Raw genomic sequence first — 274,709 nt, forward strand, 5'->3', positions numbered from 1 at the left:
ATGGGTTCTTAGTTCACCAACCAGGGATTGAACCTGTGCTCCTTGCAGTGGAAGGGCAGAGTCTTAACCACTGGACTGCTAAGGAAGTCCTTTGATTCCAAATTTAATATTTATCTTTATTTACTCATTTACTGTGAGCTCCATGATGGCGGGGCCTGGACTGTCTTGGTCACTGTTTATACCGGCCAGCATAGGTATAAATAAATCTCTCTTGAATGAATGAATACCCTTCTCTTGTCCTGAGCCCTGTTCCCAAGCCTATCCTGCTCCCTGCTTCTCCAGACAGTTGACCAATTGCCCTTTATTTGAGTTCTGACATGCTCCCTCCTCCTCCTCAGGCCTCACTTGGAGAAATCTGTTTATCTCCAAACTCTGAAATGTTCTGTCCTGCTCTCTCTCTACTCTATATGACCAGGGGCTTCCCAAAGACACAAGTGATTGTTCAATACTCCTTCCACTTTCCCCTTGAATCACAGACTTTTACTCCCTTGTTGGAAATAATCCTAACTTCTTTGTCTTTGCCTTCTGGAAACTTAATCTATCGGTCCCCTCCTCTAGGAAGCCCTTTCCATCCCCCAGACTGCAACAGAGGCCCTCTTGGGTTCCCCCAGCCCCTGGGCTCCCCTGTGTGAACCCTGCCCACTGTGGAGCATCACCCTCCCGGGATAGATCTGTCTCTTCCATTGGAATGGGAGCCGTGAAGACAGAGCCAGGGCTGCCATTTGTCACTGCCGGGTCACTAGCACCACCCAGCACAGGGCCTGGCACAGTTCTACTAAATTATCAGGGGGTCATGGCAGAGGATGACGGCTGATAAGTGACACATCAGCCTCACTGTTTTCCTATTTTCTTACATTTTATGAATAGTAACAGGGCCTTATTTACATACAATTTGCATACACTGGGCCAGAAGGAAAGGAGTGGGGGATTAGACCGGAGGAGTAGGGGCTCTGCAGGATTCAAGGTTCACTGTGCCGGCGGCAGCATCTTCAGCTGCACCTGGTCCCCCTGGGCAAGTGGAGCTACCACCCAGCCGGCTGCCATGGCCTTGGCCATGCTGTTCCTCTTGGAAGTGAGCGGGGTCTCCAGGGTGAGTGAGGCGTTGGCCATCTCCTGAGGCTTGTCACTGGCCAGAAAGCGGAGCAGGTGGTGCAGGGCCTTGGCCACGTCACTGCGGGCGCCCTCATTGACGAAGCAGTAGAGGATGGGATCAGCCACGCAGTTGAGGCTGGTGAAGGCCAGCGAGCTGTGATATGCCGAGAAGACACGCTCCTCGAAGCCACAGTCCCGGGGGCGGCGCAGGTAGACGGCGCTCCGCGAGAGCAGGAGCACGTGGTAGGGCGCGAAGCAGACCAGCACAATGGCGATGAGGCTGAGGGCCAGCCTCTTGATCTTGACCTTCTCCTGGCGCTCGGTGGACACGCTGCCCCGCACAGCCCGCAGGATGCCACGATACGATAGCAGCATGAGCGCCCAAGGGAAGAGGAAGCCCACGAAGACTCGGTAGAGGTTCATCCAGGCCACCCAGCCCTCCATGGGGAACTTCTCGAAGCAGAAGGTGTGGTTATAACGGTCGCGGAAGAGCTCATCATGGAACAAGGGTGCCGAGTTGGCGCCCAGCTCTGTGGCCCAGACCACGGAGCTCACGGCCACGGCTGTCTTGACACGGCGCAGGCGGGCGAACCGCAGCGGGTGGGCCACGGCCAGGTACCGGTCCACCGAGATGCAGCATAGGAAGGCGATGCTGATGTAGATGTTGGTGTAAAAGATGAACCCGAAGAGCTTACAAGAGCCAGGGCCGTGGATCCAGTTGTCGTGGTGCAGGAAGTAGTCCACCCACAGCGGCAGCGTGCAGATGTACAGCAGGTCAGCAATGCTGAGGTTCATCAGGTACACGCCCAACTCATTGCGTTGCCTCACCTGGCGGTAGGCGGCCCACAGGGCCAGGCAGTTGGTGGGCAGCCCCACGCCGATGACGAAGATGTAGAGGGAGGGCGGGAAGAGGTGGTCCACGCGGGAGTCCACGTGGCAGCCCTCCAATGTGCGGTTGCCCATCCTTGGCACTGGGTCTTTCGGGGTGCTTCCCCTGGCCCACGGGGGCTATGGGGCCACGGGGGGCGGGAGGCCATCAGGCCCCCCTGAGCCCCCTCCTTGGAGGCTCAGGGGAACATGGTGAGAGGCAGTTCACGGGGTTAGAGGATGAGGTGGACTGCGAATTGTAGGCCAGACTGGGCAGAGAAGGACAGAGGCTTCAGAGAGAAAAGTTGGAGGAGGGATAGAGTTACGACAGGAGGGAGGTTTGGGGGTGGCAGGATTAACAACAAGCTTTGTCAAGGAGGTTTTATAGACCCAACCAGAGCATAAATGGGAGAGTACTGGGGTAACACACGATTGACCAAGGGGAGTGTTTATATGGGAGATGAAGGCATCAGTGGGCAGTGGTGAAAGACAGAGATTTGTGGAGGATGTAGAAAGTTAAGCGTGGCTATGCTGAAGTAACAGTGAGGTGAAATGTACTAGAAGATGCAGGAAATGTATGGGGTAGTGTTGAGATAGGGCAGTTAACAGTTTGGAAGCGGAGGAGACTAGGCCAGATGGATGGGGGTGCTGACACCTGACACCTACTAGGACCCCAGTAAGAAATACGGAAATAAGGGAGGTAACCAAAGAGGCGAAGACTACAAAAAAAGGAGGGTGTCCTATGAGGGATGAAAGAGAGAGAAGACTCAGTCTGGGGAATGTGGGAAGGGTTTTAAAGAAACAGGAAGGTGGTGAGTAAGGGCTCTATCAGCACCGGGTTACCAATACCGGAAATTTAAAGGGACATGGGAGGGGCTCCAACTTGGTCCTGGTGGGGGCCAAGCAGTTAAGACGAGATGGCCCTGCTTCACAGTTCAAAGCTGACTGCCGTACCTGTAGGGAAAGAGAACTGTCGTGAGAGGTGTCAGGGACTTCCCTCTGCTCCCCACACCCTTTTGTAAGCTCCAGAGGGTAGGCACCTTAATGATGCTTAATCTAAGCAACAGATCACTGAAAACACAGATTTGAGATGTCAGTTATATTTTTTCCCTAATTGTTTCTTTAAAACTTTCTTCCATATAAAACTGGCACAAGTCTCATATCATGCTTTGGGAAATGCTGAACTAGTCTCACCTATCATATTATAGACATTGAGGCAGGGCCCAGGGAGGCTGGGTCACTCCCCTCAAGGATATACAGCAAGGCAGTGATGAAACCAGGCTAGAATCAGCTTCCTCCTCTTAACCCAGGGCCCTGAATTCTTGACAATGATGATGATGGTGGTGATAATAACAACTAAAGTTTTTTTGAGTCCTATTACATAGCAGACCTTGTCTTTAGCACTTAATGGATGTGAATTTTAAATTTTCAAGAACCTTATGAGGAAAGTACTGTTATTCCCCCTATTTGACAAACTGAGGCACAGAGAGGTTCAGAGACCTGTCCAAGGTCCTGATAACTGGAGCGGGGAAAATCTTGGCTCTCACCTCCTTTCTCCAGCCTGAACGTCCGTTGTCACCCAAGAATAATTGGACAGAAAGGGGCCCTGGGCTGACAGCCCATGGAAGCATAGCTGCAGGGGGCTGGGGCAGGGAAGTTATGAGAACTCAACTGGCCAAGGGGGAGCCGTGGGGGCAGTGCCAGGAGTGCCCTCCCTCGGAGACCACCCCCTTCATTGTCTCTTTCCACTTCCCTCTGACTTCCCTGAGTGAGAGTCTTGGGCCTGTCACCCCCTGGTCCTGGGGAGATCTTTAAGCACAGGGAAAAAGACAGTGTTGGACCAAGCCCTGGACCACTGTCAGCCCCCAAGAGGATGGGAGTGAAGTCCTGAAGTAGAGGCATCTTTAGAGGCCATTCCATCCAGTGGTTTGCATCAGTTTGTAGGCTGTGGAACCACTTTAAAAAAAAAACATATCTCAACAGGAAACCTCATCTAAGACAGAGAAAAGGGGAAGCTACTCTGTGTTCTAGATAAAAGGAGGTGGTGGGAGGAAGTCCACCTCTGAAGAGTCCCCAGGACACATTTTGAAAACCAGTGATGGAGTCAGTAGGACAAATGAGGAAACCGAGGGGCCAAAGAGGGGAAGGGATGAGACCCAAGGCATCCAGCAGGCCCACGGGAACCTCCCAGGTGCCTGAGCAGCATCTTCCCATGGGAGAGTGCTCTGGGCTCTCCCTAACCTCCACAGTAAATTATGTGCCCACACGTGTCTCTAAAACCCCGGCCGCTGCCCACTCTGCTCCACCAAGACCGCTGGCTTGGACCTTGCGGTTGAGCCTCCCCAAGGATTTCCTGCCTGCCACTCTGGCTTCCCTCCACTCACTCCCCACATGGCAGCCAGACAGGTTTCTCTAACATGTCAGTCAGCTCTTGTTATTAATCCTTCTCTGCTTGAAATCCTCCAATAAATTCCCCATGGACTTGGGACAAAATCCCAAGTCTTCCCCCCAGGTGACAAGGCACTGCCTGCCCAGCCTTTGCAGCCTAGCTGACTTTCCTGTTCACCTCTCCCTCCCCCACCTCAGCAGGCTCAAGGCTGGACCTTCTTTCCAGCCTCACCACCTCTGTCCTTCCTTCAGATCTACTTAGGACTAGCTCCTATATCTCCATCACTTCCTCAGGGCAGCCCTCTGTACCCACAGTCCTGCCCACCCACACCCACACACTCTGTGTGGAGGAATTACAGGAATCACAGAATCTCAAGATAGGGCTCTTCTTTTCTAGGAGGTTACATCCTATTTGAGTAGAACTTCAGTTCATCCAACATCTGAGCGCCTCCTCTGTGCCCCATATAGGACTGGACACTGGAGATAAATATAAATAAGACATGATTTCTGCCGTCGTAGATGGCTGGTGGGAGAGAGGTACACATGTCTGTCAGGTGCTTTTTGTTAGTTTATTCACAGCTGGAAAAGGTTGTTGTAAAAGTCAAGGCAAGAAAGAGGACTGAGTCAGGACGGAGGCAATGGCTATGAAGTTGACGTTAAAGGGATAGACTGAATAGATTGGGTACTTGGAAGTTCAAGAAGTGAGGGAAATCTGTCATTATTCAAGGAAATTTAGAAAAGGCACAAATGCAAAATGAAAATATGCTTATCCATAGTTCCAGTGCTTCCTTGGTGGCTCAATGGTTAAAAAAAAAAAAATCTGCTTGCCAACGTAGGAGACAAGGGTTCCATCCCTGGGTTGGGAAGATCCCCTGGGAAAGGAAATAGTAACCCACTCCAGTATTCTTGCCTGGGGGAAAACCCATGGACAGAGGAGCCTGGCGGGCTACAGTCCGTGGGGTCGCAAAAGAGTCAGACATGACTGAGCAAGAGTCAGACACGACAGAGCGACTAAACAACTCTCTTCACATCACCTTGCATCCTGTTTGTGTCTGCCTGTCTGTCTTGAGTGGATATCTCGGGAGGGCAGGGACTGTATATTGACTGCTGTAGCTCTCGCCAGCACTCAGGACAGGCCCAGCATACAGTAGGCACTCAATAAATGCCTTTGGCCGAGGGAACAGGCATTTGGTCAGCCCCTGCTCCCACACAGGCACCACCTCCTCTTGAGGCAGCAGCACCCCCCACTTCAAGCTCCAGCAAGTCCCTGCAGGGTCCCAGAGATAAAGAGATGAGGAAGGAAAGAGTGAAAAGGGCAGGCTCTCTCTGCTGCATAATTGACTTTGAAAGGTCAGGGCTGAGTCCCGCTTAGTAAGCCCTACCCCCTGTGGGGTCCTCCGGAAACAGAAGAGCTGCCCCCACCTCAGACTCACAGACACTCCTGGATCCTGTGGAGATGGGAGGGAGGGGGCTTGCTCCCGACTGGAACAGTACAATCCGGTCCCTCCCTTTGAACTGAACCACCCCTCCTCCAGCCCAGAACAAATCACTCAAAACACCTCTCTCTCTCTGCCCTGGGTCTCTTCTTCAGCCTGTAAGACCAAGGGAATTACTTCTCCTTCAGGAGCCTCAGTGGCACCCCACTCCAGTACTCTTGGCTGGAAAGTCCCATGGATGGAGGAGCCTGGTAGGCTGCAGTCCATGGGGTTGCTGAGGGTTGGACACGACTTAGCGACTTCACTTTCATTGTTCACTTTCCTGCATTGGAGAAGGAAATGGCAACCCACTCCAGTGTTCTTGCCTGGAGAATCCCAGGGACAGGGAAGCCTGGTGGGCTCCCATCTATGGGGTCGCACAGAGTCGGACACGACTGAAGTGACTTAGCAGCAGCAGCAGGAGCCTCAGTTTCTCCTTCTGCATGAAGGGGAGGTGGGACACAACTTTTATATCAGTTGCATCACAGATACAAAAATCTTTGGGACTTCCTGGTGGTCCAGTGGTTAAGGCTCCTGGCTTCCACTGCAGAGGGTGTGGGTTTGATCCCTGATTTGGGGAACTAGGATCCTGCATGCTGCATGGCATGGCCCCTCCCACCCCCCTCCCCCAAAAAAAAACACAGAAGAAAATATCAATTTGATACAAACTCTTACAGAAAATTGAAGAGGATGAAACATCTCCCAACTTATTCACAGGGAACTATATTCAATATCCTGTGAGAAATGAAATATTTCCTGCCGTATCAGTAAACGAGGATGTCAGTCACCAGCAAATGCGGCCACAATGGATGGTGAGCTGGTGAGCCTTGAGGGAACTCAGGAAGGAAAGAATACCTGCCATCTAGCAGCCATCAGACTGCAACCACTCCCCGTGGTGAGTCCCCCCCACCCCTAGAAAGCTCAGGATGTGAAAACACAGGATACTGGCCCCAGATAGCTGAGATGCCTATCAAAGGAATGATTTCACTGAGCCCAGACTCTGGCATCTTCCCATAATACATAGAAAAGCGCTAAATTCCTCAACTTGGGATATCTGGTTTTCTTTAATTGACAACAATCTTCCAATGTTCAGACTACCTGCCCTTTGTTGCAAAACATCTATATAACCTGGCTCCTTGGAGCATGTTTTCTCAGGGTGACTTGAGATGCTATCTCCCAGGCTTGAAGTCCTAAAAATTCCCACCCAGTAAAATGTAACTCTCAACTTTTAGGTCATGAATAATTTTTGGGGTGTGAATATTTTCTTAACTCCACATCCGTGACAAACCATAATGGAAAGAATATTTAAAAAACAAGAATGTGTATAACTGAGTCACTTTGCCGTGCAGCAGAGATTGGCACAACACTGTCAATCAACTACTGTTGTCGTTGTTCAGCTGCTAAGTTGTGTCCGGCCCTTGTGACCCCGTGGACTGCAGCACGCCAGGCTCCTCTGTCCTCTACCATCTCCTGGTGTTTGCTCACATTCATGTCCATTGAGTCAGTGATGCTATCTAACAGCGCCAAAATCAACTATACTTCGATTTAAAAAATGAAATTAATTGTAAAGAAAGAAACAAAATCCTTGGTAGAGGTGATATCATCTATAAATTGAGCCGTGTTTAAACAATTATTACTATTCCACAGGCACTGGGGAGCTGACATGAGAAATGAACCAGTTCATAATGGAAGGAGACAGTGAGAGCAGAGAAATTCCCTTTGTCCCACCCTCTCAAGAACCCCCCAGTTCTGCTGAGGCTGGGGTGGGTACACAGGCCGGAGACTGATTTCCTGCAGACAAAGGAAATGCACTTCCCATTGCTAATTTCCTCCAGGGGACACTCGCCCCTCCCTCCTCCGGTCCCTCTACTTCAACCCACCTGCTTCTTGGGGGATGCTAGGCGTGGGGGGAGGGGCATTCAGCCCTATCTTCTCCGCCACCTGAGATATGCCCAACATCAACCCCACCACATATAAAGATAGCGTGGAATGGCAGACTGTTAGAACTCCACAATGCAATAAGCCTATATGCCACAACTGGGGGCACAAAGTTATTTGACTCCTACCTGATACAGACGGGGAAACTGAGGCCCAGGGCCACAAGGCAGTTAGCTGTCTAAGTCACATGACGTGTCAAGGCTGCCTAGATCGCTAGTTCTTAACAAAAAAGAATGTTTTCTCTCTTCCCTCCCTGCACTCTTGTAATTTTTTCTCAAGTCTTTCTGGGGTTCTCAGCCCTCTTTGAGACTCTGCTGAAAAACCCACAGACTCTCTCACCACCAGAAGGCAAGTGATCTCGGGGGTCTTGCATGTCCCTCCACCACCTGACTCCCTTGCCCAGCACTCTCTCCCCCAACCCCACACCCCTGCTCCCTCCTGGTCCCTCCCAGAAGGCCAGGGAAGAGAGACAAGTTGGGAATGTGGAGCGATAGTGGGGCGACAGAAAGGACTGTCAGACCCCTGACCCCACTTTGCACAGTCTCAGCTGCTCAAGCCAGGCTCCAGGAGCAGCTTCTCAGTCCAGCAAGGCTGAAAGCTTGGGGGTGGGGGGTTGAAAGGGCAAGAGGGAGAGGTAATACAGCCCCTGCACCCACTCACCACCAGCCTTGTCCTAGAAGCCTCCAGGTCACCTCTCTCACTCCCCACTTCCCTCCTCTGAAGGCTCCTGCTCCCCTGTCAGCCCCCTGGGGACCAGTCAGCTCCGGTAGGTCTGCTCATTAGGGGAACGAAATGTGATCACAGAGCCTCGCTCCCCACCTGGCGCCTTGGCGGCTGGCCGGCGAGAACCGGGAACAGTCAAGCCACCGAGACCATTCCACTGGCCTCAGTTTCCCCATTTCTACCGAAGGGATCCCCATCCCCTCCACATATGTCCCCCACACCACCCAGAAGGGACACCAGGGAGGGTCCTTGACTCTACTCCTCTGATGTTCTAGATTCCCAAGGCTCTCAGATCCTCAGATTCTATTGTTAGTCCACGCTATGGTTTACTGTTCTATTATTATAACCTTTTAGAGCTTTACCTTCCTTCCATTCTATTATTATTATTATGGCGGCTTTCCACACCCCTACCCTTCTAGGTTTCCAATATCCCAGGAAATTCACATTCCAGGATTCTCAAGTTCTATTGTTAGAACGCTCTATGATTAAAAAAAAAAAATTGTACAACTTTCATAATCTATTATTAAACTCTCAGTGATCATTATCTTTGCTCAGCAAACATGAATCTGTATTTCCCCTTTCTTTTTTACAGATACGGTGAACCCCACTTCCTTTTTTCTCCATTTATCTCTTCCGGTTTTTTTTTTTTAACATTCCAGCAGCCTGAAGTTCTAAAGTTGTGCAGAATTGTAAAATACTAAGAATTCAATTTTGGCAGGGGGTGGGTAGTCACCACATTTACCTGGCCCCTAAATTCTCTCCTCCTGGTGGGGACACTAAGATCCCAGGATGCCTCTCTATACCTGGCCCAGAAACTTTGTCTCATCCCACCCCACTGGATCACATACTGGCTGAGGCTGAGTTATTATTTGTCTAGACACAAACCAAATTATAGGCCCTGTCCTGCAGGAGCAGTGGGCTTCATGGGGAGGGTCAGGAGACAGAGTCAGGGGGGAGTTAATCGCTGCCCCCTCTCCCCACTTCCCCTCTTCTCTTCCCTCCTTCTCTGAAATTCCACCCCTTCTACTCCAACCAACTCTTATCCCCTCTCCCTCTCCACCACCGTGGTTTTAGAAATATTTTCTCTCCTCTGCTTCTAAAAATGCTCCCTCCTGGGTTCCAGCTATTCACACTCACCCTGGCATTCTTCCCTGTTGTCTGTGAAGACCTCCTTCCCCACATTAATCTGAGGTAGTGGCAGCAAAAGAAGCCAGTACTTTGGATTTGGGCTTCAGTGGAACCGGAGTCCCAACCCAGCCTGAAACTGACTCACCTTGGGGACTTCTACACTTGGGCCTCAGTTTCCCCATCTCTGAAATGGGGGTTTGGTCTAGCTGGCTCTGACAGCACTTTTGAGCTCTCGACTGCGACCACTGAAAACTGCCAATATTCCAAAGCCCATCTTTTTGGACTGAAGGATTCAAATACCCCAAGACCTTTAACTTGAAGGTTTGAGCTCTCCCAATCCTCCTTTGGGATCATTCTCACATACTTGGGTCCTTTCATGCAAAGACTTCACATTCAAAACTGATGATACTCTAATTAAAAAATTAATTAAAAAAAAAAGAGTCCACATTCAAAACTTCTTGATGCTATGATTCCCAGAGTTTTGGAGCTCCCCCCGCCAAAAAAAAAAACCATCAATCTCTCTCATTTTCTCCTACTGAAGCACCGCCCAGAGAGGACAACCTCCCCATCCTCACCCAAAACCTGAAGTCAAGCTCAACCACAGAGACAGAGTTGGGGGGCCCTTGGTGAATTCTTCCCCCGTGGTTTAGCGGTAAAGAATCTGCCTGTAGTGCAGGAGAAGCAGATGTGGGTTTAATCCCTGGAGGGGAGGATCTCCTGGAGAAGAAAATGGCAACCCACTCCAGTATTCTTGCCTGGAAAATCCCATGAACAGTGGAGCCTGGCGGGCGGGGACAGTCCACGGGGTCGCAGAGTTGGCCACAACTGAGCTCGCAGGCACACACTGGTGAGTTCAGGAGAGGTGTGGCTGGTGGAGGGCCCTGGTGGGGGGTGATGAGGGGTGCGGCCCCCCTCATCTTCATCTCTGCCCTCCAGAAAATCCCCCAGCCCTCATCCCATCTAAGTATATATGACATTCATCCCACAGTCTATGCCTCACAGAAATTCCAGAGCTGTCCATCAGGGTGGTTGGGGGGGGGGGGGGGCGGGGGGCGGGGATGAAGCCGAGACAGGAAGGAGTTAATGGGTGACCCAGCCAAATCCTGGACTGGAGGAAGTTGAGGAGGAAGTTCACCCCCTCCCCCAGCCAGGAATTCCTGAAATTGGAGGGTGGGGTGGGTGCGACCTCCAGAGCACTGGGGTGACTCTGTTAAGGGGGAGCCCAGGTCACAGGGGTACTCAAACCACCTGCCCCAGGTGGTAATCCTATTGCCCCCTACCCGACTCCCAAGAAGACCCTCAGTCCAGGGGAAAGTTGGAGAAGGATGACGACGGAGTGAAGTTGCCAGAACCGGGTCTAAGATACGTGGAGACAGAGACAGAGGCATACAGAGAGATAGAGAGACAGGAAGGGAAAAGGCTAAGAGATGCCCAGAAACGGGGAGACGGAGGCAGAGAGATCCGTATAGACTGAGAGTTCATCAAGACCCAGGGATCCAGGCAAACGGAGTGAGAGAGAGAGACGGAGAGGCAGAGATAAAAGATATCGACACAGAGACACCGAGATGGCTAAGGAGAGACACGAGCAGAGGAAGAGGGACCGCAGATCCAGAGAGACATCAGAGACCGACAGAGAGATGGAGACAGACCCAGAGACACAGTCAGTCGCGGAGACGCAAGGAGAGCCAGCCCCAGAGAGGGGCGGGGACCGAGGCCACGCGGGAGACTGAGGCAGCGGACGGACGCGGGGACGCAAAGTCCGCGAGGGGCGCGGGGAGGAGCGGCCGCCGGCGGCCGCGGGACCTGCGCGGACCGGGGAGGAACCGGCGCCTACCTGCGCGTGGCGGCTGGACGGGGCGGGCGGCGCCTCTCCCTGCGGCTGGGGGATCCGGGCTCCGCGGCGGCGCAGGGACCCGGCGGCGACTCCTCCCGGCCCCGGGCCAGAGCCACCAGCTGAGGCCCCGCCCCGCCCGGACCGGGCCCGCCCCCGTTAACCCCTCCATTGTCGCTCCCCCTTAACCCCTTCACCCCACTAAAGCTTTCCAGCTCTGGAGAAACCTCACCTGCTGGTGAAACACCCCCGAGTCCTTCAACGTCCCCAGCGTGGAAGCCTCCATCTCATAAATTCCTTTGCTTACCCTCCCTCCAACCCCGCACTCCAACTAGATCAAGCCTTAAGCTATAGGGAGGTGGGGGACGGGGGTTTAGGGAGACCCCAGACCCAAGTCATTAACTTTTCGGTCATTGCACTCCCATCTCCCCAAGGGAGAGAATGAGGGGTCTGTTAGTTCCCCATTCCCATGGTCAGGGCCACCCCTGGAAGGAATCTCTCCTGGGGTTTCCAGCTCCAGCCCCGCCTCTTGGCCAGACTTAGGCTGGTGACCTCTGTGTGCCTCCGTTTCCTCTTCTGATGCTGTGGTCTCTCACAGTCCTTTTATCAAGAGGACGTCATACTATAAAGTCTGTAAAACATGACCCCCCCCCGCCCCCCTCCACGACCTTCTTTCTCCCTGCTTTATTTGCTTTTCCCCATAGAAAGTGTCCTAACAGTCTGTGTATTCCACTTTTTTGGGTTGTTTTTCTAAATATCTGCCTTCCCACTAGAAGGAGTGTCATTTTTCTGTTGGGTTACTTTACTACACGATACATGTGCAATACACGTTGTTTTCAAGGAGTAAATACATGAATGTTAAGCGCTGCAAAAATATTTGCTGATTTTTACGTTATCATCATGTCCTTCATAAACTGATCCATTCTTAGGCAAAGCACTTTGGACAGACCTGGGATGTAACACGCAAAAGTGACAACTAATAAAAAATAAAATAAATTTTTTTTAGAAAAAGTGACAGCTAGGACTTCCTTGGTGGTCCAATGGCTAAGACTCTGAGCTCCCAATGCAGGGAACCTGGGTTCGATCTCTGGTCAGGGAACTAGATCCCATACTCAGCAACTAAGATCTGGCACAGTGTGGGGGGAAAGAAAAAGTGACAGCTATCGGGCTTGCAAATTCTCTTTTGTTTATTATTCTTTTATTATAATTATAATAATTATTGGGGCTTCCTCAGTGGCTCAGCTGGTAAAGAACCCATCTGCCAATGCCAGAGATGCAAGAGACAAGGGTTCCATCCCTGGGTGGGGAAGATCCCCTGGAGAAGGAAATGGTAACCCACTCCAGTATTCTTGCCTGGAAAATGTCTTGGACAGGGGAGGCTGGCAGGCTACAGCCCATGGGGTCGCAGAATCAGACATGACTGAGTGCGCATGCACGAGCTCTCGCTCTCTCTCTCTCTCTCTCTTTCTCTCTCTCTCTCTCTCTCACACACACACAGTGATAATTATTATTTTGGCTGCTCTGGGTCTTCATTGTGGCATGAGGGCTTCTCTAGTTGAGGTGCGCTGACTTAGTTGCCTCATGACATGTGGGATCCTAGTTCCCTGACCAGGCATGGAACCTGCTTGCCCTGCATTGGAAGGCTGATTTTTAATAACTGGACCACCAGGGAAATCCCCGTTTATTTATTTTGAGAATAAAAATGCCGGGATCTTAAGGGAGAAGCCCAATAAGTTGTGACAAACAGATACACCCATGTGACTAAGCACCCAAATTAAAACATAAACATTTCCATCACCAGCGACCACTGTTTTGTTTGGTTTTTTGCTCCTTTCCAGGGCACTCACTCTCTACTTTACCCCCAGAGACACTCCATGCCTTTTTTTTTTTTTTTACTGGAAATGAGTGTTGCCTGTTCTAGAACTTCATAGAAATGAAATGAAACAGTTCTGTTCTGCTTCGTTTAAGGTAGCTATTATAATCACTCACTGTGTGGCCTTGGACAAGTGACTTCACCTCTCTGAACCATAGTACCCCTTTCCTCTCGGGGCTCTGGAGGCACATAGAAAGTAAGAGTTAACCAAGTACCCAAGTGACCTGCAATGCACACAGGAATAAAAGCTTTTTCATTCCACCCTCCCTCAAGGGGACAGGCAGAGAGACATACAGGTAAAGTTTACCAGCTTTCAGACAAGTCCTCCTGTCAGCTCCTTGGCCATCCCAAGGTCCTTCTGCAGAGAAACTTTGAGGTGCCCTGGTGGGTGAGGGTCCCCTTCTCTCATGGACACACCCTAAGTTTATGATGTGATTCAGTTAGGATCCTGGCAGGAAACAGGTAGCCATTCAGAAAGCTTGTGTGCTGAATAGCTTCAGTAGCACCAACTCTGCGACCCTGTGAGCTGTAACCTGGCAGACTCCTCTGTCCATGGGATTGCCATTCTCTTCTCCAGGGGATCTTCCTGATTCAGGGACTGAATCCAGGTCTCCCACACTGCAGGCAGGTTCTTTACCGTCTGAGCCACAAGAGGAGCTATAGCTCTCGATAGAGAACACAGCCACTGGCAAAACTGCAGGGATGCAGAGAGAGGCCTGGAAAATAAATACTCCAACCTCTTCCCCCACTACTGACCTTCAGATTTCCTGTCAGTGCTTGTAACGGGAAGAACCCAACCAATAGACTCTCATGCATGGAGTCCACACAGGGCACTCTCACAGTACCCAGAGCTGGAGGAGAAAGGCTGAGTGTGACCCCTTGGGTGCACTGTGGAGAATCACCTGCACGCAGTTCAGTTCAGTTCAGTCGCTCAGTCGTGTCCGACTATTTGGGAAACCATGGACTGAAGCACTCCAGGCCTCCCTATCCGTCACCAACTCCCGGAGCTTACCCAAACTCATGTCCATCAAGTCGGTGATGCCATCCAACCATCTCATCCACTGTCGTCCCCTTCTCCTCCAGCCTTCAATCTTTCCCGCACCTGCACTATTCTCCCAGAACTTTCTAGGCATATTTTTCCACGCAGGTCTGAAGCTGGGCACAAGGGGGCGCCAGAACACCAAGACCCAGGGAAAGGGATGCTTTGATGGAGCTGGACCACTTACTCCCTAGAACTTGGACAGTAGGGAAGGGTCAAAAAGCTGGAGGACAGGAAAGGAGACTTTGATCCCAGGAAAGGAGAGTTTGATCGAAAACCTAGGGGTCTGGAGTCGGGATATGATTGCTGGACTCTGCCTATCGAATGGGAGTTGTCTGGGTGGACAAGTTCAAAAGGGTGTACCAGCAGGGAAGGAACAGCATGTGCTGAAGCTCAGAGGCATGAAATGTCACAGGCAAGGGCAAGTACTGGCGATTCAAGTGGCTGGAGATAAGAGATGGGGACAGGAGAAGATGTTGGCTTAAAAAGGAAGATCAGAAACGAGGGGAAAACAAGGGTAGCTAACATTTAATGACCACTTACTACAGTCAAATTACCATTCTAAGCACTTTATGTGAATAACTCAGACTGGAAACTGCATCTCTGCCTCTCCTAGTTCTCCAGTTTGCTGATTGACCCAGCAGATCTTGGGACTTGTCAGTTTCCACAATTGAGTGAACCAATTCCTTATAATATATAAACCCCGCTGGCTCTGTTTCTCTGGGATTTTCTTTGACTGATATACTACTTCAAAACTGAAACTAGATGTTATCAAGCAGGATATCCTATCACTAATCTAAGGACTTCTTTAGTATATCGTCCCGTACCTCAAGTATGTTCAGCCCAGATGACAGAACTCATTGTACTTATTAGGGCTTGTTAACTAGCCAAAGACCAGAGAGAAAATATACTTATATATAAACAGCAGGTATAATTTGGAAATACTGTAGAAACAAAAGGGAATTTATAACCTTTTCTTCCTGAAAAAAAATCCATACATGTGATAAAACTGCACACACACACATACACACAAGAAGACGTATAAAACAGGTTAAATCTGAATAAGGTCTGTAGATTCACCAGGGCCAGTTTCCAGGTTTGACAGTGTAGAATAGTTGCACAAGATGTTACCACTGGGGGAGACTGGATGAAGGGTATAGAGGACCTCTCTGTACTATGTTGGCAACATCATCTGAGTCTATAGTTATTTCAGAATTGTTTAGGTAAAACCGCATACACACAGAGGTTTCTCAAAAAGTTAAACATAGAATTGCCATATGGCCCAGTAATTCTACGCCTAGGTATCTACCCAAGAGACATGAAAACATATGTCCAAATAACATCTTGTATGTGAATGTTTGGGCTTCCCAGGTGGTGGTAGCAGTAAAGACCACGCCTGCCAACACAGGAGATGTAAGAGACATGGGTTCAATCCCTGGGTCAAGAAGATCCCCTGGAGGAGGGCATAACAACTCCAGTATTCTTGCCTGGAGAATCCCATGGACAAAGGAGCCGTGTGGGCTACAGTCCACAGGGTCGCAAAAAGTCAAACGTAACTGAAGCGACTTAGCACGCATGCATTAATGTAAATATTTATCACAGCATTGTTCACAATAGCAGAAGATGGATACTACCCAAACTTTCATCATGTGTGGATGGCTAACACCAAACTATGAGTCATAGAAAAACGGTTGTGTTTTAAGCAATTAAGTTTTTTTTAACTCTCCTTTGAACTCTTTTTAAGAAAGTATTTTATTTTTAAATATTTGGCCACACTGGATATTAGTTGGAGCATGTAGTGTCTAATTCCCTGACCAGGTATCGAATCCAGGCCCCCACCATTGGAAACATAAAGTCCTAGCTACTAGACCACCAGGGAAGTCCTGCTAAAACATTAAACTTTGAAAAGCTTTGTTCTGAAACAATGGATACTGGGAATAGGGGTCTTCAAACTCCCAGAAACGTTGCTGACCCTGCCCTCTGATGTGTCACTCACCTTGACGTAAATAGGCTGAGGTGGCCGGTAACCTCCATCTCCTGCTCATGTGCTTCCCCACCTCCCTTCCTCTGAGAGAACTCCCCCCAATTCCATGAGGCTGGTGGGGCTGTCAGCCCCAGGCATCATACATTAACCCCTTCCTAAGCAAAGAGATGGGAAACAGATTGGTAAACAGTGGAAACAGTGTCAGACTTTATTTTTTGGGGCTCCAAAATCACTGCAGATGGTGACTGCAGCCATGAAATTAAAAGACGCTTACTCCTTGGAAGGAAAGTTATGACCAACCTAGATAGCATATTCAAAAGCAGAGACATTACTTTGCCAACAAAGGTCCGTCTAGTCAAGGCTATGGTTTTTCCTGTGGTCATGTATGGATGTGAGAGTTGGACTGTGAAGAAGGCTGAGCGCTGAAGAATTGATGCTTTTGAACTGTGGTGTTGGAGAAGACTCTTGAGAGTCCCTTGGACTGCAAGGAGATCCAACCAGTCCATTCTGAAGGAGATCAGCTCTGGGATTTCTTTGGAAGGAATGATGCTAAAGCTGAAACTCCAATACTTTGGCCACCTCATGCGAAGAGTTGACTCATTGGAGAAAACTCTGATGCTGGGAGGGATTGGGGGCAGGAGGAGAAGGGGATGACAGAGGATGAGATGGCTGGATGGCATCGCTGACTTGATGGACGTGAGTCTGAGCGAACTCCGGGAGTTGGTGATGGACAAGGAGGCCTGGCGTGCTGCGATTCATGGGGTCGCAAAGAGTCGGACACGACTGAGCGACTGAATGGAACTGAACTGAAGCAAAGAGATGAGCAAGTGACCCAGGCCTGGCCAATCACATGACCCTAGCCCTTAGGCCAGGGGTCCCCAACCTCTGGGATCTAGTGCCTGATGGTCTGAGGTGGAGCTGATGTAAAATAAAACACACAGTAAATGTAATGCATTTGAATCACCCCCAAACCATCCCCCTACCCTGGTCCATGGAAAAACTGTCTTCCACAAAGTCAGTCCCCTAGTGCCAAAAAGGTTAGGGACTGCTGCCCTAGGCCATGGAGACTGGGCACAGGATCCAAGCTGAGCCCATCTGATTCCTCTGGAGACAGGAACACTATGAGAGAAAGACTTCCTCTGGCTTTGCTATCATGTGGCCTGGCTGAATGCCTGCAGCCACGGTGTCTGTGTTCTCAAGTGTAAAAATAATCGGCTAACATTTCTAGAAGGCTTTTTATGTGTCAGGCCCTGTCCTAAGCTTTCTGCGGGTATTTAAGTCATTTTCACAGCACCCCTACGGGGCAGGTGCTAATATTAACTTCTATTTTATACACCAGGAGACTGAGGCCTTGAAAGGTTAAGAACCCGGCTCCAGGGGAGAAGCCAGATCCAAAAAGAGTTCATACTCTATGATTTAAAGCAAAAGTGGGCAAACTATCAGTACCACTGTGGACCAAATCATATCTACTGCCCATCTTTGTATGGCCCATGAGCTAAGATGGTTTCACACTTCTAAATACAATGAGACTAAAACAATAGTATCTCATGACACAGCAAAAATGTTGCGAAACTCAAGTTTCGGTATCCATAAATAGCTTTATTTGAACACTGCCAAGCTCATTCATTCACGTGTTGTCTGTGGTCACTTTCACACGGACAAGGTCAGAGTTACTTGGGACAGAGACTGAGTGGCTTCTAAAGTCTAAAATATTTACTAACTGGCTCTTTCTGGGAAGTTTGCTGACCTCTGATTTAAAGTTCAAAAATGGGTAAAACTGTTCTATGGTGTGAGAAGTAGGGTAGCGATTATTGAGGGGAGAGGGGAGCAATGACCAGGAAGGGACTCAAGGGGGTTTTCTGGGGGCTGGGGATGTTCTATGTCATCACCTGGGAGATGGTTGCATGGATGGGATCCGTTTGTTTTTGTACATTTATGTTGAGTGTACTTTTCTGAATGTAACGTATCAACACATCAATAAAAGGTTAAAGTTCAAAATTTGCTCAAGATTACAGATAAAAAATTGAGAAATCCCCAATGGGAGAAACCCAATCACCACAGTCCAGCTAGACCCCTCCTGGACTACTCAGATCCATGACCTGGCAATTGCTTCTTATCGTTTCTGCTGGATGAAATTAGGTTTCTGTCTCTTGTAATGCAGAACGCTCATACCTCATCCACCAGATCTCTATAGTGTCATCAGTCCACTTCTCTAAAAACTTTCCTTGCCTTATTTCAACCCTATGGTTCAAGTGAGGCTTCCATGTTTTTAATGATTCCATCTTCTGGCCACAATCATTGCTCCAGGACTGGTCAGCACCTAAGTGGAACTAACCAATCACAGTAGAGCAACCAACAGTCCAAGTTGATTGATTTGCAGATGGGCCAATCATAGCCCTTCTCTGGGGATATTTTTTTTTTTTTTTGGGCTTGGGGTTCAAGCTGTTGGGTGCCATCCTTCTGTTGCGTGGAGACCCAGAGAAAAATGCTGACTTGCAGAAGATCAGAGAAGGTATGGAATACCTTGATTGCCCTCAAACCCCTCATGGGCCCTGAAAGCCAGAGAGGACAACTGCTTTTCCTTGTTTGGGTATGTTGGCCACCTGAGTACTCCTTTGGCCTAAGTTAGAGCTAGCTTGGTTTCTGTCAAGCTTAAAGACCAATTAAGACCTAATAATGGTCTCTCATCACAAACACTGTAATACAAGCACACATACACATATACTTATAGACACACTCAATCTATGGATACTCCCATACACAGACCCTGACACTCCACCTCAGTGCACATGTTTTTATTTCTGGATGATATAAAATAATAAACTTAAAAAACACTCTGAACCAAACACTCTAATGGTTCCCCCAGATCAAAGTGACCCCTCTTCCCACCCTGATAAATAGAGACTTCTGTCTGTCAGTCCACCCACCCAACCCCATAACCCCCTTTACTATAGACATACTCTGGGTATATATTACTCTACTCGGCAATAGACATCTCCCGAAAATAGAATTGCAGCCTCACCACCTGACTCTACCTGGTCCCCATGTTCCTGGGAACCCCACCCTCCTCAGTTCAGACCACCCGCCACTGCAGCACGCTGGTGTCCTTGCCCCCTGTGGTCAGGGCCATGCTGTCATCCCACAAGAAGGCCACGTTTGTCACATGGCTGCTGTGTCCACCGTATTTGTGGCTGAGGGCCTGTGATAGGGAAAGAAGGAAAGAAAAGGAGGTCACCTGTCTTGTTCACTGCTGTATTCCCTGTGCCCAGGCGTATAGTAGGTACTCAATGAATATTTCTTGAGTTAACAGGATAAAAGAACCAAAGATTTCATAATGCAGATGCTCAGAGCTTTAGCACGACAGACTCAGAAATTTACCAAGTTTCGAGTTAAGAAAGGCCCTTGGGATCAAGTCACTGCCCTCTTTGTATAGATGGGAAACTGAGATCCAGAAAGGGTTGCTTGGTACCTCCACCCTGCCAGCCCCCACAGGGACTCACTCGAGGCTGACAGCAGGGGTAGCTGAACAGGTGGACTTTGCCAAAGTCATCAGCTGAAGCCAGCAACTTCCCATCATGGGAGCGGGCCACAGCATTGATGTCAGTACCATCCGCTCCCTCAGACCAGATCCCTGTGGACAAGATTGGGGGTGGGTGGTGATGGTAAGATGTCAGTTGGGGCCAGGAAACCCCAAGGCGAGCAGGCCCCAGCTGCAGCCTCCCTGCCTTCCTCTCATCTAGCCTGTCTCTAGCCAGGGATGAGAGTTGGAATAATCTTTTGGAAATATGTATCTGACCCTATCTTCCATCATTCAAAACCTTCTCATGGGGAATTCCCTGGTGATCCAGTGGTTAGGACTCCATGCTGTCACTGCAAAGGGCCTGAGTTCAAGCCCTGGTTGGGGAACAAAGATTCCATAAGCCACACAACGTGGCCAAAACAAAACAAAAACCCTTCCATGGTCCAGGCTTCTCACCATGACCCCTGTGCTCTGCCAAGCCCCTCACACTGCTCCCCTCACCAGTGCTTCTCTTGAACTCTGCAATGATTTAGCCATCCTGCCTTCTTGCATTTCTCCAAATAGCAAGCTTTGTCACCTCTGGGTTTTTACACATGGCTATTGGAGAAGGCAATGGCAACCCACTCCAGTACTCTTGCCTGGAAAATCCCATGGACAGAGGAGCCTGGTAGGCTGCAGTCCATGGGGTTGCAAAGAGTCGGACACGACTGAGCGACCTCACTTTCACTTTTCACTTTCATGCACTGGAGAAGGAAATGGCAACCCACTCCAGTATTCTTGCCTGGAGAATCCCAGGGATGGCGGAGCCTGGTGCGCTGCCGTCTGTGGGGTCACACAGAGTCGGACACGACTGAAGCAACTTAGTAGTAGTAGTATTATTCCCTTTGCCTAGAGACTGCTTTCCTTCTTCACCACACTGGAATGTAACTCCTCATCCTGCAGGGCCCAGTTTGGATGTCCCTTCCTCCAGGAAGTCCTCCCTGACTCCCTCCTAGACTGGGGCCAGATGTCCTCTCTGGAGTTCTTTGCCTCCACCTGATCTATTCTGGGTTGTCTGGGGACAGGTTTGTCTCGTCCACTGGATTGAGACCCACGATGGCAAGGCCAGGGCTGTCGTGGTCACCACTGTTTCTCGGCACTGCCCAGCTGTGCAGACAGGTACTCAGGGAGTATGTGTTGAGTACATTAATGCCTGAATGAACTCATGACTGGGACACAGGCCGTGCAAATCTCTCTGGGCCAGGCGCCACCCCTCATTTGTTCTCATTTCGTTACAGCTCCAAGGGACCTGAGCAGTCATCTCACCCTTCTCTTTCCTCTGACACAAACATGGCTGCTCACATGGGTAAAGGAATGAGTTTCCCAGCCTGGTAATAAGAGGCCGCAAAAACCACCAGTCAGGGCTATTTCTCAGAACTCCTGTCCTCAGCAAGACTCTGTCCATTCCACAACTTACCAAACACCCCAAACCCTAAGACACAAGTCGCTGTGGCCCATTCCACGTTCCTCACAGTTTCGGCAGTAGTGATCTGCTTACAGGTAGATGAATCCCCTGGGGCAGAAAATGGAGGAGAGATGTTCAGAGCATAAAGAACTAGTGACAACACACCCATTTCACAGACAGTCGACACTGAGGTCCGAGACAGAAGGTTAAGGTCCCAGGGCTTATTCTAAGTCTTCAGACTGGCTGAGAGGCCTAGATCCTGGATGGTGATGACACCCCAATGCCAGAGCAAGGGTATCTGCATAGAAACCTGTACCCAACCCATCCAACCAGGGAGGGGAGGAATTGGTTAAAAGCTGGGTCCACCAAGGAGGAAACCAGAAGTCAGGAGACCAGCCCAACAGATCAGCCCCTGAATACACCAGCCAGAGATGAGGGACTTGAGTGCCCTGGCTTTTCTGCCAGAACCCAGAGAAGGCTATGCAAATCGCACATGCGCAGTAGAGAGGCTGAAGGAGGCGTGCCTTTGGGTTTCAGCGAACTCACAGTACAGAATCTCGTAGTCCCCAGAGTTGGTGACAAAGCAGCTGCTGTCCTGGGCCCAATCCAGGTGGGTGATAAAACTGGAATGGCCCTGCGGGGGAGGGAAGGGGTGGGGTTAGAGCTGGAGCGGGCAGGATCCGCCCAGGATGGGGAGAAGGCTAAATACAGAGGTAGGGTGAAAACACAAGGGGTCTAGAGGAAGGATACACAAGCCTTTGGAGTGTGGGGCCAGACTACCACGGGCAGGGGCAGACCGTGATGGGCAGGGCTAGACAAAGAGGGCTTCGAACACAGGGGAGTTTAGAACAAGTGGGCCGAGCTAGACACAAAGGAGGCAGGCTTTGAATGCAAGGGGCTGGGCTATAACACAGAAGGTGTGTTTAGAATGTGAGGGGGCGGGGCTACACGAAGGGGCGGGCTTAGAATGTGAGGGGCGGGGCTACACAAAGGGCGGGCTTAAAACACAGGAGAGGGTAAATGTGTGTGTGCCCGGCTAAGACTCCTAGACGTAATCAGGGCAGTCAGTTGAGTGTTGAAGCTGTGCTCCCTTGAGGTAGAAAACTGGTTAATCCTGCACCCCCCGGACGGGGTGGCGGCGCGGGCTGGGGGCCACGGCCCACTCACCGAGCACTTGCCCAGGCGGCTGACCTTGCGGCCGCCTTGGTCCACCGTGTACACGTACACCAAGTTGTCGTGGGAGCCCACGGCCAGGTACGCCCCGTCTGGGGGAGGGGGAGGGGGCTATGAGGAAGCACCCAGGTTCTACCCCTCCTCTCTCAGATTCAGCACCCCCCACTATCCCAGACAACTCAGTAGTCCCGAGCTCCATCCCTACCACAGTCCTGGCCCCACCCCTAGGCCAGCGCCACACAGGCTCCAACCCTTCCTCCTGCCTGTAAATCAGCTTTTCTGTTCCCAGGCCCTGCCTCTCCAGCGTCCCCAGTTGCATTCCTTACCCGGAGAGAAGCTGACCACTGAGATCTGTTCATTCCCATCGGTATGGATGGCCACCAGGTCATGGGTCTCCGTGTCCAGCAGCAGCCATCTTTAAGGAGAAGGCGTGGTGGGGAGAGGAGGGGTGAGCTGATCTGGTAGAGAGGGGTGGCAATCTGTGGGGCCTTGAGGGAGGGACCACAGAAAGATGTGGGAGAAAGCAGACTCTCAAAGAGGAATGATGGGAGATCAAGTCCTGGCAACCAGTTGGGACCTAATTATCGTTCTCTGTAGGCTTTGGGGCAGTAGGGAAGGAGGGGGGAATCAAGGGATAGTTCCTGGGGGGAGCACAGAAGCCCACCCCAAATGCCCGTCAGTGTTACCTGCCAGTCACTGTGCCGACAGCCAGGACAGAGCCACTGGGGTGGAAGCCGGCAGAGCGGGCAGGATCCTGAGGAGGGAGAGAAGAAACGGGGCTGGAAGCTGGGGTCCCCATCCATCTGGCTCACCTTCCCGGCCTCGGAGCCTGCCTAAGGGCTCTCACTTCCCTCTGCTGCCCTCTGGTAACCCCCTGCCACAGACACTCAGAAAACATTCTCCTGCCCTTTAACATGTTGGCTCAAACAGAAAACATTCCTCCTCCTATCACTGTGGACTCTGGATCCTTTATCACTCCTGTTCGAAATTCCCACACTTTTATTTACCCAAGATGATCTCCTTAGGGACTTTTCTAGACATGAGATTGCTGGGATCAAGACTGTCCACATTTCTAAGACTTTTGATATATCGTGTCAATCTGCTTGCCATAAAATTATATCAGCGTATCACCGGGTGTGTCTGAGTGCCTGTTTCCCCGCCTCTTTATCTAATCTCCAGCAAAAAAATATTTAATTGGGGTGTGGGTATGGGGGGGATTTGGTTGATTTACAGGCAACAGAGGAATCAGACCTGGGTTCAAACAGTGGCTCTGCCACTTCCTAGTAATGTGACATCAAACAGGTTTCTCTGCCTTGGCCTTGGTTGTCTCAGATGGAGAACATAAACACACACATTTCCCAGGACTGTTATAGGCAAGGTGTAAAGCCCTGAGAATGGTAAGCAAGATGGCCCACAGGAAGCACTCAATAAAGGTCAGCTATGATCGTAATTACACTTGTTGATGGGCAAGTGATTTTACCTTTCTGGGCCTGTTTCCAAGTGAGGATCCATCATTCCTACTGCCTTGTGGAGGTTGGGGGGCGGAAGCAGTTAAAAAGATGATGTTATCTGCCAGCCTGGATGGGAGCTAGGTTTGGGGGAGATTGGGTACATGGATACGTATGGCTGAGTCCCTTCACTGTTCACCTGAATCTACCACAACATTGTTAATTGGCTATACCCCAATACAAAGTTGAACATTTTAAGTTAGGAAAAAAAAAAAGATGATGTGGGTAAAGTGCTAAGGCAGTTTCAAGAATGGTAGGGAGACTGCCTGAATCAGAGTAACCTAAGGGAGCTTGTTACAATCTGCAGAATCTGGGACCAAACTCAGACTTCTCAAATCAGACTTCCTGTGCTTGGAGCTCACGATTCGATTCTGTGTTTCTGACATCGCAGGTGGTTCTGATGCCCTGGATAGAGAACTGCTGTGCTGAACAAGGAACCTGGCATATAGTAGGTGTTCAGTTAGCAGCCAAGGTGAGGATTATTACATATGGCCCCAGTAATTTCTAGGACACACCATCCCAGACTCCTAGAAGTCGAAAGGCCATCAGGTGTTCCAGGATCACAGGTAATCCTGGATGCCTAGAGCAAAACCTCAAAAGGTGGTGTGAAGACTATGACAACTGACTTTCTACTCTCCCATACTGCACAGGCAGGGGAGCTTAAAAACTACATTGCCCAGAAGCCCATGCGGCTAGGGTCAGCTGTGATATGTGTCCAACAATCAGTTACACTACCGTGGGCTCTGGAAAATGCAAAGTAGAGGCCCCACTCTGCCACTTCCGCTGATCAGTTAGCTTGTGAAAACATTTGCTGTGCAGGTGAGCAGTCACTAGCCTTGAAAGGCAAGGGCACAGAGGATCTGCTTTTGGTCAGTGCAAATATAGCCAGAATTGAGTCACTCTAGATCTAGCAAGACAGTGCAACAGAACTTTCTACAATGATGGAGATGTTCTGTATCTGCACTTGCCAATTTGGTAGCAACTAGCCACATGTTTTTGCTCAGCAGGTAAAGAATCTGCCTGCAATGCAGGAGACACAGGAGATGCAGGTTTGATCCCTAGGTCGGGAAGATCCCCTGGAGAAGGAAATGGCAACCCACTCCAGTATTCTTGGCTGAAGAATTCCATGGAGAGGGGAGTTGGACACGACTGAGCAACTGAGCCTGTACGCACACATGCAGTCACATGTTTGGAATGTAGTTAGTGCAAAGGAGAAACTGAACCTTTCACTCTTACATTTAAAGTTGATTTAAGTTTGAATAGCCACATGTACTAGACAGTATAGCTCTAGAGCCAACACTTGAGTGACCTCAGGATCCTGATTCCTGGATCGCAGTTATGAGGACAGCATTTTCTTGAACCCAGTGGTTCCTGACTCCCCACCTTCCTGACTATGGAAGAGGCAGCAGCTCCTCAGGCACGTCAGGTCTGGGGTGTTGTTCTAGGCTTCCTTCCAGTCAAGAATTCACTCCCCCTAGCCCTCCCAAGCGAGTTTGTAAGCACCCAATTCCCTGCATTAAATCTCCTTCTGCTGAAAGACACTGGGTGTGGTTCCTGTTTGATCCCTGACACATTGAGACAGGTGGTCCCGTTAGAAGGGTGTATCAAGTCCCCCAGCCCCTTACCTCGATGGTCCTACTCCACAGGGGCTGGTGGGACTCCACACTCCACAGGTGCACCAGCTTATCCTGCCCACATGTCACAAACTGTGCCCGGCTGGGGTGCGTGGCCAGGCCCCACAGCTCTTCCATGTGGCCCTGGCAGGAAGGAGAGATTACAGCATGGAGACCACCGATCCAGATCTTTCCTCCGCATCCCCCACCTCTGATGCCAGAAAGAAGTGCTGGACTAGCCTCAGCAACACACTCTCCCCACAGGTGACCCAGGGACGACACTTTGCCCAGGCTATCTGAAGGAGGCAATGATTGGGCAGATCCCTGCCCCAGTGGGGGGGCTCCAGGCAAATGTGCCCCCTCCCCTCAGACCTCTGCTTTCCAGTTTGCACAATGAGAAGCAAGAGACGTGGTGCATAGGAGCTGGATCTTAGGAGTCAGACGGTGCCCAGAAGGCTGTGAGAAACCATGGAGGGTACTCAGCCTGATGAGTCTGACCACATCTAATTTATTGACTATGGCAGTCACCTGCGCAGGTGACTTCTCCTTGAAGGCCTGGTTTCATCTTCTTAAAATGGGTCCAATCACTGTATGTGTCTCATGGCATTCTGCTTACTCAAATTGTGGATGGAAAGTGCAAATACATGGAAGATGTATGAGGCTGGTACAAAGTGCTCATCAAATGAAAGTGGCTGACTATTATTAGTAATAATAACATATCCTATTAATATATTATTAAAATAATTAACTATGATAATCAACAGAACTATAATTATTGATAGCAGCATAATGATTAATGCTAAATAATACAATTCTAGTAATACACTAATCATATATAACTTGGGAATTCCCTGGTGGTCCAGTGGTTAGGACTCTGCTTTCACTGCTCAAGGGCACAGGTTCAATCCCTGGTTGGGGAATTAAGATCCCACAAGTGGCCCAGTGTGGCCAAAAGAATAAAAAAATTAAAAATATGTATAATTAATATTGTAGAACAGTGATGCTATTATTAGGGGTCTACCCAACTCCAGTACTCTTGCCTGGAAAATCCCATGGACCCCCCAGCCTGATGGGCTGCAGTCCATGGGGTTGCTAAGAGTCGGACACGACTGAACGACTTCTCTTTCACTTTTCACTTTCATGCGTTGGAGAAGGAAATGGCAACTCACTCCAGTGTTCTTGCCTGGAGAATCCCAGGGAAAGGGGAGCCTGGTGGGCTGCCGTCTATGGGGTCGCACAGAGTTGGACACAACTGAAGTGACTTAGCAGCAGCAAGGTCCATTCTGGCCTTGGGACACCTAAGAAATCCCTCTAGCCCTTGTTTTTCTTCATCTTCTTCACACACATGTGTGTGTGCTCAGTCACTCAGTCATGTCCAGCTCTTTTTGACCCCATGGACTCTAGCCCGCCAAGCTCCTCTGTCCATGGGATTTCCGAGGCAAGAATATTGGAGTGGGTTGTCATTTCCTTCTCCAGAGGATCTATCTTCCTGAACCAGGAATTGAACCCATGTCTCCTGTGATGCAGGCAGATTCTTTACTACTGGGCCACTGGGAAAGTCCCTAAGAGCCAGAAGGGGGAATCTAAACTCAGTTGCATGGATCTCAGCCACCTTGTAAGAGGGAAAATGCATGTTGGGAATGAAGGAAGGGGAAAACCACTGAACAAGGAACAATTTTTTTTTCCCTCTTTTTGGCCGTGCCATGCAGCATGGGGGATCTTAGTTCCCAGACCAGAGATTGAACCTATCCATGCCCTCTACAATGGAAGGTCAGAGTCTTAACCACTGAACCACTAGGGAAGTCCCAGCAAGGAGCAGTTTTGGCCAAGATTCTTTGAGCACTTACTCTGTGCCAGGCATCATTCAAAATGCTGTATATGAATGGATTCACGGAATCCTTATAAAACCCTGTGAGATCAGTTGTGTTACTCTCTCGTTGCAATAAAGGCACAGAGAAGTTACTCATTGGCCTCATATCACACAGCGAGTGAGCGACAGGGTTCTTTCACTCCCAGGCAGTCACTCCCCAGAATTCATATGCTAAGCCATCCTTCTAGACCACCACTTGGTAAGTGGGCTCTTTAAACTGGATGTGGGGAAGGGTTGTGGCCTACCAGGAGGGAGGTGAGGGCATCTGAGCAGACTCCAGAGGACATTCCTAGAGCCCTGGAGCCCGAGACCTGCAAGGTGTGTGGCCCAGGGCCAGTGGGACAACCTGCCAGGGCACTTACAGAAACAGCACACCGCCCTGACCAGCAGGGGGCAGCATAGCTGGAGCAAGGTCCTGGGAAGCCCCTGCTGTGCAACCAGTTAACCCACTGCTGGGCCATGGGGTGTTCTGGGGCAGGAATTCTAGGGCAGGGGTGGGGTTATAGGTCACAAGCAGGTAAAAGGAAGGTAAGAGGTGTTAACTAGGCCAGAGGATAAGGAATGGGGCAGAGAGGTGAGGAGAAATGGGAGTGGTAAGAGAGAAGTGAATGGTGCAGAGGACAGAAGAGAGGCAGGTAGGGACGGAGCGGGGCAGGTGCAGAAGAGATGCTCACCTGGACCAGCAGCGAGAAGCCGGTGTGGACAGAGCCCTGCAGGATGGAGTTGCGGGTGGTCCCCACATACAGCGTGTCTCCCCGGCCCTCTGCCACGGTGCGCACGGGGCCGAAGTCCTCAGGGACCTGGGTGTGGGGGGAGGGGTGGGCAGATGAGTTTAGGACACATGTAGAGGTGGGGGGTGAGATGGCTGGATAGCACCAACGATTCAATGGACATGAACTTGGGCAACTCCAGGAGATAGTGACGGACAGGGAGGCCTGGCATGCTGCAGTCCATGGGGTCGCAAAGAGTCGGACACAACTTAGGGACTGAACAGCAACAACAGACGTGAGGGCAGGGTGGGGATGGGGGAGACAGGCTGGGAGAACAGGGTCTAGTGTTAGGAGCCCTGGGGGGGGTGGTGAGAGATCTCCTCACCTTTGTATGAGCCTCTCCCCCTCCTCACCTCCACCTCCTGCAGCTTGCTGTAGTCGGAACCCCAGAGGACAACCCGCCGATCGCGGCCCCCTCCGGACACCAGCGTCCCGTCCCGCAGGGCGCAGAGCGCAAACACACCACCATCGTGGGCACCCAGCACTGCCTGTGTGATTCGGTTCCCACCTGCAGGGTGGCCAGGGGCAGGGGTCAGCATGCAGAAGCTGCCCCACACTGACCCCAGAAAACACCTCAAACTCTCACTCCACATCCAGCCATTCACTCACCTCTTCTTCTACCTACCTACCCATCTACCCAACCACCCTACCATCCATCTAATAAGCCATCTGGAAAGATAGTGTATTCATTTACTCATTCTTCTATTCACTGAGTAGGACATCCCCTACATTCATTCACTGCCTTATTCATTCATTCCTTTGGAACAAACCATCTTTCCATCCATCTAACCTGGGTTAACCCATTCATTTACAGTTCAAACTTGATCACTACCATGGGGTTTGCAGAGGACCAGGGAAGGGAATACGTGAAGATTTCATGCAGGTGGGGATACAGCTGAACCTTGATGGAGGCATTAGACTTGGTCAAGTAAGGATTTAACCTGTTGTATCATACCCAGGGCTTCCCAGGTGGTGCTAGAACCTTGCCTGCCAGTGCAGGAGACGTAGGATAAGTGGATTGGATCCCTGGGTTAGGAATATCCCTTGGAGGAGGGCAGAGCATGGCAACCCACTCTAGTATTCTTGCCTGGAGAATCCCATGGACAGAGGAGCCTGGCGGGCTACAGCCCATAGGGTCGCACAGAGTTGGACACGACTGAAGCGACTTAGCACGCACGCACGCACATCATACATTCCAGCAGGGTCTGAGGAAGGAAGGCACAGCCAAAGGGAGTCAGGGAGGACTGGGTTGGGGACCAAACGGTGGGGTGACACTGACCTTTGCCCCAGACATAGAGGTTCCCCCCAGAGTCCCCGGTGACCACATCGCCACCCTCCAAAAAGGTCACACACAGCACGTACTTCGGTTTCTCGTATTTCTAAGGTGGGGGAGAAGGGGATGGTGTCAGAGGGTCACTGAAGCCGGGTGGCCTCCCCGAGCTCACCCACCGGCCAGGACCACGGTCCAGGGGACGTCCTCCCTGCTTCTAGGTGCGGCCCTGTGAGGAGCATCCTTGTCTCCAGTGCACACCCATGGAGTGTCACGTCGCCTAGCGTTTCTGACCCCACTGTCTCCCTTCCCCACCCCAGATTCCCTTCCTCCCTCCTCTCTCTCATCTTGACTTCTGTCCCAGTCTCTGTCCTCTGTTTCCCCTGCTGTCTTCCCCTCTCTGCCCCACCCCCCACCCCTGTCTGCCTCTAGGTCCCTCTCCTTGCCCTGCCCCACCTTCTTCTCAATATCTCCATTTCACCTCCATCGGAGCCTGGTATTCTCAGGGCCTCCTCTGTTGGGGTGGAAGACCCAACTCTCACCAAAGGCGGGCCTCTGGTTCCTGCTGTTTTTCTCTCTCCCGGTCACCAGGCTCCGATCTCTCTATTTATCCAGAGTATCAGCAACCACAGCAACCCATGTACCCAGCACCCACTATCAGCTAGGAGCTGCTATACTCTTCATTCCATTGGATCCTCACAACTGGCAAGAGTTGAGGAGGACCATCCCCTCGTATGAATAAGGGAACTGAGGCCCCAGCAGGCAATATCTCAGCATCCCTATACATTCCAGCCTCTGGGGTGTCTCCAGCTGTTTGGGGGGTCCCTGCCAGCCTCCCTCAGGGCCAGCCTGGCACTCACCTCAAAGCGGTCCCTCCCGGGACCCCTGGCACTCACCTCAAAGAGGCCCTGCCGCTTGCTCAGGCTGCCCCCCTCCAGGTTCCAAAAGTAAATGTGGGATTTCCCACAGGTGATGAGCACGGTGGGATCTGTGGGGTGGAAGGTAGCCACCAGCACGGCCTCGTTGGAACACTTTAAGGGGTGGAGGAGATTCAGAATGAGGACCTCAAAGCCACCAGGACCACCACACCCATCTCAGGAAGGACTGCCCTGAATACAGCTGTGTGGGTTATGTACTGCACAACTGCCTTGCCTGTATCTCTCCTACACAGGCAGGCTAAAGCACAGGAAGCAGGGCCAGTCAGTGAAGCTTTATTGCCTTCTTCACCAATCTAATGGCAGACACGTGGAAAGCCCTTACTTTGCACCAAGCTCTGTGCCAAGCCCTTTATATCCATCAACTCATTTAACCCCACAGCATCCTGTGAGGTAAAGCTCATTAGTACCTCCCATTACAGATGACAAAGTGAAGCTCAGAGAAGGGAAGTCACTTGCCTAAGGACACACAGCCAGACTCCGTCTGGAATCAAGTCACTGGGAGCCCAGCCTCTCAACTACTTCTCCTTCCCCAAATCATGGGCCCCCCATTCCAGGTCTCTTGACCCCAGCCCAGAATGAGCATGTGACCTTGGGCAAGTAGCTCTCCCCTCTGCCCTCTGCCTCGGGTTCCTCATCTGTAAAACAGGCCACCAGCCAGAGATGCAAGTCAAGGTCTATCTTAGACATCGCAGGGCAACTGAAACAGCAGCCACCTTGTACTGATGCTCCTGTTTGGCCTGGTCTGCCCACCCCATATCCCAGCATCAAAGCCAAATTTTCCCTACAGGGGAGATGGTACCATAACTCCCGTTTTACAGATGAGGCAACTGAAGCACACAGAGGGCAAGCCACTTACCTGAAGTCACAAAGCCAGGACTTGGAGGTGAGTCTGACTCTGGACTCATGAGCACTGAGATCTGGCCACCACAGAGGGACCCCAAGGAATGAGGATTGAAAAAAAAAAAGGGGTTACAAGGGGGTTACTTCACCTTGACATCCACCACCTTGGTCTCCTTGGCCCAGTCCCACACGGAGAGCACGTGATCGTTGGATTCATCTACCGCACACAGGAGGTTGCCCCCATTCTAGGAAGAGGAGAGAGGATGGGGAAGGGGCAGACAGCTCTGGGTCTACCCCCCCTCCCCGCCCCCAACACCAATACCTTGCCTACTGGCGCATTAGCCACTCAGGCCTGTTTAAAGATTTTCAAAGGCCCTGGCCCAAGGCATATGGAACACATTAAAATACACTCTCCATCCAGGGCCACACACATTTTAAAGGCTGTTTATAGTTTTCCTTTTGAAATGACTAGTCCCTAAGAAATTCATCTAATTTCCCCTCAGTTATCATTTCTCTGAAACCAGCACACCCTCAGGAATTCTTACTAAGAACATCTAACCTGCCTCTTTATCTGTAATGACTTGTATGACTGTGAAGTTAAACAACTAATAAAGTTGGGACAATGATGCTGTTTTATATCTTTAATTAGGCATAGGTTAGTTTTGATTTTGCAGAGTTTTTCTTTCTCCCAGACGCTGGCAACAAAATAGCTTTATTTCTCCAAAGGTCTCAGAAAACCTGTGAGGCTTTTAAACGGTAGGTGGGAGGACCAGTTGTTTTTTATTTCCTGATTCGCTGCAGCCACTGCTTTGGTGAAATACGACAAAAATGTAAAATATGATTTTAGGAAAAAACCACCAATCATATATATTGGATGCTGTGGGAATGTCAAATTGCTCTACAAATCCCTAAGCCTTACTCTTGATTTCTGTGCTTACCTCCCCCATATCTGCCGACACCCATGTTCTGGATGGTACTAGGAGCAGGGCTGCGCTAGACACAGGGCTTAAAATGCCTACAGATAAGGATCCTTCCAGAATGAAAGGTGGTGTGAAAAACAATGTAAAAAGCATTACCTGATCTACAAAGGATCATTGAGAAGTCTGTCTGGGGGCAGACATACTGTTTTACTGTTGTTAGTTGCTAAGCTGCGTCTGACTCTTGCGACCCCATAGACTGTAGCCTGCAGGCCCCTCTGCCCATGGGCTTTTGCAGGCAAGAATAGTGGGGCAGGTTGACCATCTCCCCCTCCAGGGGACCTTCCCGACTCAGGGATCAAACCCACGTCTACCCACATAGGCCAGCGAATTCTTTACAGTTGAGCCCCCAGAGCAGGCCGGTGAGGCTGCAACTGTGGGCACCCAGCCTGGAAGGTCAGAAGGGCCGGGAGTTTGGCCGGCAGAGTGTCCAGCACCCGTGATGTCACGAAGGCGTGGCCTCCAACTCAAAGGGGAACAAGGGGCAGGAGAGGGCCCAGGGCCAGGCCTGCACAGGACTTACAGATTTGGAAAAGCCCACACAGCACACAGCTCTGTCAAACACCCCCAGGCCCAGCACGTGTAAGGTGGAGAGGGAAACTGAGTCCCAGATGCGCACGTGGGGTGGCAGCGGCTGCAGGAAGGAGAGAGGCCAGTTACCTGGGGGGCCTGGCTCCCTGACCCCCACCCCCACCCCACACCCACAACTCCATCCCAGCCTCCAGGTCCTGCCCCCTCCACTCTGTTACCTTCCCCTCCTTAGTGGTGCCCGCCACCTGTCCAGTGGCGATGGTGACCATATCAGGGTGGACAGCCAGGCTGAGGAGAGAAGCGCAGGTGGAGGGGACTCAGGGAGTGAGGGGGGGGCAGGGATGACAGCAGCCCAGAACCCCTCCAGCAGCAGCCACAGTCATGATGCCTGATTATTCATTCCACGGGTTGGCTCAATGAGTTATTTTTAATCCAACGGTCCCCAACGTTTTTGGCCCCAGAGACCAGTTTCGTGGAAGAAAACGATTCTTCAGATGGGGAAAAGGGAGACGGTTTGGGGATAATTCAAGCACATACAGGTATTGTGAACTTTATTTCTATTATTATTACATCAGATCCATCTCAGATCATCAGGGATTAGATCCTGGAGGTTGGGGACCCCTGAGTTAGTCAATGAACATTGATTTAATTCTTCAATAACAATTAAGGAACACTCTCTGGGTACCCTGAGTCAGAAGCAAGACTCAGACCTCTGGTCTCTAACTCAGGGGCCCACAGGGCTCAAGCCTGAACCACAAATGGCCAAGAGAACACACCCATCGAAAGGGTGGCTGCCACCACGGGATTCCAACACACTGCGGGACTGTCTGGTGTGCCTGCTTGAAGTTTTCAAAAGAAGTGAAAAATCCAGGTATCGGAGTGAATTCACCGACATCTGAAGTACTGATAGTTAATCCACGATGTTTTTCCCCCTGAATTCTGCCTGAATTCAGGCCAAGTGAAGACCTGGCCCCCCCACTTCCCCTTCGATGCCCTGTGCGGGAGATATTTGGCATCCTCCTCCCTGGCCTCACCACTTGATGTCATCGTTGTGTCCCAGGTAGTGCCGCTGCCTCTGCTCCTCCACACTGTACAGAACGGCCACGGAGGCCACGAAGTACACTATCTCCCCCGTGGGCAGCAGGTAAAGGTTGGCTCTGCAGTCTCGGCCACGGTAACCATAGCTAGAGATGCCCCGCGGCCGGTTAAGGAGTGTCTTTTGCATTGCAGCCGTTGGTTGACTCCCAGATGAAGGTCATGGGAGATAGGTTTTCCTGTTTCCACTCTTACTCCTGTAGGAGGTTGAATAACAGCCCCCGCAAATATGTCTACTGTAGGACTTCCTTGGAAGTCCAGTGGTTAAGACTCTGACCTTCCAACGCAGGGGACGCGGGTTCAATCCCTGGTGAGGGAACTAACGTCCCACATGCCGCCTGGCCAAATAATGAAGAAAAAAAAAAGTGTCCGCCAAAATATTACCACCTGGAAACTGAGAATGTGACCTTACTTGGAGAAGGAGTCTTTGCAGATGTAATTAAGGATCTCGAGATGAGATCATCCTGGATTATCTGGCTGGGCCGTCTAATTCCAGTGACAAATGTCCTTGTAAGAGCCAGAGAACAAAGAGGCACTGACACTGGGTGGCATAAGGCAGTGTGAGACTGGAGTGATGGAAGAACCGAAAGGCTTGTTAGCAGCCACCAAAAGCTAGCAGCCAGGGAAAAAGTCCCCCAGAACCTCCAGAGGGACCGTGGCCCTGCTGACACCTTGATTGGGGATTTCTGGTCTCCAGAATTGTGAGATTTTTCTGTTGTTTTAAGACACCAAGTTTGTGGGCATTTGTTAAGAGCAGCCACATGAAAGTAATCTGTCTACCCTTCTTCCCCAGAGGGATCCTGTTAAAACCTATTATCACTAAGTCACTTTACATGTGTCCTCTGCTCAGGCTCTCTACTCAACTGTCAGCTCCTTAGAGAGGCCTTCTCAGCCTCTCCCAAATAGTTCTGAGATACTTAAAACTGTAAACCGGAATTCCCTGACGGGTTAGTGGTTAGGAGTCAGCACTTTTGCTTCCGGGGCCCAGGTTCAATCCCTGTTTGGGGAACTAAGATCCTACAAGTCTCGCAGCATGACCAAAAAAACCTTGCAAACTCAAGACTTCTTGGCAAGCCAGTGGTTAAGACTTCCCCTTCCAATGCAGGGGGTTCGGGTTTGATCCCTGGTCAGGGAGCTAAGATCCCACATGCCTGAGGTCCAAATAACCAAAATATAAAACAAAAGTAATATTGTAACAAATTCAATAAAGACTTAAAAAAAAAAAATGGTCCATGTCAAAAAAAAAAAAAAATCTTAAAAAATAAAGAAAACCCATGCACCTCAATGTCCCCATCCGCCTTCCCTATTAATTTTCCTGCAGTACATTCATCAGCATCACACATGTTCCGTTTGTGTTTTTGTTTTTGCCACATCCCACGGCAATTCCCCAACCAGGGATCTAACTTGCGCCCCTTGCATTGGAAGCACAGAGTCTTAACCAGTGGACCACCAGGGAAGTCCATCTGTTTAAATTATTGTCTCCCCAACTAGAGTGCCTGCTTCAGGAGGGCATGACCTCTGTCTTTTCTGTTTACTGATGTACCCCCTGTGCCCAGATGAGGTCCTGGTACACAGTGGACATACGAGTTCAATATTTGTTGAAGGAATGTGACCCCTCTTCTGTTCAGAATTTTCTGTAGCTCCCCAGTTCCCCTAAGAGAAAGTCCAAGCTCCTCTTGCTGGCCTCGTTTGCCCTCCCCTGGTCTTAGCTTCTGTCCTCTGACGCTGGATTTCCCCAAAACACCACAATCATGACCATCACCCGGGTCTTGGCACTAACTGTTCCCTTTGCCTACTACACACTACCTGCCACCTTTCTCAGCTGTCACATCCTCAGAGCAGGCCTCAGTCTCACTTTGTCTGCTGGACTCATCCTACTCATCTGATCAATGTGGTAACTGCACCCAGTCCTTGATGAGACTGTCAACTGCACGCCAGCCAAAACTGGGCTGTTTTGTTCTCTTCTGTAACTCCTCCTCCAGGAAGCCTTCCCTGATGCCCAGGCTGGGTCGGCTGCCCTCTCTGGGTTCCCCCATCCCAGCCTTGCCCACTCTAAGTTGTCATTTTCATGGATTCTGTCCCCACACTGGACTATAAGCCCAGGAATGCAGGTTGATACTAATTTGGGGACTGCTGGACTCCAGTCCTTAGTCCCAGAATGTTTGCGAAACATCTGAATGGATGTCAATATGCCTATCCCAACCCCATAGAAACTGCTTCACCCTGCAGCCATTTTAGGGCTGGGGAATGAGGCCCACATGTACTTTTGCTGTCTCAGCTGCTTTTCTTCTGATGCTCACTTATCAAGCCAAGCCTGGCATGACAGCATGGTAGTCTTCAATTCCTGTGAATATTTCCAGCTGCCTTAAAGAGGTTCCGGGCTCCAACTATTCCTGCCTCCTCCAGAGAAAACACCAAGGCCAAGAGAGGACAGGGAGTGGGTCCCCAGGATGCTAACCCCAAACCTGTTTGTGTTTTGGAAAAAGCTTAGGGCTCAGAGTCAGAGTTCTGGCCACAGTTCTGCTCTGACTCCCTAGGACAGGGCTGGGACCCCTCTCATGGCCTCAGTTTTCTCATCTGGAAAGTAAGGGTAATCATTCCCAATCTGCAGGCCTTAGAGGGCTCTTGGAGAACACTGGCTGTAAAAATATATTCTGAACCCTACAAAAGAGAAGGATCATATTATTCGATGTATTTATAGTGAAAGAACTGAAAAGTGCCTGCTGCTGCTGCTAAGTCACTTCAGTCGTGTCCGACTTTTCACAACCCCATGGACTGCAGCCCACTAGGGCTGGACCCCATGGACGTGGCGACCCCATAGACGGCAGCCCACTAGGCTCCCCCGTCCCTGGGATTCTCCAGGCAAGAACACTGGAGTGGGTTGCCATTTCCTTCTCCAATGCATGAAAGTGAAAGTGAAGTCGCGCAGTCGTGTCCGACTCTTCACGACCCCATGAATTGCAGCCTACCAGGCTCCTCTGTCCATGGGATTTTCCAGGCAAGAGTACTAGAGTGGGGTGCCATTGCCTTCTCCGAACAGTGCCTGGCATACAATAAGCGCTCAATAGGGACTTCCCTGGCAGTCAAGTGGTTAAGATTCCACATGTCCAATGCAGGGGACGTGTGTTCAATCCCTGGTCAGGGAATGAAGATCCCACGTGCCATGTGGCATGGTCAGTACATGCTCAACAGTGATTAGTCATTATTTTAATCAATCTCTGTTTATCTGGCACATATTATGAACACATTGTTTCACAGTCTTATGAATCCAAGATCATGACACCCACTTTTCAGAGGAGGCTAATCAGGCACAGAATGGCAAGGTGATTCGTCCAGGGTCACAAAGCCAGCCAGAGGCTGGGCTGGCATTTCACCCTATTTCTGCCAGGCTCCAAAGACAGAGTTCTTAACCAATGCCAACTTCTTTCATTTCTCACATTCACCAAACTCACTCTGGCCACAGAGCCCTTGGACCTGCCGTGCCTTCTGTTCTTCCTATGAAAGTGAAGTGAAACTGTTACTTACTCAGTTGCGTCTGACTCTGTGACCCCATGGACTACAGCCCACATGGCTCCTATGTCCGTGGAATTCTCCAGGCAAGAATACTTGAGTGGGTAACCATTCCTGGGGATCTTCCTGACCCAGGGATCAAACTCAGGTCTCCTGCGCTGCAGGCAGATTCTTTACCATCTGAGCCACCAGAGATGGCTGGCCCCTAAATGTTCAATTCTCAGATCAAATGCCCCCTCCTCAGAGAAACCCAGTTACTCCTCTCACTTGAGCTTAGGTTACTGTATGACCAGCATTTATTACTTAGCTGAAACTATCTTATTTGTTGACTCACTGGCCTCAGTCTCCCCCACTTTAGAAGGGAGCTCAGGGAACCTGGCCTGTGTGTAGAAGAGAATCTGATAGTTGGAGGGCACTCAGCAAATGTTTGCTGCTCTAATGAATCATAAAAGTCACGTGAGCTAATCTGCCTCCCTCTGCTCCCTGCAGACTCCAGGCTCTTCCTGATCCCTCACGTCACAGATGCCTGAGAAGTCCCACTTTCGGTACAAAGACCCTCCCTCTAGCTGCAGTCCCACGGAAGGGCTTCTGTCCCTTCCGGATTGGGGAGGTGGGGGGGGGGGGTGGGGGGAGCGGGAGGAAGAGATTAAAGTAAAAGGATACACCCAGTCCAACTTGAATCGGCGCGAAGGCAGCTCAGAGCGTGTGTCCAGGCTGTAGGTGGGGACCAGCTCCTCCGGGATCAGCATGGGTACAGGGCGGCCCCTCAGGAACATTTTCACCGAGCCCTCCTCTGCTAGGATGCATATCCCCAGAGGTCAGGTGCTGACACCAGTCCGCAACCCCGTAACCTCTCCCCTTCTGACTTCACTTTTTAAATGTTTTTTAAGTAAAAAAGGGAAGGGGTGGGGGGTGGGGATGAGGTCAAAGAGGTTTCCTGACCTCCAGCTCTGGCCTCTCACCCCAGCGAGGCCCTCCCATTGTCCCTACTTACCCATGCTGAAGATAACTTCTTTGGTTTTGCTGTCAGGAAAGGATAAAGAAGGAGGGGAAAAAAGGAAAAAAAAGAAAGCCCTAATTAGCAGGCAAGTCAGAAACTGGAAGAAACCATTTCCCCCACCCCACGGCTCTCCCGAGGTCTTTGGTAAGTAATGGGGGGGTTGGGGGCGAGTAAGGAGCGGAGCGCTGCCTCTCTGCAGGCCGTGTGCTTTGCTCGGTTGATCTTGCAGAGCCTAAGACACAGGCCCAGAGAGGCAGTGATCGCCGAAGATCACACAGCACGAAGTGGCAGTGACGCGATCCTGGAAGCGGGGAGTCACAAGGTACCCCTCCCTCCTAAGTCAGCACAGTTCTCCCAACGCTCTCCACCCCCAGTTCCACAGCGCCCCAAACTTCTAACTGAAAGGATAGAGGTGAGGGTTTAAGGGAAGGGGCGTGTCTCTACACTCCTTTTTGCTGACGGAAAGAGGTGATGCCCGCGGGTCTGGGTCCCCGGAGAAAGGGGAGACCTGGGTCCTGCTAGTGCAAGAAGGAGGGGGTGTGTGTAAGAGGGTCTCACCCAGGTCCAAAGCTACTCATGGCGGCGGCTGGCGGCGCTTCGGGGCCGGGGGTGGAGCCGGGCCCAGCTCCGCCGCTTCCGGCCCTGAGAGGCGCCCGCGCCGCCGCGCCCTGCCCCGCCCTCCACGGCAGACCCCGCAGCTGGAGGTTCGTGTTCCGGAGCTGTGGGGTCCTGACACCAGGCTCTTTTGTCGGGGGAGGGAGAGTGTTTTTTGAGAACACAGAATCGAGGACGTGTCTGCCTGAGTTCCAACCCAAGCTCTGCCAGTTCCCAGTGTTGTGAACAAGTTGCCAAACCTCTGCCTCGGTTTCTTCACTTTTCACTTGGGGATAATAAACCTCTCAGGCGATTGTGAAGCTTCAGTTGGTTAATTCATGTGAAGTGCCTTGTGTAGTACCTGGCACATAGCTCTGTGTACGTGTTTGCTGTTATTTCAGTGGGGTGAAATGTGTGGGTTTTTGACTTCGGTCCAGCCTTAGTCCACCCCACCCCCCAGCCTTGACCTCGCCCACCGCATGGGACTCCACACTCAGGTTTTTTCACCGCCCAGACATTCAGTCTGGCCCGGCCTCTGGGAACTTGACCTCGCCCAACATTCTGATCATAGTCCCACATTTCCTTCTGACCCTATCCCTGAATCGACAGCTCCCCATGGAAACTCCTATCGTCTTCAGGTCTGGTCAAGCAAGCAGACCAAGATAACCTTCACCCTGAATCCATGCAGACCTACTGAGGTGTGTCCACGTCCACCTATGACCACAGTTCAATTCAGTCGCACAGTCGTGTCCGACTCTTTGCGACCCGTGGGCTACAGCACGCCAGGCTTCCCTGTCCATCACAATTCCCGGAGCTTGCTCAAACTTAAGTTCATCGAGTCGGTGATGCCATCTAACCATCTCATCTGTCGTCCCCTTCTCCTCCTATGACCACACCTAACCTTCAAATTCAAACCGCGCCCATTTCCACCTGGCAGCGCCCAGGCTCCCCTCCTCCCAGTTTCTTGCAGCGGACACTACTGCATATGATCTCAGCCCGTTACCCTCACCCCAGGTTCTGACTCTACCCAGTTTACCTTCTGGCCACGCCCTCAAATTCCTTTCACGCCAGTTCCTCTGATTACCCCATTTCCTGCCGAAACTCCTCTTAGAGCCCTGACCTGGTTGCCTCCCCGAGACTAAATGCGGACTCTGCCTTTACCTTAATAGCCACGCCCACAATCCTGGATCCTTCCTAACTTCTACTCGGGCTCTTCCGAGAGACTCTGACCATCCACGCCTCCTACGCGCTAGTCCAGCCTCTAAAGCTTTGACCACGCCCCTCAATGTTGGCTCCGCCTTCTCGTGCCTTTCACTACTACCACGCTGTCTCAAGATTGGTCCCTCCGATCCTCCTGCACCGTTTCCGCTTTCTGAACTAGATGACCATGCTTTAGGTTACTACCTCGTGGCCTGGGGCATCACCCTAATCTCCCCATCGTTTTCCAAGCCTAACTGAGGTTTTGGTCCCACCCTTTGCGGTACGACGCCGCTTTGGACACTTACCCTTCCTTTTTGGCGCTGCAGTTGCTGCTAGAGGATGTGGTGCGGCTGCGGGGATCCTCGCGGCGCACCGAGGCGAGGCGCTCTGGTGACAAGTAGCGCCGGGCACTGCTAATAGAGAGCACACAGTTAGGGTCAGCACCTGCGAAGCCAGCAGGCGAGTGCCGGAGGCGGGCGAGAACTTTCCAGGACCTTCCCTTGCTGATGTTCAGACACCCGAGTCCATCCCTTTTCATATAAACAGCCTCCGAGGTCTTGGAAGAGGCTGGGGATCCCGACTTCCGCGCCTCACCTGCGCCCAGAGGTCGCCTCCTTTTTGGGGGAGGATGGAGACGTGGCATAGCCGCCCACGCGCCGCGGGGGTCCCGAGCCATTGAGGGGCGTCCTGGTGGGAAGACCTTTCAGGAGCTGACACACTAGAGGGATGGAGTTAGAGGATAGAAGAGGATGAGTTTGAGGTACAGGCCCCAGCCCCTACCACCTCACCCCTCTAGTCTAGTGAAGATACCGGAGGCAGTGGTGCCTAGGCGAGGAGGAGCCCGGCCCTTGGGGGTGCCCCGCGCGCGCAGCGCTGCGCCTTGCTCTTCGCATGCCCGCAGGCGACGCAGCGCGTCAGCCAGCGCCGCCTTTAAGACCGCCAGCTCATCTTCCTGCAGCTGAAGCCGCTGCTCCAGCGCCGACACGCGGTCGTCCACCTCCATCCCGCTCGTGCCCGACAAATTGTCATCTGGAAGGCAAGAGATCGCTGGCTGCGAGGGCCACCCAGGAGCTCCAACGCCCAAGGGGAAGTGTCCCTCCCACCTGCCCGGGGCTAAGTCCCCGGCCAGCCACGCCCCTTCATCTCCCGCGACCTGGGGCTGGAACGCCTGGATGTGGGCCAAGAAGAGGGGAAGGAAATCCCCACGGCTCTCAACCCTTGCCCGCACACTCCTCTCTGCCACAGTGCCCTGGAGGTGTGACCTTAGGGAAGTCCCTTCCTCGCTAACCTTCTAAGAAAGAGTCTACAAATCAAGAGCCTCTCGACTCTGGTTTTAAGATTCTATGACTAAGATGCTAAATACCTATGAGTGATACCAACATCTTAAGGATGACATCAACTTTTTCCGAACGACACCAACATTCTAGAATTGATCCCCAATATCCTCTGACGAATATCGAGATTTTTTATCGCGGGTACTACTAACATTCCCTCTCTGTTTCTAAGACTTTCCAAGCCAAAGAGGTCTGTGCCTGGTCCCTCTCCGCTTTCTCTCCTCACCGAGGGGTTCGACCCCAGAGCCTGCTGCAAGGACAGAGTTTCTGCGGCCCCTGGCGGCAAGTTTGGGAGTTGCAGGTAGCTCCTCGAAGACCCGAGATTCGCGCAAGGGATCTGACACCCAAATTAACTTCCCCGACCCAAGGGTCTATCCTCTGATCCTCTTTTAAAATGTAGCTTCTTTACTCCCATGCCCCTGACTCGGCTCTCCCTCTCCATTCTAGATGCAGCCAAATAACTCCTCCTCCATCTCCCGCGGTCCTCATTTTCCCAAAGTGGGAGGGGCAGAGTACCAAAGTGGTTCCCCCCTCCCCCTTTCGTCCCAGACCACTCATACCCAGACTCATTGCTGGCAAGAACCAAGGAAGCCCTGGCTCCCAGTCCGGTGGAAGTCAAGGTGGTAGCCTTAACAGGAACGGGGCTTGGAAGTAGCACCTGCTATCCCCCGTCCATAGGATGCCCCGCCCGTCCGCTGGGCTCCGCAGTGCAGCCATCGGTCCCTCCCCTCTGTCCTCCACCCCTTGCGGCCCAATCGCTTGCCTGGCCTGGCCTGCCCTGCCCCCCACCCAGCGCCACTCTGGTCGGGTGCCTGGACCTGCATTGGAAGGTGGGGGTTAGGTCTGAGGGAGAGAGCTGTCAGGACTCGGAACTCATAAGAAAGGGAATCTCAGGGGCCTATTGGCATTGAGTTTTGCAAAAGAGGAAACTAAAAACGGAGGATGGGGGAGAGTACAGAGATCACCGAAGGTCAGCCAATAGAGGAGGTGCAGGAGGGCCTGATCACCTCCTTGTGCCAAGACCCCTCTTACTTACCATTAATAATACTACCCCTAAAAATGAGATTTGTCATAGAGAGCTTACACGTGCAAAACACTTAGCATCTCACCTGGCTCTGGTATGTGCTCAATAAATCCAGAATATAATTAAATGTTATTATGGTACCCACACTGGAGGAGGGCATGGCAACCCACTCCAGTATTCTTGCTGGGAAAATCCCATGGATAGAGGAGCCCGGTAGGCTACGGTCCACGGGGTCGCAAAGAGTTGGACACGACTGAAGTGACTGAGTACATGGTACCCAATGTCCCAGGAACTTTAGTAGCTCTAGTATTATACCCATTTTAGGAGGCAAGGAGATAGATGGGGGTTGAAGCCCAGAGAGATGAAATTACTTGTACACAGACACACAACCTTTCAGCCCCGGAACAGGTATTTGACCCAGGCTTAGGCACCCTGTCAGCCTGCCTCTCAGAGGGGCTGAGGAGGACAAAAATGAGCATTCTGGTCCCTAACACTGGGGTGTATGCCCAGAGGTAAGCTTCCAAAAGGGAGTTCCTTCTCAGGGCCTCAGAGTGAAGTGGAGGAACTGTTACCTTGCCCTTGCAACCCCCATCCAGGGAGCCACCTTATTCTGAGGCCTTGATCTGCCCACCCACCCCTCACCTACCATGACTCAAGTCCTCTGTCCCCTCCTGCCAGTTCATCCCCCACCTTCAGCTCTTTTGCTGAGAGGCCAGCCCCCATTTCCCACTTCTCCCCTCTGCTTCCAGCTCCCCTCATCCGGGTCTGACACCCACAGTGGCCTTTCTTTTTCATATCCATTTGTCTAGGGAGAAGGGATGAATCCTAATGGGCGGGAGGGGTGGGGCCTGAGGACTTGGGGGGTAGAGTGGAGGCAAAGTCCTCTGGTCATCCTGCCTGGTCCCACACCCAGCCCACAAGCCAACACCCAATTCCACTCTCCCTCAATCGGTCCCTCTGCTGAGGAGAAGGGAGAGGGTCCCGGAGGATTGAGAGGGGATGGAGAGAGCAGAGTTCCACACCTCCAGGCCTTCCCTCCTTCAACCCCAAGCTCCTAAAGGCTCTGCTCTCTTCTCTCAGTTCAGCCACCTGGGGAAAAAGGGGAGGGTCGAAGAAGGTGGGGGACTGGGATCAGGGCTTTGGGGATCAGGCACCTTGCTCTGGGGTCAGGGTCCTGCTAGGGGAGAAAGAAGAATCTTCAGCTAGGGGCTAGGATGGGGACTTGGAAGGAGGTTGGGGTAGAAGGAGATAGGTCCTGCCCTGGGCGGGGCCAGGGTCGGAACTGAGGAGGGGTCTCACCGTTGCAATATTGAAGCAGCGAAGACGTGTCGTAGAGGCCGCAGAAGGCCGGGCCGCGCTCCGCCATCGCCCCGCCACATCCACCGCCGGCCCCCCCGGTCCCAGCTCGGGCCCGGTCTCCCCCCCCAGGCCCTGCCTCCCGTTGCCATAGCAACGCCCTTCGTTCCAGCATCCCCGGCTCGGCCCGCCCGGCATCAGGCGGCCGACGCCGGGCCTGGCACCCGGGTCATCCCCCAGGATGCCCAGAAAGGGGGAGGGGGTCGGGACACCCCCTGCCAGGCCCCCCAACACAATCCTCGGGCCGGGATTGGTTGAGCCGAGATCCCTCTCGGTACTGTCTGGTACCGCCCACAACAGGCGCGTATTCTCTCTAGACCCCCTCCTCGCCTGTTCAGGACCAATGAGAGCTTGTCGCGCAGGCCCCCTTCACCAATAGGGATGCAAAAGGATTGGAAGGGGCAGGGCCTTCTCTGCTTTTCAGCCCGAAGCATAGCCCCCGGCTCTTAGAGAAAGGTAGGGTAAAAGAAGACACTCCCACATCCCCCAGACCTTCCTAATCTTTTCCTGGGTTTTCGAGAAGCCCCCTTGCAAGACCAAATCCTGGAGCCTCAAATCCGCCCAGATACCCACAAGCTCCGCCCTGGAACTCTTATTGTAGGTCATTTCTTCGAGCTCTTGTTTATTCTATCTACCCCAGCCCTCAGGGCTCTTAGCTCCACCCCCCCACCCACCCCCGACCGCCGTGGGGGGAGCTAAAGTTCTATTCCCGCCCCCAGAGCTTTTTGCACCGCCCCCTGAGCATCTAGACCCAGCCCACAGATAGGATTGGCTCCGCCTTTGAAGTTTAGAGCCCCCTACCCTAAGTCTGTTAGTCCCTCCCTCACCTTTTCTTCCACTTTCCTATTGGCCAGCCCCGGCCCTTAGCTCCTCCCCCACAGGCTTCATCTCCCACCTTATTATCCAGTCCGGGTTTTGACAAAGGCCCAGTTGAGATGCTTGGACGACTGGCGGTGTCAGTCGGAGCTGGCTCCGAAGTTGTGGGGAGAGAAAAGGGAAGAAAACCTGACAATGGATTTAAAGAATACTGGACCACTTTCTCCGAGTCCCCATTGAGGGTCAGCCCCTAGAAATGACCCAGACCATGCTTTATAGTTGGGGGCCAGATATATAGAGACATATGTATGTCAGCCAGCCAGTGCGTGCCCAGTCGTGTCAGATTCTCTGCGACCCCATGGACTGTAGTCCCCACCAGTTTCCTCTGTCCATGGAATTTTCCATGCAAGAATACTGGAGTAGGTTGCCATTTCCTTCTCCAAGGGATCTTCATGACCTGGGGATCGAACCCGGGCCTCTTGTGCCTTCTGCATTGGCAGTCTGATTCTTTACCAACTGCCCCACCTGGGGAGTGACCGTAAATCAGAAGAGATTTGCTTCTGGACACAGCCAGGCCTTGAAGCTCAGGGCTTTGGAACCAAATTGACCGGGTTTGAGTCCTGACTCCACCAGGGTCTGATTGTGACCCTGAGCCTCAGTTTCCACATCTAGAAACAGCGGAGAGGAGGGCAGTGGAGGTTAAATATCGAACCGACTTCTTTTATTCATTAAAAAATGTTTACTGAGTGCCTATCATGTGCCAAGATCTGTTCTAAGTGCCAGAGTTTCAGTGATAAGCAAGTCAGCCCCCAGAATTTGCTCTCATGGACCCTGCAGTTTCCAGAGGAGGTAAACCACAATACACAAAACAAATAAAGAGTGTTAATAATAACTAACATCTACCGAGCACTTCCTATGTGCCAAGCACTCAGTTATCTTCACCACAAGCCCTATTTTCATCACCATTTGATAGATGAAGAAACAGGCACAGAGCTTGTAAGATCATTTCAGCTCCTGGCATTAGAGAGATAAGACAGAGTGATATTGTCAAGGATGGGAGGCTGAGGCTAATTTAGAGAGTGCGGCCAGAGAAAGTCTTTCTGAGAAAGTGACATTTGAGCTGAGATGTGAATGACATGCAGGAAGCAATCACACAGGGACGGGGGAAGGGGGGTGACTTTCCAGGCAGCGGGAACATGAAGTACAGAGGTCCCGAGGTAGGCATGAGTTTGGCAACAAGAAGGCTGTTGTTGATGGAACTGTGGAGAGCTTCCATGTGAAGAGGAGAGCAGGAGGTAGATGGCATCGGGAGATAATGGGAGCACCAAATCTTGTAGGACCTCGAAGGCTGTGGCAGATGTTGGCGGCTTGTCACTGTATCCTCCATGAGCCCCAGGGAGGCCACATTGGTAAATCACACAGGAGGACAGTGCCCGGCACACAGTAGGCACATGTAAACGGCAGCAACCCCTGTTCGTGTCCCAGTGAACAACTACTAATGTGAGGTCAATAGGGACTTACTTCCCTAAGACTCCACGTTCCAAATGCAGAGGGCTTGGGTTCCATCCCTGGTCAGGGGACTAGGTCCCACATGCTGCAATTAAGACCCAACACAGCCAGATAAAAATAAATTTTAAAAGATCAATAATAAGTTCCAAGTGATGACTAAAATAGACGTGGGCCATTATCATTCTATGATCACAGCTAATTTTCTTACTGAAGAAACAAAGCAGGAACTCAGATTTCTTGCCTTCCCAACTCCCATTTCTCCCAGCCTCCACCTCCCTGAGCTCAGATTCTAGGAAAGGGGAAATCAGACTCCTACATACAGAACACTATGCAACGGGTTGAAATGTGCAATGTGCTAAGGGCTGTTACTGGAGTGTCCCCAGAGGACAGAGGGAGCCCAAGGGACTTCAAAGCCTGCAGTTGGGGAAGGGGAGGGGAGCCAGGGTGTGAATGAAGGAACCACAGGCAGAGGAGTTTAGGCTGCTGGGCTGTTGGGGGTGGGGTGGGGCGGTGAGGATGACACGCCAAGATGTCAGGATTTCCCTGGTGGTCCAATAGTTAAGACTCTGAACTTCCACTGCACGGCACATGGGTTTGATCCTTGGTCGGGGAACTAAGATCCCATATGCCTTGCAGTTTAGGGGGGAAAAAAGCCTCTGCTGAAGGTCTGTTATGAGGATCAAGTGAGATACGTGCATGTAAAATGCCCAATATGGTACTTATTAATAAATATGGTACCTATTATTATTATTTGTTAATTAGTACTGGTAGTTCTGTGGTGCTGGAGAAGACTCTTGAGAATCCCTTGGACAGCAAAGAGATCAAAGCAGTCAATATTAAAGGAAATCAACCCTGAATATTCATTGGAAGGACTGATGCAGAAGCTGAAGCTCCAATACTTTGGCCACCTGATGGGAAGATCTGATTCATTGGAAAAGACTTTGATGCTGGGAGGGATTGAAGGCAGGAGAAGGCGGAGACTGAGGATGAGATGGTTGGATGGCATTACTGACGAATGAACATGAGTCTGAGCAAACTCCGGGTTATAGTGAAGGACAAAGAAGCCTGGCATGCTGCAGTCCATGGGGCCGCAGAGTGGGCCACGTCTGAGCTACTCAACAACCGTAGTGGTAGCAGTACCTCTATTTCTGATTTGGGACTGTGTTTGTTTTTTTTTTCTCTCTCAGCGCCTCTTTTTTTTCTCTGTCTTTCCAACTCTTTCTTTCTTCCTGTTTTTCTTTCTACCTCTCCTTCTGTTTGTTTAGGTCTATGCCTGGGCTGGGAGCTCCATGAGGGCAGGGCAAGAGCTATCTTGGCCATTGGGGTCCCCAGCATTGTCAAGCCCAGGGCCTGATATATAACAAGTACCCAATGAAGCAACCTCTTTATGCTGGTAAAGTAGTTAAGACTCTGAACTTCAGTTTTGACCCCTGGTCATGGAATAAAGATCCCACACGCTTTGCACCATGGCCAAAAAAAAAAAAAAGAAAAAACAAGTACCCAATAAAGTAAACCGAACCCAGCTGTCTGCCGAACCAGTGTTGGGAGGTGCTGGGGACCCAGCAGTGACTGAGACAGCCCCAGCTCTACCTTCTCAGAGCTCACGATCCAGGAGAGGAAATCATTATTTGTTGAATGAATTAGCTAATTTTGAGGTGAGCTTGGAAGACTCGACCGGAATTGGGTGGAGGTATTTAAGGCAGAGAAAACTGCTGGGACTGAGGTAAGAGGGGGTGGGAAAGAGTCTGAGGAGTTGGGACGTGATGGAGAGAGGGCTGGAGAGCTCAGCAAAGGCCTGGAAAGCTGTGGAGAGGAACGTGAGCTTTCTTCTCTTGAGGGCACAGGGGAGCCATGGCACGTTCTGAGCAGAGGAGGGACCACGGCAGGTTTGTGCTTTAGCAGGACCACTCTTACAGTCTGGCTGCCCTGGGGAGGTCGAGGCGGGAGGTGATGGATGGAAGGAAGAAGGACGTGACTGGGGCAGCAGAACGGGGGGCCAGAAGTGAACTGGATCAGAGTAGGGGCTGGGGGGAGAGGGAGGAAGAGCCACCTTCTAAAAACCAGGACGGGAAATTCCCTCCGCGCTTTCACTGCCGAGAGCCCAGGTTCAATCCCTCGTCAGAAAAATAAGATCCCAGAAGCCCCGTGCGGCCAGAATAAAATAAAAAATAAATAAATAACCAGGAGGAAAGTGCCTCGGTCAGCCTGCTTTCCGTGATGCCAGAAAATGAGCTTGACGGCTCACGCACCACCACCAGGGGGCAGCCGGGAATTCAGGTTTGAATCTCCCAGCGGCTTCTCCCCCAGGGCGGGGAAAACTGCACCTTGATACCGAGGTGTGGAGAGGTTGAAGTTGTCTTCCGGGCCCCAGCTGAGAGCCCCTCTGCTTTCCTGCTCCACCCCCCAATACACACACCGATCCTGGCCTCTTGGTTCCCTGGAGCCCCTACCCCACCAGCAAGAGATTATGTCAACACAGTCTGGCTGATTCTGTCCAGGACAATATTTGCCCTCAGGATCTGGGAAGGTTGCTATGGAGACTGGGGACGTGCTGCGGGGCGGGGGGCAAGGGGGGAGGGAAGAGAGGCAGGGTGAGGGGGAGCACCCTCCCTCCTGGAAGAGGGTGAGGGGAGCCAGGCGTCATCTCTGCCTCACCTCTACCTGATTGAGTCTTGGGGAGTTTATCCCATCCCCATTTATCTGCGTTCCAAGTCTTTTTCCCCCACCCTCTGCGCTCTCTCTGGACCGTCTCTTCGTCTCTGTCCCTGATTATCTCTCTGGATACCTCTGCTCTCATCTCTCTGAGTCTCTCTCTCTGTCCTTTGCTTTCTCTCTTTGGGTCTCCATCTCTATATCTCTCCACGTCTCTGTGTCTCTCTAGGTATATATCCTGTCTCCTATGTCTCGATCTCTCTTTGGGTCTTTGTCTCTCTCTCGGTCCCGTGTTTTTAGTGTTGGTCTCTCTAGGCCCGCCTCTCTGGATCTCTGTCTCTGGGTTCCTATCTTTCTCTGGGTCCTCTGTTAATCTTTCTCTCTTCGTGTGCCCCCATCTCTGGAGCGCTGTCCGCTTGTGTCTCACCGGATCCTGTGTCACCCCTAGGTCCCTCTCTGAATCTCTGTCCCTCCTTCTCTCTAAGGATCTCTATATTTTCAGCTGTGTCTTTCTCAGTCTCAGTCTCTGTCTCTGACATTCTGAATCTCTTTCTGTTTGTGCGTGTGTGTGTGTGCGCGCGTGTGTGTGTCTCTCTCTGGGTTTCTGTCTTTGAGGCCTTGTCTCTCCGTAGTCCTGAATCTCAGGGGGCCATCTCAGCCTCCCATTTCTGGCCTCAGTCCCTATGGGGCCCCCCCCTCCCCATCTCTCTCTGCCTCATTTCTCCTGCACCATCTGCCAGCACTCCAGGCCCCCGCCTGCTCCCCGCAGGCTCTTCTTAGCCGGGCAGCCCCATGGGGGGAGGCACAGCCTGCCCCCCAGATTCCTCCCCACCATGGCATCCTGAGGTGGGGGGTGGGAACACTGCCTGGTCATGGCTAGGGTGGAGGGAACAACAGCCTGGAGACCCGGGACCAGGGGACATGGAGAAAGGGAAACAGACAGAAAGACACCCTGAGAGGCGATGGAAAAGAGGGACGAGAAAGGAGAAAGCTTCAAGATAGGCAAGAAGAAATTGAGCTGGAGAGTGGAGCGAGCAAGAGAAATGAGGAGGGGGCAGAAGGAAATCCGGAGGGAAGAGAAGAGAAAATACAGCCCAGCCAACAAGGGAGGAAGATGGAAAAACTGCACTCAGGCTTGGAGGAAAGGAGAAAGAAGAGATTCTTGGATCAAGGGGACTGAAGGGAGCATGAAGAGAGAAGGGCAAGGGGAGAGGTCATGACCGCTTCTTTGCCTGAAGCTTCCAAAGCCCTGAGCATGGGGACTGGAGAGGGCCCATGTGGCTACCCCTGAGGCCCTGTTGCCTCCTCCCCAGGCCCTGGGAGAATGTAAAGGCCCCCAGGAGGGCTAAGATGAGCAGGGGGCCAGTTGGGGACCCAGACACCCCTCCTCCTGTCCTCCACACCCACTCCCCCCCCCCACACACACAGTGCTCTATTCTGCCCAGAGGGACTGATGAGGGAGGGGCCAGCCAGCTCATCCCCAGGCTCCGGTCCTGGTTGTCTCTCCTCAGGGCCCATCTTTCAGGCTCTCCCTCCCTCCACCCACCTCATCTCCATCTCTCAGAGTCTCATCTCTCAGTTTGTATCTCTTCTTTCTCTCTCCCTTTCTTGGTCCGTTTTGTCTTCCCTGATTTTTTCTCTCTGTCTCTCTCTTTTTGTATATTTCTCTCTACTTCTCTGTCTCTCTTGATTCTTTCTCTCTATCTCTTTCTCCTGGTCTCCCTCATCTCTGCCTCTTCCTGTCTCTGTCTGTCTCTGCTCTTTCTTGGTCCTTGATTTCTTTTCCTGTCTTTCTCATCACCTCAGTTCCTCTCCCCTGCTTCCCCCTCCCACACCCAGTCCCTCTCCTCCCCCTTTCCAGCCTCCCCCCACCTTCCCATCCCCAGCAAGTGACCCCAGACCCTCTTGGGACCAAGGAGAGGCTCCCTCCCAACCCCAGCCTCTTCCCGAGGTGTATGGCATTCTCAGACTCCTCTCCTCTCCACTCCATGAACCGAGCCTTTCCCAGGACCCAGAAGGCGCCAGGAATGTGGGGCAGAGAGCAGGAGGCCAGCTGGAGGTCAGGAAGCCAGGAGCCCGCATGTCACTCCCCCTCCCCGAGACTGGTTTCTTTCCAGCCTCTAGTGCTGGATCTCATGCCACTCCTTACTCTCTGCCCCTCCTGGGGCCTCTGGGCCTCAGTTTCTCCTCTGTAAAATGGGCAGACTCACCTCTGTCCCATTTATCTTCCAGCTCCCCAGGGAGTGTGTGCTCATGAATGTTACTAGTGTAATTAATGTGCAGGAATTGGTGGTTTGCATTCAAGGGGGAAGTGAGTGCTGAGAGCCGAGATTCAGTTTCTAAGCCAAATATTTTCCATATTTTAGGGCAAAGGAAGAGACTGGAAGTGGAGACTCTGAGGAGGTGTGTGATTCAGTGGTGACTGTGACCGGGAGACCACGTGAGGCTGTGGGTTCGTGCATGGTGGTAGGAAGATAGCGTGCAATCCTGTGCACAACTGTGTGACTGCGGGTGGCTGTATATGACTTGTAAGTGCAAGTGAGGCTGTGATGGACAGTTGTATGTCTTAGCACTGGGCGTGACTGAGGATGACAATGTAACATCCAGAGCTCATGGGATGTGTGCCTTAGTGACACTTGGGGAACATGTGTTGTTGGAGTGTGACTGTGGACTCTGTTGGTAATTATGTGAAGTGTGTGAGACGTTGTGTGAGCACGTTAATGAGTGGAATTGTGTAACATTGTATATATAATTTTCAGACTGTCATTAAAGGATTGTATGACAATCACCTATAACTGTTTGCGTTTATGTCATCAACAGCCTCCGCTCTGTGCCCCAACTTGTGCTGAGTGACACTGGGGACCCAGTGGTGACAGATGCCTTCCCTGTCCTCATGGGGGCACTCAGGCCGGTGGGGGGAGACAGTATTTGTGATGTGATTTAATGATGGTGTGAACGTATGCGTGGTGGACACAGTATCATGGGAACTGTAGGAAGCTGTGATTGTGTTGCTGTGTGAGTGCAGGAGTACATGCCCAGAGTGCGTGGCTGTGTGTCACTGTATCACAGATGACTGTCAACCTGTGGGGGAGAACCTTTGGCTCACGGGGTGTGACGCTGGACTGTGGGACTATGAATGAATATGAAGAACAGGTTCAGTGAGGCGCAGTATATAAGACTCTGTGCCTCTCGGCAGCTCAGTGTATGGGATCATGTGTGACATTGTGTGCATGGCCTCACGTGTGGTGGCTGGATGGGACAAGTGGGACAACGTGAGAGGCTGTGCGCGCTGGAAGAGGGGGTCCTCAGGATGCTGACTCTGTGACTGTGCTCCCCCACGTGACCCTGAGTGGCTGTGATACTCACAGATGACTGGCCCCCTGTGCCAGGTCTCTGCCCCAGCTCCCTGCTCCTGTTCCTCGGCCCGCCCTGGCCCCGCCCCCTACCCCTACCCCAGGATGTCACCTCCCGCGGAGCCCAGGCGAGGCCGTGGAGGCGACAGCGTCAGAAGCAAGTGATTGAGAGGAGAGCTGGGAACAGGTGAGGGCTCCCCCATCTCAGCCACTCCCCTGCCCTGTGTCCCCTCACATCTCCGGAGCCCTCTTGCTCTGTGCCTTTGTCTCAGCTTCTTTGTGCCCACGGTCTATGTCCTTCTATCTATCTCTCAGTATCTCTGTCGCCACGTCGCAAATCCCTGTTTAGCCGCTAGTTCTGTATCTCCGTCTCTGTCCCCCATTCTCTGTGTCTCTCCATGTCTCTACCTCCTCTCTGTCTCCGAGCCCACATTTTTGTCTCTGTCTTCCTCTCCCTTTTGGTCTCTAGTCTCTTGCCGTGTCTCATTCTGTCTCTGTGTCTTTCCGTTTCTATGTTTGTCTCAAGCATTTTTGACTCGTGTGTTTCTGGAACTCCAACCGACATCCTCCTGTTTTCTCCTTTCCCTGCATGGTGCCAGATGTGGTGTGTTGGGGAGTAGACTGATTTCCAAGCATCTGGGCCCCTCACCTTTCTAGTCCCTAAGGAGAGCCATTGTCCCATTAACTCTGGGTTTTATCCGCAGCCGGAAATGTTTGATAAGGTCGGGTTCCTATCCGTGACTTGAAAACCCTTTGAGCTGGGAGAGTGGGAAGTCCAAGAGTCACTTCGAGCTACATGCCCTCCTCTCCAAGGTGGTCCCCAGGTTCCCTCGAGTCTCTAGGTCTAGACTGCGGGTGACCCTGGAGCTTCCCGTCCAGCGCAACTCTAAGGCAACCGCACCCTCTGCAAACACTCCCCTTCCATCACCGCTGCCCCAGCAACAGCCGGGGGCGGGCCGGGGAATCAGGTGTTGGAGATCGGTCTCCGCCCACTCCTCAAGACTCACCCCCTCCCCACCTGGCCCCAAATCATCCCTCGTAGTTGTGGGGGGCGCTGTCTCCGGGGTACGTGATTCCCTGAGCAGGGGGCGCTGGGGCTGGGAGAGGAGGCAGAGGCTCCTGATTCTTCCTCGGACCCCCAGACCCGGCTGCCCTTGCGTGACCGGACCCTTCGTTCCCCATGCCCTGCTGCCCACACGATGCCCACCTGTCCACCCTGGTGGCTGCTGCTTCTGCTCTCGCTGTGGGAGCCGCTGCTCCGGAGCGCAGAGGTGAGAACCAGAGGAGCCAAGGCTCTCAAGGCTTGGAGGGATGTTGGGGCCGGTTTTAAGTCGTATCCCACCGGGAAGATTGTTTCAAGGCTCCCCATCTGCCCAGATTCAAGTTTTGATGGTTGTTTCTAGTCCTTCTTCTTCCCCCACCCCCCACTTCCCTCAAATCCTCCTGATAATATCCAACCACCTCCGTCTCCTCATTTTCCTGAAGGATTTTAGGTCCCCACAGCAACTCCCCTGGTGGTTTCTAGGCACCCCTCAAGACTTAAAAGAGGTTTCTAAGCCACCCGAGACGCCTGAGCAAAACAGGACAGTCGCTTCAAGTCCCTCCAGGGTGTCTCTGGCCCTCAAGGATCTTGCTGCCTTGGAGCTCGGGTCGAGGCGCGAGCCGAGGTGGGGGTGGGTGGGTGTGGTCCTTCCTTCTCTCTTTTTGTAGGCAGGCTCTGAGGGGCAGACAGCGGGAGAGCTGTACCAGCGCTGGGAGCGGTACCGCAGGGAGTGCCAGGAGACACTGGAGGCCTCGGAGCCCCCAGCAGGTGTGACAGGGGTGGAGGACTGGGGGTAAGGAAAGGGTTGGGGCTGAGAGGGATGGGCTTGAGGCCGGCCTGGGACTGACATGCCGCCAAGGCCTGAAAGGGAAGTCTGGGTGTCTGGGGTAAAAGTGGGCCACGTGGGAGAAACCAGAGATGAGGCTTGAAAGGGGAGGGGTCTTGGGCGGGGCTTACACTCGGTGGGTGGGACCTAAAGTGGACGGCGAAGGGGGCGGGGTTTGGGGGTGGAGTCTAGGAAGGGCCTTACAGACTGGGAGGCATCTGTAGCGGGAACTTGCTTGGTGGGAGGAGCCCAGAGTAAGGCTCGAAAGATGGGCGGGGCCTCGGGCCTGGTGGGAGGAGCTACGAAGGAGCAGGGACGCGACCACTCCAGGTGGGCGGGGCTTGGGCGGGGCTTGTGTGTGCAGGGCAGAGACTCCTTGGGCTCGAGTTACAGCAGGTCTGTCCGAACTCTGGCCCCCACGCCCACCCCAGGCCTCGCCTGTAACGGGTCCTTCGATATGTACGTCTGCTGGGACTACACTGCACCCAACGCCACTGCCCGTGCGTCCTGCCCTTGGTATCTGCCCTGGCACGGCCACGGTGAGCTGCCGGGTGGACCCCAGGCCCACCTCTGACACAAAGATCTCCCTCCTAACCCTGGTCCCAGACGCCACTCCCCCGCAGCTCCCCTGGTCCTCTTGGGCTGGGTGTCGCCGTCTGCGTGTCCCTCCACATAACGTCCCTTCTCTGTCTCTGTATCTTTCTGACGGCCACCAGGTTATTTTCTCTCCTTGTCATGAGTCTGTCTCTGCACATCTTGGTCTTCCTTGCCTAACTAGCAGTGTGACCTGGGGTTGTTGTTCAGCTGCTCAGTTGTGTCCGACTCTTTGTGACCCCATGGACCGCAGCACCCCAGGCTCCCCTATCCTTCACTGTCTCCCAGAGTTTGCTCACACTCATGTCCATTGAGTCAGTGATGCCATCCAATCATCTCATCCTCTGTCGTCCCCTTCTCCTCCTGCCTTCAATCTTTCCCAGCATCACTGTTTTTTCCAGTGAAATTTCGTTATACCTCAACTCCTCATTTGTGAATTGATGGTTATGATAGTACCAAATTCATAGGCTTGTTATGAATATTAAATTATTACATGTAAAATGCTATATTATGGTTTATCATCATCATCACTGGATAGCTCTCTCTGCCTTTGCCTCAGTTTGTCTTTCTGTCTCCATCTCTCTCTGTGTGCCTCTGATTCCCTCCCTTGTTTCCCCTCAGTGGCTAAAGGCTTTGTCCTCCGCCAATGTGGCAGTGATGGCCAATGGGGACCTTGGAGAGACCATTCTCAGTGTGAAAACCCAGAGAAAAATGCGGTTTTTCAGGTAAGAAGAGGAGAGATTTCAGGGTATGATTTCCAGGCAGCAGTAGAAAAGCAGCAGCCTCAGACAGAGCCTGAAACCCCTTGTACCATTCAGGACTCTGGGTTCCAAGTGATAGAAATTCAACTCCTTTCTTGAAGGAGAAAGAAAAAGATATTGGCTTTTGTGATTGAAAATTATAAGGTTGCAGCTTCAGATACAGCTGGATCTAGGTGCTAAAATGATGTAGTTGGGAATCTCTCTCACCATATTGTACTTCTGTTTTTCTCTATGATGGTGTCCTCTTTTTTTTTTTTCTGTGGGGTGGAAAAGGTGGCCCCCATCAGTACCAGGCTCACATTCCACCTGCAAGCAATGCTATAGGCAGACTGAGCTTTTTTTCTCAATAGCTCCAACTTAATGTTCCAGGACTGACCGTCATTGGCCTGATTTGAGTAGCATACCTGCCCTTGAGTAGTCACTCTGTGTGTGTGTGTGGTGTTAGATCGCATGCTTTGATTCGTTGGTCACGTGCCCAGCCCTGGGATTGAGGGGTGGAATGCCCCACTCAAAAAAAGGTTGATAGATCCCTCAAAAAATTGGGGTGCGAGTATGAACAAAGAGCAGCTCCTTTATGACCTGAGGGCAGGAGTTGAGCTTTATTTCTTTTTAAAATTTATTCATTAATTTTTGGCTGCACCGGGTCTTCATTGCTTTGTGCAGGCTTTCCCTAGTTGAGGTGAGAGGAGTCTAGTCTTAGTTGCGGCATGCAGGCTTTTCGGTCCGGGCTCAGCAGTTGTGGCTTGCGGGATCTGAGCTCTATTTCTGTGTCCTCTCCTCCCACCTCCACCCCTAGGACCAAAGGCTGACCTTGGAACGGCTGCAGGTTGTGTACACCGTGGGCTACTCCCTGTCTCTTGCCACACTGCTGTTCGCCTTGCTCATCTTGAGTACCTTCAGGTGGGACCCCCCAACCCTGAACAGAAGCAGCAGAGACTGGGCTTCAGTTTTCCCAGAAAGATGGGGGTAGTCAGGCTCCACCGGCAATAAGTATCCAATGGTGGTTCTGTGGGGAGGGCTGGGACGTGGTTTAAGGGACTCTGTGTGGCCAAGGACAGGCCCCCAGACTGCCTCCCAAATCCCCCAGGCGGCTGCGCTGCACTCGCAACTACATCCACATCAACCTGTTCACGTCCTTCATGCTGCGGGCAGCTGCCATCCTCACCCGGGACCGTCTGCTTCCTCCCCCTGGCCCCTACCCTGGGGATCAGGTCCTTACCCTGTGGAACCAGGTGAACAACATCCTTCTCTTTCTCAAATTGAGATTCTGCCTCCTCTGGTAGGGCCAGAGGGTTCCCATTCCATTTACTACCTCCTACCCTATCAACGGGCTTCCCTTGTGGGTCAGAACGTAAAGAATCAGCCTGCAATGCAGGAGACCTGGGTTCGATCCCTGGGTTGTGAAGATTCCCTGGAGAAAAGAAAGGCCACCCACTCCAGTATTCTGGCCTGGAGAATTCCATGGACTGTATAGTCTACGGGGCCGCAAAGAGTCAGACATGACTGAGCAATTTTCACCTTATCAACCGGGCTTCCCTGGTGGTTCAATGGTGAACAACCTGTCTACTAATGCAGGAGAAATGGGTTCGATCCCTGGGTAGGGAATATCCCCTGGAGAAGGAAATGGCAACCCACTGCACTGCTCTTCCCTGGGAAATCCCATGGACAGACAGAAGGGCCTGGTGGGCTACAGTCCACGGGGTCACAAAAGACTCAGACACGACTTAGCAAGGAAACAACAAAAAGAACAATAATGTTATTGTTAATTTGTTAATCTCTCTAGACCCTTCTGACACAACTAGAGAGGGGCCCTCCCTACTCAGCCTCCCTCATCATTGAACTCTCTCATCCCTTTATCTCCTCTACTGGAACTTTTCCATTCCCTTTCTCTCGGTATCTCACCCGTCATTAGAGTTTTGCACCAATAAGAGAGGCCCCTGCTAGAGGCGAGACAGAAGTTGGGAGGATGGGAGAAACTAACCAATGGGGGGATTTGGCAGATACCAATTTGTTCCAGGGAGACAAGGTGGGAGAGACTAGAGACTAGGGGCAGGTGGGGAGAGAACCTGTCTGGCAGCAAGTTGGGCCATACCAATTGTTGAAAGCGAAGGGGGTGGGAAAGTCCATGTGCTGGTGGGTGATGAGAAAAACCTTTTGAAAGGTGGAGTAGTTGAATTCTTAGGAGATGGGGTGGGAGAGCCTATATTCAGGGTAATCTGGGGGGAACTCATGAAATTCTCCAGGCCGGAATACTGGAGTGGGTAATTGATCCCTTCTCCAGCGGATCTTCCCTACCCAGGAATCGAACCAGGGCCTCCTTTATTGCAGGCGGATTCCTTAGAGCTGAGCTTCCAGGGAAGATAGATAGATAGTGAAGTCGCTCAGTCGTGTCCGACTCTTTGCGACCCCATGGACAGTAGCCAACCAGGCTCCTCTGTCCATGGGATTTTCCAGGCAAGAATACTGGAGTGGGTTGCCATTTCCTTCTCCAGGGAAGATACCAATCGTTAAAGAGGTTAGAGTGGGAGAGCTCATGTAGGGAAAGAGAACAGAATGAGTGAGGAGAGGATAGCTACTTCATCCTTTGGTGATACAGAATGGGAAGAGAATATTTGATGACAAGAGATGGGCTTGGAGGGGACCCTGACTGCCCCCTCCCCCTGTCTGGTCACCCCCTAGGCCCTAGCTGCCTGTCGCACGGCCCAGATCGTGACCCAGTACTGCGTGGGCGCCAACTACACGTGGCTGCTGGTGGAAGGCATCTACCTGCACAGTCTCCTCGTGCTTGTGGGAGGCTCCGAGGAGGGTCACTTCCGCTGCTACATGCTCCTCGGCTGGGGTGAGCCCCCGACCCTGTCCCCTGCCCTGCCCAGCGCGCTTCCCCTCCCGCAAACTACCCAGCTGGTCTGCCTGAGGGGGTCTCCTCCTCTCTCTAGGATTCTCTACCTCCCCTTCCCGGCGGGGGAATTCCGCGGGTCTTGGGCCTGGCAGGGCCTGTGCATGCTCTGACAGCTGCGGCGGGGTGGGGGGCGGGGGTTGGGGTCTGCACAGGGGCCCCCACGCTTTTCGTCATTCCTTGGGTGATCGTCAGGTACCTGTTCGAGAACACGCAGTGAGTCGAGGGGTTTGGGGGGCGGCTCTGGGGAGGTGGGCGGGGCTTTGAGGGACGTGGGCGGTCCTTGGAGGGACGTGGGCGGGGTGAGACGGAATCTTGGGGAGGTTCTAATTGCCTCTAGGAGCCTGGGAGAGTGTCTAAAGGAACCAGTCGCTTAGGAAGATGGGTTCCAGGATTACTGCAAGGGGCGGGATGGGGGCTGGGCCTAAATAGTAGCAGGGACTTTAGGGGAATGTGGGTGTGGTCTTAAGGAAGGTGGGGAGGTTAAGTGCTCAATTCTATGAGTCTTCGGGTATTCTGGTCTATCTCAGCTCTATGCCCCCTCCTCCAGGTGCTGGGAGCGGAATGATATCAAAGCCATTTGGTGGATCATACGAACCCCTATTCTCCTAACAATTTTGGTACGACCGGTCCCATCTCCTCCAGGCTGGTCTCAAGAATTTCCCATCCTGGGAAGCCAAGGTGGCGGGGAACTGGCTCAGTCTCTCTCTCCCCCACCCCCTACCCCCCACCCCACAGATTAATTTTCTCATCTTTGTCCGCATCCTTGGCATCCTCGTGTCAAAGCTGAGGACGCGACAGATGCGCTGCCCGGACTACCGACTGAGGTGGGGACGGAGGGGAGGGTGACTGGGGGCAAGGTGGGGGACTCAGGACCCCGGCATCACTGCCACCCTCTACCCGCAGGCTGGCTCGCTCCACGCTGACGCTGGTGCCCCTGCTGGGCGTCCACGAGGTGGTGTTTGCTCCCGTGACTGAAGAACAGGCCCGGGGTGCCCTGCGCTTGGCCAAGCTCAGCTTTGAAATCTTCCTCAGTTCTTTCCAGGTGCCTAAGCGAGGTGCAGGAGCTACGCCCTTTGAGTTCAGGCCCTCCTACTCAGAGAGGATCGAGGGTTCGAGTCATCCTCTGGTGCAGCCCAGAATGGGCTGCGAAGATGGGATTTTTTTCATTCATTCTACACTTCCGTCCTGACTGGGGAAGCAGGGAGAAGGCAGGAGACCCGGAAGCCCCAGCAGTACTGCCTCCTGGTTAAGATCGAGGGCTTTGAGATCAGCCAGGGCTGGGACCAAATCTGGGTCCTCACTTCCCAGCTCTGTGACCTTCACCTCAGGGCCAGGGAAAAGGCGAAGCATATGAAGTGCCTAACATGCCAAATGGACAGAGATGTCCACTGATATTTAAGGTCAACCCTGCCCGTGCTTGTCCTATCCTAGTCTCCATCCTGCTTTACCTTGTTGGGCCTCAGTTTTCCCATCTCTAAAGTGGGGACAATACTAGTTTCACTTTATTTATCAATTCAGCAAAAATTTATTGAACACTTACTATATACCAAGCACTTTTCCAGGCTTTCTATGGGGATATGGCCAACCCAATGGTCCTTATCCTTTAGTGGGAGAGACAGATGCTATATAAGTAAAATACACAGAATGTCAGATGGTGAAATGTGCCTAAAGGAGGGAGGGATGAGAAGGCAAGAAAATAGAGATGACAAAGAAGAATGGGATTACGGACAGGGGTCAGGGAAGGCCTTGCCGAAAAGACACTAGAGCAGACACCCAAAGAAGATGAGGGAATGCACCAGGAAGGTATTTGGGGGAAATGTTCCAGGAAGAGAAATGCCAAGTGCAAGATCCCTGAGGTGAGAGAGAGTACTGATCATGATGGCACTCTCATGGCCAGCATGCCTGAAGCAGGGGGTGGGTGGATAGGACAGAGGTGAGGTACCCAGGTAGATCCTTGGGCCTAGAGAGGACCCTTTGCTTTTCCTCTGAGTCAGTTGGGAGCCACGGGAGCACAGGAATGTGATCAGAGTTGGATTTTAATGGGATTGTGGAAAGTGATAATAAGTAATATCTTACTACATGCTTAGTCAGTCATGTCTGACTTTGCCAGGCTCCTCTGTCCTTGGAATTATCCAGGCAAGAATACTGGAGTGGGTTGCCATTCCCTTCTCCACGGGATCTTCCCGACCTAGGGATTGAACCCGACCCTGCATTGCAGGCGGATTCTTTACCATCTGAGCCGCTAGGGAAGCCCTTGTCTTGCATTAATGTATCAATTACTTTATTAATTATAAATACATTTTATATGTATTTAAATTTCTAAATTATTATAAATATAAAACTAATTTTAAAAAATAATTGCAAATTTAATTTTTTGGATGTGCCTATTAAAGTTTATTATTATGGAATTTCTTGGCAGTACAGTGGTTAGGACTCAGCACTTTCACTGTCGAGGGCCCAGGTTCGATCCCTGGTCTGAGAACTAAGATCCTGCAAGCCCTGCAGCACGGCCAAATAAATAAATCCAATATGTCATGTAGTAAGTTATGATAAGATTTAGAAAAAGGTTTAACTATGTGCCGTGCACTAGAGCTTCTTGTATATTAATAATACCTTAAATCTCAGCACCACCACTGTATTATTGTTCCCTTTTCCAGATGAAGAAACTGAGGCACAGAGGGGTTAAGCAGCTTGCCTCAGTGGGGAAGAAAGTGGGAAGCAGTGATCACATCCAAGCAGTCAGCCTTTGGGGTTACATGTCTTTAATCTCCAGCCCTGATGGCTCTGCAAATTGGCGAGGGCAAGGGGAGGGGGAAAGTCAGGAGCCAGGGAAAGGGTGACTGCAATAATCTAGGACCGATGTGGCGACGGGCGAGGTGGTTTGGGCCTGTAAAGGGTCAGAGTTCACTGAGGGGTGTTTATAACTCTGCCCCTGCTCCCAGTTTAACCCCCGCTCCCCCCACGGCAGGGCTTCCTGGTCAGCGTCCTCTACTGCTTCATCAACAAGGAGGTAGGGAGAGCCGCGGCCCGCCGCCCGCGCCCTCTGCCGGCCGCGCAGGGAATGGCGCGCGCGCCGCCGCCTCTGAGCGCCGTCCGGTTTCAGGTGCAGTCGGAGATCCGCCGGGGTTGGCACCGCTGCCGCCTGCGCCACAGCCTCGGCGAGGAGCCGCGCCAGCGCCCCGAGCCCGCCTTCCGGACCCTGCCCTCCGGCTCCGGCCAGGGCCAGGTCGTCGCCGGCCGCGCTCTGTGCTCGAGGACCCTCCCAGGTCCTGGGGGTGAGGCCAACCACGTCTTAGAAAGTTACTGCTAGGCAGCGGGATTCTTGGGTCCATTCAGTTAGCATGTATTTATTGAGCGCCTGCTGTGTACCAGGCTTGGCTTGGAGGGCGCTGGAGAAATGGCGGGGGTTTGGGACTGGGGGAGGGCAAGGAAACAGAAAAGCCCCTGTTTTCCTAGAGATCACAACTGAGTGGGGGAAACAGGCGGTGAGGCCAAATTAAATTATACTATGTACACTGTGGAATGGCTTAGGAAGAAAGGTTAGAAGGGGACCTAGTGTGGTCCAGGGCATCTCTGATGAAGCGACTTTGAAGTCATGCCCAAAAGAGGTGAAGGAGACAGCTTTGCAAAGAATTGGCAGGCGAGGTTTTAAGGCAGAAGGAAGAATACCTGCGAAGGTCCTGGGGCAAGGAGCTTGGCTGTGTCCGAGGAAGAGAGAGGTGACCTACGAGGCTGGAGCGGGATGAGTCAGAGCCCACAGATGGCGAGAGAGAAGTAGGTGGGGACAGAAGAGTGGGCATTTTATTCCAAGTTCTTGGAAGATTCTTTGGAGTGTCTCCTAATGGAATGGGCTAAGGTGTTAAAGAGACCGCTCCATCTGCCCTTTCGGGGGATGGATTATTAGGGGCTATTGGGGCAGCTGGGAGCCCAGTCAGGAGTCTGATAATGGTGGGAGGTGATGTTAGCAGGACCGGGGTGGCAGCCACATACGGCGTGAAATGGTTGGATTCTAGAGCTAGTTTAAAGGTAGAACTGAGAGGATTTGCTGAAGAAGGAGGGACTCCAGGGATGACTTCTCAGTTTGGGATGGAGAGAGGAAAGAGGGAGGGAGATGGGGTTTGAGCTGGGGAGTACAAGGAGTGCTCTCTGGACTTGTTAAGCTGGAAATAAGGGTCTGGAGCTCAAAGCAAAGGTTAGAGATAGAAATGTGAGTGGGCACTGGGGTCCAGAGAGGATTCTGTGTGAATAGAAACAAGCAATTTCATGGCAGGCATCAGAGCTGAAATCTACATCAAGAGGCCAGGCCCACTGCCACCTGGAGACATACCCACCTTTTCAGTGGCCTCTGGGAACTATGAGATTTAGGGGGGAAGCCAGCAGCCTCAATGTGGCTGGGCCACGTATATATATACACACACACAAGACTCTCACTCCTAAATTGCTCCCCATCACAGACACACACTTAGATTCAGTTAGGTGTTGTTGATTCGCTTCCTCAGGGTCCCCAGCTCTCTGGACAGATATGGCTCACAGCCGCTGAATTCAATGTCCTTTGAAGCATGTGGCCCTCCTGGGCCCCTCTTGTGGGTTCTGGGAAGGTGGGGGCCTGAGAGCTGGGTCCTTGTAAATAAAGCATGAGAAAAACAGTTGCTTTCGGGGTGGGGAAATCTTCTTGGCCAGGCCATAAGGGAGATGACAGGAGGGAGGGCAGGCTGTGTGGCCAGGTGCTGGTGGTGGCCCTGCACCCTCTGGAGAGCAGCGCTGCCTAACTTCCAAGAGAGTCAAGAGTCGCCAAGAGATCATGGATACCATGCCGCCACCATTCTCCATGCTTAAGAGAAGCCCCAACTGGGAATGTTCCTGTGATCTCCTATTTAAACCATTTGCAGTGTGTATGATTAAAATTGTGCATGCGACGATCGTGTTTTGTTTTTTTTTAAATTAGTTAATTTGTGACTGTGTTGGGTCTTCGTTGCAGCATGCGGGCTTTCTTTAGTTGCAGCAACTGCGGGCTACTCTCTAGTTGCTGTATGTGGCGTCCTCACTGCGCTGGTTTCGCTTGCTGCGAAGCTTGGGCTCTAGGCACACAGGCTTCTCAGCAGCGGTGGGCTTCAGTAGTTTCAGAATCTTCCCAGAGCAGGGATCGAACCCATGTTAAGTTCAGACACAATGCAAGTGTTCCCTGCATTGGCAGGCAGACTCTTAACCACTGGACCCATCAGGGAAGTCCACAGACCCAACATTTTCTAAAAGCTCCTTCTCTAGAAAGATGGTGGAGGAATACTAATGCTGCAGGAAACAGCCTGGCTCAAATCTTAGATTGGCTACTGTTTAGCTGTGTGACTTGGGGGAAATGCCTCAGGTTCACTTCGGGAAAATAGAAATGATCACACCGACAATCCTAGGATGGCCTGAAGTTCCTAAGAGGATCTCACCGGTGCATGGAACACACTTGGCTGGTTTGCCTAGTGCTTTTCCTGCAACCTGTTTTCACTTTCACGCACTTGAATTGGAAGAGGGGATTAGAAACTACTTGGGCAGATGGCTGGATAGAGATGATCGATGACAGGCAGGGTCATCAGTTCTAGCCCTAGGCTAGAATCTTTGCTGTCAAACTGGCGAAGCAGGGAAAGGACCTGCTACTTCCTGGGGAAGACAGGAGGGACGTGCGACAGGGACTCAAACCCAGGAGTGTGACCCCAGGGCTTGTGCTATCCCAGGCTCCGAACAATCACCAAATCCAGGGGGAAGGTTTCTGCAGCAGCACCGTCCCCTCCCCGCCACGCTTTAAAGATTAGGATATCATGGCTCCATCCTGCCCCGCTTCCAGTCACAGGGTCTGGCTCCCTGGGTTTGAATTCGGCTCCATTGTTTCCTGAGTGATCCTGGGCAAGTCGCTTACCCTCTCTGGGCCTCAGCCGTCTCATCGATAAAATGGGATGGCTCTGGTATCTATCCCTCAGATGGGTGTTTCAATTAGACATGAACGTGCGCCCTTATAGCCTCACAGCCATCTCCCTGCATGTGTGAGGCCTTCTTCTACTGCAGGTCCTCAGCCCTGTTGCTGATGGGCTCTTGGGATAACTCAGGCTGTGCCTTCCAGAGCTCAGTGTGTCAGACATCTCCTTGGATCCTGACCTCATGCCTGGGAACTGCACCAGCCTGGCACATGGCCCTCTCTGGAGAATACAGAGAGAGATGCAGAGACAGAATAGAGAGAGATGCAGGTGGGAGGAGCATAATGGATATGCTTCAGAGAAAGATAGAGGGATTTCCCTTAATCCACCCACAATAAGCCAGGACCTCCTTTCCCACGTCCTGCTGCTGCTACTGCTAAGTCGCTTCAGTCATGTCTGACCCTGTGCAACCCCAGAGAGGACAGCCCACCAGGCTCCTCCGTCCCTAGGATTCTCCAGGCAAGAACACTGGAATGGGTCGCTATTTCCTTCCCACCTCCACCTCTCTACAATTGTCAGAGAATTTCTCTCAGGGCTCATGAAGCTGTGATCTGAGGGCAGAGTTCAGGGGTTAAGCCACTGGCTTAGGAGCAACAGGGGTTTGAATCACGGCATCAGCACTTGGGGGCTGGATTCCCCTGGGGAGGCACCATCACTACTCTCTGCCTCAGCCCCTGCCCCTGGAATTGGAGGTGCTGGATCACAGTGCCTGCTCAGAGGTGTGGAGACGCAGGAACCGAGCCGAGGGCCTGGCGCTGCCACAGCTCGGCAAGCGTCAGCTACAGATGCCATCAGTATTAACTGCTCTACCCTCTGCTCAGTGAGGGCAGGTTGGGGGCTTTTCTGGGCCCTGCTGTGTCCCCAGCATGGCAACACAGGGCTGGGCACAGACTGTTCGAACAAATGGGGGAAAAAGAAAGAGTGAAAAAAATTTTGAGAGAGAGTGACTTACTGAGAGGTGGGGAGGAGGAGGAGAAAGTGATGAGAAGGTAGAAAAAAGTTAAAACACAAAAGACCGTAAGAGCTCTCTCTGCCCAAGATGGGAAAATTAAGGCCTGGAAGGGGCAGAGACTGGGCTTCTTCCCCTGTTCAGAGAGGCCTGAGCCCATGCTTGGCCCCACACCTGCCACCCCTCCCTGGGGTCTGTTCCGCTCTCTCTAGGCTCTGGGAACAGGCAGAGGCCGCTAGAAAAAACGCACGATTTTATTTCAAGTACAGAGGGCAGGTCTTCGCAAAACCAGGGGGCAAGTTCTGACAGCAGGGAGGAGGCCCCTACTTGCCAGCGATGAGGGGGTTCCTCAGGACCACGATGACAGAGTCCCCACGCAGGAACATCTTGGAGATGTAGCGGTCCTTGTTGACGGGCTTGGACTTCTTCTTGCCCTTGCCGCTCTTGGGGACCTCCGTCCACATTTCCTTCACGTTCTCCAGCACCATATTGCAGTGCCTGGTGGGGACGGGGAGGCAGCAGGAGTGAATGAGGGGTGCGTCCTGACCCTTCCTCTGGGCAACACTGCCTCCAGGAAGGGGGAGAGCCAGGGCTCCAAGGCTTAGGCAAAGGACTTCACCTTCTGTGCCTCAGTTTCCTCTTCTCTAAAATGGAGACATTCAAGGTGCCTGCCTCCTAGGGCTGTTGTGAAAATTAAGTGAATCAACCAGTATTCTTGTTATGGGCATGTGTGATGACAGTGTGGAATGGCTCAGTCAACAAACGTTTGCAATGATTAGAGCAATGAAAAAAAAAACACAGAAAAGAGCCCTGTCTTCATGGACTCTGCAGGCTAGTGAAGGGAGAAGAACACGAAGCAGGTAAACAGTGGTAGTCAGTGCTATGAAGAAAAATTAAAGCAAGGTAAAGGGATAGGGGGCTTCCCAGGTGGCTTTAGCGGTAAAGAACTTGCCTGCTAATGCAGGAGACATAAGAGATGAGAGTTCGATCCCTGGGTCGGGAGGATCCCCTGGAGAAGGGCATGGCAACCTATTCCAGTATTCTTGTCTGGAGAATCCCACGGACAGAGAAGCCTGGTGGGTCATAGTCCATAGGGTTGCACAGATTCAGACACAACTAAAGCGACTTAGCCCTCATGCACGCACACAAAGGGATAGACGGATATAGAGAACTTTGACTGAGTGAAAGAAAGAAAAGAAAAAAATTGGGAAAGCTCTGTATCTTGCTATATAGTAATCTATGGTGAGGAAAGCACTTCCCAAATGCTAACTAAAGGCTGCATATGTTTACTGAGCATTTATCAGATGTTAGGTACAGAGCCAAGTGCTTTTCATACACAGTATTACTGAAGCCTCATGGCTGTTCTGGGGGATATTATTATGAAGCATATTTCACAGGTAAGGAAACTGAGGCCCGGACAGCATACCTCCCCAGACCCTGGTGCTCACCTGTCGAAGGCCTTCACGCGGCCCAGGAGCTTCTTATTGTTACGGCAGTTGATGAGCACTTGAGTGTTGTTTTTGACTGACTGAGTGAGCACGGAGAGTGGCCCCGTGTTAAACTCCTCCTCCTCCCGCTTCTGCAGCTCCTCTGGGGTCATCTCACTCTTGGGCTTGTTGAGGAGACTCCTGAGAAGACAAGTATGGAACCCAGAGGTGAGAAAGCCCACAGCCTGGGTGCTCATGGCCTCTCCCTCGGTGTCTCCCCGACACATATCCCTCTCCTCCTACTCAGTCCTCTTTCTTGGTATCACCACTTGGATGCCTAATGGATATTTCCAATCCTTGCATGTCCTAGACTGAACTCCAGACCCCCCATAACCCCAACTTATACTATCCACAGCCTTCCTCATCTCTGTCAATGGCGACTCCATCCCTCTGGTTCTTTGAGCAAAAGCCCTGCTGTCAACTTGACTCTTCTCTCACATCCTACATTCAATCTGTCAGCAAATCCTGTCATCTGCCACTAAAACCTATCAGAATCTGAATTTCTTATCTTGGCTTAAACCTCCATCATCTCTTTCCTAGAGGTCTCCTTGCCTCCACCCATGCTCCCCAACAGTTTGCCCTCCACAGAGCAGTCTCAGGGGTGGTGTCAAGAATCATCTCACTCTTCAGTACCCTCTCATGGCTCTCCTCTCAGTGTAAAAAGTAAAACCCAGCTTTTACCCTCACTCTGTTCCAGGCACAATGGCCTCTTCAGCGGTTCTTGAAGATATTAGGCAAACCTTCTTGGGCCCCTCTATTCACTTTTCCCTCTGCCTAGGTACCTCCCCAGGTATCTTTGTGGTTTGCTTTCTCACTTTTTTTGCTCAAGTATTCCCTCCTTTATGTGTTCTGTCTCTCAAAAGTGACATTCCGCACTGTTTTACTCTGCTCTGTTATTTCTTTATTCACAACCCTATTCCCTAACACATTCTAGAATTTACGTATTTATTACCAGCACGTTTCCTGCCTGCCTCTTCCCATCCCGTAAGATGTAGAAGAGGATTTTTTTTCCTTGGGGAAAGTGGAGTAATTCAGTGATAATAAGCTATGTGTCTAAAGCAGCCTAATACACAAACACTCAATAAATAACTGTTGAGTGAATATATAAGTAAAATCACCCCCATAACTCGTTTTCCGTACAAATGGCTGATGTGATCGAAAAGCCAATTGTCTCCAGCTAAGCCTCTTACCTTAAGACCGCTTTTCCTACAAGTCCGTACTCCTCATCTCCCAGGTTTTTAATTCGTAAAAACGCTTCCTCTTAAAATTCACTTCAATAAGATTGCTTATTTGGGAAAGCCCAGCCTGTTATCTGATAAAGCTGTCCCCTCTCCCGAGTCAGGATCCGTCAAAGGCCCCAGTGAGTCCCTTCGCAACTCATCAGTAGAAAGATACGCCACCTTACCCCCAAATGTTTGCTTCCGCCCCCATTTCTGCCTACCCCCTCCAACGGGTAAGAGGCCAAATTTACACCCTCAACCCCACTGTCGCCACCCAAACCCAGCCCGGCCTCACATGATGATGGTGACCGCGTTTTCAAGTCACTACCGTCTCCTCCGTGGTGTGCCTTCGGAACAGAGAGCCAGAGGCGGGACTTCCTCTTCCTACGGCCCACTTCCGCGCGCGCCTGCGCAAACCTAACCAGCGAGTGGGGCGTGGCCCGTTGCTATAGCGACCTCCGCCTTTGGCGGAGGCTGTAGAATAGAAGCCTTACTTAGTAAGTAGCTCCAGGCCACCATTCAAGACTGTACTGGGCAGATATTCACGACCATGGAGAGGAAAAGAAGGCGGGACTGATTGAAACCATTTTGTTGTAGAACCGCATAGGTTGAAGGAGGGAAATACTGCTGCTAAGTCGCTTCAGTCGTGTCCAACTCTGTGCGATCTCATAGACGGCAGCCCACCAGGCTCCGCTGTCCCTGGGATTCTCCAGGCGAGAATACTGGAGTGGGTTGCCATTTCCTTCTCCAGTGCATGAAAGTGAAAAGTGAAAGTGAAGTCGCTCAGTTGTGTCTGACTCTTCACGACCCCATGGACTGCAGCCCTCCGGGCTCCTCTGTCCATGGGATTTTCCAGGCAAGAGTACTGGAATGGGTTGCCATTGCCTTCTCCGAGGGAAATACTAGCCATTTCCAAATGCCCGCCCGCTCTGCCTTTGGGGGCGCGGCCTTCGAGAAGCCAATCCGCTCCTCGCTTCAGGGATGGGCACCTCCCCCTTTCCTTCGGGAACTGTTGATTTACGTGTATATTGGATTTTCTGGACCGGGGAGAGGGTCCATCCGGGAGCGGCGTGGATTTGCGCCCAGTAAGGCTAATGTTTTCGGTGATCAAACGCTTCTCATTGGCTTCCCCTCCTGCGCTGGGGCGGCGCCTACTTCTTACGCTCTCCCTTTGGGGTTGTGCAACCCGGGGGAACCAACCCCCAAAGCTCCCTGAAGGAAAGGAGCCCCGTCCTCAGGCCGAAAGTCCCATTGGCTTTACTGCTCGCGGGAGGGCGGATGGTGCAGCCGCTCTTGTTGCTCATTGGTCCAGCTTATTTCATGGGGCGGGACTTGGCTAGGCCTTAACTCTATCCGCCGTCTCCGACCCGTTTCAGGGCCAAGCTGCCATGCCTTCCGGGGGCCGCGGGCGGCCCCGGCTCCAGGTCGGGGAACGCAGCCTTTTGGAGCGACCCTCACCGCCCAAGCGCCGCCTGATACCGCGGGCACAGCTGTTGCCCCAGTTGCTGCTGGCTCTGACGGTAGCCTCGGTGTTCTATACCATTTGGAGGATCTGGCATAGCCAGACTGAAGAGCTACCACTGGGGCGGGAGCTGCGGGTGAGGACGGGCGGGGACACGGGCACTGCGGAACCCTTCACTCCTTGCCTCCCCTTCCCCAAGGTCTCATGGGGAAGACCCTAGGTTGGGTTGACCTGGCTTTGTCTTTACCATATGGCCCTAGCTGCAGGTGCCGCCGTCTCCGTTCTTAGAGCGCATACCCCTTTCCAACGCAATGAGGCTTCGGGCTTGTTTTGTAATAGCGGTTACCCCGTAAGAGAGTCTGGAGTAGTAAGACTTGGAGTTCTGGGTTCTAATCCTAAAGTCAGATATTTGGAAGAGTCCCTTCTCGCTGGGCCTAGATTTCCCCCATCAGGATTGCCGTGGGCTGGGCAGGATGGGTTTGGAGGGACTTCTAGAAACCTCTGATGCTGGAGGCTGCGACTAGGAAGAGGAGGGCAGCCTCCAGGATATGGTTGGAACGAGGGTCGTTTTCATGCTCTGCTCTTCTCTTCCCTACCTGCTTCCTCAGGGCCCTTTGATCGGAAGCCTCCCCGAAGCTCGGGTGCGGAGGGTAGTGGGACAACTGGACCCTCACCGTCTCTGGAACACTTTCCTGCGCCCTCTGCTGGTTGTACGGACTCCGGGCAGCCCGGGCAATCTCCAAGTCAGAAAGGTAAAAGGACCCCACCTCTAACCCCTGACCCCACAGCCCATCAATGAATAGGAAATAGGTATCCTGCCCAAGTGGCAGAGCTGGGGGTCTGCCTGGAGCTAATAGGAGCTCTATTCTGCTAACCACCAGACCACTGCCCTCTATACTGCTCCCCCCTAATCTTATTATATGCATCCACAACAGCCCTATGAGCCTAATGAGGTGGGTACCAATCTGATCTTCATTGTGTAGATGAGGAAACTGACACCTAGAATAGTTAGGCATTTTGCCCAAATCCCACAGCCAATAAATGGTATGCTTTCAACTCAAATGGGTTGGCTCCAGAGCTCTACATTGCTCCCCAGAAGGCATTGAGAGTCCTTTGAGCATTGCCTGACTTCAAATCCACCTCAGCCACTTGGTATGACCTTAAACTAATTTCATCTTCTCTGTGCCTTGGTTTCCTCATCTGCAAAATGGAACCATTGTCAGTCCCCACTCCATAGGGGTTCCTAGAACAAGGACTGGGCACAGAATGAGTGCTATGGAAGGGTGAGCTGTGATTAGTTTGGGCTTCAAGAGATAGGGGCACTCCATGCCTGACACTTAGTAGGTATTCAGAAGTGTCTCAAGGGAATGATTCAACCAAAGTGGTATTGGTGGGCCAACCTGACTGCTCAGAATGGTTCACATGGCCCTTCTGACCATCTCCCCAGTCCCACCCACCCTCCCTCTTCTCTATTGCCACTAGTTCCTGGAGGCTACGCTGCGGACACTTTCAGCAGGCTGGCATATAGAACTCGACTCCTTCACTGCCTCCACACCCGTGGGGCCATTGGACTTCGGCAATGTGGTGGCCACGCTGGACCCAGGGGCTGCCCGCCAGCTTACCCTTGCCTGCCATTACGACTCCAAGCTCTTCCCATCTGGCTCAGCCCCCTTTGTGGGGGCCATGGATTCGGCAGTGCCTTGCTCCCTGCTACTGGAGCTGGCCCAAGCCCTTGACCAGGAGCTGGGCAAAGCCAAGGAGAGGGTAAGGAGAGCAGGGGTTAGGGTAGGGGTGGGTGAATGAGGGATGTCTCTTCCTTGGTCCATACCGCCACTCTCCCTTCCCTGGTTTTATCTTCCTCCACTCCACACCAGAGTCCAGGGGGTCTTTCCATTTCCTGAATGTCAGAATCTGTCCCTTCTCTACCTAAAACCCTCCCATGGCTCCCACATCATTCCATGAATAAGCCAGAGTCCTTCTCCTAGCCCATGAGGTGTGCCCTCTCATCTCTCTGGTCTCCTCTCCCACCCGTCATCCCTCACTCATTCCATGCTAGCCTCCTACCTCCTCTGTGGACCTCACTCTCAACCTCAGGGCATTTGCTCTTGCTGTTTGCTCTGCCTACAATGTGCTTTTCTCAGATACCTTCCTGACTGGCTCCCACCCTTCATTCAGGGGTCCACTCTGATGTCAAAGAGACCTCCCAAAGAGACCTTCCCAGCCACCATAAAATAGCTCCTTGTCGCTATCCCATGCTTCATGGGGCTTTAGGTTGATTTGTTTGTCTGTCTCCCAAGCTCAAATAAGCTTCAGATAGGTGGGCCCTTGGCTGTGTTTATTTCCTGTGTATTCCCTGAACACTGCCCAGAATACTGCCTGGCATAAAGTAGGATGTCAATAAGAATGTATGGAATGAATGGAAGCACCTCATGCCTCTATCCTGCTCAGATCCCTTCCATTGCTGAAACCCCAGTGCCCTTGTAACAGAGCCCAAGCTCCCTGGCCCTTGCTGGGCCCTAGGGCCTCTTCTCAAACCTCTCTGGCCCCTTCTATGTCCCCAGTCCTGGTCCATGCTGCTTCCTCACCAGGGAACACACTTCCCTTTGCTCCATTTTGCCAGGCCAGGTCCTCCTCAGCTTCAGTGCAAACATCCCTTCCCAGCAGACCCAACATGTTCCCCAGGCCAGGTTATCCCCCACCCCCTTGGAGGATGTTTCAGGACCCTGTTATTCTTAGAAGCATTTGCCCAACTTCATTTCATTGTTTGTAGAATTATTTATTTGTGGATCTGTCTCTTTTGCCAAATGAACTTGAGGAATAGCTCTTACAATCAAAGCTAATCCTTATTAGTTACTATGCATTAGGCACTGTCCTAGGCTGCTTTATTATTCTTGTTGTTCAGAGGCTACGTCGTGTCCTACTCCTCCCAACCCCATGGACTGTAGCTGGCCAGGCTTCCTTGTCCATGGGGTTTTTCAGGCAAGAATACTGGAGTGGGTTGTCATTTCCTTCTCCAGGGGATCTTCCCAGCCCAGGGATTGAACCTGCGTTTCCCACATCTCCTGCATTAGCAGGTGGATTCTTTAGCACTGAGCCACCAGGGAAACCCACGCTGTCTTAGGACCCGGGTTCAAATCCTACCCTATGAGAAGTGGTATTAACTCTATTTCTACATAAGGAAGTCAATGCTTTTTGAACTTAGTAACTGACCCACTACTGCTTGGCTAGTGAGCAATCCAGCCAGGATTTAAATCCAGGCAGACTGTACTCTTGGCTATCAGGTTCTACAAGTGAGGAGACTGTTTGCCCTAGTCAGCTGTGCAAACAGGCAGGAAATATGGGTGCGTTGAGGTGGCAGGCTGGCACTGAGCTGGCCCTGACCACTGGCCCCCACAGGCAGCACCAGTGACCTTGCAGCTGCTCTTCTTGGATGGTGAAGAGGCACTGAAGGAGTGGGGACCCAAGGACTCGCTTTATGGCTCCCGGCACCTGGCCCAGCTCATGGAGTCTACACCCCACGGCCTGGGCTCCACCAGGATCCAGGCTATTGTAAGACTAGGGCCCTGCTGGGTGCTGGTGAGGTGGGAGGAGGGGGGCATGAGGTTGGCAGCATCCCGCCGGGCTGCTCAGTCCTGGCTTCTCTCCCTAGGAGCTCTTTATGCTTCTTGATCTCCTGGGAGCCCCCAACCCGACCTTCTACAGTCACTTCCCTCGCACGGCCCGCTGGTTCCATCGGCTCAGGAGCATTGGTAAGGGTGAAGGTATAGGCAGACACCTGCCTGGGATGCTGGAGAGAGGACCAGGCACCTGGCCTCCGAGGGGCCATCCAGCTTTCCCTCCACCTCTCTAGCCTCTCCCTAAAGCACTGGGGCAGAAACACAAAAGATCCCATAGCAGTCAAATGAAGTGATTATAGTCAGGGGTTCTAGGGTCAGAGAGCCCTGGGTTCAGATTCTGGCTTTCCTTCTTACCAGCTGTGTGAACTTGGGCAAGTGGCCTCCTCTGAACTTCAGTTTCCCACCTATAAAATGGGCATGATGCTAATAATGGGGGTGTCTGCTTCCTTAGACTTGAAGGGATTAAATGAGACCAGGAACATTGTCAGCCTACAGTCTGGGGTAACTAACATTATCCCAGAATGATGAACTAACATTCATCCTTATTGGCATGATCAGTGCTTCACCCCCAGGCCTCCCACCCTCCTCTGATCTGTGAGCAGGGGAACCTTTGACCCTTGAGGGGCTGACCTTCTGTTTCTAATCCCCATCACATCCAGAGAAGCGTCTGCACCGTCTGAACCTACTGCAGTCTCATCCTTGGGAAGTGATGTACTTCCAGACCGGGGAGCCCCCTGGCTCCGTGGAAGACGACCACATCCCGTTCCTCCGCCGAGGTACCTGCTATGGGAATTGGGGGGCAGGGGGCCCACAGGTAGGACCTGGCCCCTTCCTGGATTTGGGGACTGGTGGCAAATTGCTTAACCTCTTTGTGTCTCAATTTCCTCATCTGTAAAATGGGGATAATTAACAGCCCCCCATCTCAAGAGTTGCTGAGGGGACTGAATGTAAAGACCTTGGACCAGTGCCTGGCACTAGCGAGTGTTCAGATCTTCTAGTCTTTTCATAAGCCATGAAGTTTTGAGTTTTTTTGATTTGTGTTATGAATGTATTGGATGTGTTTTTTTTTAATGAACATGTACCCTCACACGCTTAAAATTATTGTTCAGAGTTCTTCAAGTGACACAATGTCGGGGGCGCGGGGAGGCAGACTTCCCCAGGCGTGGGCCTGCCACACATGGGGCTGTGCCTCCTCTTTGCCCTTCAGGAGTTCCCGTGCTCCACCTCATCGCCACACCTTTCCCCTCTGTCTGGCACACGTCCGATGACTCCGAGGCCAACCTGCACCCACCCACGGTACACAACCTGAGCCGCATCCTGGCCGTGTTCCTGGCTGAATACCTGGGGCTCTAGCCTGCCCAGGGGATGCTCGGAGGGAGAAACGCCCAGCAGGAGACAGGCCAAGGCCCTTCTGAGATGTGCTGGCTTGCCCTTTCTAACCCCTTCGGCTCTGTTTGTGCTCCGACTGGAAGATGCTCTTTCTTGATCTCAAGCTGCCACTCTTCAAAGACATGGAAGAGAGAGAGAGATCACCGTGGGGTGAGAGCCAAGGGAAGGAGCCCGGCTCCTGCCCTGAGGAAACGCTCGGGCTGCACATCTACAGGGGACCGAGTGCCGTTCGCAGTTTTAATCAGCAGACCGTGGACTGGCGTCCAGACCAGCAATACCCTCGACCAAATGAATTCTCTGTGGCTTCTGTTTTCGTGGCAGTTCGTTCTCCAGAATGGCAGCCTTGCTACTGCACCAGTCCAAACCTAACTCCTACACGGATGTGGCATGTGGGGCCCACCGAGGCTCTGCTTGTAAGCAGGAACAGAGGAGGGAGAAGCCAATCCTTGGGAACTCCAGATTCTGCCGCCTCCAATGGCTGATAGACCAGTGTTTCTGCAAAACATATTCTACACAACTAGCGTACATAGGTGTTGCATGAAAAAGGGGACCAAAGCAGGGTGAGACAACATTAAATGAATTTCTTCATTTCATGGTGTGCGCTTTTCATCCAGAGTAAGAATGCAATGTTTCCCCCAAGTATTTCACCATGGAACCCCTTTATTGGGAAGCACCTCACAGAATCTGGGTACCTCAGAAGATACGTTGGGAAACATTGGGTTTTGATAGTTCAAAAGTGCTTATGGTAGAAATGGGTCTGATCTAAAACTCACTATAAAATAGTTACACCAAACCATCCTTTCCCTTTTGGCTGTGAGCACAGAAACGAGAGATGTCATGTGTAACTGCAAACTCTAGTGATGGCCCAAGGAATTATTTCCCAGCCCTATCTAATTTTCAGATGCAAGTGGGGTGCTTTTTGAAAAATGAGGGGAATTCCGTGGCAGTCCAGTGGTTAGGCCTTGGCGCGTCACTTCTGGGGCCTGGGTTTGACCCCTGGTCGGGGAACTAAGATCCCACAAGCTGCGCAGCAAAGCCAACAACCAAAAAATAAATAAATAAAAAGCAGATTCAGAGGCTGGAACTCTATAAGCACCTGGGGAATCTTCATGATCAGCACTTTGGGACATGTTGTCCTTAAGGATATAAGTTTTGTGCATTCTAGCTGCTTAGCAAACCTGCTCCAAAGAAAGCCTACGAGAGCATTTAGGCAGGGAGTGTGGTGCTCAGCTCTGTGCCTGCTGACTTTGTGACTTTGATGGAGACTTGGTAGGCTGCAGGGAGGCCAGGCCAGGGTAGAGGGTTAGAGAGTGAAGGTGGGGACCTCCCTGGTTGTCCAGTGGTTGGGACTTCACCTTCCAATGCAGGGGGCGCAGTTTCAATCCCTAGTTGAAGATCCCACATGCTTCATGACCAACAAACCAAAACAGAAACAGTATTGTGAGAAATTCAGTAAAGACTTTAAGAATGGTCCACATCAAAAAAAACCTTAAAAGTGTGAAGGTGAACATTGGCTTTCCCAGACAACTCAAGGCTGACTCAAGAGGACCTGTGGGCTGAGGGACAATTTCAGTTCTCATTTTGCAAATGAAGTGGCCGGGGCTGAGAATTACAAACTGTTTGTAGTTTACAGAGTTCAGATCCTCACCCACAGCTGTGCTCCTAAGCCCGTGTCCTACCTCTTTCTAAAAACCACCTGTGCTGGTCCAACAGATGGTTGACCAAAAAAGTAGCTCCTCCTGAGGCTTTTATTTGGCTGCAAGTTACAATGAGGTTTAGAAGGGGGGGACTAACAGCCTCTTAGAAGTGGAATTGACAGAAGTCAGAAAGGAAATTGACAGATATCAACAACTAGGGTAGTAAGAGGGTCTCAAATCAGAGTTCCTGTTTGTTCATTTCATGATGCCAAGCACTTAAAACTACAATGTGTCTCCTTATCATCACAGCCATCTCAGAGGTAGGTGAAACCATCACCTCAGTGTTAGAGGAAACTGTTCAGTTCTATTCTGGGCCTCCAGGCCTCCCTGTAAGTCTTTTGCTGAGTGCACCACACCCAGGCACTGGGCAGAGCTTTCCACTTGAATCTGGGGTCAGGATCATGAGCCCATTTTACAGATGAGGCTGCCAATGCTTGACAAGGTAATGCTTTCCCCAGCTCCCATCCGTCCCTGAAAGGCAGCCTCCCCCAGCTTCACATTATGAAGGGCCCAAGAGGGGTCTTTGATGGGCACAACCAGTGAGCACTCTAGTGTATCAGCCTTCTGAGGAACTGTCCAACATTCTCATTTTTCAGATTAAGAAACTGAGCTTCAGAGAAGTCAATTGCTGAAGATCACAGCTGGACACGTTCATTGCATGTGTCTAGGTATTTGTTTCTATTTATCCTGCCTATGATTCATTGAGTGTACCCACCTTTTTATCAGTCTGGAATTTGCAATCATTGTGTCTTGACATACTATCATCGCACCATTTCATTTTCTCTTCTGATTCTAGGATGCCAGTTAAATGTGTTAGACTTCCTCTATCCTCCATAACCGTTTACACTTTTTTCTTTTTGGTCTCTGTGCCACTTTTTCAGACCTTGCTCTAGCTGAATAACTCTTTCATTATGTCTAATTTGTTTAGCCTAGTCACTGGTTTTTTACTTTTGGTTACTGTATACCTTTGTGGGTTTTTTCCTTTCATTTTGGCTAGGCCATTATTCAGGTCTAGGTTCCCTGCATGTATTTCCAAGCTCTTTTTTTTCTTCTAATCTTGACTGACGGTTCCACCACCTGCAGCCTTTGTGGGTCTGTTTTTGCTCTGTGGCCACTGCTGCTGCTTTATTTCCATGTGTGTTTGGTTATTTGACTCTTACTGTTCATTGGTGGGGATTCTAGGTGTCAGCTCCTCCCACCAGAGGATTTTTTTGTTTCTGCTAGACATCTCAGTACCCTGGATCACAACAGGTGATGCAAAACCGGGTTGCAAACCCAAGCCAAGGGCCAGCCTGTGACCACAGATTATCAGGGTTCATTTTTTCCCCCCTTTCCTTTAATTTTGTGTTTTCTTCAGCATTTAAATCACCTTCTCTGCAGTGTTCTGGGTCAGTCTTACCTGAGCTTGTAGTTTGGTGGGATCCCAGCTCCTATTAGATTCTTCACCTTGGGCAGGCTTTGACTTCTGCTGGCCTGTCCCAATAAGGCTAAAAATTGGAAACCCAGGGTTGTTAACATCGGCAAATGCCCTCAGAGCAAAAGTGGCTTTAGGACCCCTATGGACCTTTTCCTTAAATTTTTGGCTTAGTATATCCATAACTGTGTTTTATTGGCTATTTGAGGCTTTTCAGATTTTACTTCCTGTTTTCAGCAGGAGAGTCCAAATAACCCGGCCTTCTCTTTACAGGAATCCAAAATTCCACAAAACCAAGCCAAGTTATAAATCCAGGTCTCTTTGATTCTAAAATCTAAGTATTAAATAACTACTCTGACATAGCCTCATCTCTGGAAATTTTGATTCCTTGGTAAGAATGTCAGAGACTGTTAGCCACTGCTCAATATCCATTTTCCCCTCTTCTGTTAGTTAATAATTAGCTGAATATCTTAAAACTTTTATTACAGGGATCTTTATGAGTTTCTGGTTGGGCATAACGCATCTGGCTAAGCGTCTGCATTCCCCAGTCTCCCGTGCAGTCCTTCCACGTGGCTAAAGTTGCCATCCGTGAGCTGTGCACAGAAGTAGGGTGTAGTATTTCTGAGAGGAAGGAGACTCCCTTCCCCACAAAACGGTAATGGGTGGAGTTTCAGCAGCCATCTTGGACCATGAGGCTGAGGGCCAAAGGCAAAGAATAATGGAACAGTGGGCTTGAAGGAGTCTGGGCTCCCAGTGACTTCAGGGCCACCATACCTGCCCGACACTGGGTTTCTAAAGGAATAAAAGCTACCCTGTTTGAGTTTCTATTAATACTCTTTTGAGATTTTTGAATCCAAACTGACACAGATGAAGAGTCAAAAGTCATCTCAGTCCAAGGGAATTGGCTAAGGATTCTTTCAGCTTTTTCCATCTCACCACGAACTGGCCCATGACTTCCTTCTCTTCCAAACAGCTTCCCTTAACAACATACAAACCAGTCTGGGCCCAGCCTTATAAATATTGATTTTATAGAAAGGACCAATTCAAAATTGGTCAGATGCCACACGTTAGAAGCTTTCCAGAACCACAAGGATGAAAAAACAAAACCAAATTTAAAAAAAAAAAAAAACCAAACAACAAACAAAAGTACTCCAGATCAAACTGCCTGAAAGTCAAGGTCTTGGTTCACTAAAGGATTCTTTAAAAAAATATGTGGCTGGGGGATGGAGAGACCTCTAACACCTGAACAAGTACCCAGAGTGGAAAGAAAAAAAAACAGAAATTGAAACCCTTAGTCCCTGCCCACCGGCCCCCCTACGCTGTCCAGAGTGAGGCAAAGGGTTTCACAGCTTTTTGTGTGGGGGGGGGGGTGGGGGGGGGGATGGGGTCATGGCAATAGCTTAAATATTGGAAGAGAAGTTTTACACTTCAACTTTTGTTTTCCTCTTGGGGACCTAGAGAGACTGATAGCTTGAGGTTACGGAGAAAACTGATTTTTATTGTTTTAATGGGGAAAATGTCTAGAAATGGCAGGTGGCCATGAAAAGTGTCAAAATGTGATCTGTGATCTGATGGCCCCCAATTCCTAAAGAGGAGGTGAGCCCTGGTGTAGCAGGTTAGGAAGGGCACAAATGCTGGGTGCTGCAGCCTCTTGGGGGAAAAGAACAACTCCAGAAAGAACTGGGGGAGGGAATGCAAGGGGGCCAGAATGGGGGAACCCTTAAGTAGTACCAAAATTAGCTGCCGTCTGCTCCCTGCTAGTGGGTCCCTGGGGTACGGAGAGTGGCAGGGAGGGCATCGGGGCTGAATGGAGAGGAAATTGAGATGCTGATTAAAAAAAACACCCAACTTGAGGATCTGAAGAGTAGAAAACCAGTAGGGGTCAATCGGAGTGCTTTCTTGGTCACCCCCATGAACCCCATCTTAGTTCTGGAGGTGGATCCATGCTGCCTGGGTTGGGGGTATGGGCTGGTGACCCAGTCCTGACCCTCGGCTCCCAGGGGGAGGGGATGGGGGTGGGCGTGGTGGGCTCTTCCCCACCCCCTCCCCCGGCTTCACCTCCCCTCCTCGCGGCCAGCCCGGCCCCCACCAGCGCCCGGCCCGTTGCAGGGCAGCACCCAGTTGTTGTCATGCAGACCCAGGCGGCAGCCGGGGGTCTCGCGATCGGCTCGGCGGCAGCACATCCAGTAGGAACGTCCGTAAGGCAGGTCGTGGTGGTAGGGCTTGGGGTGCCAGCGGCAGAGCGACACGTCGCCCTTCTCGTATCTCTTGCGGCACTGCTTGCAAGGGTCATCGCGGTAGAGTGGGTCGCGGCTCCAGCGCGAGTCTGTGGCCCGCACGCCAAATGCCTCAATGATGCCCTTGAAGTGGTGGCAGGTGCACTTGAGAGCCGCCAGGGCCCGCGTGGGCAGGAAGCTGAAGATCTTGACCAGCACGTGCTCTGGGAGCACCAGCATGTACTGCCGCGGCTCCAACAACCGCTGGATCTTGAAACGGATCTCCAGGAAGTCGTGCGACACGTGCCGGTACAGGCGGCACAGGGAGGTGTCAGCCGTCCCCTCGGCATCGTCCGGGCCTGGCGCTGTGGCCGGTGAGTCGGCTGGCGGGGGCTCAGGGGGCCCGTCCGGCCCCCGGGACTGGAGGAAAAAGAGCTGGCCTGGCGGGGGTGGCTCCTCGGGGCTGACAGTCAGGCACACCGTCTCCTCTTTCACGTTTTTGGTGCTGTCCTTGCCAAAGAAGATGCACTCGTCCACCACTCCTGTGACCACCACATCCACGTGGAAGCCTGACGCTCCGCAGTCCCGGGCAGGGGGTGGCGGGGGTGCCGGGGGAGTGTCCTCGGGCCTGGCGGGGGCGGGGGTCTCGCCCTCACTGGCTTCGTCTGCCCTAGCCAGCAGGAACTCCACGTTGCTGGGGAGGGCGTCCCTAGAGGGGCTGATGAGCTGGTATAGGTCGCAGGTGATCTTGTCCTTGGCCCGGGCTCCGGGACCTGGGCTGCCAGGGTAGGCGCAACCTGGCCGGCCCCCGCTCCCGTTAGGTAAGCTGCCATCCGGTGCTCGGGACTCTCTGCCGTTGGAGATCCGGAAGGCGATGCGCACCTCCCCGGGGCCTGGCCCAGGCCGCTCCTCCTTGCGGAGACCCTTGGCCGGAGGGTTGTCCCGCTGGGCCTCAAAGTGGGCCACTGCCTCGGCTACACGGCTGCAGTCCCCGCCGCTAGACCTTCGTTCGGATCCCAGCCCCTTGCCAGGCCCACCTTGCTCAGCTGACACGAAGACCACAGGCGCTGGGGTGCTGGGGCGCGGGTAGCTCTGCAGGGCCAGGGCGGCCCGCTGTTCCACCAGGGCCACCATCTCGGCCACAGAGAGCAGGTCCACATCCTCGCCGGTGGAGGTTGGGGCCCCCTCTGCGGCAGGGGGCCCGTCCTGTCCCCCTGGGTCGGGCGGAGCCTTCGTAGACTCAAGACAGCGCCTCCTCCGCTTGGCCTTGGAGCTGTCACTGCCCCAGTGCCCCTTGACCTTCATGGAGCTGGCCCGACTGCCCCCACCACACTGGTGGGCCACAAAGAAGGCCACCTTCTCCTTTGTATTCCCCGGCTTGATCACATACCATGTGTCCAGCAGGACTCGACCCTCGTCGCCAGCAGCCGCTGCGGAAAGGAGCGGGGCAGGCTGGGAGGCAGGAGCATCGGAGGCCAAGACCGGGGGCGTGTTCTCAGAGTGGGCAGGGCCATGTTCTGGCTCCACCCCATTGCCGGGCTCGGAGCAGGCTGAGGGCTTGAGGGCTGCAGAAGGGGGGCGTGGCTGGTTCTGGGAGTAGGTGCCAAAGGGCCGAGGGCACCAGAGCTGGAAGGGCAGAAGGCCACTTCGGTCCATTCTGGGGATGGTGGCAGACAGGCGGGGGTTCACCACATCGCAGGGCCTGGATGGCGGTGGGGGGCTCCACAGGTCACCTGGAGACACGGAAGAGGGGGTGGGGAAGCTGGGGAACAGCCGGCCCTGTCAGCTCCTCTCTGACCTCAACTTCTTCGGACCTGAGGAGACAGACCAGGCTATACCACTCAGATCCTGTTCCCGCCCTGCCCTGACCCAGATGAGCAAATGGAGAGCTGCAGAGAGGTTGGGACCTGCTTCTGTAATACCCAGAGTGTGACAGGAGCTGGCAGTTTGCTCCAACCCTCCACTACCTGATTGGTTTTACTCACGATCTACAGGCCTTCTGCTGCCAGAACTTTAAACAGAATTTAAAGTACCAACTGATGGAAAGCTCCTCCTTCTTCTATTTGCTCACCCAGTAACAAGTTCCTGAAAAGACAATTCCCAGCCCTGCCCACAGCTATAGGAGCCTGAACCCATGGAGGAAGGAACAAGGTGGGCTGGGCAGGGGAAGATTGGAGGCAGGAGGCAGAGAGGTCCTTAAGAGTGGAGCTCTTCACTCGGTTCCGGTTGTGAGGCTCTTTAAGGATCTATTATAGCTGTGGATGCTCACCCAGGAAAATGCACACACTTGCCCCAAGACTGCAGGTAATTCCTTTAAGCAGAAACGTAGACCCCTGGCATGAGAAGGGCTTTCTAGTCTAGCTTCTTCAAGTTGCTCCCAACTTGCTGAATTTGAGGCTCAGAGTGGGGAAGGTTTATATATTGCAAAACCAGGCCCTCAAACTTGGTTTCCAGATTTCTCAATTTAGGGCTTGTAATAGTGACCATTTTATTTTGCAATGACTTTGTGTGCATGACCTAATCTGGAGGCAGTCTTGCTAATGAGCCTGACCCAACTATGTTCTACTGCAGAACTAACAGTCTCAAATCCTCAGTCTTTCCCTGGGCCATCTCCCTCCAGATATCTTGAAACCAAGACACTCTTCAAATGTCGGAACTTCCACATGCTTACAGACCAGTGAAAGTTGTTTGCTGACTCCTGGTTGTACTATTTTGAGCCACGGGCCAAATCCAGCCCATTGCCTGTCTCTGCAAATAAAATTTTATCGAAACATGTTCCTTTGTTCATGACTACTTTTATGCTACCACAGCAGAGTTGAGTAGAGGTGACAGAAAACATATGGCCTGCAAAGCCTAAAATACTCATTATCTGGCCCTTTATGGAAAAAGTTTGCTGACCTCTGCAGTATATATGGTTCCTCTAAATTCAGGCAATACCACAACCACTAAATCACCATTTATTTCGTGGCCCTATAGCTTTAAGATCTAGACAGGCTGCAAGCACCTCCAAGCACTCACAGACACCACTCTTAATCCTAAGAATCCTTGCCCCCCATAATTCCCAATCCCACCTACTACTCCTAACACAGCCCCTGCTGAAATCTCTTTCTTGCTTAAAACAAAACAAAACAAAACAAAAACAAACAAAAAAAAAAAAAACACAGCCCCTAAAACCTATAGATGGCTAAGTTTACCAACAACCAACACATCTAAAATGTCCAGGAACAGGGTTTCCTTGGTGGCTTGATGGTAAAGAATCTAGAATCTACCTGCCAATGCAGGAGACACGGGTTTGATTTCTGATCTGAGAAGATCCCCCATGTCTCGGAACAAGGAAGCCTATGCACCACAACTTTGAGCCTGTGCTCCAGAGCCAGAGAGCCATAACTACTGAGTCCGTGTGCCCTGGAGCCTGTGCACCGCAGCAAGAATGGCCCCTGCTTGCTGCAACCGGAGAAGGGCCTGCACAGCGATGATGACCCAGCACAGCCCAAAGTAAATAAACAAAATTATAAATAAATAAAATGTCCAGGAATAGAAACTACCACAGCAAAAGCCACTCATTCTCTACAGATGCAAATATATCCTAACCCAAAACATCCAGACCCTCTCAAAATCTTCAACTTCCAAACCTAAAAATATCCCCTCCAGCTCAGAAAGCCTCAATCTCAATGTAGACCCACACAAATCCCATGCCTACCAAGAACTCCAACACACACAGCAATTTCCCAACCTCACAGATGACCCAAAAGACCAGTTTCCTGAAATTCTATACTTAGCTCAAACTCTCTCTAAACCTCCACATGCATTACCTAATCCCACAGAAGGCCCCCCGACCGCAAAACTTAACTAAAACATCAATGCTCCCTCACACATAAAACTAATACCAAACCATTTATTTCTCAAAGTCAAAAGAACCTCCAAAATACTCCCAAAGAAACCTCACCAAATGTTAATATGCAGACATGAGCTTATGGCACGCTCGCTTACTGGGTACTGTTTTAACAACTCCTGCTAATCCTCACTCCTCCCAAGGAAGCAGGGAGTGTTATTTGTCCGAGTCCAGATGAGGGGCAGAAAGGTTAAATCCCTGTCCGGAGCCAGACAGGGAGGAAGTCGGGAGAGCCGAAAGCGCATGCATTCTGGGTCCAGACATGGGACTCTGCTTCTAAGTCTCTCCGTGGCTCCCCAAATCCTATACCCATCAAACATCCCAAACCACATGGGCGATTCCCTACAATACTTTCGAATCTTCCACAGTACATCGGAACCCAAACTCAAATCCCAAGGCGCCACCTAAACTCAAGAGAATCCCAAAGTATCCCCATACCCACGAAAAATGTCCCCACTCCCTCCTATTACAGCTTCCCTGGAATTCGCCAACCTCTAAGGCTACTCTCGAAACCTAGACACGCCCCCTCAAAGCGCCCCACCAGCGCGCCGCGCCCCCTGCGGGGAGAAGGAGGCACCCACGCGTGCGCAAGAGAAGAGGGCCCGCCCCCTCGCTCCTTCCCTCCAGCTGTCTTGCCTGCACGGCACCTAACTGGTTTCCCTCCGCCCCTTTGTTGACAGACGTGCGCGTGATGGTCCCAGCCAATGAGCGGCGGCCATTCGGAGCCATGCCCATATAAGGCAGGCCTTGGCGAAGGGGCCCAACTTCGAAAGAGGGTGGAGTAGGCGAGAGGTGATGAACGGGGTGTGGAAACAGTCAAGTGAAAGAGAGTGTGGAACAATTCCTAACTTCCTGCTAAACGGAAGAACGAGGCCAGGACCCAAGCCATGACAATCAAGGAAAGGTTTATTACGACGTTTCCTCTAAACAGGAGCCCTGATTGACAGCTGAGATTTAAAGGGCCAAGCAGTTCAGGGATTGAGACTCCAGGTCCGGAGGAAAGGAAGGGGGCAGAAAGATCTGAAAGTGCCTAGCTTTGGTAGGGAAGCCTGGAGGGAGAGATTTCCCGCGGGGGAAACGGAGCAGCAGGATCACCTCACCCTGAAAAACAAATGGGCAGAACCGTCGTCGGCACCAAGTCCAAGCCTCTGGGCCTGGCATTCAAGGCTCAGGCCGTGTGGCCAAAAGGACCTCTCAGGCCAGCCCTTCCAACCAGGCGCCGCAAATAGCACAAGAAAATAATATGAAATACTTTAATAATTTTTTTTAATATTGGCTACCTGTTAAAATGAGACTAGGATATAAATGAGTTAAAATGTTTAAAATTGACTTCATCTCTTTTGATTTAAATGTGGCTACCAGAAGATTTTAAATTACATGTAAGGTTCACCTTGTTTCTATTGAACAGCACTTTCAGTGCCAGGCCGGCTCAAGAGACACTCCACTGCAGGCATCTGTCCATTCCCACCACCCTGTCTGCTACCAGCCATCCTGCACATCAGAGCCAGAAGGGTATTCTCAAAATATAAACCTGACCTTGTCCCTACCCTGCTCAGAACCTACCATGACTCCCCAGTGCCCCTGGGGAAAAGCTCAGATACTCTACAAATCTAGCCTCATCCTTCCCCACTTTCCCATGCCCCCAGTGGACCCAGGTAAGCACCTGCTCTGGCCTACAGAATAGTTAGAATACTGAGGCCTTCTCTGATCCTCAGGAGTGGTTATCTCCATTGTATAGATGAAGAAACTGAGGTAGGTCAGGTTGCCTAAATAGCTCAAGGTCACACATAACTGGTGGGACTTAGAGCAGGGATGGGAACCCAGGGAATCTGATTTTAGATTGCTGTGCTCTATTTAATTATATATTCTCTGGGGTTTCAGCTCAGCCATCCTCTCCTCCAGGAAGCTAACCCCCTTAGGGTGGGTCAGGCTCCACCTCTGGGGTCCCACACTGGCCTCCTTGCTGGATATTCCTCAGAGTCACCAAGCCCTTTCCTCCTATGTTACCTCTGATTGGCATGCTTTCCCCCCAGAAAAGAAAGAGCGAGCCCACATGGCTCTATCCCTTCTACCATTTGGGTCTTAGCTCAAATGTAACTTTCATGGGCCTGTATCTTTAACCAGGAGGCCTTCCCTGAGCTCCCTTGCTGGAAACCTTCCACCTGCCCAGAGAGGTCCTCTGGGTTCCCCAAACCTAGCTCTGTCCATTGTCACTATCGAGGGATGGATCATCTGCTCCACTGAATAGTGAACCCATGGGAGGAAAGGTCAGAGTTATCATGGTCATCATGGTGACCCCAGCAACACTGCCCAGCAGGGCCAGAACGGATCAAAGTTCCCTGCCCTAAGGCTCCATGTCTCAAACGCCTGGAGGCCTGGCAGTGTAAACTCTCTTTCACACCCAAATATTCTATTTGAGTCAGAGGTTACTAGGGCAGAATTCTCTAACTTCCCAAACACTGGGCTCCGAACAAGGCCATACCCTAAGGCAATGCTCCGTGAAGATCCTCTTATTGAAAAACATCTGGAGCCAAACAGACTGAAAATCAAAAGATGGAAAAAGACTGACCAGGCAAATAAGAACCAAGAATCAAGAAGGAAGGCTTCCCTGGTGGCTCAGTGGTAAAGAATCGGCTTGCCAATTCAGGAGACACGGGTTCGATCCCTGACCTGGGAAGACCCCACATGCTGTGAAGTAACTAAGCCCGCGTGGGCCACAACTATAGAGCCTGTGCTCTAGAGCCGGGAAGCCGGCACTACTGAGCCCATGTGCCTTACAGGGCTGTGCTCTGCAACAAGAGAAGCCACTGCAATGAGAAGCCCGTGCACCACAACTAGAGAGTAGCTCCCGCTTGCTGAAATTAGGGAAAAGCCCATGCAGCAACAAAGACCCAGCACAGCCAAAGAAAAAAAGAGTCAAGTAGAGAAGTGACAGTGCTGATTAAAAAAAAACAGTTAACAACGGACAAAAGGAAAAAGGGATGATTAGGGACAAAGAATGTGACAAAACAAACTGACCCATCATACACAAAAGTTCACAACATACGTGCTCCTAATACTATGGCCTCAAAACAGACAAGGCACAAAGCAACAGAATGCCAGCTTGGCAAGTCCACCACTGTAGTGGGAAACCTTAATGTATCTCTTCATAAGACAGTGGTTGAAAAGAGAAAAATCAGTAAGGACCTGAACCACACAGTCAGCACTCTTGCTGGAATACCCCCAATTAGAGAATCCAGCTTTATGTCCCTCATCTGACATTCTGAGGTCCTCCTGTGTGCTGGCCCTGGGTTGGGTGCTGGAGATACAGAGATGACACTGAGATCACCAGAAAGAGCTCATGGGAAAGGGGGCAGGCATCCAAAGAAACAGTCATGGCCAAGATGAATGTATTACAGAGGAAATGATGATCACAACAGCAGTTAACACTGGAGCCCTCACGGTGAGCCAGGCTTTGTTCTGAGTGCTTCATAAATATTAACTCATTTAATTCTCACATCGTTTTACTACTTTTAAATCTAATTTCAGATGTTAGAAAGTGGGGGCATAGAATGGCTAGGTAATTGCTGTCAGACACAGCTTTGTAGCCAAGCTTTGAATCAGAGTCTGGCTGACTCCAGAGTGCAAGCAGCTCCTTCATAGAGTATACGGAGCGATTTTCCTGGATCATCTTGTTCGTCTGCAAAGCCTTTGCACTCTCTGTTCCTTCTGCCTGGAATACTCTTCCCCAGGTATCCAGAGGGCTCACCCCGCTCCTCAGATCACCTTCATGAGACCTTTCTTTTTAAATTTATTTTATTGAAGTAGTGTCAACTGGGGCTTCCCAGGTGGTGCTAGTGGTAAAGGACCTGCCTGCCAATGCAGGAGACGCAGGAGATTCGGGAGACTCCAGTTCAATCCCTGGGTCGGGAAGATCCCCTGGAGGAGGGCATGGCATCCCACTCCAGTATTCTTGCCTGGAGAATCTCATGGACAGAGGAGCCTGGCAGGGTATAGTCCATAGGGTCGCCAGGAGTAGGACATGACTGAAGTGACTTAGCACGCATAGTTGATATACAATGTCATGTTAATTTCTACTATACAACAAGGTGATCCAGTTATATATATATGTATATATACATTCTTTTCCATAATGGTTTATCATAGGATATTGAATATAGTTCCCTGTGCTATACAGTAGGATCCTGTTGTTCCTGAGAACATCTTGATTGAAAACTGCAGTCCCCGCCACAGATAGACATACACACTCTCCCTGATTTATTTTTCTCTTTAGCATGCATTACTATCTACTATACTATAAACTTTATTATTGTCAGCTCCCATCACTAAAATGAAGACTCCCCCAGACTGGTATTTTTTGCCTAGTTTTTTCTTCCCCACCTCTGCATCCCCAGCTTTTAGAATAGCACCGAGTGGTTGGCTACTATGAGTGTGGTCCTCAGAGCAGCAGCTGCAGCTGGAAGTGTATTAGAAATGTAATCTTGGGCTCTCCCCTACACCTGCTGAATTAGAAAGTACATGTCAACAAGATCTCTGGGGGATCGCACGATTAAGTTGGAGAATCTACGCCCAGGCACATTGCAGGTGTACAGCACTTATTGGTTGGAACAAACCCCTAACACTGCCTTACTGTCCGCCTTCTGCACTGATGCTCCTGGGGGCCTCTTGTGAAAAATGAGCTGGTCCAGCCAAGTCCAGTGGTGGAAATCCTGCTCCCAGGACCAAGGCAGGAGGCCACCTCCTCCAGGAGCCGTGTTGGTGCCCTCCTAAGCCACACAGGGTCTATTCCTCCTGAGACCTCCTCTGGCCACACCTGTCATCTGTCCCGGCTGAGTGACAATGACCTGGGTTCGGGCCTCTCTCTCTCCCCTCCACCCTCTGGGTTTCTGGAAGGCTGGCTTCTCTCCTGAAAGGTACAGCTGCTCCAGCCTCCACACTCAGCTCCCTGGCCTGGTTTAGTTCTTCTGGCTCCATCCTTCTCATGGTAGCCAGAAAGATCTTCCTAAACACCAATCAGACCACAGAACTCCCCTGTTTAAAAATCCTTCCATGAGAGGTGCAAGTTGGCAAAACAAAACGAACGAACCAACAGAACAGGCACAGGAACCCTTTCTCGGGAAGCTGCCAAAGGATTTGCTTCACAGAAGTAAAGGAGTAAACCAAGAAAAAGGAAGCTATGAGATTAAGGAGATACGATCTAGCTCAGAAGAAAGACAAAAGGAAGGACTCCGCAGATGAAGATAAAGGGAGCTCCGGGGACAGCTGTGTACCAGGTTAAGGGAGAACCTGCTTCCATAAATGCACAGAGAAAGGAAAAAGGCTGCTAATTAACAAGCTAAGCCTTGGACTTAAGAAGCTGGAAACAGGAATCCCTGGCAGTCCAGTGGTTAGGACTCTGTGCTTTCACTGCCAAGGACTTGGGTTCAATCTCTGGTCAGGGAACGAAGATCTTGCAAGTTGGAGAGGTCAGGGTCATGCCAGGACAGGGCTGGGCACAGAGCAGTGCCCAGGGAGTGTACTTGCCCATTACTACAACAGGCATCGGTGGAAGGACCCTCATGGCACTGCTCCTGGTCTTATTCCTTCAATTCTCCACTCTCTCCACCCTGTCACCCCCGCTACAACTGTGTCCACAATCCTGATCCATCCATGCCCCTTTATTGGCTTTTTTGGACTCTGGGTCTGCTGGTCTCTCTCTTCCTCTTAAGTTTTTCTTTCTAATAGCTGGTCAGAATATACAAATCCTCAGCATCTAGAGATCCAGGCCACAGACAGAATCCAGGCAGGGCTTCAGAGTACCCCAGCTTTCTCGCTTTTAGGGCTGTGACTACAGGCAGGGTCCTTATCCCTCTATGCCTCAGTTTCCCCCATCGTAAAATACAGATAGTAACAGTACCCACCCATGGGTTGGCTGCTGATTCACTAAGATCAAATCAGTAGAGCGCTCAGTGCCAGTGAGGCACGAAGGACAGCTTCAATATGAAGGGACCAGGATTATTAAGAAAAGGTGAGACATGGACTTCCCTGGCGGCTAGTAGTTAAAGACTTCTCCTTACAATGCAGGGGGTGAGGATTATATCCCTGATTGGGGAGCTAAGATTCCATATGCCTGGGGGCCAAAAAAATCAAAACATAAAGCAGAAACAATATTGTAATAAAATCAATAAAGTCTTTAAAAATGGTTCACAGAAAAACAAGGTTTTAAAAAAATAAAAGGAAAGTAAGAAAAGGTAAGACAGGGAATTCCCTGGCGGTCCAGTGGTTAGGACTCCGAGCTTCCACTGCAGAAGGCAGGGGTTTGATCCCTGGTCGGGGAACTAAGATCCCATCAGCATGGCAAAAAAAAAAAAAAAAAAATAGGGACCACTCAAGAGTCGGACAACCACTTGATGGAGTCAAAGACTTCTTCCCTGTTTATTTTACATTCTGAAATTAAACTGGTCCTATTTCCCCCCAATAATCAAAATATGGCCATTACTTTGTTACTGTTTGGTACTGGGTCTCACCTAGTAATTAAACAGCATTTACAGAGCAGTTACTATGTGTCAGACACTGTTCTGGGCATCGGGGACATGCAGGACACAGGAGACAGAAATCCTTGTCCTCATGGATTGGAGACAGGGTAAATCTCACAGTGCTACAGGAAAACAAATATAGTAAGTGAAAGGACTCAAGAGTGTAAGGTGGGGATTATAATGTTAACCGAGGGGTCACGAGCAGGTGACAAGCCAAGTCTTTTAGAAAACCTGGGGACTTCCCTGGTAGTCCAGTGGTTAAAAATCCCCCTTCTTATGCAGGGGGACTCAGGTTCGATCTTTGGTCGGGAAACTAAGATCCTACACGTCACAGGGCAACTAAGCCCGAGCCTCAAACACTGAGCCCGTGTGCTCTGGAGCCCATGTGCCGCCACTAAGACCTGACACCACCAAATAAATAAATAAATATTAAGAAAAAGAAAAGAAAACTTGTGCTTTTAGGAATAACGAAGCTTTACCAGAGTTGCTAGCAATAGTAAAGAAAAAAAAACTATATATATATAATATATCATTCTGCATGAGTAAGCAGTTCATGTGGTCACAAAGAGTCAAACACGACTAAACGATTGAATAACAACAAAGCTTCAGATAAACCCAGGTTGGAAACACATATAAGATTTGAGGAAAAGGCAAAGTAACTTGGAAAGCAGACACATTTTTTTAAGACAAACAAATAAAGGAAGGAGGCAGGGGAAGCACTGCATCACCAGGGGGCGCCCAGATGTGAAAATTGGGTTCAAGGAGAGGCTGGCAACTTTTCCCTAAACCAACGGGGTTCCAGATCATTCATTGCGACCTGGAAACAAAATGTTAAAAATCCAAGAAAGCTGGGAAAGATTGAAGGCAGGAGGAGAAAGGGATGACAGAGGATGAGATGGTTGGATGGCATCACCGACTTGATGGGCATGAGTTTGAGCAAGCTCCGGGAGTTGGTGGTGGACAGGGAAGCCTGGTGTGCTGCAGTCCGTGGGGTCGCAAAGAGTCGGACACCAATGGGCAGTGACTGAACTGAACTGAACTGAAGGACAAACAGGCAAAACTGGCATGAGGGGCTGAAAATGAATCAAGAGAAGAGTAACCCACACCAGAAAAAGGAGCACAGACGCCACCAGAGATGCAAAACTGCCCCAGTGTTGTGACAGCCACAAGCGCCCCAAGGGGAGGGTGGCAGCCTGTGCCTGGGACAGGTGCCGGCAAATAGTAGGTACTTTGTCAACACGGTGGATGATTCAAGGGATGACCCTCCATTTTCCAGAAGAGGAAACTGAGGTCCTGGGGGGTTAAGTGCCTTGCCCAAAGTCACAGAGCTGGGGGGTGATGGAGCCAGGATTCAAATCTTGGTGTTATGGTTCTGGAGCACATGCTCAATAAATTTTTCTGGAAAGAATAAAATTAATAAAAATGCATCACACTTACAAGGAACTTAATATGCACTAGGCATATTATACATGAGATCTCATGAACTGCTGACAAGAGTTTCATGGTTGGAATGTGGCCCATTTTACATATGAGAAAATGGAGGCCCAGGGTAGGCTAGCAACTTGGCCAAGGACACATAGCAGCAGAGGTGGGGATGGGAACGTGGGCCTACCGGACGCTGATGCTTTTAACCATAAGCTTTCCTATTACAGCCAGACAATTTAGGGGATAAACTCCGGAAGCCTATAACAAATGAACCACTGTTTTAAAATGACTTACATACAAGTTGCGAGGTCCCAGTGACCAAAAAGTCGGGAGGGAAAAAAAACACAGTTGTTAGAAATATCTCCTATTCACTGAAATACCTGGAGTTGGGCCAGGCTGGGCATTGGTGAGTGAATTATTTATATTTGGCTGGGGCTAAGAATGGGAATGGGAACAGATTGAGTTTCTGAGCACCCCCTCAGGGAGTCAGGCCTGGGCTTAGGCGCCAGGGACAGAGGGTGGGGAACTAGAAGAGTCAGGACACAGGAGCAACCTGGGAGAGAAAGGAAAAGGCAGTCTGGCTGGTGTCTCCCTCACCAGTCTTTCTCTACCGCCCTCTCTCAGGTCTGCGTTTCCCATTCAAAAAAATGACAACTCACATGCATCAAGCACTTACTCAAGCACTTTCTACGCTTACCTCCCTGAAATCTCTAACCTTCCTAGGGTTACTGACCCCATTTTATAATTGAGGAGAGGCCAAAAGACTTGCCCAAGGGCACAGAGAAGGTAAGTGGCAGAACTGAAGACTGGTTCAGACTTCCCTGGTGGTCTGGTTGTTAAGACTCTGGTCTTCTGATGCAAGGGCACGGGTTCGATCCCTGCTCCAGGAAGATCCCACACGTGGTGGAACAACTAAGCCTGTGCGCCACAACTACTGAAGGTGGTGCACCTTACGGCCCATGCTCTGCAACAAGAGAAGCCACTGCGATGAGAAGCCCAGGCAGCGCAACTAGAAAGTAGCCTCTGCTCACTGAAACTAGAGAAAGCCCGTGGGCAGCAATGAAGACTCAGCACAGTCAGAAGTAAATAAATAAACAAATCTTAAAAAAAAAAAAACCTGAAGATGGCTTCAGTTCTCACTCTGCCCTACTCATGACATTGAACCTCAGTACAGGAGCACAGATGCTAAGTCAGGATGCCTAGGTTGGAATCCCGAGTCTACCATTTAATGCTGGATGACCTTGGGAAAGTTGCTGAACCTCTCTGTGCCTCTGGTTCCTTACTGTAGAACAGAGCTAATAACAGCACCTACAACTTAGGGGTGTGGTCAGAATTAAAGGAGTTAGCACATACAAATAGCTAAGAACAAGGCCAGGCACTTCCTAAAAAATAAGTATTAGCTGGAATTGGAATGGCTGTGAGGAAACCCTCTCCCTGCCCCCGCATGTTTCTGACCTGGGATGTGCCCAGATCAGTGCCACGTTTTGAGAAAACACCCCTGGGGCTCCATTGAAAAGGAGGGAATCCATTAGCACCTGTGACCAACTCACATTCCTGGGGTGGGGAACTTCCCACCAACTGCTCTGAGACTAAGGACTTACCCTGAGCCAGGAGGACGATCTTACGAAGACTCCTCTCTTCTCAGTGGCATGTTATTCCCACAATAGATAAGGGCACTGAGTTTCAGAGACAGGATCATAAAGGAGTGAAGAAAAGATCTGAATGCCGGACTGCCCATAAACATAAACCACCACACTTCTCTAAATCTCACTGGAGAAATAAGAGTGCAGAAGTCGTCTCTATGGCCTCTTCTGGCCATATTACCCTATGTGGCTGTCCGGTTTATCGGGAGTTTCTGGCTGGACTAAGCAAACTATCGCTACAGGCAGGCCCCTAATCTCTTGCTCCCCACCGTACCACAGTCCTGGATCCTAACCTACACACCACTCTACCATTGATTTCTTTCTTTCACCATCTCAGCTTGCCCTCCTGCCCACAATCCGATCCAGAGGCTCCAACCCACCGCTTTCAGAACTGGCCTCTCCCTCGGAGCCTCCAGACTCTCTCATTCATCTAGCACTGACTCCCATGCCTTTCCACATCCTCCCGGCTAAAACCCTCGAAATTGCCCCCTTCTGGGCCTCTGCCTGGACGCCAACTCCCTTCTCCAACTCGGGACTCCTTTCCCCAACTCTGAGCTTCCTTACAATCAATCCCAAAGCTCGAGTCTCTCCTTACCTTCAAGACCCATCCCCAGCCCCCATTCTACAATTCCCTCCGGCTCCCGTCTCCCAATCCCCTCCCCCAAGCGATCTCCCCCTCATCCAGCCCCTTCTTTAGCCCCTGCCTCTTCCCTCTCGCTACCGGGTCCCGAATTCCCGCACGGGTTCTCAAGCTCCCCCGGCCCCGGCTCGAGGTTCTCACCATCACCCCGCGCTGCAGCTCCCTCGGCTACGCGGGTTTCCCCCACTCGCTCCTCTCCAGCCTCCCCTTCCGGGTTCCCGCCCCGAAGCCCGCTGGGAATTGGAGTCCGGGAGGCCCCGGACTACATCTCCCAGAAGGCAGCACGGTTAGGCGCGGAGGTGGGGAAGGTAGCAAACTGGGCGGGCTGAGGAAAAGACTGACTCCAACTCCCAGGAGGCAGAGAGGGCGCCTGACAGCGCAAGCGCACAGAGCGCCCCCGCCAGGCGCGCTGGGAGATGCAGTCCAGCCTCCTCCATTTTGGCCCGGGGCCCTTGGAAAATTGAGAAAATTGTAAAGGGGCGTTTGTGAGGGGTGGAAAGAGCAAGTTTACCGATTTCCTTAAACTGATTAACATAATAATTAACAGTGCCTCGTATTTTCTCAAACACTTTCCCATCTATTTTTACCGCTGGTTTTCTTACCACTAATTTACAAATAAGGAAGTTAGCCTTAAACCTTAGGAGGGAGGAAAGCTCCATATACTAGAAATTTGTACATATTATAGTTATAATAGAGGATTCACGAAGACAAGCACCTTTGTGTGTATCTTGTTCAAACACCCAGAACAGTGTAAATAAGTCTTGAGTAAATATTTATTGCATGCTAATTATATGCCTATTGAATTTGCCTACAATGCAGGAGACTCCTGTTCAATTCCTGGGTCAGGAAGATCCCCTGGAGAAGGGATAGTCTACCCACTCCAGTATTCTTGGGCTTCCCTTGGCGGCTCAGACAGTAAGGAATCTGCCTGCAATGCAGGAGACCTGGGTCATTCCAGGGTTGGGAAGATCCCTTGGAGAAGGGCATGGCAACTCATTCCAGTCTTCTTGCCTGGAGAATCCCCATGGACAGAGGAGCCTGGCAGGTTACAGTCCATGCGATTGCAGAGTCGGAGACAACTGAGCAACTAAGCACAGATATGTACCAGACACTCTGCAGAGAATCCAGGCATTATCCCAAATTTATAAAAGCAAAGGCAGAACTAGATAGAGAATTTTCTCCATGGCAACACAACCAGAAAGTGATTTAAACTGAAATGTGCTGGACACCAGGGCCTCTACTCTCCTTTAGGTTGCTAGATCGCCTCACTTTAAGCAGTATTTTCCTGCCCATCCTTCTCATAGGTTGTGAGAGTGAACCTTCTAAAATGCAGAGTTTGCATTACTAAGAAACATAACTTTATGAGAGGAACTGCTATTAAGGCCTGATTCCGGTGGCCCTCTTCTTTGATTGAATCTTTTCGCAATTTATCTCTTTAATGCAGCCTCTACCTCACTAGATTCTCACAGTTTGTGAGCCTTCCCAACTGCACTAGGAAGACTGTGGCTAAATCCTCAACTTCTAGCATGGGGCTTGGCACACATAAGTCCACATTAACCCTGTGCTAAAGGGAAAAGTTGGAAACCGGACACCAGAGGGCGGGAAGGAAGATTAGTCCGATTTCCCTTGCTTCCTTATAGTTGGCAGTTGAGGAGACCCCGCCTCCTCGCTCGGCTCCTTTGGCCTCGGACCTCTGAAGTGGACTAGGGGCGTGGCCAGGAGGGGCGGTGCCTGCCGAAAAGGCGGGAAATGGGCGAGCCCTGATTGGTCGGTCTTTTGGCGCGCACGGGCAAAGACTGACAGGAGGCGCGAAGCCAGGCTCGCTCTGTGCTGGAAGACTGGGACCTTCCCCAGGCGCGCGTGCGCACGGCCACTTGTACCCTGCCGTTTCCTCTCCAGTCTCGCGCCTAGCACACCTTGGCAGGAACTGGTGGGGGCGTAGCCTGGCCTCAAGCGCTCACTTTTGCTCTTCTCTTCAGGCCTCAAGCAGGAACCTCACGCCAAAGGGGACTGCGCCCACCTCACGCCTGGGCTCGGAACGTGGTGGCCAAGGCCGGCGTGAGGCTCCCGCACGCGACCAGCCTCCGGGGGCCAGCGCGAGACACTGTCCAATCGGGCTTCCAAGTTTGGGGCTGGCGCAAAACCAGAAGGGGGGTCTCTTGAGGCAGATGCTGGAGGCCAAGGGGAATAGTTCGGGGGCTTGCCGGTCAGACCAGAACCTGGGGTCCACTCAGGAATGGCACTTCCTGGCCGTGGCCACTCTCGGAGTTTCGGGGGGGGGGGGCAGGAGGGCGGGTGTGCCTTGGGTGCCCAGGCTGTATGCAAGGCGGGACCTGGGCAGCAGAGCCGGAGTTTGGATTTGAGGCAGGGCCTAGGTTTCCGGGTCCAGGCTCAAGTTTGACGTATGAAGTCTCTGAATAATGTTGGGGACTTGGGGGTCACCGGTTAGGACTTGTAGTCTTGGGATTTGTGTCTGGATAGAACTAGTTTTGGGAAATCTGAAAATCTTGGGTTTTGTCACTGAAAACTTTCCTGTTGGAAACAGAGATACTAATGTGGGAATCTATAAGCCTAGAGTATAATTTGGGGGCCTGAGGTCTAATTTTGGAGAATTGAAGTCTCAATATAGATTTAGGGTTTAGAATCTTAATATAGAGTATGAGGTGTGAGATTTAGGGTTTGGAGTCCCAGTTTGGAACTTTGAGAACTGTTAAGCCCTGGAGTCCCCCACATTGAGTATGGGGCTGCAGTTTTAGAGTTTGGGTTTTAGATAGAATTCACATGTGAGATCTCAGTTTAGGCTTGGGGGCACAGTTTGGGGGTTTGAAGTGACAGTTTGAGGGTCTAGAGGTCTTTGTTTTCAGATCTGAGGTAAATTTGGGGGGGTTGAGGTTTGCTTTTGGGAGCTCGGGTTTCTTTGTTTAGGGTTTGGGTTCTCAGTATTAATGTTTCTGGTCTGTGTTCTTAATATTAGTATTGGGCTTATATTTGGAGATCAGAAGTTGACAGTTTAGGGGTCTAGAATACCTTAGTATTAGAGTTTAAGGCTTTTAGGTTTGGGAAAGTCTCCTTTTTAGGCTGTAGGTCCTCATTTTGGATGTTTAAAATCATACGGTTGCTGTCTTAATATCATAGTTTAAATATCTTAAGTCACAGTTTTCAGGTCTGCTCTCCACTGCAGAGTCTGACATCTCATTATTAAGACTAAAGCTCTGAATCAAAGTTTGGAAATCTGCTGCTTTTAGTTTTAGGTCTGGATCATTATTTACAAGCCCAAATTTGCAATTTGAGATTCATGGACCTCAGTTTAGACTTTGGACATTTTCATTTGTTCTATTGGCCTATGTTTATGGGGACTCAGGACTTTTTTGGGGATCTCTTGAGTGCTCAAAGGAGCACCATGGGGGGAAATAAGGCTGCCTATCATACTGTGCATTCTTCTTGGAATCCCAGAGGTCACTAATAATTCTTTATTTTCCCCTCTTTGCAGATGTGGGATTCCAGCAAACGTGTGTGTTCTCCTGAACAGCCCAGAACCAGTTCCCTGAGTCCCAGTGACAGGTAAGGGCTCCCCCTGGGCCACCTCCCTTGAAGCTCCAGCCACTCTGGTAGAATGATAATAACAATAGTGTTTACTGAGCATTTACTAGTTTGCCAGACTTTTTGCTAAGCTTTTTGTTTGTATACCCGTTAATCCTGACAACAACTCCAGGAGGAAGTAGGTGCAAATATTACTGCCATTTCAAGATGAGAGAACTGAGGTAGTTGGCAAAGATCATCTCTAAGCCCTTGCATGTTTTGACATTCTGATTTTTTTTAATGCCCTTCCTTCCTTTCTTTTATTTATGTATTTATTTTGCCATCAAGCCCCTACCAAGTGTCAGGAATCTAATAGAGAGGTTTTCCCAGCAGATGAGGGTTGGATCAGATGTCTCCCTTCCTCCAACATCTGGATAAAGAAGAGAGCCAAAGTTCATCTTATCCCTTATTTTCTTCCCCAGTGACTTTTCATCTACCTGTCTCTTCATTTATTAACTCCAAAAATCAGCATCCGCTTTATTTAGGTTCTCTACTTAGGAACTGTGCTCAGAAGGAGCACATGAAGACGATGAAGAATTCTCTCCTGCTTGCCTATTCTTCCTGGAATTCCAGAGGTCACCAACAGTGCATTCTCTTTCCTCCCTTTTTAGATGTGGAGTCATTGTATTAATAAAGACTCAATTGCAATTAACAGAAACTTAGCTAAAACTGGCTAAGGCATAAATGGGGATTTACTGGATCCTTTAAACAAAAAATTCTGGGGCATCAGGCTAGGCTGGTTCCAAGTGAGGGGTTAAATGACATGGCCAGAAATCTGCCTGTCTTGGCTCTGTCTGGGTTGGCTCTCCATTTGTGAGGGCAAGATGGCTCCTAAGCCCCTCCAGGTCCATGTTCTGCCAACCTGACAAGCCTGGCAGAGATTTTCTCCCCAGGATCCATTGACTCCGATTGGTCAAGCCTGTGTTACTACCCAAATCCTCAACCAATCCCTTGACTTCTTGATTAGACTTTGCTTCAGTGCTCCCTAATGGAAGGGAGAAGTCAAGTAATTGGTTCAGGATTTGGGTAGTAACCCAGACTTAGCTAATCAGAGTCAATGGATCCTGGAAAGAGAATCTATGCCAGACTTGTCAGGTTGGCAGGATGTGGACCTGGAGTGACTGAAAGGTCTCTTGCCCTCACAAATGGTGAGCCAACCCAGACAACATCAGAGCCAAGAGTGGAAGGGGAGGTTGGGTTCAGACTCTGAACGACATGGACTGAGAGTGGGGGAGGGATCATAACCCAAAGGAAATTATTACCAGAAAACAGAGGGATTGGATGTTGGTCAACCAAAAATGACAGTTTTATCAACCATAGTCATCCAATACAATACCTCCACCCTACTCTCCAACATCCCTTATACCTAAATCGTTCCAACAAATGACTGTCTACCTTCTATCTTGAACAAACCTTTCATGAGCACGCCCTTGGTGCTAAACACCTGGACAAGATCGCACTTTCCAGCCAGCTCCATTTTATAAATGAATTATAAACAGGTTTGGAGAGATGAAAGCACTTGTCCAAAGTTACACAGCAAGTGGCAGAGCTGGGATTTCAACCAGATCTATTTGTGTCAAAAGCTGAAGTTTATAACCAACTGTTATACTGCTTCTTGGGACTGCCCCTTACTTTCCCTCATTTTGGGGTGGCTCTTAAATTCTTGCACATGTTAAGCAAATTAGGGTCTGGGCCTTGGATTTCACATAGCTGATATGAGAAATTTGGACTGGCTTTTTTAAAGATTTTTTGATGTGGATCACTTTTAAAGTCTTTATTGAATTTGTTACAATATTGTTTCTGTTTTACATTTGGTTTTTTGGCCAGAAGACATGTGGGATCTTAGCTCCCTTAGGGATTGAACCTGCATCTCCTGCACTGGAAGTTAAAGTCTTTACCACCAGGGAAGTCCCCTGGACTGGCTCTTGATTAAAGCTCCTTCCAGCTCCTGTAAAATAAAGGAATAGTGAGAGTTTAGGCTGATTAGCTCAGGGAAAAGGAAACCCAAGAATTAGAGTGATTTGCCACTTCAAAGACTTAAAGGCAATCATAAGACAGAATAGCATTCTTTAATTCAACAATTTTTTGTTGAGCACCTACTAAGAGCCAGGTATTATTCCAGGAGCTAGGAATATAACCAAGGCCATATATGACTTTTGTGGGCCGTAGGCAATTTTGCTTTCTTGTGCTCATTCCTTCATTAAAAACACATTAAAAACTGTCATTTATGACAGCATTGGTATAAAGATGAATGTAATCCAAGTTGAATTATATTAATTTTTTTCTCTTCTGATTTCAAAATAAAACACTTTATGAGCCCCTAAAATTATCACCAGCCTTAGGCACTGTGCTTACCTGTGCCTAATGAAGAAGTCAGTCCAGGATATAGCAATAAATAAAAGGGACAAAAATCCCTGCTCTTGTGTTTACATTTATAAGGGAGAAAGAAGGAAAGGAAAGAAGAAAGGAAAAAAGAGAGAAAGAAAGATTTTGGATGCCTATAAACGATGTGGTGATGTGACAAAGAATGTGCCTGTTTATCAGGTACTCAGGAAAGGCCTTTCTGGGGTTGTTACATTTAAGCTAAAGGCTGAATGGCAAGAAATCAGCCATGTGAAACATCAGGGCAAAGGAACATTCCAGGTGGTGGGAATGGGAAAGGCCCTCAAGGCAGAAATAAACTTGGCAGTTGAGAGAAACAGAAAAAGAAAAAAGCTCCAGCCACACAGAAAAAGACCTGTGTGGCTGGAGCTGACCTGTTCTCCACAGAATCAGAGGGCAGAGCTGGGATTAGTGAGTGAAAATCATAGAGACTGTGAGGAAGACTTGTCTGAAACCAGAACCATCCAGCAAGGAAAGAAGCCCCCTTGGGAGGGAGTGCCCGATTCCCAGAGGCCCCTGTGAGCACAGCCCTGGGTCACACCTATTCGGGACTGTTGCCCAGGAGAGACCAAAATTTTGCAATTCCTAGTTACCTTTTTCCTCCCTCCAAATAAAAAATATATATTTATATGTATTATTCATATATAAATATAGACATTTATATGTATTATACATATAAATATAGACGTTTATATGTATTTATATATTTATATATAATTTGGCTGCGCCGGGTCTTAGTTGCAGCGTGCGGGATCTTTGATCTTTGTTGCAGCACCCAGGATCTTTTTAATTGGGGCACGTGGAATCTGGGTTTCCTGACAAGGGATGGAAACGGAGCCCTCTGCATTGGAAGCTTGGAATCTTAGCCACTGGACCACGAGGAAAATCTTCTTATCCTCAGCAAATTATATAGCTGGTTCTGCTCCTAGTTGCCATTTTATGTTGTTTGTGGAACAATTTGATAAATGGATCCCTGGCTGTACTGTGGGCTCTAGAAAGAGTTATTGTTTTATAGACTTTTATCCCTGTCACCAACCACACTTCCTGGCACACAGTAAGGGCTCAATAAGCAATTGCTGAATGAATGAGTGAGAATGATTCTTTCAACTTCAGAGTTTGGTTGGGGAGATAAGAGTGCCTCCCACACTGGTCCCTCATGTCCTTGAGGACAGCGAATCTATTTGTCTCCCTTTCCACAGTGTCCAGCATGGGACCTGGCAAAGAGGAGGGATCGAGGAACTTCCCTGGCAGTCCAGTGGTTAAGACTCTTCGCTCCCAATGCAGGGGCAAGGGTTTGATCCCTGGTCAGGGAACTAAGATCCTGCATGCCACACAGCACAGCCAAAAATAAAAGAGTGGGTATCAGTTCGTGGGTCTGAGTAGGAATCAGAGATACAAGTGTAATCAATGGAGTATGTTTGGCTTGATCCTGCTTTCAGTCAGGGAGAAAGACAGGGGAAGCTTCCTGGGGTGGATGGCAATTGAACCAGGCCCTGAAGGAAGATGAGATAAGGATTGGTGGAGACGAGGTGTTCCGGCTTTCCCATACGAGTAGCAGGAGCAGTGCCAGAAGTGTGTAGTTTGGGAGAGAGATGCCAATATCTTTGTGTCTCCATCTGTCAGGAGAAAGAGGTACAGGTGTGTGTACATGGATATATTATGAATTATGGATTCTGGGATTATATCCTGAAAGTTCTGCATCTGCTCAGGAGTTAACTTCTTTCACGCCCTTATTTATCTGTTCATTTAGCAAATAGGCAGTGAGTTCCCACAATGTGCCAGACCCTGTTCTGGGTGCCCCCGACTCAGCTCTCAGCCTAGTGCAGGGATCAGAGAAATTCATGAGCTCAGGGTCAGGGGCCCCTTAGCAGAGGTACCTCACCTGTCCTGTGGAGTTGGGGGCTGTTGATTGGAGAGAATGGAAGGAAGTAAGAGATGAGACCAGAATGATCAGGTGGGCCAAGCCGTGGGGGGAGGGGCGGGCATTATAAGCCATGTCAAGGGTTTGATTTTTAATAAAATCAAGGACTTGATTCTTAATAATGGGATGGCATTGAGAGGTTTGAAGTACTTCTTAGGTAACTAAGGTATTCAGTCCTACGGATAACCCTCTGCGCCTGAAAGAATATCCTCATTCATTTTGCCCAGATGAGAAAACCATAGATATTTTTGTGTTTCAGAAAGATCACTCCAGGGACTTCCCTGGTGGTCCAGTAGCTAAAATTCTGTGCGCCCAATGCCAGGGGCCCGGGTTCCATCCTTGGTTAGGGAACTAGATCCCAAGTGCCTCAACGAGAGACTAAAGATCCCATGTGCTGCCACTAAGACCCGGTGTTGTGAAATAAATACTACAAAGAAGAAGAAAGAATGATCACCCTGATGCATAGAGAGTATGATTTGGAGGAGGCCAGATGGGAGGCTGGGAGAACTATGAGGATGTCAACACACGGACTAGGGTAGGGGTGAGGGGATGGAGAGAAGGGATTGGAGGAGGAATGGGCAAAATTTGGTGACTGGGAGTTCCCTGGGGGTCCCCTGGCTAAGACTGTATGCTTCCACTGCAAGAGGCATGGGTTCAGTCCCTGGTCGGGGAACTAAGCTTCTCTGAGATGGGGAACACTGAGACAGGTGGATTGGGGGGTGGTGTCAGATACCAAATTCCATTTTGGATGTCCTAACCAAAAACGGCTCTTGTCCCGAAACAGGAAGCAGAGGAAAAACCACACCAGCAAACTGCAAGAGCTGGCATTGATGCTGCCAGTGACCCTGAAGACTGGTACCAAGAAGCTCACCAAGGTAAAGGGGCTGAAGGAGAGGAGGTGAATTTGGGAGGCAGCTCTGAACATATCAGCAATTGGGCTGACCTCCCTTGTCCTGGGAAACCTAGACCGACACACAGACCCAGTGACAGTACTGAGATGGCAAGGGTCCTGCTCTGAGTGGAAATTTCTGGGAGTCTGTGATCCCATGACCAGAAGTCTGAGGAATTCTTTCCTACAAAGGAGGCAGGGGAAGGGACCTCCCTGGTGGTCCAGTGGTTGAGACTCTGAATTCCCAATGCAGGGGGCACAGATTTGATCCCTGGTTAGGGAAGATCCCACATGCCACGTGGCATGGTGACCAAAAAAAAAAAAGGAGGCGGGAGGAATTGAGAGAGGAAAAAAATAGGCAAGGCACCAGGTCAAGGTCATCTCCCTGAGAATCAAGACAGTCTGGATCTGAGCTCTCCAGCTCCACACCTGCAGAACTCTGGGCAGCTCACTCAGATTATCAGCCTTTCAAGTCTCAGATTTCTCAGCTATAAATCAAGGAAAAATAACTACTCCTACTCAGAGATATTGTGAGACCAAAACAACACGATAGCCATTACAGGGCCTGAATAAATGTCGGTTCCCTTTCTGACAGCCTTCTTTTGTGACTTCATTGGGATGATTTCCAAATTTGGTTCTTCTCAGAGGTTCCAGGAGAGCATCTGTTTCCTCCCCCTTTGCCAATTTCTGCACACGTGCCAGCTCAGTCACTTCAGTCGTATCCGACCGTTTACAACCCCGTGGACTGTAACCCGCCAGGCTCCTCTGTCCATGGGATTCTCCAGGCAAGAATATGGGAGTGGGTTGCCATGCCCTCCTCCAGGGGATCTTCCTGACCCAGGGATCGAACCCAAGTCTCCTGAGTCTCTTGCATTGCAGGCAAGTTCTTTACCCCTGAGACACTGGGGAAGCCTTGCCAGTTTCTAGAGGCCACTTATGGTCCTTGGTTCATGACCTTTTCAAAGCCAGAAGCATAATAGCTTCTGGTCTCTCCTCTATCTCTGCTTTGGTCAACAGTTTGCCCTCTCTGCCTTTGGCCCTCCTGTCTCCCGCTTATAAGGATGCTTGTGATTGCATTGGGCACACTCAGATAAGCTAGAATCAAGAATCATCTCTCTACCTGTGGCGGATTCATTTTGATATTTGGCAAAACTAATACAATTATGTAAAGTTTAAAAATAAAATTAAAAACAAAAACAAAAAAACTTAACATTCAAAAAACTAAAAAAAAAAAAAAATTAAAAAAAAGAATCATCTCTCTATCTCAAGATCCTTAATCACGTCTGCAAAGGCTCCTTTGTCATATAAGGCAACACATGCACAGGTTCCGGGGACCAGGCCATGGACACCTTTTGGGGAGGCATTATACAGACCACCACAGTGCTCAAAAATAGCTGAGAAATTTTGCCTTCTTGCCCACTGGAGAATTTGGTGTGCATGGGCTCTTATAGCTCTTGGTAGGGAGGGTGGAGATGGCTGAGACACAGTCCCTGCGCTGGAGGAATGACAGTCAAGTCAGGGTACAGGCAGCAGCATTTCATCAGGAGCAGAGGACCACATTCCCTTGGTAGAATCCTCCCCAGGTCTCAGCCCACTGTCCCCCCTCTTCTCGTGGCTGCACTGTGCAGCTTTCCAGATCTTAGTTCTCTATCCAGGGACTGAACCTGGGCCCTCAGCAGTGAAAGCACAAAGTCCTAACCACGGGACTGCCAGGGAATTCCCTCAGCTGTCTTAAGGATCCACTCCTTTCCCATTTTCATCCTCCCTTAAATTAAGTCCTGGGCCTCCTGCTCTACATAAGGCCTTCATCCCAGTCAGTCCTCAGTCTCAATCATCAACTAAGCATTTATTAGTCAACGAATGTATCAGGCTCTATGCTGGGCACTTTCACACACTCAAATTTATTTCGTCCTAATGATACTTCTCTGAGCCTGAATGAATATCCTTGTGCCCATTGCACAGATGAGAAAACTGAGGCTCTAAGGAGGTAAAATGACCTGCTCCCAGTGCACAGCCAGTAAGTGGCAGGTTGGAGCCAGGTCTAAGCTAATAGTCTTTGGGCTGTGTCACATTGTGTGGTGTGCGTGCTCGGTTGCTAAGCAGTGTCTGATTCTTTTCAATCCCATGGACTATAGGCTGCCAAGCTCCTCTGTCCCTGGGATTTCCCTCAGGCAAGAATACTGGAGTGGGTTGCCATTTCCTTCTCCAGGGAATCTTCGTGATCCAGGGATTGAACCCTCATTGGCAGGTGGATTCTTTACCACTGAGCCACCTGGGAAGCCAAGCATCAGTAGCCATTAATCCTTAAGTAAATTATAACTCCCTCTGCGTATCAGGTTCCCTGGTGGCTCAGATGGTAAAGAATCCACCTGCAGCGCAAGAGACCTGTGTTCAATCCCTCGGTCAGGAAGATTCCCTAAAGAAGGAAATGGCTACCCACTCCAGTATTCTTGCCTGGAGAATTCCATGGGCAAAGGAGCCTGGTAGGCTACAATCCATGGACTTGAAAAGAGTCAGACACTACTGAGCGACTATTTTTTTCCCATGAATCAGATTAAATATGTTTAGTGACTATCTGTATTATATTTTATGGAAAAGTTTCACGTATGTCCCTCTTGAGACCATGCTTCCTCTTTTTAAATTAATTTTTATTGGAGTATAGTTGATTTACAGTGTTATGTTGGTTTCTGCTATGTAGCAAAGTGAATCAGTCATACATATACATATATCCACTCTTTTTTAGATTCTTTTCCCATATAGGTCATTACAGAGTATTAAGCAGAGTTCCTGGTGCTAAGTTCCCTTGTTAGTTATCTATTTTATATATAGCAGTGTGTATATGTCAGTCCCAGTCTCTCAATTAATCCCCCACTCCCAAGACCATGTTTCCTGATTTGGGGTTTGGAACATTCCTGCTGACAGTTTTGTTGTTATTCTAGGGATCTATTTAATCCAAAAAAAAATAGTTATAGGTATTCTTTCCTCACCTCCTTACCAGGCTAACTCCTTACACTCTTCGGTTTATTTTTTTTAATTTCAATATTTTTAATTTTTTGGCCACACTGCACAGCATATAGCATCTTAGTTACCCAACCAGGGATTGAACTTGAGCCCCCTGCACTGGAAGCACAAAGTTTTAACCACTGGACCGCCAGGGAAGTCCCCACTATTCAATTTCAATGCTGCCACTTCAGACAGACCTTTTTGGACACCCAAGTCTAATTGTATCATGCTCTTTTATTCCTAATGCTTATCACACAGTCAATAATTTTATATGAATTATGAGTTTATTAAGGTCTGCTGCCCTCCCTGTATTGTAAGTTCTGTGAAGGCAAAAAAAAGTTTGTGTAGTTCACCATTCTTGTGGCTTAGTGGCTGGTATCTTTTTTAGCTTAGTATCTCCAGTGTCAAATCAGCTTCAACTTAGTGGCTGGATGGGGGATGCCTGCTGGTGCTATGGGGGAAGAGTCATTCCTTCAGTGATAACTGGCTTCGTCACCTCTCCGTTCTGTGTGCTCAGGATCCAGAAATCCATCAGCTACATTCTCTTACTCTCAGTGGGTTCAAGGTCAATGGGAGAGAATGACACATCAACGGATAATTATAAAACAGTGTGGCAAGTGCCTTGGTGGGAACAGGCCCAGGGTGTCACAGGAGTGCTGAGGAGGGACATCTGAGCAGCCTAGGTGCGGGGTCAGGAGGTCAGGAAAGCTTCTGGAAGGCGGGGAACGCTGTGCTGAGGCTCAAAGAAAGAAGCCAGGGAGGAGGGGGGGACTGTGCACATGCCTGAGGGCCAGGGGCAAGAAGCCCAGCAGCTGCTGCTGCTGAGTCGCTTCAGTCGTGTCCGAATCTGTGTGACCCCATAGACGGCAGCCCACCAGGCTCCCCCGTCCCTGGGATTCTCCAGGCAAGAATACTGGAGTGGGTTGCCATTTTCTTCTCCAATGCATGAAAGTGAAAAGTGGAAGTGAAGTCGCGCGGTCGTGTACGACTCTTCGCAACCCCATGGACTGCAGCCTACCAGGCTCCTCCGTCCATGGGATTTTCCAAGCAAGAGTACTGGAGTGGGGTGCCATTGCCTTCTCCAGCATGTGCCCCCAAAACCGCACTGGGAGGCAGGCAGGCCTGGCTTCACACCCCCACTCGGCCACACCCTCTCTGTAACCCAGCGATCCCTTCAGCACTCTGGGCTTGTCTTCAGAGCTGTACCCGTTGGCTCCCTGGGCCACGGTGAGGACTGAAGAGCACAACAGGAACCTCTCTGCCCATGGTGGGTGGATTGCTGGGGTGGGGCCCCAGGGGTCCTGGAGCCTGACTGTCCCTGGTCCCCAGCAGCCTCACGTGATCTTGAGTGCCCGCTCAACCCTGTCTTTCTTTTGGGAGCAGAAGGAGGTTCTCTTGCACATCCTGCAGTACATTCACTACCTACAGAGCAGCATCAATGTGACCAAGGCCTTGCTCCAACTCCACGCCAACCATGGGCATGGCGAACTCGGGGGTAAGTAAGCTCAACCGACGTTCCCAGTGCCTGCTATGTCCAGGCTGTAGGGGACACTGAAGTGATCTAAATGGTTCCCATCCTCCCGGATCTCACAGCCTGGCGTGGGTCCAAGATGCTGTGACCCCAGAGGAGTGTGTCTTGGGAAGCCTGTGGGGGGAGGGCCCTTGGAGCGGGCCTTCAAGACAGCAGGGCACCATGCCAGGCAAACAAGAAACAATGTGAGCAGGAGCCCGCAGGCACAAGAAGACACAAATGGAAGGCCTGGGAACAGGCAGGTCATCAGGTGTGACTGGAGGGGCCGTGCAGCACCCAGATGATGTGCACAGGCTCCAGAGCCAGGTCCAGACTCAGACACATCCGTCTCATGACCTAAACTGCTCTGTGCCTCAGTTCCCTCATCTGCAAAATGGACCAGTAAAAGTACTTACTTTATGTTTGTTGTGAGAATTAAATGAGTTAATACACGCAAGGAGTGTTGTCACACAGTGCCCGGAACATGCCAGTTGTCTCACATTGTGTGCGCTGGGTGGTGGTGTTACTGGTGTGAGAAATACCCTGGCAAGAAGGGTAGGAGATGAGGCAGAGATGAGATTCTGAAGGGCCTCGAGAGCCTGGCTCGGGAGGGAGATAGAGAGGATGAAAACGACTGAAGGGCTGTAAGCCAGAGGAAAACCACAGTCAGAGTGGCTGTTTAGGAAGAGGTCCCTGACATCTAGTGTGGGGGTCATTAAGTAAGAAACTGGAGTCAGGGAGACCAGTGGGGACACTTCTAGGAGGGACCTGGGCAGGAGACCGCAAGCAGATGCAGCACCATGGCTGAGAGTGTGGGCTGAAGAGGGTCAATTTGGGAGATGTTCACAAGGAAGAATTGTGAGGCCTCGGGGAGAGGCTGCGGGCCACCCACCATCTTAAGGAGGTAGGAAGAGGAATTGGTTTGGGAGGGGAAGACGGGTAAGCATTTGGGAAGCACTGAGTCAGTCTTCTGTCTGGGCCAAGGCCCGGAATGGACCTGCAGATACCTGAGTTTTCACCTGTACTTCTGCCACCTGGCTGTGGAACTTCAGACAAGTCCCATCTCCTCCCGGGACCTCAGTTTCCACTTTTACAAAGTTTATCTGGGGACTGCAGCAGCCTCCCTCCCCCCCGTCCAGTGGGAAGCATTGTCCACAGGCAGGACTCAGGCTGGACGAGGGTGAGGCCATCTGACCTGCCTCCTTCTCCATCCTCTGCAGGGCTGGATTGGAACCCTGCTGCAGGCCCCCCAAAACAGAGACTCTCTACCCCATCCAGCTCCCCACACTCTCAGAAGTCCCGTCTTTGGGGAGCATGCCGGAAACCTCGGAAGAAAAAGCCTACCAGACCGTCAGGTACAAGCCTGCAGTAAAACAGGAAGCAGGAGTCCCACAGGAATGGGGCTCCTTCTCCAGGGTCGTCGCCACTCCAAGGAGGGCGAGTCAGCAGTCCTGAGCCTGGACCAGGCTCTAGATTCAGACATGCCTCGGTTCAACTCCTGGTGCCCTCCTCTTCCTAGCTCTGAGGCCTGGGGTCAGGGTGGGGGGGGGGTCACTCTCATCCTCTGAGCCTCCGTTTCCTGGTTTGGATATTGGAGTGCCTGCCACAGGGTGGGCCTCAGGATTAGGAGCCCACGTGCACACCTCTCAGCAGTGCTTAAGTGGTGGGGCATGTGGCCAGTGCCCAGCAAATGGAATCACTGTCAGCATTTATCATCCCTCTGTCCTGTCATCCATCCCTGGGCCAGGGCAGCAGGGCGCATGGGTGATGGAAGGACCCCTGTGTGGGAGGCGAGGGTCCCAAGTCCCACCTCAGCCATGCTACTGACTCACTACCTGTCTCCCCCTTTTTGAGCCCCATTTTCCATGTCTTTAAAAAGGGAGTTGGGGGACTTCCCTGGTGTTCCAGAGGTTAAGATTCCACTTTCAATTCAGAGGGCACTGGTTCAATCCCTGGTTGAGGAACTAATATCCTGCATGCCACATGACCTAGCTTTAAAAAAAAGTGGAGGGGGAGTCGGGCCTAATCAATGATTTCCAGCCCCAGCTGCACATCTGAATCACTGGGATGCTTTCCCTGCCTGTGCCTCACACCCAGAATGCTGGGCTTCAGTGATCTGGGTGGAACCTGGGCATCAGTATTTTTCAGAGTTCTCAAAGTGATTCTAACGCGGGCAAAGGAAGTGGGTATCCGACTAGATGGTCTTTAATTGAGGATCTGGGCTTACCTGAGAAGGACTGAGTGACCCAGCCAGGCAAAGCTCTGAAGCAGGTCACTGGGGCCAGAGCAGAATGTCTCCACCCCAACCCCAACCACCTTCTGGAGACAGTCCCCCCCGCCCCCAACAGCCCTGTCTGATGCCATCTCTCTCCTCTCCCAGAACACCAGACCCGGGCCCAGAACCCTCGTCGCTGTCTGGCCCTGGAGAAGCCTGAGAAGCTGGAGACCCCATCTCCAGACCAGAAAGGAGGAAATGTGGTGGGGACCACCACCCTTCCAAGATGCTGGGACTCTTGCAGTCTCCCCAGGGCTGAGGCATCCTCATCTCAAGGTGACAAGAAGGGAGGAAGATGCCAGTTGACATTGCTGGATGTGGCTGAGAACAGCATCCACTGTGACATCTCAAGTTAGTCTCTTTCCTCTCCACTAACTTAGCCAGTCATTTACACACCACTGATCAGGCACCTCCCAGCATCCTGGACACAGTCCTAGGAGCCGGGGATTGGACCATGGACAAGAGAGGTGCCATCTCTTGGCCTCTTTCCCAGTTTGCTCTTCCCTTTAGTCTCGGCTGTGGGTGTAAGGCAGGGGACAGGATCAATGCGGCCCTCACGCAAGGGCTGCAATTCACAGAACTGGGGGCAAGAGCCGGGCCTCCTCCTGAGCCTCCCTTCCTTGAAGCAGCCAGACAAATGCTCCTGTGAGCCAGCTTCAAAGGTGTGACACCCCCAGAAGACACAGGCACGACTGGAAGGCGAGGCCTCGGGTCATCCTCTTTCTCTGCCCATTCATTCAGCCCTTCCTCACAGAGCCTATCCTCTGGGCCAGGCCACAGGCATGGTGCTAGTGACTGTCCGGTGATCCCATACGCTCATTTCCTGGGGTCACCCATGAGTGGTGGGTGTTCCAGATCGTCTGTTAATCTTGTGACCTTGGGCAAGTTTCTTTAGAGCTCAGTGCCTCCATTTACTGAACTATAAATGGGTATTGGACTTCCCTGGTGGCTCAGACAGTAAAGCGTCTGCCTACAATGCGGGAGACCCGGTTTCAATCCCTGGGTGGGGAAGATCCCCTGGAGAAGGAAATGGCAACCCACTCCAGTATTCTTGCCTGGAAAATCCCATGGACGGAGGAGCCTGGTAGGCTACAGTCTGTGGGGTCGCAAAGAGTCGGACACGACTGAGCGACTTCACTTTCACTTTCAAATGGCTATTATAATAACCATATCCTTTGGCAAAGGGGTGCTGAGTAGTATGTAAAATGATTAAAACTGTGCTGGCATGGTAAGTACTATACACTTGTTTGCTACCATCATCTTCATCATCATTATTGCACTTAAATATTTTATCTTCTTTAGAGCTTCTAATCGGAGAAGGCAATGGCACCCCACTCCAGTACTCTTGCCTGGAAAATCCCATGGATGGAGGAGTCTGGTGGGCTGCAGTCCATGGGGTCTCTAAGAGTCAGACACGACTGAGCGACTTCACTTTCACTTTTCACTTTCCTGCATTGGAGAAGGAAATGGCAAGCCACTCCAGTATTCTTGCCTGGAGAATCCCAGGGACGGGGGAGCCTGGCGGGCTGCCGTCTGTGAGGTTGCACAGAGTCGGACACGACTGAAGCGACTTAGCAGCAGCAGCAGCAGCAGAGCTTCTAATAGAGATGTAGGATTCCAGAAACCTGGGAGTGATTCAGGGTACCCTGTGGCTCAGATGGTAAAGAATCTACCTGCAATGCAGGAGAGTTTGATCCCTGGATTGGGAAGATCCTCTGGAGGAGGGAATGGCAACCCACTCCAGTATTCCTGCCTGGAGAATTCCATAGACAGAGAAGCCTTGTGGGCTACAGTCCATGGGGTCACAAAGAGTTGGACACAACTGAGCTACTAACACCTTCACTTTCAAACCTCATTCAGAGTCCCCGCCCCCAGCCTGAGGTTTTGGCTGGAGTGGGAGGAGGCAGAAGGCTGTAGGAGACCCCAGCACCTCTCCATCTATGTCCCTGTGAGCCCTGGCATCTGGCCCAGTCACAGGACTGACCATCCCAACTTGCCCCCGTAGGCTGCTGTGTCAAAGATGATACTCAGGATTTGGGGTCTTATCCTGCTTTTGAGGCCCAGCAAGGGGTCGAGATGATCCATTTTCTCAACAAGACCCAGCCTGGTCCCAGGTAAGGGAAGCTCAGGGGATATGAGTTGGGGAGCTGACATGTTCCAGGGGAATGGCTAAGACCTGGGGAGAAATTGGGTCAATTTCCACCCTCTGCTGATATCCGGGGTGACCACCTCTGAGGGCCTAGCTTTGCACCAGGCATTGGGAGCCCAAGGGAAAGCCCTGCATCCTGTGTGCTGACCAGGGCTGCAGCCCCTCCCTGGCCTCCTGTCCTATCCTTCTAGCCTGTCAACACTAGTCACCCGTGTGGCTTTTTTAACAGAGTCCTTGATCATGTCGGGTTTTGGCTTTAGGCTGCTCCCTCTTATTGGGTAGAGCCCAGATATCTTAATTTGCATTTGAGACCCTCTCGTGCCCCAGCTCATCTTGCCAGGCCCTCCCCCGTGACTCTTATCCTTACCACTAAATATTCACCATTTTGGAAGGAGCCCCACCTGTGTCCCCCTGGGGCTTCTCATCCTTGGTTCCCTCTTCCTGGAAGCCTGTTCCCCTCGTCCACCTGGAAGGAACTACCCATCCTTCTACCTATCCTTCTAGCTCAGCATGGTTCTCTGTTCTGCCCTGCCCGCCTTCTCTCTTCCTCCTCAAACCCCCCTCACAGATCTGCACCCTGTGTCATCAGCTCTGATGACAGCTGGCCTCTCCTCACAAGCCCTGAAGCTCCTAAGGGCAGGCACCTCAGCTGACTAAGGTTTCTGCCCCCAGCACTCCCCCAGCGGCGGGCACAGAGCCATCTCCATCTTAACTCCACAGTGGGCGACACTGGGACACCCAGAGGGGAAGGGCTCGCTCTGTGTGCCACAGCATTTCCAGCCAGGGCTCCAGGTCTGCCTCGTGAATTCCACCTCTTGCAGGCAGAAGCTGGTGTTCTATGATTCTGGCGAGGAGGTGGGCAAGGAGTCCCCAAATGCTGACCCTTGGATTCCCGCCTGGACTGCAGAGGGCAGCCCCCAAGGTGACTGAAGCTCTGTCTCTCCCCCTTGTAGGCGGGTGTGGGGCCTTCTTGGTACCTTCTTTCTGAGGATGGCCAGGGAAGCGGGAGAGGGACGGGTGTCCACTAGGCATGGACACACAGTGCACTCGCTGTCCCCAGCCATCGGTTGCCACGGCGGACGTTGCTAATCAATCCTAACTCTTTCTCTTGATCCCAGAAACTGCTTCCGAATCTTTCTTAACACAGAGCTCCAGCTAGCTCATATCAGTCTATTGGATCTAGCACAACATCATATACATACATATATATGTATATATATGCCATCCCTAACATAATTCTGGGCTTCCCTGGTGGCTCAGTGGGAAAGAACATGCCTGCCAAGCAGGAGAGGTGGGTTTGATCCCTGTGTTGGGAAGATTCCCCTTGAGAAGGAAATGGGCAACCTGTTCCAGTATTCTTGCCTGGAAAATCCCATGGACAGAGGAGCCTGGCAGGCTACAGTCCATGGGATCGCAAAGAGCTGGACACGACTTAGGGACTAAACCACCACCACCACCACCTTGAATCCAGGCACCGCGGCTCTTAACTTCCTCTTCTAAGCACTCACATTGAGGAACTGACAGAGTCACCTTTCCCCAGTATGGGGCACCATCTCCTCAAAGCCAGCCGCTGTGTTCTGGGAAAGGGCAACACCTGACACACCCTCAAGCCTGACATTTCCTTTTCAGAGAGCCCACTGGCCTTGGGGCCTCCCCAGATTACCAACGGGATAGAGACAGACCCCCTGCAGGAGATCCTAGGGCTCAGCCCCTCCCTCTTCAGCTCCCCAGGGAAACTGCTGTCTGAACAGATCTTGGAGGACGGCAATGAATACCTGACCCAAGGTGAGCACCCAGGGCTGGACCTGAGGTTTGGTTCACTGAGAAGGGAAAAAACCCACAGTGATGCCCACTAAGTATGTAGCCTTTTGCTGGGCAGTACTGGATACCCAGGGGTGAATCCTCCCAGGACAAATCCCATCCCATCCCTGGAGCCCACAGCCTGGTGAGGAGTTGTTCCAGGCTAGCCTGGTGTGGGGAAGGAAGGCTCCAGGACCCTATAGTAGGGACCTACTCTGGAGGTCCCCCACAGGAGCTGGACTGTGAGCTGGACTTGGTCTTGGGCAGAAGATCCCAAAGCTCAAAGCCAGAGAAGGGCCCTCCAGCTATGGGGACGGCAGGACAGCAGCCCGGTGCCCCAAGAGAGGCGTTTCTGTCCCAGCCACGCTTCTGGTCTCCCTCTCTGTCCCCGACAGCTCTCTTTGAGGAAATACTGTTAGATTCTGCACCTTCACCTTCTGCCTGCATCCTCGAGGAACCACAGAAGGTAGGTGTCTGCCCACACTGTCCACACACCCGTCCGTCCTTCTTCCCACCCGCCGATTCACTCATCCGTCCTCTTGACCCTTCTGTCATCCCCACCCCTCAACTCAGCTGTCTGTCCATCATGCTTCTCCTGGTCCTTCCAGAGACTCACCCTTCTATCTTTGCCCTAACCTATCTGCTGACCACCAGGCGCCCTGCTGTGTGCTGGGCCCTTGGAATGAACCACCTGTAAAGAATAAAAGCTAAAAGCTGCCAGGTGCCCAGAAAAGACCCCACATAATCTTAGGGCCGCTCTGTGAGGCAGGCTCTCTTGTGCCCCATTTAACCGGTGAGGAAACTGAAAACAGCAGGTGACCCCTGGGATCCTTGGTGCAAAAGAGCCTCCCTCTCAGGCCCCAGAGCTGACCTCCGCAGCACCGTTTGCTCCAGCAGTTCAGCCTCCAACTGACAAGAGGCGCAGCCTGGCTCTGGTCCCCAAATGGTTCTCCCTCCATGTGTGGGAAGGTGGCCCCTGCCTGAACGAGAAGCTGATTTCACAGTAGAAACAAAGATAAGACACCCTTAGTAGAGCTCTTATAAACACTGGCCTGGCCTGGCAGGGGATGTGTGGTAGCACCATCGTGGATGAAACTGACGCTCAGAGGAGTTAAAACTTGCCTAGGGTGTGCCAGCTCCCTCACAGGGGAATTGAGAGGGAGTGCCCTGGAATAGGAGGCAGAAGCCCCCAATCCACCTCTTCCCTGACCTGCTATGGGAACTGGGGAACCTTTGCTTGAACTTGTGAGGCTGTGTCCGGGTGAGGATGTTTTGAACCTGAGCTGTTTCCGATGCTCGTGTGACATCCCAGGAAAGCCGCAAGTGGGGGCCATGAAGGGACACCACTGCCCCGCTCTGTCTCTCTCCTCCCATCTTTCTCCTTCATGCCCCAGGACACGCCCCCCAAGATCCCCAAAGACCCCCCTGACTCCCACGACCTGGGCCAGTCCTTGGTCTCGCTGGACCACTGCTACCTCTCGCTGAGTGAAAACAGCAAGGTGCCGTCCAGCCCCAGCTCGGAGGACAAGGACACAGACTTGGTGTGGAGGCAGCAGGAGGTGAGGGAGACGGACAGCCATTGGCTGGGTCAGTCCAGGTCTCCTGCCGGCCCTCACCTACGCCCCCCTCATCTCTCTATGCTCCCCACCAGGACACTCAGGCTGACCTCGAGGGCCTGCAGTCCTCCAGCGACGATGGGGACTACACGTGGACCCCTACCCGGCGGGTCTTGCCCCTGCCCATGGCCGGGAGGAAGGCCAGGAAGGGCCGGGCCAGCCGGCATCCCCCCAAGTCCAAGGAGAGCAAGAAAGCCCCTGGCACCCCCCAGATGAAGAAGAAGTGTGTCAACGGCTTCATCATGTTCTGCAGGATGAACCGGAAGCAGTACATCCGGTGGGTGGGCGTCCTCTTCGACCCTGAAAGGGGCCCTGCCTCACTGTCCATCCACTCCCAGGGCTAGACCGCCCTCTGCTGCTGATACGCTCACCCACCACGCTCGCACTTGCCTCCCTTGGCCCCATGCGTTGTAGGCAGTGAAACCCGCCTCAGACTTATGAAAAAAAGGAAATTAATTGGCTAATATTAACTTATATAATTGATATAACTGATTAATATAATTAATTAATTACTATAATCTGAAAAAAAAGGCTCCACCTTCAGCTGTGGCTGGTCCTAGGACTCCTGTGATGCTCTTGGATCTTCACCCCCTTCTGGACTCTGTGTTCCTCTTGGCTTCAAGCTCCATCCCTGCTGGACCGGGTCGGGAGTGGGCTCACCCCTACCTAGGAGCTTCAGGCTCATGTCCTGTCTCCCACCCCAGCAACCCTGTGGGAAGACAGCTCTTCATTTCTAAGGTTTCAAGCAGAAGTTCTTGGAGCTGAACTTGATGGGATCTGTCAAGTGCCCAACCCTGAACAATCATTGCCAGCCTGCAGCTAGGGGTGGGGGAGGCCCCTCGTGCCTCAGTGGGGAAGAGCTGGTGTTCCTATCTGAGCTGCAGACACAGACCCTAGGACACCGGGTGGCCCCTCTCCAGCCACCCTTTAGTCCAGCTCCCTCCTCTGTCACCTCCCTTCCAGGGGGCACAAAAGGGAAGCCTTTCTGAGCAACATGGGAAGATCTGAGTTCTCAGATGAGAAAGTCAAGGCTCTGGGAGGGCCAGGGCCCCTTGTATGGTTGGCCCTTTGCCCAAGCCAGGCAGGGCTGCAGGCACCTCCTCACCTCCTCCCCGCTCCTGCCACAGAGCCTGCCCTGGGACCGCATCCACGGCCGCCACCAAGGAGCTGGCCCAACTCTGGCGGGTGATGACCCTGCAGGAGCGAAAACCATACTGGTGAGAAGCCCCTGCCCAGAGGCATGGGTGGTGGACGCTAGGGCCCTCCCTGCTCCTCTGAAAATCATCAGAGCCTTGAGCTCCATGATGTTGGAAACAGGGTGGGAGTCTCCTCAGGTGGGAGATCTGGGTGTCTCCAAAGTTTATGGAAGAGTTGGGGGAACAGAAGCAGAGGTGTGCTCCAGCCTGCCTGGATCTTAGAAGGGCAAATAGCTGAATTCTCAATTTGGACCCTCTTGGCCCTGAACTTCCTTTGTGCTCTCTGCTTTAGGGAGTTTCTCAGAGCAGGAAACTGAGTCTTAACGCCCTGTCACTTGGCCTCCTCCTCTCCCCGTCTCGACACCCCCTCCCTCCTGAAACCCCTCTTCTCCACCAACTTCAAATTGCTGCCACCTGCCCAGTCCTCAGTTGCACCCCTCTCCGGAAAAACAAGCGCGTGCACAGATCTTAACAGGTCTTGAATGAGCTAGCGCTTTCCTGGTGGAGCCGAATAAAGCCCTGGCCATCCCCAGCCCAGGCCCTGGTCACTACCGAGCCCAGAGCACCGGGGGTGGGACGAAGGTGAGACGGAGGAAACCCACCCATCCTGCCACCTCTCCCCCAGCACCAAGGCGCGCAGGTTCAGCCGCCAGCACAACCGGATCGTGAAGCAGGACAGCTCCAGCAGCGAGGACGAGGACTGGGAGACCCCCAAACCCTTCTACCAGCTGCTGGCCGAGAAGGCCCGAGGCTTCCCAGACCCAGTCTCTCCGGAGTCTCAGCAAGGGTGAGGGTGCAGCGTCCTCCCTCGGGCCCTGCTGTTGTTGAAAGCAGGAGCCTGTGATAGTTTCCTGGGCCTCACCCCCTCTAGTGCAGGCCCCCCAGGTTGGCAGGTGGCGTTATTTATTGATCCCGATGCTTTGTGTTTGCCTTGTATGGGGCAGTCTGAACTTCTGCCCCAAGGTTGGCAAGTCTCTCACAGCCCCCTTCTACTCTGGGCAGGGGAATCAGAGAAGCTACAGAGAGGGTGGAAGGAGCCCCCTCCCACCCGAATGAAATGCAGGGAGGTGAAGTTTCCCTCTGCCTGTCCACTGCCCAGCCCAGAATCCAATGCTTTCCACCCTGTTCAATCTTACCTCACCTTCCTCCTCCTACCCTATTCTATTTATAGATTATTTATTGTTTTCAATGAAATAAAACTTTGTTACCAAAAAGAGACAAGGCCAGCTGACCTGGGCCCTCTTCCTCAGCTCTATTCTCTGCAGACACCTCCCCAAACAGCTCCTCCAATCTGACCTTCAGGCCTGTCCCCGCTCAGGGAGCATGGATCACAAAGCCAGAAACTCAAGGTGTGCTCTCTGTACTTAAGCTTTTCCTTGGGCAAGTTGTTGGAAGGTAACCCACACCCCGGGAGGTTCTAGTTTTGTCTGTTTATTTTAATGGAAATGAAGGCATAACACGTCCTAGAAAAATAAAGATTTAGGATACAAACTAGACACAGGAGTCAGGGTTGCCCCGGTGGTCGGGGATCTTTGGTCTGGGGCTGGACAAGGTACCGGGGGCTCTAGTCCAGGAGGTGCTAACCGAGGACCCTGGCCCACACCCCCCACACCTGTAGGCAGGAAGGGCCCAGATGGGAGGGTCCATGAGTCTCTTGGCACAGGACTGCCCGTCCTCCACCCTGGATTCCAAGCAGTTCTGAGAACGCTGGACATCAGTGGAGCTATTAATAGTGTTTCAGGGAGTGATAGGGAGAGGGCTGGGGGTAGGGGGCAGGGGAAATTCAGCCGTTCGGCAGGGCTTTCAGCTCACAGCTAGTACCAGGTCAAGGGGGGACAGAGCCCCCAAGTCAGGATCCCCAAATCTCCCCATATAGACCAAGGAGAGGGCTGTAACAGAGGCAGCATCCTGTCCAAGGAGTGGACCTCCAGGGCACGGAGAGGTTGAGCGCCAGGCCTGGGAGGGTGTAGTGTGTGTGGGTAGACAGCAGCCGCTGTGAGGGTCCCTCCTCCCTGCCTGGATTTCGAGCACCATTGTCAGGGGAGGCCTGGGGGCCAGCGTGTCACAGTTCCAAGGGCTCTTCCACAGGCACTGACTGTAGCTGCGTCAGGACCTTGGTCTCGGCTTCCAGCCCCTCGTCCACCTCGCCCCCCGCGGTGGCCCCCAGGAGCAGCCCCTCGGGGTCAGGGTCCGGCAGCCTCAGCACAGTGTGGGGGGCCTGTGTTCCCAGCCCCTTCTCTTCCTCTAGCAGCCCCTCGGTGCCGGCGCTCAGTTCCAGCCCGGCTGGCCAGATGGGCACGGCTGCGGGCGACAGCAGCAGCCCCTCGGGCGGGGGTGCCGGGAAACCGGGCAGGAGGCCAGAGGAGTCTGGGGAGAAGGGCAGGCTGGGGGTGGAGGCAGCGGGGGTAGGGGGCGGCTGGGGTGGCTGCTGTGCAGGAAGTGCGCCTAAGGCGTGGGCATCCGGAAGAGCGGGGCTGGTGGCCACCGGGAGGGCTCCTTCGGGCACCGAGATGGCTGTGTCTGGCTTCAGGGGCAGGGCCAGGCTGGGGGCGGGTGGCAGGACCTGGGAGACCAGCATGCTGGTGGGGAAAGTGGCGGTGAGGATGATCTTGCCCTGCTGCACGGCCACACCTGTCACGATGGGACTGCCAGACACAGGGTTGGCCAGCAGGAAGTTTCCTGTGGGGAGAGGGGGGAGCCAAGGCACCCAGGTGAGGATGAAGCCTATGGAGGGCAGGCACAGGGATTAACCAGAGGCAGAAGGAGCCCCTTCAGGGTCAGTGTGAGGCCAAGTCTTTCTGGCCTGAGCCTCAGGAGGGTCTGGGACCCGCCAGGGAAGAGCTCCCCTCCCTCCACTGCAGTCCCAGGAGGCGCACCAGCAGCATTCCCCTCCCCAAAACAAGTGCACCCCACTACCCAGCCACCAGAAGGGGTTACCTGGGGTAGTGGCTGAAGGCAGCTGCAGCGCAGTCACGCCCACGCCGGAGTTGATCAGGTGCACGTTGGCAGGGCCCGAGGCACCAGCCACCTTCACTGGGCTGCCTGGCCCAGCTGCCAACAGCTGCAGCGGCCCCACAGCCTGGGGCAGGGTCACCACCTGTGAGGTGGGCACCACCTGGGGCAGGTTCAACAGCGGGGAGGTGGGGCCCAGGCCAGCAGGGTAGCCAGGGGGTGGGGAAAGTGGCACCACTTGGGGAGCAGCCATGGAAGTCACTGGTCCTGGGGGCAGTGGAAATGTGGCTGCGGTAGGGGGGCCAGGCACCACTTGGGGCAGAGGCGTAGGGACCTCCTCTCCAGGGGGCCCTGAAGCAGTCACCTGAGCCCCCTTGGTCTCCGGGGCTTCAGGCTGAGCCTCCTCCAGTCGAACCTCCCCGGTCTGAGGGTCCAGGACCAGGGAGGTCTTGCCCTCGCTCGCCCCTTGGGGGCTGGGCTGTGGAGCAGGGGCACCCCCAGTGAGCAGCAGGGGGCCCAGGCCGGAGGCCTCGCCCAGGGCCAGGCTGTTGATGATGACGGGGCTCCCATTGAGGAGCACTGCTGGAGAGCTGCCGGCGGCCAGGAAGCTCCCATTCACCAGGATGGAGGAGGAGGCAGGGCACGGTGCGGGAGGGGAGGCCCCGGCCAGGAATATGGAGCCTGGCGCTGGGCCCTCGGCAGCCGCCGAAGCCGCCCCCCTCTCCAGGTCCTCAGGACTGCGGCTGGACTCGTCCTCAGTAGTGGGGTTTCCATCAGACTCGCTGGCCAGAGAGAGGATTGTGAGTGGTGGACTCATGCTGTGTTTCCCCTCGGGCCAGCCCCATTCCTGCCGGGAGCCAGCGGCAAAGTGCTCCGAGGAAGCACAAGCCGCCCACTGCCTCCCCATGTTCCCCAGCCCAAAATTTTGTGGGCAATTTCAGGGAGTTAATGAAACCTCCTCTCTGAGACCCCAGGGAGGAGTCCCTGCAAGCCTGGTCCTGATACCACTGCCCAAAGGTTCAAGCTGAACGCTGAGGGTGAAAGGGGGCCCTCCTCTCCCAACTCCTCGGCTTTAGGATCCGGGAGGCTGAGCAACCGGGCTGCCCGAAGTCTCCAGAGTCCGCCTGAAAACAGCCGAGTGGCTTTGGAGACACTAAGGAGGGATTCGCCAGCTCAGTTCCCGGTGCCCAACCCCCCCTTTCCCCTCCCCCCGGGCGTCGGAGAAGGAGCGAGAGGCCGGCGCGCAGGGTGGGAGGGGAAGGGCTTGGGTTACAGGGAAACCGGAGCTGGGGAAGGTTCACGTTTCACAACAAAGACAGACGACGGACCACGCTGTTTGGGCCCTGGGGGGGGGGGGGGGGGGGGGGGCGGGAGAGACGATGAGACAGCCGCGGTCAGGGAAGGACTGGCCGCGAAGGGGCCTGAAGAAGCCCCTACGCCCGGGAGCGAGGACAAAGGCCACTCCTTTCCCGCAGCCCCTTTTTCTCACTGCCGCCCCCAAGTCTAGCCGCGGGCGCGGATGGGATCTGGGACTGAGCTTTGAGTGGAGTAGAGGGAGGCGGTCTCCGCAGCCTCTGCGAGAGGAGCAGCGGTGTCAGGGTGGAGGGCTGGGCGAGTGCCTAGTTAATCCACGCGGATTCCTCGCGCTCGGCGGGCGCCTGAGGGTGTGAGGGGGGGCGGTGTCCGAGGACAACGGGTCTGGGAGAGGGGGGTACGTCCCCGGGAAAGCCGGACTAGCGCCGCCCCGGGCCCCTCACCTCTTGCAGGGCGCGCCGCCGCCGCCCCCGGTCCGGTCGCGCTGTCGTCGGTTCTTGAACCAGTTGCTGACTTGCGTGAGCGAGAGGCCGGTGAGCGTGGCCAGGCGGCGCTTCTCGTCCGGCGTGGGGTAGCGGTTGCCGCGATAGCAGGCCTTCAGCGCGGCGCGGGAGCGCTCCTTGAAGCAGTAGACGGTCTCCTCGCCGTCCCAGATGGTCTTGGGCAGCGGGAATTTCTTGCGCAGACGGTACTTGTCCACCGCGCCCAGCGCGCGGCCGCGGGCCCGCTCGGCCTCGTGGTAGCGCGCGCGCAGGTAGAGGTCCTGAAGGAAGGCGTGGTGGGCGGCGGGGAAGGGGCGGCTCTCGAGCAGCCGGTAGAGCTCGGCGTACTCGCCTCGCTGGAAGGCAACCAGGGCCCGAGCGCGCAGCACAGGATCGCTGCCACGTAGGCGCTCGGCCGGGGGCAGTGCGCCCAGGAAGCGGCTCAAGCGGCCGGCGTGGCCCGCCTGTAGCAGCGCCTCGCACACGCACGCCACCTGCTCCGGCGAGAAGCGGAGCCCCGTGGGCGGCTCGGCAGCGGCCTCGGGGGGCGACCCGGGGACGCCTGGGGATCCGGGGCCCTCCACTTTCACCGCCGTTTCGCCCGCCCCGGCCCCGGCCGCCGCCGCCGCCTCACCCTCGGCCGCCTGCAAAGTCTGCAGGAGCTGGCGCGCTTCCTCCTCCTCTTCTTCGGTCGCCGCCGCGGCTACCACTGCCTCCCCCCCGGCCGCCGGCCTCGCGTTCGGCTCCGCAGGCAAGGTAGCCATGTTTTGCAACTTTGGGAAGTTCCTCCCTCCTTCTCCTCCCTCGGGCTTTCCCCAGCCCCCTCCCCCGCCCGTCTCCCCTCCCCACCCCACCCCACCCCCCACTTCGTGCTTCCCGATCTCCCGCGGACCCGCGTCTCCCCTCCTCAACACCGATGCCAGGCCCAGCTCTCTACTAGGGTCTCTGTCCCAGTGTCTGTGTGTGTGCCCGTCCCCCTCCCTGTCTGTCCGTGATTCTCCCTTTGTTTTCCCTCCGCCTCAGGCCGCGCTTTTTGCCTCCCCCCGCGTGTGCCTCTGGCTCAGGGCCTCAGTTTCCCCATCGGGACAACGGAGAAGGTAACGGGCCGTCCGGGAGGGTTAAGGGCGCGAAGCCACCTCTGCCCCGAGACTAAGCTTCTGCACGCCGCCGTCTCCAGGGTCCTCCGAAGGCCCCCCTCACTCCCCATCTCGGCCCACGCTCCGCCCCTCGGAATTCCCGGCTCCGCAGGGGGGCGGGTCTGGTTGGGAGAAAGGGCGGGGGAAACGGGCTGGAAAGTTTGCAGCAACTTTTCTCGAGCCTAAGTCTCTGGAGCGGATGAGCGTGGCCCGCGCAGGCGCAGTGGTAGGAGGATGGCTGCGCTAGCTGCCAGTCCAGCCCGCCTCTTCAACGCTGTCGAATGGCACAGCTGGGCCACAGCTGGACAATGGGCGGTGCCTCCGAGGGGCCTGCTCGTCTTCTCCTATTGGCCGGCTGCCTAGGCCACGCCCCCAGCCCTACCCCCACCCGATTCGTCCGCTTCGCCTCCCGCTAGCTTCCTGCCAGGCCATTGGCCGCCTCCGCTCGCCTTCCGATTGGCCCGCTGAGCAGCCTCTTGCCCTCGACTCAAGCTGCGGACCCCAAGGAATTTCAGAATTTTGGGCAGACGGAAGGGCCTTTTATTCGCGAGGATCGGGGGTGGGGGTCCTAGGTGGGGAAAGACAATAAATATCGAGGAATGTCGGGGTCTCAGTGCATCCAAAACGTGGATTAGGGTGCTGGGGTCCTGGAGCCTGTCAGCGGGTCAGAGGAAAGGTCAATAAATACCCAAACTGCCGAGGCGGATGGAGCCGGCGGGCTCCGAGAGCAGCGCATGTGAGAAGGAGGGCGCGAGAATCCCGGAAAAAGCGGGGCTGTCAAAAACAAAGATTCCCAAGAAAGCAGGCGGAGCTCGCGCTAGACTTTCGCTGCGGAAAGACAGCCTTCCTGAGGGGGCGGGGCCTCATGCACAAGGAGGATTTGTGGTTTGCGAGCCAATGTGGGGGGGTGCCTGGAGGATGAGAAACAGATGAGCCCTGGCCCTGCTGCCTTCTGTAGGTCGCAGCTTGCCCATCCACGTCGGGGGCCTCAGCTAGGCAGGCGGAAGAGGTCCGCGATCCCCCCCCAGCAGCAGCAGCAGCAGCAGCAGCAGCAGCAGCATTCCCCGCTACAAGCCTCCCTGGAGCCGCAGCCCCGGATCCTCCCTCCCCGGCCGCCAGGGGGCGGGCCCGGATCACGGGGCTGAAGCTGGGGCGGAGACCCACGCTTGGAGTGTTGTGAACTGGGAGGCGATGGGAGGGGCTTCTGGGCCCTGCCTCGGTCACCCAACCCTCCAGCAGAGCCCGAGTGTAGAACAGGCTCGGGTTCTAGGGTTCAGGCGGAGAAGGCGGCTCCCGGGCGGGGTCAGACTGCGGTGAGATGGCCGGCGCAGGCCACCAACCCAATGCAGCCCAGGGCGGCGGCAACAGCCAGAGCAGCGGCGAACAGGAGCAAGGAACGCGCCTCCGATAGGTCAGGCCTAGGGACCTGCAGGGAGAGGGCGAGGGTCAGCGCCCAGCGACACGAGCCTCTGATTGGCTCCCGGGACTTGCCCCGCCTACGCCTAAGAGGGTCCACAACCCCCGGAACCCGCCCCGCCCCCCTCACAGGGCGGGTAGCTCTGGTTGGCCGGCTCGCAAACCTAAGTCTTGTCCGAACTCATTATTGGCTGCTTCCTAGAGACCTGTGTTGATTGGCTGCCCGAGAACCCTCCCCTCCCCACCGCTGGCCGAGCCCCGCAGAGGCGCTGCTAAGCAGAGGCGATTTCGGGTACGTGGAGCTGGGCGGGGGCGCGCGGCGGGCGGGCGTGAGCAGCCGGACGTACCCTGGCAGGGAGCAGCAGGTGGCGGCGGTGCATGGGGCCTGGCCCCACCAGCGGGCATTGGCCCAGAGCCACGGCCGGGGGGCCATCTAGCTGGAGAGAGAAGGGACAGGTGACCCGATCTGAGCCCCGCTCGGCCCGGCCGCCCTCGGCGGGGGGCGAGAGACAGCGAGGGGAGTCGAGGTCAGAGAGGTTATCTAGGGAGACCCCAAATGGGATATCCCGAATGGGGATATGGTGAGAAGCCTAAACGAGGGAGATCTGGTCGATGTGGGGTGAAGGGAGAATATCTACTGACTGCAACTACAAAGAGAGGGGAGCCCTAAATCTGGATGGGGGTATGGGGTGACAGAGACAGGGGCAGCAGACAGGGGCAGCAGGCTTGACGCAGGGGAAAAAGAGGGGTCTTACATGGGAAGGTGGATCCGTAGCCCGGGGACTGGGGACCCCCGTGACAGCTGGAAGGAGAAGAGAGAGGCGTAGGGCGCGTGGAGGGACGACGAGGGCGGTGGCGCGGCGTGCCCCAGCCTGGCCCCTCGCCCTCCCCCAGGTGTGTACACCTGCCGCGGGCCCACCTCCCCCGGGCACCTCAGGGAAGGGGGCGGGTGAGGGACTCGCCTGCGGCTCCCCCGGCCTGAAGCAACTCCATCCTCTCCTGCAGCTGCCGGACGTGCGCCTCCAGGTCGCGGTTCCGAGCCTGGGCCTCCCGGAGTTGACTGCGGGGAGGTGAGGACCGTGAGCCCTTGAGGCTCTGGCTTGAGAGGCTGCTAAAGGTGGTGACTGCCCCCGGGCCCCGACCCCGACCTGGCGAAGTTCTGGTTGGCCTTATGGATGGCCGCTAGCTCCTGGCTCAGGCTCTGCCGGGTCAGCACCTCCTCCTCCAGGGCCTCCTGGAGCTCCCGCAGCGTCACCTCCGGCTCTGCCACCACCTCCGGAATGGTCTCCGGAACTGCCGCTTCAGCCTGGGTATGGAAACGGGGCTTAGGGTGGCCTGAGGCCTGGGGAGCATTCAAGGCTTGAGCATAGATTGCAGGACTGGGGTCCTCCCTTGACCTCTATTCCTGCACCCCCTAGATCCTTCTGGAATCTCCACAGCTCCACAGTGATCCAGACTCACTCCTTTGGAGGGGTAATGCCAGCCCAGTCCTACTCATCTCCAGCCTTTACTCTGGTCTCCTCCCATGCACACCAAAACCAAAGGGCTGTTCCTACAACACTGCCCAACTTGACCAGGTCCCTCCTCTGCTCAGATTGTCTCCAGCCCTTCAGAGCCTTCAGGAGGAGGCACACCACACTGAAAGGCCCTGTCTGGTGTGCCTGGGCTGGCCTCAGCCACCCCACTCCTCATTCTTCACCGTCCTTTCTCCCGGAACAGTGCAGCCTTACCACACTCCTTTCACATTTAAGAGCAAAATCAGCTGGTTCCCACCTCAGAGCCCTTACTCTTAAGCTTCTCTTTGCTTTTCCTCCTTCTCCGGGGCTTCCCCTCCCATAAGAGTCCCCCTCCATGCATTAGAAATTAGAACTCAGTGACCTGTTCTAATTTCTTTGTGAGGGTCACGTCTGACCGAAGTAGCCTTGTCTCTACTTGGTCTTCCACCCCTTTCTATTGAGGAAGTTCCCAGAAGGTCCAGCATTCCATGGCACACAGTATCCCTGAAGGCCTTCCCTTCTCATCCCTCACTGACTCTCCTCCAGGGACTCACCGTTTCCTCTAGCGGGGGCACTGTGGGTTCCAGGCTGGGCTCTTGCAATGGCTCAGGCAATGGCTCGGCCTCCAGTTCCATGGGCGTGGAGCCTAGGATCTCATCATCCCTGGGGAGAGGAGGCGGCCAAGGGGTGGGAGGGTGAACTGGCCTCACCCCAGAGGCTGCTAATCCCCTGGGTTTAGAGCCAGGACAACCTAGCCTATGCCCTGGGGCAGCCAGACCTGAAGTCTCTGTGGTTTAAGGAGGGGAAGAGGCAGAGTGAAGGGGACAAATTGCCAGGCTGGGGGTGGGGGGTGGGGAACAGGTCCTCCTCTTGTTAGGAAAAGGCCAGCCCCTGGCATGGCCTCAGGCCCCTGGATGCTGAGCTTCCCTTCTTTGGGAACCTGGAGTCAAGACACCCATGTTCTAAGATCTTCCCTTCCCCTCTGTCTCCATGTCCCTTTCTCAGGCTCCTCTCCTTAGGGACTTAGGAAGTGAGGGGCACACTGCCCAGCTCTGGCAACCTCCGAAGAGGTGGTCTTCAGATTGGGTGTGGGATTCCAAGACTGACAGTAGAGAGCAGTCTACGCCCTCAGACCCAGGTGCTGGGAGGAAGACAGACCCTCCCAAGGAATATGAAATTGCAATAAAAGTGATGTTCCCTCCAACTCAGCAGTCCTTCTTACGGAACTGGTCCTCAAGGACCCAATGACCCTGGACGAGGATAAAGACCTTTGCCAAGACCAATTCGTGGCTGTTCATCCAGCTTAGGTCAGGACAGAGAGGCTGGTTGACTAAGTCCTGCCGGTCCAGTTGGGAGAGCACTCCCCAGCAGGTCAGGATTGTGTGGTAGTTTGTTCGTGATAAGAAATGGCATTTGCAGTATATTGTCCAATAACAGAACGGGTTAGAATACAGCATGTTCCCACAGTTGTTAAGGAGGTATGTGTGTGTGAGCCAGGGACCGCTGCTGCTGGCGGGCTTCATCTGATATAATTGTGATAAGCAAATGTATTATTTGCAGAATCAATGTTTTAAAAAGCCTTTGTGGTTATGTAATTCAATGAGTCTGTGTTCTTTTAAGACTGACTTAACAATTCTAAACTCCTTATTTTCTAAGACTGTGAGGTCCCATGACTGTACACTAGACATGGAAAAGTGGAAAGTGAGAAGATTCTGCAAGGCCAAGTCTGTGACTCTGAGGTTTTACAACTGAATCTAAATTTCAAAGTTCTCATGGTCTGAGAATTTAAGGTCTTGCAACTCTGGGCTCCTAAAAGTCCTTACTTCCCAAGACGATAAGGTTCCAAGATTGATCCTGCAAGTCTCCTGGGCGCCATCAGGGCAGGATGTGATAACCTGGAGCAGCCCCCAGGGCCTCTTGGGGGGCCTTTCCCCCTCCCCCATCCACTCCTTTCAGGCTGCAAAGGGGCCATGCTTACCTGAGGGCCATGCAGGAGTAGGAGTAGCCCACGAAAGGCAGGTGGACACCCAGTGGCATGCCTTCCTGCATGTCTGACAGCGTCTCCTAGGCAAGAGAAACCCAGATGTGAGGTGAGCAGCAGCTGTCAGGACTGGCCCCTCACCCATTCCCAGTGTTGGCTTAAGTGCCCACCACTCCCCACCCCAGCCCGGGGTCTATCTAAAGTGGACTCCACATAATTTTATTACATCCTGCTGTTTCCTTCAGGGCACTTGCCACAGTAAAGGTATATCTTCTCCTAACTGTAAGTAGAGGAGGGTGGGGACCAGGGCTGATTTGGTCCATGAGTGTCCCCAGTAGTGCCCAGCACAAAGGCAGTCAGACAGAGCAAGCCTGGGGGAGCTTGTACCAACAGCTGAGGGAGAGAAGGCCTAAGGAAGGGAGGGGGGTTCCTCTATGGTGCTTTCTCACCTCTCATCCTTCCAGGTCACGTAGCCCCCTCCTCCAGGAAGCCCTCCAGGACCTTTCATGCTACATCAGGAGGCACGCCCCCTGCACCTCCCCGCCCGTCTCAGCCCTGATCCCTCTGGGGCGTCACTGTCAGGGACAAGTCTGGGTCTCCCACTGGACTGTGAGTCTAGGTCACTGCTGGCTTCCCAGTACTTGGCCCCCACAGAGCAGGGGTTCTGGGGAAGCACTTATTTCAGGACCCCAGGAGGAGGGTACTCTCCTAACCTCAGTGTTATGGCGGAGGTATGAGGGGTACCTTCTGCAGAGCTGGGGTCGCAGGTACCTACCCCGCCCCCGCTCACCATGGCAGTGAGCCCGTCCTCCACCATATCGAAGTTGCACGTGTCCGTGGCACCCTCGAAATCTGGCGTGAAAGGAGGAACGCTGTCTCGGAGGCTGTCCCATTCAAGGCCAAAGAAGAAAGGATGCTTCCGGAAATCCCCTGCTCCGTTCCGGCCCAGGCGCACCTCCGGGGGACACAGCAGCTGCTGGATGAGGTCTCGAGCCTCCTCGGGGACGCCTGTGTCGGCCAGCGGGAGAGAGAGGTGCTCCTGCTCGGAAGGGGCGGGGAAGAGGGGCTGTTACCTGGGAGCCTTCGAGGAGAGGTCACGGGCTCCCCGGGCGGTGCTCACCCTGTAGTGCACGATCTTGCCATAGGTCTCGGCGGTGGAGTCGGCGTAGAAGGGCGTCTGCCCATAGAACATTTCATAGGCGAACACGCCCAGCGCCCACCAGTCACACTCGGGCCCGTAGCTGCCAGTCCCCGGCCCGCCGCCCACCGCCTGCAGGATCTCGGGAGACAAGTAGTCCGGGGTGCCCACAGCCACCAGCGACCGCACCTGAGCCAACAGGACCATTAGCTGAGCTTGGCCCCGCCCCTCCTATCTCTGACTCCGCCTCCTCCTAACCTCGCCCCTGCAGCTTAGTCCCTCCTTCTGCCTGTTCTAACACCGAGCCCCCACAAGCAGGCTTAGTCCTGGTCTCCTCTTTCCCCTCCATATCTGGTCCTGCCCTCACACTGGCTCGGCCTGCACGCCTCAGGCCCGCCCCACACCCTGCCCCTCCGGTTCCGTCCTCCACCCCGACCCCACCCCTTATTGGTCGCTGGAGCTGCCCCAGGACCGACACACGGCTCACCGTTCCATCCGCCCGCAACTTGAGGCAGGAGCCGAAGTCGGCCAAGCGGATGTGTCCGCAGCGGTCCAGCAGGATGTTGTCCGGCTTGATGTCCCTGCGCGGAGGGAAGAAGGAAGGGGAGGGGGATACGCGAGCCTCTCTCTCGTTGTCTCACCAGGCCCCACCCTCTGAAGGATCACAGCTCTCCGATTCCCGCGCCCCTGGGCCCCGGCAGCGCCCACCTGTGCACGTAGCCCAGCCGGTGCACCGAGTCTATGGCCATGACAATCTCGGCCAGGTAGAAGCGCGCCATCTCGGCCGGTATCCGCTCCCCAAACTTGCTCAGCAGCGTTAGCAGGTCCCCGCCCACGTAGTACTCCATGACAAGGTACTGGGAGGGGGCGTGTTATGGGGGTCGGTACCCCGACTGGGCACCGATCTCTGACATCCCAGGACAAAGACTCCCAGAGACGCCCCATCTCTGGGCAGAGACCCCACAGGCGCAGCCACAAGAGATTTCCCAGGCCAAAACAGACACCCTCCCCCACCCCCAATCCTCGTTCCTCCAGGATGTCACTAGACAGAAATTCATTCCCCACCAAGAGAGTCAGGGAGAAAGAGAACCCAAAGACCTTCCCCAATGTCCAGAGTATGGAACCCACAGTCGCCCAGCCTGGGGCTCACCAGGTAGTTCTCGTCCTGGAAGGCGAAGTGCAGCTGCGTGATCCAGCGCTGGTCCCCGTTCACCAACACGTCCCTCTCTTCGCGGAAGCACGACACCTGCGGGACACCCGGAGCTGAAGCGGGCGGGGGAAGGGGGCGACGCAAGGGGGGATCCTCAGTACCCTGCCCACCCAGCCCGGCCCTCACCTCGCCTCTCTTCAGCATGTCCCATTTATTCATGATCTTCATAGCATACACTTGGCCTGTCTGCTTCATCTTCACCACCGCCACCTGAAGGCCCAAACAGGGTAACCGGGCGGAGGTGGACAGGAGACACCCGGGATCCCGCGGAAAGGACTCCGCCCGTAACCCGGCCCAGGCGTGGCCCCGCCCCCCACAAGCCACGCCCATCGGCCTCAAGCCACGCCTTAGGCTCTAAACTCAGTCATTCATCACTTTCTCAGGCCTGTCTCCTACATCCCCCTCCCACTGTAGGAAAACGCAGGTTCCAGCCCCACTGAGCCGCCTTGGCTGCTCCAGGCTCACCTCGCTGAACGCCCCGCGTCCGATCACCTTCAAAATCTCGAAGTCATCTCTCTGCAGTCGGACCTCCTTAAGCCTCGCCGCGATGGGCTCCACTGGAGGCGTGGAGGGAACCAGAATCACAGGGACTGACATTGGAGACCAGGCAGTCCCACCCTCGGTCCCCTGTCCTTGCCTCTGCCCTGAGGGCTCTCTGCCTCCGTCTTCACATAAACGTTTTGTGAGGTTTGGGGGGCCCTAAACTGCCCTCCTATGGAGAGAGGTGTGATGTCTGTGAACCCCTTTCTGGGACAGACATTAGGCCAGAGGGCTCTCCGGGGTGCAGGATGAACGGGTTGAGGTAACAAGTCTGCTGAAAGGAGTCTGTGATGAACAGAGAGAGAAGAAACAGGCCCAGTTCACAGAGCTCCTGGGGCGTCAGTCTCGACTCCCGGTGACCTGGCCCACCCCCAGCGCGCTCTCTCATTCAGTCTGTCTTGCGTTATGGCCCAGAGCCTGCAATTTAATCCAGCACCTTAGGCTCAGATACAGGTGGCTTGTGGCCCACACTTTGGGAAATCCCGAGTTTAGGGTTGGGGCCAGGAGAAGGAGCAGGAGAGGGAGACGAAGCCAGCGTGGATCTACAGCCTGGGCACCAGAGCTGCAGACGCGGTCAAATGCGTTCTCTCTGTGTTCTCAACTCCAGGAGGAGGTTTTACTATCACTCCTTATCTACAGATAGGGAACCAAGACCCAAGACAGGTGAAGTCCTCTGCCCAAGGTCCTAGAGCCAGCAATGTGGCAGAGGGCAGTTTGGGAGAGAGAGGGCAGAGGGTGGAGGCAGGCGATTCAGGGGCAGGGGGACAGGGAGGCCTGGAAGAGGCTGGGAGCCTCCGAGGCAGGAGGGAGAGGGAGATGGGTATAGCTAAGGATAAGGGAAGATACTGTGGGTTACGGAGAGGGTTTGGGGTTTGGGGTTCGGGGACAGTGGGCAGGCTGGGAAGCAGCAGCCAGGGCCCAGGACGGGGGAGGGAGGAGAGAGCCAAGACATTGAGCCCTTTTAAGGCAGCGGGAACCCAGGCCCCCTCCCCCGCCCCGGCAGCCTGACAGGGGAGGGGCAGCAGGATGCTGCCCGGGCCACAAAAGGAGCGCTCCTTACAGGAGTGCTGATTCCTGTCCCCGCCTCAGGTCTCAGTTTATCCTGCAGCAAGAAGGGGGCTGAGAGAGTTACTAAGGGCTGGGGGGATGTGAGGAGAAGGTTCTCCCAGAGGCCAAGTACTTGGCCTCCACCTTCCCATCTGCAAAATGAGGAGAGAAGCAGGGCCTGGGTCAGAAAGGGATGGACACGAGAGGGAGCAGAAGGCAGAGAGAGAGGACACAGGGACGGGGACAGGGACACACAGGGTCCCAGGACCAGGAGCAGGCTACTGAGGGCCAGAATGGCAGATGTCAGAGAGACAGAAACCTGAGTGCACCAGAACCCCGGCCAGGAAGGGCTGAGGGCAAACGAAGCAGGAGGCTGAGGCTAAACCATCTTCCCTGCGGACCTGTCTCCAGGGGAACACTCAGCTAGAAGGGACTTGGGGGGGGGGGGGGGCATGCAGCATGGAACCTGCAGAGAAAGTGGGCCCTCCCAGAAGAACCCTGGTTGTTCCTCCTCCAACGAGGGGGTGCTGGGTGATGCCTGTCTGCAGAGCTGGTTCTCCCTGGGGCCTGAGTCACCGCGCCCTCCCAGGGCCTGGGCACCTGTTGGGGCAGCTGGAAAGGCTGGCGCCGAACACCTGTCCGTCGGCCGCACCCCTGGCAGCTGCCCTGTTCTGTCTCTCCTGCTCCCCCTGCACTCTGGCAGGGTGGAGGGCCATGGAGCCCATTTTGGTGGTGGTGGTGGGGAGTTCCCTAGGAGACAGGGCTCCCCAGCAGGTCCCTAGGCCTAGACTCGGGGAGGGGGTACAGGGGGACCACAAGAGGCAGCGCCCAGCCCAGCTGACCATGGCTCCCAAGTCTTGGTTCTGAGTCATGGCTACCCTGGCCTCTGCTGACCCCGCTCTGCCCTGCCCAGTGGGGCACAGGGGGAGGCACACGTCGCCCCAAGTTCTGGGCTCCTGAATGGGAAGCTCGCCCTATGTCCATCCTGCCCCCAGCAACCAGCCCAGAGCCACCTCCTCCCTCTGCCCTGCCCCCATCCCCAAACCTGGGCCGGGGGTAGGGGGTAGAGGGTGGAGAAGCCCCTGCAGAAAGGTGGGCACTCACCCCACTCCAAGAAGTCGGCCACATACTTGTCCTGGGCCAAGTCGGAGGCGCCCAGCTCCTGGTGGACGCCCAGGAGAAGGTCGAGCAGGGGCTCCAGCCCCAGGAAGCCGGGGTCCAGCACCAGCTGCTGGAGCCGCCTCAGCCGCACCTCGGCTGACATGTCGGGCAGGCAGCACCATGGCCCCCTCCCTGGGCCCGGGGCTCAGGGTCCTCCCTTCACGGGGCCTGAAGGGCCCTGTGGGGGCCCCGGCCGCATGTCTGCCTGTCCCTGGCTGTCCCCTGGGCCTCTCTGGCCACTTCTCTCCGCTGGCTGCGAGGGCCTCCTCCCTTTCTCCCCACCCCTAGGGCCGGCCCCCTCCAGCCTCCTGGCCTTAACCCCTCACAAGCCAGGGCCCCCCCACTCCCGCCTCCCTGGGCCCCTCAGAAAGCTTCAGCATGAGGTGGGGGGCAGTGGAGAATCTCAACCCTCAAACTCTCCCCCTCCCCCACCGAAAAGGCCTAGCACGGGTGTGACCGATGGCAGAGATGAGCCCTCCCATTCCCCGGAGGGGACCAATTGAGGTTCAGAGTGATCTGGTAACACCCCTCCCAAGCTCTGGAGCTGGGAGGGGAGAAAAAGGGGTGAGGCCTGGGAAGAGGGGGCAGGAGGCCAGGGCAGCTTTGCGGGTGACTCAGCCAAGGATTCAGACTTTGGGACGGTTTAAATTTAGCCCTCAGGCCCTGTTTTACACTGCCTCTTTTTTTTTTTTTTTTGGCAGGAGGTGGGGAAGGGGCGGTGAGAGAATCGGGAACGGAGGCCCTCAGCAGCCAGGACCAGGGGTGACCCACTGGCCAAAGCCAGGGGAGCCAAAGGAGCCCCCAAAATAGCTCCCTGGACCCTGGCTGCACAGCCACATTCCTGCCCAGGCTAGGATTAGAAACAGAAACATTTCGGGGGGTGAAGGGCGGAGCGGGACGACACTACTCCCTGTGGCTCCAGAGAGCCGCCAGGAGGGATTTTCGTTGTTCTTTCCAGGGTGGACAGTCCTCCCGGAGGAAACCGTGGTCTCTGGTTGGCCCTGGATGCCGGGGCCCCCTGGCCGAGCGAGCAGGCCAAGGTTTGTGCTGGCAGCAGGTCACTCAGGGGACCTCGGGGGCTCCCTGGGGACCCGTCACTTATGATTTGGACACTTTGAAAAGGCAACTTTAAAAACACCCACTGAAGACCTTGAAGGGGTCCTGGCGGCTCCCTTCCCTCTGAGAGTTTGGGGGCGGGGGCGGTGTGAGGGATCCTCCCCATCTGAAGGGCCCTGCCCCCAGCCGGCCAGCAACTGACCCACCAGCTCTGTGCCCCTGGCACCGCCCTCCTCCAGTCTTGTTTTTCCTGCCATCGAAAGGGGATTTGGGGGGAGACTGGGCCTAGCTCTTGCTCTGCATAAAGTGGACTGATTCTAGGACTGCACTGAACACACACACACTCCCTCCACACCTCCGCGGAAGGGAACAGAGACATGGTGAAAACAGGGAACTTTAGTATAAATAAGAGGTCCCAGGGGACAGGGAGGGCCCCCCCCCCCCCCAAGGGGCTTCCATAATTTAACACTCTTCAAAAGCACAAGGAACGGCAAGGGCAGGGCTGGGGCCAGGGGAGGGGTGGGCCACCCCCTGCCCTGCACACAGGACGGAGGGGCACACTGCAGAGCTGGGGCTCTTGTGGGGGGCGGTTTCTCCCCCAGGAGTGACCAGTCACATGCTGGGGACAGGGAGGCTAACACTGATGTCTCGGAGGAAGGGGTCATTGTACTTGGCAGTGGGTGGGGACGAGGCGGAGGCCACACAGGCCACTACATCCCCCCAGTGTCTGGGCCAGTCTGAGGGACCATCTACCCCCAAATCTGTGCAGGGCGAGGGACCGGAGCAGTCCATCTGTCATGGTTAGTCTTGTTAATACGTCGATCCGGGAGTTCGCGGGAAGGGTTACACTAGGAGGCTGGGGGCGTGGTGTGTGGGGACCCCGACATCCACGGCTTCACACCACTGTGCCGCTTGGGGAGTTGCCTGGCTGGGAGGAGATGCCCTGGGGAAGAGGAGAGGGGAGACAGGCAAGGGTTAGAGACCACCTGGGGTTCTCACCAGTCCCGCAGGGAGGGAGCCAGCCCGGTGTCTGCCAGGCTGCTGCTACCCTGGCCTTGCCCTTGAACCCACCCCAAACACCCCCAGAGAGGCCACTGCTCTGGGCTCAGGAACTTAAATCTCAGCTAGCTTCCCAGTCCCAGCAAGCGGCACTTTTATACAATAATTAAAGTCCTCGTTTGAGCCTGAGCAGAGAGGATGGGGAAGGGGTAGGGGAGAGGGAGGAGAGGGGGGAACTGGGGTCCCCTTCTGACTGGGGGGGGACCTGAGATTCTGGTGGGGAAGGACTTAGGGACAGTCCTACCTCTACCACTGACTTGCTGGGTGACCTGGGCCAACTTCCTTCCCCTGTCTGGGCCTCGGTCTCCTCGTCTGTGAACTAGGGAGATAGAGGGGTCTCTTTCAGGGCTCACCAGCTTCCCCATATCCCCATGCCCCTGCCTCAGAGACTATGCTTTAAATTCTAGGGATTCAGGAACCTACAACTCTAAAACTCTTCCAGAGAACCAAGGCACAGCCCTCCCATCTGGCCTCCTAGCCCCCGAGCCCAAAGCCCAAGGAGACTCCTGACACCCCAGCTCCCAAGTCACACAGCACCAGGCCCCCACTTCACTCACTGGGGCCTCTCTGAGCCCCAGAGCCAACCCAGGAGGTGGGCACATCCATGTCCCTGTCCTCAGAGGTGAGCAAGGTTAGAAAGAGGCAGTGCCTCGCTCTAAGTCACACAGGGAACCAAAGTGCAAGCTGGAACCCTGAGCCTGGATCCCACAGCCCACGCCTCCAGCAGTGGGCTTGCATCCCAGGAGTCTGACACTCAGACTGCTAAGCTGGGGCCCACAGGCTTAGTCTTGCCCATAGAGCTGGACCTGCAGCATTAGAAACATCTCACCATTCCAGTAAGACCTGGCCATGTGGAGCCCACTGACTGCCCTTCAGACAGCTGGCCCCAGTCTCCACCACTCCGAGGCTTCTCCTACCTGACCTGCTGCTGGTGTTGCCTGGCAAGCATTCTAGAAGCCACTCTAAGACCTGGGGAGCCTTTTTCTGGGACAAGATTTCCATGGCTTCTCCATACCCCAGGGGGCTGGAAGCTGTGCCCTAATGAAGCCCTCTGCCAAGGCCCGCCTCCACCTGGGTCCCGGTGGGCGGGCAAGGGGAGACTCACCGCCTTGCCCGGCCGGGCCCAGGTGCAGATGAGGCCCTCCTGGCAGGCGGTGATGATGCAGTCCTCCAGGAAGAGGAGGACCGTGAGCCGCTCCTGGGCGATCTTCTTGCATACCAGTGGCTCCAGCAGCGGTACCTCGTGGATGCGCGGGCAAAGCGCAGTGCCCAGCACCTTGGCGGGGTCCAGCCGGCTTCGGGGGGCGGCACCGCTGGGCTTGTCCCCGCCGCCCCCGCCCCCGCTGCCACCCCGGCTGATGTTGCCCAGACTGTGGTAGCGCTTGTGCTCTTTCTCGGCCCCCCGGTCCCGCCGCTCCTGCAGCGTGAGCGTGGCAAAGCGGCCGATGCTGAAGGGCGTGCCGGGCTCTGCTGCCGTGCCCGGGCCGCCCGCCTTGCCGCTGCCCGCGGGGTGCGGAAGGCTGTTGGAGCGGGACAGTGAACGGGGCAGGGGCCCGGGGCCAGGCTCGCCACCCCGCGAGCCGCTGGCGGTAGGCGGCGTGGTGCCGGGCGTTCCTGGGAGGGTGCGCGTGCGGGCCAGGGGAGGGTGTGGGTAGAGCACGTCTTCGGTGAGGTCCCACAGGCAGAACTGCGTGTCCTGGCCGGCTGAGCCGAAGCGGTAGGTGATGGAGCCGGCCTTGGGCAGCGGGGAGAGGGGGGCGCCCCCGCCCGAGCCTGTGCTCCCGGCCTCCGGCTCCTCCTCCTCCTCGCCACTCCGCTCCCCGTCGGCGCCCGCAGCCGCTGCCTCCTCCGCCCTCGTGGTGTAGGGGTCGAAGGCCACGGCGTTGACCCAGGACTTGTGGCCGTGGCCCCGGGCCACCACGCGGCCCTCGGCGAAGGACCACACGGTGACCAGGTCGTCTTCGCCCCCCGTCACGACGTAACGCCCATCGGGGCTCCAGCACACACAGAGCAGGCCCCCAAAGTAGCTCTTCATGAGCCCCCGCAGGAGCATGGAGTCGAAGTGGAAGACGCGCAGGCAGCCATCCTGGCTGACGCAGGCCAGGTGCCGGCCGTCGGGCGAGAAGGCGAACTCGTTGAGGGGCCCCTCGCCCACCGCCCACTTGGCCAGCGGGTTGCGGGGCGCCTTGCTCTTGGCGGCGTAGACGGCGAAGCCCTCGCCCTGCTTCAGCAGGCTATACTGGGGCGGCGCCGAGGCGCACGGGTGGCCGACGTTGTACAGGTACAGGTGGCCGCTGGCATGGGACGCCAGGAACAGGCTCTCTGACTCGGGCAGCCACTTCAGATATGTCACCTTGGTCTTGTCGATGAGCCGCTACCAGGGGAGAGAGCGCGGTTGGGAGAAGGCCACCCTCCCCTGGCCCACCTCCCCCCCAGCCTGGTTCCTCACATAAAGTCATCATCCCCGGCCTGGCTCTCCCGGGACAGGAGGGGCTGAGGGAAAAGGACAGACACCAGGTCACCAGAAGGCAGGGGGAGAAGGGCTGCGTGAGGGGCGCTCTGTAGTCTCAACGTCCCTGCTTCGGCAGGAGGGCAGTCCTGCGTTCCACAGCAATGTCTTCTGTCTAACCCCCTCCACCATCTTTACCGTGTCGTGCTTAAGGCAAGAAATTGATTCACAAACTATCAGCTCCCCTGAGGAAGGGACCTTTGCTTATTTGGTTCATTGTTCTGGCCCCAGAGCACAGAGCTGTGCAGGTAGGAGTCCTGGAAAGTAGTTCCTGGACTCATGAACGACAACCTCCATCCTGTCAGCTAAGCATCTTTGCTCCTTTTTGTCCTCAGCACTCTCTTCCACACCTGCAAGAAATCCTGTGGGCTGGAGCTTCAAAATTCGCCCAGAAACGGACCTGTCCTCACCTCCCCCCACTGAATCCAACCACCCTGGTCTCAGCCGTCATCACGCTTGTGATGGCCTAACCCGCCTCCCAGCCACCACCGCCCAGGTCTCTTCTCTACACCATTGCCAGAGAGATGCGATTAAAACCTCAGCCAGCAGCCTAGCACTCTCTCCCACTCTGAACACACACGGCAGCCTCTATCAGGCAGGGGTCCGGAGAGAACCAAGCCTTGAAGCCCTTAGGCATCCAGTGTCTGTAACAAATTAACTTCTTTCCCAGGTATCTAAGTGGATTCCCATTCTGCATTCTCTGGAGAATTTAGAAATCAATCAAATAGTTTCTGTGTTCTATGGCTAAGGTGAACCTGGGTGGCAAGCGTCCATGACCTTCCAGACCCTACATCTCCTCTCCCTTCCGTGCCGGGTTTCTGAGAACTCCTCTATTACTCTCCCCCTCAACGCTGCTCTGGCCACCCAGCCTTTCTGCTCTCCTGCTTTGGGCACCTGTGCTAGCTGTTCGCTCTATGCAGAACATCCTTCTCCCTAGTAACTTCTCCTGCATCCTTCAGGTCCTTTATTTCCCTGTCACCTTCTAGCGAGACCTTTCCTAACCTCGCCAAGCACTCCCCATTCGCCTCCCCTGCTGGATTTTCGCCCACAGCTTGCTGACACACAGCATACTTAGGTATTTGATAACTGTCTCTGCCAGCGAGATGAAAGCTCCACAAAGAGAGGGCCCTCTGTTTTGTTCACTGACATATAATACTCCTAGTGCTTAGAGCAAAGTCTGGCAACGAACGCGAATGCTCAGTTAATATTTTGTGAATGGATGAGCTAGTCCATTTTTAATCCATTCCCTGTTTGACTCACTTTTCTCTGCCATTCATGCTTTCTGTATATTTGGGACACCCTCTCTGAACACAGGAAAAAGAGGACAAGAGTAATTCTGGACACAGATAAGCTCTTCAGCTGGCATTTCACCTTATGCCATGACTGAGCAACCCCCACATGTGATTTTACAACAGTCCTGTGAGGTAGGGACAGGAATCCCACTTTGCAGTGGAGGAAAACTGAGGCTCAGGAACAGGCACCTTCCCAAAGCCACACAGTGAGTAGATGATGTAGTCCAGAATTTGAAGAGCAAGGGCTCTGGCTTCAAACAAATCCCAACCAGTGACCAGCCTCAGTTTTCTAATCTGCAAAATGAGTCTCACAATCCTAACCCATTGGTTGATGAAAACGCCAGGAGTGATGTGTTCAGCATAGAGCTAACATAGCACAGGGCCTGGGCGCCAGAGGTGCACCTGTCGTCGTTGGCTGTCATCCGAGTAACTGCTGTCACCCCCCTCGACGTATCTGTCAGTCCATCCCCAGTCTCTACCTCACCCTGCCCCCACTCAGGCTGACACTGCTCCCCAGGCAGCTGTAGTCTCATGGCAAACAGCGTGCGGGTGGGTGGGATGGGGAAGGAGTTCTGAGCCATGGGGACCCATAATCACCTCCTCATTGAATAGTTTGCTGGTGTCCTTCTTGATGAGATCCAGGTACTGGACTTGACCGGCTGAGAAGCCCACCAGCAGGGAGATGGTCTCCGTGGCAGCAGTGAACTGGTTGAAGTCATGGCAGGTGGGCTGAGTGCCCTTATAGATCCGCTTGTCAATTGGCTTGTTGAGGTCAATGGACTTGAGTGGTGGGAGAAAATGAGTTAATGGCTTCTACCACTGAGAGGAAGGAAGAGGGTGTTGAGGTTGGGGGGAAAACCACAAAGAGGAAGCAGGGCTAAAGCCCTGAGGGAAGTGGGTAGGTGGATGGGTAAATGAGGAGGGAAGGGGCAACCACAGACAGGAAGGACGACCCAAAACACAAACAGAGGAGAACACCAGGCAGGAAGGTTCCCCCGCTGCCACCACATAAGACCACTAAGTGCCTCCTTCCCCAGGTTGGACGCCCCTCCCAGCCCAACTTCAGGGACTCTTGCCTAGAGTATCAGTGCAGGGTCCCCACAGTTCCTGAGCTTCTATACCTTTCTTGTCCTCCCCCATAATTTCAGCAACTTCCCTAGGTCTTAGCACCACAATATTCCAAGCAGAACGCTAAAGCCCAATGTCCCAGGAGTCTCTTCACTCTGGAGTTCCTAAATCTCAGAATTCCCATCACACAGTTCAGGAACCCATTAAATCTCACAGTCCCCCCAAATTTTAGGTGCCTTCATCACCTCTGAGCTCTCAGGATCCCCAACACTTCCAGCGGCCACCACTTACTCCAAGGGTCTCACGTCCTCTGGGACTGACATCACTTTAGAGACACCTGTCATACCTGAGGATATCACCTCCGTATCTCCCATCAGCTCCGAGATTCTCATTTCCTCCAGCACCGTCATTAATCTCCAGAACCCCAATTTTCTCTAGAATCCCATTCACCTTCATGATCCCTATTACCTCTAAGCCCCCGTCACTTCTAGAATCCTCCTTACCTCTGGGCTCCCTAAGTCCCCCGGACACCCCCAGAATGCAATATCCCCGGGTATCACTTATGAGCCTGCAATTCCCAACACCTGCAAAATGCCTGCCAGCCAGAACCCTGAAGAACCCCACAACCATCTCGGATTCTCCATCACCTCCACAATAGTCACCATCCCAGAAGCCCCACGCATAACCTGGGGATCTCACGTGATCTCAAGGCCTCCCACCACCTCCAGGATGGCCAGCACTCAGGGGGCCTCCCATCATCTTTTAGAACCCTGCATCACCTACAAGAACCTCTTCCCCTAGGACGTCCATCACATCCAGGATGCTTGTCTCCAGGCCCTCTGTCATTCAGGTACCCTCCTGTCACTTGTGAATCACCTCAGGGGTCCCCATCCTCTCAGCCTGCACCCAGGGCCCCAAGATGCAGGCCGCTCACCCGTTGGCTCCCACGGCGACAGCAGCCCGGGTAGAAATAGAGCTCGCGGCCCAAGTTGAAGCAGACGCGGTCTCCCCCGGCGCCCAGTCCCGCGGGCGTGGCGGGCGGCTCCCCGGCCCCGGCGCCGTCGGGCTCCCCGAGACGCACGAGGCTTAGGCGCACCGCAGGCAGCGCGGGCCCGGGCCCGGGGCCTGCAGGCGGAGGGGATGGAGCGGGGCCCGCGGCGCCTGGGCCCGAGGCAGATGCAGGGCCGGGCGGGGGCTGCGGCGGCTGGGGCGGCGCCGGGGTCTGGGCGGAAGCCGGACCCGATCTGCGGGCGGCACCGTCGCCGGGGAGCAGCTTGTAGAAGCCCTCGCGGGTGCGGAACTGCGACTTGATTTCCGCGCAATCCCCCATGGCGGCGCCGGGGCCCGAGCCGCCCTCCGCACCGCCCGCCGCCATCTTGGGCGCCCCCCCACCCCAACCCCGGACCCCGCTGCTGCCGGACCGCCGCCCGCCGCCGGGCCCCCTGCCGGAAGCCGGGGTCCGCACCGGAAGAGGTGGGGTCGTCGCCCGGGCAACGCCTTTTCGATTGGCAACAGGGTAGGGAGGCGGGACGAGCTCCAGCCGTCGCTCCGGTAACGGTTCTGGGTCTGAAGGCGGGGCTACAAGGTGGGCGCGGCCTTCGTGCCTGCGACCGTCTAGTGGTTGGCTGTGGGGGCGGGGCCCTCAGGGAAAGGGGCGTGGCCATTAAAAGAGCCCTAGTCCCTAGCAACGGCGCCCTGGGAACCGTTTGCCTAGCAACGGGAGTACCCTCAAGACGAGGCCTCGTTCACAACTTGTCTTTCCTATGACGTCACAGAAATGACTTCAGGTGACCCTAATGTCTCCTGAAGACTCCCAACATACACCCTCCAGTGTTTTCCACTTACATCTTAAAGTCCCCGACTGGCCACAGCATCTCCAACCCTTCCTCTCACCCTTGATGATCCTGCAAATCTCATTGATTTCCAACGTCTCCATAAAACTCCAGTGATGTCATCTGACCCAATACTGATTAATTGATTAACAGCAAAAAGACCCTGATGCTGGGAAAGGTTGAAGGTAGGAGGAGAAGGGGACGACAGAGGATGAGATGGCTAGATGGCATCACCAACTCAATGGACGTGAGTTTGAGTAAGCTCCGGGAGTTGGTGATGGACAAGGGAGGCCTGGCGTGCTGCAGTCCATGGGGTTGCAAAGAGTCGGACACGAGTGAGTGATTGAACTGAACTGAACAGCTCCACATTTTCCACCAAACTCCTATATATTTCCACAACCTCACTCACTCCTCCAACACCCACCAAAATTTGATTGATCCCTGCAATACTCTAGGTGTCCCAGTAATCCACTGGTAATCCAAAATCTCTTCTTGATCCCAACAGCTCCCTAATAGTCAGTGTCCCTCCCTTCCTGCTCCCATCACAGATCTTAAATGAAACTGACAATCTTACTTCAAACCCCACTCCTCTCCTGTGTCATTTTATGGGCAGCACTGCCATGCCTTCCAGTCACCAGGCTGCAGATTTCAGTGTTTCCCTAGACTTCTGCCATTTCTCTTCACTCCCTGATTACAATCCCCAAGTCTTTTGCATTCTGTCACCTGAATTCCTCTATTCCAGTCCATTCCTCTTTGCAGCCTCGGTCGAAACTCCTCTCCTGCTTGGACTCTCCCTGTATCAGCCTTGTCTCTGCTCTCCCAGACCCATGTCTCCCCTATCTACACTCCACTTGGGATCTAGAGAGGTCTTTTTAAAGCATAAATACGATCAGGCCCAGCCCACCACTGTTCAAAGCCCATCCATGGCCTCCCTAGGGCTCTCAGGACAGAGTTCAACCCTGGGTAATCTGTTCCTGCCAACTTTCCAGCCTTATCTGTTGTCACTGACTCCTCACACCGTGTCTCAAAAATGAGGTTTGAGCATCTACCCCAACACATCACACTCGCTCTTGCTCTTGGATCTTTTCACACCCTGTTCCCTCTGCTTGGAATGCCTTCCTACTCTGTTCTTGGCCGTTTATGAGCCAGAGCTCAGGAGCTCTGTCAGTCCTCTGGGCTCCCCCTTCTGGGTTGTCATTCCCTGAGGAAGGCATCTGTCTCTCCCGTGGAGTATCCAGCCCTGGGAGAATAAATCTTGGGTCACTTGGTCGCTGCTGTGTCCCCAGCACAGGGCTGGGCTGACCAGTGGCGGCACTTCAAGAGTTGTTTGATGGCCAGATGAATGAATAAATGAACAGATGGGAGAGACTATGCCGGGCAATGTCTGGGTTCACAGCAAAGTGCTACAGTCCTGACTCTGAGGTCCTGTCAACAGACGTGGTGAACAAATGATTGAGTGACTCACCCAAATGCCTTGGGGAAATTTTATTTAGAGCAGCTGTCTTCCTCTTCTACCCCATCCTCTAGGGTCAGAAAGCAAACCTACTATGAAAAAAAAAATCAAGCTATAAGTCTGTATAAGGGAAAACCTGCTGGCTACCTGCTTGAGGAGGGGGCTAGGGGGCCTCAGTCATCCTGGTCCTCATCCTCATCTTCCTCTTCGTCTTCTTCCTCTTCCTCCGCAGCCGCCAGGGCCTGTTCCTGGGCAGCCTTCAGGGCCTGCTCCTCCTCCACCGTGGGGTCGCTCATCTCTGTAGTGTCCGGGCCGCTGGGGTACTCGTGCTGAATGGGGGCTGGCAGGGACGGGTTGAAGTTCTCAGGACTGTACTTGTGACCCCAGCCGATGTAGATGTTCTCAAATTTCCTGGAGGGGCGGAGAGGTGCTGGCAAGTCCTCCCTCAAAGACCCCAGCCTGAACTTTTGTTAAAGGTGGGACCCAATGTAGGCACAGCATGCCTGCAGAGTTGTGGGCGGTAGAGTGCAATGTGCACACCAGGTTTCCCTGTTCAATTGTTCTTTCACTATTTCCTGGGCATCTTCCTAACTGCCAGATCGTGTCCAGAGCTACAATGTCTAACAGCACACGTAGCTGGTGAGCACCTGAAACGGGGCTGGCCAGACGGAGGAACTGAATTTTGAATTTTATTTAATTTTCAGATTTCACTTGTGGTTTCTTCTTTGACCTGTTGATTGTTCAGGATTATGCTGTTTAATTCCTACATACTTGTGAATTTCCCAAATTGCCTTTTTTTAAGAGATTTTTTGTTGTTGTTGTGGACTAATTTTTTTTTTATCTTGATTTAATTTGTTACAATATTGCTCCTATTTTATGTTTTGGTTTTTTTGTCTTCAAGGCCTGTGGGATCTTAGCTTCCCGAAGGGATCGAACCTGCACCCCCTCCATTGGAAGCTCAGAGTCTTAACCACTGTGCCACCAGGGAAGTCCCTCAGATTTGCTTCTTTAATTGATTTCTAATTTGATTCCAGTGTGGTAAGAGAAGATATTTTATATGATTAATCTTTCTAAATTTATCATTTGGTCTACCCTGGGGAATGTTCCATATGCACTTGAAAAGAATGTGTGTTCTGCTGTGGTTGGATGGTGTGGATTTTATTTCATTTTAATTGATCTAAATTATAAAACCAATACTTCATTTATTGGAAGACATCCAAATATGTCTGGGAGAACCTGGGCACGTGAATCTACTTTTCAACTGTAAATGTTGTGAAATCTGGATACAGGTCAAGTATTTCTGATGAAAATTTAGTACCTAAGGGACTTCCCTGGCAATCCAGTGGTTAAGACTCTGCATTTCCAATGCAGTGGGGTGTGGGTTTGATCTCTGGTTGGGGAACTAAGATCCCACCGGTCGCGAGGTGTGGGAAAAAAATGCAGCTCGAATTGAGATCTACCGCAAGCGTAACCTTCACTCCGGATTTTGAAGACAGACTGAAGCAACTTAGCAGCAGCAGCAGCATGAACAAAATACAAAGTAGCTAATTAACAATTTTTACATTATTGATTTCATGTTGTAATAAGAATATTTAGGATATTTGGAGTTGAATACATTATTAAATGAATTTTGCCTGTCTATTTTTATTTCTTGAACGTGGCTACTAGAAAATTTTAAATGACATATGTGGCTCATATTTTATATACATTGGTCAGCACTGGTCTAACTGTGGGAGCCTAGCAGTGAACAAATTAGACAAGAATTAGAATTGCTGGCAGAAACCAAAGCAATATTGTAAAGCAATTATCCTTCAATTAAAAACAAATCAATGTTAAAAAAAAAAAAGAATTCAAATTGCTGCCGTGGTGCCTACATTCTAGAGGGAGGAGACTAATAATAAACAAGGATGTAATTGGTTGGGTCAATGGCACCCCACTCCAGTGTTCTTGCCTGGAAAATCCCATGGATGGAGGAGCCTGGTAGGCTGCAATCCATGGGGTCATTAAGAGTCAGACATGACTGAGTGACTTCACTTTCACTTTTCATTTTCATGCATTGGAGAAGGAAATAGCAACCCACTCCAGTGTTCTTGCCTGGAGAATCCCAGGGACAGGGGAGCCTGGTGGGCTGCCGTCTATGGGGTCGCACAGAGTCCGACATGACTGAAGCGACTTAGTAGTAGCAGCAGCAGCCCCACCAACTCACCTCTCCCCAGACTTTTAATGGCTGAAGCAAAGAGGAGTAAGTGGGAGAAAAGGGAAGAGACTGAGAGACAGGGAGAGAGCCAGAGAGTTTGCCCTGGGGAGCAGTTTGGATTTGACCTTATTTTCACAGCCTTGCTGTTCCCTCGAGAATCCTTTTCCTCCAGATCGCTTTGTCGGAGGCTTCAAAAATCACTGCTTCCTTGGAAACCCTTGACCTCTGCCAGCCCTGGTTCCTGGGGTCCAGGAACCAGCGCCTCACTCAGGAGGCTGCACTTGCTAGGAAGGCAGAGTCTTGGGCTCCAACCCAGACAGACCTAGGGGACCAGAAACTTCGCTTTAACCAGAGTCCCTGGTGAGTCCTATCCACTCGAAGTTTAGGAAGCTCCAGTCTAGAATGTCCTCCTGGGGAGCCCCCTGGAGGTCCAGTGGATAGGACACAGTGCTTTCACTGCCAGGACCTGGTTCAGTCCCTAGTCAGGGAACTAAGATCCTGCAAGTCTCTCGGCCAAAATAAATGAATAAGTCTGATTTGAATTGTTAAAAAAAAAAAAAAGAAGAAGAAGGGGAATGTCCCCTAGTTACTTCTCTCTTTCCCTCAAAGGTTTCAGATCAAGGCTGCCTTTCCCAGGAATCCTTCCTTGATCCCTAGACATGACAGTTGCGAGCTGTCATCTGTCCCTCCACTCTCCCTAGTGGTACTTCTCTCCATTTGGAACCGGATATTTGACTGGGGTGGGGATGGGGGTGAGGGAGGGTGAGGCTCCATGTGCCGTTGGCAGCTATGCCTCCTCTGCCTGCTCCCAGATTCATATCTGCTTTTTCAACAAAGCGCTTGGGGCCCAGCATACAGCTGGCAAACAGTGACATTCCAGAGTCTTTTATAAAGAACAAAGTGGGGATAGACGGATGCCTGATTGCGTGGTGGATGGGAGGGTGGATGATGGGTGGTTGGGGACTCCGGGGTGGAGGGATGGGTGGGTGAGACCAAGTTTGGATCTTTTGCTTTCAGAGGAATGTTGGCAAATCAGGGTGTGGCCAGAGGGGCATTGGTAAAAGCGAGTATGTCTCTTCCACGCTTCTGGAGGCGAAAAAGAAATTGCCAAGAATGTGGATAAATTATGAAGATTACATCAAATCCCACCTTTCCTTGTGAATCCCAGTAGCGAACCCCATGCAGGTTCATCATTGAGACGGGAAAGGAAACGCTATGAAAAGTCGTCGTGCCATCTGGTGGACAGCGCTGGTAAGTGCATGCCCAGGGAGCAGAAAAGCTGGAGAGAGGCGGAGGGACCGCCTGGAGTGTGTAACTGAGGTGAGAGGATATGGAAGTGATTTTGGCTTGCAGACCTTTTGGAAATGACCGGTGAGGGAATCCTGGTGGGGAAGATTTCTGCCCATAGAGAGAAGACCCTCCAGGAGACTTAGGGAAGCAGTTAGCTTCCCCAGAGATGAGACTCTGTCCCTCTAAAGGCCACCCCAAAGGGGACATCTGAGTGCTCTCTGGCTCCATGCCTCATACAGCACGGAACCCTGGGCCAGGGGGGTCAGATATCCAGGTTTGAATCCTGCAGGTGCTGTGTGACCCTGAGTCAATTCCTTCCCCATTCTGATCCTCCATTCTGTCATCCCAGAGGCTCACACCCTCTTGGTTTGGGATTTCTTGGTCTGGGATTTTAATCCTCGTGGGACTCCTGGATTCTAAGTGAAGACATTAGCCCCTAGGGGCTTCCTTAAGGAGCCTATCCGATCTTTGCCCACCCTAGTGGGTTGCCCCAGCACGTCACTCTGAGGAAGTTGTAGGAGCGCCCTCTGCTGGGGAAAACTAGAAGAAGACCTACTTGCCACTGGCGTAGGCATAAGCCCCTGGCCAGAGATTGGAGCGCACGACCGCCACGGAATACTGCGGGCTGAGGGTGCAGGACAGGCGGGCGGTCCACGGTGCCATGTGCATGATTTCTGTAGGGGGAGCAGAGAGCACCAGGGAGGTCAGAGACTGGGCTGCAGCCCCCTGCCCCCCTGCAATGCACAGCCCCCGAGAAGGGAAGGCGGCGAGAAGGATGGGAGGGAGCAAAGAGGAAGGAAGCGGAAGGGCATGAAGGGAACTGTGGAAACCAACAGCTCTGGCTTCCGTGTTTGAACCCTGGCTCTGACCACTCTTTCTGTGTGGCCCGAGGAAGCCACTCCACCTCTCTGAGCCTTAGTGATCACACCCAGGCAATGGAGACACTTATCTCACTTCCTGTGCAGAGTGGCATGAGCCCTGAGGGCCCCTGACAGGGGAGCCGCTGTGATTCCCCTTCTACGTTGGCCATCAGTTTGAACCAGGGCTCAGAAAACGGCCTACAGGCTCCAGACTCATGGAAATCTGCATTCACATCCTCACTCTGTCTGCTCACCCACTCTCAGCCTCTCCTCCTTCCTCCCATCAGGTACCTGAGGTCCCAACCTCAGGAAATTCCTGTCCAGTCTTCCAATATCCAGCTCAAGTCCTGCCTCCTCTGGGGAGGCCGCCCTAGCTCTCGCTCCCTTTTTCCAAGCCCACAGGGGACTCAAAAGATCATGTGTCACCATCTGGGCCTTTGCATGGGCCAGATACGGCTCACAAGATGGACACGCTCCTATAACCCCATGGGTGCCCATTTTATAGATGAGAATTTAACAGAGGCTCAGAGAACCGCTTCCCCTCCCTTTCTCCCAGCCTCCACCGACCTGTGTGTGGGGCTGTTACCTGCGTCTTCTGAGAGCGGGGTCAGCAGCGGGGGCCCGACCTCCTGCTCCACTTCCTCTACGCCTTCATCTGCCTTCTCTTCCTCCTCCCCCAACTCCTCCTCCTCTTCTGTCTTCTGCAAAGGGTTCACCCAAGTGCAGCGGCCCTGCAGGTGGGGAGGAGGAGGTCAGCTGGTAGCCCCAGGGAACAGCCCAGGCTCTGTTCCCTGGGAGGCGGTGAAGGGCCAGGCAGGATGCTGGGGCCCAGTCCTATTCCCAGGGACCCAGGTGTGGGTAAAGGTCAGGGTGAGATGCACAGGCAGGAGGGCGGGGGAGAATGGGCCGAGAAAGCTGCTGCGGTGAGACGGGAACCCCTCCTCTCTCAGCCTCTGTGGGCTCTGTTTAGGGAGCCATCCATCCATTCATTTATTGTATATTTAAGGAGCACTTACTATATAAATGCAGTGCTCCTGGTGCTGGAGTTACGTCCTTGAGAAAAAGAGACCCCCACATCTCTGCCCTTGTGGAGTTGACATTCAACAGCCCATATGGCGCTCTGTTTGCTCATCTGTGAAATGGGGGTGTCATGGATGCCTCTCTCATTGGATTATTGTTGGGTTGAAGGAAGTACTGAAGAGTTAGTAAACGTCTGTTGAATGAATGAGTGAACCTAAGTGCAGAGCATATAGCAGACCTCAGTTTCAGCAACTGAATGGGAATGGCCATTATAGCAATCTGAAAAGCGGTTATTCGGAGTCCATAATCAGTGTTTATCGAATAAATGAATGAATAAGAAAGTTCCTAGCACACAACAGATGCTTCCTTGAATGGACAAATAAATGTATGTAAAGTTTACACAAACTAGGCATTCAGTAAATGCAGGTCCACCACCTCTTATCCACACTTTCAAAATTTGGAAAGCTTTGAAAACCAAGTTTTTTCATGAGTCATTTGGCTGCAATCCTGACTGACAGATGAGAGGCTTTTCAGTGTTGCTGCAGAAAGTGACACCTTTAAAAATGGGCTGCAGCCCCAGTGCCTCCTTGACATGTTATGTAATATATGGTATGTGTACTGTGTCATCTTTTTATTTTTGTGTATTTTTAAAGTACTCTTATTTTTATAAGTACTTTTTGCTTTTTTTGCCATGCCACTTGTCTTGTCAGATCTTAGTTCCCTGACCAGGGATCAAACCCTGGCCCCCAGAAGCCTGGAGTCAGCAAGAATACTGGAGTTGGTTGCCATTTCCTCCTCCAGAGGATCTTCCCCACGCAGGGATCAAACCCAGGTCTCCTGCATTGCAGGCAGATTCTTTATCGCTGAGTGACCGGGGAAAGCCCCTCCTAACCACTGGACCACCAGGGAATTCCAACATCACCATTTTTAAATCTGAAAAACTCGGGATTCCAAGAGGCATCTGGTCCCAAAGGTTTCTGCCTGGGGACTGTCAACCAATATCTGTTGAATGAATGGATGGATGGATGCATGGAGGACTATTACGGAGCACAGATGCCTCGCTGCCAGCAGGTGCTTGGCATAGCTAGTTCCGGAGTCACACCTGGTTCTACACCCCCCCACCCCCCACCCCCGGGCCTGGGCGGCTGGAGTCCCGCCCTCACCTGCGGCAGGATGTGCTGCGTGTGGTGCACCCAGTTGGCCATGGAATCCACCAGCTCGAGGACCGGGATGCCCTCAAAATCGGGGTTCTCCTCGTAGGAGTCGCGCCCGGCTCCACCTTCCTCCTCTTCGTCGCCCTCCTCCTCGCCAAACTGGTAGAAGCCAAGGGGACTGATGTGCGTGGCGGCCGAGATGCGGGCGATCTGGGCCCGCAGGTAGTTGGCCTCGTTGCCCGGGAAGGGCGGGTAGCTGATGACTGGTGCGTCCAGGTAACCCGTGAAGAACTTCCTGATCTTGCGGGCCTGCACGATCTGGATCGGTGTGACGTGGGGCAGCCGCATCCACGGCCGGCCCGGCTCGTTGCACACGAAATACAGGTACCTGTTGGTGCCGGTTCGGCTGTCTTCCTTGGGGATGACGGGCGGCGGCTTCCACGTGGGCTTGGGGATGACGTCCGTGGCCTTATCCTCGTCCTCGTCGCCCTCCTCCTCGCCGTGCGCCTCCATCCCCTCTCCGCCCTCTGTCATCTCCTCCACCTCCTCCTCCTCCGCCTCCTCTTCGCCCTCCCGGAATTCCACCTCGGCCACCAGGTAGCTGCGACTGAGCCCCAGGATCTTGCCCCAGAAGCGGCAGGTGTGGATGGGCTGCTGCTCCACCAGCTGCTTCAGGGCCATGAAGATGCGGAAACTCTCATCGGAGCTCAGGCCCACGCCAGCCTGCTCGAAGTAGAAGGCCTTCTCCATGATGTTTGGCACCGCGGTCTCAGCCTGCAGCGGGGTAGGGGGCGGACGGCAGAGGGAACCAGGTTGAAGCCCTGCTCCCCATGCTGACTCTCCTAGAGTCCAGAGACTTAAACTACTCGGTAACCCAGTTGCTCAAGCAACCATTTCTGGCCACTGATGGAGGGGTATCTGTGCCAAGGAACTATGACGCTTACTTAAATTGTACCTGTGTGAGTATTCAGTTGCTCAGTTGTGTCTGACTCTTTTGCAACCCCCACGGACTGTAGCCCGCCAGGCTCCTCTGTCCATGGGATTCTCCAGGCAAAATACTGGAGTGGGGTTGACATTTCCTTCTCCAGGTGATCTTTCCAAGCCAGGAATCCAACCTGCATTTCCTGCATTGGCAGGCAGATTCTTTACCACTGAGCCACCTGGGAAGCCCTTAAATTGTATAGTTGATGTAAAAGATTTGGGGACAAATGTATTGCATTTTTTTTCTTAAAGTTGTATAGTGCATTTCCATTTTCTTTAAAGCTCCATTTGTGAGCTCAGTGTTATTAATAAAAGGAACAAGTACTGCATTTGCTTTCTGTGAACGCTAGACTGGTTCCTTATTCACAAATATTAGAAGTCCCTCTCCACAGGGGGATTATACATTCCCACCCCCACCCCTGCGCATTCAGGAGTGGTCATGTCACTTGCTCTGACCACTCGAAATGGGAGTGAAAGGGACACAGGTCACACCCAGGCAGGAGCTATAAGAACCCGTGTGGGGTTTGCTATGCCTTGTTTTTCCTGCTCTGCAACCGTGGGAGCCTGAGTCACGGCGGCATCTCCATCACCATTCATCTCAAGTGGCTGATGAGCCGAGCTTCCTAGCCCAGCCTGGATGGGTAGGAAGTGTGAGCGAGAAATAAACTGTGTGACGTTAAGCCGCTGTTTGTTATCTCAGCTCGACATGGCACACCCTGACTAATACGCTATAGGAGGAACACCATGATTTTGAAAGTGATTCCGGCACCTGAATAATACTCTATAGGAGGAACACCATGATTTTGAAAATGATTCTGGCAGTTTCCCGCAATCTAAAACACAGGGCAAAAGCTTCTTTGCCTAATCGACATTTACACCAGCAACTTGGTGGGACAGAGTCAAAACTGAATCCCCAGACTCACTGTGCTGCCGGCAGGGAAGCTAAGTGAATGAGCAAAGGAAACCCTCTTTGGAGTGTGTGCCTGGCCCATGAGCCAGTGGCCATCACCCTCTTTCTGGGAATGTCTTCCACCCACTTGGCAATGGAGTGGCCTCACCAACCATGATCAGATTATGTCACCCTGCCCTCTGGTCACTGTTGATTGGAGCAAGTGAGGACAAAATGGCAGCTCAGGCTCTCCTTTCTCTCCCTCTGCAGTTTGTAACTGGGTGGAGAGAAAGTACAGCTGGTGCCCTCCAGCCTAGAAATGACTTCTGTGGGTTGGCTGGGTTTGAACCCGGGTTGGTCTGGCTCCAGAGGCCATAGTCTTAGCCCCTCCTCTGTAACTCTTCTATTAACTGTGGAAGCTTCCTCTTTCTTTCTCCCAGTTTCCAGAAAGATCCTATCTATGATCTGAAGGAAAAGATTTCCTACTGGCAACTGGATGGAATTTAAAAAATTAGGAGCAGAGGGGAATCTCTGAATGCCAGCTTGGCCTGGGGTCCAGCTACATTCCTGCCCTTGGGTTCGTTGGGTTCAGTCCACCGAATCAGGACCATCCTCAACCCGCTTCTCCATTGCTTGCTTTCTCCAGGCTGGAGAAGTGGAGAAGTTCCACAGTCACTTTCCCAGCCTCCCTTGCAGCCAGGGATGGTCATGTGACCCAATCTGGACAATAAGATGCAAGCAGATATTTTCTGAGGGGCTCCTGATTGACTGATTGATTTACTGGACCGTGCTGCCCAGCTTGTGGGATATTAGTTTCCCAACCAGAGACTGAACCAGCACCCTCAGCAGTGAAAGGGCCAAGTCCTAACCGCTAGACTGCTGTGGAATTCCCTTACTTCCTGGATTTTTAAAAAAAGGGGGTCAGTGGGAGGGAATTTATTGGTGGCCCAGTGCTTAGGACTCAACACTTTCACTGTCCCTGGGCAGGGAATGAATATCCCACAAGCCGCATGGCTCAACCGAAAAAAAAAAAGGTGGGGGGCATACTGAGAACAGCTCCCCACCCCCCTTTCAGGGCACTGGTGTGGAAATATGACGTCTGAGGCTGTAGTAGTCATTGTTCAAACATGAAGTGATAAACGCAAGGTACCAAGTGTCAACATGATGATAACCGAACAGAAGGGAGGGAAGCGCTGGGCCTCTCCATGATCTCACGGAAATGCTGCCCCAACTGTACCCACTCTCAGCACAGTGAAGCAATGAAATGTTCTGCTGGACTACTTGGGCCAAGTCCCTGCAGCCCAAAGTGAGCTTTACTGACTGCCTTGGTCAGAGATAGGGTTTATGCCCAAATTCCTATGATCCTGAAAGGTGCTTTCTTGGTTTGGATGGAGTAAGGGTGAGGGATGAGGGGGAGAGTGGGGAGAAGATAGCCCTCAGTATCCCTTCTCTGGGGAGCCACCTTGCCAGCCGTAGACTGCTTGCCCCTGACTGTTAGGTGTGAGAAAAACTATCTTGTCTAAGCCACTCATCTTCATTTCTGTGACATCTATTTCCTGTCTTAAAGTGAGCTCTGTTGACAAACAAGTACAAGAATAATACTAAAGTTTCTTTAAAACTATAAACGTGAGACTAGTGAGGAACTTTTCAAAACAGAAGTGCAGTGATGGGGAGCCAAATCTGCTCTGCAGCGGTTGTACACAACAAGCAGGAGAGTCCCAGAACAGAAAACCATCTACAGAGCAAGGCACAAAGCAAGGACTCCAGAAACAGACTGGAGTCCACATACGTGTAAACGAATGGTAGAGGTGGCATTTTCAAAGCGGGGAAAGGACAGTTTTTCCATAAATGCTGTTGGGGATCATAAAAGAAACAGAAATTCTTTCCATTTGAAAGAAATAGAAAATGAGAGGAATGAGAGCCCCTCATACAGAAAAAATAAATACAAAATGCTGAATAACAAATTCGATTTTCTTCCTAAAATCATGCACAGGCCACTGCTGCTGCTGCTAAGTTGCTTCAGTCGTGTCCAACTTTGTGCGACCCCATAGACGGCAGCCCACCAGGCTCCCCCGTCCCTAGGATTCTCCAGGCAAGAACACTGGAGTGGGTTGCCATTTCCTTCTCCAATGCAGGAAAGTGAAAAGTACCCGCAATAATTTTGCCCTTTTACAAACCTCATATTAAAAACTCTAGCTCCAAAAGCAAACATCAAAAAAACAGCGACCAAAGAAACCCCGCCTCCAAGTTCTAAGGGGTGGGGCCTCTAGTGACTTGGCTTCGAAGAGGGCAGAGCCTCCCTCAGGATTATATTTCAGGGGGCGGAGCCGAGGGTGGAGCCTCCAAAGGCACAGCGTTCTAAGGAGGCGGGGCCATCAGGGACGGGCGATAGAAGTGGGTGCGACCTGGAGGAGTCGGGGAGGAAGAGTGCAGTTCTAAGGCGGTGCGGCCTCCTTAGAGACTTCGAGACTGCTGATCTAAAATTTAAAACCGTGTTTTCAGGTAAAAACTGTTCGTGTCTAAGACTTGGATTCCCACCTGCGCTCTGCTCACCCAAGGGCTCATTCATTCCTTGGTTAGATGGTCGTTCCCGGTTCTCTCAGCATCTCACCCCATTGTGGCCAGAATCCTAGAATTTCAGAAGCATGAGACGTGAGCACAGACCAACAGCATCTGCAGAGATGGCCGAGATGATAGCCCAGGCTTTGGAGGACACAGCACTGCCTTCTTCGTCCCGGCTTTTCTAGTTTTGAGCCCACTAAGTCCTTCCTCCATGAATAGGAATAATAAATGGCACTTGCCTTAAGGCTGCTTCAGGGATGAAATGAGCCTACACTCCTAAGCCTAGGAGATGTCAGAATTCTCGTAAACAGAGAGTTCCCAACAAATGTTTCTTTATATTTCTTTCTTTTTGGCTGCACCACAGGGCTTGTGGGATCTTAGTTCCCTGCCCAGGAAAGGAACTTGTGCCCCCTGCATTGGAAGAGTGGGGTCTTAACCACTGGACCACAAGGGAAAGTGAAAGTGAAGTCGCTCAGTCGTGTCCAACTCTTTGCGACCCCATGGATGTAGTCTATCAGGCTTCTTCGTCTATGGGATTTTCCAGGCAAGAGTGCCAGAGTGGATTGCCATTTCCTTCTCCAAGGGAAATCCACAAGGGAAGTCCCCCCAAAATGTTTCTTAAACCAGTGAAAGAACATTTGAGCCAAATTTTAAGCCATCATCCAATGCTGTATCCAATGCAGGAGATACCATCCAATGCAGGAGATGCAGGTTCAATCCAAGGGTTGGGAAGAGCCCCTGGAGAAGGAAATGGCAACCCACTCCACTACTCTTACTGGAAAAATACCATGGACAGAGGGGTCCGGCGGACTACAGTCCATAGGGTGACAAAGTCAGACACGACTGAGCGACTGAACACAATCCTGGAAAGAAAATCATGGAATTAAATATTCTGAGGGAAAAAAAATAATAAATAAATAAATATTCCGAGGATAGTAGAATGTTCATGAGTCGTGGGTGGAAGACTTGTTAGCAGGTCTCAATTTGCAAAAAAGGAAACTGAGTCCAAGGGATAGAAGACACCTTCAGTGTTGAAAAACTCCAGAAGGTAGGAGGTTTCACAGAAAATATCCACGAAGCAGTTATTTTGCAGAAAGGAGGAAAGGATGGCAGGAGAAACCAGCCTCTACCTCCATGTGGCGCTGGAGTCAGGTACAACTTTCCCTCTGCTTCAAACCTTCTGGTGGTGCCCCAGTGGCCTCAGGAGAAAGCCCAAACCCCTTAGCCTGGCGTTCAAGGCCCTGAGTGGTCGGTCCCACCACTCCGGCTCTTTCTGCCACTCACGCCTCCCCACTGGCTCGCTCACCGTCTCCTCCTCCATCTCCTGCTCACCCTCGCCGCTGCCGCTCCGGCCGAACAGTGCCTTCTGCCTCTCGGCCATCTCGTAGGTGGGCTGCATCTCTGGGTCGTCCCAAAGTGTATCCAACTTGGGGTGGAACCATTCCCACTGAGTGGTGCGGTTCAGCGACTCCAGGAGGAACAAGGGGTCCTCCGGCCTCTGGTTCAGGATCTTGGTCAGCAGGTTCGCCAGGTGCTCATACCTGCCTCAGGGAGAGGGGAGTAGGAGGTGGGGGACACTGATCACTCAGCTTGCTGAGCTTGCTGCTGTGTATCTGGCCCTGTCCCTGGCACTAGAGACACCATAGATAACAGAAAATGTCCCTGCCCTGATGGACCTGACAGTCTTGCGATAGAGACAGATATTAACCAAATGGGTAAAATATACAAAAGTGTGTAGTTATAGGGAGGTAAACAAAGCAGGGAATGGGGATTGGGAATGCCAGGGATAGGAAATGGTTTGCAGTTTTAAATAGGGAGGCCAGGGGGAGCCTCACTGAGGTGACCTTTAAGCTGAGATCTGAATGATCTTATTCACTGAGGGGGCGTACTGTGCAAATATTAGAAGGAAGAGTGTTTCAGTTGGAGGGAACAGCATATGCATAGGTCCTGAGACATTTCATGAGTCTAACATAATCTTGATATCAGAACTCAGGGAAAGTAGGAGGAAGGGAAAGTCCATGCCAGTCTCATTTAGAACTACATATGCTGAAATCCTAAGCAAGTGGTACCTAGCATTCTTAAAAGGATGTTGTTGTTGCTGTTTAGTTGCTCAGTCCTGTCCGAATCTTTGCAACCCTATGGAAAGCCTGTAGGGCGCCAGGCTCCTCTGTCTCCATGGGATTACCTAGTCAAGAATACTGTGGGATTATTCAAACAGTTCCAGAAGTCCTAGCTACAGCAATCAGAGAGGAAAAAGAAATAAAAATAATCCAGGTTGGAAAAGAAGAAGTAAAGATCTCCCTGTTTGCAGATGACATGATACTGTACATAGAAAACCCTAAAGATAGTATCAGAAAATTACTAGAGCTAATCAGTGAATTTAGCAAAGTTGCAGGATACAAAATCAATACACAGAAATCACTTGCATTCCTATATACTAACAATGAAAAATCAGAAAGAGAAATTAAGGAATCAATCCCATTCACCATTGCAACAAAAAGAATTAAATATCTAGGAATAAATTTGCCTAAGGAGACAAAATAACTGAACACAGAAAATTATAAGACACTAATAAAGAAAGGCAATGCCAAAGATTGCTCAAACTACCACACAATTGCACTCATCTCACACGCTAGTAAAGTAATGCTCAAAATTCTCCAAGGCAGGCTTCAACAATATGTGAACTGTGAACTTCCAGATGTTCAAGCTGGTTTTAGAAAAGGCAGAGGAACCAGAGATCAAATTGCCAACATCCGCTGGATCACTGAAAAAACAAGAGTGTTCCAGAAAAAAACATCTATTTCTGCTTTATTGACTATGCCAAAGCCTTTGACTGTGTGGATCACAATAAACTGTGGAAAATTCTGAAACAGATGGGAATACCAGACCACCTGACCTGCCTCTTGAGAAACCTGTATGCAGGTCAGGAAGCAACAGTTAGAACTGGACATGGAACAACAGACTGGTTCCAATTAGGAAAAGAAGTACCTCAAGGCTGTATATTGTCACCCTGCTTATTTAATTTCTATGCAGAGTACATCATGAGAAATGCTGGGCTGGAAGAAGCACAAGCTGGAATCAAGATTGCCAGGAGAAATATCAATAACCTCAGATATGCAGATGACACCACCCTTATGGCAGAAAGTGAAGAGGAACTCAAAAGCCTCTTGATGAAAGTGAAAGAGGAGAGTGAAAAAGTTGGCTTAAAGCTCAACATTCAGAAAACTAAGATCATGGCATCTGGTCCCATCACTTCATGGCAAATAGATGGAGAAACAGTGGAAACAGTGTCAGACTTTATTTTTTTGGGCTCCAAAAACACTGCAGATGGTGACTGCAGGCATGAAATTAAGACACTTACTCCTTGAAAGAAAAGTTATGACCAACTTTTAAAAAAAAGCAGAGACATTACTTTGTCAACAAAGGTCCATCTAGTCAAGGCTATGGTTTTTCCAGTGGTCATGTATGGATGTGAGAGTTGGACTATAAAGAAAGCTGAGTGCTGAGGAATTGATGCTTTTGAATTGTGGTGTTGGAGAAGACTCTTGAGAGTCCCTTGGACTTCAAGGAGATCCAACCAGTCCATCCTAAAGGAAATCAGTCCTGAATATTCATTGGAAGGACTGATGTTGAAGCTGAAACTCCAATACTTTGGCTACCTGATGCAAAGAACTGACTCACTGGAAAAGATCCTGATGCTGGGAAAGACTGAGGTGGGAGGAGAAGGGGACAACAGAGGATGAGGTGGTTGGATGGCATCACCGACACAATGGACATGAGTTTGAGTAAACCCTGGGAGTTGGTGATGGACAGGGAGGCTTGGCATGCTGCAGCCCATGGGGTCACAAAGAGTCAGACATGACTGAGCGACTGAACTGAACTGAATGAAAGAAATCAAAGGTGACATAAACAGAGGGACAGATATTCCATGTTCGGGTGTAGGGAGAATCAATATTGTGAAAATGACTGTACTACCAAATGCAGTCTACAGATTCAATGCAATCCATGTCAAATTACCAAAGGCATTTTTCATAGAACTAGAACAAAAAATTTCACAATTCATATGGAAACACAAAGATCTCGAATAGCCAAAGCAGTCCTGAGAAAGAAGAATGGAGCTGGAGGAATCAACCTTCCTGACTTCAGATTATACTACAAAGCTACAGTCATCAAGACAGTATGGTACTGGCACAAAACCAGAAACATAGACCAATCAAACAAGACAGAAAGTGCAGAAATAAACCCATGCACCTATGGGTACCTTATTTTTGACAAAGGAGGCAAGCACATACAATGGGGCAAAGACAGCCTCTTCAGTAAATGGTGCTGGGAAAACTGGACAGCTCCATGTAAATGAATGAAATTAGAACACTTCCTAACACCATACACAAAGATAAACTCACAACGGATTAAAGACCTAAATGTAAGACCAGAAACAAACTCTGAGAGGAAAACATAGGCAGAACACTCGATGACATAAATCAAAGCAAGATCCTCTAGGACCCACCTCCTAGAGAAATGGAAATAAAAACAAAAGTAAACAGATGGGACCTGATTAAACTTAAAAATTTTTGCACAGCAAAGGAAACTATAAGCAAGGTGAAAAGATAACCCTCAGAATGGGAGAAAATAATAGCAAATCAAACAACTGACAAAGGATTAATTTCCAAAATATACAAGCAGTTCATACAACTCAATGCCAGAAAAAGAAACAGCCCAATCAAAAAGTGGGGGAAAGACTTAGACATTTCTCCAAAGAAGACATACAGATGGCTAACAAACACATGAAAATATGCTCAATATTGCTCATTATTAGATAAATGCAAATCAAAACCACAGTGAGATATCATCTCATATTGGTCAGAATGGCCATCATCAAAAAGCCTACAAACAAATGCTGGAGCAGATGTGGAGAAAAGGGAATGCTCTTGCACTGTTGGTGGGAATGTAAATTGATATAGCCACTAAGACAGTATGGAGATTCCTTAAAAAAACTAAGGATAAAACCCCATATGACCCAGCAATCCCACTCCTAGGCATATACCCTTAGAAAACTAAAATTGAAAAAGACACATGTATCCCATTGTTCATTGCTGCACTATTTACAATAGCTAGAACATGGAAGCAACCTAGCTTTCTATTGACAGATGAATGGATAAAGAAAATGTGGTACATATACATAATGGAATATTACTCAGCCATTAAAAATGAATGCATTTGAGTCCGTTCTGATGAGGTGGATGAACCTAGAATCTATTATACAGAGTCAGAAAGAGAAAGATAAATATCATATTCTAATGCATATATACAGAATCTAGAAAAATGGTACTGAAGAATTTATTCATAGGACAGCAGTGGAGAAGCAGACACAGAGAAGAGGCTTATGGACATGAGGAGAGGGGAGGAGCAGGTGAGATGTATGGAAAAAGTAACATGGAAACTTACATTACCACATGTAAAATAGATAGCCAACGGGAATTTGCTATATGGCTCAGAAAACTCAAACAGGGGCTCTGTATCAATCTAGAGGGGTGGGATGGGGTGGGAGATGGGAGGGAGCTTCAAAAGGGAAGGGATATATGTACACCTATGACTGATTCATGTTGAGGTTTGACAGAAAACAACAAAATTCTGTAAAGCAATTATCCTTCAATAAAAAAATAAATTAAAAAAGAATACTGTGGGTTGCCATTTCCTTCTCCAGGGGATCTTCCCAACCCAGGGATGCAACCTGCGTCTCCTACATTGGCAGGCAGATTCTTTACTATTGAGCCACCATGGAAGCCCCTAAAGGGTGACACACCATGATTAAATCGGGATAACAAGAATGCTAGACTGGACCTATATTAGAAAAATACAGAAAAAAATTAATCACATTAACATGTTAAAAGAGATTATGAGAGATCACCTCAATAGGTGCAGAGAAACTAACATTCAATATCCACTCATGATGTTTAAAAACCTAGGATACTAGGAATAGAATAATATTCTATAATCTCATAAAGAGGAGACGTGTGTAAGCTGCAGTACACACCAAATGTAATGGTGAAAGACTGAATAATTCCCCTATGAGATTGGAAAGGTAGGAGCCTTCTTTTACCATTTCTATAAAATGCACTGGAGACCCCAGCCAATGAAATATGACATGAAAAAGAAAATGTAAAATTTTAGAAAGGAAGAAGCAAAACTACCATGGTTTGCAGATGACATGATTGAGAATGGAGTGTAAAGACCTTGAGCTGAGGGTGTGCCTGGCATGTTGGAAGAATATTGAGGTCATTGTGGCTGGAGCAGAGTGAGGAAAAGGGGTTGAGATAGGAAAAGGAGGCTGGAGTGTTAACAGTACCAGCATGACTTCCATTCACCTGAGTCAGGCACTATGCTGGGCCCTTGAAAGCAATGTTGAATTCTCACCACAGACACCTGAGAGAAAATTATGATCCTCACTTTCTGGATGAGGAAACTGAAGCTTAGAAAATTTGAGGTCATGCGGTCACCCAGGGGTAGCACAGCCTTGACTGAAAACCAAGTTGGCCTAATTTCTGAGCCACCTGGTGGCTCAGACGGTAAAGAGTCTGTCTGCAATGAGGGAGACCCGAGTTCAGTCTCTAGGTGGGGAAGATCCCCTGAAGAAGGAAATGGCAACCCACTCCAGTATTCTTGCCTGGAAAATCCCATGGACAGAGGAGCCTGGAAGGGCTACAGTCCATAGAGTCACAAACAGTCAGACATGACTGACAGCTCCACTTTCACTTTCGCTTGGCCTAATTTCAGCTCCTGTACGTCTAAGCCTCTTCAGCGTGCAGCCATTCGGCAGCAGTGCTGGGTGTGGTTGAGCCACCATTGACTTGGGAAGGGCAAGAAGGAGAGAGAGTTTTTCAACAGGGGGCTTGAGGGAGCTCACTGGAGCTCACTCTAACCTACTGGTCAGAATTCAGGCTTTCATTGCTATGGCCCAGGCTCAATCCCCAGTCAGGGGACTGATATTCTGCAAGCCATGTGGCATGACCGAAAAAAAAGAAAGAGAAAAGACCCATTAAGGGACCTTGAAACTCCCAAGGGCTGAGTGCTGTTGGGGCAGAGCTGTGGGTTATTTATTTATTTTGAGGTTAATTTTGACTAGATTCTAGGATCTGAGGTAGGAGCTGACTAGAGATGACATTTGGAGAGGGAGGAGGGGTTGAATTACATAGGACCTTGAAGGCTGTTCTGAGAAGCAGGAACCTTCTTCTGAAGGCACTGGTGAGCCATGGCAGGCTCTGAGCATGGGAGGAATGGGGGTCAGCTTTGTGCTTGAGCAAGACCTGCTACTCCTCCCAACTCTTTTCTCATTCTCCTGCTTCCTCCCTTGGTTCCAGTTACACCAGCCTCCTTGCTGTTCCTCAAACACAGCAAGCTCCCAAGCCTTTAAGCTCACTGTGGCCTCAGTTCAGTTCAGTTCAGTCGCTCAGTCGTGTCCAACTCTTTGCGACCCCATGAATCGCAGCACACCAGGCCTCCCTGTCCATCACCAACTCCCGGAGTTTACTCTGTGTCCTATGTCTGGACAATTCTTCCTCCAGTTTACCCACATGGTGCTCTCTCTCACCTCTTTCAGGTTCCTGATCAAATGTAACTTCCTCAGAGAGGCCTTCCCTGACCTCGTACGATTTAACATCCACTCCCATCCCCCTTACTCTGCCCTATCGCTCACCTTAGCTGTTATCACCTTATACTTATTGTCCATTCCCCCACTAGAGTGTCAGCTTCATGAGGATGTGATGGGGGCCTATGACTGCATCTACATGGCCTTGGCAAATGCCTTTCTCAGGCAGGAAATGTTAGTGGATAACAGGGCCTCAGGAGCCAAATCACTTGTGCTGAAATCCTGGATCTACCATAGCTAAGCTGTGTTATTTTGCACGTGGGATCTAATTCCTCTGTGTCTGTTTCCCTCCCTGGGTTAGGCAGTAACTAAGTACTGGCTTAGACAGTAAAGAATTCGCCTGCAATGCGGGAGACCTGGGTTCAATCCCTGGGTTGGGAAGATCCCCTGGAGAAGGGAATGGCTAGCTACTCCAATATTCTTGCCTAGAGAATTCCATAGACAGAGGAGCCTGGCAAGCTACAATCCATGGGGTCATAAAGTCTCCGACTGGACTGAGCGACTTTCACTTTTCTTTCAAAATTGGAACAGATGTGCTAAGCTCAGCCATGAGAACCAGCTGTTAACCTGTGAATTGCTGGCACAGTCTGGTAAGTAAATGCTAACTAGTGTTGTTATTTATTCCCTAACTCCCAGTCTGAGTTAGATGCCCCCAGAGTGGTCGCTGGTTCTCAGTGAAGAGCAATCTCGTCTAGACGAGGAGGTGGGGGCTTGGCTGAGGTCTCTCCCTGCCTGGGTCCCTCCCTCGCCCCACTTCCAGGGCCCTCTCTCACAGGCTGAGGTCGCTGTTGACGCTGGTCTGCAGCAGGTAGGCCTTGGCGTTCTGCACGGCCAGCTCGCGAGGTTCTGGCTCGGGCAACTCCATATTGAAGGACATGAAACCCAGCTCAGAGGGCGAGAACTGAAGAGTGGGGTCATCCCTCATGTAGGGCCCATGCTGGGTATCCTGGCTGAATGGCAGGTCTTCTCTCTGGTACATGGTGAACTGGCCTGGGAGGTCTGCCGGCGGCCCCTGGTAGGCAGACTCCAGTTGCTGGAATAGGTTGCCTTCACCCTGCTGTAGCTGCTGCAGCATTAGGCTGGCGTTGTGGCTGGCCTGCAGCCTGCCCTCACTCAGGTAAGTTTGGGGCTGCACCTCTGCGGAAAAGCCCGGATTCACATAAGGGTCCTCGGCCTGGAAAACCAGGTTCTCGTTTGGGGTCAGGCTGGCCCTCTGTGGCCAGCCACGGAGGTTGCTCTGATTCGACAGTGCCTCCTGACTGCCGCGCAGGATCTGGGGGTCAAGCGGTATCTGCTGCAGCTCCTCGGGGACCAGGGGCGAGACCGGGGGCCTGGTGCGTTCCCGACTGCGCCGCCGCTCGGAGACCTGTGAGCTCCTACGGCTGGAGGTAGGCTGAGAAGGGGGCTCTGGGTCAGATGGAGGGTCCCCCATAGTTCAAAGGGATCGCAGACTTCCAGGAAGAAGGCTTGCAGATAGGCAGGCCAGATCAGTCGCCCGTATTGTGAGCACCCAGCAGCCGCTGGGCTAGCTGCGCAGGTTGCTAGGGACGGAGGGGGCGGGCCGTTACCAGGACAGGGCGCGCGGGGATGCGCGGCCAAGAAGCGGCTTTTCGCGCAGGCGCAGCCCCATGCCAGAGGGGCTTGCAGTCTTCCCCGGCGGGTTGGAGGGCCTCCTGGGCACGCCCACCAGCCTCTGCACAATCCCACAGCTGACACGGAGGCAGGCATCAGAGACGACACGCATACCCCAGACCGGCGATCTTTTTTACTTTTTTAATTTTTAAAGGCAAAGCACCGTCGGCCAAGCCCCTCCCCGGCCTCCCTGAGCTCCCAGTCCCACTCCCCGGCCCCCCAACAAGCTCCGTCAGCTATTCCCCTTGGTCTCCGGTTCGCCCGCCTCCTCAGTGGCGGGGCTGGGAGTCTGCACTGTGTCTTCTCCAGCAGCTGTGAGGGGCTGGGGGCTCCGCTCCTCCTTTGAAAGCAATCCACCTGCTGCAGTCTCCTGGTGACAGAAGCGGGGGCAGGTCAAAGACAGCGTTGTCGCATCTCCAGTACTTCTTCAGGCCCTACCCTTCCCGCCCCCTCCCTGCCTTGGACACTAGGCACACACACTTAACCCCGGCCCCTGGTTTCTCTCATCTTCTGTTGCTCTGGGGCGGTCATCCCTACCTTAGGTAGGGGTCCCTCAAGACTAGAGTCCAGCAGTGCGGCCTCAGTCAGCCCCGAGTCATCGTCCATGCTGATGAAGATGGCCGGGGTCTCACACTCAGGCCCCTCCTCCCGGAAATCAATGGCTTCCTCTGGCTGGGGGGGGCCTGGCCGCGCCGAGGAAGAGGACGAGGACGAGGAGGGGGCTCCCAGTCCCCCAGGCTTCAGCTTCTGTTCTTCCTCCAGTTGCCGCTTTAAGGCCTTCTCCTGGGCCAGCCGCAGGCCGATGAGATCTTGAGGGGGTCGGGGGGCAGGAGGTGGTGCCAGGGCCAGAGGCTCTAAGTCATCCTGGAGGTGCGGGGCGACACACAAAACCGCAGGGATGGCTGGGACCCAAGACCCAGGCTGCTCTCAAGGGGATGGTGGGGTAAAAGATGGAAACCACCCTGAGGCAGACAGCAGAGAGGGCTGGTGTGGGTAGGAGGAGGGGCGCAGGGCACTTCTGGCTTGGGGAGGGGGCTGCAGACCCTCACCTCTTCCAGGGGCCCGGCAGGTGCTTCCTTAGTCTCTGGCTCCTGCTTGCCGCTGGCCTCCAGGATGGCCATGATGGAGTTGGGGATGTGCGCTTGCTAGGGGAAAAGCAGATGGGGGCGCTGTGGAGAGCTCTGACCCGGAGACAACCCCCTTCCCCAAGTCCCACTCAGACCCTAGGTGTCCTTGACTCTCCAGACCCCAGGACCTTCGTGACACTGCCGGGGTGCCCCTGCCCGCACCCCCGCCCCCCCGCCTCAGTCCCCCAGGGCTGGACCCATGGGGCCACCCACCCCACACCCGGGGGTACCTGGTGGGGGGTGAAGGAGCGGACGTGGGCCAGCAGGGGCTCCCGGAGCTCTGGGCACTTGTCAAAGACGGCCCCCAGCTGCTGGGGTGGGAGCTGCAGGATGACCTGGAAGCTCTGGGGCTTGGTGCGCTGACAGCACTTGATGAAGCCCTCCCACACCTTAGGATACTTCCACACCTGGACCGGGCAGGGAGGGAGCAGTCGTGAGGGGGCCTGCAGGCAGCCAGACGCCCCAGAAGTTGGGACAAAGACGTAATGCAAGAAGGCCATGCCTCGCTGCATTCTCACCGCCACCTCTAGAGGGCGACGTTAGCCCTGCTAAAGCTAGGAGGCCCAGGGAGGTGCGGGACTCGTCTAGGGTCACACAGGTCCCAAGGGCAGAACCAACCCCCAGATCTGCCTGCATCTGCACTTAACCTCTAAGCCAGATGTTGCAAAGTGGCAACCTGTGGTCTGAATCCAGTCTGAAGGCTTGTGGATAGAGGGGTTTTTTTGTTGTTTCATAAAACATTTCTAGCTTCTCTTGAAAACTGGGGCCATCTTTCAGCTCAAGATGCCTCTTGTCTGACTGAGTGTCAAATGATGGGGGGCAAGGGGCAGCCCTGGTGGCTCAAATGGTAAAGAATCTGCCTGCAGTGTGGGAGACCCAGGTTTGATCCCTGGGTCAGGAAGATCCTTTGGAAAAGGGAATGGCTACCCGCTCCAGTATTCTTGCCTGGGAAACCCCATGGACAGAGGAGCCTGGAGGGCTACAGTCTAAGCAGCTGCAAAGAGTTGCACACAACTAAGTGACGAACACTTTGAAGGGGGAGCCACACCTGCTGGATGAGCACCTCTCGAGTCTGCTCCTACCACCCAGCAGCCTCACTCGCCGCCCTGCCGCCATCTGACGCAGTGACCCCTAGAGGGCTGTACTGTCTCAGCAGTCTGCCCGGCGTGGTAGAGCGTGTCTCTGCATGAGCGCTCCCTTGGGACAGGGGCCAAACCGGCTGGAAAAGCCTGCGGTTCTGCCTCAAGTCTGTTGGCAGCACATCCTGCGGCAGTCCCCTGCCTGGGAGACCAGGGTGGTCGGGGCGGATTACCTGCTTCATGATGAGCCGGGACAGGATGTTCATGACGAAGCCCCCCAGGCGGGGGTACATAGTCAAGGACTGGATGACGGTCCTCATGAGCAGCATGGGCAGGGGGCTCTGCTCCATCAGTTGCTGCATCACCACGGCCAGCACCTCCGACGTGTACACGTTTCGCTCCGCAAAGCACAGGTTGGTGGCTGCGAGGAGGCGGAGAGGGGACCTGTCCCCTTTGCCCAGCAGCCCCTGGGAAGTGGGAGTCCCACCACCCCTTAGAAAGCCTCAGCCCTGTGATCTGCCCGCATGAGGTGAGACCCAGCCCCAGCTCCCTGAAGCTCCAGGCAAGACAGATTCCCTCCCACTCAGAAGTGGACACTGTGGTCTGATCCTTGGAAAGCCTGGGAGCTGGGGTAAGGGAGAGGACACGTCCATCTCCTGGAAGCCCCACGGGGCCATGGGAAGACATTGGTCCTTTCTCTTGGAGAACAACGGCCAGAAAGGGTGAGGGGAGAAAGATATGTTGCCTACCCCTGGGGCCCCATTGTGGCTGGACTGGGATGGCGTGGCACCTCCACCTCTACTGGAAGGAAGCAGCTGTGACTTCCATAAGCAGTCCCTCAGGGGACATGCTGCTCATGGTCTCCATGAGCAGACTGGTCAAGAGACTGCTTGCTCTCAACCCAGTGCACTAGGCTCGTGCTGGTGCTCGGGCGCTACCAGGCCTGGGGGGATATGGAGGTCACAGTCCACAGAGTCACGAAGGAGGGGCGAGAGGAGGAAGTCTGGGCATACGATGAGCACCAGGAAGGGCCTGAGAGGGGCTGGTGCAGCACAAGCACCCACAAGGACAGGCCCCTCAGGAGCACGCTGTGGGACTCCAAATCAGTGAGATCAGTGGTGCTCGGATCCACTGTTAGTGGGGAGACTCCGGGAATTGCCTCTGAACCCCTTCTGCCCCAAACACCACTTGCCAGGTAAGTCTGTCAACCAGGAAGTCTTTATTGAGCTAGAAGAGAGGCCTCCCAATCCTTGAGAGGCTAATGGAGAACAGAGGTGGGTGCCTATAAAGAATGTGGGCTGGGGAGCTCCTGTAAGGAAGAGAGGGAGGCTGGAGGCATTGCAGGCAGATAGGCAGGGAGGAGGCTGGAGGTGGGGTAGGGAGGGCACCTAGGCTGCAGGGAGCACAGAAGGTGAACAAAGTGCAAGAGGACCCGCCCGAAACAGAGGCTGTTCCTCCTCCTCCTCCCGTCTAGGTAGCTGTTGGCTTCTGCCTGCTCTGCCAGAAAGCCTCCAAAATCAGCCTTCTTCCCTCTCCTCCCCTTCAGTTCCACTCCAGCCTCCTCCTGGGCCTCCCACCCACCCTCTAATCCACCCTCCATACAGCAGCCTGAGAGGGTCTTTCAAAAGCTCAACCTGACCCTGTACTGCCACAGGCCCTCAAGAGAGCAAGTCTGAACTTGAACTTGGGTCTATGAGAGACCAGCTGTGGGCAGGGCCTACACCATTACAGCCCGACTCCATCCCCCACCACCATCCTCGACCAGATCCAGCTGGGTCTGCTCTGCAGTTCCAGAACCAGGCCTTGCTAGCAGGGATCATCTCTCCTGTTCATCCTGTTCATTCCTCACCCCTGTTCATCCTGCGGTATCAGCTCAGGTGTCCCCTCCTCCAGGAAGCCGTTCCTAACATCCCACCCAATGGAGAGTCAGGGGGTCCCCTGCCCCAGTCCTGCTCACTTTGGACTGTTACTGGAGGGATGGCCTGTGAGCCCGGGGAGGGCAGGGCCAGGACTGTCCCCATCCCTGCCATATCCTCAGCAGGGCCCAGCACAGGGCTGAGCAGAGGTGTGCAGTGAGTCTTAATCGCTGGGCCAGTCCACTGGGCAGGTCCAGCTATAGAAAAACTCATCAGAGAGGGTGGTTTAAGGGAAGTGAATGCCAGTGATGACTGCTTATACTGTCAGACAGTGGGGAGTCCAATGGGGCACAAAACAGGACCTGGAGCTAACAGTCAGGCAGGGTTACTGGTGCAACGGAGAAAAGCATGGGTGCCTCAGCAGAGAAGCGTGCTCTGGGATGAACAGCCGGTAGGGAGACCAGCTGAAGGGCTGCTGAGAGCGCAGCAATACAGAGGCTCCGCGTGGGCCTGGGTTTAGGGAGAACCACGCGGGGCGTTGCCAAAATCTCCAGGGCCTGGCTGCTGGCTGCGCGGGTGACCTGTGGTCAAGCCCTTTCCCCCTGGGCCCCGGCTCCCTTGTGTGAGATCAAGGACCAAACCCAGGTCTGTGAACGGGAGTCACCGGAGTGGTGGGCGGGGCCCGACGGTTCCAGCCTGACCTCCTTTCTTGACCAGACCCCCGCCCCCAAACCACCAGATCCAGCCAGGGGCCGCTCTGCAGTTCCAGAACCAGGCCATGCTAGCACAATCTGAGTCCCCTCAAATGGTACACAAGGTCACGTGTGGGTACTGTCCTTGGGAATGGGCTCATGACTTCCAGAGGTCACCTAAGGGGCCAGGGCGTGTAAGACGACCACTCCCGAGCCTCAGCTTTGAGACTCTCCACCGCGTCCACTAGAGGCCTGAGTTCCCTCAGTTGTAGCGTGTGTTTAGTATTTTCAGAAGCTCCTCTCTTGACCTAAAGGTTTCTGAGAGAATCTGCTGAGGAAGACTAGGAAATATGTCACTGAAGCTACTTCAGGCAGGACAAGACACTAGCAAGGAGGGAAAAACCCCCTCCCTGCTTTTAAAGGAGAGAGGAGGAAGCAAGGCCAGCTGTCTTCTGAGAAGAGCAGGGAACAGTAAGGGCTCCTGCCTCCGTGGGAAAGCACGGTTTCTGGACCAGCAGCCATGGAGGACGTGGAGGGGAGCATGGAGGGAGGGAGGGGAGCATGGAGGGAGGGAGGGGAGGGGAGCGGAGGGAGGGAAGGGCGCGCCGAGGAGGGAGGGGAGGATCGCCCTGGGACCCAGGAGGCCATATGCAGGCAGAACCGGTTTCGGACTCGGGTCCCCCAACTTCCGATTCTGTTTTGTCCACTACACCACTTAGCTTCTGGGTGGCCCTGAGCAAGTTACTTAACCTCTCTGGAACCTCCACTCCGACTACAAAACGGAAGTCAGCATACTTACCAGGAACAGAGTGGTGCGGCTGGGTGGGTGGGCCTGTGAGGCGCTTGGGAAAGCACGGCCCAGACTAAGTGCTAGGTGAACAGACAGGCTGTCATTAGGGAACTGTTCACTGTGGGGGGCTGGCCAGGTTGTCACCTACTGCCTCGGGCCGCTCTCCAGGCTCAGCTCTCCCGTTTGTCACTCCTCAGGCCCCTGGGGGCTGGGGAGGAGAGCTCCCCCACCCTTCCTGAGGACTGCTCTGTGCTGGTGCACAGGGGGTGCATCAGTTCTTTAGATGGGACAGGGGAGGAAGGAAGGAGAGGAGGAGAGGAGGAGGGATGGAAAGGAGCGACGCTGGCATCCGGAGCTCTGAGACGGGGCTGCGGGGGGCACAGTCTCCGACTTGGCTGATTCCACAGGGGGCTGACTCCAGCCTAAGGTTCTTCCCCGGGTCCGCAATGGCCAGGCCACTGAAGAGGGGGTCTGGGCGGGGTGGGGGGGTGTGCCTCACCTTTAATGATGGACTTCATGTCACACTTTGCCGAGTCAATGTTGTGTAAGGCGATGAGCAGCTCTCCAGGGTTCAGGGGGGACAGGGCTGAGTTCCCTTCACCTGCAGCACGGGGAGCGGGGGGAGGAGGAGGAAGACAGTATGGAGGCCTGAGACAGGTCCAAGCCCCCCTAGACTGGGGGAGCGGCAGAGGAAGACAAGGCGCCCTCTGGGATTAGGGGTACAGAGGGCTGGAGCGGCGGGAGGAGACTGAGAGCACCAGGAGGCGCCCCAGTGAGGCGGGGCTGGTGACCACTCCAACCAGAGGCCTTCAGGCCTGCACTGGGCCCCCCCGCCCCCGCACTGGGCCCCCAGCACCTCTCCTGCGACTCAGCCACTCTCCCCTGTCCCGGCCCAGGCTGTGCACCCACAAGGGCAGGGAGCGGACGAGCTCATCCCAGGTCCCCAGCACAGCAGAGGCGCAGGGGCGCCTGCTAGACAGGACAAGAGGGGGCCAGGCAACAGACTTGCACACAGCGCTCGGGCTGAACGCCACAGGGCACGAGGCTGGGGGAGACGGCACTCTTCTGCTGGGGTGTCGAGGGTCCCAGACACTCGCGCATATGTTTTGAGCCGCCAAGTCACGTGCGGAACAGACAGCTTCCACCCTCCCTAGCTCCAGCCCCTGGGGTGAGGGCTGAGGAATCTACCCTATGCCATCTGGTAGTCTGTCTAGGTTGAAAGTTTTCTTTCTTTTGGGCCAGGGCGAGTCCAAACTCGAACAAAAGGCCCCTCACCCACAGCTGGAGGGGTTCAGGCAAGACCTGAGGAAGGGCAGGGATGGAGCCCGTGTTTGAGGTCCTGGAAGGGAAGATGCTTATAGAGAGTCAGCCCTCAGTCCCACAGTTTTGTCCCCAATGTGGATGAAACCATCACCCAAGTATCATGGGAGGGTGGCCTAGGAGCTTTGGGACAGATGTCAAGATGTCGCCAAGTCTGAATGGCAGCCTCAGAGAGCAAGATGAACACCCCCCACCAAAAGGTGGTGGCATCCCTCCCCCAGCTCTCACCTCCCGGACCCCTTCCTCCTGCACCTGAGGTGGGGTCTCCTGGGGGAACTGCTGGGGAGGGAAACGAGGGCCAGGGTTGAGCTGGCCCCTGGTGGGGAGGCGAGCACATCACCTACCATGCTGGGTGCCCAGCAGGCGATTGAAGACCTCTTTCACCACGATGGGGTTAAGCTTGATAAGCTTTGGCAGGGCCTGGATCACTTCCTTCTACAAGGGCAAGACAGAGGAGGGCAGATCAGATGCACCCCCTGCCCACTCCAGATAAGCCTGCCCACTGCTCGCCCTGCGGCGGTGAGGGGCAAGCTCTGGCCTCACCTAGCCGCCCAGTGCCTTCCCCTTCTCCCTCTCTTTGGTCCTCAAGGTTTAGCTTTCCCAGCTCACTGGGCCTGACCCAGCCCCAGCCTTATCACCCCCAGGCGAGCCCCTGGGCCAGCTTGATGGCTCCTCCTACAAGAGGAGATGGAGGTTCACCCGAGGTCCCACAGCCTGGGAGGAACAAGACCGGGGCAGGGGAAGCACACGCTCAAGGGGAGGTGTCCCCTGCCCTGCTTCTGTGGCTCCACTTGGTTCTCAGGACGATCGTGTGTACAGGGTGGGGCGAGAGGGGAGGAGAGGGGAGGAGGGCGGCGGTGGTGGATCACTGGGATATTCACTCACAAGAGGAAGAAGCTGAGGCTCAGAGAGGGGCGGGGCTTGCCAAATTGAGACTGACCCAGACAAGACCCAGACTGTGCTCACAGGGTGCCCGGGAGCCTCCCTCCTCCCCGCCCTGCCAGGCGTGTCCCCGTGGGTGGGGGCATCCAGGCGTGCAGCTCCGTACCTTCTCCAGCCCATTGAGCACTGGGATGAGGAAGCGGACATCTGGCAGTCGCTTGTGGTAGAGATCCCTGACCCGCTTCACCAGCTCTGGGGACGGGGGCACTGCAGGCGGAGGAATAAGCAGGAGGCTCAGGGGCTTGGGGTGGTGGGGTGGACATTGAGGAGGAGAAACGAATGGTGGTGGGTGTGTGGCAGGGGCGGGGACTGCTCCATTTCAGAGCAGAAATCCCTGGCCCCTGGGTTTCTCAAATGCATTTTAGCAGTGTACTCTTGTGCACAGAGAAATTGAGGCCCAAGGATGGGGAGAGACTCACAAGAGGGCCAAGCGTCTAGGGACCCAGCGGCTCTGATCCCCAGGTCCTGAGAAGGCAAATGGGGAGGGCCTGGACAGGAGAAAAGGAAGGAGGATGGGGTCCCGGGAGGCACCTTTGTCGGTGAGGCTGTGCAGACAACGTGTGACCAGTGTCTCCGCACCCTTGGGACAGTTCTCCACCAGCAGGAGCAGCTCTGGCGAGTTCATGCCCATCCCCCGGATCTACAGGCGAGAGATGAGAGAGGAGACGTTGGGCGGTGTGAGGGCATGGGGGCCCAGGGGGAGAGCTGGGGAGGCGTCAGAGACCAGGCAGCTGGCGGGACGCTGGGACTCTGGAGGAGGAACTGGCAAGAGAGGGCGGATCTCAAATATTCTCGTTAGTAGAAAAGCAATAATTCTTTGAGGTAATGGATGTTAATTAAACTTATGGTAATAATCATTTCACAATATATACATGTATCAAATCACTATGTTGTAGACCTTAAGCTAAGATAATGTTGTGTATCAGTGGTATCTCAATAAAGCAGAGAGAGAAAAGAATGGGTGTCAGGCTTCAGAGAAGTGGGGGAAATCTGGGGAAGGTGGGCAGGGCTGGCAGAAGTGTCCAGGTCTCTTCCACCCGACCTCATATACACACAGGCTCCTGCAGCGCCTTCCTGCACTCTTATCATGCTGCCCTCCCAGCAGGCAGGCCAGGCCTGGCCTCTGGGACTCAACCTGACCTTTGATGCCCAAGCTATTCTTCAATTCTTTGGTGAAGACTTTTTTTGCTTCTGCAGGCATAAGTGACCCCTGCCCACCTCCCTGTGACCACCCGGGTGCCAGCTTTGCTGCTGGCTCACATCAGGGCTCGACCTGTTGCTGCGTCTGCAGCCTCCCCCTAACCCCTCCACGGGCACCGAACACAGGGAGCGGAGGAGGGCCAGGCGTCAAGGGCTCGTCCCTTCCTCTTCCCAACTGCAAGTGGAGCTGAGAGTCGTTGCCCTCCAGGAGCTCACAGTCCCGTGGGCTCACCGTGACAATGGGGAGAAGAATCTGCTTCCTCCTCACAACTAGATTACTACCTCCACGTTACAGGTAAGGGCCCACTGACTCCGGGAGGCAGGTATGTGGGAATTAACCTGCCACATTTTCTCTTTTGGTTTACGGTGGAATTCTCAGTAATAAAATGTCAGGAACAGAGATAGAGAACAGCAGTTTCAAATCTGGCGACAGAAGGGAAGAATAGACATTCTGAATTTCACAGGCCAGCCTGTAACTTCGTTGCTTCTCTTGTGTGTGACCCTGTGGCTCCAGAGAGGAGCAGGAAGGACTCGGGCCACGACAAGTAAAGATTCCTGTCAGCAAGGCAGGGGAGAGACGGCTCATACATGACAACAGGGACACAGGTATTCACGAGCATGAGGTCACAGAATCGCTCCAACAAGCTTGCTGGTCTGAATTATCTGCTTGGTGCAAGGTCACGCAGTGAGAAGGGGAGAGATGGAATGTGAACTGAGGTCTGTCCGACTGGAAGCTCTTAACTACAGGGCTACCCTGCTGTCTTCTCAGGAGTGGATGGAAGAGGGGGGTCGGGGGGTGATGACCCTTAGCCTCAGCACTCAGCAGGGGGAGGACATCCAGGGGAGGGGCAAGGGCGGGGCTGGAGTTGTTATTCGGCTCCGCCCACCAGTGGGCGGAGCCTGGCGGGCCAGGGGCCTCACCGGCTGTTCGATGACCCTCAGCACTGTCCTCTTGATGTCAGCGATGGCCTCCGTGTACACGGCCGCCAGCTCGTGGATCAGCTTGTGGTTCTGAGGTAGGAGAGCCAGGTAGAGGTACAGGCACTGCTTCACCGTCTCCTCGGTCCAGGGTGCGGCCACCTCTAAGAGGGCAGGGGTGTGGGGGGTGAAGATCAGATGGGCCCCACTCCCCCTCGCCCCTGCCCAGCGCCTGGCTCTTCTTGGGGGGCGGCAGGCACAGAAGGGAGTGGGAGCTGGGCCTGGGAAGCAAACTGTCCCAGGGCAGGAAGCTAGTCCTTTGGGAAATGGGGTGCAACCAGACCTGCTCCCCTTCTAGAAGTTTCTGCCCTACATTCCCATCTGGTCTCCTCTGACCACCAACCCAGATGGATCTTCCCAAGAGCACATCTGGCCCTGCCCCTCCCCTGCTCAGCGCTCTCACCACCATCCGGGACCCTCAGGGGACGCCTGCCTTGCTCTCCCTGCCAGCTCCTGTTCAGGGCTGCCCTGCCTCCGGGGGTGTGTGCTGGGCTCACAGCCTCCTTCTGATGCTCCCTTGGGGCCCCCACTTTGGAGCCTGTGCACATGCTGCTCTGTTGCCTGGAACCTGGTGCCCAATTCTTTTTTATTTTTAACCTCACTGTGTGGCAGGATCTTAGTTCCCCAACTAGGGATCGAACCTGTGATCCCTGCATTGGCAGCATGCAGTCATAACTACTAGACCACTAGGGAAGCCCCCAGTTCCTCTTTCGGCACCACCTCAGGGTCACAGAGCCAGCACACCTCCTGGGAAGCTGGCCCGGCACCCAGGCTGCACTGGGGCTCCTGTGCTCCTAGAAGCCCCCTGCTTTCTGCCACAGCCAGAACCTTTCAGTTTAATGGGCCCTTCCCTGGGGGCCTGGGTCTCCCGGTCTGCAATGCTGGAGGACCCGGAGCTCTGCTAAGGGAATGGTCTGCAAAGAACCTGCCTGGCCCTTCCTGGAGTCCCATCACTGGCTCACTCTCCTGGTCCTCGGCTTCCAGCCCAGCTGGCCCCTCTTTCAGGACACTCTCCCTGACCCCTCAGGCTGGGCCAGGCACCCGTTCTGGGTTCCCACAGGCTCCTGCTTTCACCACCTGAGCGCGTTCAAGCTCTTGCTGTCTGGCTGTCTCCCCCAGCAGGCTGTCCCCCAGCTCACTGCACCTCTGGAGAACCTGTGCCAAACCTGTGTCCTTGTCGGCTCCAAACAGTACCGACGGCGGGTTGGGGTGGACCAGGAGCTGCAGGTAGTTGAGGGCAAACTTCTCCACGTACTCTCGCAGCTGCTCCTTTTCGTACATGCGCTTGATGAACAGCAAGGCCTGGGAACGCACCTGAGGAACAGGGCGGGGGAGGATGACTGCTCTGAGCTTGGCGGCATCGGCGTGAAACAAGCCGAGGTCTGAGAAAGGCCCGGCGGGGCTGAGCTGCCGTGCCCAAGGCTGGTTACCAGTTGGGGAGAGAGGCTTCTGGACCAACTCAAGGCCCTGTACCACCCCACCGTCTACCTGCCCCATCCCATCTCTTATCGTTCATTCTTGTCTTGCTTGCTACACTCCAACTGGAAGCAGCTTTCCTTAGTTGCTCGAAAAAGCGAAGTCACTCAGTTGTGTCCGACTCTTTGCGACCTCATGGGCTACAGCCTACCAGGCTTCTGCGTCCATGGGATCTTCCAAGCAAGAGTACTGGAGTGGGTTGCCATTTCCTTCTCCAGGGGATCTTCCCAACCCAGGGATCAAACTCAGGTCTCCCTCATTGCAGGCAGACACTTTACTGTCTGAGCCACCAGAGAAGCCCTCACTTTTTTAAAAGTGACCACATTCTCCCCAGCTCTGAGACTTGGCACAAAAGGTTCCCACTGCTGGCATGCCTGTCACTGGCTAGATCCTGTTTCGCTCAGACATCCCCTGCTGGGGGCCATGTGAACAGGGCCCGCTTGGGCACCGCTTTGTCCCCAACAGTACCACGGGGCTGAGCCAGCAGGGAGGGCTTGCTGAGTGAATGGCCATGAGATGTCAGGAAGGAGCTGGCGGCAGGCAGGAGCAGGGATGGACCGAGAGCCTCTCAATCACACGCTGACCCTCTGTGCAGGGCACACTCGTCCACTCAGTGCAGCTCTTGGCTCACACCACCCCTCCTCCAGAAGTCTTCCTTAGAGCGCTTCCCTTCCCTGGCTGCACACCCAACTCCACTCCAGGCACTGAACTCGCTATGTGATCACAATGGCTCCCCTCCTGGTCAGTGCCCCCCCAGGTCCCAGCACAGCACCAGGCCTTAAGAGGGGGTGCACCAACATGGGCAGACCAAGAGCGAAATGGACTGCCATTCCGGCTGGGGGGGCGGTGGTGTCTATGTACATTCTAAGCAGCCTCGTGCCATCAAAAATGGAAAAGCCGCCACCACCAAGTTGTCACAAGAAGGGCAGCAGGCCCAGAAACCTTCAGGGGCATGTGGAAAAGACGGGGCTGGTTACTCGGGACAGAGGACAGGCTGAGTGTAACCCAGCACAGAGCAGGGGTGAGGGGTCACCTTGTCCTTCTCGTGGGAGCTGAGGTCTAGCAGGACATGCAGGTACTGGAACTGGCGGGATGGGCGCTTGAAGATCAGGTCTCGGAGAGTGGACATGCCCAGGTAGGTGCGACTCTGCGGCAGGAAGGAGGGGAGCCAGAGCTCAGGGCACCCGCAGTGTGCCTCTGGGGTGTCTCCCTTGCCTCAGTCAGATCGCGTCCCTCACAGAACCCCCCCCACCCGACCCCAGGCTGCAGCGAGCATGGCCCCAGCCGCGCCCATTCTCACCTCGTCCTCGCAGTACTTGCGGATCACCTCCAGGGCGCTCTCGGTGATCAGCGGCGCCTCCAGCACAACCTTGGTGAAGATCCTGCCAGGGTGGGGGGTACGGGGTACAGCTGCAGAGGAGAGGCCCCTGGGCTTCCCCCCTCTGCTGACTGCAGCTCAGAGCTGGCAGGATCCCTGACAGAGCGCTCACTCAACCCCCTGCGGACAGAGCTACAGAGCTCTGGAAGCAACAGAGTAGGGTTCAAATGCTGCCTGGGGAGGGGGTGGTGATATGGGCAGAGACTGCCTCTCTGAAACTCAGTTTTGTCCAATGGGGATTCCTAGCTTGTTTAAAACAGCAATAGGAGGGAATGATAGAGGGGAGTTGGGAAGGGTGTTGTATTTCAGACACGGTGACCACCAAAGGCTGCTTTGAGATGCTTTAGTCAATGCTGGTAGATAAGAAATAGCTGGCCATACAAGGAGTAGGTGGAGAGGACCCCAGGTAGAGAACAGAGAAGTGCCAAGCTTGGCATGTGAAGGCTGGTGCGGCTAAAGTTGGGGCAGGGGGTGGGGGGTGGGCAGGGAAAAGCAGAGAGGCCAAAAAAGCTTGAGAGAGTTGGTGGCGACTAGATTATACAAGATCTCACAAGGCCTATTACGGAAGTCGCATTTTATCTCGAGAACAGAAGGTTTTTAGTGGGGAAATAAGAGGCTTTACATTATCAAATGTCACCTGTGCTGCTGGAGAATGGATACGCTGGAGGTCAAGAATAAGGAGGAAGCTACAGAACCAATTCAGGCAAGAGATGGGGGTGGTGAGAAGCTGACCCCCGGAACGGGCCTCTGGGGCAGGCGCTGCCAGCACACCATGGGGGAAAACGGAGGCCCAGAGGTGAGTGCCGCAGCTCGGTCAGAGAGCAAGCAGCAGAGCGGGGCACAGGCGACACTGCAGAGACCTGTTCTGTGCGTGGGGAGGGCGGGGAGAGGTGGCGGCTCGGGGCGGGCGCGTGGAGGACCCACTCGGTGCTGAGGAAGAGCTGCTCGGAGCCCAGAAAGCAAAGGCAGGACACGGCCAGGGGACCCGAGGACGGCGGGTGCAGGCCCGCCCCCTCACCCGTCCTTCTGGTCCGGCTTCTCCTGCAGGCCGGAGAGCAGGCGGATGAGGCAGTCCTCGTACTTGTCCAGGGCGCCCTTGACGCCAGCTGCGAGGTAGGCGTTGTACTCCTGGTAGAGCCAGGCGAAGGCCAGGTCCAGGCGGGCCCGGACGTCCTCCAGGATGAAGGACAGGACCTCGGCCTTCAGGCCCGAGTCGAACTGCGTCACCAGGCTGGCCAGGATCTTTATGCGCACCTGAAACGGGAGTGAGGATCTGTGGTGGCGTGGGTGGCCGGGTGGGGGCGGGCAACGCCAGGCACCCCCCACCGTGCCCTGCGTCTGCTCCCGCCCAGCCTCAGGGAGCCAGCGCAGACCCGGTGTTAAGTGAGGAAGGAAAGCCGAAGAACCGTATTTTCAGGAGGTCTCCTTTATATGAAGAAAAAAAACTGCAAAGGGAGAAAACAGTAACAAAACTAGGAGTAACAGCTAGAATTTCTAGGAGTAATATCTAAATCATAGATATATAAAATTACAAATAGCTACACTGTATCTAAAGTGCATCTAAAATAGAAATATCTAAATTTTTAGGAGTATTATCTTGAGTTCACAGAAAATGATCCTGAAGGACTCCCCGAGTATGATTGTTGGTTGCTTCTGTCAGGGGGATGGCTCGCAGATGGGGGCCAAAGAAGACTTATGGTCCCTCTATGGCCTGGAAATAATTTGAACAGAAAGCATATGTTCATATACTATTTGGTTAACTAAAACTAAACTTCAAAAATTGGGGAAACAGCCTCACTTGACTGAGGCTGCAATCCCAGCAAACAGCAGAATCCGACTTAAAAGCAGGTGTGGGTGTGTGAGTGTGTCTGCGGCCAAAGAACAAGAATGCTGTGAACCGCAGCAAGAGCAAGCACCCTGAGAGCCCGCGCAGGCGGCTCTTCCTTGCAGCCACCCTGTGCTGGGGGACAGAGCACGCGTGTCCACACGTCTTCTTCCACATTGCCTGTGAGGAGCTGCTGCTAGCATATCTGCCTTACGGGAGGTCAGAGTGAGGCTGGGAGAAGCGGCCGGTGAGCGGCAGTGCTGGGGTCTGGAGCCAGGGAGGGTCAACCCGGAGGCCCGTCTCTCTGCTGGGACGTGCGGCAGGCTCTTGGAGAGAGGGGCTGGGAGGAGGCGCTGGGAGGACGGGGGCACACCTGGGCGGCCCCGCTGCAGGCCACGGCCTTCTCGGCCCGCAGGATCCGCTTTACAGCGCCCAGCTTCATGGCCTCAACCTGTGCGTCCGTCAGGGGCTTCAGCACGTCACTTAGGCGGAAGATTTTCTTGCGCCCGCCGGCACCCGCCAGCCTATGTGCGAGAGTAGGGACAGGGACTTGGTGACTCCGAACGTCCTTTCTGGAACCCGGGCCCCACCCCAGGCCATACAGAGACAACCCCACACTGTCCCTCCAACTCCCCTGTGACCCCGAGGCACTGCAGGGCAATGAGAAGGCAGAGGATGCTGTTCTGTTTGGTACATGGTATCTGAGGGGAGGCTGCTATAAGGAGCAGGCAACGGATGACAACATGAGACCTGAATGAAGTGAGGGAATCAGACCCGCAAGTGTCTGGGGATGAGCTCTCTAGGCAGAGGGAACAGGGAGTGCAAAGGCCTCCAAGTGGGGACATGCTTGGCCGACCATGAGGTTGGTGTGACGGGAGGAGGGAGCAAGGCGAACAGAGAGCCTGGAAGGGCAGCAGGTCAGGCCCTGTTGGCGAGCCTGGGCTGGGGACAGGGCAGGGAGAGGCTGGATTCTGTGGTCTGTAAGGCAGGTGATGATGGGGACAATGATGGGAACAACCAGGAGCACTTCCTACGTGCTAGAGACCACGCTAAGTGATTTTTACCTCATGATCACTGTCCACCCAAGAGCCATCTGATTTAATCCTCTAACCAGCACTGTGAACTCATTTAATTCTCTCTCATCCTCAAAGACAGAGAGATATGATCAGCCCCATTTTAGATATAAGACAGTAGTTTTATATACAAGAAAACAGCAGATAAGGTTCAGTGGTTACGGCATTGACTCTGGAATCTGAGATCCTGGCCCAGACTGATCTCTGTTTATCTGCCTCCGTCTGTCACATACACACCAAAACCAGGCCCCAGTTTCCTGCACCAGCACCTGTCAGGGGACTCACCGGGGCTGTGTGACGGGGATAATGGGCTCCGGCCTCCTCTTGGCCTGGGGTGCCTCCTCCTCTAGGGAGGACATGGAGCTCAGGGAGCCCACTACCGAGATAGCCTGGCCCTGGGCTGGCAGGCGCCGCTTGATCAGGACGCTCTCTGGCTTCACCACCTTCTCCTCCTTGGGCTCCTCCTTGCACTGCTTGGTCTGCTCCACGCCTGAGGGGGAAGGCAGCAAACGGGCTCTTGGTGTGTCAGAACCACCTGCTCCCACCCAAGGGCCTCCTGTGGGCCAGGTTCCACTCTAAGCCTTGCACACCCGAAACTCATTTCAATCTGTAAAGCGTGGGTTGGATCCCTGGTTGGGGAATGAGGATCCTGCAAGCTCTGTGGCATGGCCAAAAAAGCAAAAACTTAGTGAAAAAAAATTCTGCAAAATGCTTTTCTGGAGCAGGAACATTTTTCATCCCCACTTTGCAATAAAACGATTGAGGTTCAAACAAAAAACGTCATTGTATTTTGGTCAGAGTAATACCAGGTATTGCCACTTTAGAAAGCTGATGAGCAGTTTCAAACAGCACTGAACACGCTCCAAATCAAGACCCAACAATCCCACTGCTTCGTATAAACTCAACACAAATGAGGGCACAGCAGCTTTACTCATAACAGCCAAAAACTGTACAAAGAGCCCACAGGTCCGTCAACAGAGGAGTGTGGATAAACAAATGGGGGCCTGTTCACATAAAGGAAGACTAATGAGCAGTAAAAAATAAATGCTTGGTTTACACAGCAGCATGGATGAACTTCAAAAACATGCTGAGTTTAAAGTAAGCCAGAGGCTATGATCCCACTGATATGAAGTTCAAAACTAAAACAACTCACCTATGGAGACAGAAGTGGGGACAGGGGATGCACTGAGTCTCTACTGGAAAGGAGCAAGAAGGAACCTTCCAGAGTGCTGCTGACAGTCCTTCCCCACCTGGGTAGTGCTTACACTGGCGTGTTCACTTTGTGAAAATCCACTAAGTTGTACACTTTGAGCTGTGAGTTTCACTGTACATAATTTATACCTCAGCAGCACTGTGAGAATGGGAACCCACCCGAGGCTTGGAGAGGTTAAGTAACTTGACCAAAGACACAGTTACTAAGTGGCTGAGGTAGTCTGGGTCCTCTCAGACCTCAAACCCAGGTCTGCTCGACTTCAAAGCCCAGGGCCTGAAAATATTGAGCACTCACTCTATCTATGGGACCTGTGACTACTGACATCTAAGATCTCATATGGTTTTCCATTTGCACTTCGACAAAGAGGTGCTCTTCTAGTAAGGAGAGCCCAGTGGCCACAGTGCCAACTCCGGCCCTGGTCAGCTCCCTGTGGCACTCACCTGGCCCCAGTCCTGCGGCCGTCATCTGCGTGGCCATGAGCCGAGCCAGGTGCTTGATCTGGGCTTCGGTGCCTGCTGACTCCACTGGGGTGTAGATTGCTTGGAAGGAGGCAGGCATGGTCTCGGGCAGGTACACCATGCTGATGAGGACCTGCGAGATGCCAGGAACCTTCCTTACTTATTGACCCAACGGACGCTGGTTCCACACCCAGGCCAATGCTGGCAAAATGGCAGTGATGCGGACAGGCCTGGTCCGCCTTTCATGGAGCAGATTCTTGTGCGAGTGAGAGAGAAAATGAGTACTGATGCAGCGTGGGTGGCATACAAGAGAGGGAAAGGGGGCGTCACCCCAGGAAGGCCAAGGACCGCTCTGGCTCCTCTGGGCGGTGGCATGTAGGCTGGGAACTGAGAGGTGGGCCGGAAGCAGACTGACACAGAGTGAGGCCTTGCAGCGGTGGGGGCAGGTGGGTGGGGAAATTCCAGGTATGGGCACGGCATGGGAGAAGGCTGAGAGGCACCAGAGCTGGTACTCTGCCCAGAGAGTGGAAGGAGGTTCAGCGACAGAGTATAATAACGAGCCAGAAATTGATTTAAAACAAACAAACACAAAATCAGTACCCTAATAGAACAACATATCCACGTCTGTCAGGAATCGGTAACAAAAGATAACTTCAACCCCCTACAGGCTTGGAAGTTTGAATGCATGCTCTTAAATAATAACTACAAGAGAAAGATAATGAAATAAAAGATGGAAGATACAGCTACAATGGTACTTAAATGGAAAATTGGACCCTCAAATGCTTACATTGGAAGAAAAGTGAAAGTGAAAGTCACTCAGTCGTGGCCAACTCTTTTGCTCCAGGCCAGAATACTGGAGTGGGTGGCCTTTCCCTTCTCTAGGGGATCTTCCCAACCCAGGAATCGAACTGGGGTCTCCTGCATTGCAGGCGGATTCTTTACCAACTGAGCTATCAGAGACTGAACATTAATAAGCCAAGCATCTACCTTTGGGGAAAAACACTGAAAGAAAGTAACATTAAAGAAAGAAAGCCAGCAGAAACAAAGAAAAAAGAAAAAAAGACAGCAGAAATAAAACAAAAGGTTACGAAAGATGATCAAAAACTTAAGAGCCAGCTCTTTGAAATGGCTTAAAACAAGCAAATCTATGGCAAGAATATACAAAATAAAGAGGAAGGACACAGTATCAGGGACAAAAAAATGGCATGTTACTACAGAGACAGCAAGTATTACGAGAGTAAAAGAATCCTATGAACAACTACATGCTAATAATTTGAAAAAGACAATTTCCCGAAGTGTGACGGGGATAGATAAGATACAACAAGTTGATGGAAGCCAAATCAGACAGGGCCTAAGGCAAGTTGAATTTAAGTTTTATCTGGAAGGAAGCAGAGAGCCCTGGCAGGGATCTGAGCAGGGGGGCTTCATGACTTGTACTTGACAAAGATGCCTCTGGCTGCCGCAGGGAGGGTAGAAGGCAGGGCCAGAAGTGGTCCTCTGTGGGAAGAGGGCAGGGCCTGGACAGAGCAGGGGTCAGTCACAGGGCTGGGGAAGAGGGGAAGGGCTGGGGGGAGGCGGAGGCAAAGAGTTGAACTTCCAAGTTTCTGGTGTGGGGACGAGAGGCATGTGTGCTAAGAACACAGGAGGGGCCATGGGCCTGTGCTGGAGTGGGAGGAGAAGTTTCACAAGTTGAGTTTTGACATGTTAAGTCTGAGGTGCCTGTAAAACACTCAAGGAGAGAAAGATGCAGGTGGCCAGACACCCAGGCCTGGAGCTCACCAAAGAGATGTGAGCTGGAGAGTAAACTCCTTGCTGCCCCAACTGCCCAGCAACTAACCCCCTTGGAGCCTCTAGGGAGAGAGAAGGGAAAGCTGATGGTGACTGCCGTCGAGCATGGGAAGAGATATTCTCCAGGAGGGTCCAGCAAAAAGGTCTCAGTGCTGCTACAGCCTGAAGACTGATGTGAGGACCACCACCCTCCCACCTCCTCGCCCCTCCCCCATTCCAACTGCCTCATCAGCTAAAACCAATGGTTCTGTTACTTCAGAGCAGGACATCTTTGAAAATCTAAAAATAACACTGGTCATCCCACCCCACCAATGCCAATCCCACACCAAATAATGAATAAGTCATGGGGCTGATGCTCCAGTTAATAGACCTAATAGGCCCTCCCTGCAAAGGAAAGGAGAGTGAGTGGGTGGGTCTTAGATTGAGACTTAGAAAACCTGAAGGGGAACTATGACTGGGGGGTGGGCGGTGTGACAAGTGACCTCTTGAAGGAATAAAGATCATCTTAGAAGAGGTCCATCCAAGGTGAGGAAGGCCCAGTGGACTGAAAACAGAAGTGTTTCAGGTCTGATGTTATGTGCAGAAGGTGGGCAGCATGGAGCGGAAAGGCAGGGAAAGACTGGAGACCCTTCCTCCCTGCCTTGTGGGAGAAGGCCCCTACGTGTCCTTACCAGATTGGCCACGTTGTCAGGTGTCAGCAGAGGCTGGAGGAATTCGGCTGTGATGTCTGTGTCTGACTGGCCTGAGATCTGGGCTGAGGCCTTCGAGGTTCCCGAGGGGCCTGGCTCTAAGTCCTTGTCCTCATCGTCTTCCCCCAGGTTGGGCTCTGGGACGGAGGAGACGACAAGATGCTGGCTCTCTGGAGGGAGCACCAGGCCCTTCTCTCCTCTCAGGTACCCCTGGTGGTCCCTGCCCCGAAGCAGCTTCAGCAAACAGGAGCAGTGTGGTCACGTGACCCTGGGGAACCACCCACCTCTCTCTAGGCCTCAGTTCTCTTCATCTGAGAAATGGAAACACCAGCCTGGCTGATCACACTAAGCTCCAAGAAGACAAAAAGGTTAACTAATAAGCTCACAGAGCTTTATTGTTTAAAAACACCTATCTTTGAAATAGTCTTCAGCCTCACAGGAAATCAAGAAAATGTAAAACATCCTAATAAGACAACAAATTTGCCTATATGATGGACAAAAAAAAAGTAGTGACAGTTGTTAGCGGGGGTGCTAACTGTGGAAGTGTAAACTGGTATGGCCTTTGGGAAGGGCAGTTTGATAGTACGTCAAAATTTTAAATGTGTCTACGTCTTCAACACAGCTGTTCCACTTATAGGATCTACCCTAAAAACTTACAGATACAGCTAAAGTAAAATGTATAGCAAATTCACAGCAACACTGACAGTACAGAGATACAGCACATAACTTCTATCAAGAACAGGCTGGGTGAATACAAGTACAGAGGTTCTAGCTCAAGGGAAAAAACTAATTTAGTATGAACCTTAGAGAAAAAGCTTTGTGTCCAAAGATGTTCCCTGAAGCTGTAGTTATAAAAGTGGAAAAGCTGGAACATTCAATAGAATGATTTAAGTAGATTAAGGCAAAAATATGACATGTTACACAATCTTGTCAAGTCTGGAACACATGTAACAAAGAGCTGATACCCTGCATTAACCAAGGGCACCTCCAATTCAATTACAAAAGGCTGAACAGCCCAATAGAATGGGTACTTCACATAAATGCAAACAGCTAATAAATGTAAAACAATGCACAGCCTAACTCCAAAACAGGCAAGAAAGCAAATTTAAACCAAGGATACCATTTATACCCAGGGTTTACCCAGTGGGGTATCTGGCACTCACACACTGCTGGGGTGGCATACACTGATGTGATTTTTTTTTAGAAAACTGCTATCAGAAATTTACAGAATTCCCTGGAGATCCAGTGGTTAGGACTTCCTGCTTCCACTGCAGGGACTGTGGGTTCAATCCCTGGTCAGGGAGCTAAGATTCCACATGCCACAAGGAGTGGCCAAAATAAAGAAAAAAAAAATTAGGTGGATAGGTGGAGAAAAACAGATAGATCTCTACCTCAATCTTCATACCCAATAAGTTATTTTTCAAAATGAAAAAAACAAAAATAAAATTCCATCCTTTCTTTTTTTTTCCGGGGGGGGGGGGGGGGGGGGGGGGGAGCATCATGGGATCTGTGTATTGCAGCACAGCCGACCCCACCCCCTCGCAAATTACTTCACAGGAAAGGAGAACTCTACACGTCAAAGGCATTTCTGAAAGAAAACCTAAGTGTTAATACTTGTGGTTTTGTTACTTTTGGGGAGAGGGATGAAAGGGAGACTATTTTCATTTTACTCCTTTCTGTATAACTTAAGTAATTACTTTTGCGTATATTATATTCTTTAATAATTTTACTTTGACATCACTTATTATATGTCATCATATTTATACAATATAATCTATCATGTAAATTAAGCTTACAGTTTCCTGTAAATAATTAGACATTTTGGACATGGTCAGTCCCTGCCATCACCTCCTGCCAGGCCTGACCCGGCTCCTCAGCTCACCCAGCTTCATCTTCTTGAGCGTGGAATCCGAGTCGTCTCGGGGCCGCTTGCGGGCATCCTTGCCGCTGGGCATGTTGCGGGCGATCTCCACCTGAGGCGTGCCCAGGTCCACCAGGAGGGTGGTGATCTGAGCCTGGAACTCCAAGGACGCTGGGTGCTTCAGCACATTCAACAGGTGCAACTTGAGATTCTTACGCACGCTGCTCACCTGAGATTTGGCCAGCGTTGGGGGCAGATTGGCTGCGAGAAAAGTAGCAAAAGCTTTATGCTGTGGACAGAGCTCATGGGGCCCTGCCCACCTGACTTCCTAAGCCCCACCTTGGGCAGTGGTGGCGGACATCTCCTAGCAGAGCTCCTTCACTCTCAGATCTACTGTATGGCCTTCCCCCTGTACAAGCTGATATTCCCTTGAGAGGTCTCCCTCAGTATTAGTCAACCTTAAAACAGAAAACCCAGCCTCCCTTTTATTAAACATTAAGTCTCATCTCCCTCTACCTTTGGTCTGGAAATTCCAAGGCACCTGTCCTAGGGAAAGCAGTAATCACCTGCAGAATGTTTCAACTGAGCTGCCACAACAGTTCATTGTTGGTCCCTGACACCAGAATGACCTTCAAACGTCGTAACAATCACCTTGAGAGGTGAGTCTCCCCTGTTCCACAGCAAAAGAGGATGCCTGCAATCGTGTCTGCCCAGCATCCTTTCCCACTTCCTCAGCCAACAACACTCCCGTTTTCCTTTGAGGGAACCACCCTGGCTCCATTCTCAGTCCAAGGGGGCAAGAGCCTCAGAGCCAGTAAGAACACTGCAATCCCTTGGCCATTGTGACTGGCTGGGGGAGAGGCTCACAATGTCTTCTTGGCCAATCAGAAACAATGAGCCCTTGGACCTCTGTTGGAATGGCTGGGAAGGAGACATTCGCTTTCCCATGGGGTTGCCAAGTAGATGGAATGTAAGTCTGGAACAACTGGGGGCCATCTTTGCTACCCTAGGGAAGAGACACATAAGAGCCAGGAGAGGGAGAGGGACTCCTGATCTTCACACACTCACGCCTCAGCTTCATACCTTTCAGTTTCACACATGCACAGAAGTAGAGAGACCAGGGTAATGAATCACCATGTAGCCATCAACATTTCACTGATCTTGGCACATCTATCCTCCCTGCTTTTTTAGGGGAGACGGGAAGAGCTGGAGTATTTTAAAGTACTTAGACACCAGGTCACTTCACCCACACATACCTCAATGTTAAAGCAGCTCTGAACCACGTGTCTGTCAAATGCAATCACTGAAAGATATGTGTCTCATCTAGAGAATCCTTCCTTATGTCCATAACCTACTAGACTGATGATGATGAAAGCTTTAGGGGCCTGCTGTTTAGCCCACATTTTCTCAGAAGAGAGGAGACTGGTCTGTGGACAGGGGAAGTAGGGGAGGGCACCAACCTACCGTGGAGGGTTTCGTAGGCCTGAATCACCTCTGACATGAACATGGGCCTCTGGCGGGCAATATTGGCCAGGGAGCCCAGGGCTGTGGTCAGGTTGATGGAGGAGATAGCGGGGTGCACCATGAACTTGAGCAGCTGCTCCAAGGCTGCCTTGCCTTCTTCCCACAGCACATCTAACGAGGGAGAGAAGAGGACCAGTTAATAGGGGGCTTTCTCCCTGGCTTCCAGAGAGAGCAGTCTTTGGGACCAAAAGGAGAAAGATCCTCGTACATGGATGGCTGTGACTGGCTGAAAAAACTCAGGAGATTTAGTGCGTGATGAGTCTGACTATAATACTATTAATAAAAATCTAGAGATGACGCTCAAAGCATGGGCTTGCAATCCTGACAAAGTAGAAATAATTTAAAATATCCAACTATAAGGAATCTGTCTGAACTACACTAATGTAAAACTTTGAATATGTACACATGTGACAACCCACAGGTAGAGGACTCAAAATTCTCTGAACCACCAGGGTCCTTGATCCGCTCACCAAAAGTGAACTCTGAAACTGTGGCAAATATCTTTCCTGACATTTCTTATGCAAAAACCTACTGGATGCAACATTATACAAAACAGTGAATAAAATACAGAATGTAATGTAGCCATTCTAATGGAATATTTTGTAACATCTGAATATGATATTGTTTGGAAAAGATGCAACTTAATTTTTGTTGAGTTCAAAACGTGGTCAAACAATACAGAAGAACAGCTAATATCTGTGGAATGCTTACAATGCCAGCCATATAAACTCAAGAAAAGCTCATACTAACACCCTAAAGTAGATGCCATAGTAACGACTCTGGATTTACCAATGAAGAAACAGGCTCAGAGAGAATAGGTCGGGTGCTCAATGGCAGAGCAGAGATTCAAACACAAGTCATTACACTTTCATGCCTCTCAGCTGGAAGTATTAAGCATGGCCCTGTTTTCTATAAACAACAAACCCAACAAACACAGAAACTATGAATATACACATATAAATACCTATCTTTGCATAGAAAAGGTCCGAGAGGAAACAATACTCTTGGCAGTATTCATCTCTGAGAAGCAGGACTGGAGAAGGAAGGAATTTCCCTTTCTACTCTTCCATATTTATTGCTTGACACTAAAACGGGCATGTACTACTTTTATAATTTGCAATCAGAAAAACTGCAGAACTAGCTGGTATTTACTACTGAGTGCTCACATTCCCATGGAACAGCACTACCAACCTGGAAGGGTACTGCCACTTTCATTTTACAAAAGGAAGACAAGGTTCAGAAAGAAGTAATTTGCCCAAGCGCACGTGAGTAAGAGGTAATGCTGAGATCTGAATGTGGCAACAGGGCTCTTAAGCACTGTATCAAACTGATTCCAGAAATGAAAAACTACAAAGAAAGGGGGAAAGGGGGAAGGAGGAGGAGAAGGGAGCCGGTGCAGTGGCAGGCCAATGGCACCAGCTGACGGGGCACTCACTGTACTGGATGTAGGGGTGGTCACGAGGGATGCGGTCCAGGCTGATGTCGTGCTCCTGGCGTCGGGGCACCTCCGAGTCAGCCATGCGAGGTGAAAGGGTGACGATGAGGCCCTCCACGAACTTGATGGCATGGGTACGGATGCCGTCGTTGTCAGAGTCCAGCAGCAGGATGATGTCCCCAGCCATGGCCGACACCATATCCCAGCAGGCCTCCTGGAGCTCACTGATCACCCGTGACTTCACCATCCACTGTGTGTGGGCCGGCGAGGGGTGGACAGACAGGCAGATGGGGACAAGACGCCAATCACTGACTCCACCACAACTCAGAGATCCATCAAGGATGATACATACACTCACTGGGGACACGGTCACTGAGTTACAACTCCGTCCCTGGCTCTGGGCTAGGTGATGCGGGGGACAGGACCCAGTGGTGACCAAGCCAGGCCTGGCCCTGCCCTCATAAGGTTCAGAGGTAGTGACAAGGCTGAGGGTTGAAGGCTCAGATCTTAAAGAAGCCAAAGGAACAACAATGCCCACCTCACAAGGTGGTGGCAGAGAGCAAATGGATTTCTTCCTTTTGATAACGTGCATGTACATCACACCACAGTGTGGACCCAGCTGGCCCATTTGGTCACAGGACCTGGTTCTTGGGGAACGTTTGCAGAACGCATAAATGGATGGATGGATGCAGGGAAAGAGGGGTTAATGGCAACTCCTGGGCTGTTAGAATTTAGAGCCCCTCGTTATCTGTTCCTAAAGGTCGACAGCACACCTTGGCCTTGAAAGATGTGATCTGACGCTGGTTTTGAACTCTAAGAGACGAATGAGACCTGTCAGGCTGGGACAGCCCCCGGTGGGCAGGGAGCGCCTACCTGCAGGGCTACCTTGTAGAGCTGGGTCATGGTGAGGATGGCCTTCTTCACCACATTCACATTCTCGTCTCTCAAGAGCATGTTAAGGTTCGCGATCAGTTTCAGCAGCAGCTCAATGTCTCGCTTGCTGGGGATGGAAGAAGAAAGGCAAGGTCAAGGTGGCCTTTGCGCAGGTGATGGGAGCCTGCAGCCTCCAAGGAAAGGGAAATCAGGGCCGATGTGTCAAAAGACTGGAATGCAGGTGGGCACCTGTTGTGTTTGCCAGCATCTGGTACCTTTGGACATATGTGCGCTCGAAAACGGTCCAGGTTGGTCCTACGACGCCCACTCTCTCGTACTATTAGGGCCCCACAGTTCACCTAAGAGGCAGCAGTGCCAGACCACCGGTGTGAATCTGAACAACCACCTTTGTCTCATTTTGAATAGTTCCTACCTGGAGGCTTGTTGTGAAAACTGCAACAATACATGTAAAGCTCTTAGAAGGGTATAAGAAAGCATTCAACAAATATTAGTCATTAATATTTTAAAGCACTCTGCCTTACGTAATCATGAGTCTTGTTTACTAATTTTTTTACCTAAGATGGAGGGCTCTGAAAGTAGGGGATTCTTTACCATCTAAGTACTAGCAGTCTCATTTTTTGTTGAAGGAAAGAATGAAAAGGCCTTCAATAAATATTTGTTCAGTGAATGAATAAATTCAAGGCTACACCTAGAGCTCAGCATGTGAATTTTCACATCATGTTACAATCTCAAGTTAAATATTAAGCTAATCAGTCGAAAAATATGAAACTCAACTATCAGCTACATGAAGGCAGAAACAATATCTGTTTTTATCCAGTTCTATTTCTATAGCCTGACACAAATGCCTGGCACACAGCAGTCATGTGATACATATCTGGAACAAAAAGTGTTTTGGCAAACTCAGAAAATGTACCACAAATTGTCCCAGTGATCTATGAAAATTCTGAATCACTGTTACTTATCTGAAATTAATATATTATAAATCAACTATACCTCAAAAAAATATTACTCTTCTTTTTTGCTTGTTTGGAAAAACAGTTAAAATTTTAAAATCAAAAGTGTTATATATGCTGCTGCTGCTGCTAAGTCGCTTCAGTTGTGTCCGACTCTGTGCGACCCCATAGACGGCAGCCCACCAGGCTCCCCCGTCCCTGGGATTCTCCAGGCAAGAATACTGGAGTGGGTTGCCATTTCCTTCTCCATATGCTTCTCTATATATGCTAACATGTTAAAAAAAGACAAAACTAACATTTATCAGTGTGGAGAGGGAATGGGGGAGGGGCAAAATGGGGTAGGGGGATTAAGAGGTACAAGCTACTACATACAAAATAGATAAACTTCAAGGATATATTGTACAGCTCAGAGAATATAGTCAATATTTTATAATAGTTGAGTGGAATATAATCTATAAAAAATTTGAATCACTATGTTGTATATCTGAAACTAATATATTATTATAAATCAAGTATACCTCAATTGGAAAAAAAACTCTCCCAGTAAAAGATGGGAAACTGAGAATCTGGGCAATGGTGTTATGGACATGGGTTAAAATCCCAGCACTGCCACATACTGGCTGTGTGACCTTCAGAAACTCACTTCACCTCTCTGATTCACAGTTTTCTCTTCAGTTAAATGGGCCAAACAAATAATCCCATGTATGAGGATCGAATAAAAAAGTATTTGGTACAGCAAGGGAAGTGGTTGAAAAATGGTCAGATGTTGTTTACAGCTTGAAGGCAGAGTCGACAGTCCTTACTGATGATGTAGATGTGAAGTGTGGAAGAAGCAGAGGAATAGTGGACGATCCAAGATTTGGACCTTATTAAATATTTGCTGGGGAATCAGGAGGGGAGAATGGGTGTGGGCAGCAGAGGGCAAGACTCTCAGGGCAGGGCCAGGCCAGGAGCCCGAGAGGCCGACTCCAGTAGGGGTGGCCCCACGGGTACCCTGCAATGCCCCGTACCAAGCCTCCTCGATGAAGCCGATGACAAATTTGCGCACTTCAATGGACTTGTCTGCCTGGAAAGCGATGATCTCCTGCCAGGGTCAAGAAGAAGGTGGGTCAGAGTTGTACCAGGATCACCTCCCTTATCCCCACACCCATACCCCTTCTCTCCTGTTGGCCACTCACATCCAGGAAGTTGTCCAGTAGTGTGGGATCTTTGTTGATGATCAGTTCCTGCACCTGGAAGCAGATTGGGAAAGAGGAGGAGGACACACTTATGAAACCAGGGGCCGGTCAGTACAGACAGGCGTGCGCAGGAGAAACCAGCATGGGGGAGCAGCAGATACGTTCAGTTCAGATTCAGCTCAACTCCCAGCATGGCCTAGGGAAGCGGCTTCCCCTGAGTCTCAGTCTACTCTTCTGTAAAATGGGAACCAGAAACAACAGCTTGTAGGGCTACTGTGAGGCTTCAGTAAGAAGATGCTACAAGGCTCAGGTCCTGGTGGACCAGTGAGTATGTGAGAGGTACCATGGGACTCCTACCTTCCTGAGGCGCATCCAGCAATTCTCTCCACGCTCCTTCTGTTTCTACTCCCCATTCAACTGCCACAATTCAGCAGGCATTTTATCCCAGTGAGAGCCCACTTCCTGAGGCCCTTGTGTAATACCTGCCAGGCTCTTTGGAATAAGCCCTTCCCAAAGACACTCTCACAGAAGCTCAGTGCCCACGAGCCAAGGCACTATTGGTGAACAGCCCTGACAACCACCCCACGAGGGAGGCCCTGTCAGAACCCCACTCACTGCTGAGGTGGCGTTGGCTACCCAAGGCCATGTGCAGAGCAAGCAGAGCTGGGGTCCCCTGAACTCCATCTGCCTCCTGTTCTGAACCACACTCAGCACCCCCTAATTCCCCATCCTCTTTTGCTTCTGTAAGAGCTATTCTGCCCTCTGCTCAAGACACTATCCCTGTCTCCCTTGGCCTGGTTCTCTCCTTCTCCTCCAGGTCTCAGCTCAGACATCCCTCTTCTAGGAAGCCCTCCTTAACTGCCCGCCATTAGGCTGGGTCAGAAGCCTCCTCTGGGTTCCACACACCCCCAGGCGCCTCCATCTCAGCCCTGCCCACTCTGGGTCCCCACTGTTGGGTCACCTGTAGGTCTTCCCCACTGGACAGGACTCTGGTGGAGAAGAAACTTGAGGATCAAGAGCATAGCATTTGGAGTCTGAATCCAGCATTCAGGTCCTAATTCTGTCAGGTCCTAGCAGAGTGACCTTGGGCTAATTTAAGCTCTGAGACTCTACTTCTTTCTCTGTAAAACAGAGAAGAAATTACCCTGCCTCAGAGAGCTTTTGTGAGAATTAAACGATGGTGTGGCCGAGCAGCGCTGCGTGCCGTATCCCAAGTGCTTGGACGTGAATGCTAGCGTTAGTACCAGTGCCCTCTTTTCTGAGGCTCCCATCCCGGCTCCTCTCGTCCTGCTTAGCCCAGCGTCACCCTCTTCCCCTCACCTGTTTGAGCACTGTGATCTTTGAGTCGTTGGTGATCAGTGCTGCCTGGTTCAAGAGATCTACCACCTGGAAGGAGGGTGAAAGGCAGGTCAGGCCAGCTCCTACAGCACTCCTGAGATCTTCCAGCTAGGGGCGGATCACCCCTGAGAGGGCCTGGGCCTCCCCACTCCACACCTCTCTCTCCGTACTCACTCTCTCTGATGTGGTCATGCCATCAATGCCCGGCCCCTCCTCTTGAGTGAAGAACTGTGATGCCACGCTCCGGCGTGTGACGCTGTCCCCACTGCTGGCTGCCATGGCTGCGGCCCGGTACCCGCTGGAGAGGATGGAGCAAGCTCGGCCGTTACTCCACTATCTGTGAAGGGCTCTGTATTTGTGGGGTTGTAATCTGGGGGAGACTGATGTCTTCTGGCTAAGAGGCTGTACCCCGTGGAGAACCAAGCCTCACCTCCAGTACTTTTCAGAGAGCAGGCTGACCACAAACACCTGCTGGAGGACTGAACAGATGCACGCAGAGCAGCCGCCTCTCTCTGGTCTCAGTGCCCCTCGTCTCTTGAGCTGGGTCCTCCACACAGTAGGTAAGTACTCAATACATCAGAGAAGACCTAATCAAATAAATTATACTTCTGCCATTTTCTGGAATATTATGACATTGTGTTTCAAAAGAAGTGGGGGATATTTCTGGACATCTCTCCCAAAGTCACACTGGCAAAAATCAAGAAATAAGAAGGATATCAATTACAGCACCATTCCTAATAGCAAAAAACTGCTGTCAACCTGAGTCTTCTAAAATAGGGAGACGGGCTGCAGAACTGTGATACATCCACAAAATAAAATAGTACGCAACTGTAAAAAGGAATGGGGCAAATCTCTCTGCTGATAAACAGTGGGCTCCAGCACATATTAAATTAAAAACAAGCAAAGTGAAGGCAATGTTTACTGTATGTTCCCTTTTCACAAAAGAAAGGAAAAATATACGTATTTGTTAAAAACATCAAAAACGAGTGGAAGGAAAAACCAAAAAGTAGGAAAGGGAGGAAATAGGAAAAAAAAAGGATGGGTCTCAAAGAATTATCATCATGAAAAGATGACAGTGAGAGTCTGCTGCCTCACAGAGGAAGGTATACGATTCAACTGAGTTTTGTCAAGTTTGTGTGTGTGTACACAGAATGACCTGAGGCAAGAAACAGCTGGGGCTCAGCTGTCTCTTCTGTAAAGCAGGGATGGCAACAGTGGTGATCTTCCAGAACTATTCTGAGGATTAGATGAATTAACAGACATAGTAAACATAAGTATAGCTATTTTCACGTGCAGGGAAAGAGATCTGAAGGCTATTGCATAAACTGTTAATAATTTGAGGAGGTGAAAAAGATGCATCTTTTGAAAGAATCATAATATACCGTACACAGCAGTTTATACTCAACAGGTATCTGCTGAATGAATGACTGTCCAACAGCCTCCTTCCTAGCCTCCCTGCTGCCTGTCACCCCCACATCTTGCTTCGAGTCAAAGCCAAGTAAGTCCTCACCAAGGCCGGGCAGACCTTACATGATCTGGCTCTGCTGTCTCTGCTCTTTCTCTTGGCTCTTTCTGCTCCAGTCACTCTGCCCTCCTCGTCATCGCACCAACATACCCCTTCCTCTAAGCCTCTGTGCTTCTCTTCCTGCTACCTGGATTACTCCTCCCTTCAGATACTGCCACAGCTCCCTTCCTCCTCATCTCCTTCAGGTCTCAGCTCAGATATCCCAGCAGCGAGGTCTTCTCTGACCATCTGATTTCAAATTTCCATTTACTCTCCCTCACCATCTGTGTCGCCTTGTTTTTCTCCATGGCGTGGATATAAACACACTACATATTTATAAGCTCCACGAGGGAAGAGGTGTGTGTGTTCACTTTATCCCCAGCATGGAACAGCGCTTGGCAGCAAGTGAAGAAGGAGCAGAAGTGAAGTCACTCAGTTGTGTCCAACTCTTTGCGACCCCATGGACCAGGTTCCTCCATCCATGGGATTTTCCAGGCAAGAATACTGGAATGGGTTGCCATTTCCTTCTTCAGAGATCTTCCCGACCCAGGGATTGAACCCAGGTCTCCAGCATTGTAGGCAGACACTTTACCGTCTGAGCCACCAGGGAACTCATCTAGTAAGCATTCAATAAAAATCTGCTGAGTGTGACTTCCCTGGTGGTCCACGGTTAAGACTCTGAACTTCCAATGCAGGGGACACAGGTTTGATCCCTGGTAGGAAAATAAGATCGTACATGCCACACAGTGTGACCAAAAGATTAAAAAAAAAATCTTTTGAGTAAATGTCAAAGGGCTTCAACAATCACTGGGCTTAGTATCCCTCAGTATCCCTTAGTATGCCCTTTGGCTCTGGGAATGCTTGAAAAATAACAGCTAAATATTTATTGAACATTTAATATGTCCTGGGCACAATTCTCACACAGTAACTTATTTAAACCTCACAACACCCTGTAGCCCATCAAGCGCCTCTGTCCAGGGGATTTCCCAGGCAAGAATCCTAGAGTGGGTTGCCATTTCCTCCTCCAGGGGATCTTCCCAACCCAGGGATTAAACCCGAGTTTCCTGCACTGCAGGCACACTCTTTGCCACCGAGCCCCAAGGGAAGCCCCAGTTCTCATGTTACAGATGTGGATGTTTGAAGTCCAAGGACGTAAAATCACTTGATCAAAGGCTCACAACGTGTAAGATGCAGACTCAGCAGCCTGGCTGCAGAACCTAGCCTTCTCAGTACCACGCTGGACTGCCTCTCTAAAAAGAACTGCTTCCCCTGCCCCCCCGGCTCTGTTCATGCAAATTAAAGGTCATGGCCACCCAACAATTCAGTATACTGCTGTTTCCCAGAACACAATGAACGCTTTCATGATGAACTTTTCTTCTCTTTTCATGAGAATACACTGAGTCACCCAAACTTTTTACTTGGTGTCCTTCCTCTTCCACTTTTTTTTTTAAATGTATATCCGTATGCCCTGTGGTGTTCCGTTGTGGCTCAGCTGGTAAAGAGTCCACCTGCAACGCGGGAGACCTGGGTTCGATCCCTGGGTTAGGAAGATCCCCTGGAGAAGGGAAAGGCTACCCACTCCAGTATTCTGGTCTGGAGAATTCCATGGACTGTCGCAAAGAGTCGGACACAACTAAGCGACTTTCACTTTCAAGTATTTCCTTTACTTTTGTCAAAAGGAAGCATATGATAAACACTGTTTTTCCATTTTGCTTTTCCCTTAATATATGCTGCAGTCCATTCTTTGTCTCTGGTTCCTTTTTTACCCCCTTCCCTCATTCCTTTTTACAATTCCATGATATTTTATTTTCTGAAGGCTATCCGTTTTTTTCCTGCCAGTCTCCCTACTAAAGAACATCTGGGGCTGTCTTGCAGTCTTTTGCCATCACCAATAATCATCGTTTCCCCTTCCGTCTCGCTGTGCTCCTTATAGAGTCCTGCCGCCCCACTCCCACCTGGAGTACGACGACTGCCCTTACATTCACAGAGTGGCCCCCTGAGAATCTTTCATTGATTCAACGAACCTTAACTGGAGTTTTCAGCGCGATTCCGCAGTGCTGGGAACACAGCGGAGACCGACACACATCCAGTCGCTACCCACCGTGTGGCTCATGGTCACAGACAGGACTAACAAGCCACACAAATAAAGGTTCAATAACAAGTGAGACCCCCCCCAGTGGCATGAAGGAAAGGAACAGCGACCTATGAGATCGTCCAACAGGCGGATTTCGGGACGGAGGGCGGGAAAGGAGGGCTTCGCAGAGGAAGTGACGTTGGTGCCAAGATCCGAAAGATGAATGGGAGTCAGCCAGGCGGAATGAGTAAAAGGATGTTGCAGACAGAGGGGTCGGCATGTGCAAAAAGCCTGAGGCGGGAAAGCGTATGGCGAGTTTGAGGAAATCGAAAGGCCAGTGCAGCTGCGCGAAAAGAGGGACCAGCAAATTGGCAGAGCTGAGGCCGGGGAGCGCGGACGCGCCTTGGCGGCCACGTTGGAACTTTGCCCTGAGGGTACTGGGGAGCCACGGAAGGGTCCAAAAGCTGGGAAGAAACTGGGGTCCCGAGCGTCACTGCTCCCTTCTCCTCTCAGTGTCCTCACTGGCCCCGACAGCGCCCCTACCCTTTCAGAGTCCTTCCTCCCTTCGTCCCTGGCCCCCACGCTGCTCGCCCCCCGCTCACCGCGGCTCCGGCTTCCGTCCCCCTCGCGCCCCCTCAACAGCGCCTCTTCACAGACGCCGCCGCCATCTTCCGCTCGCCGCCGTGACACTACGCAATCACTGCACTCGGCGGGTCGCTGGGAAATGGAGTCCACTCTGTACCAGCGCCTCCGCCCCTGCCGCGCGAGCGGCCTTCCGCCCTCCCCCTCTGCGAAGCCCGGGCAGCCCTTCATTTCCGTCTTTCGGGCGCCATGCCTCTTGGGAAATGTAGTCCTGTGACCGGGGGGGGGGGACCGGAAGGGGGCTGGAGGCTTCTGGGAAATGGAGTTCACGAAGACTCTGGTTCCCTGGACGGCTGATGTTAGATTGAACAGAGTCGGATAGGCGAAGCTCCTAGGTCTTGCGGGTTATCTGCAGTCTCAGCGGGATATGAGCAGAGGCCCCGATCCCCTCCACCTTTTGTCCTGGCCATTTACACAATCTGGAGCACTTCCAGTTATCAGACGCTCAGTCTTCCAGTCCGTCCAAAGGGAAATGTGGTTTCGAGGGTCTCCTACCGGTCCTTATAGTAATAGTAACACAACGGGACCTCTGGAGACCACTCGGCTCTGAGCCCCCTTTCCACTCCAACAAGTCTTGCTGGCTGTTCGCCTGCTCCAGTTGAGATGATGAAAACCCTAAGTAGAAGGGACCTAGAGTTCTGCCCTCGAGGCTTTTAGAATGAGCAATTGTTTCCCAGTTATAGCTCCCTCACTCTTCAGCCGTCCCCAGCTCTCTCGTCCCCGGGCTGCGGATCCCGGCGCCTGAGGTCTCTCTCCTCGCAATCCCGCAGGGGGCGCCCCAATCCGGGCGCACCGCCCTCGGGGAGGCGGGAGGGGAGCCTAGGGCGGGCGAGGGCGGGGGTGTCCCGGCTATAAAGCGTGGCCGCCTCCCGCGGCGCCCGGGACGACTGGGACCCTGGGCGGTCGGACGGACGGGCGCGGGTCGGAACTCGGGCAGTGCCGGCCGAGAGATCCGAAACTCTCGGTTCTCCCCGGGCCGGAGAGGGGGTGGGTGGGGGCGCAGGCCCGGGGGATGCTGGGCTCGGTGAAGATGGAGGCCCACGACCTGGCCGAGTGGAGCTACTACCCGGAGGCGGGCGAGGTGTGTCCTCGGGGATGGCGGAGCGGGAATTGGCGGGGGGGGGGGGGGGGGGGGGGGGCGGGGGGGGGGGCGGGCAGGAATCAGGGTGCGGGGTTAAATGGGGGTAAGGACCTGGGTGTGGACTCAAACGGTGGCCCCAAATAGACCTGGGAGCGGGGGAACTGGACACACGGAGACCAGGTGTAAGGAGTCAGAGACGGGGGACAATGCATGGGAGCGCGGTTTAGGCAGACTTGTCGGAGTGAGGGCTTAAATGGGAGTAAGGAAGATTCTGCCAAGGGTCAAGTCATAGCTCATACGTGAGGGCTGAGTGTCAGGGACCCAAAGTAAAAGGAATTAAAATGAATAAACCAAAGATAGGAAATCAGAGCTGAGGGATTAGGCAACGGAGTTCAAAATTAGGGGGAAATATAGTGAATGAGAGATGGGAGAGGGAGGTCACCATTAAGAGAAGTCTGAGCTGAGAGCTCAGGGTTAGAATTTAGTGTTAAAGATGGGGGTCTGAGGTAGATGTAAGAATTGGGGTTCTGGGATAAGGATTGGGGTTGAGTTCTATTTTAAAGTTAGAAATAGGGGTAGGTGCTCAAGGATAAGAGATGAAGGTGGTCAGAGATGAAGCTTGGTTTGGGGAGTGTGAAATAACAGGTGATTTAAGAGCTGGGGCTCAGATAGATAAGGGGCCAGATGCAGTCAGAGTCGGGATCCTGAGAGCAGGGGGTAGGGGCAACAGCATTGGCAGCAGAGGGGGTCAGTCTCCACCTAGCAGGTCCCTACTATTGACCCTCACCCCTCCCAGCTGAACTTCAAGGGTCTAAGTGTTACTAGAGAAACCCTCAGCAGGGATTCTCCTTGCTGGAGTCTGGAGAGTTTCAGATTTCGCCCACCCCCGACCCACCCCACCTTCCACTGATCTCCACAAACTGCTAATGTACTCACCAGTCCCATCTCGGACAGGACAAGACTTCCCTGGAATAGGGGGCAGAGAACAATAATTCGCTTGCCCTAGCTGATGGAAAGTCCTCCCCCAGGTCTAACTTGCATTCCTGTTGCTGCAAGGACTCCGTCTTAACCTGCTTACTCTCTAGTCAACATTATGAAGTGGAGGGGGGACAGGGTCCTAGCCAGAAGGTTATGGGGGTCTGGATACTTGGGTTTCTAACCTGTATGGGGACTGTGGGCCTGAGGTGGGATGTGGGACTGCAAGGGTTGAGTTCTCCAAAGACACTAAAATCTGGGGTTTACATGGGCCCCAGCGTGCCTGAGTTCTGGGTCTGGGGTTTGAAGCTGTAGGGTGGGACTCCTGGATACCCAGGCCTGCGAGGCTTGGCAAGGTGCCCAGGAGGGGCCAGTCCTGGGGCTGTGGAGGTGTGAGGTGCACGTGGGGTGGGGCAGGGAAGGGGTTGGGAGCATTGAGAGGTGGAGGCAATGTCGGTTCTAGGGTGGGGAAGGCAGAGACCAGGTTGGTGGTAGAGGCTCCCAGGTGGTAGGAGAATCTCAGCTGAACGCCTTGCATAGTTCAGATCCTGGGGGTGTGCTCTAAGGATACCAGCTACAAATCAGTGTTTTGGAGGTGTATCTTAAAAAGTAAATTGTGGGGCTCTAGGCTGAAGGAGTCATTATTCGGGGCACAGCCTGAAGCTTAGGGGACAAGGTGTGTGGAAATTGTCTCTGAAATTGAGGGACAGTCTAGAGATAGTCAGCATTTGGGGGCATATTTTGGAAGAGATGACATGTAGGGGGCTGGAAATGGACATACTGTGTGAGGGTCTCCTCAACCTTCCCATCAACAAAACCACCTCCTCCACCTGGGTCAGAACAATGAGAGGAGAAACTTCTGCACTCACTCAGCAACTGAGCACTGGGGGGAACCCCACACTGCTTCTTGCCCACCACACCCTTCTGCTGGGGTGATGGCACCCCCCTCCACCAGGCTGACTCTTTGTCTGGAGGGAAATTGGAAAGTTATAGTCCTCAGGCATCCCCCCCAGACCCCCGGTTCTCACAAATCAGCTGGTCCAACTGCTCCCCCTCCCCCCATTTTCTAGATGGAGAATCTAAACCCTCTCGGAGTGTAGGGGCCACCTGAGGTCCTAGGCTGGGACCAGGATCAGAAACTAGCTTCTGGCTTCACACCGCCTCCCTGCGCTCCCTGTCACACCCTCCTCCAGAGACAATAAGGAAATGAAAGGGGAGAAATTCCAGCCTCCTGGGGTGGGGGTGCAGGTCCCCTCAGGGCTTTCCCCCCAGTCTCAGCCCCGCCCTCGTAGGGGAGATCCGGTTCAGACCCGGACACTGGGGGTTCATCCCAGCCCCGGGGCGTGTGAAAGCTGACGGTGGATTAGGGCAGCTGGAGGCTTGAGGTCAGACCTCAAGGAGGACTTCCGTGTGGGTGGGGAGCCAGAAAAGAATGGCTCTGGGGTCCCAGTCTGTCTTCCTCTGTGATACAAGAGTCTGACTGAGCTGGAGAAGCATCAGGAGTCATAGAGGGATTCAGGAACTCTCTGTGGATCCCCCTGAGTTCCGACACCTCCCCTCTCTCTGAAGGACCCTCTTCCCTTACTTTTGGTGAGGGACCAGAGCCAGCCAACCATAGGGGAGACCAGTGCATGGGGGAGGGGAATAGCTGTGGTTCCAATTTCAATGTGAGACTTCTAGAGAGACGGTGGTGCCCAGGGAAGGGGCAGAAAGATGCAAAGATGTACTGAAGGAGGAAGAAAGAGAGGGGTGGGTGGGAAAGGAGCGGGGTAATCAGATAGAGAGTTCCAAGGACTGGAGAAAGAGGTGTGAGAGAGATGGGCAGGGGCAGAGGAAGAGAGAGATGGGGGCTGTGAGTGTCTTTTTGTGCGAAAAGAAAGGCAGAGGAGGGAGAGAAAGAGATGGAGGAGAGAGAGACAGAGATAAAGGGAGAGAGCGTGGGGGCAGGGGGAGAGACAGAGGAGGGAGGGAAGAGAGGGAAGGAGTGTAGAGGTACCGAGACAGGGAAGGAGATGAACAGACACATATAATGCCAACAGGGAGAGTCAAAGAGACATAAGAAGAAAGAGCTACCTGGATAGACACGCGAAAAAAGACAAGGGAGAGTTTCTCTACTGGAATGCAGACCTGGGGTTGGTTATCACCTGTCTCTGGCTCCCTGAGTGATCCTGGCAGTTCCTTTTTCTCTCTGGGCCTTGGTCTGTGCAGACACTTAAGTGACGGGGCGGGGAGCGGGGGTGAGATGGGGCACACCGACTCAGTGGTGGTTCCCATCAGAGCTAGAGCAGCACCCCCAGTGCCATGAGACCCACCCCGCCCCCCGGCGCAGGAAGCAGGACAGACAGATGGAATATTGCCAGAGAATGAATGGAAGGCTGGATGAAATGCTCACAGAATGAGAAGTCCCCATCCACCACGCTTTGTACTTTCCTTACTTATCTTGTTCACTTTCTGCTAGACTGACAGCTCCCTGAGAGCAGGCGTTTCCGAGTCTTGGTCACTGCTTTTATAGCTGGATCCAGAACACCCGTGTGGAGCCAGACTGCCTGGATTCAGGATCCCAGTTCTTCTCCTTCCTTGCTGTGTGACTCCTGGACAATCTCTCTGGGGCCTCAGCTTGCTCAGCTGAAAAATGGGTGTCATGATAGCACTTCCCCCCTAGTGTGGTCACAAGGATGAGAGCAGAACTTTCCTGGGAAGTGCCTGGAGTAGTGCCTGGCACACAGTAGGTGGTCAGTTGAATATTTGAGAGACGAGATAGTTACTTACAAAGACATAGCAATGTCTACCTTATTTCACTGAGCTAAGATGCATGTTTTCCCCCCATTTCAACCTTTCTGAAAATGGAATGGGTTTTACAGTCAGTGGTGTCTGGAGATTATAACTGACAATGTTTTTTTCCATTCTTATTGACACTTAAAATACTACTGAAGCTTAGATTTGATGACATTTAATAAACAGATGATGTATATTAGGTGGAAATATGTGATTTCTGATTTTCAGGTGCTTTGACTTATAAAGCTATAATTTTATAACCTAAAAGATGGATAGAAAGTACATACGTAGATTCCATTATTAGATAAATCAGCATTTCTCAATTTTTTTTTCTTTTTGGTCTCAGGACCTCGTCACACTCTTAAAATTATTGAGGACCCCAAACAGTTTTTATTGATCAGGGTTATATTGGTTGTTACCACATTCAAAGTGAAAACTGAGACATTTTAAAAATAGGCATTCATTCATTTAAAAATAGCAACAATGTGTTAGTGTAAGCAGTGTGTATTTTTATTAAAATAACTGTATTTCAGAACATCGAAGGAGAGGAGGGGCACAGTGACATTTTTGCCTGTCTCTTTAGTGTCTGGTTCAGTAGAAGCCAGCTCGATTTTCCTAGCTGCTCCTACCTTTGGTCTGTTGCAATATTCCATGTCATGTGGACGCTGGAAAACTCCACTGTAAGCTTGTGAGAGTAACCAAGTGAAAAAGGTTAGTCATATCTTGGCATTATACGAAAATGGTTTGACCTCGCTGGTCCCCCAAAAAGAGTCTCAGACAACTCCCCAGGGTCTCCTGGACCACACTTTGAGAACCACTTAAAGCCTGTGCACTCCAGGACATGAGATGTGGGAGATGGGGAGAGGGGTGCGTGAAGAGGGGGCAGAGAGAGACTTGAAGAGACAACCATTTACAGAAGCAGGTAAAGATGGAAGAGCAAGAGGCACAGACAGAGGGACCCAGAATGGGTCCAGCCACGCTTTGCTTACCAACAGAGTAGAGACTCACCACTTGCCATCTCTCCTTCTCTCCCTGTAGGTCTATTCTCCAGTGACCCCAGTACCCACCATGGCCCCCCTCAACTCCTACATGACCCTGAACCCGCTGAGCTCTCCCTACCCCCCAGGGGGGCTGCCTGCCTCTCCGCTGCCCACTGGACCCCTGGCGCCCCCAGCCCCCACAGCGCCCCTGGCGCCCACCTTCCCAGGCCTGGGTGCCAGCACTGGTGGAGGTAGCAGCTCAGGGTACGGGGGCCCGGGCCCGGGGCTGGTCCACGGGAAGGAGATGCCGAAAGGGTACCGGCGGCCCCTGGCCCACGCCAAGCCGCCCTACTCCTACATCTCGCTCATCACCATGGCCATCCAGCAGGCGCCGGGCAAGATGCTTACCCTGAGCGAGATCTACCAGTGGATCATGGACCTCTTCCCGTACTATCGCGAGAACCAGCAGCGCTGGCAGAACTCCATCCGCCACTCGCTGTCTTTCAACGACTGCTTCGTCAAGGTGGCGCGCTCCCCGGACAAGCCGGGCAAGGGTTCCTACTGGGCTCTGCACCCCAGCTCAGGTAACATGTTTGAGAACGGCTGCTACCTACGCCGCCAGAAGCGCTTCAAGCTGGAGGAGAAGGTGAAGAAAGGGGGCGGCGGGAGCTCGGCCTCCAGGAACAGTGCGGGGTCGGCCTCCGCGGCTGCCGCCCCTGCCGCCACTGTGGCCTCCACGCCGCAGCCGCAGCCCCCGCCCCCTGATCCGGAGGCCCAGGGTGGGGACGAGGTGGGGGCTCTGGACTGTGGCTCGCCCGCTGCTCCCTCCACACCCTACTTCACTGGCCTGGAGCTCCCAGGGGAGCTAAAGCTGGATGCGCCCTACAACTTCAATCACCCTTTCTCCATCAACAACCTGATGTCGGAACAGTCGCCAGCACCCCCCAAGCTGGACGTGGGATTTGGGGGCTACGGGGCAGAGGGTGGGGAGCCTGGGGTCTACTACCAGGGCCTCTATTCCCGCTCTCTGCTTAACGCATCCTAGCAGGGGTGGGGTGGGAGCGTGCTGGGTGGGATATGGCTGTACCTCATACCATCGGGCTCTTGGGGCCTGACCTTCCCCGGAGACACCTTGCTCGCCCAGTCTGTCAACATCTTGGTTGGTCTACTGCTCACCGTGGTGACTGCCATCACTGTGGGCATCGTGTTGATCCACTGAGTACTGATAGCTGCCACTGACATCGTGGTAGGCCCACTGAGTACTGTGAAGACTGCCATACTGATTGATGTGATGAGGTTGACCTGTTGGGTCTTCAGATGGCCACCCTCTGGGATGACTTCTTGGTTGGCCCCTTGGGTGCTGTGATGCCCAGCCTCTTGGCTGAGCCTCTGGATGTGATGGTGGCACCGTTTTGGTTATGTCTTTGGCCCATTGGGTGCTACGATGGCCACCATATTGATGGTCTGCCATCACCCATGTACCGCTGTGCAACATAATGGCCACCACAGCCCCGGTGTTGGCCATGTCATCCCTGTCTCTGGTGTGAGCTGAGTGAGAGGTAGAGATGAGGATACTCCTTGTTTGTTGTTGTTGTTGTTTTTTCCTGGAGCCCATTCTCCCTCTGATCCAGGAGAAACCAAAAAGGACTGGTTAGGGTGTGGAGGATTTCTACTAAAGTCTGGTTCTTGCCGGGGAAGGGGGATACTGGCTGTGTTTGACCATTAAAGGCACCATTTCTGCCTCTTATTGAATGTATCTTTTCCTTAGCCAGTGGGCCCTTCGAGGCTGAAACAACTGAATTGCTGTGTCCTGTCCCCTCTCCTTCCTGCCCCCAAGAGCCGTTTGCCTCTGGGGGAAGGGCTGGGGGAGGCATCGACCTGACCTTTGGCTCTTTGCTGTCCCTGACCCCAAGGACAGTTTGCTCACAGATAGCAGCCCCCGCAGCCGTGGGGCTGGGGCAGCAGGCGGAGGTGGCTCTGAAGTGACCAAGGCCATCTCCCCACCCCCACTCTCTCGACACATGCCTCTAGCACTGAGGTTTAGAGAGCCCTGGGACCACTCAATTTTTGGTTAAGCTGGAGGGGAGGAGGAGGAGGAGGAGGGACAAATGAGGTGCCAACTGAAGGAGACTGTGTGTGTGTGTGTGTAAACGCGTGTGCACGTTTGTGCGCCTGTGCTTCTGTGGGTCATAGGGTATCGCTACAGCCATTGAGGTCCCCGTGGTCTGCTGTGGGTGTTACCTATGGCTTGTATCCCTTAATTGTGTTAGTTTCTATGTCCGTCCTCTGTGTGCTTACTGTAGATGTCTCAGGATACCAGACTGCTGTGCGTCTGCCTTGTTTTGTGTGTGTGTGGTTCTCTGACACACCTATCCCTGGGACCCTCTGGGTCTCACACTGTTGGATGTGTGTGTCTGTACGTCCCTTTGTCTACTTGCCTGCTGCCTCAAGGAGTCTGCCTGTGCCTACTTCGGTGGTGTGGGTCATTGTGTGTTTCATGTGTATTTCTGTGAGTCAGCATCTGTCTGTATGTCTTCTAAAAAGTTATGTCTCTGTGACTTATGCCTGGCTTTGCCACCTCCCTGTCACTGCTGTGGCTGTGTGTGAGTGTATATTGGCTGGCTCTAGTGTGTCTGTGTCTCTTTCACATGCAGGTGTGGGGAAAAGGAGCTGACTCTTCCTTTGGGCGCTGGGGGCCTCTGGGTTTGGGGTCTAGGGGCTTCTATTCATCTAGGTCTCTGCCTAGGCCCTGAGTCTGGTATCTGTGGCTCCGATGTCCCTGAGGGCATGGCTCTCTGAGAAACATAGGTGTGTTTTTCACGGCCCTTATTTCACAGGGTGGAAACTGAGGCCCAGAATGGGAAAGGCCGGGGCCAAGGTCATGCCGCCAGGCTGGCTGGAGCAGGTGTCTTTTCCTTAGTTTGTATTTGCCTTTCATGGCTGTTGGCTCTGTAGCCACTCATTCATTTAGTCAGTCCATTCAAAGACCAAAAGCTGTTTCTTTACGTGTGTGTGTGTGTGTGTGTGTATGAGAAAGTGACAGAGAGACAGACGGAGGACAGAAGGGAGAGGGATGTTTCTTCCACTTCCTGTGTGTCCATCTGTCTGTCCCCTAGTGTCATCTATGTCCCTACTTGTCTCTGTGTCTTAATCTCTGTCCTTTGGTTTGTGGGCAGCTCGCACATCCTCTGTGCATCTGTCTCTCGAATGTTCTGCCTTGCTCTCTCTCTCTCTCATCCTCTCCATTCCTCTGAGTCTGTCCCTCCCTCCCTGTCTGAATGCTCCCTCCTTCCCTTGGGGCTCTAAGTCTTCCCCTCTTGGGGTCTGCCTCCCTCCACTCCCTTGGTTCTCCGGCCTCTCTCCTCCTCCTTTGGCCTCCCTCTCCCGGCTCCCTGAGTTTCCGCCTCTACCTGCCACCTCTCGGGCCAGGCCCTCTATTTCTGTCACCATGCCCGCCCCGCCGGCTGCGTGTCACCCCCCCGCCCCCTGCCGCGCTGGCTCCCCGTCAGCCGTCCCACCAGCCTCGCTGTCCTGGGCAGGCTGGGGAATTCCTCCTGGTTCCTGGAAAAAACAACTGGTGCCGAGAGAAAGGCCCTCAGTCTCCCCGGGTGCCCGCCCCCCTCCCTCGGGCCTGGGGGTCTCTCCCGGAGTCGGCCGGCCTGAGGCAGGAAGCCCTGCGGTTTCTGGCTTCTCCCAGGCGGCCTCCGGATCTGGCCCCCGCCCCCCGGCCAACAGCCCAAATATTATTCCGCAGGAGGAGTCGGTGGCGGCCGGAGGAGGCCCAGGCTGAAAGAGGCTTTCAGGGCGGCCAGGCCTGGGGCTTCCTGTCCCCAGGCTCAGGCCTCAGGCCGCCCCAGTGGGGACCTCAGGTGGCCGGAGGGGCGGGTGTTGTTGTAGGGTCCTGGGGGGGAGGGTGGGGCCGTCCGTCAGGGTGTCTGGTGGCCACTGGCTCGGCCGGCGTGGGCAGGTGTGACCCCCACCCCAGGGACAGCCGGCGGGCGGCCAGCATGGAAAAGTACCACGGTCACACATGGGACGCACGGACAGACATGAAGACGCTGGGGGTCAGGGACGGAGGGACAGCACGGGGACACGGAGAAGCCTGGGCTGGGACAGACGGACCTGGGCACGGCTCGTGGCTTTGGGTGACGTGGTCCAAGGGAGGAGCCCGTGGGTGGGGAAACAGAGGGCAAGGCAGGGTCCCTGCTGTGAGCAGAGAGCCACCTGCCTCAGAAAACGTGAGACGATGATGGCGAAGAAGAAGAGAAACGAAACGATAACAACAGTTACTCAGGCGCACCACGTGTCTAGCATCGTGGAAGCACCTGACAGTGGAGCCAGTCCTTCCCACCACCCATTTTATTACTGGGAAAACTGAGGCATGAAGAAGTAACTTGTCCAAGGTCACACAGGTGGTGAGTGGGGAGCTAGAACTTGAACCCGGGCCCAGAGCTGGGGCCCTAAATCAGGGCGCTGTTCTAGAGGGGTAAGAGCAGCACAGCGGGGCCCTGGGGTCCCAAGCCCTCCCCCATGCTCAGCCCCACTCACACCCCGCAACCAGAGGCCGAGGGGGCACCCCAGAAGCCAGCAGTCCGGGAGTCAATGTCAGTGTGTACCTTGGTGTCAGCGTGTCACTGTCATGGCGTCTGCAGGCCTCCGTGTTACTCCGTGATCTGTGTGGTCAGTGTGTGAGCGAGTGCTGCGTGCGTCCGTGTGTCTCGGCATCAGGGTCTTGTTGCTGGGTTTCCGTGGGTGTTTGTGTCGCGGTGTCTGCATGTGTGTCCCTGTGCTGCTGTCGTCTGCAGTGTGTCTGCCTGTGTTCCCGGTCTCTGTGTTTTGTCGCCATGTCTCTGAGCTCACTGTGTTTGCCCACTGCTGTGTCCTGGTGCCTGTCACCATGTCTATTACAGCGTGTCTCTGTCACTGGCTTCTGTGGGTCTGTTTATGTCTCGGACGCTCTGGGTCTGCCTATATCTGTCCCTGTGTGTCACTGTGTCTGTCCCCCTATGTGTCACCATCTACCCAGGTGTCCCATGGGTTTTACTCACCACCCAGGCCACAGGTGGGCGTGTCAGGCCCACTGGTGCCCAGAGCTGCAGCCCAGCCCATCCCACCCTCGCCCTGCCATGGGCCAGGCTGGGCGCCTGTTTGCAATGCCTGCCCCAGGTAAACACCAAGATCCGGAACACAAAGGCCACCTCCCTCATCTCCGCTCCCTGCCCCTTAGCCTGCCCTGGACTGGGCTGGCCCAGAGCCCCACAGGCGGTGCCCCTAAACTGTAGATGTGCCCTGACCCTTCCCCCACCCACGGTCCCCCACCTTCCCAAGCCCCCAGCCTTGGCCTTTGCCTGCCTGCTTCTCTTTGTCGCTCCCTGGCTGTCTGCTGGCCTCTCTGCTTCTTTCTGTCCCTACTTCCTCTCACCTGCATTTCTCTGTGGTTCATTCTCTGGAATGACCCTTGTCTTCATTCTGTCCCATCTACCTTGGACTTTTTTTCTGTCTTTTCTCAGGGAAATCTGATCTCCTTTCCTATCTGTCTCTGATTGAGCCCTCCGACTCTCTCTGGCACCTGGATTTTAACTTGGGGCCACAATCTGCCAGCCTCTTCCTATTTCTCTCGAACCTTGTAAGTCCCTCTCACCCGGAACCGCTCAGTCTTGGTCACTGTCTCTGAGGCCCCAGACCCCACAGGAGCAAACCTCTGCTCTACCAGGGTCCTTAGGGGGGTACTGTGTGGCCCCTAGCCTCCCACCCCAGCTCACTGGTAGATATATATATATATATAAAGGTATATGTACATATTATTTATATCTGTACCCAGGGGCAGGAGGGGCAGACACTGGAGCCTTTGTGTAGCCGCTGCCCGCTGCCTGCCCGCCCGCCACTCCTCTCTCTTCGTCCCTGCGCCCGCCCGCCCTTACTCCCCCCGCACAGAAAGCTTCCTGTGGGGCCTGCCAGCTTCCTCTGCCTGAGGTGTGAGTGGGCATGCCACAGGGCAAGGCGGGCAGGGGGGACTGGGGGATTTTTCCAGCTCCTAGGAAGGTTTCCGGGTGGGGAGGCCTCTGGAAGGAATGGGACTTCTCAGCTGGGCTGCTGTCTGTCTGTCTGTGTCTGCCTGTCTGCTGTCCCTGGGCGTCCTGGGTCCTTAACCTGGCTTCTCCCTGGGAGTTTGTCCATCCAGCTCATGTCATTCTGACTCTTTTCTCTGTCAATCTGCCTCTTATTCCCTCCTGCACACACTGTCACTGGGCGTCTATACTAGGCCCTCTGTTGAGCCCTGGACACAGAGCTGAACAGGATGCTGTCCATCTCAGCTGATTCCTTGCTTTTTCGGTCCCATTCGTTTCATCTCTTCTCTCAGGGCTTGAAACCCTCTACTTGTTCCCATTAAAAGAAAATCCAAAGTCCTTCCTGTGAACCACAGGACCCTCCATGTGCCCCTACGATCCCGCTGACCTCAGTTGTATGTCTCTCCCTGTTGCCAGAGCTGCACTGACTGCCTGGCTGCTTCTGGAGCGAACCATGCAGGTGCCCACCTCAGGGCCTTTGCACATGCTATTCTCCCAGAGTGTTCCTGGCTTTCTCCCTCATCTCCTTTAGTTTTTAGTGTCATCTTAGAAAGCCCTGCCTCCCTTTTTAAAATACCAATCTCTGGCACTTCCCTGGAGGTCCAGTGGTTAGGACTCTGCACCTCCACCACAGGGGGCATGAGTTCGATTCCTGATCGGGAGCTGAGATCCACAATTTATGGGTCAGTATCTCCCACCTGAACGTCAGCTGCATGAGAACAGAGATGGCATTCTGTTCCCTGCTGTATCCCCAGCACCTACAGCAGGGCTGGTCACACAGTGGGTGCTGAATAAACATTTCTTGAAGGAAAGAAATCCATTAATCTATCCATCCTTTAAACAGCCAGCGCTGGGCAAGACTGGGGATTCGGTGGGACTGAGACAGCCTTGATTCTGCCCTTATGGGGCTTGCAGTGCAGTTCTATTAAGATGTAGAATGCTCAGGGCTCGGATAGGGGAGCAGGAACCCAGAAATAGCACCTAACACAGACTGAGGGTCAAGGAGGGCTTCCTGGAGGACATGTCAGCAGAGTTAAGACCTGGAAGGTGAGGACTGAGCCAGGTCTTAATATAGGGACCAAGTGACTGACAGACCCAGCCCTGCCCTTCTTATGTATTAACTCTTTAGTTCAAACCTGTACCTTTTCCTGATTTCACAGCCTCCCCCCTCCCTCTCTCCTCTTTATCATCCTCTTTTTGACTCTCTCTTCTCTCTCCTTTCTCTATTGTTGGCATTTCCTCAGTGTATCTCAGCCTCTCTTAACCAGTTGGGATATTTCTCCTTTCTGAATGTTTGTCTCTGTTTCTACATCTCCCTCATCTCTGAGGGTCTTTCATTGATCTCTCCTTTTTTCTCTCTCGGTCTCTATCTTCTCTCAACGAGTCAGTCTCTACAGCTCCTTCATCACCTCTGTGGCCTCCATCTTTCCCTCAGTCTCTCTCTGTGTCCCTGTCTCTCTTTCATGAAGCCCCTTCATCCACTCACTGATCCCCAAATCACTCCAGAGCCTCTTGGCTCTGGCCCCACCCTGGCCCTGAATGAAGAGGGGCTGATCCAGCCCCCCACACCCACACAGTTCAGGCTGTCTGCTCTGTTAATAGTTAACCCAACCTCTATCTAGAATACACACTGGCCAGGCTGGGGGTGACTCCCCTGCCCCCCACCCACCCACCAGCTGTTCTTAAAGGACCAGGTGTCCTCCACAGGTCTTTAGCCTCCGGGGGCATAGTGCCCTGGCGTCTGAAGTCCTCTTAACTCAGGATGGGGGCAGGGGGAGCTACTCAATACTTGGGTCTGCAGAGCTGGGTCAGGGGAGGCCACAAGATTGCCCAGGAAGGGTGCTCAGGCTTGGAGCTCCATCCAGCGTCTCCCTTGCCCCACACTTATCGCCTTGGTGTATTTAATCAGGGGTGGTTTTCCCAGCCCTGCCCAGAGCCCAGGCTGGCAGTGCCAGGGGTGACAGAACACCTGAGACCTGGTGGCTGGGGGGAGGGAGGGGACCCCCCAGACCAAGAACTGAGGGTGCTGCAGCTACGGAGGACCAGGCCCCAGGGTCCCTAATATTTGGGAGCTGGGACTTGTGGGTGGGACACCTGGGTAACCAACATGGGTCTGGACGTTAAGGCCTTCCAGAGTTGGGTGATATAACAGCTGGGTTCCTGACACCTGGGGCAATCTAGGGCCTCACAGCCGTCTGACAGTCACTCCCCATCTCTCTGGCCACCTGCTGGCCTTTGCACCCCGCTTTCCCCCTTCCCGGAATCTCCACGTCAGGGTCGCGCGAGGGGCGGGGGGTGGGGTGGGGAAGGCCGCTGGGGTGGGGGCTGGGCTCTTGGGGCCGCCCCCTCCCCTTAACCCCTGCTTTGCTGCAGCCCGCTCAGGCCCCGCCCCCTGACGCCAGCGAGCAGGAAGTCCTGGTTAATAATCAGCCGGCCGGGACAGGTGCGGGACAAGGCCGCACACATCAGAGGTGACCGCGGGGGGAGTGCCTTCCACCCGGCCAGTCACGGTGTCTCAGGGAGGCCGCCCTTGAGGCTGATCTCGAGATGGGCGCGCAGTTCAGGGCACCAGCAGGCGAGCAGCACTCACCGTCTTCCCAGGGACCCTGTTTAGTGCACTTCAGGAGGTAAATGTCCTCGCGCAGTTCCCCCTAGCAATCTGGCCTAATTTTCTCCCTACCCAGCAAGAACTCACAGCTGGTCCCTTCTGGGAAGCCTCTTTCCACCCCCCCTCGGGGGCACTGTGTCCTCTACCTTCCGGGGATGGGCCAGACGGGAAACCTAATTCCCGAGCTTGGCTGTGGCTACCATGCAAGAGCCATCCCCTTCCCCCGCCCCGCTCCCCGCGTAAGCCTTAGTTCTGGCATCTGGAAAACGGGCTGATGACTAGAAGGCTCGGCCAGCCTTTGTGAAAACAGCCGGTGAGCCCACCTGAGTGAAGGGCGCCACCTGGAGGTTACAACGCGACGTCCTCTCCCTTGCAGGTTCAGTTTAGTCCCAAAGGGGGCGCAGCATCGCACACAACTAAGGGACCAAGAAGGAAAAAACCCATCTTTCGGTTTATTGAAGGAGGAAAAGGGGGTAAGATGGGGGGGGGGGGGGGGGGGGGCAATAAAATGCTTTTGCTTCATTTATAAAGAGCGAGATTTCAGGAGGCCCCTTCTCAAGGAGGAGGGGGCCACCTCTCCCTCAACTACAAGCAGCAGCAAAGCCAAGCCAAGGAGGGGAGAGGGAAACCAGAGGGGTCAGGGGACCCCAAACACCCCCTCGGACAGAAGCTTTCTCCCCCCACCCTCAATGCATCTACCCCAAGGGACCCATCTGGGATAAGGAAGTGGGTATGTACACAGGTGAGGGAGGCACAGGCCTGGGTAGGGGAGGGAATAATTTATCCGCAGCAGCGGTGGGTGGCAAGGGGTGGAGGGGGGCGGGGGTGGATGGGCAGTAGACTGGTGGCAGTGGTGGCCTAGGGGTCCCGTTCTTTCTTAACCTTGATGTCTCCAGCAAGGATGGTGGCGATCTCTCCCTGCATGAAGGCCCAGGGGACAGAGGAGCCCACTAGCGGGCACTTGTCTCCGCTGGGGCAGTATACCTCTCCAGCAGGGCCCTGAGCCTTGATGAACTCGCGGGAGCAGGGAAAACAAAACTTATGTCCGGGCACTGAGGGGCACTGGACGAAGTGGGTGTCTTCCAGACGCTCCCGGCAGAGAGTGCAGCACAGGGGGGCCCCAGGGGTCGCCCCGGCGCCACTACCACCCCCGCTAACAGCTTCCGCCCCTGCTGTGGGGCTCACTTCTGCCTCACCGTTGCGGGCCACTAGACGATGCTGGGCTGGAGGCGGGGCCGTGGAGGAGGCGGCGGGGCTGGCACCCCCGGCGCGCACAGGGCCCCCACTCCCGGCAGGGTCCTTGGGGGAGTGGCCCAGGGCCTCCGCCACGTTCTTCAGAGCGGCAATGGGGGAGGGCACACCAGGGGTATCAGCGGAGAATGGGCCGCCGGGTGCCACCCAGTGCCGCTGCTGCTGCTCCTCTGTGGTCATCTTCCCAGCTGCCTCGCCCTCGGGCTCAGGGGAGGCCTTGCGACGGCGTGGAGTGGGAGCCAGATTCCGGGATGGGGCTCGTGGGGGAGGGCCGCAGAGGGCTGCAGGGGCCGGCTCTGGATACTGCTGGGGCAGGGCCTCCGCGGGAGCTGGCTCGCGGAAGCTGCGGACCCCATCCGTTAGCAGCTCCCCCAGCTGGCGCCATTCCCCAGAGCCGTGCCGGCGTTCATATTCGAGGTACTTGAAGCCTGATGAGGCCAGCGCCTTGCCCGGCTCGCGCAGAGCATCATGAAACATCTGGCGAGCGACGGCCAGGACTCCCGCGTACACGTTGCCAGAACCACAGGGGTATTCGGTGAAGAGCTTCAGCTCGAACTCGTAGCCTGGCGGGCGGGCAGTAGCATCGAAGGCGAACACGCGTCCCACCAGCCCATGATCCTTCTTGAAACGGACATTGAAAGGGGCGCAGGCGGACAGCGCCAGCAGTTGTTCCCGGACGGCTTTGGGGCGCCCGTGCCATTCCTCTGCCCGGCCCCTCATGGCCTCGTTCAGTTCTGCAAGACAGTCCGCATTCCTCTGTTGCTTCTCCTTCTCGAAATCGGAGCCGAAAGCTGGACGGGCAGGACTCAAGCCGGGTGCCAGCGTCAGGCCTCGGCTTCCCAGGCCAGACACTGCAGCTGCTAGCAGCCCGGGGGGCACCAAGCCGGGCATGGAGCCAAGCAGGGCCCTTCGCGCCCCCTCCGCCACAGCCTCTTCACGGCCCAGCCCATTGGCCAGGCGGGACCCCAGGGTGTACTCCAGGGCGGGCGAGGGCAGGGGGAGGCGGCCCGACGATGTGGCCCTGTCATAGCGGTCCTGGCCGGAGACAGCGCCGCCTGTCCCCGACGGCTGGGGCTGAGCCTGTGGAGGCGGCAACTGAGGGCCCTGTGCGGCGGCGGCAGCCAGGTCCTTAGTGGCCGGGTGCTTGAGGGCCGGGGGCCCCGGCGAACGGCCCTCGGGGAGCACGTGGCTGCGCTTGAGCTGGCGGGCGGCATCAATGAGCAGCTCGATGCGATCCGCGCCCTCGAAGTTCACGCATCCGCGGCACACGGCTTCACTGAAGTCCCACACCATGGCCCACGGCATCTTGGGCAGGTCGCACAGGTAGCACCACTGGCGGCGGGACGCCTGCACGGACGCCATAGCCCCCGCACGCGCCCGTTCGGGCTCTCGCCTTCCACCCGCCGCCGCCGCCGCCGCCGTTCGATCCGCGCCGCCGCCGTTTGATTCGCGTCCCCGGGACCGCGCGAGCCACGGCCAGGCCTTTCGCTCGGCCTCCCCGCGGATCCAGGCCCGGCCCCCCTTCCCCGCCCCCTGGGCCCTAAGCCTTTTTCCTCACTCCCGCCTCCTCGAGAAGACTGGCAGAGGCACGTCGGCGCCCCCGCCGGGTCCAGGCTCCAGGCCGCGGCGCACAGCTCGGGCCCCGCGATGGGCCGCGGGCGCCGCCGCCTCGGGCTCCCGCCTCTCCCGCCGCCGCCGCCGCCGCCTCTTTCTGCCCCAGAGGCCGCTTCGCAGGGAAAGTTACATAACGCACCGGCAAAGCCTTCTGGGAAACGTAGTCCCGCCGGGCCCTGTTCTTAAAGGGGACCGCAGGCTGCAGGATGGTTGGGGCTCGCCGCCTCTCCGTGGCGCAACCGTGATTACTCCTCGCCGCGGGGCAGGGAGTTTGGTCGTGCCAAGCAGCTGGAGACAAAGGTTGGGGGCGGGGATGTGATACGAATGGTGAGAGCCACCGGGGATTCAGAAATTGCGGGAGGTGGACAGGCATCCGGTTTCTTACTCCGACTTGCTGTGCAACTTTAGGCAAGTCTTGCCTTCTCTGAAATTCAGTTCCCCGCCCTTCAAAAGGTGGGCCGGCTACCGGTTACTGAAGGCAGCAGCTCGTGGGACGGGGGCGGAGGGGCCTTAACTGGAAGGTTTCAGGGTAGGGGGGACAGGAAGCTGGCGACTCAAGTGTTGGGTAGGGCTGTCCACTTGGCACTTCGTCTTGCCCAGCTCTTGGATATCAGACTCTTAAGTGGGGCAAGCGGAGAGGAGAGGACTGAAGGTCTCCGCGTCAGTTGCTTTATCTGCCAAAGGGAGTGGTCGAACGCCCCTAACTGTTCCAGTTCCGCCGGCGCGCTCTGGTCTCCAAAGGGTTACACCGTCAGTTTCTGCGCACCCCGCCGAACTTCACTACAATTCCCGAAATGCTCCGCGGGGTGGACAAACCGACGCACTTCCGCCGCCTGAGAGGTTGATCGAGGCCTTCTTGATTCCCGCTGTCTGTCCACAACCCACCCCCCACCTCAATTTCTGGGGTTTCTGAGCGCCGGGTTGAGAGGAGCTCTCGACCTCTACGGCTCACTAATTTGGAAGGAGAAAATGAGGCCAGATAGCAAGAGTTGGAGGTGGGGCATAGTTTCTGGGGAGCGCAAGAACCAGACCTCGTTTTTCCAACCTTGAGTGCTTACTACCTGATAGGCAAAAGCAGGCTTTTGGGACCCTCGTGCTTCCCGGCGAAGGAACGCTGCAGGGCATGCTTGGAGAAGGGGCGTGTGGAGGAGAGACAGGTTTCCAGATTCTAACCGACATCAGCCTCTTTTCTCTAGGCCTGGGTCTGTTGTTCAGTCGTTAAGCCTTGTTTGACTCTGGCTACCCCATGGATTGTAGGCCGCCAGGCTACTCGAAGAAGTAGGCACGAAGACTGGAGTGGGTTGCCATTTCCTTCTCCAGGGAACCTTCCTGACCCAGACAGGCATCGAACCTACATCTCCTTCATTGGCAGGCAGATTTCCTTACCACTGAGCCACCAGGGAAGCCACCGGGTCTCGTTTGTGCTCCAAGTATCTTAATGACTTGCCAGGGTTGCATTCATTAGCAGTTTTCAAACTAATCAGGGAGCGCCTGCTTCCCCTCCCCTTCATCCCGTTGCAGCCATAGCAGGTCTGTTTCTGTTACCCAGACTTCAGTCTCAGCTGCACAATTTTGTTTACCACTGTTATCATTAACATTTTTCTTGAAGTTAACTCCTATGAAAAAAGGCTATTTACTTCTGCCTTATCCTAAGCGGTATGTGCATAATTACAGGTTTTAAGTACTAGGTTCATTTTTACAAAATAAAACTACGTGCATATAGAGCCATTAAAAAGGCCATCTATGTATCATGTAAAATCATCTTTGGGTTATTCTTTAGTAAAGATTAAAGAGAGTGGGATTCAAGAGTTCCAGCCAGACCGGTGAACTGCATTGGGCCCTGACAAATTTAGGGCAAGCTTCTAAACCTTCTCAGGAGAAAATGGAGACTCCTGCTTTTCATTGGGTACCTTCAGGTTAAAATGCACATTCATATTAATGCTGAACATGGAGCCTGGCATAGAAAAGGAGCACCATAAATGAAAGTTGTTTTTAAGCTCCTGTTACTTCAAAGACAACCTGTGGTGGGCAATGCTGAGGACACTGACTCAGATAGCTCAGGCCTTGCCCTGACAAGGCTCACCTGGAGGCAGACATTGAATTTAAATGTACTCAAATGATTATTTAACTCCCTTTCTTTTATAACTGCTGGGGGAGAAAGGAGGTGTGAGGAAAGGCTTTCCTTGAGGGGGTGATATTTGAGCTGTGACCTGAAGGATGAATAGGATGTAGTTGTAGCCGGTAAAGACAGCTAAATCTTTATGCCCATATTACAGATGAGGACAATAAAGGCCTGTAGTTACACAGCTGGCTGGGCAGCACCAGGGCTTGAACCAGGTCTGAGTCCAGGGTGATGGCTATTACCTACTTAGCTACCAGGTTCTGCAGCCAGTCTGGGAGTAGAAAAGAGAACCAGCTCCTCGACTTCATTAAACTATAGGGGAAGCAGGCTTTAAATAGATAAAGGTATGTGTTCATTTAGGGACCACAGAATGCCGAGGGAAAATCTAAGCAGCAGACCCATCCTAGCCCAGAAAAAGGAATCCAAGATGTCCTCCTAGAGGTCACATTTAGCAGGGGGTGTCTGAAGGATGAAAAAATAGGGTAAGATTTCAACACAGGACTTGATGGCTTTAAGGGAAAAAAAAAGTCTAGAAAACTACCAGCCTCCAACTTCAAGGGGGTGTCACCTGCCCACAGAAAGATGGGCCTGGTATGCTGCTCCTTGTATAGGTGGTGCAATTCCAGGCCTGTCTCAGGCAGAGCCCCAAGTAATTGTATTAAAAAATAAGTTTATTGATATCTAGTCACCACTGGGGAGAACGGAGGGGGTTAAGCTCTGGAGGTCAGAGACCTGCAGTGGGAGGCAGAAGGCTCAACCTCCATCTCCCCAGTGAGAACTCCACCCCCTCCTCCCTAGGGTACAAACTGCAGTCTCCTCTTCATCCTGATTTGTCTTGCAGCCCCCACCCCCTCCAAAGTCTGGGTTGGGGAGGTGGGTCAGTTCTCTTCAAGTCAAGGCCAGGAGTTGTTAGGGGCAGGGGCGGGGGTGTGGGGTAGTGCAGGTTTCCCTCCGCAACCCACCATATTATTATGTTATATAATAAATAACATAAAATCCATGGCTTAGAAGTCAGGGTTGGGGGAAGCAGCCAGGCAGACAGCGCTGTACTGGAGAAAGGGCTGGGGGGCCCATCCAGGAGGCCTCCCCGCCCTAGAATCAGGCACTAACTAGTACAGGGGGTGGGGTGCTCGTGCCCCTGCAGCAGGGAGCCGGGGTGCAGCTGGGAAGGGAAGGTGCATTGCCCTCCCCCACAGGGCTAAGGTTGGGGAGGAGGTGCAGGCAAAAGGTGCGTAGACAAGCTGGAACCCCATGGCAGATTTCAGGGAGATTTCCATCGCCCCCGCCTCTTCCGTGTAGGGAAACTTTTCCTCCTTTTGTGTGGGGGGGAGTCATGGGGTGGGAGAGGGGCAGGGGGCGGCCGGGGGGCCCCCTCTTCGCTCCTCGGGGCAATGATCACCCCCCTGGCTGCCACCACCGCCCCATCCACCACGGCTGCCACCACAGACACCGGCTCTGGGGTGACCTCCACCTTGGGGGAGGGTGGGGGCAAGATGGGCCTGGGGGGTGGGGGCAGGGGTGGGGGCAGAGGTGGGGGCAGTGGGTCAGCAGGGGTTCCTGGCAGAAGGGGCAGCAGGGCACTGAGGGCCTCGCTCAGTTTGGCCAGTCCCTGGCGCAGGGTGCCCGCCAGCTCCCGGATGGCATTGGCAGTCTCCTGCTGAGCCCGCAGGAAGTCCAGGGAGGGGTCTGGGGCCGAGGGTGGAGGCAGCGGAGGGGGTGGGGGGCTGGGGGGCGAGGGTGCCACTTGGGCTTGCTGCGGTGGCTGGGGGGGCGGGGGTGGTGGCGGCGGTGGTGGAGGGGCTGGGGGCGGTGGAGACAAGGCCAGGCGGGGCAACTGGACGGTCTGCAGGGCTGGAGGGGGCGAGGACTCACGCTCCTTGGGTGGCTGGCAGCCCCCTTCCTGGGGATTGCAGGAGGCTCTGGCCCAAGGCTCTGGGCTGCTGGAGCCCCCTTTGCTGTGGGCTGGTGTGTCTGTGGAGAGAGAGATGTAGGTAAGATGGGTGGGACCTGTAACACTGTCATGATTTCCCCTTTCCACCTCCCACCCAGCCTGGCCCCAAAGTCAGCTTTTGAAAACCTAAGTTGGATCATGCCTTGGAGCAAAGCCCCATGACCCAGTGGGGAGAAACAATATATTTAACAATAACCTGGTGGCCGATGCCAGCCTTAATGGCTCAACAGGAGACCTCCAAGACCCAGTTTCCATTAAGGCTGGCATCGGCCACCAGGTTATTGTTAAATATATTGTTTCTCCCCCCTGGGTCATTCAGAGTAAGAACCAACATTCTAGAAGGCTCTGAACTATCCAGACAGAACCATCTCTGGCCACATCCCTGGATCCTGGGGAGAAGGGAGGGGGTAGGAGGGCCTGGAAGAGAGAAGAGGTGGCTGGAGCAGGAGAGGGGGACTTCTGGAGTAATAGGGGGTCTCTCCAACCAGGATGGCAGGATGGCAGTCTTAACTCTGGCCTGTGCCAGGTCAGCTGCAAGCCTGCGGGGCTTCCTCTTCTCACCTGGGATGTCATTCATGCTCGTGGACATGAAGAGTCTTCATGCACAGGCTCCCAGATTTCCCAAACCTCTCTCTCCAGCTGTGTCGCATATCCCCTCCAATAATCTCATCCAATAATGCCTCCAACTCACTTGCCGGATCTGAGCTCCTGGTTCTCCCCTATACCTGCTCCTCCCTCAGCCACCCCCATCTCAGATGATGGCAGCCCCATCCTTCTAGCTGCTTGGGACAAAGTCAAAAAGTCACTCTTTCTCTTTCCCAAGACACCACTCGTGTACAAATAACCATTTGTTCAACATCTGTCTGACTCCATGACGCCCATCCTGGTCCAACCGCCATCATCTCCCGACCTGGGACTATTCACTGGGCTCCCAGCCCCACCTCCACCCCTGAAGAGTCTGTTCTCTACCAGCAGCCCTCAAGGGTCCAACTAAAATACAGGACAGTTATGCTACAGGAAAGTAGCTACTCACAAAGGACCTCATTAGCATTCATTTACATGGAATGCCCAAAATGGACAATCTTAGAGAGACAGAAAGTGGATTAGTGGTTGCCCAGGGCTGGGCAGAGATGGAGGGACACAGCAGGGTTGATGGCTAAGAGGTATAGGGTTCCTTTTTGGAGTGATGAAAGTTTCTAAAATGGACTGTAGGGATGGTTGTGCAAGTCTATAATATACTAAAAGCCCCTGAATTGTACACTTATTAAATCAGTGGGTTGTATGGTCTGAAAATTCTCCCTCAATAAAGGTACAAGTGAGATCTGTCTTTTGTCTGCTCAAAACCCTCCTGTGGCTATTTTTCACAGTAAAAGCAAAGTTCTTAGGTCCCCACAATCTGCCTCCGTTGCCTCCCTAACCTCACGTCTCACTCCTTCTCTCTCTCGTTCATTTGGTTCCAGCCACATTGACCTTCGTGTAGGTCCTCATACACTTTTTGTTTGTTTAAATTTTGGCCACACTGGGTGGCATGTGGGATCTTAGTTTCCCAACTAGGGATCAAACCTGTGCTCCCTGCATTGGAAGTGTGGAGTCCCAACTACTGGACCGTCAGCTAAGTCCCAGATCCTCATACGCTGTAGACCCACTCCTGCCCCAGGGCCTTTGCACTTGCTTCTCAGTCAGCCTGGAAAAGATCTTTCCCCAGTCACCTGCCAGGCTCCCTCCCTCACCTCCTTAGGCTTCTGCTCAAACTTGGTCTTCTTGGGAAGAACATCACAACCCTCTGTCTGATGCAGCTCTGTCCTTTTCTCTCTCCTAACCCTCCCTGATTTGTTTTATAGCACTTATCTCCACCTGGCATGGGATCGCTCTGTGTTTGTGGTCTGTCTCCTCCTCCTTATGTCAGCTCCATCAGGCAGGGCTTTGTTTTGTTCACGGCTGTTTACCCAGCGCCTAGAACAATGTCCAGCACAAAATTTTGTCTTTAATGAGAAAAGGACCGGGGCTTCCTAGGAGTCAGTACTGACTGGGCACCAGGCCCCAAGTACTGGTAGCAACCCTCCCACAGCTCCCAGCACCCAAGGGGGACAGTCCAAGATTTACTCTAGGGCTATAAAGTCTCAGCTTTTGCCCCTTTCTATTCCTCTTCTTTGCCTCAACCCCAGTGTACATACTGTTCCCTCTACCAGGATCACCACCCGCTCCATCCTCTTAGGCCAGGCAGCCTGGACAGGTGGGAGAGGCTGGCAGAGCACCAATAACCAGAGCTAAAGGTGGTTGGACATCTTCCTGGCCAGCCCTGAGTAAAGTGGCTAGGTTCTCCTCTTATGTTATTTCACTGAGTCCTTCCAGCCAGTCACTGGGGTAGGTGCTATCATTATTAGCCCATTTTACAGATGAGCTGACTTGAAGCCCAGAGAGGTGTCACAGAGCTGGTGAATGGGAAAAGAGGGCTTTGAACCTAGGTAGGTTTCAGAGCCTATGCTTTTAACCATTCCTTGGGCCGGCGCTATGGGATCCATGGTGGCAAGTCTTCATAAAGCACATGGGAATTGCAGCCACTTGGAAATAATATATGACTTTTTTAGTCTAGTAAAGGAAGAGCTTCCTAGACTTTTCTAGTCTAGAAAGATCCCCTGGAGGAGGGCATGGCAACCCACTCACTATTCTTGGCTGGAGAAGCCCATGGACAGAGGAGCCTGGCAGGTTACAGTCCATAGGGTCACACGGAGTCAGACACGACTGAAGTGACTTAGCACAAGCACAAAAATAACAGAAAGGGGCCCAGCCTTCAAGCTCACAGGGGTTATGGAAGGACCACTAGGAGAGTTAAAAATCAGAGTTATTTGCAACCTTTGGGCCTCAGTTTTCCCACCTGTAAATGGATGCCTATGAACACAGGACCAAGTAATCCTGTAACAGAACATCTCCCCAAGGGTGGTTACAGATGTTAAGTGAATCACCATGGGTACATGGCGTAGGCCAGTGCCTGGCACAGTTAAGGTCTCAATGTTGTTATTGTTACTGCTCTTCATTCAAATATTAGGTCACAAGATAAACGATCCTTATCTGACCTTGCAGTGTCAGAAACGATTCCTCAGGCTGCCCCAGGCCCTGCTCCTGTCCTTCAGTCAGAGCGGTTCCTCTTTTCAGGGTTTCACACAGTGGGTAATCTCTGTGTGAGATTCTAATCAAGGATACTTTAAGCACATACCTGCCTCAGGGCCTTTGCACCTGCTGTTCCCTCCAGCTGGAGTACTCTTCCTCCAGATAGCCACTTGGCCCAGTCTCTATTCAGGTCTCTGCTCAAATTTCACCTCCAGAGAAGCCCTTCCTGACTCCCATCTGCAGCGGCCACCCCCCTCCCATTACTCACTATCCTCCTAACATGCTTTGTTTTGCCTCTTTTACCACTTCTTCGTGTAATTTGAGGGTTTGCTTTGAGGGTTACTTGTCTGTGGTTTGTCTACCATAGCTAGAATGTCAGTTTCATATGGAAAGGAAAATTGTGTTTTTCTCCCTAGTGTTCGCAGCACCTACCATGGTGCCTGTTGAATAAATGAATGAATGGAGGGGTTGTACAGCTTTTGACGTAATAAGTTTGCCATCTTTGTGCTGGTTCAATGGGGCCATTTCACAGAAACACTGATGTTTGCTTCATACTGAGGACGAGGGTCCCAAGTGATGGTGTCTTTCTCCTGCTTAAGACACTGTCTGCCTCCCAGATGCCGTCAAGATAAAATCCAAAGTCCTGACCTTTATTTACAAACCATGTGTGATCCACTTCCTGCACACTCATTAACTCTCAGTCAATATTAATTGTCATTGTTGTGTGTTGTTGTTGTGGGCTTCCCAGGTGGCTCAGCAGTAAAGAATCTGCCTGCAATGCAGGAGCCATGGGTTTGATCCCTGGGTCAGGAAGATTCCCTGGAGAAGGAAATGGCAACCCACTCCAGTGTTCTTGCCTGGGAAATCTCATGGACAGAGGAGCCTGGCAGGCTACAGTCCATGGAGTTGCCAAAGAGTTGGACTTGACTTAGCAACAAACAAAAAAAAACAATATGCATAAACAACATGTGTGTGTGTGTATATATATATATATATACACACACACATGTTGTTTATGCATATATACCAGGTGTGTGTGTGTGTGTGTATATATATATATCTGGTATATATTATATCAGGCCGTCTAGTCCAGTGCATAAGTTAAGTTCACGGACTTAACTTGAGTTGGACACAACCTGTATTCAAGTTCTTACTGCTTACTTGCTGTGTGATCTTGGGTGAGTGAATGCACCTCTTGAAATTATAATACATGATCCTGAGATGCCTTGTTGGATCACACATCCCCTCTTTCTCTAAACCCTTCAGTGGCTCCCCACAGTACTTAAGATAAAACTGAACTCCTTATCTCAGCTTAAAAGAACTACATGGTTTGACCTTTGCTGACCTCTCTGGCCTCATCTCAAAAATATGTTCTTTCTTCCTCTCCTCTCAGAAGGCAACATCTCTCAGTTTCCTAAAGTGGCCAAACTCTCTTGCCTCCAAACTATTGTACATGCTCTTCCTTCTTCTGGAACACTTTTCCAGCTCTTCTTCATTCTCACTCTGTATTGCAAGTCTGATGCCTCCTACTCCGGGAAGCCCTCCTTGACTGCCCAGGCTGGATCAGGTGCCCCCATCAGAACTCCCACCACCCAGCCCTGCCTGCTCTGAGTCATCACGGTCTATGCATGGATCTGTCTCCCCCTCTGAACTGTGAGTCCAGAAGGGCAGACCCGAGGATGTCTCAGTCACACCTCTGTCCCCAACCCTTGGGGGCAGTTGCCTGGGGAATAGCTGTAGAAGAAATAATTATCCAGAGTCAAGGCTGCAAGGGAAGTTTTGTACTCCACTCTCCTGGGTTCCTCTACTTTGGGCATGACCTTGGGAAAATTACCAAACCTCCCTAAGTCTTTGATTTACAAAATGGTGAAACAGTTGCTAATTAACAGTGTTGGTAATTGTACCAGAAACTACAAGGAGGCAACGTGCTAAGCAATTTACACATATTAGCCCATTTAATTTGCCCAGCAGCCCTGTGAGGTGGGGACAATCTTTTATTCCCATTTCACAGATGCAGAAACTGATGAGCAGTAACTTATCCCAAATAACACGGCTGAGTGGCAAAGTAGTAAGTGGAGCCCAAACTGTCTGCCTCCGGAGTCACTCCCTACACTACAATTAGTGAAAAGCGTGGGCGAGCTGATGATCCCAACTGTGGATTTCTGGAGCCAGATCTCCTAGGTCAGGGTTCCATTCTTGTCTCTGACAGTCGCCACACTTTTCTGAACCTCAGTCTCTACAGGTGTAAAATGGGGATTACAGCAGCATGCCCTTTACATGGTTGTAGTGAGGACCTGAAGCGCCATAGAAAGGGCTCGGAACAGCGCCAGACACAAAGTAGAATTTGGTTGCTTTTGCTAAGGGGATGCTGAAGGAACTCACCCGCGCGTCGATCCTCCCTGCGATCCTCAGACAGCACATAGCGTTGGGCGCAGGCACTCGGGGCTGGCGGCTGTGAGGAGGCAGCCGCGGGGGGCTGCTCGGCCCCTGCACTAGCTCCTGACCCCGCCACACCCGGTCCCAGGATGGCAAAAATGGTCTCCTCCTCAGCGGAGAAAGCGTCCTCGGCGGCAGGCCCGGCGCCCTGCGTGGAGTGCGGCACGCGGGCCAGCTTCTCTTTGGTGCGGCGCTTGAAGTCGTTCCAGCGCTTCTGCACCTCCTGGCCCGTGCGCTTCCAGCTGGTGATGCTGTTGATCTTGGCGGCGATGCCGTCCCACACTCGCCGCCGCTCGGCCACGCTCACCCGACGGCTCTGAGCGCCGTAGAGCTGCGGGTAGTGGGCGCGCACCTCGCGGATCAGGATCTGGTTCTCTTCGAACGAGAAGCGCGGCTTGCGCAGCCGGGTGGTCTCTTCCGCTTCGCCCGCCGCCGCCGAGGCCATGGCGCCCCCCGACGCCGCCGTCCGGCCGCCTGGCGCATGGGGGGCGCCGGCGCTGCGGGCACAGGGCGCATGGCGCTGGCATGGGGTTCAGCGGCCCCGCGCCTCCCGCCCCACCCCGGCCGCCCGGACACCGGCTCCCGGGTCCCCGGGGACAGGGTTAGGGGCGGAGGGCAGACGGAGGAGACCGGCCGCGGGGGGCCGTCAGAGTGCCAAAGAATAGATGACACCGACTGAGCGCTCGTCTCGTGCCAGGCGCGGCGCAAAGTGCCAGGCCAGGGAGTTGATGAAAATGGGGGGAGGGTCTGGAGGAGTGGAGGGAAATGAGGAAGAGCGGAAGAAGAGGGGGTGTCTGCGGCCGTTAGAGGAGAACTGGGGACATAGAAGAGTGGGAAATGCAAGGAGAATGGGGGTGTCTCGGGGGTCGATGAAACACGAGAGTGATGGGGATAAGGAGATCCTCAAAAGGAGATGCAGCAAGAAGGGGGAGAACTGGATCAGTGGAGCGCTCTGGGGGTTCGGGGGCAATCGGACGTCTGCAAGACCAGTAACAGAAGTGGTCCTTAGAAGGGCAGTCCAGAAATAATGGTGAGTTGGGGGCTCCTAAGACAGTGGAGGAGCCGGGAATATAACTCTTAGGGATTAGGGTCTGCGGGGATTGTGGGGGCTCTGGGGATTGCCACGAATCAAGGGGAGCCCTAAGGGTTATGGGGGTGCGGGATTGGCTCGCGGGGCAACGGGGGCTAAGGGAGACTCCAGGAAGAGTGAGGGTCACGGAGGGTGGGGACCGAGTCGAGCCGCGGATCACTCACCGGCGCCGCCGCAGCCCCCGCCTGCCCGTCGGTCAAGGCTCGGGCTTCTGCGGCCTCTTCCCTCCCCCTGCCGGCTCTCTCCCTCCCTTTCTGGGCCCCGCCCCCGGCCGCCCCGCGAGCCAAGGCGCAGGCGCACCTAGCGCCGGTCGGTCCCCCAACGCCCTTACCGCTTGGGTTTCACGCCCCCCGCCCTAGCGCAAGCGCAGAATTGCCCTCCACCGGCCTCCGTCAGCGGGCTGCAGTTGCGCAGGCGCAAGGTTAGCGTGGCGCTCCTTCCCCTAGCTCCCTGATACCACCAGAGCGCACGCGCAAAACCCTCGTACGCATGCGTGCCTCTCTCCCCGCGCGCCTTGGTACCCAGACTCTGTCTCCTGCGCAGGCGTAGCAGTCCTTGGAGGATCAGGGAGTGACAGTGGAGAGCTATGGGACTGCATAGCTTCTCAGCGTTTCGGACAATCTTCCAGCCCACTCAACCTTCTAACTTTGTCTGTGTGTCTCTTAGAGAAAGGGGAGGGAGATGGTGCTGGTAACGCTTCGTTTCCATGACAACTGCGTGGGTGGGGTGGGGAGCATCAGAAAACTAGGTTTGCAGCCTCATACACCCGTCCGTGCGCGGGGCTGCTAAAAATCTGCAAACCATCTATTACCCGTAGGGGCGGGGCACCCAGGGGATATTCCGCCGCAGGCGGGTGCAGTAACCATAGTAACTCATCTACCTTCAAGCCCTGCCTGGGGGGACCCTGTCCACTTACGTCACGACTGACCCGCGCGGGGAGGGAGATCAGAGTGAGAGCTTCTTGGCTGGTAAGGGGTGATCCCGGCACAGACATGACTTTAAGCAAATGCGTGGAGGCAGAAATGAAGCTAGAACACGGGTTCTAGCTGGGAGGCAGGATGCTGGAGTTAAGTCCACGCCGAGAAATTTGTAGCGTACATCCTGCTGGAGTCCTCAAGGTCATTCAACAAACAGTGCTTCATTGATCATTCAAACAAATGTTTATTGAGCGCCTGCACAATTCTAGGTGCAGTGAATACAAATGACAAATTTTATACCTTCATGGAGTTCACTTTTTACTGGGGAGAGTGAGACAATTAGCAAAATAAGATATATAAGTGAAAAAGTGGTAAGTACTATGAAATAAATAGAAGTGGGCAAAGGGGTTGGGCAGTGTGGTGTGCATGTGTGTGTCTGTCTGTAATTTTAAAATAAGGTGGTTGGGGAGGCCTCTCTGAGAAGGTGACATTTGAGTAGATACATGAAGGAGGTGAGGGGGCAAGTGCAGTCAGAGGTGAGACTATAGCAGGAGGCTAGTGGACTGGAGAGGAGGGAGCCAGCAGGCAGGGTAGGGTGAGGAGACAGAGGTTTTCAGGGTCTTGTGGGTCACTGTAATGATTTTGGGTTTTACAGGAGGTGAGAGCCATGAGCAGAGGAAGGACATGATCTGACTTGTGTTAATAGTAGAAACTGACTTTAGGGAGCATGAGTGGAAGCTGAGGCCCCATGAAGAGGTAGTGGCTCAGGTGAGACGTAGTAGTAGCTCCAACCAAGGCAGTAGCTGCTAGCGTGAGCAGAAGTAGAATTGGGTAGAGGAAGTGAAAGAGGAGTTGAGGATGACTCCAGTGTCTTTGGCCTGAGTAACGGAAGGATGGAGCTACCAGAAGCAAAGACTGGCAAAGGGCTACAAGAGGATTAAGAGTTTAAGTGTGCCCAAGTTGAATATCAGGTTGGCAGTTGAATATTTGAGTCTGGACTTCAGGGGAGAGGTTCAATCTTGAGACAGGAATTTAGGAGTTGTCAGTAAATAATGATATTTAAGACTGGGAGAGGCTGGCGAAGAAACAAATGTAGATAGAAAAGAAGTCCATGGCCTTAAGGCTGGGCACTCAGATGTAGAGGGCTGGGATCAGCCAAGAAGACTGAGGAAGAGCAGTCAGGGAGTGAAAGGAGATCCAGGGTGGTCTGCTGTCCTGGAGGCCGAGCGAGAAGTGCAAATAGAGGGTTTTATGGTTCAGTCGCTAAGACTTGTCCAATTCTTTGCAACCTGATGGGGCTGTAGCCTACCACGCTCCTGTGTCCATGGAATTTCCCAGGCAAGAATACTGGAGTGGGTTGCCATTTCCTTCTCCAGGGTATCTTCCTGACCCAGGGATCGAACCTGTGTCTCCTACATTGGCAGGCAGGCAGATTCTTTACCACTGAGCCACCTAGGAAATCCAAGCAAGGAGGGAAGGGTTAACGAGGCCAAATGCTGGCTAGAAGCCAAGTTCAATGAAGTCTGAGAACCGATCGCTGGGGCTGGTGACACAGAATTCATCAGTAATCCTGGAAAGGGCAATTTTGGAGGTGTGGTGGGGGCAGGAGCTTAATTGGGTGAGTTCAAAGAGAGGTTATAGAGAGAGCCAGTGTAGATGATCCTTTCTAGAGAGAAAATGGAATGGTATCTGGAAGGAGGCTCAGGATCTCAAGAGGTTTATTTAAGATGGGAGATGTTGTGGTATGTTTGTGTGCCTATGGGGTGATCCAGAGAAGGGGAGATTGATGCTCTGGAGGAGAGAGGAGAGAATCACGGCCTCATGTCCTTGAGTGGGCACGATGGGTGGGACTCAGGGCACAAGTAGGGGTTGGTCTAAGGGGCCTGGGCTGTTCGGCCACAATAAACGGGGAGGGGCTATATGGGCACGGAGACAGGCAGGTGTTGATGTAGTGTCAACAGTGTTGGGAACATGTTCTCTCCTGGTTCCTTCTGTTGTCTCAGTAGCGTGGGAAGGAAGGTCAGGGGTGAAAAGGAGGTGCTGAAGTTCTCGGAGAGAGAGGAGAAAGCATGAAATAGTGAATGGCTAGGGAAATGGAGACAAATAGAACCAGTTACTTGAGGTCATTGGATATAAAAGTGTTGAGTCCCCATGATTGTGTGTTCTTCTCTGTTCATATTTTTTTCTGAGGGGGTACAGGCGCAGAGTGGGGTGGCAAGCTGACTTTCACCAGGGCTGGGTTTAGATGAGGTCCCACCATGTGCCCCATGAAGGATCCATGAATCAGAGGCAGCCCATGCAAGGACCTTATGAGCAATGTTAAGGAGCTTGAATGAGTCAGGATGGGCAGGGTGTGATGTGTGCGTTGGAAAGAACCCCGCTGTGGTGTGGAAAGTGGGTGGGAGAGGATGAGATTATTGGCCAGAGTAAAGGGAGAAGTCTGGGGGGGAGGGCAAAGAGCGGGTGGGAGAGCCTGGGCCAGGGCAGGGACGGTGGAAATGAATTGGGAGACATTTGAGAGGCAGGATATGCAGAGTGTGGTGACTGTCAGGTTGGGGACAGAAAGGGAGGTGTCTAGGTGACACCCAGGTCTCCAGCTCAGGTCCCAGTTGGGGGGATGAGGTCAGTTAGGACCTGGTGAGTATAAGGTGATCTGTGGGTTTTAACTGTGTCCCCAGCCCCCCCCCCCCAAAAAAAAAAAATTGAAGTCCTATATGCAGAGTACATCAAGAGAAACGCTGGACTGGAAGAAACACAAGCTGGAATCAAGATTGCCAGGAGAAATACCAATAACCTCAGATATGCAGATGACACCACCCTTATGGCAGAAAGTGAAGAGGAACTAAAAAGCCTCTTGATGAAGGTGAAAGTGGAGAGTGAAAAAGTTGGCTTAAAGCTCAACATTCAGAAAACGAAGATCATGGCATCCGGTCCCATCACTTCATGGGAAATAGATGGGGAAACAGTGGAAACAGTGTCAGACTTTATTTTTCTGGGCTCCAAAATCACTGCAGATGGTGACTGCAGCCATGAAATTAAAAGATGCTTACTCTTTGGAAGGAAAGTTATGACCAACCTAGATAGCATATTCAAAAGCAGAGACATTACCTTGCCAACAAAGGTCCGTCTAGTCAAGGCTATGGTTTTTCCTGTGGTCATGTATGGATGTGAGAGTTGGACTGTGAAGAAGGCTGAGCGCCGAAGAATTGATGCTTTTGAACTGTGGTGTTGGAGAAGACTCTTGAGAGTCCCTTGGACTGCAAGGACATCCAACCAGTCCATTCTGAAGGAGATCAGCCCTGGGATTTCTTTGGAAGGAATGATGCTAAAGCTGAAAGTCCAGTACTTTGGCTGCCTCATGCGAAGAGTTGACTCATTGGAAAAGACTCTGATGCTGGGAGGGATTGAGGGCAAGAGGAGAAGGGGACGACAGAGGATGAGATGGCTGGATGTCATCACTGACTCGATGGACGTGAGTCTGAGTGAACTCCTGGAGTTGGTGATGGACAGGGAGGCCTGGCGTGCTGCGATTCATGGGGTCGCAGAGTCGGACATGACTGAGCTACTGATCTGATCTGAACCCCTTCTTCAGAATGTGACCTTATTTGGAAAAGGGGTCCCTGCAGATGTAATTACTTAAGGGGAGGTCATACTGGAGTAGGGTGGGTCCTTAAGCCAACATGACATTGTCCTTATAAGAAGAGAGAGACACACAGAGGGAAGAAGACAGCCCTGTGAAGAGAGAGGCAGAGATGGGAGTGAAGCTGTCAGAAACAAGGAAGGCCTGGGGCTACCAGAAGCTGGAAGAGGCAAGGATCCTGCCCTAGAGCCTTGGAAGAGAATGCAACACTGCCAACAGCTTGATTTCAGATTCCTAGCCTCCAGAACTGTGAGAGAATGCATTTCCAGTGTTTCAAGCCCCCCAGTTTATGGTCCTTTGTTATGGCAGCCCTTTTAAGTGAATATACTGCGCATCCAGGGCAGGCACCCAGGATGCTGGGGCTCCATGAGTGTGTGGGCTGAGCGGCGAGTTGGGTCTAAATCTGGTCTGGAGCTTGTGCAGAGGCTGCTGGTAGGGAGCCATCAGCAGAGCAGTATGGAGCTCTTCAACAGTGAGGTGCTGGGGGAGGTTAAGGTCAGGGGACATTATTCCTCTGGCTCCTTGTGTCCTCAGCTCTTGTCAGAGCTCCCCTGCCACTTAATTATCTGCTGAATAAATGAAAATTCATCAAAAAACAAAACCAAACTTTGGTCACTAATTGTCTGTCTCCATCTTCTCCTCGGAGCCCCAGATCAGGTCTCCTGGACGCTTTCATCTTGGATGTCCCCAGGCACTTTGTATCTATCCTCCATCCCAGACTGACCTGAACATCTTCCTCCTCTCACTTCTCTGGTCTAAAATGTGGCCCTCCACCTGTCATCATTGCCCTGAGTACTATCATCCCTTTGTTGCTTTCCATAACCCTTGCCCACCATTTGCCAGAGTGCCCCACTTCCTCCAAGGCTCAACCTGCCCGTGCAGGCACACCACAGCTCTGGGGTTAGGGCATCCCTTCTGGCTGTTGTTTGAGGGATTTGGGGATCTCTGTTGTGGGCAGATCTGCATTTTTTGAAAGGACCTGTGAGCAGAGGTCTCTAGTTTTTTCTATGTAACTAGAGTATGTGAGCGGAGAAGGCAATGGCACCCCACTCCAGTACTCTTGCCTGGAAAATCCCATGGGCGGAGGAGCCTGGAAGGCTGCAGTCCATGGGGTCGCTAAGAATTGGACACGTCTGAGCGACTTCACTTACACTTTTCACTTTCATGCATTGGAGAAGGAAATGGCAACCCACTCCAGTGTTCTTGCCTGGAGAATCCCAGGGATGGGGGAGCCTGGTGGGCTGCCGTCTATGGGGTCTCACAGAGTCGAATACGACTGAAGTGACTTAGCAGCTTAGCAGCAGAGTATGTGAGAGCGGAGCCCAAGATGAATTTCAGAGTGCAAATGCACAAAGAAGGTCAGATTCTCACCAAAGTCTGCAAGATTCTGAACTCTCTGCCTACCCTTTATGCCTCTCTGATCTTAACTCGGCTGGGTTCCTGCTTCTTCTGCAAAGATTCAGTTCGACGTTAGGGCCTTTGAACTTACTGTCACCGATGCATGGAATGCCCTTCTGGTTTCCTCAATTTATCTGGACTCTGCTGAAGTGTCACTTCCACAGAAAGACCTCCCCTGACCACCTTCCATACAAAACAGCCCCTCCTTCACTCTCCACCCCTTTGCCCTGCCTCTTATCCTTCACTGCGCTTATCACCCACCTGATATTATGTTGGCTAAAAAGTTCATTCCGGTTTTCCGAAGATCTTTAGAACCTGGACGAACTTTTGATTGTCACCTCACCCCCTTCTCCACTAGAATGTCACCTCCATGAGGGCAGGAGCCTTGTCTGCTTTGCTCATTGCTGTAACCAGCAATGTCCAGAACAGCGCCTGGCACAAAGTAGGGGCTCAATAAATATGTGTGGGATGATGGGAAGAAAAAAAGCGCTGGTGGGAAGAAAAAAAGCGCTGGTATCATATGCAACGTTTTGTGGTATGTGTGTTTCCCCCAGAGCAGGGAGCAGTCTTTTTGGTCACCTCTCCGATGGGCTCTGGGAGCCGAGTTTGAAACCACCACAAAATAGGTCCTGGATGATCTGGGTTCTAGCAAGGGTGGGAGGGCACCCTGGACAGAGCCCGAAAAAAAGAAGACGAAGAAAAGGATTCTAGGGTCGAGGTGGAGGCTGGGATTTACGGAACAGTCCACAGGTGACCTGTGTCGGAAGATGTATGGGGAGGCACGTTCGTGGGAGGGACCCGGGTCTCCTTCCTGCTCCGCCTCCTGCTTCCCACGTTTCAGGACAAACTCGGTCTCCCCACCCTCCCCCTACCCCCAGCCTCGGAGGAAACAGACGTAGCGATTTCAAAGACAACCAGAAACGCGTTTTATTTATTCACTAAAGCTCAACACCCGGGCCCAGCCCTGAGCTAAAAACCAAACAACTTAAAAATCTGGGGCTTTTCTTTGCCCCTAAAATAAAATCTAGGCGGTTGCCATTCCCCTCCGGGCATTAAAACCCCTTTTCTTTGGGAGCTTCGTTTACTAAACTGTTGGAGGTTGAAAAAAACAGGGGAGGACAGAAAGGGCCATTTTACAAACTGTGGGCATTTGTGGGGGCGGGTGGGAGGTGGCGGAGAGACGCCCTCTCGCTACGGAAAAGACCCATCGGTGATTTGCCATCACCGTGGGGGCAGGAGCGCAGTAAAACGGAATGAACGATGGGAAGAACAACGAGGGGGGGGGGGAGTTCAAGGGTACTGGCTCACCCCAAGGCTCTCCAGCCCCAGACAAGCTTGCGAAGACGTGGTGCCCCTCTGACGTGACCCCTCCTTCCCCCAGCTCTTGACGGATACGATGCTGAGGGCGGGACCCATCCGGTGCCATCCACGATGAAACGGTGTGTCTGCCGGTGGCCCCAAGGAGGCGGAGAAGGCTGATTTAAGTCAGAATCCCATGTTGAAGTTCTTGTGCTGGAAGGTCTACGCCAGCCTGTTTACTCTCTCCAGATTCTCAGGGGTGTCCCTGGGAGAGCACAGCGGAGTCCTGCAAGCCCAACGGTCCAAGAATTCCCCAAGGAATGGGACCCTGAGGGCTGAGAAGTCAAAGAGGCAGGGCAAGTGTCCCAGAAGAACTAAAGATCCATGGACTGTGGCCCAGGAGGAGCCACAGGGCTGTGTGGTCCAAGGCGTAGGGGATCCCGCTGCACCGGAGAATCCACAGACACTCCCAGACAAGAGTCCGGAGAGCTGAGAGTTCTAAGGGGCGGCGGAGATGGCCTGGCTTCCCACTGCGTCCGTTGTTCCAGGATCCAGCAGGAATCGAGTACTGAGAGTCAGACATTTCAAAGGGCCGAACGAGTCCAGAGATGGGGAGAGTCCAGGGGCTTGGGAGGGCTGAACCAGGGAGGGTTGGGGCTGCAGCGGGTGGGTACCTGACGGTCTTCAGCGCTTGACCTTGCGGCCGGCTGAGTTGCGCCCACTGCGGCGGTAGAGAGACTGCTGCCCTCCGTTAAGTGGGCAGTACTTGAGCGTGTGGGCCTGGTCCCCGGTGGCCCCGCACAGGGGACATATGTAATGCCGCAGGATGGGACATACCACCACGCCCTCCGGGGTCTTCAGCTGGTGTGAGGAGTACACGTTGCGAGACTCTCCATTGTGTTTGCAAAAGTTGCACAGGGTGGCCAGGCCCCCGCCGACCCCGCGTCCGCCCTGCCCCTGATCCTGCTCCACATGGGGCCCGGGTCTCGGCTCCCCAGTCCCTTGGGTCTCCAACCCTTGCCCCCGACTCTGGATCAGTGCCAGCACCACCTGGCTCAGGTTGAAGTAGTCCTTCCACATGTCAAAGGGTGGCAGCTGCATGGCACCCAGGGGAGTGTTGGTGGTAGGTGGCTGGAGAGAAGTGGGCTGGGGGCCCGCAGACAGGAGCAGCTGATGGTTTTCAAGAGCGGAGAGGAACTGCACCCCCTTTTATAGTCCCAAAGACCCTTCTAAGCAAAGGTGGAGCTTAGGATTTAAAGGGCCCACTCCTCACCTTTGATCCCTTCTGACTTTAATTCCCCATGGAGATGTGGAAGGGGGTCTTTCCTGTTGTCTCTGGTGCTTGCTGGGCCTGCAAGGTGCTCTCTGACCTCTGGAAAGACCCGTCTCCCTGGGCCTCAGTTTTTCTGTCCTTTCAACAAAACTTCATGTCTGCAAATGCCCCCTCCCCCATCCTTTCTTGTTCCAGGGCTGGGGGCCTGCTCCCTCCTTACACCCCAGAGCCATTCCTAATCATAACAACATAACCCCTTACGAGGAGCCAGACACTGTGCTGCACAGTTACATTCACAATCTGATCTCATTTTCACAGCAATGCCAGGCGGGTAACACACTTATGATCCCATTTTATTGACAAGTCACTAAAGCTCAGAGAGGAAAATTCAGTGGTCCAGAGTCACATAACAGGTATGTGACAGAGCTGGGGCTTTAACTCAAGGCCATGTGACTCCAAAGCTAAATGCTCTTCCTACCTATTTGGGGTTAAAATTTCATTTTTTATCACATCTGGAACTAGGAGCTACTTACTCACCAAATATCTACTAAGTGCACACTAGAGTGTTCAATGTTTTACAAAAATGATCTCTTTGAACCTTGTAACCACTCAAGGAGGTGGATACCATCATTTCTATTTTATAGAGAAGGATATGAGGCTCAGAGAGGTTATGGAGAGTACTCAAGGTCACACAGCAGGAAAATTGCAGAGTAGGGATTTGCACCCAGGTCTGCCCCCAGAGAATGACACTGGGAGTTGATCTGAGAAGCAGCAGAGAACCTTGGTATGGCATAGTCTCCCTTAGAATGCCCACCTTTCCCCTTTGGGCTGGTATATTGTCCCAGATCCTTCCTGACCTTCATGTCTCCTGCCCATGTCACCTCCAGGAATATTTCCTCCATCTGTGGTTCCCAGTTGGTCCCCTTGATCACTCAACACATAAATCATTGAGGCCCCTTATACTGGGCTCTAAAAACTCAGCAGCGACCACAACTACTTTGTGCCTGTGTCATGAACAAGCAGTCCAATAGGGGAACAGCCAGCAAATGAGAATCAATAGACCATAAAGAGTCAACTATTAATAGATAGCCTGGACTGGGAGAGGGGGCCTGGAAGCTGAGACCACACGGAACAATCTTCCAGGAAAAGGAACACAAGCTCTGAAGGCATGAAGTTTGGGGACAGCAAGGGGGAAGGGGTGGCTAGAATGGAGTGAGGGTCCCAGAGGAGGCCAGCTCAGTGTGCAGGGGCCGCTATCAGACTGTGATCTCCCCTAGGAGATGTTTTGGAATTGACGGGGGTGTTTGGGAGTTTGATACGGTGATTGGAGGTGTGATTAGATGTAAGACCCAGGGACCAGGAATGCTGAATGTCTCAACCATCCGTTCAACCAAGGTCTGTCTCCGATTCCATTTAACTTTCCACTGTCCCACTGGCTCAGGGGTAAAGAACCTGCCTGCCAATGCAGGAGACGAGGGTTTGATCCTGGGGTCAGGAAGATCCCCTGGAGAAGGAAATGGCAACCCATTCCAGTATTCTTGCCTGGGGAATCCCATGGACACAGAGGAGCCTGGTGGGCTGCAGTCCATGGGGTCACAAAGAATTGGACATGACTGAGTAACTAAAGAACAATTACATTCCACTGGACACCCATGTGTGTAGGAAAACCCATTTATGATGAACTGAGTCTAGAGCTCAGCTATGTTCTACATATAAACACTAAGTGCTTCTGGAATATTTTAAGGTACACTGACCTTTCCTGGAATGCAATGTCTGTGTCCATCATGGCCTGCCTGTTCTTGATTTGCTGAGAAATTGACCGAGAGTTGTTCACTCTTTCTAGAAGCCACATCACCCCAGGTGCTGTTAACTGTGGTGACTGTCCAAACAACACGCAGATTATACCTGTCTCATTCGTGGTGAGTCTACGCAGAGATGCTATCTGCCTGAAGAGCTGCTTTTTAGAGTGGCCATGCCTGAGCATCTCTAGACCAAAATAGACAATTATTTGATTATAAATTGTTCCCTTTTTATTAATAGTTAGCCCGGTGGGCTACAGTCCACAGGGTCGCAAAGTCAGACATGACTGAGCGACTTCACTCACTCACTTAGGACTATTTTGGAAAATATTAATTTTGGTATTAATTTAGATATTAATTTTGGAAAATAAAATTTATGTTGGTGGGCTATATTATCTATGAGTTTAATTTCAGAATACCAAAGGGACATCTTAAAATGTTAGATATAGTGGATGTCAGATCTCACCTGGTTAAGAACCTGTGGGACTTCCCTGAAGGCACAGTGATTGGGAATCTGCCTGCCAATGCAGGGGACACAGGTTCGATACCTGGTCTGGGAAGATTCCACATGCTGCGGAGCAACTAAGCCCTTGTGCCACAACTACTGAAGCCTACACCCTCTAGGGCCAGTGAGCCACAGCTAATGTGTCTCTGAGCCACAACTACGGAAGCCCATGTGCCTAGAGCCTGTGCTCTGCAACAAGAGAAGCCACCACGAGAAGCCTGTGCGCCACAACTAGAGAGTAGCCCCCACTCTTGGCAACTAGAGAAAGCTTGTGTGCAGCAATGAAGACCCAGTGCAGGCAAAAAATAAATAGAGTAGTGTGTACATGTAAAAAAATTACAAAAATAATGCCCCTGTTATAAGGACTGAGACCATCCCATTGGTCTTTGCCTGCAGAGCAATAGGGAACCTCTGAAGGGTACAGGCAGGGGAAGGACATATGAGAAATATGTTTTAAGATGTTCCTCTGGTTGTTGTCAGTTGAACAAAGGCAGTGGGGTTGTTCTCATTAGCTTGTATCATATCAGTCTAGTCAGAGAGCCAAGTCCGAACAAAGTCTGTTGAGGACCTCCTTTTGGCAGACACTGTATCTTACCTTTAGAAAGAGCTTATGACTCCCCTTGGTGGTCCAGTGGATAAGAGTCTGCCTCCCCAGGGCACAGTCTGCGACTGTTTGTAAACAGCACAGTTTGGCTGTGGGGTATGCATATTCAGTGTTGTTGCTGCTGTTTACTCGCTTAAGTTCTGTCCAACTCTATTGTGACCCCATGGCTGTAGCCCGCCAGGCTCTTCTGTCCACGAGGTTTCCCAGGCAAGAATCCTGGAGTGGGTTGCCATTTCCTTCTCCAGGGGATCTTCTAGACAGGGATCAAACCTGTGTCTTTTGCATTGGCAGGCGGATTCTTTATCACTGAGCCACATGGGAAGTCCTATTCAATGTTAGCCATGATAATTAAGACAGAATTAAAGTAATAATCTCTCTCTTTTTTTGAGGGGGGCATGCCACACAGGGCATGTAGAATCTTCGTTCCCTGACCAGGGATTGAACCCGTACTCCCTGCATTTGAAGAGCAGAGTCTTAACCACTGGACCTCCAGGGACGTCCCTAAGCTAATAATCTCAAGGGCACTTATTTACTGAGCATCTTCTTAGGCCCTAGACCATGCTCAGGACTCTACCTGGGTGCTTTCCTTGCTTCCTCCCCAAATCCTGTGAAGTAGGGTCTAACAATGGCCCCATTTTACAGATGAGCAAAGAGAGGCTCAGACAGGCTCAGGGCTTGTCCAAGGCTGGTGAGTGGTAGGCTGGAACACAAACCCAGGGCTCGAAAAGCAAATCGAGCAAGACGAACTTGCCAGGCTCAGGGTCAGAATGAGGTAGGAAACTAGAAGGGATGGGGTGATTGGAATGACAATGAACTGTCAATCATTGATGGACTACCCCAAGGCAGAAGAGCCCCGGCTCTGCCTTGTGGAAGAACAAGGAGGCTCCTGGAGGAAGGAACCAGCACAGGTGTAGGGGTCCTCTACACTAAGCGTTCTCCATAAAGTTACAGCCGAGATCTCCAGCTCGAGAGGTGTAAGTTCCCTGTGTCCAGCAGGGCCGGACCCAGGGACCCAGTCACTCTGGTCGCTGCAGCTGTGGTATCTGGAGGAAGTCTGAGAATCAGTAAGTATTCTTATTGATTATAACCTTGGGGCAGCAGTTTTGTGACTCCCCTAACAACCTCACCTATTGTTTGGAAACTCTTCATATTCTGTTTTTTTTTTTGGCTGCCCCAGGTGGGCAAGCAGGATCTTCGTTCCTCAACCAGAGATCGAACTCTTGCCTGCTGCTGTGGAAGCACAGAGTTCTAACGACTGGACAGCCAGGGAATTCCCAGTACTTTTTCTTTATTATTTATCTTCGCCCAGATTGTTTTCTTCTAGGACTTTGTTACTGGGGCTATGACTATCCTTACTCCACCCCCACCCCACCCCACCCCCATCCCTTCTCCAACCCCTACCCCCGACCCTGCCATGTTTTATGGGATAAGTAACTGAAGGACATCGCTCTTCAGACAAGTCGCTTTGGGTGTGGTTGCTGTTGTGTATTGAGAGAAAGTCAAAGATGATACTGATGAGAAATTCATCAGTCTGTTGTTTACTTGATCTAACCTCCACCCCCACAGCTCCGCCTCACCACTCTCAACAGACCAGACTCCACAGCTGCCCTGTTTACTTGTGAGTTTCCATCTCAGGCTCATGTCTGCCAGAAACAGCTCATGGAGTGGGTGGAGGGAGGTTCCAGAGAGGGGTGGGCAGGAACAAGGGTAAGTCAGGAGAAGAGAAACCCTGAGAAAGAGGGGGAGAGACACAGAGGGGCAGCAAAGAAACTCAAAGGGACAGAAGGACACACCTGTGCAGAGACCAAGATGGGGGAGATGAAGACCTGAGTGAGATGCCCAGAGACCAAGGAGGTCACGGCCATCGTCCTCATGCTCTCCACTTACTGGGTGATGGCCTGTGCAGTCTCAGGAAACCCTCAACACAATCCTGTCAAGTGGTGTTGTAGTATTCCCAGTTTACAGAGCAGGAAACTGAGGCCCAGGGAAGTGACATCTCTCATCAATGTTATCCAGTTAGCCTGGACTCGAATCCAGGTGTGCATAAAAAGGCACATATTCACCCTCACAGGGATTGAGAGGGACAGAGGTTCCAGGAGAGAGAGATGGAAATGAGAGGCAGGAAAGGAAAATAAAGTGTTTGGGTGTGTGGCCCCTGTGGCCAGAGGGCTTGAGTTAAATCTTGGCATGGCTGCTTCCAGATGTGTGGCTTTTAGCAAGTGATGTCACCCCTCTGGACTTCCGTTTCCTGCATGTCACAAAAAGGAAGAGCATTGAAGACCCCCTACTCTGAGGCTGTTTTATGGAGGATGGCCGACAACACAGGTGAAGTTATTAGAACAGGTACACAGTGAGTTTTAGCCATCATTTAAATTTTTATTCCCTTGCTAAAGATTTGTAGAAGAGTTCTGGGCAGAGCAGAAGAGATTGTGCAGGCACTGAGAGATGGAGGAATATTTGCTCATTCATTCAACGAATATTTACTCACTACCTAACTCATGTCTGGCCCTGTTCTAGGTGCCAAAGATAAAGCAATGAACAAGAAATACAAAAATCGTTGCCTTTAGGGAGCTGGAATGTTCTAGAGAAAATGAATAAGATAGACAAGTAAAATATATCTCAGGTAAGGCTGTGTGCTATAGAAAAAAAAATAGAGGGGTAGGGACACAGAGAGTGGTCAATGGGGACTTCCCCGGTGGTCCAGTGGTTAAGACTGCACACTTCCACTGCTGGGGGTGTGGGTTCCACCCCTGGTCAGGGAACTAAGACCTAGAATGCCACATTGTACGGCCAAAAATAAAATAAGTAATAAAAATTATTTTTAAAAGTATACATGTTTCAAATGTCCTAATCATCCCAACTTTCCAATAATGTCTTATAGCAATGTTTGATTTTTTCCCTTTATATCCAGGATCCAATTCAGAATTCATTTAGTTGTATCTCTTCAGTCTCTTTTAATTGACAACAATTCCCCTTTTTTTCTTTCATGATTTTTTTTTTAAGACAGCTAAGTAGTTGGTAGAATGTCGTTTAATTTGGGTTTGTCTGATAACTTCCTCATAATTATATATAGGCATTTGGAGCAATCATAGTACATAGTGCTAGCCTGTCGTCTGTGCTAGGAGGGCTGTCACATGGGGGGGACACAGGACATCAGGGTGTCCGTCACTGGTGATGTCCTAGATCTCACCTCTGTGTACACTCCCTTTCCCCTTTGTCATTACCAAGTATAATAATTGATGGGCTAACCCTAGGAGGCTATGTGAAGATCCTGTTTAGGATACATTTTAACATTTTTTAAAAGTGCCTACCATCAGATGGGAGACAGAAATTCTCATTCTCACCAAGCAAACCTTTTAGCTGGGAGTGAAGTGGGAGGAGGAAGACAACAGACCAGCAAATAAGCGAATAGTTACGATGTCAAAGGTGACCCCTGGTGAAGGCAGGGCGTGTGTCTTGTTTACTGCTGAATCTGCGCCTAAAACAGCATCTGGCACATACACTCAGTAAAGACATATTGAAATGAATGAACGAATGAATAGCATTAAGTGCTATGAAGCTTTGTAAAACAGACTGTTTGTTAAAGAGGGGTGGGGTGAGGCAGAGTTTGAGGTAGAATGTTAGGAGTGTCAACCTCCCTGTACTTTATAAATGTTATATATATATAGCCAGTGCTGGGTCTTCCTTGCTGTGATCGGGCTTTCTCTAGTTGCTGCGCATGGGAGCTACTTTCTACTTGCGATCCGTGGGCTCAGTTGCAGTTCATGGGCTCCAGAGTGCAAGCTCAGTTGTGACACAGGGGCTTAGTTTCCCCGTGGCATGTGAAATCTTCCTGGACCAGGGATCGAACTCATTTCCCCTGTATTGGCAGGCAGATTCTTAACCACTGGACCCCCAGGGAAGTCCCAACATCTCTGTGCTTTTGAGTAGGAAAGAAGGGGGAAAGCAAATAGAAAAGGTTCTTGAGACTAGACAACATTTGATATATTTGATGAGCAGAGAGAGTGCTGGGGGAGGGAATGGGGGCTCAGGGGAGCAAGTGAGGCTGAGTCCAGGTCCCCTCTAGATCAGGCTGGTGGGCTGGTCTGTGTAGTGCGACTCTGCAGACCACGTGACTAGTGAGGACTTTTAAGTGCGAACCTCTGAGGTGGGAGTGGGAGTTGTAAGCAGAGAGTGATATCATCTGAGGTCCCTTTCACCCTTGCTTAGATAGGTCATGTCTTTGTCTTTACCTCTGTGCTTCTCTCACCATTGGGGAATCTTATAAAAACTGTATGGAAACATATGCAATTTTGTGTGTGATTTCAGGGGGTTCACACCTGAAATGCTCAGGTGCAGACTGGTTGGGTCTGTGCCGCGCCCCTCACACAGGTCACTGGAGGCTCACGGCTAGTTATACTAACTCTCATCTACAGAGGATTTAGTGTGTGCCGTGCTTTGCTCTGTGTGCTTTAGGAGCACGAACTCGGTGTTCACAACAACCCAAGGAGGAACGTCTTGGGAAGGTGCTTCGTGATCCTCGTTCTCCAGACAGAAAAATGAGAACCAGAGAGGAAAACTGCCTTTCCCACCATCACGCAGGTAGTCAGAGACAAACCTGCAGTCTGTGGTTTTAGCCATTGAGCCAGGAATCCCTCCAAGTTAATCTCGGTGATCCAGGACCCCGCGGGAGTATTCGAGTCTTAGTAAATCAAAGCGTTGACTCGAGAAGAAGATTGTCTGGCTTCACCTCCAACCTCATGTCTCACCAGTTGGGCGGCTTTGGGGAAGTTAACTTAGCCTCTCTGTGCCTCCTTTTCTGTAAAATGGAGATAATCATAGTTTCTACTTCACAGGGCCTTGGAATTATTCAAGGAAATGGTGCTTGTCAGGTGTAAGGCATTGGGCTCAGCTTGTGGTGGGGGTTCCTCAATGTGGGCGGCCTATTCGATTCAGTGTGTCATTATGCAGTGTGTTCTGGGTGCTTCATCGTGTGCCAGTTGGATGTTATTATGTTCATCATCCTGTGCATTCCTGAGAGGTTGGAACCGCCACCTCGATACTTTCCGGATCTTCCACTCCCCGGACTAGTTACAAAGTGGGTTGCCATTGCCTTCTCCGAGTTACAAGATTAACCCTCTGCAACCTCTCTCCGATTCCAGCACGAGCCCGGCAAGGCCCGGAACCACGCCCCCTCCTCAACCCCCCAATCCCAGGGCTAAAGAAGTCAGCTACCTCCCCTGTCCTGAAGTCCTGCCCTCCTTAGTCAAGCCCACAACCATTTGGCCACGCCCCTCATCGCTCCTCCAATTCCAGACATAAACTCGTTAAGTCACGCCTCCCTGTCAATTCCAGGTCTGGATCCGCCCAAATCCGCCCAAGGAACGCCTAACCGGTACCTCTCCCAGTCTATCACCATCTCCTGTCCTCTTGTGTTTTACATCCCCACCGTCTCTCCAGGCCCCTCATTGCCCTAGACCTTGAGTAGTCACTATTTTGGATGGATGTGGGTCCTGGAGACTTTATTTGCCCTTGGAAAGGCGTTGCTGTGGGGGGTTGGCGAGGTACACCATTTCCTAGAGCCACATGAATCTCGGGGTCTTGGAGTGGTGTACGCAGAAGTAGTGAAGGTCACGCGCCCCCTAGACCTCTGTCCACCTCCACCGCCTTGTCCGTAAGTGACCTTTCAAAAACATCTCAGGAATCGACCTTCTGGTGGGCAGAGAAGAGCTACAGGCACGTGGGGATGTGGGGATAACCCTCACCAAAGGACAAGTGTCTGCTATATTCATCCTCAGAGTTCTACCCAAACCCTGGGATCCATAGCAAGAGAGGAAAAGATTATGATTGTTTTGTTTTTAACGAGGTGTGGTCAGAATTGGGTAGGCTCCTTCCCATTGCCTCTAAGATATAGAACAAAAAAAGGAAAAAACAAAAAAAGAAAATGACAATTCATCTATTAAACTCGACAAGTGAATTACATATAGACATTCCTCAGAACCACTCAGAGTGTGTGTGTGTATGTGTGTGTGTGTGTGTGTGTGTGTGTGTAGGGGGGATGGGGGCAGTCAGACCTTAATAAAAAAAAGAGAAAAATTGAGGGTGAGGAAGGAGTTTCTGGGCTCCACCTCTAACCACTCCACCCTGGATTTCTCTGTTTTTGGTTTTTTCTCTCTGGGTCTCTATCCTCCACCTTTCTGGGTATCTGCGGGCTCCCTCATCTCCCTCTCCCTCTGACTCTCCATCCCCTCCCTCCATCTTTGTTCTCATCCCTCTCTGGATCTCAGTCTCCTCCTGTCTCTGGTTCACTTCTTACCCCTACTCAGTCTCTGTCCCCTTCTCTCTAAGTCTCTGTCCACTCTCCTGGGGTCTCTATGCTTCCCTCTTGGTCTCTCTCTCCCATCTCTCTGTTTCCCCTTGTCTCTGTCCTCCCTGCATCCTTGTTCCCTTGTCTCTCTTAAGTCTCTATCCCTTAGTCTCTCTGAGTTCTCCCCCAATTCTCTCTGATTTCTGATCACTTCTGTCTGTCTCTGGGTTTCTCTTTAACCCCAGTTCAGTCCTAATCTTAGCATAATCCTAGCTTTAACTGTGATTTTCGCTATAACCAGAGTCTTACCCCTAACCCTCATCTTTACCCTTATTGTACACACTTAAATCCTAACCTTAACCATGATCATAACCCATACACCAGGGCTAGTTGTCGTCCTTACCTGAGTATTAACCCTGTTTTCAAACCCAACCAAACTCCACCAATATTGATTGCTGCTGCTGCTGCTGCTAAGTCACTTCAGTCGTGTGACCCCATAGACGGCAGCCCACCAGGCTCCCCTGTCCCTGGGATTCTCCAGGCAAGAACAGTGGAGTGGGTTGCCATTTCCTTCTCCAATGCATGAAAGTGAAAAGTGAAAGTGAAGTCGCTCAGTCGTGTCCGACTCTTAGTGACCCCATGGACTGCAGCCCACGAGGCTCCTCTGTCTATGGCATTTTCCAGGCAAGAGTACTGGAGTGGGGTGCCATTGCCTTCTCCGATATTGATTGCTACTGATCCTTAACCTTAGGCTGTAGCCTGACACTTATTAATATTCCTAACCCTAACTGGAACTCCAATCCTAAGCACTTTATGTGACTTGGAGTCCTCCCTGACTTCTTTTTCTTTCACTTCCCAAATCCAGTCTACCAGTAAATGCTGTCAGTGCTACTTTCAAATTCTATCAATATCCAATTGGGCTTCCATGGTGGCTCAGTGATAAAGAATCCGCATGCAATAGAGGAGATGTGGATTCGATCCCTGCGTTGGGAAGATCCCCTGCAGTAGGAAATGGCAATCCACTCCAGTATTCTTGCCTGGAAAATTCCATGGACAGAGGAGCCTGGCGGGTTATAGTCCATCGTTTTGCAGAGTATTGGATATGACTGAGTGACTGAGCATGTATGAATGTGCTATCCAATTATTCCTCTCCATCTCCAGAGCGGGCATTTGATCCAGCCACGTGGACTATAGCAGTCACCTTCTCACTGGGCTTCTCCTGTTTATTTTACTCTCTTACTCCCCATTCCTGCAGAATGTTTCCCACATGATGGTCTGAGTGATCCTGTTAAAACCTGAGTCAGCTCACATCCCTCTGGTCAGAACCCTCCCATGGCTTCCTTCTCACTAGGAGTCAAAGTCTTGCATTGACCCACAAGACCCTAAATAACATGGCCCCCTTTATCTCCTCTCTGACCCTATGTCCTTCCACCCTCCCCTTGCTCACTCTGTCCCAGCCACTCTTGCCTCCCTGCTATTCCACACCTTCTCTAAGCACATCCTACCCCAGGACCTTTGCACTTGCTGTTCCCACTGCCTGGAATGCTCTTTTCCAGAGAGCCACAGACCTGCTCCCACCTCTCCTTCAGGTCTTTGATCACATGTTGCATTTTCCATAAAGCCTTTCTATTCACCTTATTGAAAATCACAGTGTCCCTCCCAGCACTTTCTATTTCTCTTCTCTGCCTCATTTTTCTTTATGACATGTGTTATCATCTCGTGTACTGTATAATTTGGTTATTTATCCTTCTTATTGTCAATTTCCCCCAGTAAAGTGTAAGATCCTCAGGATAGGGAAATTTGTTGTGTCTTCTATTGCCCAATGTCTGGTGCATAGTAGGTACTTATTAAATGTTTCTGGAATGACTGTGTGCCTCCTGAGAAGGATGTAGCTCCATTTCCCTGCAGTTCTAAGATCATTGGGTAAGAAGAACAGTGAAAAGGTAGAAGGTGGAGGCCGCCACAGTTTCCAGGAAGCAGGTTGAGTTGTTAGTTACATCTGACCCACTGAAGACTGGGCTGTATTCTATACCCCTGCAGCCAACCCAGCTGGGAATTGACCAGCTCAGGCTGGGAATTCACCAAACTCTTTCAGTTCACGTTGCCCACCTGTGGGGGCTGGATTTTCCCACCTGCAGGGAGAGCAGCTGAGAAATTCCATAACTCGGGCCCTCTTTCTGGCTTGTCTGTTGAACTGGGGAGGGAAGGGCACCCATATCTTCCCTCCCTACAGTTCTGAGCCTCCACTTCAACGTAAATAGGGTGCGGGTCAAGAAAGAAACTCCCTTAAACTGGAGCTGGAATGGGGGAAAGAGGTGAAGGGGAGGCGGGGAAGCCAGCAATGAAGAAAGAGAACAGAGAACGGGCTGAAATAAAGTCAGACGGTGTAAAAGAAGCAACAAACACCCAAACACAAAAACCAGATAAGAGACAGAAAGACTGTTAGAAACACATGCACATAGGAACAGAGACGGTCAGAGAGAGTGGGTTCAATAATGGGGACTTAGTAGACCCCCTCAACATCTTTTCCACTTAGTTTTAGCTATTTCATTCTGCTGTAAATAATCTGCCTGCAATGTAGGAGACCTGGGTTTGATTCCGGTCTTGGGAAGTTCCCCTGGAGAAGGCAATGGCTACCCATACCAGTATTCTTTTTTTTTTCCCCCCCACTCACTTCAGTATTCTTGCCTCAAGAATTCCATGGACGTAGGAGCCTGGCGGGCCACAGTCCATGGGGTCGTAAAGAGTCGGACACAATTGAGCGACTAACATACATAACGTACATACCGCGCTTTCTCGGGATTGCAAAGGCAGGCAAGCTAAAAACTACATTTCCCAGAATGCCATGTGGTTGGGCGTTCCGGACGGAGGTTTAGGTTTCACCAATCAGATGCCTTCGCGGGAAGCTTGAATTTCCAACCAAGGTAAGTGGGGTGAAAGGCAGCCACGAGGCCCAGGCCTTGCCAGTGTATGTCTTGGAAAGCTGGTGTGGTTGTGGGGCCAGTGGCCGGCTTCCTGATCGCGGAGAGGAGAGCAGTTCCTGCCTGGAAGCTGTTTCTTCTGCCATGCCCTGCCTGGGTCCCTTGTGTGTGCTTAGTTGCTCGGTCGTGCCCGACTCTTTGCGACCCCACGGATTGTAGCCTGCCAGGCTCCTCTGTCCATGGGGGTTCTTCAGGCAAAAATATTGGAGTGGGTTACCATGCCCTCCTCCAGGGGATCTTTCCAACCCAGGGATCGAACACAGGTCTCCTGAATTGCAGGCGAATTCATCATCTGAGCCGCCTAATAATCCTCTTTCTGCTGAATTTTTTGGCTGTTACTGAGCAATAGCAGGTACAGAGACAAGGTAGAAAGAGAGCCAGACACAGGCAGAAACAGGAAAAGTGATCAGAGAGGCACGCTGAGACCTCGTCTTCTAGCAGAGCCTAGGAGAGAGACAGACCTTTCAGGGATATGATGGGATGAAATGAAAAGGAAAAAAGAAAGAGCGATGGAAAGGAGGAAGATGTGCTGAGTGAGACAGACATCCAGAGAAATACTGAAGGTAAACTGAGGCAGAGAGGAGCATAAGCAGAGACAAGGACAGGGGAGCAGAAAGTGACACAGAGACCTTCCCTGAATGCTGGAGTGGGAGTGTTGGTAGAGAGGACCCATTAGCAACTAAACGCGGGAAGGCATGGCAGTTGGAGGCAGGAGGATGGAGAGGATGCTGGAGAGTGAGGTCTCTGACTTGTCGGAATCCCCAAGGCCCTTCCCACCTCCCAAGTTTCCCAGAAAAATGATGGAGCATTCTTTTGACAGAAGGTCTCTTTTCCCAAAGCCTAGACCCAGCAAACTTCAACAACCCTGCCCGAGGAAGGAGTTGTGACCCTAGATGCAGTCCTCAGGTCTGTCACTTGTCCCTCTGGTCTTACCCTGAAAGACCAATCCCCTGATGACTTGGGAAAGGGTGACAATGGCGACGTAACCACTTTTGATGTCTGAGGCAGATTCCTGAGGGTAGTGGAAAGCTGAAGAACTAAGAGGAGTGGAGGCATCAGAGGGAGGCTTGAAGAGAGGGAGGCTTTGGGAAAAAGAGGGGGCCTTAAGAGACAGCGAGTTAAGGATAGTGAGACACAGAGATGGAGACCCAGGGGCACAGAGAGGCAGCGAGCCAAGCATGCTGGATTTAGGATTCCAGACGGTGGACTTGGATAACCCAGCTCTTCTGAGTACCTCTGGTTTTATTGTGGTTACTCAGATCTCTCTCTGTTCTCCCTCTAGGGTTGCCAGATACAAATACAGGATGCCCAGTGACACTTAATATATTTTAAAAACCCTTCTGATTTAATTAACTTGGCCACACTGCAATGTGGAATCTTCCCTGACCAAAGATCAAACCTATGCCTCCTGTAGTGGAAGCGCACTGGACCACCAGGGAAGTCCCTTGAACTAATATTTTAAGAACTAATATTTTAGTAGATGGATGGCCCCAATATGGCATGGGATATACTTATACTTAAGAAAATTAAGGTTTTTTTTAATTTGAAGTTTAAATCTCACTGGACATACAAGATTTGTATTTGCTACATCTGGCAACTCTGTGTCTCCATCTCTGTTTCTGCCTTGTTTCCGCTTCCGCTTTAACTTGGTTTCCCTCTCTGCCAGTCCACCTCTGCCACTGTTCACTCTCAATGACCTTGTAATGGCCTCTCAGAGCCACCTGATACCTCTCCCCCACATCCCCACGCAGGCCCCCTCCTCCCTCCATCCTCCCATCCCAGCCCTGTCTCTAGGGCCATCTCTCTCCTCCAGGCAACTCCTCCATCTTCTTTCTTCATCTCTCTTCTCATCGAGGTTCCTCCCCTCAACTCTCCCCCTCCCCTACCAGAGGAGAAGATCTAGAACCTTTGGGGAAGTTAGGAATGCCCCCTTACTCACCTTCATCCTGATTTCATCTCCTTTCTTTTCCATCTCCTGGACCAGAGAGGCCATGATAGTTTTTCCAAGTCACACAGCAGAACTGAGACCAAACTCCACCTCCCCAACCCCCAAGGCCTTCAACCCTTCCAAGTTTCCAGGTTCCTGGTGGGAAATTCCTTTACTTTTCCTGAAAATGGGCCTGGCTTGGTGATATTTCTGAATATCAGATAATCCTGGAGGGGCAGAGGCCAGGACCAGAAGTGCCTGTGGCACAAGGGACCAGAGACTTTTGAGCATCTATACTATGTGCTAAGAGTTGGGGATATGATGCTCAGCCTGTACACACAAGAGCTATGACTTACCACAGTCATTGCCATGTCCCCAGGACTGAGAACATAGTAGGTGCTCAATAAATGTCTGTTGAATGAATGAATGAAGAGTGAGTGAATGAAAAAACACACCCCCAAGCAGTTGAAGATGCCTCTCCATGTCTGCCTTGCTCCTCATCCCCATGGATGTCTCTTACTTTGTCCTAGCCTCACTCTCCTTTTTCCTCCCATCCTGTCTCTTGGTTTCTGCCCTCCTCTAGAATCATTTTTATTGTTATTTTTCAGCTGGAAGGGATAATCCAGTGAATATGATGTGCTAAGTACCATGTATCAGGTACTATGAAGTGATTTGCTTTTGGAGTCTTTCTGGAATATTCCCGAAGGTAAGTACAGCTTGATTAGGTGTTTTCCAGATGTGGAGATGGAGACCCAGAGAGAGGAAGTGAGGTGCCCTGATTGGTCACACCACAATTACAGCGTGTGTGTGCTCAGTCATGTCCTCCTCTCTGCGGCCCCATGGACTGTAGCCCGCCAGGCTCCTCTGTCCATGGGATTCTTCAGGCAAGAATACTGGAGTGGGTTGCCATTTACTACTCCAGGGGATCTTCCTGACTCAGGTAGAACCCAGGTCTCTAGCATCTTCTGCATTGGCAGGTGGACTCTTTATCACTGCGCCACCTGGGAAGCCCCTAAACCCATCTCTTTGTCTCTCCACCCCAAACTTCATCTTTCCTCTTGCCCAGCACATCATCACCTGCCAAGAGGCATCTCTGACAACTCCAAGGTGTAAGGATGTTAGCATTAAATATTTACAACACGGGTTGCAAACAAAAATGCATCCAGGGGCCAGGTGTGGGACACAAATGAGCAGTAAGGGGGCTGAGACTACCTGCCCCAGATGTGGGGGTGACTGCCTCACCACCCATCATGAACAGGTGACAATCAGCACTCGACCACATCTGATTTCTCAAGAGGGGCCCATCTGCAGGAGAAGTCTCCCAAGGTTTAAATGCTGGCACCAAATTCACAGGAAATCCTCTTCAGGCTGAATGAGGTGATGTGCGCACCAGACCTGCCTGCAGGCCAACGGTTTGCAACTCCTGAATTGTTCTCAGGCCCATGTGCCGGGCTCTGGGCTAAGGAAGAATTCCAGATCCCAGTAGGCAGTCTGCTCCAGGAAGGGAGAGCTATTTTAGAGTCTCCTCTGCTAATTGCTTTATCTTCAGCACCTAGAACAGTGCCTTTCTCACAGTAGATGCTCAGTAATTTTTTTTTAGTGAATTCTAGCATAAACTACTAGAAATAATATTTTTAAGAAATGTTAAACGGAGGTTCAGCACCTCAAAGTCCCAAGGTGACATAGCAGCACTGGGATCTAAACTCACCTGACTCCAAAACCTTAACCCTGGGCTCTCCTGACTCTACTTGGGGTTGTGCCTTTGCTATGCTGTGTGTGTGTGTGTGTGTGTGTGTGTGTGTGTGTGTGTTGGTGGTGGTGGTGGTGTTAATCCTGATTGGACACTGAGGTCCTGGGAGCTAAACCTGTATCACTGGCTCCCTTCAGACACACTTGATCTGGGGGCTCGCCCAGTCCAGAGAGAACAATCCGTCCCTCCCCTCTCCCCTCTGGGGCCCATCCTCAGGGATCCCCCCACCCGCCTCCCTTAGATGCCCAGAGCCCTGGGGGAAAGGGGGAAAGAATTTAGGATGAGGGTGGAGGTGGGGGGAGGAGGGAGAGGGAAGGGGATGGGTTAAGAAGGAGTGTGTGATGTCAAGCAAAAAAGACAACATTAGACACAGATGCTGAGATGGCGTTTATCGCGGCAAAAAAAGGTGAAGTCGCCGAGGGAGCAGGGGTGGGGGAAGGGGGTGTGGTGGGGGCTGGGGTGGGGCCATGGAAGCTAATACATGGTGCACTAGGTCACACGACGGACACTGGGGGAGTGGGTGGGGAGGTGGGGGGTGGGCATGGCCCAGGCATGGCAATGGGGGGAGGGGAGAGGGAGGGCAGTGGGCTCCAGCCAGGAGCTTCTGAAGGTGGGTGGTGGGTGGTGGGGTGGGCGGCGTCTCTGGTCGCAGAGGATGGAAGGAATCAGTTAGAAGGGGTTGAATGGAGGCACTGGAGGCGTGGCCACATGGCAGATGGTCTGGGCCCAAGAAGCGGAATGTGGGAATTGGGCAGCAGGCAGAGGACCAACTCTGGGCTTCAGGCTTTGAATCTAAGGATTGGGGTTATCCCAGGAGCCTTAGAGGTCCTCCAGTTCCCCCCACTTTTCAAGACAGGGAACAAGCCCGGGAAAGCTAGCTTGAGGTCCTAACAAGCATTTAGCAATCAGCTCTCCAAAGATAGTCCTATCGCCATCCCCAGTCTTCTCCTCCCCTATCTGTCCCAGAGAAAGGGGAAAGAGATTCTAACTCCTCTGACTCCACCAGTATTTCATGCAGGCTCCTTACTGAACTTGGAGGATGAGCCCACTTCATAGATGGGGAAAACTGAGTCATCTTTTCCACACCTCTCCCACCTCCCTGCCAGGGGATCTGTGCACCCCATCCCTTTAGGAGTTAATACTGATATATTGAAATCCTCAGCACTGGGGGCAGGTGAGGGGACACGTCTTGGGATTCTCCCAAATCAAACTGGGATGTGGGCCATGCCTCCAGTGGCCTGAGATGCCAACACAAAGAAAAAAAAATGACTCCCCACGTCCCCTGGCTCAAACCAGTACAAAAGTGACTATTTACAATGAAGGGGTGGGGAGTGGAGGGGGCCACAGAAAGCGGTGGGGCCAGAGTAAGCTCTCCATTCGGAGGCAGCCGCTCCCCGACCCTGCCTTTGAAAGGGACGAAGCCAAACAGCATAGTATTTATAAAGGGTCTCTATCCCCAGGCTGGGGAGGACCCTAGGGGTGAGGGGTGGGGGTGGGGCATGGGATGGGGTGCGGGTGGGGTGGCAAGGAAGGTGGGAGGAGATGGAGGAAAGGTAGCCATTGCCCCTCGCCTCCCCCCTATCCCCTCGCCGGACACACAGTTTTCCGTGGGATGAACACAGAAAGGGTTAATCAAAAAGAGTTCGATGAGCGAGTCTGACGGTCGAGTGGGGCGGGCTGGAGCAATGAAGCCGCAGGTCCCGGTGGCCGGTGGTGATGGAGTCACTTAGAAGATGAGAGGTTGGTGGTTTTGGGGGTGGGGGAGGGGAGGAGAAGGGGGAGGGGAGGGGGATAAGGAGGTTCCCCCCCGCGGTTATCTCTGGGAGAAAAGAGTGTCCTGGACTGGCTGAGAAGGGGTTAAAAACCAGCCGCCTTCACCACCCCCACCCCCCACCGAGACTGTCCCCAACTCCCTCCCTGCCACCCAGCAATCCCCCACGCAAGGGGCAGAGGGCACTGACACCATACACACACCTGCAGCGGCACCGCGGAGAGAACACCCCCGCCCCCCGCCACCCACCTCCACTACGGCGTCCAGGCGGCTGACTGCAGTGGAGCGGAATCGCGATAGCGGGGCTGGCTGTCGCGACTCCACGAGAGCCAAGACCAGCCTCCCCGGCCATGCAGCGACCCAACTCGGGCATCGCGCTCCGGTTCTCCCCACCGTAACATCCAGTTCAGGCTTTCGAGACAACCAGCTTTTGGGGTTCCTGACGGCAGGGCGGCAGGTGCATGGCCAGCAGCGAAAGCCTGCCTGACTGTGGTGATCGGTGTTCACCCAAATCAGCAGCCTGGACGCCCCAAATGCCAAACTCATCGCTTAGTTAACACCTTTTTCCACCGCTCAGTCTATCACAGCCTCTATTCCTGGTACTGAAAGAGCAATACTCAGCGCGGGGGAATCCTCTCACTTTCCAAACGGCAGGCCACCAATCAGAAACAAAATCAGGAGGAAGAGGGATGGAGGAACAGGCAGTAGAAAGAGAACAAGGGGATACTGAGTGATTTCAGGTTAGGAAGGGGGAGAAGAAATACCACTCTGAGAAAAGTGGTACTGTATTCTTCCGAGTATAGGTCCCCCACTGTCTATTAAGTCGACTCTTAGCAAACTCCATTTGGGCTACCCATAATTCCCACCTACAAGGCATTAGGGCAGATAAAGATGGCACGATCTTTGCCTTCTGATCCCTTAATAATTATTGCAGTGAAGCCTCCTTGCCCATGCAGAGATGGCCGGGACAGGGTGAAAGAAGGTAGCTGGGACAGGTTGGCTCAGAGCCCCCTGGGATGGGGGATGAAGGAGGTGAATTTGGCACATTGAACCCCTTCTTGTCATAAGTGCTTTGAGGTCCTTCTCTCAAATCCAGTTGGCACCATCCCTCAGGCCAGCAGAGGAGGGGTTGAGCTTGTCTCCCCCTCTCCAATTTCTACGGATTTGCCTGAAGGAGGTGAGTGGGGTTCTCCCCGGCTGGTGGAAATTGGGGGATCCAAAAGATTAGGAGTTAAATGAAGGGAAGTTTTTTTTTTTTTTCTCTCTTTTGTTTTTTCTTACAAAAGATTCTAAGAAAACTTGGGGGTGGGAGGGGTGAGGAAGGGAGACCCAGTTGAGCTAAGTGTCCACAGACTTTTTTTCAATGCCTCTTAGGGGCCTCCTCAAAGAGAGATGGTCCCATTTCCTCCCCTCTATCTGAGGTTCCCTCCCCCCAGAGCGGCTCAGTTCCAAGGAAGTTTGGCACTTTTTTTTAATTAATGGGAAACAGAGGAAAGGAGAGGGTTGAGAGTTGAGGAAAAAGACAGACATAGACAAAGATAGAGACAGGACAGGTAACAATGGGAACCACGGGGAGAGAAAGTGAAAGACTTAGGGAACCAGAGCAGGAGGAAAATGCTGGGTGGGGTGGGTGTTGGGGGCTGGAGGGCAAATAGGAAAGAACAAGGAAACAATTCAATGCAGCAAACACTTACTAAGCACCTCTTGGGTGCTGAAGAGCAGGGTGCAGGAAGGCCACTCAGAGTCTCTCAGATCTGATTGGCTAACAGGGAAGGTGGGGGAGGGGAAAGGTGATGGATTTTTCAATGATTCCCCATCGCTGACCCCACATCTGCGTCCTCTCTAGACAAACTGCAGCACAAAAGATTGAGGTCAGATTGCAGAAGGGACTTTCCAGGGATGAGGAAGACAGTGGAGTGGTAAAATGGGGAAAGGTGTGTGGCTCTCCACTCACCAACACAGTGAGTGAACTAGCTGACTGAGCTAGCAAACTACCTTTCAGATAGCCCTGGCTGGCGGGGTAGGGGGTCCCCGAAAAATGTGAACAGGGAAGGGGCTGTCACACAGATACCCCAAGGGAACACTTTTCAGGAGGCCCAGCCTCCAGAGATGTGTCTGTGTGAGAGGAGTGCTGGATCCCACTGATTGGGACCCAGAAATAGGTCTACAGAAAGCATCTAACAAACTAGAAGGGCAGCTGAGGATGCAAATGATACGCAAATGAGTGCTTTCAAATCCCACCTCCCCACTCCCAGACCTTACTTCACCTCTTCCTGGCTCCTTCCCCTGCTTATGGGGGCCTGGGGAGTTGTAGGGGGGGATATTCCAGCTCGATACTGCAGTCTCCACATGTGGGTGGAGATGCTGTGAAATACTGTAAGGTCTTTTGAGAGGTGGAGGGGAGCAGTGGCCCATAGGACCACCTCCACCTCCTACCCCAAGAGCCCCCAACTGCAGAAGATATGTACAAGGTTACATCAAGAATTGTTTTGGCACTCAAATCTCCATCCGGGTTTAGTCTGGAGATTAGGGGTGACGGCAGCAGCGATGGGAGGTGAAGGATGAGGAAATGGGGCCTGCCCCCTACCCTGGAGATGAAGAGGGCATGGAAAAAGTCACCCTAGTGCCCAAGCTACAGCCTCCCATCAAGGCTGTGGTGGGAAATTCAGTGCAAGGTACCTTGAAGGCTATTGCTTTCTAGGGATTTTCACATTTTGATTTGGGGGTGGCTCTCTAGCAAGGGGCAGGGGTCTTCCAGGCTTTAGGGGTAGGAATTGTCTCTGGCTTTTCTCCTCTCCTTTTTTGGGAGAGAGACGAGGAGGCCGGATTCCCCCAAAGCCATGGAGAAGAGAAGGGTCTGGAAGACCTGTGAGGGGGAAAACTGGGGGAGAGGGTGGGCAGGGGGTGCCCCTCCCCCAGAGATGCTGATGATGGAACCAGGGCACCAGGGTCCCTGCTTTGGGCTGGAGGAAGTGGAGGTGGTCTCCATGAGGGAGGGGGAGATGGATGGGGTAGAGATGGGTCTCAGCTCTCCTAAGTCCATAGGGTTGTCAGGCCCTGAAATCTCAGCCTGCCAACAAGGCCTTAGAGCTGACCACAGCCGCAGTGCCCAGGGAGCCACTCTCAAACCAACTCTCAGGGCTGCCTGGCTTGGCAGACTTCATCAGAACATTCTAGATCCTCAGAGCCTACGGTGAGAGCACCAAAACATTCCGATCCATCAGAGACCACCAAAGTACTCCAGTTTGCCGGAAACCACAAGTCAATCTAATGCATTAGACCACACAAAGCATTCCAGCTCAAGGGACCCTACCATGGCTCATTGCATTCTCCTGGGCCACCGTGGCCTGACAGAGCCACCATACATTTGGCTCACCAGACTTAATGAAACAAAGCCACGCAGACACAAGCATGCACACAAAAGGCGGGGGTGGGAAAGAGGGTCTTTAACAGTTTTCACCAGCTCCATCTCCCACCCCTCCCTGCCAGGTGAGTTCTGACTTGGTGTGTTTGGATGGAGGTGACCCCAGAAATAGTGGGTCTTTTTCCTTATAGTCCTCCAGATTAGATCCAAGTCCCACGCCTTATTCTTCTTCTAGGAAGACCCCCAGGCCAAGACCCACCACAGAGGGGTGTGGGTAGAGAAGGAGGATCAGTGACTGGCCATGGCCTGATACAGGAAGTACATGCTTCATCCCAATGATGTCACAGGAAGTAACCTAGAGACACCACAGGAAGTGCATGCCCCTATGACATCTCGGAAGTAACCTTCAAGGAAGGCTCATTGAGACATCACAGGAAGTACCTGTCTCTCCTATCATCACAGGAAGTAACCTCTGGGGAACTACTTCCTGGGACATCATTCAAAGTGCCAGAAGCACCCCAGGAAAGTACTTGACTCAGTGACATCACAACAAAACCTCATACCCATTATTCTAGGAAAAGCCATAGGAGATGCCACAGGAAGTTGTTCCAGCCTCTTGCCAGTGCCAGTCTTGCCCACCGGACTGGCCCAATCCCAGAGCCGGCCTTATTCCCAGCAGCACCGCACCCCTCCCCCACCCCCCCATACAACCTGACAACAAAAGAGTTGAAAAGTCCCACCTAGGAGGGGCAACTCCAGCAGGGAGGGAGAGTAGCTGAGAAAATCTACAACTCTGGGGTCCTTGCTCCAAATACCCCATTTCAACTCACACTCCTCTGCTACCTCTGCTTCCATCATGTCCCTCAGATCCGGAGCTGAAAGCAGGAGAGGCAGGTGTTGTTTTGGGGAGGCCCCTCATTCTAGGTGACCCAGAGGCTCCTCCCCTCCTCCCATATGGAAACAAAAAGTTTATAAAGGGGGGAGGGGAAATCCTTATCAAAGGAGGGGAAAAAAAGGAGGGAAAGAAAAGAGAAAATAACGCTTTGTTTTCTATTAAAATCAACAAAATGCAATATATACAGATATCACACAGACCTGGGCCCTGGGAGAGGAGGGTCAGGCCCAGTCAAGCATAGGGAGGAAGGAAAGAAGGGGTCAGTTCAGGGCTGGGGAGGGAGCTTCTTGGCCTCATCCCCAGCCATCACTCAATCCTGCCTATGACTACCAGAAAAGGGGTGGGGGGGAGTGCAGTCAGGCCTACCCCAGCCCCATCCCAAGAGGAGCAGGACTATACCGAGCTGAGGTCAGGAGTTGGGGAGGGGGAGGAGGAGAAGGAAGAGGAGGAGGAGGAGGGGCAGGGAGCCAGGTGGGAGCACACACCGCAGGCCTCATCCCACTTTCTGGGGGTTTGAGGCCCTCACTCCCTGCTCGTAGGTGACCCGCTGGCTGATGAGGTATTGAGCGGCTTGCGTGGCCGCGGGGCTGCCCGTGATGGTGACCCGCCGGTTCCGCGTGCCTGGCAGGAACTCGCCCTTCTTGGAGATCTGGATGCGGGCGCCTGTCAGCTCCTGGTACTCCACCAACGTCTTGCCCCCCTTGCCCAGGATGGCTCCCACCAGGTTCTCAGGCACCGCAATCTCCACCAGCTCCTTGGCACTCTCGGCGGCCAACTTCTCCGCCGTCAGGAAGCCCCCAGCCGCCCCCGCTGCGGCCGCAGCGGCCACCAGCGGGCCGCCCCCTCCCCCGGCCCCGCCGCCCGCCCCGGCCCCGAGGTAGCCATTGGCGGCCGCGGCCAAAGCGAAGGACCCCAGGGCTCCCGGCGGCGGCGGTGGAGGCGGAGCAGCCCCTCCGGCTGGCCCGGCCCCTGCTTCACCGGCGTAGGACGCCAGGAGGTTGGCGGCCGCGGCGGCGGCAGGGTTGGCACCGGCGGCCACGGCGGCCAGGACCCCGGAGGCTGCGGCCGAGTTGAGCCCCAGGCCGAGGGAGTTGGTGTTGTAGCCGTAACTGGCCAGCGTGTTGAGTGCCGTGCTGATGGCCAGCAGGTCGGTGCCCGAGAAGGCAGGCAGGGCGGCCGGAAAGGCCCCCACGCCCGCCAACCCCGCCGGGCCCAGCAGGCCCGAGGCGGCGGCGGCCGAGGCGGCGGCGGCGGCGGGCAGCACGTCGGCGGGGCTGGCGTACGGCGAGCCGGTGGGGTTGGAGTTGGCCACTGGCCCAGCCACGTTGGCGTAGCTGATATTCAGGCAGCTGCTGCTCTGGGGATCTTCCTGTACCTTCTGCACTATGGCGCTCACGGCCTTGTGCACCTGCTCAGGTTCGCCGCTGACCGTCACCACGCGCTCCTGCAGGTTGATGCCCTCCGGCTTCTGGGACAGCTGCACCCAAGCCCCCGACTGTTCCATCACGGCCTTCACGGTCGCGCCCCCCTTGCCGATGATCAGACCCGCCGTGCTGTTGGGGACGATCAGCTTGGCCTGCGTGGGGAGCCAGAGGGAGGGTCTTTAGGGGCGGGGTCATCCGAGACTGAATGGCAATATTCGTCTAAGACTGGCTGTCTCAAGGTACTTCTCACCGCTGGCTCTCAAGTGTCCAAAATCAAACCCAGCAAGCCCCCTGGATATGCACCAGTATGGTCCTACCGGTTAGGAAAAAAATTTTTTTTAATTCAAATTTATTTTTTTTGGCCACACAGCATACAGGATCTTAGCTCCTCCATCAGGGATCGGACTTGTGTCCCCTCCAGTGGAAGCATGGATTCTTAACCCTAGACCACCAGGGAAGTCCTAGGTTAGAAATATTGACTTTCTTGGTGGTCCATGGTTAGGACTCTGCACTTCCACTGCAGGGGGTACAGGTTTGATTAGTGATGGAGGAACTAAGATCCTGCACACTGTGGAGCACAGCTAAAAGAAAATAAGTAAATAAAAATAATAGTGCAGAAATACTGAAATATTTCCATATTTATTAGTTAAAAGAAAAAAGGAGCTAGTACTCCAACTCCCCTTGGTAGCCTCTCAGCCACCCTGTCCTTGGGACCCCTGGGTCCTCCTTACATCCAGCACCTAAAAGTTTAATGGCTGACCAAGTGGGAGCCCACCAGGACCCCGCCCCCAAGCTTGCATTGGTGCCCATGTCCTTCAATATCATTAAGTACTCTGACTCCCAGCCTCAGAAAAGGCATTATTAGTTTCACTTTACAGATGAGCCACCCGAGGCCTAAGAGGTGAAGGGACTTGCCCCAAGGTTACCCGGAAGGAACTGAAGTGCAGCCTCATGGATTACTGTTCCATTGTGCTTTCCACCCCATGATGTGGTCACCTGGATTAACCTTTCTGTTGTTATGGATTGAATTGTTGCTCCCATCCATCCTAATTCACCTCTTGAAGTCCTAACCCCTAGTACCTCAGAATATGACTGTATTTGGAGATAGGGTCTTTAAACAGGCCTTGAAGGTTAAGAGAGGTCATTAGGGTGGACCCTAATCAATATGGTTGGTGTCCTTATAAGAAGAGACTAGGACACAGACACACAAAGGGGGAGGGCCATGTGAAGACAGGAGTTCTCTGGTGGCCTAGTGGTTAGAATTCCTGGCTTTCACTGCCAAGGCCCTCTGGGCTTTCATTGCCATGGCCCGGGTTCAATCCATGGCTGGGGAACTGAGATCCTGCAAGCCATGAGGTATGGCAAAAAAAAAAAAAAAAGAAGAGAGAGAATAAAAGCCATTCACAAGTCAAAGACAGAGGCCTCAGAAGAAACCAACACTGCCAACACCTAGAGCTCAGAATTCTAGCCTCAAGAATCGTGAGAGAATGAATTCTGTTGTTTAAGCCACCTACTTCGTGGAACCTTGTTATTACAGCCTTAGCAATTAGCCTTAGCCTTAGTCTTATACAGTTGTCTTATCTGTGAAATGATGGTAACAAAGCTTACATCAGAGAAGATGGAGAAAACTGGTCATGTTATATGATGGTCCCCCTTCTCAGCTGTAGAGCAGCCCATCCTTTGCAGCTACAAATTGGATCAATCTTAACACCAGTGGGGATATTTCAAAACCAAATGTCTCCTTTCACATCTCCAAGAGCATTTCTACAGTGCTTCTCCTTTCCAGTGCTTCTCACATCCCCCCAGACCTGTGGGTTCAATCCTTGGAAGCTCTCATCTCTGCCTCTTTGTTTTAACCCCTAAACCTGACCCCAGTGGTGTCTGGGAAATTGTGGGAGTGGTTTTGGTTGCCGAAACAACTGGGGGCAGATGTGGGCATTCAGTGGGCAGGCCCAAAGACGTTTGCACACAGTAATGTGAGAGTCAGTTCCTCGAAATGAAGAACTGTCACAGGTTCTATATGACTTTTGAATGTCCCCCTGGACATTCATGTTGGTGAAAAGCCTGTTTATAAATCTCCCAACCCAGAACTGAATTTCATGCTACATGTTAAGTACCAAGTATTTTTTTCTTTTGCACAGTTTTAAGATCTATTGAAATTTTCAGGAATGTAACTACAGTATCAGTAAGTCAAGATAAGGCTGTATTTTGTTTTGTTCTGAATTTACCAAGAGTCATTCATCATTTTAGAAAACTATGACATCATGCAAACTATTATATATAGAACGGATAAACAAGTTCCTACTGAATAGCACAGGGAACTATATTCAATACTCTGTGATAAACCATAATGGAAAATAATATGAAAAAGAAGGTATATATATGAATAACTGAATCATTCTGCCATACAGCAGAAATTAACATAACAATGTAAATCAACTATACTTCAATTAAAAAAAAGAAAACCATGACATTGGTAGTAATGCCATCTGTATCATTTAACTCTCCATTACTACGCTCTGGATCACCATGTTTCTTGCTGTGTCACTCAAGCCATGTTAGGTGTGAGCAGCTATTTCATTATTTCTTCTACTGTGGCCCTGCCTGAGCATTTACATATTAGAATTCATCTTGTTAAGTGTTAGCTGCTCAGTCATATCTGAGTCTCTGCAACCCCATGGACTGTAGCCCACCAGGCTCCTCTGTCCATGGAATTCTCCAGGCAAGAATATTGGAGTTGCCATTCCCTTCTCCAGGGGATCTTCCCCACCCAGGGCTCAAACCCAAGTCTCCTGCATTGCAGGTGGATTTTTTACTGTCTGAGCCACCATATTAAAACTCATTTTATAACAAATCACCTTCCTTTCATTTCTCCTTTAGGAAAAAATATTTAGGGATATAGGAAATGTACATCTGTACAATGGAAAATTACAGTCAATTTAAACCAGTTGAAGGACTGATGCTTGCTACAACATGGATAAGCCTAGAAAACATTATGCTGTGTGAACAAAACCAGGCACAGAAGACCACATATTGTATAATTCCACTTATATGAATGTTCAGAACAGGCAAATCTATAGAGACAAAGGAGATTAGTGGTGGCTTAGGGCTGGGGTGGGGAAGAGCTGGGAGGATTGAGGGGTGGTAGCTAAAGGGATCAAGATTTCCTTTTGAGGAAATGAAACTTCTAAAATTGATTGTGATGATGGATGCCCGACTCGGAATACAATAAAGCCACTGAATTGCATACTTTAAATGGGTCCAACGTATTTTTGTGGATTATATCTCAATACAAGTGTTAAAGATCTTAGAGATATAGATATGCTTTCTCTTTATATAAATAGGCTCATTGTATATATAATTTCAGAGAGTAAAGTGGGCATGGTAAAATATTGGGTTGGCCAATAAGTTAGTTCCAGGTTTTCCATAAAATGCAATGGAAAAACCCAAACGAACTTTTTGGCCAACCTAATATATCCAGGAGAAAGCGGACATTGGGTCCTTCAAACAATCAAACAGGGCTGAGAACTGATGCTCTACATGCTGTGCTCCCTGTTGATCTCTCTGACTTCAGTCTTTCCTCCCTCTCGCTAACTTCGTTGCAGACACACCAGACTCCCTGCAGTCCCTCCAACTGGCCAAGCTGTGCCCAGACTCAGGGCCTTTGCACCTGCTGTTCCCATACCTGGAGTGCTTTTCCTCGGAAAAGAGGGCTTCTCACTGTCTTCATTCATTGCACAGATGCACCCCCCCAGAAAGCCCTTCCCTGCCCACCCAGATTATCAAAGCTCATGTGTGTTTATTTTACGTCTCCATCATAGATACCTTCAGATTCGTAACTGCTAATTTCACATCTCTCGTATGATGTTGAGTGGACCCCTCAAAAGTCCAAAACGAAACTCATCTTCCTCCTCAACTGTGTTTCTGCCACGGTCTTCTTCATTTCAGCACACGGAAAATGCATCCTATCACTACTTGGTCCCAACCTTTTGGAGTCCTCTCTTTCCTTTACACTCAACATCCAATCAGCAATTTTGTTGGCTCTGCCTTCAAAAATATATCCTAGATTATGCTAGATTAAAAGAGATTAAGGAGGTATAACAGCCAAATGCAGCGCATGAACATTGACTGAATCTTTAATAAAAATACTCTATACATGTAAAAGACATTTTTGACAATCTGAACGCGGACTTTTTATTTAGCAATATTATGAATCCAGTGTTAATTTTTCTAAGTGCAATAAAAGTACTATAATAATATAGGAGACTATCTTTGTTTGGGGCAGCTAGACACTGACGTATTTAGGGGCAAAGAGTCATAAGATCTACAACTTATTTTCAAATAGATCAACAACAGGGACTTCCCTGGTGGTCCAGTGGTTAAGACTGCATGCTTCCAATACAGGGGGCACAGGTTTGATCCCTGGTTGGGGAACTAAGATCCTGCATGCCTCTCAGTTTAGCCAAAAAAAAAAAAAAGTCAAATTGATCAACAACAAAAAGAACCCCAAAGTCAATGTGTGTGTCTGTGTGTAGAGATAAAGCACATGTTAATAACTGGTGAGTCTAAGTGCAGTGTATAGGGAGTTCATCGTACTGTTCTTTAAACATTTTCCAAATATAAAGAGAAAAAAGGTACCCATACTTCGTTTCCTTTTTCTCCATCTTGTCTTCATAGTACTTTTCACTCCCTGACATCCTATACATTTTATTTATTTGCTTCTTTTCTGATTTCCCAGGGGAGAATTTAAGGTCCACAAGGGTAGAAATTTTTGTCTTTATTGCTTACTGCTGGGTTCTCAGTTCCTAGACGAATGCCTGGCACATACTTAGCCAAGGGTGGGTGAACGTACACATGCAATGATTGTTATCCCCAGGGGCAGACCTGTATTTAAATCCCACATCTGTGGCACAGCCACCTAGGAAAACAGTCTCGCAGTTCTTCAAAAAGTTAAACGTAGGTTTTATCATATGACCCAGAAATTCCACCCTACATATTTACCCAAGAGGACTGAAAAAAATCTCCACACATTTGTTCATTAGCAGCATAATTCATAATAGCTAAAAAGTAGAAACATTCTACGTTTCTATCAATTGATGAATAAATAAACAAAATGTGGTACATCCATACAATGAAGTATTATTTGGCCACAGAAAGGAATGAAGTTTTGATACACACCGCAGTATGGATTTGAGCTCCCCAGGTGGCCCTAGTGGTAAAGAACCTGCCATCAATGCAGGAGATGTAGGAGTTGTGGGTTTGATCCCTGGTCAGAAAGATCCCCTGGAGGAGGGAAAGGCAACTCACTCTAGTATTCTTGCCTGAAGAATCCCCATGAACAGACGAGCCTGGCGGGCTACAGTCCATAGGATCACAAAGAGTAGGACACGACTGAAGCGACTTAGCATGCGTGCATGCACAGTATGGATGAATCTTAATGACATTATGTTAAGGGAAGGAAAGCACGACTCAGCATGCCACATTGTATATCATTATGTATCTTTCAATTTACATAAACTATTCAGAATAGGCAAATCTATAGGCATTAAAAGCAGATCACTGGTGAAAGGGGCTGGGGCAGAGGCACTGGGGAATAGAAAATGACTATTAATGTGTATGGGGCTTTTTTGGGGGTGGTGAAAATGTTTTGAAATTAGATAGTGTTGATCAATGCATGACTTTGTGATTATACTGAAACCACTGAATTAAACACTTTAAAATGGTGAACTTTACAGTATGTGGATTATCTCTCAATACAGATTTTAAAGAAATCACTGGGAAAAGAGAAGTCTGACAAGTCAAGTGGATAGAACAGAAGAATGTGCAAAACCAGGACTAAGAGTAAAGAGGGATTTAGTATGTGATACAGCATTGCAGAGCAACAGGAGAAGGATCAAAACTTTCCATCCAAGAAAGTGTGTCCACCAAGGAATGGTGAAAGCAAAAGCCTTCACCTCTCTGTGCCTCCGTTTCCTCACTGCTGACATTGACATTACCACAGCTGCTCTATTCAGGTCTTGGGGATACTCAATGACTAAGGTTATTCCATGGTGGTTGGCACAGGGAAGCCCTCAGAAAACAGTAGCTGTCCTCACAATAGGCCCAGATTGCAAGACCACAGCACCTTAGATCTTCAGATGCAGTTCTATAGAATCCTGGATGTTAGAACAGTAGAATGTTAGAATAATATATTCCTCGAATCTTGGAATCACAGAGCCGTAGAATTGTAAGTGTCTCAGAGCCAGAAGGACCTCAGAGACCATCTGCCTCAGATGTTTGCAAGTCTGGAGATTTAAAAACAACAGTAACAATAACAGCAGCAGCAGCAGCAGCAGCAGCCACTAATAACTGTATAAAGTAGGTACTATTATTAGCACATTTTATAGATTGGGTGGCTCAGATGGTAAAGAATCTGCCCACAATGCAGAAGGCCCAGGTTTGATCCCTGGGTCGGGAAGATCTCCTGGAGAAGGAAATGACAACCCACTCCAGGATTCTTGCTTGGGAAATCCCATGGACAGAGGAGCCCGGTGGGTTATGGTCCATGGGGTCGCAAAAACTCAGATACAGCTGAGTGACTAACACATAGATTGGGAAAGGGAGGCACAGAGAAGTTAAGTAAATTGCTTAAGGTCACACAGATAGTGACTAGTAAAGCCAGGATCTGATCTCAGGCCAGAGTTCAAGTTCAGATTCCCAGGACTTCTCCCCAGAAATTTGGATTCAGTGGTCCCAGGCTGGGACTCAGGCATCTGTGTTTTAACCTAGATGATTCAGATACCAGCCAGGGCTGAGAACCACCCATCTAACCCAGAGGTGGCAAACTGGTGGTGCTCAGGCCACAGCCAGCCCATAGCCACAGAGTGTTTTAAAAACTGAGCCAACCTTGAAAAATCAGTTGATTTCAGATATGTTTGACTTCATTTGAAAAATGTAGAAGATGTTATAGGAAAACTCAAACAAACTTTTGAGTCAACCCAATAATGCTCCATCCTCATTCCCAAAGGGTAAGAATCAAGTGGAGCTGAGCAGAAACTACCCACTTTAGGGATACCATGATACCTCTATGATAAGGGTACATCCTCAGTCCTTTATGTTCCCTTTCTGAATTCTGGAAGCACTTCAATTTATAATCCCCAGTTTGACCCTGCTTCCCCACTGTAAAGAAAGGGAAGCTGAGCATACATAACGGAAGAAGACACAGGGCAACACAGCAAGTCCAAGGCAAAAAGGGAACAGACTTGCCTCCTGACTCAAAAATCTCATAGTAACAACAATAGCAAACATTTTTGGATAATTGCTTTTCAAACATTAATAAACACTAGCCACTACCCTTAAATAGGTACCATTATGAATCTCATTTTACATGGAGAAATCAAGTCACTTGCTCAAGGTCCTGCAGGTAGGAACTATCAGAATAGAATTCAACTCAACATCTGACTCCAGAGTCTGAACCTTTAGCCATTATCTCTTTCATTCTTTGAAGCCCCTGCGTAACAAGGCAGAGGAAAAAATCCTGGTTCTATAACTGTTAGACTCCACTATTTCAGAGTTCCTGTGGCTTAGGGAGTGGAGTAAGACGCTCAGGTGCTAATGATGCTGACCCCATTTTCCCTGCAACATGTACAAACTTTTGATGAACCCTGAGCCCCTAGCGGCCACGACCAAGCCGGAGAGAAGAGGCAGTACCTTTGCTTCCTTGCAAACTGTGGGGAAGCTGTGGCCTGCTGGTGGGAAGGGATTTAGGAAAGGGCCGGCTGGGAGCGAGGGGCGGAGTTGCTTCAGCACCAAGGACAGCAGCCGCGCTCCAAGCCTCAAACTCGCAGGTTTTGGGGGGATCGCTCTGATCCGCAGTATTCTACTAGGGTTTACTGCCCACCGTTTCCCCACGAACCCGTAGAAACTCAGACCCGTGGTCTTTCCCATCTCAGGGTAATAGGATTTCCCAGGAATCCCAGATTCCTTTTACCGAGGCTCTCTCTCTTATCTTTGCTTCCAGGCAGACGTCTGTTCAGGAACCCTCACAAGTGGCCTGTCCGCCTGCTCAGGGCTTCTGCCCTTTTGCATTGTGTGCACACGTATACGGGAGTGGAGAGAGGGAGAGCAAATGGGGAGTTTACCGCAGCCAACCCCGAGCTCTGCTTCTGCTCGGCCCCCTACCCAGTCAGGGCCATGTTGCCAGGGGCTTTACAGGAAGCCCAGCTGCCCAGTGTGCACAGTCCCACGAGGCCCAGGAAGCAATTGATCCACTCTTGCCACATCCCTATGCCACGGCTTCTGATAATGCAGGCAACCGAAAGGCTCTGCCCTCCTTCCATCCCTCCTCAAGAGGGCTGTGTAGGAAAAAGACCTGCCTCCTCGCTTCCTAAGCAAACACCATTTTCCCAAAATGGTGGCTAAACTCCTATCCAGTAGCTATGAACAGAGCGGGTACTAGTGCTGAGTTGCCTATGGGTGGGGTGGTTACTTCTGGTGAGAACAGGAAGTGGGAAGCAGGTGGTTTTGAGAGACAATGGGATGAGGTGGAAGAGAGAAGGGGATCTGGTGAATCCTAGGAGGGAGGGATAAATAAGGGGCTCTCGGTCAGATTCTCCCAGACCTTCATTCTCCCTCTGAATCAAATCACTCCAATAAGAGGTCTGGCATCCTTAGGCTCTCTTTATGAACCACTACCGTGTATTTGATTGATAAATGTTTTTTAGCTATTATGCCATTGAAGCAGGCTTCCCAGGTGGCTCAGTGGTAAAGAATCGGCCTGCCAAATAGGACATGCAGGTTCAATCCCTGGAGCGGGAAGATCCCTGGAGAAGAAATGGCAACTCACTCCGATATTCTTGCCTGGGAAATCTCCTGGACAGAGGAGCCTGACGGGCTACAGTCCATGGGGTTGCAAAGAATTGGACAGGACTTCACAGCCAGAACACCACCACCATGCCATTGAACCCTCATCGCAATCTGGTTACATGGAAGAAGTGCTTTCTCTCAAATCCCACCGGCTTTACGAAAACCCAGCCTCTATCCCTGCTAACCTGTTTGGCTCTGTCAGGATTCATTGTGGTTTGGGGTTGAAGGATATTGACCACCTCAGGCTTGGTCATCGCTTGTGGGATTTCTCGGACCTTCTCAGCAATAAAGCTGTGCACAGCATTCAAGGCCTCTGCTGTGCCCTGTACCAGGCATACTCTCTCTGTGGTTCCTGTTGAGCAAGGAAGAGAGGGGTCACACTCATCAGAAGGAGAGTGAGTGGAATTCCTGTTTTATTATCTTCACTTCCTCTCCCTCCCTTAAAACAAACCCAGGGAATGGAAGAATGATGCTTAAGTGCTTTGCTATGCCCACAACAGCCCTGGGCAAGGGAGACAGGGCTCAGCTGCCTCTTCCCAGTCCTTGCTGGCTCTCGGTTGCTTTGGCAACCATTCACTCACTGCCCCCCCCTCCACCTTCTAGAAGCCGAGAGCTCAGGCCTGCAACGGTTGCCACAGTAACTGGAACCCCCTTATCGGTGTGGCTGGCCGGGTCCTCAGCCCACCCCCAGGGGGATGAGGGACGAGGCCCCGTTGCCTTGGCAACCCCTGAAAGCCTGCAGCGACGGCCTCTGGGCTTTTGGAGAGGATGGGGAAGGGCTGGGGGATGGGGGAGACAGCAGAGAGGCCTGAGTGCCTGCCTGGACCCACCAGATGGAGGGCTGAGGGGTGGGGGAGGGCAAGGGTGGGGAGAGGGGAGAGCAGAGTGGGTCAAAGACAACTCATGGAAGAGTGGAGATGGAGATGCAGAAAGGACGGCAGGGTGCCTCTGCTGGCGATTCTCCAGATATTTGTGGCGGTTCTGACCTGGGCATCCTTGGGGTGTGTGTGTGTGTGTGTGTGTGTACTGGGATGGGTAGCAGAGAGAAGAGGTGCTAATTCTAGGTGATGGTGGGATATATATGTATGAGAGAGAGACTCTGGGTGACACTGACCAATGCAAATACATCTGTGAGGCTGTTTGGGTGCGTGGTGCGTGTGTGTATGTGCCTGTATTTTCTTGGGCAGGACTGGCTCAAATATCTGTGTATGTGTGTAAAAGAAAGAGCAGGAGAGACCAGGATACAAACAGACTGCATGACATAGTGATTTCAGTAAAGACGTTTGTGTGGGGGGGAAAGACTTTGGATGTTGCTGTGACGTTCAAGGTTATGTACACTATTTATAAGACTGAGCTGGGTGTGCACGAGGGTTTGAGAGTAAGAAACAAAGAATCCAAGGAAGTGGCATTGACGTTGTACGATAAATGCATAGCACTTGGAGATTGTATGACAGTGCGCCTGTGTGTGTGTGTGTGTGTTAACGTAAGGGAAAAAGATATCCGGACACCTCTGGGTGTTCAAAAGACTACCTGGACAAATGGTGTGTGGACTGCAAATGTATGTGCAAAGGCGCATGTACAAGTAACAGGCAAGACACTGTGAATGATGAGGGTGAACATGAGGAAGAGAAAGAAACCGACAGGCAGACCCAGGTGTCAGTATGTAAGAATTGATATTTGGAGAATTCATGTATTTGTGTGTGTGTGTGTGAGGGTCTGAATTACAGCCAGACAAAGAATACTCCACCAGGACTGGCTGGGGTGAAGCTGTGAGTGCCTGGATGACACAGGCAAGCTAGGTGTGGTGTGTGTGTCTCCCTGGGAAGGACTCCTTTTGCAGGACCAGTTAGCTCCCTGGATCTAAATTGGGTCCTGAGTGCACCAGGCTCCATGTGCCTGCGTGTCTGGGACACTTGGGGGTGAGTGTCCAGTGTCCTGTGGGTATACCAGTGCAGCACGCTGGTGTTACACCCCGATCCCTCGCTTGCCGTCGCTCAGCCTGGCATGCCAGTCTCGCCATGTGTCTGGGTGTCCCCGTCCTGGGTCACTGGTGTAGCTGACATCCTCCATGTCCTCTGGGCCGCTGTTCCTCACTCTTACTCCCCTCCACCCCAGAACAATGGCTTGGTCTGAGCCAAGCGTGAGTCAGCGCATAGGCTGCCTCCGTCTGGGTGTAAATAGGAAAGGGTGTGGGTCAGGGTGGGAACTTGGGGGGTGGGGTGGCCCCAGGGAGAGCCTGGCTGAAGTGGCCCGGCTCTCCATCTCTGTGAGGCTTCCTTCCAGCTCAGGGAGTCTGTGATCTCACACCCCCTTGTAGTTCTTAACCAGGATCCACAGGGGCTTTGGGGGACTCAGTTAAACCCTGAAAGAATACCTAATAATAACAGCTGGTGCTTACATAACACCAATTGCCAGGCATCATTCTAAGCACTTTATATGTATGTATGTATATATATATATATATATATATATATATATATTTGTTCACTTTAATATATGAGGCAGGTGATATTATTATTCTTGATTTATTGCTAAGGACATTAAGGCACCTGGGTTTTGTCCAAATTCATTCAGCCAGTAGTGAAAAATCAGGGTTTTGAACCCATGGGTCTGGCTTCAGAGTCTGGGCTTTTAAACATTAAGCCACCCGGTGCTAAACTTGGTGTGAGTGGAGTGTGTGCGTGTGTCTGTGTTGGAGGGAGGCATACAATGATTGCAATTTTGCTTTGTATTTTTGATGGTAAAAAAGAATACGTAAGATGTTAAACTCAGCTGCAAAGATGTGATAAATCAATACATTAAAAAAAAAAAGTGTCTGTATCTGTTTTTCTTCTGGGGTTAGGGTCCAGGGCTTCAGGCAGCTGTTTAAAATCTGAAGGAATTTTAGAATCAGGAGAGGTCTGGGTAAGCTACACAGAAGACTGCGCGGCTTGGGGCAGGTACCTGCTTCCTTCAGGGTCTAAGTTTCTCCATGTATGACTCGGAAGACTTGAATCTGGAGCTTGGGGGTTCCTGTACCAAGGAGGGGGCACCCTTCGTGTGTTCCGCCCCCCGTTTTGGGTTAAGGGCCACACAGATTTTTGTTTCATGGAGTAGATACATAAGTGCAGACATACATGTGCGTGTGCGTGTGTGTGTGTGTGAGCTAACTAGGCCCAGAGGACCCTTTCAATTTCTCCATTGTCATTTCTCACCTGCCACACTGAACAACTAACCCCCACCCCGCAGTCTTTGAACATGCTCTTTCATCTCCCCTCATCACACTTTACTGCTCTTTACCTAGCCCACTCTTTTATTATTCTGGCTTCCTCCTCCAGGAAGCCCTTCCTGATCATCTCAGTCTGGGTCAGGTGCTCTGTCTGGGCTCTCTCCATTTGGGCTTCCCCAGTCCCAGCCCTGACCACCCTAAGTCATGATTGGTATTCAGTTTATCTTCCCTACTGGGATGTGAGATCCATGAGGGCTAAGCTGGGGTGTCTCAGTCACTACTGTGTCCCCATCTCTGTCTGGCATGGGACTGGCCTGGAGAAGATGCTCAGAGAATATGAATGAATGGAAAGTATCAGCCAGAAGCAGAGAAACACATGCGAGAGCAGTAGCATCTCCATGTCCTACGTTCCTCTGGGTCCTGGGAAGTCCCAGGGATTGGACTGGGATGTAGGGCTATTCCTGCATCTCTGAGCCAGGAGCCAGCACATGCTGTACGATCTGCAAGTTCCCAATGGGGGTGGGGGGTGGGGAGCAGGACTGGCTGCATGTCCAGGGGCTGGAGAGAGATGCTTAGCTCACGGTGCTTGTTTGAACAGTGTCTGGCCCAGGAGCGAGTCAATGACTGGCCCATCCTTTGGGGTTCTCAGCTGCCTAGCCAATGGGGCATGTCACTGCGTTGGGAGGGGATGATGTGTGTTATGTCACAGAATGAGATCCAGGGGCAAGGAACCAAGTGTCCTTGGATGGGTGTCCTAAGCAGAGGTCTCATCCGTACCTTGTGGGCTAGAAGGGTAAGGGGAAAACTGGGCCAGGGTGGAAGAGAAAAGGGGGTTGTGCCAGGTTCCCTGGACTGTTCTCTAAACCTCTTGCCAAAGCTGCTTAGTGAGATGGGAGGCAGAGGGCGGGGTGGAGAGAGGAGAGAGAGAGACAGGGAGAGAGAATATGAAATTGTCCTGACCCTGGGCTTCAGCTCTGGTGTTTGACCTAAAAAATCCATGGGGATTAAGGATGAACTAGAACCAGCGCTGGACCAAAGATGCAATTCAGGGGACCTTGCCTGGATTCCTAGATGTTGAAGCTCAGGCATTGGTCTTGGGAGAGAATTATGAAGGGGGTGAGAGATATTGAAGGGGATTAGTGAGAGGGGAGGGGCTTGGACAATTTATGATTGGAGGAAGGGAGATAGAGCTGGAGAAGAGGCAGAAAATGGGCTGATTGTGGAGAGAGAGGAAAAAAGAAACGAGGAAGCTGAGACTTAGGAGAAAAAGAGGACTGTAAGGGGAGAGATGGGCAAGCAGGTGTGAAAGAAATGAGGAGCAACCCCCTGCAGAGAATGAACCCATTGAGGGGTGCAACTAAATACTGGTTGAATGGGTGACTGGAAACGATAGCTGGAGAAGAAAAAGTGAGACTAAGAGGTAGAGGAAAAGGAAAATATGGGGAGAGAGATGGGAAGACAGAAAGGGAAGGGAAGAGGAGGTGACAGAAAGGGAAAAGCAGAGACAGACAGACCGGCTGGGCGGCTAAGAGAACAGAGATGGGGGACCTCCAAAGGGAACCAGAGAGACCGAAGAGAAACAGGGCATGGGGAGACAGAGAGAAGCCGATGGGAGTGGAGACTCAGGGAACAAGAGAGGAGAAAGTCAGAAACAGAATGGGAAAGGGACTGCCCTGGCGGCCCAGTGGTCAAGACCCTGTGCTTCCAAAGCAGAAGGCGCGGCTTCCACCTGTGGTTGGGGAACTAAGATCCCACATGCCGTGTGGCTCAGCCAATGGGCAAGAAAGAAAGATGACAGAGACAGAATGAGAGACATGGAAAGAACCACACAGATGGAGAATCAGTGTGACTCAGATCGGGTGAGATGGGGTGACAGAGAAATCCAAAGGGAAAGACTAAGGGTCTGTGTAACACGGATGGCTGACCCCCCAAGCCTTGAGGGACACCCCAACACCTGCCTCCTTGGCCACCCCCCCCCAGCTCCTCCAACAGACCCAACGGGGCAGGTGTGTGGGAATGGGTACATCTGCCACATCATGCAAATGAGTCATGAATATGCAGCAGTCCATTGTCTTGCCCTGCCCCCACCCCCATCTGCTCAGGCCTGGCCCCTGGGGCCCAGGGCTGCTCAGTCCCCTTAGGGGGAGGAGGAGAGGCCCCCTACCACTTTCACTGCCCCTAGGGGAGCCTTCCCCACTCCTGGAGGGCCCAGATGAGAGGGATGGGAGGCCGGAGCAAGCGTGCCCCGGGGTTGGGGCTCACCCGGATAGAAGTCTTTGGACTTGGAGAGCTTGATGGTGGCTCCCGTCTCCTTCTGCAGCTGCACGATGGTCTGCCCACCCTTGCCGATGATAGAGCCCGCAGCGTAGCTGGGGATCAGCACCTTCAGGAAGTATTCACCTTCCTCTGCAGGGGCACACAGCAGGGAGGGGAGTCAGGAGAGAGGGGTCTTCACCTTTGGATAGTACCTCCTGGGAGGCACTGGTATGGGCTGGGCTAGAAAACCCGCTGTGATCACAGTAACATATAGGAGCAAGGACTCAAGAGAACAGCAATAGGGAAATAATACACGTAATGATCCTCATTCACTCATTCATTCATTCATTCCACCAAGAATTCCTGAGCACCTGCTCTGTGCTTGGCACTATTCTAGAGAAACAGCCATGAAGAAAACAGACAAAGATCCCTGATTTCGCAAATAAGGTCAAAAGAGTTTTAGTGATTCAGCCAAGAGCACACAGTTACATTCTTCTAGAGCAGGGGAGACAAGACAGTGCATTTCATGTTGTCGGATGGCGGTAAGTACCAAGGAAACAAAAAGAGGCAGGAAAGAGGATGGGGAGTGTAGGTGCTGGACTGTCAGATCCGGTGGCTAGGAAAGCCCATCCCAAGGATACAGCATTCTTTGTCGAACAGACACTTCCATAGTACCTAATACATACTAGACTCTGTTCCGAGTAATTTACAAATATCATTTTCACACTGATGCTAAGAGGGAGGTACTTAAAAAAAAAAACAACAAAAAACAAACATTCCAGAGACAAGGAAACAAAGATGAAGGGATTTCTCCCACTCACACAGCTAGTAGATGGTGTCACATATGTGCTCAGTCGCTTCAGTTGTGTCCGACTCTTTGCGACCCCGTGGACTGTAGCCTGCCAGGCTCCTCTGTCCATGGGATTCTCCAGGCATGAATACTGGAGTGGGTTGCCATTTCCTTCTCCAGGGGATCTTCCCAACCCAGGGATCGAACCCACATCTCTTGCATCTCCTGCACCAGCAGGCGGATTCATTACCACTAGCAACATCTGGGTACCCATCAGGTACCGCCTGGGTAGTGCCACCTGGGAAGTGGTAGAGCTGAAATCCGAATCCCACCTGGCTCCAGAGTCCCTGCTCTGAACCATTAAAATACATTGTCTCCCGTCTGTGGAGGAGGGAACAGACCAGAACCACGTGGCCATGTGGCGGAAGGGCAAGTGCAAAGGCCCTGGGGTGAGGGTGTGCCTGGGCTGTGAGGGTGAGATGTCTAGTGTGGCTGGGGCTGAGTGAGACAGGACAGTGGGAGGAAATGAGGGCTGAGAGAGGTGGGGATGGTGGTGGGGTGTTCAAGCTTGTGGACCAAGGTGGTTTTTCTTCCAGGTGAGATGGGAGCTTCGGGAAGGCTCTGAGCAGAGGAGCTCATCATTCAGTTGTGTCCGACTCTTTCGTGACTCCGTGGACCATAGCCCATCAGGCTCCTCTGTCCATGGGATTTTCTAGGCAAGAGTACTGGAGTGGGTTGCCATTTTCTTCTCCAGGCAATCTTCCCGACCCAGGGATCAAACCCGTGTCTCCTGCAAGTCTCCTGCATTGCAGGCAGATTCTTTACCGCTGAGCCACCAGGGAAGCCCCATGTGTGATGTCTTAGGTTTTAAAAAGATCCCCCTGAGGCCCATGAGTGGAGCAGACTGTGACAAGCACAGGTGGAAGACCCCAGTAAAGAGGCAACTGCAATAGTCCAGGCAGGAGGTGACGGTGGTCTGACTGGTGGAAGCAATGAGGCGGGAGCGGAGCAGAAGGCTGGACTCTGGAGAGGCTCTGGCACTCATTACTGACCTGGTGCTGTGTTGAGAGCTTTGCCAGCTTGATCTCACCCATTCCTCACAACTCCCAGTGAGGTAGGGAAAATGCGCTCCATTTTATTTTATTTTATTAATTTTTCCATTGCAACATGTGCTTTGTTGCTCAGTCATGTCCGACTCTTTGCAACCCCATGAAGCCCGCCAGGCTCCTCGGTCCATGGGGAGTCTCCAGGCAAGAATACTGGAGTGGGTTGCCATACCCTCCTCCAGGGAATCTTTCCAACCCAGGGATCAAACCCAGGTCTACCACAGTGCAGGCAGATTCTTTACTGTCTGAGCCACCAGGGAAGCCCAAGAACACTGGAGTGGGTAGCCTATCCCTTCTCCAGGAGATCTTTCCAACCCAGGAATCTGAATCGGACTGGGGTCTCCTGCATTGCAGGCAGATTCTTTACCAGCTGAGCTACCAGGGAAGCTCCCTCATTGCAACATAGTTTATATATATGTTGTTGTTTAGTCACTAAGTGGAGTCCGACTCTTTGTGACCCCATGGACTGAAGCCTGCCAGGCTCCTCTGTCCATGGCATATCCCAGGCAAGAATACTGGAGTGTGTTGCCATTTCCTTCTCTATTATTTTTTTTATTATTATGTTTTACTTATTTTTTATTTTTATGTTTTGATATGGGCCATTTTTTAAGGTCTTCATAGAATTTGTTACAATACTGTTTCCGCTTTAAGTTTTGTTTTTTCCCTGTTTTAGCTCTCCAACCAGGGATTGAACCCACAGCCCCTCCATTAGAAGGCTAATTCTTAACCACTGGACCGCCAGGGAAGTCCCCTCCATTTTTACATAAGGGGAAACGAAGGAACAGAGGGGCACAAAGAAGTTAAGGTACCAGCCCAAGGGCACCAAGACAGTTTCTGGGTTGAGATTCAAATGCAATTCTGATTCATTCTTGGTCCACCCATGCTTAACACTCTTCCCTGCTGGCAGCTGAAGACCAGTATGCACCAGGACAGTCTCCAAGACCTTGAGGTGGGAGGCGGCACCAAGAGTCCTTAATAAGGCTTTGGTCATTCTTTGTTATGAACCAATTTTCTTGGTCATGTGCAAAGCGCTTTGTTAATGCAGTCTCAAGGCAACGGCCTAACCTCTGCAATCTTCTAATCAAACTGTTGCCCCCGTGTCCTCCCAGGGAAAAAGTCAGGAACCTTCTGAGTCTGATTTGTGATTTGGCCCCGCCCTGTTTTCCAGCTTCACATCCTTATCTTTCTCCTGGCACACTAGATCCACCTTCCTTTTTGCTCCTCAAACTTCCCTTCTCCCTCCCACCTCAGCGCCTTTGCACATTCTCTTTGCCTAGAACTCTGCTCCCCCAGGTGGCTCAGTGGTAAAGAATCTACCTGCCAGTGCAGGAGGCACGGGAGACACGGGTTTGTCCCTGGGTTGGGAAGATTCCCTGGAGGAGGAAATGGCAACCCGCTACAGTATTCTTGTCTGAAGAATTCCATGGACAGAGGAGACTGGTGGGCTACAGTCCACAGGGTCACAAAGAATGCCCCTCCCCCAATGAATTCCTTTTGTGCTTCAGGTCTCCCCTCAAATGTCCCATCTTGGAACTTTCCCTGGAACCCTAGGGAGGGGATGGATCTCTGTTTCACACCTTCAGAAGGATGTACCATGGTCCAGTGTGGGCCACGTCACTGAAGCTCTTCCTCATGTCCAGGGACTCACAAAGCACCCAGCCCATAGTAGGCATATAATAAACCTTGCGAAGGGCTTCCCTGTTGGCATGAGTGGTAAAGAATCTGCTGCCAATGCAGGAGATGCAAGAGACACAGGTTCAATCTCTGGGTCAGGAAGACCCCCTGGAAGAGGAAACGACACCCCACTACAGTATTCTTGCCTGGAAAATTTCATGGGTAGAGGAGCCTGGTGCGCTACACTCCACAGGGCTGCAAAGAGTGAGATGCGACTGAGCAACTGAGCTCACACAAATCCTGGGAAAGAGAAGGGACAAGCCAGGCCATTTGGTTTCCGAAGCTTAAGGTCTCAGAACATCATCCCCCAGTGGCTTTCAACTTTTAAGCAAAGGAAATGTAGTTTCAACATCTCCAGTGAAACTCCAACATCCAGAGCAGATAAAAGAGAAACTGCTCTGTTAGAAGCCTGGGGCAGTGTCCTGGGGGCTGGGAGCCCTGCCCATCTCCACTTGGTCCCTTAAGATTGAAAGTTCTGGGTTCCCCGGCAATTCCCTGGTGGTCCACTGGTTAGGACTCTCTATTTCCACTGAAAGGGGCACGGGTTTGATCCTTGGTCTGGGAAATAAGAACCTGTGCATTGTTGCACGGCATGACCAAAAAAAAAAAAAGGAGAAAGAAAATTCTGGGTTCCCTGCCATGTGAACACGGAGCCACAGGGGCGAGGGGCTAGATGTGGCTTTTCAGGCAAGGGAAGGAGGTCCAGAATTAAGGGGTTTCCTTTAGCCCAAGGCAATCCTCTTAAATGTGCCTAATCAGATCATTAAGCCTATTAGGTAATTAGCCCCCCAGGGTGCCTCTCCATCCATCTTCCTAAGCACCCCCCCAACAAATGACTTCCTTCCCTGAGCTCACAGAGGTGGCCCCTTGCCTGCTCTGCCCCTCAACCTGACACAGAGATGGGGCCGGTTCTCCATCTTTGGCAGGTTTAGAAGCACGGGGAGGGTTTCTCACAAGAACTCCATCCTCTTTCCTTCTTTGATTTCATTCCCCATCTTTTCTCCAACCAAGGCCACTTCCTCAGCTTCCCTCTTGAAGGCTGTTCTGCAGAAAACTGGGGACACCCTCACTCCCCTCGCT

At 52.5% G+C, this 274,709-nt stretch overlaps 17 protein-coding genes and 1 long non-coding RNA gene across 55 annotated transcripts in view; 5 read left to right on the top strand and 13 right to left on the bottom strand.

Annotated features, from left to right (window-relative positions):
- Window positions 1-835: 835 nt before the first annotated feature.
- GPR4 (G protein-coupled receptor 4) lies at window positions 836-11,586 on the bottom strand. The gene is made up of 2 exons (XM_025269334.3): window positions 11,446-11,586; window positions 836-2,913 (listed from the first exon to the last, which is right to left on the bottom strand). The coding sequence occupies exon 2, from the start codon at window positions 2,053-2,055 to the stop codon at window positions 967-969; it is 1,089 nt and encodes a 362-aa protein (XP_025125119.1). The 5' UTR covers window positions 2,056-2,913; window positions 11,446-11,586; the 3' UTR covers window positions 836-966.
- A 7,532-nt stretch (window positions 11,587-19,118) lies between these two features.
- On the bottom strand, window positions 19,119-44,173 carry EML2 (EMAP like 2). 7 transcript variants are annotated; one of them, XM_044930753.2, is made up of 22 exons: window positions 43,849-44,170; window positions 41,002-41,220; window positions 40,786-40,909; window positions 40,497-40,601; window positions 38,392-38,420; window positions 38,061-38,190; window positions 33,827-33,976; window positions 33,011-33,080; window positions 32,785-32,895; window positions 31,434-31,529; window positions 30,403-30,537; window positions 29,516-29,615; window positions 28,590-28,744; window positions 28,141-28,266; window positions 25,609-25,740; window positions 23,162-23,229; window positions 22,802-22,890; window positions 22,470-22,567; window positions 21,849-21,936; window positions 21,315-21,410; window positions 19,839-19,969; window positions 19,119-19,537 (listed from the first exon to the last, which is right to left on the bottom strand). In XM_044930753.2, the coding sequence occupies exons 1-22, from the start codon at window positions 44,018-44,020 to the stop codon at window positions 19,412-19,414; spliced, it is 2,550 nt and encodes an 849-aa protein (XP_044786688.2). In that variant the 5' UTR covers window positions 44,021-44,170; the 3' UTR covers window positions 19,119-19,411. The 7 variants fall into 7 exon arrangements, 6 of the variants coding, with proteins under 6 accessions (XP_044786688.2, XP_044786687.2, XP_044786686.2 ...); XM_044930752.2 differs by having other exon boundaries at window positions 40,497-40,604; XM_044930751.2 differs by having other exon boundaries at window positions 38,061-38,193; window positions 40,497-40,604; window positions 43,849-44,169.
- Window positions 44,174-51,185: 7,012 nt separating this feature from the next.
- GIPR (gastric inhibitory polypeptide receptor) lies at window positions 51,186-61,667 on the top strand. Of its 6 annotated transcripts, none has more exons than XM_025269339.3 (13): window positions 51,186-52,422; window positions 53,378-53,506; window positions 53,946-54,045; window positions 54,535-54,642; window positions 55,319-55,422; window positions 56,255-56,358; window positions 56,546-56,690; window positions 58,138-58,297; window positions 58,510-58,570; window positions 58,905-58,974; window positions 59,093-59,181; window positions 59,261-59,399; window positions 61,326-61,667. In XM_025269339.3, exons 2-13 carry the CDS (start codon window positions 53,435-53,437, stop codon window positions 61,665-61,667), a joined length of 1,494 nt encoding a protein of 497 aa, XP_025125124.1. In that variant the 5' UTR covers window positions 51,186-52,422; window positions 53,378-53,434. The 6 variants fall into 6 exon arrangements, with proteins under 6 accessions (XP_025125124.1, XP_025125125.1, XP_044786701.1 ...); XM_044930763.2 differs by having other exon boundaries at window positions 51,189-53,506; window positions 61,326-61,367; window positions 61,461-61,667; XM_025269340.3 differs by having other exon boundaries at window positions 51,186-53,506.
- Window positions 61,668-65,499: 3,832 nt separating this feature from the next.
- Window positions 65,500-68,422, bottom strand: SNRPD2 (small nuclear ribonucleoprotein D2 polypeptide). Its single transcript, XM_006067498.4, has 3 exons — window positions 68,266-68,422; window positions 66,712-66,891; window positions 65,500-65,761 (listed from the first exon to the last, which is right to left on the bottom strand). Coding segments are annotated over exons 1-3 (357 nt in total). The 5' UTR covers window positions 68,268-68,422; the 3' UTR covers window positions 65,500-65,586.
- A 924-nt stretch (window positions 68,423-69,346) lies between these two features.
- QPCTL (glutaminyl-peptide cyclotransferase like) lies at window positions 69,347-78,563 on the top strand. Of its 3 annotated transcripts, XR_006545847.2 has the most exons (8): window positions 69,347-69,568; window positions 70,041-70,184; window positions 70,915-71,196; window positions 72,829-72,981; window positions 73,082-73,181; window positions 73,709-73,825; window positions 76,732-76,803; window positions 78,038-78,563. XR_006545847.2 is itself a non-coding variant. In XM_044930767.2 (7 exons), the coding sequence occupies exons 1-7, from the start codon at window positions 69,359-69,361 to the stop codon at window positions 76,734-76,736; spliced, it is 1,011 nt and encodes a 336-aa protein (XP_044786702.2). In that variant the 5' UTR covers window positions 69,347-69,358; the 3' UTR covers window positions 76,737-77,208. The 3 variants fall into 3 exon arrangements, 2 of the variants coding, with proteins under 2 accessions (XP_044786702.2, XP_006067556.3); XM_044930767.2 differs by lacking the exon at window positions 78,038-78,563 and having other exon boundaries at window positions 76,732-77,208; XM_006067494.4 differs by lacking the exons at window positions 76,732-76,803; window positions 78,038-78,563 and adding an exon at window positions 74,257-75,031.
- Window positions 78,564-79,368: 805 nt separating this feature from the next.
- On the bottom strand, window positions 79,369-94,150 carry FBXO46 (F-box protein 46). Of its 7 annotated transcripts, none has more exons than XM_044930762.2 (4): window positions 94,022-94,150; window positions 93,199-93,273; window positions 82,035-84,758; window positions 79,369-81,498 (listed from the first exon to the last, which is right to left on the bottom strand). In XM_044930762.2, exon 4 carries the CDS (start codon window positions 81,419-81,421, stop codon window positions 79,604-79,606), a length of 1,818 nt encoding a protein of 605 aa, XP_044786697.2. In that variant the 5' UTR covers window positions 81,422-81,498; window positions 82,035-84,758; window positions 93,199-93,273; window positions 94,022-94,150; the 3' UTR covers window positions 79,369-79,603. The 7 variants fall into 7 exon arrangements, with proteins under 7 accessions (XP_044786697.2, XP_044786694.2, XP_044786692.2 ...); XM_044930759.2 differs by having other exon boundaries at window positions 79,369-81,579; XM_044930757.2 differs by lacking the exon at window positions 82,035-84,758.
- A 2,621-nt stretch (window positions 94,151-96,771) lies between these two features.
- MEIOSIN (meiosis initiator) lies at window positions 96,772-116,991 on the top strand. Its single transcript, XM_025269347.2, has 13 exons — window positions 96,772-97,441; window positions 102,547-102,637; window positions 107,038-107,149; window positions 108,385-108,519; window positions 109,545-109,790; window positions 111,445-111,553; window positions 112,410-112,510; window positions 113,218-113,373; window positions 113,784-113,854; window positions 114,783-114,947; window positions 115,040-115,281; window positions 116,132-116,221; window positions 116,826-116,991. Exons 1-13 carry the CDS (start codon window positions 97,371-97,373, stop codon window positions 116,989-116,991), a joined length of 1,755 nt encoding a protein of 584 aa, XP_025125132.1. The 5' UTR covers window positions 96,772-97,370.
- Window positions 116,992-117,611: 620 nt separating this feature from the next.
- SIX5 (SIX homeobox 5) lies at window positions 117,612-121,714 on the bottom strand. The gene is made up of 3 exons (XM_006067490.4): window positions 120,910-121,714; window positions 119,138-119,934; window positions 117,612-118,879 (listed from the first exon to the last, which is right to left on the bottom strand). Exons 1-3 carry the CDS (start codon window positions 121,710-121,712, stop codon window positions 118,263-118,265), a joined length of 2,217 nt encoding a protein of 738 aa, XP_006067552.2. The 5' UTR covers window positions 121,713-121,714; the 3' UTR covers window positions 117,612-118,262.
- A 294-nt stretch (window positions 121,715-122,008) lies between these two features.
- Window positions 122,009-133,358, bottom strand: DMPK (DM1 protein kinase). Of its 8 annotated transcripts, none has more exons than XM_044930772.2 (15): window positions 132,017-133,358; window positions 129,791-129,882; window positions 129,452-129,535; window positions 129,266-129,361; window positions 128,824-128,972; window positions 128,603-128,696; window positions 128,098-128,304; window positions 127,768-128,016; window positions 126,975-127,060; window positions 125,551-125,659; window positions 124,649-124,806; window positions 124,463-124,560; window positions 124,256-124,302; window positions 123,848-123,933; window positions 122,009-122,738 (listed from the first exon to the last, which is right to left on the bottom strand). In XM_044930772.2, exons 1-15 carry the CDS (start codon window positions 132,174-132,176, stop codon window positions 122,444-122,446), a joined length of 2,010 nt encoding a protein of 669 aa, XP_044786707.1. In that variant the 5' UTR covers window positions 132,177-133,358; the 3' UTR covers window positions 122,009-122,443. The 8 variants fall into 8 exon arrangements, with proteins under 8 accessions (XP_044786707.1, XP_044786706.1, XP_006067554.2 ...); XM_044930771.2 differs by having other exon boundaries at window positions 127,753-128,016; XM_006067492.4 differs by having other exon boundaries at window positions 122,602-123,510.
- On the top strand, window positions 123,353-129,501 carry LOC102413843. 3 transcript variants are annotated; one of them, XR_003104703.3, is made up of 5 exons: window positions 123,353-123,495; window positions 123,703-123,792; window positions 124,506-124,810; window positions 127,442-128,010; window positions 128,760-129,501. It is a non-coding gene; the product is annotated as an uncharacterized LOC102413843 (long non-coding RNA). The 3 variants fall into 3 exon arrangements; XR_006545848.2 differs by lacking the exons at window positions 127,442-128,010; window positions 128,760-129,501 and adding exons at window positions 126,002-127,086; window positions 127,223-127,417; XR_003104702.3 differs by lacking the exons at window positions 127,442-128,010; window positions 128,760-129,501 and adding exons at window positions 124,919-124,973; window positions 126,002-126,596.
- A 152-nt stretch (window positions 133,359-133,510) lies between the features above and the next one.
- DMWD (DM1 locus, WD repeat containing) lies at window positions 133,511-140,590 on the bottom strand. Of its 2 annotated transcripts, XM_025269342.3 has the most exons (5): window positions 139,992-140,590; window positions 138,587-138,769; window positions 135,294-136,562; window positions 134,433-134,507; window positions 133,511-134,072 (listed from the first exon to the last, which is right to left on the bottom strand). In XM_025269342.3, exons 1-5 carry the CDS (start codon window positions 140,430-140,432, stop codon window positions 134,025-134,027), a joined length of 2,016 nt encoding a protein of 671 aa, XP_025125127.2. In that variant the 5' UTR covers window positions 140,433-140,590; the 3' UTR covers window positions 133,511-134,024. The 2 variants fall into 2 exon arrangements, with proteins under 2 accessions (XP_025125127.2, XP_025125128.2); XM_025269343.3 differs by lacking the exon at window positions 134,433-134,507 and having other exon boundaries at window positions 139,992-140,586.
- Window positions 140,591-141,797: 1,207 nt separating this feature from the next.
- RSPH6A (radial spoke head 6 homolog A) lies at window positions 141,798-162,606 on the bottom strand. 2 transcript variants are annotated; one of them, XM_006067487.4, is made up of 6 exons: window positions 161,714-162,606; window positions 154,602-154,836; window positions 148,873-149,637; window positions 147,276-147,420; window positions 146,386-146,503; window positions 141,801-142,753 (listed from the first exon to the last, which is right to left on the bottom strand). In XM_006067487.4, the coding sequence occupies exons 1-6, from the start codon at window positions 162,370-162,372 to the stop codon at window positions 142,516-142,518; spliced, it is 2,160 nt and encodes a 719-aa protein (XP_006067549.3). In that variant the 5' UTR covers window positions 162,373-162,606; the 3' UTR covers window positions 141,801-142,515. The 2 variants fall into 2 exon arrangements, with proteins under 2 accessions (XP_044786705.1, XP_006067549.3); XM_044930770.2 differs by lacking the exon at window positions 146,386-146,503 and having other exon boundaries at window positions 141,798-142,753.
- Window positions 162,607-162,695: 89 nt separating this feature from the next.
- On the bottom strand, window positions 162,696-195,994 carry SYMPK (symplekin scaffold protein). 7 transcript variants are annotated; one of them, XM_006067483.4, is made up of 28 exons: window positions 195,820-195,993; window positions 192,070-192,226; window positions 191,814-191,976; window positions 191,622-191,687; window positions 190,302-190,355; window positions 190,134-190,207; window positions 188,150-188,276; window positions 187,277-187,526; window positions 185,782-185,952; window positions 184,339-184,578; window positions 182,439-182,593; window positions 179,962-180,112; window positions 178,594-178,798; window positions 177,609-177,759; window positions 176,429-176,664; window positions 175,333-175,414; window positions 175,066-175,179; window positions 173,723-173,870; window positions 172,500-172,660; window positions 170,910-171,018; window positions 170,485-170,585; window positions 169,781-169,871; window positions 168,616-168,717; window positions 165,012-165,199; window positions 163,930-164,106; window positions 163,622-163,717; window positions 163,110-163,436; window positions 162,696-162,942 (listed from the first exon to the last, which is right to left on the bottom strand). In XM_006067483.4, exons 3-28 carry the CDS (start codon window positions 191,916-191,918, stop codon window positions 162,805-162,807), a joined length of 3,819 nt encoding a protein of 1,272 aa, XP_006067545.3. In that variant the 5' UTR covers window positions 191,919-191,976; window positions 192,070-192,226; window positions 195,820-195,993; the 3' UTR covers window positions 162,696-162,804. The 7 variants fall into 7 exon arrangements, with proteins under 7 accessions (XP_006067545.3, XP_006067546.3, XP_006067544.3 ...); XM_006067484.4 differs by having other exon boundaries at window positions 191,814-191,988; XM_006067482.4 differs by having other exon boundaries at window positions 191,814-191,937; window positions 195,820-195,992.
- A 709-nt stretch (window positions 195,995-196,703) lies between these two features.
- On the top strand, window positions 196,704-202,715 carry FOXA3 (forkhead box A3). The gene is made up of 2 exons (XM_025269352.2): window positions 196,704-196,940; window positions 201,729-202,715. Exons 1-2 carry the CDS (start codon window positions 196,872-196,874, stop codon window positions 202,713-202,715), a joined length of 1,056 nt encoding a protein of 351 aa, XP_025125137.1. The 5' UTR covers window positions 196,704-196,871.
- Window positions 202,716-203,244: 529 nt separating this feature from the next.
- Window positions 203,245-214,873, bottom strand: IRF2BP1 (interferon regulatory factor 2 binding protein 1). Its single transcript, XM_025269350.3, has one exon. The coding sequence runs from the start codon at window positions 212,957-212,959 to the stop codon at window positions 211,205-211,207; it is 1,755 nt and encodes a 584-aa protein (XP_025125135.1). The 5' UTR covers window positions 212,960-214,873; the 3' UTR covers window positions 203,245-211,204.
- Window positions 214,874-215,986: 1,113 nt separating this feature from the next.
- On the bottom strand, window positions 215,987-224,378 carry LOC102389915 (Myb related transcription factor, partner of profilin). Of its 2 annotated transcripts, none has more exons than XM_044930774.1 (3): window positions 224,250-224,378; window positions 222,775-223,325; window positions 215,987-217,304 (listed from the first exon to the last, which is right to left on the bottom strand). In XM_044930774.1, exons 2-3 carry the CDS (start codon window positions 223,271-223,273, stop codon window positions 216,595-216,597), a joined length of 1,209 nt encoding a protein of 402 aa, XP_044786709.1. In that variant the 5' UTR covers window positions 223,274-223,325; window positions 224,250-224,378; the 3' UTR covers window positions 215,987-216,594. The 2 variants fall into 2 exon arrangements, with proteins under 2 accessions (XP_044786709.1, XP_025125136.2); XM_025269351.2 differs by lacking the exon at window positions 224,250-224,378 and adding an exon at window positions 224,083-224,198.
- A 6,463-nt stretch (window positions 224,379-230,841) lies between these two features.
- On the bottom strand, window positions 230,842-233,960 carry NANOS2 (nanos C2HC-type zinc finger 2). The gene has a single exon (XM_025269353.3). The coding sequence runs from the start codon at window positions 232,271-232,273 to the stop codon at window positions 231,857-231,859; it is 417 nt and encodes a 138-aa protein (XP_025125138.1). The 5' UTR covers window positions 232,274-233,960; the 3' UTR covers window positions 230,842-231,856.
- A 17,801-nt stretch (window positions 233,961-251,761) lies between these two features.
- NOVA2 (NOVA alternative splicing regulator 2) overlaps window positions 251,762-274,709 on the bottom strand; it is a 29,161-nt gene continuing 6,213 nt past the window's right edge. Inside the window, exons 2-4 of the mRNA XM_006067479.4 lie at window positions 270,066-270,209; window positions 264,781-264,947; window positions 251,762-255,903 (exon numbers count right to left, since the gene is read on the bottom strand). Of these exons, the coding sequence (XP_006067541.2) occupies window positions 254,821-255,903; window positions 264,781-264,947; window positions 270,066-270,209 (1,394 nt within the window). The 3' untranslated portion in view covers window positions 251,762-254,820. The remainder of the gene's footprint in view (window positions 255,904-264,780; window positions 264,948-270,065; window positions 270,210-274,709) is intronic.

Source organism: Bubalus bubalis, chromosome 18 (assembly GCF_019923935.1).
Source record: "Bubalus bubalis isolate 160015118507 breed Murrah chromosome 18, NDDB_SH_1, whole genome shotgun sequence".
Taxonomy (NCBI): domain Eukaryota; kingdom Metazoa; phylum Chordata; class Mammalia; order Artiodactyla; family Bovidae; genus Bubalus; species Bubalus bubalis.

What these genes read in the sequence shown, in the direction of transcription:
- GPR4 (XM_025269334.3), bottom strand. Translation starts at nt 2,055, where the DNA reads ATGGGCAACCGCACATTGGAGGGCTGCCACGTGGACTCCCGCGTGGAC.
- EML2 (XM_044930751.2), bottom strand. Translation starts at nt 44,020, where the DNA reads ATGCTGGAACGAAGGGCGTTGCTATGGCAACGGGAGGCAGGGCCTGGG. An exon ending in CCTCTATGTCTGGGGCAAAG is followed by an intron (nt 28,745 to 29,515) that starts GTCAGTGTCACC and finishes GCCACCCTGCAG; the next exon opens with GTGGGAACCGAATCACACAG. An exon ending in GCCGCCTGGGCAAGTGCTCG is followed by an intron (nt 21,937 to 22,469) that starts GTGAGTGGGCCG and finishes CCTCCCCCGCAG; the next exon opens with GGCCATTCCAGTTTTATCAC.
- GIPR (XM_025269340.3), top strand. Translation starts at nt 53,435, where the DNA reads ATGCCCACCTGTCCACCCTGGTGGCTGCTGCTTCTGCTCTCGCTGTGG. An exon ending in CGCTGCTCCGGAGCGCAGAG is followed by an intron (nt 53,507 to 53,945) that starts GTGAGAACCAGA and finishes CTCTTTTTGTAG; the next exon opens with GCAGGCTCTGAGGGGCAGAC. An exon ending in TCCTTACCCTGTGGAACCAG is followed by an intron (nt 56,691 to 58,137) that starts GTGAACAACATC and finishes GTCACCCCCTAG; the next exon opens with GCCCTAGCTGCCTGTCGCAC.
- SNRPD2 (XM_006067498.4), bottom strand. An exon ending in CGCGTGAAGGCCTTCGACAG is followed by an intron (nt 65,762 to 66,711) that starts GTGAGCACCAGG and finishes CGTCCCCACCAG; the next exon opens with GCACTGCAATATGGTGCTGG.
- QPCTL (XM_006067494.4), top strand. Translation starts at nt 69,359, where the DNA reads ATGCCTTCCGGGGGCCGCGGGCGGCCCCGGCTCCAGGTCGGGGAACGC. An exon ending in TGGGCAAAGCCAAGGAGAGG is followed by an intron (nt 71,197 to 72,828) that starts GTAAGGAGAGCA and finishes TGGCCCCCACAG; the next exon opens with GCAGCACCAGTGACCTTGCA. An exon ending in CATCCCGTTCCTCCGCCGAG is followed by an intron (nt 73,826 to 74,256) that starts GTACCTGCTATG and finishes TTTGCCCTTCAG; the next exon opens with GAGTTCCCGTGCTCCACCTC.
- FBXO46 (XM_044930757.2), bottom strand. Translation starts at nt 81,421, where the DNA reads ATGGACCGAAGTGGCCTTCTGCCCTTCCAGCTCTGGTGCCCTCGGCCC.
- MEIOSIN (XM_025269347.2), top strand. Translation starts at nt 97,371, where the DNA reads ATGTGGGATTCCAGCAAACGTGTGTGTTCTCCTGAACAGCCCAGAACC. An exon ending in TCCCTGAGTCCCAGTGACAG is followed by an intron (nt 97,442 to 102,546) that starts GTAAGGGCTCCC and finishes GTCCCGAAACAG; the next exon opens with GAAGCAGAGGAAAAACCACA. An exon ending in CATCCACTGTGACATCTCAA is followed by an intron (nt 109,791 to 111,444) that starts GTTAGTCTCTTT and finishes TTGCCCCCGTAG; the next exon opens with GCTGCTGTGTCAAAGATGAT.
- SIX5 (XM_006067490.4), bottom strand. Translation starts at nt 121,712, where the DNA reads ATGGCTACCTTGCCTGCGGAGCCGAACGCGAGGCCGGCGGCCGGGGGG. An exon ending in GGCGGCGCGCCCTGCAAGAG is followed by an intron (nt 119,935 to 120,909) that starts GTGAGGGGCCCG and finishes CTCTCTGGCCAG; the next exon opens with CGAGTCTGATGGAAACCCCA. An exon ending in GCCTTCAGCCACTACCCCAG is followed by an intron (nt 118,880 to 119,137) that starts GTAACCCCTTCT and finishes CTCTCCCCACAG; the next exon opens with GAAACTTCCTGCTGGCCAAC.
- DMPK (XM_044930771.2), bottom strand. Translation starts at nt 132,176, where the DNA reads ATGTCAGCCGAGGTGCGGCTGAGGCGGCTCCAGCAGCTGGTGCTGGAC. An exon ending in CCATGGTGAGCGGGGGCGGG is followed by an intron (nt 127,061 to 127,752) that starts GTAGGTACCTGC and finishes TCTCTTGCCTAG; the next exon opens with GAGACGCTGTCAGACATGCA. An exon ending in TACTCCTGCATGGCCCTCAG is followed by an intron (nt 125,660 to 126,974) that starts GTAAGCATGGCC and finishes TCCTCTCCCCAG; the next exon opens with GGATGATGAGATCCTAGGCT.
- DMWD (XM_025269342.3), bottom strand. Translation starts at nt 140,432, where the DNA reads ATGGCGGCGGGCGGTGCGGAGGGCGGCTCGGGCCCCGGCGCCGCCATG. An exon ending in GGGCCCGGCCGGGCAAGGCG is followed by an intron (nt 134,508 to 135,293) that starts GTGAGTCTCCCC and finishes CTATCTCCCTAG; the next exon opens with TTCACAGACGAGGAGACCGA. An exon ending in CCAGCAAGTCAGTGGTAGAG is followed by an intron (nt 134,073 to 134,432) that starts GTAGGACTGTCC and finishes CCTCTTCCCCAG; the next exon opens with GGCATCTCCTCCCAGCCAGG.
- RSPH6A (XM_006067487.4), bottom strand. Translation starts at nt 162,372, where the DNA reads ATGGGGGACCCTCCATCTGACCCAGAGCCCCCTTCTCAGCCTACCTCC. An exon ending in CCCGCTCTCAGAAGACGCAG is followed by an intron (nt 146,504 to 147,275) that starts GTAACAGCCCCA and finishes CTCCCCCTACAG; the next exon opens with AAATCATGCACATGGCACCG. An exon ending in TATGCCTACGCCAGTGGCAA is followed by an intron (nt 142,754 to 146,385) that starts GTAGGTCTTCTT and finishes CCGCCCCTCCAG; the next exon opens with GAAATTTGAGAACATCTACA.
- SYMPK (XM_006067486.4), bottom strand. Translation starts at nt 191,918, where the DNA reads ATGGCAGCCAGCAGTGGGGACAGCGTCACACGCCGGAGCGTGGCATCA. An exon ending in GCATGACCACATCAGAGAGA is followed by an intron (nt 191,688 to 191,813) that starts GTGAGTACGGAG and finishes CCCTCCTTCCAG; the next exon opens with GTGGTAGATCTCTTGAACCA. An exon ending in CCTGCTGGGCACCCAGCATG is followed by an intron (nt 168,718 to 169,780) that starts GTAGGTGATGTG and finishes CCCGTGCTGCAG; the next exon opens with GTGAAGGGAACTCAGCCCTG.
- FOXA3 (XM_025269352.2), top strand. Translation starts at nt 196,872, where the DNA reads ATGCTGGGCTCGGTGAAGATGGAGGCCCACGACCTGGCCGAGTGGAGC. An exon ending in ACTACCCGGAGGCGGGCGAG is followed by an intron (nt 196,941 to 201,728) that starts GTGTGTCCTCGG and finishes CTCTCCCTGTAG; the next exon opens with GTCTATTCTCCAGTGACCCC.
- IRF2BP1 (XM_025269350.3), bottom strand. Translation starts at nt 212,959, where the DNA reads ATGGCGTCCGTGCAGGCGTCCCGCCGCCAGTGGTGCTACCTGTGCGAC.
- LOC102389915 (XM_044930774.1), bottom strand. Translation starts at nt 223,273, where the DNA reads ATGGCCTCGGCGGCGGCGGGCGAAGCGGAAGAGACCACCCGGCTGCGC. An exon ending in CAGGGAGGATCGACGCGCGG is followed by an intron (nt 217,305 to 222,774) that starts GTGAGTTCCTTC and finishes CTCTCTCCACAG; the next exon opens with ACACACCAGCCCACAGCAAA.
- NANOS2 (XM_025269353.3), bottom strand. Translation starts at nt 232,273, where the DNA reads ATGCAGCTGCCACCCTTTGACATGTGGAAGGACTACTTCAACCTGAGC.